Below are 288,358 nucleotides of genomic sequence, written 5' to 3' on the forward strand. Positions count from 1 at the left end.
GCCTGAAACCCTACTATGACAGGGCTGATCTCACCCTGCTCATGGCAACTGATGAGGGACAGGAAGAAGACAGTGATCCTCTACCTGATCTCTTCTCTTCCACAGAACAAGATGCTCTTGTGGAAGGTGTAGTTTTGGCTGATTGTCTTACTGCTGAGCAGAAAGACCATTGCATAAATCTCCTAGATCAATTCTCTGAACTCTTCTCTACTGTGCCAGGTACCACTTCTTGGTGTGAGCACACTATAGATACTGGAGACAGTTTACCTGTCAATAGTAAGATCTATAGGCAGCCTGACCATGTCAGGGACTGCATAAAGCAAGAGGTACAGAAAATGTTAGAACTAGGAGTGGTTGAGCACTCTGAAAGTCCATGGGCTTCTCCTGTGGTACTTGTACCAAAACCCCATTCTAAAGATGGAAAGAAGGAAATGCGGTTTTGTGTAGACTATAGAGGTCTCAACTTAGTAACCAAAACTGATGCTCACCCTATACCCAGGGCAGATGAGCTCATAGATACACTGGCATCTGCCAAGTATCTAAGCACTTTTGATTTGACTGCAGGGTATTGGCAGATCAAATTGTCAGAAGATGCTAAACCTAAAACTGCATTTTCAACCATTGGAGGCCATTACCAGTTTACTGTAATGCCTTTTGGTTTGAAAAATGCACCTGCCACTTTTCAGAGGTTGGTGAATACAGTCCTGCAAGGGCTGGAAGCTTTCAGTGCAGCATATTTGGACGATATAGCTGTATTTAGCTCCAGCTGGGATGATCACCTGGTCCACCTATGGAAAGTTTTGGAGGCCCTGCAAAAGGCAGGCCTCACTATCAAGGCTTCAAAGTGCCAGATAGGGCAGGGTAAGGTGGTTTATCTGGGACACCTTGTTGGTGGGGAACAGATTGCACCACTTCAGGGGAAAATCCAAACAATTATTGATTGGGTTCCCCCTACCACTCAGACTCAGGTGAGAGCCTTCCTAGGCCTCACTGGGTATTACAGGAGGTTCATTAAGAACTATGGCTCCATTGCAGCCCCTCTTAATGACCTCACATCCAGGAAAATGCCTAAAAAGGTATTATGGACAGCAAACTGTCAGAAAGCTTTTGAGGAGCTGAAGCAGGCCATGTGCTCTGCACCTGTCCTGAAAAGCCCTTGTTACTCTAAAAAAATTATATGTCCAAACTGATGCATCTGAATTAGGAGTAGGGGCAGTCCTATCACAACTTAATTCTGAGGGCCAGGATCAACCTGTTGCTTTTATTAGTAGGAGGTTGACCCCTAGAGAAAAGCGTTGGTCTGCCATAGAGAGGGAGGCCTTTGCTGTGGTCTGGGCTCTGAAGAAGTTGAGGCCATACTTGTTTGGCACTCACTTCATTGTTCAGACAGACCACAAACCTCTACTTTGGCTAAAACAAATGAAAGGTGAAAATCCTAAATTGTTGAGGTGGTCCATATCCCTACAGGGAATGGACTATACAGTGGAACATAGACCTGGGAGTAGCCACTCCAGTGCAGATGGACTCTCCAGATATTTCCACTTGGACAATGAAGGCTCATCAGGTCATGGCTGGTCTTATTGTCCTTCGTTTGGGGGGGGGGGGGTTGTGTAGGAAAGTACCATCTTGCCTGGCATGTTACCCCCATTTTTCACTGTATATATGTTGTTTTAGTTGTATGTGTCACTGGGACCCTGTTCACCAGGGCCCCAGTGCTCATTAGTGTGCCTGAATGTGTTACCTGTGTAGTGACTAACTGTCTCACTGAGGCTCTGCTAATCAGAACCTCAGTGGTTATGCTCTCTCATTTCTTTCCAAATTGTCACTAACAGGCTAGTGACCAATTTTACCAATTTACATTGGCTTACTGGAACACCCTTATAATTCCCTAGTATATGGTACTGAGGTACCCAGGGTATTGGGGTTCCAGGAGATCCCTATGGGCTGCAGCATTTCTTTTGCCACCCATAGGGAGCTCTGACAATTCTTACACAGGCCTGCCACTGCAGCCTGAGTGAAATAACGTCCACGTTATTTCACAGCCATTTTACACTGCACTTAAGTAACTTATAAGTCACCTATATGTCTAACCTTTACCTGGTAAAGGTTAGGTGCAAAGTTACTTAGTGTGAGGGCACCCTGGCACTAGCCAAGGTGCCCCCACATTGTTCAGGGCCAATTCCCCGGACTTTGTGAGTGCGGGGACACCATTACACGCGTGCACTACATATAGGTCACTACCTATATGTAGCTTCACAATGGTAACTCCGAATATGGCCATGTAACATGTCTATGATCATGGAATTGCCCCCTCTATGCCATCCTGGCATAGTTGGCACAATCCCATGATCCCAGTGGTCTGTAGCACAGACCCTGGTACTGCCAAACTGCCTTTCCTGGGGTTTCACTGCAGCTGCTGCTGCTGCCAACCCCTCAGACAGGTTTCTGCCCTCCTGGGGTCAAGCCAGGCTTGTCCCAGGATGGCAGAACAAAGGACTTCCTCTGAGAGAGGGTGTTACACCCTCTCCCTTTGGAAAATGGTGTGAAGGCAGGGGAGGAGTAGCCTCCCCCAGCCTCTGGAAATGCTTTCTTGGGCACAGATGTGCCCAATTCTGCATAAGCCAGTCTACACCGGTTCAGGGGACCCCTTAGCCCTGCTCTGGCACGAAACTGGACAAAGGAAAGGGGAGTGACCACTCCCCTGACCTGCACCTCCCCTGGGAGGTGTCCAGAGCTCCTCCAGTGTGCTCCAGACGTCTGCCATCTTGGAAACAGAGGTGCTGCTGGCACACTGGACTGCTCTGAGTGGCCAGTGCCACCAGGTGACGTCAGAGACTCCTTGTGATAGGCTCCTTCAGGTGTTGCTAGCCTATCCTCTCTCCTAAGTAGCCAAACCCTCTTTTCTGGCTATTTAGGGTCTCTGTCTCTGGGGAAACTTTAGATAACGAATGCAAGAGCTCATCCGAGTTCCTCTGCATCTTTCTCTTCACCTTCTGCCAAGGAATCGACTGCTGACCGCGCTGGAAGCCTGCAAACCTGCAACATAGTAGCAAAGACGACTACTGCAACTCTGTAACGCTGATCCTGCCGCCTTCTCGACTGTTTTCCTGGTGGTGCATGCTGTGGGGGTAGTCTGCCTCCTCTCTGCACTAGAAGCTCCGAAGAAATCTCCCGTGGGTCGACGGAATCTTCCCCCTGCAACCGCAGGCACCAAAAAGCTGCATTACCGGTCCCTTGGGTCTCCTCTCAGCACGACGAGCGAGGTCCCTCGAATCCAGCAACTCTGTCCAAGTGACTCCCACAGTCCAGTGACTCTTCAGTCCAAGTTTGGTGGAGGTAAGTCCTTGCCTCACCTCGCTGGGCTGCATTGCTGGGAACCGCGACTTTTGCAGCTACTCCGGCCCCTGTGCACTTCCGGCGGAAATCCTTTGTGCACAGCCAAGCCTGTGTCCACGGCACTCTAACCTGCATTGCACGACTTTCTAAGTTGGTCTCAGGCGACGTGGGACTCCTTTGTGTAACTTCGGGTGAGCACCGTTTCACGCATCCTCGTAGTGCCTGTTTCTGGCACTTCTCCGGGTGCTACCTGCTGCTGAGAGGGCTCCTTGTCTTGTCTATTCCTCTAACACGACTTCTTTGTCCTTAGGGGAACTTTAGTGCACTTTGCACTCACTTTTCAGGGTCTTGGGGAGGGTTATTTTTCTAACTCTCACTATTTTCTAATAGTCCCAGCGACCCTCTACAAGGTCACATAGGTTTGGGGTCCATTCATGGTTCGCATTCCACTTTTGGAGTATATGGTTTGTGTTGCCCCTATCCCTATGTGTACCCATTGCATCCTATTGTAACTATACATTGTTTGCACTGTTTTCTAAGACTATACAGCATATTTTTGCTATTGTGTATATATATCTTGTGTATATTTCCTATCCTCTCACTGAGGGTACACTCTAAGATACTTTGGCATATTGTCATAAAAATAAAGTACCTTTATTTTTAGTATAACTGTGTATTGTGTTTTCTTATGATATTGTGCAAGTGACACTTGTGGTACTGTAGTAGCTTCACACGTCTCCTAGTTCAGCCTAAGCTGCTCTGCTAAGCTACCATTATCTATCAGCCTAAGCTGCTAGACACCCTATACACTAATAAGGGATAACTGGGCCTGGTGCAAGGTGCAAGTACCCCTTGGTACTCACTACAAGCCATTCCAGCCTCCTACAATTCATTGTGTGGCTATTGGCACTATACAATACATTGTGGACCCAAAACAACTTTATTGAAATGAACTTTGACTCATGAGTGCCCTGACATTCGACTTATCATTGTTTAGTTTCCTCGGAAACTTTTAGAGGATTAAGGAAGATCCTCTTGCCAGGAGCACTGTGCCTTACTTTGTGTTTTATTTGTTACTGTGTGGATTTACTGTAAGCGCTCAAGTACTATGTTTGTCTTCCTGGTTGCTAGTGTATTGTTTTCCTTTGTTGATGCCATTTTCAGGGAAAAAAACACAAGCCTTCTTCTGCAGCCCCTTATTCCCATTTTTATTTTATTTTTTAACGAAATTTTCACTGTATTTTGGCTAATTTCTTGGCCTCCTTCTGGGGAACCCACAAAGTCTGGGTACCTCTAGAATCCCTAGGATGTTGGAAAAAAAGGACGCAAAGTTGGCGTGGGTAGTTTATGTGAAGAAAAAGTTATGAGGGCCTAAGTGCGAACTGCCCCAAATAGCCAAAAAAAGGCTCGGCACACGAGGGGGAAAAGGCCTGGCAGCGAAGGGGTTAAAAAGAGACGCCGAGTCCCGGAAGTCAGGACAGGCCCGGGAAGTGAGTATAAACATAAACGATGGACTGCATATGGCAGCCATCGTATGAGAATCATTTACTTAACTGCCATAAGCAAACGCTGGGAAGAAAGTAAAAAAGGACTAAGAATGGCGGCCATCTTTGTGGTAAATTGAAAGCACGAGGATACAAACCGGATACCAACAATTGTTACAAGCACAATGAAATGTGGAGAAAGTGGAGAAAAAGTGGAGAAAAAAGAAGGTGGGTAGAAAAGAAAAAGAGAAAAGGAGAGTGAGGACCCAAATGAAGGGATCTATGTTTCATCTATAGTCACCCTTTTATGGTCAAAATGTATTCATTTTGCTCATTGTAGCTGGACTTGTTAATAACCTATTCATTGATCATTTATAAACTTGTATCATTACTATTTTCCATTATTCTTTCCTATGGTATTTGGAAATAATATTTATGTTGTCTCACTTGGGCCAGTACTTGTCAAACATACACCCATATTTGATGATCACCGAGGGGCACGTTATAAAATGTTTGTTTCATGACTAATTATTGGCACACACACTATAATTAGTTGTTTCTGAACTCCCCTTTTTTATAATTCTACTCGCCTTATGGGAGTTTACGATATTTTCAGTAATTTTAGTATCTTCGTTCCAATATATAGAATTGGTAGTTAGTGCCCTTGGTTACACATACCAGCGTTTAATGTATTTTTTATTTTTTGTTTCGTTATCAGGATCATTACACACTTCTGTGCAATTGAACATTAAAAAATAAAAATAGCTTTTGTTCGACTGGATACTATTTGGGTATGTTTGTTGACTTTACTCCATTAGCTCACACTGTCCTTAGATCACAAATTGAAGTTTGACACTAGGTATAGGGTTCTTCTCTTGAGTTCTTTACATTTCTTGTGCACTTTTTCCTTATGATGAACCTGTTTTTTTCACATTTGTTTCACGTTTTTTCACGTTGTGTCTCTGGAGTCCCTTCTTTGATCTCTTCTCTTGACTCTTTTCCCTTGCCGGTTCCCTTGACCATATATGACTTTGCACTTGCTAAGATGAATATATCACTTACGTACTTCTTTTTTGTAATACTGATGTATCTTTATACTATTTATTTTTTTGCATAACAATCTTGTTTCGTTTGCTACATGTATGTAACCAAAATATTCTTCTATGTTAGTGTGTTCTGTACTTTGTGTTATTATATTATTCCTTTTATTGTTGTATGTCACTTTCCAGCCCTGAAGAAGCTATATGATGAAGGGTGAAACGCGTTGGCAGTGTCTTTTCCATGTACTTCATGTTGTAACAAGTTTTCTGCGCCAATAAAAGTCTTTGGAAAGAAATCGACAGAAGTCTTGTACCATCATTAACATAGGAGTATTGGACTCTTTCTGTTTACTGTGTTCTATTCAGTGCCTTGGAGTGGTGAACCCCCTGTATGTTTTGTATTTTTTGGGGGGTTTTGTTTGCCCTTTAGGCTCCTTTTTGCATCAGGGGCCTTGGTGGAGTTGCACACCACAGATCCTAGTAGTTATTACTCTTTTTATTGTGGTTTACTGGGTACTTATAGGGATTGATGCGTTATCTTTGAGCCTGCTGCATTTTTTCTGTACATTCTGAAATTAGAAAAACTCCAATTATCGTATTAAAATAAAAAAATAAAAAACATTTTGTTTGCAAATTAAATCAAATGTGTTGTCGTTTGTGTATGTATTTAATGGACTGTTTGTCTATGTATCTGTTGTATACTGTTTTGCAGTTCAAATCATTGACAATGTTTAGGTCTGGGTCCCCACCTTCCAGTAACGGCTCAGTGAAGTCAAAAGGCTGGGAACCACTGTTTATGGCATTAAGGCGGTCATTCTGACTCTGGCGGGCAAAAGACCGCTGCCGGCATTTCAACCTTCCCGCTGGGCCGGCGGGCGCTAACCATGTTAGTGCCCGCCGGCCCAGTGGGAAGGAGGCCTGCAACACAGAAGCCGGCTCCGAATGGAGCCGGCGGTGTTGCGGGCGTGCGACGGGTGCAGTTGCACCCGTTGCTCTTTTCACTGTCTGCTAGGCAGACAGTGAAAAGCTTCATGGGGCCCTGTTAGGGGGCCCCTGCACTGCCCATGCCAGTGGCATGGGCAGTGCAGGGGCCCCCAGGGGCCCCAAGACACCCGTTACCGCCAGCCTCTTCCTGGCGGTGACAACCGCCAGAAACAGGCTGGCGGTAAGGGGGTCAGAATCCCCATGGCAGCGCTGCTTACAGCGCTGCCATGGCGGATTCTCCCAGCCGGGGCTAAACCGGCGGGAAACCGCCGGCCCCGGTTTTCCGATCGCGGCTTTACCGCCGCAGTCGGAATGGCAATGGAAGCACCGCCAGCCTGTTGGCGGTGCTTCCGTCATTCGCGACCCTGGGACCGCCAGGGTCAGAATGACCCCCCTAAATCTTTCTTTCGTAGTATTTATAGACTTCATAAGTTCCCATCGAGTTAGCTGTAGCTATCGAGCAGTTGCCTTTGCCTGAACAAATGGCAAAATACTTCCAAAGAACAACTGTGCATCATTAAACAACCGTACTCTTGGGGAACATCATTCCAAGTGGTAGTGCCATAATAAAATGCAGTTCTTCTCCTTCGGTTATGATGTAACAAAGTAATTGGACAGCTCATGGGGTGTTCATAAAGTGTTGATAAATTGACTCCAAGAACTACCAAAACAGGGGCATGCAGAGTGACCATGGTACATAGGCCATTCTAGTTCGGTAGTAGGTGAGTGTACAGTAGTTTTCCACAGTGCCAAAAATAGTTTATGAGACTTGATGTGCCCTCCTGCGTGTCAGCTTTATGTACTGTTGGACTGCAATTGCTATTCCTGCCTACATTACCTGTACCATTTCCTCTGAAACATAAAGAAACATACATTAATCTTATGACTGTCTGAAGACTTACTGTACTATCTATCCAAGTGTAACGTGCAACATTGTTGTCCCAAATACTTACATACTTTCTTACTGCATCCTGACTAATATCAGACGTGACCCTGCAGAAATATGCAATATCAGGAGACCATTGATCGTGGTCATAAACTGATACAGTAACTCTTAATCCTGGCCTAAACCACAATCTGGGGGTAAAGGATTTACTAAATAACTACTACACACAGTGGGTGGGCATGTTACTCCTAAAAACCCTAAACCTAAGATTATTTGTCTCCATTCTGAGGTGCTAGGATGACCTATTTTTTTCATTTGTGCTATTTCATCCTTAATTTCCTGTTTATGTGTAAGGATGCATAAAACATCTGCTAAAGAGTCATATTTTGTGGCATTAACTAAACATTGTACTACCATAACATTCTTTGGCTGCATTCAGTTCTTAATCCTAAACAGCTAGAGATGCAAAAGATAGAGCTGTGCTGGGGGTGTTTCCCTAGTTAATTTAGTTAAATGTAACCTATCTGATCCTGTAGCATGAGGAGTTAAAGAGCAAACAAACCATGATTTAAGAATATTTTATGAACCTATATCTGACATGTGCTGATACCACATTACCTAATAGTCTGGTATGAATACTATGGGACACATTATTATACGTAGAGACTTTTCTTTGCTGGTGTACGATGTAACTAATATAGCTAGAATATACAATACTATGGAAGATCAATAGTAGAAGTGATAGTAATAAGAGACAAAAAGGGAAAACAAAGCAAAAATACATAACTTTCATTTTGCTAGTTCAAAAGATTGGCCAAAAGCAGAAAATTGTTCAAAGACAGAGGTCGATGGGGGTATTTTCACAGTCACAATCTTCTTCCCCCTCTTGTTCCATTTATATTGCTGGTGATTTTTGGTGTGATGCAGGGTTCATTTGAATGTCCAATAAATGAATCCAAGGCTTCCTGCCATCTACCTTGAGGGCAATGGGAGTAGTCATTGTCACAATGAAAGATCCATCGAACTTTTGCTCTCTTTCCTGACAAAATTACGGACAAAAACTGTATTGCCTATGTGCACAACTAGGAGGTCGACCTCAGTGATGGCACACTCCAATTGCCTTGGTTACCTGTTTGATAATTAACTTTAGGACTTTGGTGAATTCAGAGAGATGAACATGCATTTCATCATTCAAGATTTCAGTGGTACTTTCTCTCTGAACCTTGCTTCTGGTGACAGGTATTTGCATTTCATTGGTCTCTCTGTCACTATCTGATGGAGTGTGAGGTCAGAACTAGGTTTTTTCCTAAAGGAAAAAGAGTGCCAAAGGTAAGCAGTACAACCACTTCTTATTCCACGTGGTCCGTAGATTGTTGATCTTATGTTTCAGCAGACCATTAAGGTGCTCAATAATGCCATTGCTCTGGGGATGATAAACAGAAGATAGTTTATGTTTTATCCCTAGCATTGTTGTGAGATGTATGAAGATTGAATCAACAAAGTGTGTGCCATTATCAGATGTTATCCCTTCTGGAATTCCCTAGCAAGGAATCACCTTACGAATCAGAAAAGTAACAGCTGACTTAGCATCACAATGGATGCATGGTCCTGCTTCAATCCATCGCCAAAACGGACAAACTACAACAATGAGATACCAATAGTTGTTGTATCTTTCTAACATGTCCACAAAGTCAAGATGGAGAACTTTAAAAGGCATTTGTGGCTATGGAATGACAGCATTTATCACCTTCAATGTGGAATTTGGAGAGAATTGTTGACAAACAGTACAATTATGAAGGTACATGGTAAGTATAGCATGTAAGTTGGGAACAAACCAATCTTGTTGTATTTGAATTGACAAATGATTTCTGGAGATGCCAGCTGGTAAATACAATTAATCAAAAGCTGTTATAAGTAAAGCCTGAGGCACCACTGGTTTACCTGTTGACTTTTGCCTATAAACTAAGTCATCCCCTGACTTGAAGCATCCTCTAGTTTCCCATAATTGTTCCTCATGCAGTGATGCAGCTTCCTGCAACTCTTGAAGATGTAACCTCGATGTTTCAGCATCATGAAGCATGACATTATTAGTGGTAGTGTCAGATTCAGACTCAGACAGTGAGACAGTCTGGACCACCAAAACAGGGACATGCTATGAACCTGATGGTATAGGTGATGGTGTGCATCTAGCTTTATCTTTAGCTGTTCAATCTGCTAGTGCAATTCCCCGTGACACAAAATACGGCCCATTTGTATGAGCCACACACTTCACAAGTGCCACTGCCTGTGGTAACGTAAGTACCTCTATTAAAACCTCTAGAAGGCTAAACAATTCTTGTGCATAACAGGACTTACGTCTGACTTAAGGATACCTCTCCTGCTCCATCTCATGATGCTAGAGTGTCCAGCGGTAGTTGGGTAAACCAAATCTGAATATGTTGTGATTACTTTTCCTGCTCCTTGCCTCAGAGCTGCTATCAGGGCTTTCAAGTCTGCTGCTCGTGAAGAATATTGTGCTGGTAGGGTTAAATGCGCTACTATGCTCTGAATAATCATGCTGTTGTGCTCTGACTACTACTGCATTTGTGTATCTCACTCCTGCATCCTGATCAATAGTAGAGGAACCATCTACAAAATAGACATTGCTACCTGGAATAGGATCCTCCATTGCTTGGCTAGATTTATTAGGGATGTATTTTGCACAGTGATGTGCATCATCCTCAGAGTCTAATATAGGATGAGCAAACAATATGTTGCAGGGTTCATTGTACGAGACTTCACAACCTTCAAAGATTGTAGTGACAGTATCACCTCATATCTTGATTCTCTGTGTTGTGAGAGAAGTCTTAACCTTCTGAATGATGGCAAACACTGCATGTTCTGCATAGAGTGTCAATGGGGGTGCTCTTCTGCGCTGAAAAGGCTGCAGTGAAGAGAGCTTGCTCGCAAGGATAACGCCCTCCCAATACTGCATCCAACTGTCCACCATAATATGCGATGGGTTTGTGTCCTAAGGGATATTTCTGCATAAGGACAGCTGTCATCACTTGACCAATGCAATGATAAAAGAGATACAACTCCTTGGTGTAATCAGGAGTCCCCAAAACTGTGCCATTTGTAATCTGTTTTCAATTTATGGAAAGTGTCTTTCTGATACAAGATTCAGTTGCTCCCGAATCTATGAAGAATGTATACCTCTTATCATTGATAGCTACTGTCACAGTGCATGTCGGACAATACTGGACATACAAAACTACTCTTTGGGCACCTTTATTGTGTGTATCCGTCCACATAATTGGTCTGGAAATGATTTTCTCCTGTCACAATCACACTTCCATGTCTACTTTGAGGTGGAGCTACCATTGGGGGTGCTTGGTAACTTTGCTGTGGTAGCATTTGTTGCACCTGAGCCATTGCTGGTTGCTGCACATTTTGTGGTAGCATTTGAGGTACATATATCATTTATGGGTTTGACTGTGGCTGCACAACTGTATTTCCTGGCTGATTGTAAACAACTGTTCTTTTATTTTGTTCATTCCATCTCTTAGTCCTGCAATCTCTAATGAAATGTCCATATCTGTAACATTAATGGCATGTTTGATCCATCCTTTGGGGACATATCCAGCCTCTTCCTATTTCTCCTCGTCCTCCTCTAGTACTTCCTTGTGCCCTCACTCTATCCTGCTGTTTTGGGTACTGTTATTTGGTGGTCCCTGGGACAAACCCCACAGAAACTGCAGTCATCTGAATGGTGGCTACTACAACAGCACCTTCCACTGCTCCTTTCTTTGCCAATGTTTGCTGCACTAACTTGGCTGTTGCTTTCTTTTGTCACCTCCTGCTTGGTTCTTTATCCTGCTTCTTTTTACAAAAATGGATTATGTGTGCCTGTATCCCTGTCCAGGGCCTTGCTTCCAATGCCACTATATTATCAAGGTTGTCTTGAACATCAGCAGTTAAAAATTTAATTGTAAAACAACACAGCATTACTCCCTGTTACTTCCCAACCCTGACCTATTTCTTGAGTCCACTTTTCTTTCCTCCTACTGAGAAACAGAGTGGAATCCTCACTTGGCTGCATTGATTGAGCCATCAGGGACCCAATGTCTTGGCTGTCAGGATACATTTTCCTCAACTGATCCCAAACTACTGTCTGAACTAAAATAACTGGAGAACCATCATACCTAGTTTCAGTGAGGTTAACATTTCTCACTCAACCTTCTGAAAATCAGTATCTATCTCATCTCATATGAGAGAGCTAAGTAAACACTTTATGGCACCTATTGCCAGGGTGATACCTGCAGTTTGCTTTTCAAAGGACCTAATCCATTTCCTTGCTCCCTCTGTAAGTGGCAGTAACAACTTTTTAAGATTCTCCTTGTCCATTTGTGGCTAAGGGACATAGTGAGGTGTCCCAGGTCCCTTATGTATTATCATGGGCATCTGATATATCAGACTGACAGGGGATTGTGATATAGCATATTTTTGCCACGTACAAACATTTCCACATGTAGAGATAATCCCGGTCTGGATCTCCCTCACCATAAAGAATACAATATTCAGCATTTGCCATGTCATGTGGATCAAAGGACCCTTCCAGTGGCCATGAATTCATCTGTGGGGCTAAATTTGCAATCCATCCTGCTAAATTTTCCACATATGGTAGAACACTGTACCAACTATTTTCTCTTTCAGCAACTATCTCATTAGGGGGGAGAGCAGTGCTGCGCAAAACTGATTGAACACTCATCTCCTGCATTGATTTCACATGTTGTGTCAAATCTCCCATAGCTTCACAAGATCCCATCCTGGGATCTGGCCTGCCATGCATTCTCTGAAACTGCTCAAGCTCAGTCGCTCAGTTTCCTAGCTTTAGAGAACACTGTCCTGCTCTCTTTCTCTAGTGTCAGTGCAATTAGGCAATCTCATCTCTCCCTTTGTATGGTCAAGATCAATAAGGGGCCTTCGTTGAGTACTAATATCATCAGTGGAGCACTCAGCCTCTAGTAATTGAAGTGTTTCACCCATGTTATCTACACACCTGTGTATTGACTATACTATATTTGCCATTCTCCCAAAACTTCCCTGAATCTGCCCTGAAAGATTTTTTTTTAGATAAACACATTTCATTGAATTTTTTTAATACAGTGATGTTACACACAGGTCTAGTCGCAAGACAGTGTCCAGGATGGAGCAAAAGAGTCAAACATAGAATGCAGGTAAAACAGGCAGTAATATGGGTAACATCACAATCATGGGAGCGACAGGTTCAACTCCACCTGTCCCCTACATTTGCCCCAAATCAGATCATTCTTGGAAGGACAACCCCTAGCTTCATACAGTGGTTTCTCCTATTGCCCATACCAGTCCACCCCCAGTCTCCACTGTGACAGCGTGGGGGGTTCGGGTCTCCTCCAATGTGCAGCTATGTCTCGCTTAGCTATCATAGTGGCTGTTCCTAAAAATATTCGATCAACTCTTGACCCACCCACACCCTTCATGACCCAAACCAGCAACAGTAGTGGTGAAAGATCCACAACCCAATCCAGTACCTCTGAAATCTCCCCTACTATGGCTGTCCAGTAGCTCTGGATTGCTAGGTGCAGCCAAAACATATAGTAAAAGTTTGCAGGGAAGTGGGAGCACCAGCGAAAGGTGGGACTTGGGGGGCGGGGAGAGAAATCGGGAGTCCCCCAATGCAAACTTTCAGGGGTAAGGTATGCGCAATAAAGATAGCAGGGTTGTATTAGGCATAACTGAGAGGACATTGTTATGGCATGCGTGGCCATCAGCAAATTATGCCAGTCTTTGTTTTCCAGGGGGCCCAGCCAACCCTCCCAATGGGTTCTCAAATGGCTCAATGTGCTGGGGGATTTAATGACCAGGGCACAGTAAATCTAGGAGACTCTGCCTTTCCCCAGTGGACCCATGAGTAGTTTCACTTCCAGGGGGTTGAATTCGGGAAGGAGGGTATCCCTGGTATGTGGGTATGTACTGCATGGCGCAATTGTAAATATTTGTAGAACTGAGAGGAGGAGAGTGAGCCCCGCTCTCCAAGCAAGGTAGACCACAAGGGTCACCTCAACAGTAGCTTGGTGGAGCTCCATATAACATAACCATAGGCCTGGGGAAGCCTAGGGAGGTCAGTTCCACCTAGTAGGCAAGGTTTAACCACTCTCCTTAAACCAGTCATTAACTACCTGGAGTTGTGAGGCAAAGTATTAGAAGTGGAGGTTGGTCGAGCCCAAGCCACCATCGTATGGCACTCGCTGAAAATGAGTGAGTGCCAGTCGTGGCCTGGAAGTATGCCATAGAAAAGACGTCGCCATGGTTTCCAGGTCTTGGAACCAGTGGCGAGGCAGTGGAAACAGATAGTTCTGGAAAACATAAAGGAACCCCGGCAGCAGCGGCATCTTATAGAGGACAATCCTGCCCATCACATTCAGGGGCAACAATTGCCACTTCCTAAGGACCTCTCTGACTTTACGAGTCAGGGGGTCTAGGTACATGGACCGAGTGAGCTCTGGATGGAGCGCAACCCATATGCCCAAAAAGTGAAAACTCAGTTGTCTCACATGTATGTCTGTCTTCCAATTCATGCAATTTTGCGCTTGTGTGTGCGGTACCAGAACCAATTTGGACAAATTGAGTCGCAGTCCAGTTACCTCTCTGAAGAGCAGGAGAATATGGAGACTGCAAGGGCCACTTGTCTCCAGCTCCACAAGGAACAGGAGGACGTTGTCCCATACAGTGTGATGCGGTCCTCGTGCCCCATGCCCCACTGTCATCCCTGCATCTGCGTGTCACAACAAAAGAGTCATGGGAGAGGTTCAATCGCTAGCACAAAAAGGAGGGCGGACAGGGGGCAACCCTCTTGAGTTCTGCACTGGATAGGAAAACATTGAAGACAACCCTGTTGATCAGGACTTGTGCAGTGGGGTTGGAGTACAGCGTGCAGAAAAAGCTGCAGAACCGCCTTCTGGAGGGTCTGTTCCAGGTACCCCTAGTCAACAGTGTCAACGCCTTCTCGAAATCAATAAGTAGTAAGGCATGTTGGGATGTGAGCAGGTGGCGATGGGCGAGCGCCACATGGAGGCGCCGAAGGCAATGCCTTGTGCTCCTGGCGGGCAAAAGGCCACACTGGTCCATGTGAATGAGTGTCTGGAGAACCCTTTTAAGCTGAGTGCCCAACGTTGTGGCAAAGATCTTCACCTCCCCATGGATGAGAGAGATCGGGTTATATGCTGCGCACAATGTCAAGGGTGCGTCTTTGGGATGACAACAATGGTTGCCATATTGATTGTAAAGGGGGGGAGGTGACCCAAATCCTGCCGCCTCTATGTAAAGAGCCAACAGTTGGGGAATGAGAAACTCATGGAATAAGCTATTTTACTTCATGTGGAACCCATAAGGCCCCGGGGTATACGTGGATGCGACGGCCAAAAAGGCTGCTCCCACCCCCTCAGCTGATGTGGGTTGATTTGCATCAGCGTCCCCGATTGAGACAGGTGAGGAAGAGGCACGTTTTCCAGCAGGTGGGGTCTTGCCTGACACTAAGGACTCGGGACAGCAGTGTATAGGTGACTGTAAAAGGTGGTGAAGGTTTGTGCTACGGCGCGAGCGGTGCATTGGGGGAACCACCACTATCGAGAACCTCCGATATTATCCTGTTCGCCTGGGGTTGAGTGGCCAGCCAATATAGCAGTTTACTATTTTTGTCACTCCAGCCATGGACTCTGGCCTTCGATTCACGTAAGAGTTGCTGTGCTTCCTCAGCTGATAAGAGGTAAATCTCTGTGTGCAGCAGCTCAAGCTGCTGTGAGATACTGCTTGGGAGTCATTGGTAAGGCGTGCCTCCAGGCACAGGGTGTGAGCCTCTCTCTGCGTTAGGCATAGGAGTTGGGCTCTTTCTTTTCCCCTAACATTACTTTTGGTGTAGCCCCTGATGGTGGATTTACAGACCGCCCACAGCGTGCGCACAAAGCGTACAGAGCCTTTGTTAATTTGAAAGTCCACTTTCAGTTCAGTTTTCAGCTCCTGCCTGCAGGCCTCATCTTGGAGATACCAGGCATTGAGCCTCCAAAGGGGGGAGCGGACAGTCTGTGTCTGCTTCGAGGCCAAAGAGGAGCAGTGCGTGGTCGGACATCCCAGGCGGAAGGATGCAGATTTTGGTCACAGTGAGATAGTCTGTGGTCAGCATAAGAATTAATTTAATGCATGAGTGAGTGAGGTGGGCTGCCAATGTGTGGGTGTACTGCTGTTGCCTGGGGTGCCACGTCCTCCAGATGTCACAGAGGCCCAAAGCATACAGCCACCTCTAAAGGCGACAAGCACGAGAACAACGCTGTGTTGAGTGGGTGCCACTGGAATAGACCCACGGTGGGGGCATCATTGAAATCCCTTCCAGTCATGGTGAGGCCACTGGGAAGAGCCAGCAGCACTGCAGTCAGGTCGATAAGATGAGCATCCATAGCAGCAGGGGGGACATACATGCATACCAGATTTAATGTGCGACCTCTTCCAGTGCCGGTCAGGGCAAGATAGTGACCCTGGGGGTCGCTCTATATCTGGCTGATGACCATAGGGAAGGATTGACAGAGAGGTATTGCCACCCCGTAGGAGCCCCTACTGTATCCAGAGTGGTATACTCTGTCAGAACAATAGCACATGAGAAAGGGGCAATGGGCACCCATAAGGTGAGTCTCCTGGACCATCAGGACAGAGGGAATGAACCGATGGGCGTATCCGAGGACCACCGAACTCTTGATGCGCTCCAGCATTCCATTGACATGAGCTGGAAGGCCATCATAGATCTGGGAAGGGACACATGGTGTTTAAAATGTTACCTGTTTTATATCTTATCATTTCCATTTGTGATTTTAATGTTTTATTTCTCTTTTGTATTCTAGTGCAAAGCTTTTGATTTTCTTGGTGGTGGCGCCTGCTTGCGGTTTCGGTACTGGTACATACACCCAACAAAGAAACCTCCGCTCAAGATTGGCACCCCGCCTTAGAACACCACCATACAAGAAAAAGACTATAGGTGGTACATCCTTCTCTGTTCAAGCAGCCAAACTATGGAATTCATTACCCCCAACTATAAGAGCCACAGATAACTTTCTTGTCTTCAGAAAACTACTCAAAAGTTGGCTCTTTCCTTCATAACGACCATATTCAAACAACTATGGACTGCATTGATAAATATTTTTTTCTGATTATGTGTATATTTCTAGTTATGTAGAGTTCTTTAGAAAATATGTATCGCTACTACGTCATAACAATAAAATACACACACACACTCTTTAAACCTGTTTGACTAAGTATATTTTACCCATGGTTCTAATTATGTATTGTATGTGCATGTGTGTGTATTCATGTGTGTTTGTATGTGTGTGTGTGTATGTATATGTATATGTATATGTATGTATGTGTATATGTAGTTTCTGTGCTTGGCATGTTCGTGGATCATTGCATGGCTCCTGGGTGGGTTGTTATACTAGATATCTATGAATTCCTGCTCTCATCTTATCACACTTATCTACCCATCATCATATGTCATGTCTCTATCAAGCTATCCTCCATTCTCACTCTGACTCATCCCAAATCCTTTCTACTACTTTCATCTCCTTAATAACTCTGCCTAAGCTCTTCCCTCCACTTCCACATCTAACTCACCAAACCTCACTCTACTACTGTGACCTCCCACACAACCCTACTAAATTCTCCCGCATTTATCTCACCCTGCTACTATGCTCTCCCTAACCCTTCCACATATTCTTTCCTCATCCATCCCCCTTTACTCATCCCAAGCCCTTGGGTTGAGTAAATGAAGGATATACTCCCAATTAACACTTCTGGATTTCTTTCCTCCTCCACCCCTCCATTACACCAGTCAATCTAACTAACAAACTCTCATATCCGCGGATCAAATTAACTCATAACAATACTAAAACTGTACTCATTATTTCCCGATACTAATCCATCACTAATTCTTGTTGGGTTCCAGAGTAGCGTGCTACTCACCAAAAAGCGCTTTGACGCCTCGTCAGGGGTAGTAAGCGATACATAAATACGATTACAATACAATACAATACAATACAATATCAGCAGTTTATTTAGTCAGACATGTTTGCTGAGAAAATGTTTTTGTACTGTTTACTTCAAATTAGTATTATTGCCCTGCATGAATGCATTTTTTAATGGTGCAATAATAGCAGTATATTTAGCTTCTGTTTTAATGTGTGTAAAATGTGCCTTAGATTTGTGCAAGATGCATACTGTGTTGTCTTGTGTGTAATTTTCTTTTGTGTTTCCTTTCTGCCTATAGTGCAGCAAGATGCATCTTGATTGCAGCCTAGGGCTGAAAGGGCTTCCCATTAGAAGTGCTGAACTCTGGGTTGTCCAAAACATGTTGCAGCCTGAATTGCCTGCCTTTACTGGTGTCGCAGGAGGTAGAGTGAATACAGAAAACCTTTTGCCTATAATTGTCTTTCAGATGTTTATAGATGATGTATTTTTGGATGGGATTGTTGACCAGGCTAATTTCTATGCTGAACAGTATCCCTGAGACAACAGTGCCAGACTGAAGCCCCACTCTAGAGCTAGTCGGTGGACTCCCACAAATCTGAATGAGTTGAAGAAGTTCTTGGGTTTCACTTTTTGGATGCGCTTGATAAGGGAGCTGTTGCTGTGTTCATACTGGTCAATTAGACACTTAGGGCCAGATGTAGGAAGTTGACTCGCTATGGGGTTCAAAGACCCACCTCATTAATATTAATGAGGTGGGTCGCAAATTGCGGCCCCATAGCGACTCAGGGCACTCACGGGTATGGAGGCATGCTGTAGTCAGCAGACCTCCATGTCCGTGACTGCTTTTAAATAAAGCAGTTTTTTTTTTCAAAGTGTAGCCCGTTTTCCTTAAAGGAAAACGAGCTGCACTTAAAAAAAAAAAACTAAACCTTTTGTTTCGGATTTTTTCAGGGCAGGTAGTGGTCCCTTGGACCACTACCTGCTCTGAAAAAATAATTTGGGGTCCAGTCACAAAGGGGAAGGGGTCCCATCGGGACCCCTTCCCGTTTGCGAGTGGGTTACCATCCACTTCAAGTGGATGGTAACTGCGACTCCGTTTGCGACCGCGAATGGAGTTGCATACCACTGCAACTCGCAAATAGGAAGGGAACACCCCTTCCTATTTGCGACTCTGAAATGCATTTTGCGAGTCGGTTCCAACTCGCAAAATGCATTTCTGCATAGCAAACACACGTTTGCGACTCGCAAATGGCGATTTTCGCCGTTTGCGACTCGCAAACTGTTTGCTACATCTGGCCCTTAATAGCAACAATGAGTACCGGTATTTGATTCTGCCTTGGATGCTGCATTTTGTTGATAATGCTTCAGCAGTGCCACGAGATCACCCTGATTTTGACTGTCTATTCAAGATTCGGCCTGTCCTAGATCATTTTGTAGATCGCTTTTCAGAGATCTATGTTCCAGGGAAAGAAATAGCCGTGGATGAGTCTTTGGTCCTGTTCACGAGCCGTTTTGTTTTTAGGCAGTACATTCCTAGCAAAAAGGGCACATTATGGAATTAATAAGTATATGTTGTAGATGTAGGAGATGTAGACTCTGTGTTGAAGAAGCGTACTGAATGAGTCTCCTATGTACTGCTCAGAGTGTTTTTCTAATCCTGGGCTATGTGCGCCCGCATGTTTTAGATTGTACCTCACACATCACAACTGAAGCACTGGGAGCAACCGTGAGCGTAAAAGTGAACTGACTGGTCAGTATTGTTTTATATGTTTTGTTCAGCTTCATGGCTGGCAGTACCTTGATGTATTCAGAACTGTTGTTTTTGTAGTCAGAGTTGTTTTTTCATCTCCTTCAAGCTGGTTTGTATGGTTTTTTTTTTATGTAATGACGGTGTGTGGACCGGAGCTTGGCTGGCTGTATGTGCAGACTGGTGCCTAGCTGGCTGTGTGAATGACCTGGCACCTGGTTGGTCATGTGCGTGGACTGGCACTTGGATGGCTGTAAGTGCAGACTGGTGCCTGGCTGGCTGTGTGAATGACCTGGCACCTGGTTGGTCATGTGCGTGGACTGGCACTTGGCTGGCTGTGTCCATGGACTGATGTTTGGCTGGCAGTGTGTGTGGACTGGCGCTTTGCTGGCAATGTGCAGGATCTGGCAATAGGCTGGTGGTGTGAATGAGCTGATATTTGGCTAGCGGTGTGTGTGTAGTGACATGCTGCTGGTCACTACACACACACTGCCAGCCAAACACCAGTCCACACAATCCATCAGCAGATGTGATTGCGGTGTCAGTCATATGGGCGAATGAAAGTGATGGTCAATAGAATGGCACTGTCTGTTGATATGAGGGTTGTAAAGTGCTGGGCCTGTGGCTGGCAGTGTAAATGGTTTTGTGTGTGTGATTCATGAAAGGTGTGTGAGCGACCTGTAAGGCGGTTGGTGACTTGTTGAGCTGCAAGTCATTGGTTTCATTTTTCAAACTTTCAATTATTAACAGTGTACTTCATTTTTGGGAAATCTCTTATTAATAAAATTTACATTCTGAACCTTTCACTCATCCTCATGCCAAATCCAACCAGTATGTGGGTGTACCTAAGGAATAGATGGCTGGGCAGTGATATATGTCTTCTCTGTCTTACTCTGCCAGGCTATACATTGTCTCTAGGGTAAATCTACCAAATCTAGATATTTTCGTAAACTAGACACCCAGGGGAGTAAGGGGTGGTGTGCCTCTTGTAGATACCATCAATAGCCACAGTGCCCTGCTAACTTCAAAATTTGACTATAATCACATTTTCCTTACATTTCTGTGCCATATTCTTCCAGAATCAGAAGGAAACCACAAACTTCCTACCACCAAGTGTTCCCCACTTACCCTAATAAAAATGCTGCCCACTTTTGTGGTTGGGCCTAGTGCCCGCAACAGGAACGGACCAAACATCAATGGAAGTCCTTGCAAAGGGATACTAATTGACCTTGGTCTGTCACAGGGCCCACTCACACAAATAAAATACCACTCTTATCTGAAGGCTTGGAGGAGTGATGGGTGGAAGGAAGTTTGGGGCTCCCCACATGATTCCAGAACTTTCCATCACAGAAAGGTGAGGAGAATGTGTTTTTTAGTCAAAGTCTGAGGTTTGCAAGGGATTCTGAGGAAGGCTGGTGAGAGCCATTCAAGTCACCCCATCCTGGATTCCTCTAGTTTTCAAAAATGTACATGTTTGCTAGGTTTCCCTAGGTGCTGGCTGTGCCAAGGCCCAAAATACACAGCTAGGCATAGTGCAAACAAAAGGGGTCAGTTTCAGTGGAAAAATGTGATGTGCCCATGTTGCGTTTTGGGCCGTTTTCTGTTGCAAGCACTAAGCCTACCTAAACAAGTGGGGTACCATTTGTATCAGAAGACTTAGAGGAAGATAGGAGGAAGGATGTTGTGGCTTCACGCAGATTCTAGAACTTTCCATCACAGAAATGTGAGGAAAACTTGTTTTTTTAGTCAAAGTTTGAGGTTGCAAGGGATTCAGGGTAACACAAACTGGTGGGAGTCCAGCAAATCACCCCATCCTCGGTTCTCCTTGGTGCGTAGTTAAAAAATGTACAGGTTTGCTAGGTTTCCCTAGGTGCCGGCTGAGCTAGGGCCCAAAATCCACAGCTCTGCACAAGAAAGAAGTTGTTTTGAGAAATGCCCTCTAATTCACATGTTAGTATGGGTACCAACAAATTCAGAGATGTGCAAACAACCACTGCTTCTAAACTCCAGATCCTGTGCCCATTTTGGAAATACATAGGTTTCCTTGATACTTATTTTCATTATTTATCATCTGAATTGCGGCATGCCCGGTACACAATGAAAAACAATTGCAAGGCACAGCCCAGTTGTTCAGTCTGAGCGCCTTGAGTTCTTGGAAAACTCGCAAACCCTATATATCCCCGCAAGCAGAAGTGTCTAGCAGATATAACGGTATACTGCTTTTGTAAATCGGCCATTGTGATGAGATGGTACACATGAATATGTCAAAAATGCATGTCTTCTACTAATTTTCAATATTTTTTTAATTTCAACACTTGGGGCCGATTTAGAGTTTGATGGAGGGGGTTACTCTGTCACAAACGTGAAGGATACCCTGTCCGCCGTATTACAATTCCATTATAGCTTATGGAACTTGTAATATGGCAGATAGGATATCTGTCACTTTTGTGACGGAGTAACTCCTCTGCCAAACTCTAAACCAGGCCCTAAGATTCTTTGGAAAAACCTTGAAGAATCTACACAAGTAGGATTTAGAATTTTGTCTAGTTATAGAAATGTATAGCTTTCCTTAATCCACCATGGGTTTCACACCTGTTTTGACCACAAACTGGAAAGAGGTTGAAAGCACAAACAATTAGAACTAATGGTCTATCTCCCTGTCAAATGCCAAAACTGTGGTAAAAAAAGATTGGGTTCCTGAATCAGTTCTGCCTGTTCCTAATAGCTGGGGATAATGGTGATTTTAGCACAGCAAACCTTTCGTTGATGCCATTTGCAGGAAAAAAGACACTTATCTGGAGCACTTTTGTCCCCATTTTTCCACTAAAACAATTTTTAGATATATTTTGTCTATTTTCTTGGTCCCCTCCAGGGGAAGCCACAAACCCTGGCTACCTTTGGAATCCCCAGGATTTTGGGGAAAAAAAACACATATTTGGCATGGATAACCTATGTGGACAAAAAGTTATGAAGGCCAAAGCGCAAACTATCCCAAATAGACACAGCACTTGGGGCGGAGCCTAGAAGCAAATGGGTTAAGGAGGTTGTATAGTATTGTTGTTTAATGTGTTTTCTTTAAGTAGGGTTCTTGGTATTGAGTCTACGTATGGTAGGCATTGGTTGTTAGCAGAGAGTCTTACTTTGAAAGCTAGGAGCACATCAATTTGTTTTATTGGTAGATTTTTGGTATGAGTTGGGATAGGGATTATTCCAGCCTTGGCTCCTGGTAGCTTTATATTCTTGGGACATGGAACTGCCATAGACATCCTGCCATGGAATATGATATGTGGGTTGATGTATGTGGCCTGAGTTGTGTAGACACACTCAAGTATACTCAAAATAATCCAATGTTCGGACTTGTGTTTTTTCAAATTATTCGTAATAGAGGGATTCAATTAGTATATCATAGTGTTTATTGACATCTTACAAGGATGGATGCTGAAGCTATTATCTTTTTAATTTAATGTGCAAATTCTGGGTTAACTGCTTATTCTTTTGTGTGGTGCCTCCACATGTGTGTTTTAAAGTAATAATAGTGCCCCTGAAATGCAGACTTTAAATATGGTCAAAAATCATTGTCGTTCCAAATGCATGATGATTTTGTGGGTTACAGGTGTTAGTTTGTTGATTTATATGTGTTTGCATTTCATTGTAAGTTGCACTTTGTTTGTTATGTAACAGTGCACACACTAAAGGGATGTTTGTATCTTGATACTGACCATGTATTTGATAAATTTGAATGGTATAGAGCACAACTTAAAAGTTCCATTCATCAGCCAAGCTTGTGTTACGGTTAGTAAATTGCTACTGGTAGCATGAATGACTATTCTTTTATAATTGAGGATGTCATGTAGAAAAAACTGAGTATTTTTATGTGTGATTGGTAAGTGCTGGGGTATGTTTATATCTTCATAGGTTTAGGTGTCACTGGTGTTTCCTTGGCTGTTCTACGTGTTCTTGCAATTAATATGTTAAGGGTCGATATGCCAGGGAGTTGGCCTGTGGTTTGTTCAGAAACATTTGGTATAATACTGTTAAGTATTTTTCCTGGTGGCTCTTATGAGCTCATGTTAGCCTTTTTCAGTAACATAATGGGGGAGTTGAACTGCCTAATGCTTACATCTGTTTAATTGTTACTTGTAGCTTTACAGTAGCACTTTGTCTGCATCCTTTTTTATACATTTCTAGTGTACTTGCACACTTGCAGTGTTCTTCTCACTTTTAGGTAGAGCGGTTATAACTTCAAAACAGCTTCTTATTTTGCAATTTGATATCTCTCCCATGGCAGCACTCTCTGTAGCTCTGTCACTCGTGTGCTTGTTCTCTACCCCCTTCATGTTGCACTCACCCTTTTGTACTTCTCCCCCCTCTACCCACAGCATTACTTTCTCACCCGTGTGATTCTTTCCCCACCCACTCCACATTGCTCTCTCAACAGTGGCTTTTGCCTACCCCTGCCTGAAATGTTGTTCTGTTCCACCCGCGCCTATTCAAAAAAAATAAAAATGCTTTTGCACTACTTTGTTTTTTAAAATTACCAATCCAACTTGGTAAGCTAAAAAAAGTGCTTGTCGCATTTTATGGTCCCGTTCATGTGTGTGGTACATGTGCCTACAAAAAGATGCCACTAAATGCGGGAGAGTTGACAGGTTTGCTGTTTTAACTCCCTTAAGTACACTGAATTATCATAGATTTTATTATTTATTTCATACTTACATTCAATACAGAAAGTAATCATTTTATGATTTAGCCCGGAATTGTGTGGGAGTCACACACATAAGGACACCCAAACAAAGGCACACAATCGGGGTTGCCACCCTTCCAAGAAAAAAATACCAATCTTTTGTTAATGTTTTAAGAATCTGCAAAGGCCTAGAACTGGTGGTAACACAAATAACCATTGCTCTTACACTCCATATGTTCAGGAATACATAGCTTTCCTTGATACCTATTTTTTACTCTACACTTTTTCACCATCTGAATTGATCTATACTTTGTCCACTATTGTACGTAAGCAGCTCAGTTGTTGGCTCTAGGTACCTTGGGTTCTTGGAGATTCTACAAACCATATATAACCTCACAACCAGAAGGGCCTAGTGACTGTAATGGTATGTTGCTTTTGTAAATCAGCAATTGTGACAAAAAGTTGCAGGTGAAAACATTTCCACAAGTGCCTGTTTTTTGCTACTTGTTTTTAATATTTCTTTATTTCAGCAGTTAATTTCATTGTAAAAACCTTGAGGGATCTACACATATTCAGAATTTTGTATACTTTTCAGCAATCTGTAGCTTTCCTGGATCACCAATGGGTTTCACACTGGTTTGGCCACAACCTGGAAGTAGCTTGAGAGCCTGAAAAAATGGGATTAGCTACCTCTTTGAAAAATGCCAAAACTATGGTAACACGTTATGTTCTGTATTCTGTTCTCTATGTTCCTAAAAGCTGGCAAGATGGTGACTTTAGCACAGCAAACCATTTGCTTGTGCTATTTTTAGGGAAAACCAGAAACTCTCATCCAAAGCACTTTTTTCCTATTTCCTGGGGAAAAAAACCCTCAAAATGTAGCTATATTTTGCCTATTGTCTTGGTCCCCTCCAGGGAAATCCATAAACTCTGGGTTCCTTTAGAATCAACAGGATGTTGGGGGGGAAAAAAAGACTAAAATTTGGCATGGATACCTTATGTGGAAAATAAGTTATGGAGCCCTAAGCGCGAACTACCCCAAATAGACAAAATAAGAATTTGCAATGCAATCAGTCTTGCATGTGAACGTTTGATCTCTTGGTGTTAGAAATGGCTTCTTTTTTTTTGTACGCAGTAGAAGTGATGATATTTGCATAGCGCTATTGCCATTTGTATGACCTTGTGGCTCTGGAGAACCAGAAATTGGGAAACAGGTTATGAGGGAGGGGCGACGAGTAATATGCTGGCTGAGAAAAAAAAATAAGTAACAACATCCTGGAAAAAGAAACCACTCATAAAGAATGCAAGATTAAGTAAAGCATGCAAAATGTAAGCAGGAACAACATGGCTATGTTAACGATTTTACACTTCTAATATAATGGGTAAAAAAAGCCTCAACATTTACTGTTCCAATGTGTATGAAGCAGGGAAAGGGTACAGAACCACAGGCTGTCCCTAGGTGTCCCTTGGGACCCCTTTTGGCCACATAAGGTACTGCAACCTGCAATCCTGGCGAACACATCCCCTGTGCCTTTTGGGCTCAGTATTGAAAAACAAGCATTTTCAATGCAACGGGCTCGCATTTGCTCGAGTTGGAGCTATTTGCATTGTAAACTCCTAACCTAACTTTTCTTGCCACACAAATTAAAAAGAAAAAAAACACAGCGCAATTGCGCTATGTAAAATGCAGCGCAATCACGCTGAAATTGAAAACGTAAAAACGGAGCGCGATAGCGCTATGTAAACCCCAGCGCGATCATGCTGCAGGGAGAATTAACAGATAAAGTAGTCCAGAAACCAGGCTCAAAACATCGTGCCTCGTATGTTTCTAGTAGTTTACCGGTGCTGTGTAGACGGGCTAAACACCAGAAAAGACATGACGTATGCATGCCTTTCACAAATGAAAGCAAGCAGATTTTAAAGAGCGAGCCCAGGAACCAATGAAAGAGACTGATGTGACCTGGGCGTGGTTTGAAGCCCAAAGAGAGATTACTTTATGGACGAGGCGCATAATGAAGCACAGCGCCCGTTTTGTGAAACATTTTAGGCTGTGCCTTCAGGTTTTGGGGCGTGAGAGAAGACAAGCATAATATGCTGGCTGAAAAAAGCAAACACTCATAGAGAATGCTAGATTAGGTAAAGCATTTCAAATGTAAGCAGGAACAGCATGGTTACCTTAGTATATAAGAGGCCCTACGCTTATGCTGACCTAAAAAGGGTTCAGCACTGGAGTTGGGGGGGAGGGCACAGCAATTAAGGGATCAATGCGCTGCTGCATGGAAACAAGACTTGCAAACATGCAGTTTGCACACATTAAAGCCAAACCTATTGAATCTTTTGCTGGACTCTCCAGTGAATATCAATTTGGGGGAAGAGTGATTATCGATACGATGTCTCTCTCAGGAAAAAACAAGTGCTCTTATGCAACGCCGAGTCATAGATGCGCGGCGCCAAAGAAGCTTTCAGGCGCTCTGGCGTGTTTAACCTGCACCTATGAGAGCTTCTGTGACTGCCGGACACACCCTCTCTCGCGTAGCTTTAATGCCCTTCAGAAACATGAGAGGGGAAAGTGACTGAAACACACTCACCGTTGACCTATAGCAAGAGTGCTTTCATTTTCCGTAGGTGTGCTTAGTTCTCTGCACTGTAACGCAATAATGACTTTTATCAGAACAAAGAGAAATAAACTGTACCCGTCGAACAAACATCAGTTTAGAAATGACTAGTGACTATCGCCGCACACCTGAACCACAAACGTTCTGCTCAGATCACCTAAATGCCTTTACGCGTGACTTGTTCAGCCGCCCCTACTAGCCTTGCAGGCTGACATGTGACTCGGTGCGCCGAATCTAAGAGGCCAGACCTGACGTGACAGGGGTTTTCCTTGCCCTATATGTCCTTCTGAGGGAAATTCTCCCTCTTTTTTCAATTCCAGCCGTGCTAATTCGGCGCCTGCTCGGGGTAGTACGCACTGTATAAATACAATTGCTGGAGTCCAGCTGCAACTCTCCTGGCGCTCAGCAAGCTGAGCTCCTTGTCTCCGGCAGCACCTTGCCTCCCTTTTCCTGTTTGCGGCTGTTCCAAGACTCTCCAACTCCCACCGGAAGCCGTGTATCTTGTGACTGAAACATAGTTTTCCAGTTGAATGTAGCTATACTTCTGCCAAGCGCCTGGTTGTGTTTGCGCCTTGAGCAGGGGCAGCAAAAAATTCGTCCTTTCGAAAAGGCTCTGAATGTTACACATACACTCCAGTGACGGTGTCATCATAGACTGTCTTCCCAAAGCCTTGACGTTTCTCAGTTTGATGCGTGGGTAACTCGTTAAAGTCCATTGTTTGCTCTGCATGCTGGGATTTGTACTACTGTTTAGCCCGTCATAAAACCAGCACTAAGAGTCCCAGAAAAAAAAAGAAAATACTGGAATAGAAGCTTGAGAGCTCCGATCAATTCCTAATAGCGTGGCTACCTGGGTGTATTTCTAAAGCACGAATCTAGCTACAGGGCAACAGGGAACTGCAGAAAAATAGGGAATGCAGTGCCAGGGAAGATTTGGTTAAGAGGAGAGGCCATGAAGAGCCCAATAGACAGCCGAGGAGCCCAGCAGAATAAGTAAAGGTGGGTGTCAGCAGATGTAGCCATGTGGAGGCAAGTGTGGCAGTGGGGATGTGGGATGCAAATAGGAAGAAGAAAGGATACCAAAGCAAGCACAACGTCTGAATGGTGCTTTGGACAGCAGCACGGGTGGAGAACCTACGGTAGGTCATTCAGCTTAAGCAGAAGTCTGCTCCGTAGTGTGGATTTTTCAGTTCATTTCACCACCTCTCATCCTCAGAAGCAGGACTACTTCTGATTGTAGGTAGAAGTTGGCAAGCCAAAAATTCATGGAAAGAGCGTAGCCTGAGCCAAGCCATATGGTGGCCATAGTGCTGGAGCGCCGTGATCTGGGAAACTACTCAATACCAGGTCCTCAGGTGCTGCAAGAGCTGGGTTCCAGGCTGCTTCATTAGCTTCTTCTCCCACTTACGTTACGGTAAGTGACACAGACTGTCCTGAAGGAAGGCAGCAGCCTCTCTCACACTGAGGGCCTGATTACGACCTTGGCGGATGGGATACTTCGTCACAAACGTGACAGATATTCCCTCCGCCATATTAAAAGTTCTGTTATATCCTATTTAACTTGTAAAACGGCCGACAGGATATTCTACGTTTGTAATGGAGTATCCCATCCGCCAAGGTCATAATTAGGCTCAGAGCAGCTGCCTGTGGAGAGTTGATGGGGCGCCATTCCTCCTCTTCATGCAATGGGTTTCATTGTTGACAAATAATTTATCTCTTTTTCACAAAGGAGAGGTTATTGAAGTCATTGCCCAACTTGATCATGCTTATGTTGACAGATAATTACTTTATTTCCAGAGTCCCCCATTATTAATGTCTGGTCCCTGTCGTTCGTTTGCTCTCCAGGTCTACATAGTTCACAGACCATTTCTTTATGGTCAGTTGGCGCAGGTGCCGAATTTCAGTTGGGGGAAAATAGGGGCATAACCAAGACTAACACCGAATTGTGTGGAAAAGGCCGCTTTTATTAAAGACAGCTGCCCTTAACATTATAACCTGGCCTTTGCCTTATAAAACTAACCGCCTCACTATACATGTGCTTCAACTACGCCACTCCCCAACCCAACAACCAGTTTTGCAATCCTGTCCTCTTGTTTTTCTCGTTGCAATAGCTATTTTCAAACCCCTTTCAAGATGCTATTATTCTGCAACTATAACAACTCTAACTTCCTGCCGAAAATTTTAACAACGTGGCTCGACCATGGTAAGTCCAGTCTCCCCTCTCCTTTCCCACCTGGGCTGCCGGTCTCAAGCCTAAAACTGTGCAAACCATGCCAACTGGCCCGTCCCCCCGCCATAGCACCTGCCTCCAAGTGACACCAATTCAACATACAAACTTATCTTAGAGCACCTGTCCTCAAGAAGAACCCCTTCCTTTACCATCTGTCATGCTGGTGCTGCAAAAAAAAACCTTTCATCTCCTCATTGACAAGCTATAGGGAGATAGGAGATTCAATTTACTTCTACAGGGAACGGCCAGCTACCATGTCGCCTTAAGACAAAATGGTGACAAAACGCATAAAATGGCAGTATAAATAGACCATGACATAATAGCCCAAAAGGAGCCCAAACATAGCTGGAGCAGTCGTGGACTGCTCCATTGCCCCAATAATTCCGGGGGGGGAGACCTCTCCCGGTCAGCTACCCCCAAAGCCTCATTGGGGAAAATGGGGGCATAACCAAGACTGACACCAAATTGTGTGGAAAAGGCCGCTTTTATTGAAGACAGGTGCCCTCAACATTATAACCTGGCCTTTGCCTTACAAAACTAACAGCCTCACTATACATGCGTTTCAACTACGCCACTCCCCCTATATTTGCCCTCCCCTCCCAACAAACAGTATTGCAATCCTGTCCTCATGTTTTTCTTGTTGCAATAGCTATTTTCAAACCCCTTTCAAGATGCTATTTCTCTGCAACTACAACAACTCTAACTTCCTGCTGAACATTTTAACAACGTTACTCGACCATGCGAAGTCCAGTCGCCCCTCTCCTTTCCCACCTGGGCTGCCTCTTTCAAGCCTATAACTGTGCAAACCGTGCAAACTGGCCCTGCCGCCACCACCCACAAAGGGGCCAATAATGGGATCTTTCTGCCCCCTTTGCTTTTCTTACTGTATCCTAAAAAGATCCTGCAAATCCTCTTTGATATGCAACAAATGATGTTTATTACCCATGAATAATAAATGGACACCGTCCCCTCTAAAGAAAACGTCATCCTCCAATTTAAAATCAGTGTTCCGCATATGTAACACCTCGCTCCCTACATAAACTGTTCATCTCCTTGTTAATCTTCTTTCCTGCCCTTTCAATTGCTCAGGGCCGCCTCACCCCCTCCATTCCATCCGCAGAACAAATGCTGTCCATACCACATGGCATCCAGCCCATTGCCTCTGAACCTCCTTTAAGTCTCCTCTCATATTTTTTAAAACCTGCAACCCTTTTGCTTCAACTAAATCATTCTCCCCAAAGTGGAGTACCAAAACATCTGGACAGTGTCCTTGCACCACTAACTTATAAAAAAATGGCAGTAACTCTGGCCACTTCATGCCCCCCTTTCCAGGCCACTTTAATTCAAATTCTCTCCCTGACGGCCCCAGTGAGCTTGCAGACGTGCCCATTTTATGAATGAATGCCCCACAAGCCATATCACCAAAACCTCACTCGCTGAGCCAGCTCCTGAACCTGCAAAAGAACAAACACAAAAGACTTAAGACACTTGATCAAACTTGGTCTTGATCAATGCGCACGCACCTTCTAAAAGCCTCAGAGCGCCACCTCCCCAATTTTATAATCTGTTCCCTATCCCACCCTTTACTGGCTGCCTCCGTCGCTATGCCTATTCTAAAAGAGTGAGTACCGAATTTTGAAGCAATGAGTCCTACAGCTAAAGCCGCTTTCCTTAACACTGACAGCAATTGGAATGCCATCGCTGGCCGCTTATCCTCATGCAAAAAGACTAACCCATTAATAGAACCCTTTCTTGCTTGCAACTCCCTACTCCACCTTACTGGGCATATGCTCCCATTTGGACAAGAAGTTAGCTGAACCATAATTCATCTACATCTTTGGTCCGACTTTGACTTACTGATCCAAATGGAGACTGTGTTCTCCTTCACTTGTACATCAGACCCCCTTATCCCTGCCTGAGTCCTCCCCCCTAACAGTTCAGACACCCTAAAAGCCCCCAAAAAATCCACACAATCAGCTTACTGAAGAGCAACATTTTGGTCTTATCCAAGCAAATTTCTGGTAATCTGTGAACCAAAGCCCCCAGCACTGGAATCGCCACTGGTCTCCTGGCATTCCTTTTCTGCCCCACCTCTCTAGCCCAACCTTCTAACATTCTTTTACCAAGCTCTCCGGCCTGTAGGAGCATAGCCCCACAATAACTTGCCCATAAAGGCAATGTCTGCTAATTTGCCCAAAATAGTAACTCTGGATTGACCTTTTTGAATGAGCCCTAGGATAAACTGCACCACATCCTCAACTTTCTCCCACTGCTCCCGCCGCCTACAGGCCCCACTCCGCTCAAACTTCTTCCAAGCTTACAAGTACGCTGGGCGCGTTGATATTGCTAATGAATTCAAAACCAGCTGAAGCATCCTTTTTCTCCTAGTGTCCATAATTCCGAAGGTATCTGCACTGATTTCTGCATCTGTGACCTGGCCAAGGAACCTCTCCCACTGTGAACAAGACAAAGCATCCGCAATGTCATTGTCCATGCCAGGAAAATGTCTTTCTCTGAAAGCAACATCGTACCTTAGACAAAGCAGCTCAGAAACGCACAGCAACTTTGCAACCTGAACATCCCTTGCAGATTGACGGTTGACAACATGTACCACTGCCATGTTGTCAACCTTAAACAGAACTCTTCTGTGTGCCAGCTCTCCACCCCTTAAGGCCACTGCTACCAACAAGGGAAACAACTTCAAAAAGGCAATACTTCTGCCTCCCTGCTTCCATGCCTGCGGCCACTCATCTGCACACCACCTACCCTGCCAATAAACTCCAAAACTGGTGTCTCCTGCTGCATCCAAAAAGATTTGGGCATCCCATTCCACATCACGCCATCGTCTCAGAGGAACACCATTGAACTCTTTTAAGAATTTTAGCCACATCCTTAAGTCTTCCTTCTCCTCTGCTGACAAGCGGACAGGGTGATGAGGCAGCCGGTTTCCTGACAAGTACAACTCCAACCACCTACAAAAAACTCTTCCTGCTCTGACTACCTTGCACGCAAAATTCAAGTGACCCAAAAGCACCTGTATCTCCCTCGCTGTCACTTTCTCTTTATTCAGCATGTGAAGTAACATTTGCGCCATTGCAACCTTCTTATCCAATGGGAGCCATGCTTCCATGCTCATGGAATCTATTTCAATGCCAATAAAAGATTACGATGTCACAGGTCCCACTGTCTTCTCCGGGGCCAAGCTCCTGAAAAGCCTCCAACATCTCCCTACACTGGTTTGACTCCGGTTTCCTTACTAAGAAAAAGTAATCTAAGTAGTGTGTTATACCATTATGCCATGTGCTATGCTGGAACACCATTGCAAAAATGTGCTGAAGCATGGACAACCCATTGGCAATGCTTTATCAACATACCAGTGCTCTTCAAACTGGATGCCCAACAGTTCAAAATCGTCAGGGTGTACCAGCAGAAGCCGAAAAGCTGACTTGATGTCGCTCTTGGCCAACAAAGCCCCCTGTCTGACTTGCTCCACCAAATCAAATGCCACATACACTGATGCATATGACACAGATACTTGTTCTTCAGGAATAAAGTCATTAACCAAATCTCCCTCCGGCCATGATCAATGTTGAATCAAACAAAACTGACCTGCCTCTCTTTTGGGGACAACCCCAATACGAGAAATAATCAAGTTTTGCATTGGGCAATCAAGAAAAGGGCCTGCCAGGCGACCTTCTGAAATCTCTTTCCTTAACTTCTCCCTCACCACTTGTTTATTTGCTGCTACTAATTTCAGATTCTCCACCCATCTATGCCCCCTCTGACCCATGTAATCCAGCCTGAAACCTGTGTGAAACCTTCCCTTAGCGTATGAGCATCCTCTTGCCTGTGATATTTCTGCAACCAAAATTCCAGCTTTACCAATTTAACTGGAGTAGGAGCTTTTACCCCCAGAGCCATGGGTGCCTCTTCCCCCTCTTGTTGTGTTTGCATGGAACTGTTGTGATCCTCCGCTGCCCTGCGACGCTTGCCACTGACCTCCTGAGCTCGCAGCTTGTTGTCTCCACCAACAGCTAACCAAGGCGTGCTTTCCTCCACATCTGGAGCATTCGTGCCTAAAACGGCAATATTCTCTTGTACATAGCCCTTTATTGAAGTCCCAGCATGCTCCCAATTGTCCACTACCAAACCCACTGGCCTGTCCTCTTGTAGCCCCCACCCCACCCTGGGTGGGATGGTCCTGAAACGGACGGTACGATATAGGAAGACCACTAGCCGTAACACCATCATCCCAAATTTAGCCAGACCCATGGTATGCTGCCAAAGATCTGCATCAATTTCTCCCTATTGAATTTCAGGGTCCACCGCCATGCGGGCCCAAAACTCCTTGTCATATTGCACCCAGGCATAACCGCTGTAATTCAACTGCTGCTTCCTAATCAAATCCATATATTTAATAAGTGCTACTGAACGCTCAGGGTATTTTTCACAGTACACACTAGCGAATATAAAAAAGGCTGAGGTCCAATTTTCAATTGTTACAGGTACCTTGGGGCGTTTAGCCAATTCAGTTTCTTCTTCCTTTGAGCCTTCCTTTGCTCGTAATTCTCTATGGAGTAATTTCAACATACTCCACTTTCCATATCTTTTCTTTAGTAGCGATCATTAAGTGGGCCCCCAATGGCTTAAAAGTCCCCATATACGGGAGTTTTTTAACTTTAACTTCTTTGCTCTCCAAACTTTCCTTATTCTTCCCTAAAACTGTGCCTACCTGTTCTTCCCCTACTCCTCCCTCAGTAACTACCTTTCCTTGTACCGACTGACCCACCCATGCCTTTCTTACTAACTGAGTCAACTGCCGACCCCAAACTCCCCTCTGCACACACGGCCATATCAGTTATGTATACCCCTTTCCACAAGCGCGTCTCACTGCTACCTGTTTCAGTGGTCTCCAGTGCCACAGACACCATTGCCTTTTGCTTCTGAGCTTGCTTACCTGGCGCCAAGGTCAGTGGCCGCTCATGACTCTTCTGCCTTGCCAACTCTTCCCTTTTAGCAGCACCTCGCAAAACACACTGACCACCGGAGCCTGAACCCTGTAAAATATGAAAAACAAGATCATCTGTCCCCCCCCTCACTTTTTGGATCTTCTCCTTCTGCCACCATTCAACTTCACTTTTCTTTGCCCCATATTCCTCTTGCACCTCCCCTTCTTCTAGACTTTCTTCATCAAAATCAAGCACTGTGTACCCACTGAAAGCCTGTGTTGCCACACCAGACGGCCCTGGTTTTTCCTCTACGTAAGTATATGGGGGGTCCCAGAACCCCGCCGGCCAGATAATGAACATTTCTGTGAGCCGGTGGGCGGAAACCTTGTTTAGCCCGCCAGCTCACAGAAAGGCTCGGCCGGGACATTGCCATGCACTTTGCATGGGCAGTACAGGGGCCCCCAGGGGTGGCCCGGGGCACCCCCTCCGCCAGCCTTTTCCTGGTGGGAATGCTCGTCAGGATGACAGGGGTCCCAAAGTACCGGTGACGCTGAAGTTTGGTGCCTGCTGGAGCAGGGGGAAGATTCTGTCAACCCACGTGAGATTTCTTCTTGGCTTCCAGTGCAGGGTTAAGGCAGACAGCCCCCAGAGCATGCACCACCAGGAAACAATTGAGAAAGCCGGCAGGATTAGGCGCTAAAATGTCACTGGTAGTCTTCTTGCCACTTTGTTGCAGTTTTGCAGGCATCCCGGAGCAGTCAGCGGTCGATCCTTGGCAGAAATCGAAGAGGGAGATGCAGAGGAGCTCTGGTGAATTCTTGCAAGTCGTTATCTGAGGAAAAGCCCACAGGAGAGACCCTAAATAGCTCTCAGAGGAGGATTGGCCACCTAGAGAGGTAAGCACCTATCAGGGGGGGGTCTCTGACGTCACCTGCTGGCACTGGCCACTCAGAGGCCTCCATTGTGCCCTCACACCTCTGGATTCAAGATTGCAGAGGTCAGGGACACTTGAGGAGCTCTGGGCACCACCCCTGGGGGTGGTGATGGACAGGGGAGTGGTCACTCCCCTTTCCTTTGTCCAGTTTTGACTGGCTTATGCAAGGAGGGCACCATCTGTGCCCTTCAAAGCTTTTTCAGAGGCTGGGAGAGGCTACTCCCCAGCCCTTGACACCTACTTCCAATGGGAGATGTTGTAACACCCTCTCTCAGAGGAAATCCTTTGTTCTGCCTTCCTGGGACTGGGCTGCCTAGACCCCAGGAGGTCAGAACCCTGACTGAGGGTTGGCAGCAGCGGTAGCTGCAGTGAAAACCCCAGAAAGATGATTTGTCAGTATCTGGGGTCCATGCTGGAGCCCCGGGGATGCATGGGATTGGCACCCCAATACCAGATTTGGCATGGGGGGACAATTCCATGATCTTAGACATGTTACATGGCCATATTGACCTATATGTAGTGCCCCCGTGTAATGGTGTCCCCGCACTCACAAAGTCTGGGGAAATTGCCCTGAACTATGTGGGGACACCTTTGCTAGTGACAGGGTGCCCTCACACTTAATAACTTTGCACCAACCTTCAGCAAGTGAGGGTTAGACATATAGGTGACGTATAAGTTACTTAAGTGCAGTGAAAATCGCTGTGAAATAACGTGTGCGTTATTTCACTCAGGCTGCAGTGGCAGTCCTGTGTAAAGGTTTGTCTGAGTTCCCTATGGGTGACAAAAGAAATGCTGCAGCCCAAAGGGATCTCCTGGAACCCCAATACCCTGGGTACCTAGGTACCATATACTAGGGAATTATAAGGGTGTTCCAGTGTGCCAATTGAAATTGGTAAAAGTGGTCACAAGCCTAAAGTGACACATTTAAAGGCAGAGAGAGCATAAGCACTGAGGTTCTGATTAGCAGAGCCTCAGTGACACAGTTAGGCACTACACAGGTATACACATTCAGGCCACAAACTATGAGCACGGGGCTCCTGGCTAGCAGGATCCCAGTGAGACAGGCAAAAACAAACTTACATACATGTAAAAATGGGGGTAACATGCCAGGCAAAATGGTACTTTCCTACACCAACAACATCAAAAGCCTGGCGGAAACACTGCACAGAAGGGAAACGACCCACCTCTGGAGATTCAGAGAACAACCACGCCCCCATGGAGCCCGAGTTGCATGTTTTTCCGATGTTGTTTTACGTCCTGCTCCACTACGAACACCAATGACGGCGAAGACGACCACAGTGAGTACAGCACTCTAGCACACGGGGGAGGGAGGGAAGAAAAAGAGACTGACACATACATGCAACACCCCCACCACCACCACCCCCAACATCATACACACAAGCAGATGCAGTTACCTAACATATTCACCCCGTACCCCTCAGGAATAATGCAAGGACAACTACAAAGGAGTAAAAGGAGTATAATAAGATAAATATAGTTGAAATACGTGCATCCATATAAAAAAGTATATACATATTTACAATGCAAGGGACACTGCCCAGTCCTCAATGTCCATGGCCAACAGGGCCACATCACAAAGTCCAATGCCCCACCTAACTCCTGCAACAACACAGAGAGAACACTGCAGGGGCATTAGGTTGAAAATAGACAGGCACCTCAGGGGGACGGGGAATGGGGGGGCACCTCAGCCGGAAGATGGTACAACACCACTGGTCCTGGAGGGGGCAACATGCCCATCACTCTGTCCTGGGGAGTGCAAGGCCACAGTCTCTCAAGTGGGTGACTTGCCCACTGGCTCTGGAGGGGGCAACATGCTGTGTGCTCTGTCCTGGGGAGTGCAAGGCCACAGTCTCTCAAGTGGGTGACATGCCCACTGGCTCTGGAGGGGGCAACATGCCCTGTGCTTGGTCCTGGGGAGTGCAAGGCCAGTCTCTCAAGTGGGTGACATGCCCACTGGCTCTGGAAGGGGCATCATGCCCAGTGAGCTTCATCCTGGGGAGGATGGGGTGAGTGGATGGCTTCCCCACTGGTTCTGGAGGGGGCATCGTGCCCAATTTGCTTCATCCTGGGGAGGATGGGGTGAGTGAAAGGCTTCTCCACTCTTTCTGGAGGGGGCATTGTGCCCAGTGAGCTTCATCCTGGGGAGGATGAGGTGAGTGCAAGGCTTCTCCACTGGTTCTGGAGGGGGCATCGTGCCCAGAGATGCCAAACTTGGGTAGTGTAAGGCCACAGTCTCTCAGCTGAGTGTCATACCCACATGATTCGAAGGGGCCAGGCCGCACAATAGCCCATTGACGCAGGACTACACACTGTCTGCCGTTGTGACTGCTGTTCAGTGGTGGCAGTGGTGGTGCTGCTGGTGGAGCTTCTAGTGGTGGGGGGGAGGCTCCAGCCCATCCCCTGCAGCCTCGGATGGCAGCCCACTGGGACTGCTGGTGGCAGTGCTGGCTGTGGTGCGGGGAGGTTCCAGCCCATCCCCTGCAGCCCCGGACAGCTGCCCACTGGGGCTGCTGCTGCTGGTGGCGGTGCTGGTAGTGGTGGGAGGAGGCTCAAGTCCATCCCCTGCTGCCCCGGACGGCTGCCCACTGGGGCTGCTGGTGGCAGTGCTGGTAGTGGTGGGCTCCAGCCTATTCCCTGCAGCCTCGGATGGCTGCACCACCATGGTTGGTGGTGTGGGCTCTGACTGAGTCCCAGCACCAGGCCTCTTGTCCTTTCTACCTGCTGGTACAGGCCCCTTGCCCTTCCTGCCAGCAGCTGGGGATGGCGCCTTGCTCCTTTTGGCAGCTGCTTGGGATGGCTCCTTGCTCCTTTTGGCAGCAGCTGGGGATGGCTCCTTGCTCCTTTTGGCAACAGCTGCGCATGACTCCTTGCTCCTTTTGGCAGCAGCTGGGGCTGCCACCTGCAGTAGCTGTGGACACTACTGTGCCCGTGGACTGGGTGGCTGAGGTGCTTGGCTGGGTTTTAGTCACCCTGGCCTGACATGAGGGATGGGGGTAGGGGTCGGGAAGAGGTCAATGGTAGAGAGGAAAAGCTTCTTAGGGACATTGGGGCAGAAAGAGGGAGAAGGTTTGGGAGTGGAGGAAGAGGGAATGGTTGTAGGAGGTGTCTGTTTGCTGTGTTTGGGTGCAGGTGCATGGGCTGGATGCTGTTGTGAGGTAGATGGCTGTTGGGTGTCTGAGTGCTTGCGTTTGTGTACTTTGGGAGGAGGGGGCACAGAAACAGTGGGAGAGGACACAGGGGATGTATGCATGGATGTGGGGGTGGTGACTGCCAGTGAGGTGTGTGCTCTGATAGGTGTGCTGGTGATGATGGTAGTCGATGAGGATATAGTGCATGCAGGTGTGAGTGGAGACGCTACTAGGAGGGAGGTGGGGGCCACAGTGGTGGAGGCAATGGATGTTGGTATGTCTGCATCTGGATAGTGTTTGTGTGAGTGCCTGTGGGATGATGTGTGGTGCTTGGGTTTGCCATGTCCACTCTTGTGTGTTGTCCTGGGTGCCTGCTTGTCTGCCTGTGTGCTTGGGATAGGTTAGGTTTGAGGGGAATGGGATATGGGTAGAGGACGTTGGCGGGGGGACGGTGGAAACAGGAACAATGGCTGCCATCAGCGAGTAGGCCAGAGCCTGGATTGATCTCTGTTGGGCCGCCAAGCCAGTGTGAGTGCCCTCCAGAAATGCATTTGTCTGTTGCATTTGGGCTGCCCACCCCTGGGTGGCATTCACAGTGGTTGACTGCCCAACAGAGATGGATCGCAGGAGGTCAATAGCCTCCTCACTCAGGGCAGCAGGGCTAACTGGGGCAGGGCCTGAGGTGCCTGGAGCGAAGAAGATGCCCACACTCCTGGGTGAGCGGACACGGGAAACTCAATGAGGGGCTGCTGGTAGGGCGGTGCTGGTACGGAGTGGCGGCTGTACCCATAGCTGGGGTGGGCACAGAGGTGTCCGCCACCACCCGGGAGCTTCCATCTGAGGAGGTATCTGTGTCAGAACTATCCCCTCCAGTCTCTGCTGTGGTGCTCTCCTAGAGCTCCATCCTACTGGTGCCCTCGCCATCGGTGCACTCTGCCTCCTGGGCCCTGTAGGATGCAGCTCCCTCTGTCGCCGGTGCCTCTGCTGCTCCGCCAGATGATGCTAATGCACATAAGGACAGACAGGGTGACAAAACAAAAAGGGTCTCCTTTTGGGCGTGTGCGTGTAGGGTCAAGAGGGACCCAAAACCCCCAACTCCAAGCTGATTGATCGACCACGTCGATCGACACCTCTGCTGCACTTGTCTAAAAACATTTGGACCCACCTGGCACAAGTTGTGCTCAACAGAACAGACTTCTGCATGGGAACCATGCAGAGTACCATGGATGTTCTATTAAACTGTTTGATTGCAATACCTATAACTGCAAGTGTCCTAGTGCGTATTTTTTATGTCACCAACCAGGATGGAGATGTTGAAGAACATGACGTGAAATCTCATTTTAGTCCTTACAAGTATTGTAGGGACTGTTAAGATGCAACATATAAGAAGTGGGACAATCTCACTCAGATAATTGTATACAATATCACCACAGACAATGTCTGTTATCAGATGGTTTGCAATCCCCGTAACATTTGAAAATGTGTTCAACTATGCCTAGAGGGCACAACGGATCTTCTGAAAGGTCCCGTGGGAACATCGAACTTTGTATTTTTACTGAGCAGATCACCATTGCAAAGACGTAACCAACCATATGGCCGGTCATTACCTGGTGACTGCTGCCAATCACATCAAGCACGTTAAATTACTAGTAGTTTGGCTATTCTCGTGTGGAAATACCCCCTTCACCTGCATTACCTCTAATATCACTGGTGTACCGTGTTCTTTTAAACGATTAGGACTCATGATGTCTCCACTCAGCTCTGTACATACTCGTTATCCTAGGGACGCAGTTCAATTAAGTGAGGACTGCGATTCGGACATTCAATTATTATCCAAATCAGAGTATATAAGCTTGAGTCTTTCTATTGTAGGCATGCCCAATTTAGCTGTTTATAATGCTCAAATGATCATTAAGTTGCCATGCTTAATGGTTAAAAATATTGTTCACACTTCTATTGCTTTATCTGAATTTTTCTAGATATACGTGGTACTAGGAGAGCTGCATTGCAAAATAGAGCTGCTATAGACTACTTATTATTAAAGCATGATCACAGGTGCTCTGAATTTGAAGGCATGTGTTCCTTCAATTTGTCAGACCACTCTAAATCTGGAAACATTCGGAACAACGAGTCCGAAACAATGCTGTTTACATTGCAAGTGGAACACCGCTTGCCGGAACAATGCAGGGCTTTTTCTCTGCCTTAACCACGCATGTGCTGAACAATGCACATGCATGGTTAAGGCAGAGAAAAAGGGAGAGTGCATCGGTAGAGGACGAGGTCAGATAAGTGGGGCTGGGGCAAGGTTGGGGGAGTTGGGCCTTTTTCTTTCTTTAAAGAGAGGGGGTGGGGGGTTGGGGTAGTTATGTTTTTATGGTGAGGATAGTTATGTTTTTAGGGGTGGGTGGGGAGGGGTTGGGGAAGTTATGTTTTTTCAAGGCGGGTGGGGGGTCGGGTTAGTAGTGTTTTTAGGGTGGGAAGTCAGTGAACTTGTGTTTTTAGGGCGGGATAGTTATGGTTTTAGGGTGGGTCGGGTCAGAGTAGTTATGTTTTTAGGGTGAGTCAGGGTAGTAGTGTTTTTAGGGAGGGGTACTTGTGTTTTTAGGGCGGGTGGTGGGAGGTCGGGGTACTTGTGTTTTTAGGGCGGGTGGTGGGAGGTCAGGGTACTTGTGTTTTTGGTGCGGGCAGTGTAGTTATGTTTTTAGGGCCAGTGGGGGGTTGGGGAAGTTGTGTTGTTAGGGTGGGTGGTCGGGGTAGTTGTGTTTATAGGGTGGGGGTCGGGTAGTTGTGTTTTTAGGGCGGGATTAGGTAGTTGTGTTTTTAGGGCGGGTGGTGGGTCGGGGTAGTAGTGTTTTTAGGGTGGGTGGTGGGAGGTCAGGGTACTTGTGTTTTTAAGGCAGGTGGGAGGGTGGGTTAGATATGTTTTTAGGGCTGGTTGGGGTAGTTATGTTTTTAGGACAGGTGCGGTGGGTCGGGGTAGTTATGTTTACAGGGCGGGTGGGGGGTCAGAGTAATAGTGTTTTTAGGCAGGTAGTGGGGTGTTGGGGTACTTGTGTTTTTAGGGCAGGTGGTCGGGGTACTTGTGTTTTTAGGGCGGTGGAACGGTTGAGGCTGTTATGTTTTAGGGTGGGTGGGGGTCGGGTAGTAGTGTTTTTAGGGCAGGTGGGGGTAGTTGTGTTTTAGGGTGGGTGGTAGTATTTTTTTTAAGGGGTGGAGGGTCAGGGTAGTTATGTTTTTAGGGTTGGTGGTGGGGGATCAGGGTTATGTTTTCAGGACAGGTGGTGGGGGGGTCGGGTAGTTATGTTTTTTAGGGCAGGTGGGGGAATCGGGGTAGTTATATTTTTAGGGCGGTGGGTGTTCAGGGTAGTTTTGTTTTTAGGGCGAGTAGGTGGGTCGGGGTACTTGTGTTTTTAGGGCAGTTGGGGTAGTTATGTTTTTAGGGCGGGTGGGGATTCGGGGTACTTGTGTTTTTAGGGCAGGTGGAGGGTCGGGGTACTTGTGTTTTTAGAGCGGGTGGGGGTAGTTGTGTTTCTAGGGCGTGGAGTCGGGTAGGTATGTTTTTAGGGTGGGTGGCATGCTTGAATCACGCATGCCGTTTCACATATGCCTTTACTAGGCATGCGTGGTAAAGGCATGCGTGGCAGCAACGCGGTCATTGTTCTGACAGCATTGTTCAGGCATGCGTAGTTCTCGTATTAGTTATTTCATCGTACACTCCTCTAAATCCATCCAATCCCATATTGACACTTTACATGAACTGGTGAAAGGAGCGAAACAAGATGTAGATAAAGGGTGGTAGGATTGGTTGTTCCAGTGGTTGCCCGATTTCGGACAATTACGCAATGTCTTGGGTGGGTTACTCTTGGTAATTTCTACAGGTATGATGATGTGCTGCTGTGCACAATGCATACCCAATTTGCTTGCAGTGTTTAGACCAAAAAGAGTTAATTTTAGACCTGTATGTTATGAAAGTAATCAATTAAAAGGTGGAGTGTAATGATATGTATATTTAACCACTGCTCCATTTTGACCACTGACTCTCTTTTGTGTTTTGACCACTGAATCCATTTTGTGCTTACCTTCACTTCAAAAACCGTCACGTTTGGTGAGGTAGGTATTTTTCAGCGCACAGACTTAGGCAACATGTTTTTCACTCATGTTTTCACTCTTTGTACTCTTTCTTACCTAGGGCAGGTACAATACAGGGGGGAGTGAAGAGCACAGATGATAAGATGTACCAGAGGAGAATGTTTATGGTACGGTAGGGAACAGCTCAGTCTAGACGACTGTGGATAATGAACTCGAGTAGGGAAAGGGACACCTTTGCCTTGCCATCACTCCCATTGTGGGTAGTTCTCTCTTCACGGTCGCCTGGGTTCACAGCCTGTTACTTGCAAAGAGATGAAGAAAGCGAGCCCCATGTTGATGCATTACTTTTAATTCTTATTTTTAGCTCTGAATTGTGAATGAATATACAATCATTCCATATGCAAATATGTAATCCATAATTAAATTAGTGTGTTTTCATTGTTTGCTTCTATGATCACTGCTGTGATCATTTTTGGAAGTGTATTCGTGTTGCTGCATTTGACCTATATGATTCCTCTATTTGAACCTTAAACAGTGCTTAAATAAATGTATTACTCAAACTAAGAGCTCTGCATTGTTGGAATTCCTTTTATTTGTGTTTTCTCTCAGTCTGAAGTAGAAGCAGAACACTTTTATTTCACTGCTGTGATTATCTTCAAATGTGCTCTTGTTTTGTATATAATTGACCTCCTCATTCAAACCTTGCAAAGTGCCTTAATACATGCATTTCTCAGACTGAGAGTGTTACATACCAGAAATTCCTTTCAGTATTTGTGTATCTTCTCTTAATCTACGGTAAAGCAAAACAGGGGCCCCCTTAAGTATTTTTTCCATGCTTGGGAAACAACTAGTCTGGATCCTTGGGTATTACAATCAGCACAAGGTTTCAAAATAGAATTTTGGGAAATTCCCTTCCAATGTTTCATACCAGGAGAACGGATTTTGGAAGCAGAACAACAAAAAATCATAGACAAAGAAGTGGATTCTATGTTGATAAGAGGTGCCATTCGGGAACTTAGTTTGGACAACCAAGTATGTATCAGCACGCTCCTTCTAGTACAGAAAAAAGACAAAGATTGGAGACCTGTGATAAACCTTTAGGATTTGAACAAGTTCTTAATATACAGACACTTTAAGATGGAAGGGATCCATCTCTTAAGAGATATATTATTAAATGATGACTGGCTGGTGAAGTTGGATCTGAAGGATGCCTGCTTCACAATTCTCATGGCTAAAGAGTCTCAACCTTACCTTCAGTTCACCTGGCGAGGTCGCCTTTATCAATCTTGCTCTATCCCATTCGGGTTTTCTTCAGCTCATTGGTGCTTTACCAAGGTAATGAGACCAGTAGCTTCCTACCTCAGAGAAAGAGGTGTCAGAATGATTGTTCATCTGGATGATATTTTGATTATATCCCAAAGTCATTCTCAGGCTTTGAAAGACCTGAATTTGGTCATGTACCTCCTGGAAAGTTTGGGTTTTGTATTCAACAAAAAAAACAATTCTTCTCCCTTCTTTATCATTAGAATTTCTAGGTTTTACAATAGATACTGTGAATGTGATTCTTCTCCTTCCCTTGAAAAAGATAAACAAAATTTGAAAGGAAATCAGATATGTTCTCAGTTGAGATTCCTTAACTCTGGGAGAGTTGGTGAGACTTTTGGGTCTATTGTCCTCTTCTACTCAAGCAGTTTTCTGGGCCCATTACACTACCATGCTCTACAGAGGATAAAAGTGAGAGCCCTCTGTTCAGGTTTATGATATGGGGACAAAGTTTCACTAGATCAAGAGGCATGGACTGAACTAACTTGATGGCTCAACAATTTAGATGCCTGGAATGGTGGGGCAACGTTTGGTTGTTCTCCGGATTTCATTCTGGAATCGAATGCAAGTATGACTGGCAGGGGGGCACGTTTGGGTGTACAAGAGATTGGTGGATTACGTTGAAACACAGAGAGGCTACATCATATAAACTATTTAGAATTGACGGCAGGAATTTACGCTCTCATTAGCTCCAAACATTGCTTGGAAGGCAGAGCAGTTTTATTGAAAATAGACAATGTCTTTGTGGCAGCCTATATAAATCACTAAGGCGGTACAAAATCCATGGATCTGGCAATTTTAGCAAGGCAGCTTTGGCTTTCCTGACTAGAACATAAAATAAGCTCGAATGCAGAATATTTGTCTGTGAAGGCAAATGTTTCTGCAGATTGGAATTCAAGGTTTTTAAATGACTACAGAGATTAGAAACTGATCGAGGAATGTAGGAAGTTGGCTCTGTATGTGCTATTTCAAAGTAAGGAATAGCATGCACAGAGTCCAAGGGTTCCCCTTAGAGGTAAGATAGTGGCAAAAAGAGATAATACTAATGCTCTATTTTGTGGTAGTGTGGTCGAGCAGTAGGCTTATCCAAGGAGTAGTGTTAAGCATTTGTTGTACATACACACAGGCAATAAATGAGGAACACAAACTCAGAGACAAATCCAGCCAATAGGTTTTGTTATAGAAAAATATATTTTCTTAGTTTATTTTAAGAACCACAGGTTCAAATTCTACATGTAATATCTCATTTGAAAGGTATTGCAGGTAAGTACTTTAGGAACTTTGAATCATTACATTAGCATTTATACTTTTTACATAAAACACAAATAGCTGTTTTAAAAGTGGACACTGCAATTTTCACAGTTCCTGGGGGAGGTAAAGTATTGTTATTTTTAACAGGTAAGTAAGTCACTTACAGGTCTCAGTTTTTGGTCCAAGGTAGCCCACCGTTGGGGGTTCAGAGCAACCCCAAAGTCACCACACCAGCAGCTCAGGGCCGGTCAGGTGCAGAGGTCAAAAAGGTGCCCAAAACACATAGGCTTCAATGGAGAGAAGGGGTTGCCCTGGTTCCAGTCTGCCAGCAGGTAAGTACCCGCGTCTTCGGAGGGCAGACCAGGGGGGACACAAGTCAGCACAAAAAGTACACCCTCAGCAGCGCGGGGGCGGCCGGGTGTAGTGTGCAAACCTGCGTCGGGTTTTCAATGATGTTCAATGAGAGACCAAGGGGTCTCTTCAGCAGTGCAGGCAGGCAAGGGGGGGGCTCCTCGGGGTAGCCACCACGTGGGCACGGGAGAGGGCCTCCTGGGGGTCACTCCTGCACAGAAGTTCCGTTCCTTCAGGTGCTGGGGGCTGCGGGTGCAGGGTCTTTTCCAGCCGTCGGGACTTTAGGTTCAGGCAGTCGCGGTCAGGGGGAGCCTCGGGATTCCCTCTGCAGGCGTCGCTGTGGGGGCTCAGGGGGGACAACTTTGGTTACTCACGGTCTCGGAGTCGCCGGAGGGTCCTCCCTGAGGTGTTGGTTCTCCACCAGTCGAGTCGGGGTCGCCGGGTGCAGTGTTGCAAGTCTCACGCTTCTTGCGGGGATTTGCAGGGGTCTTTAAATCTGCTCCTCTGTAACAAAGTTGCAGTTCTTTTGGAGCAGTGCCGCTGTCCTCAGGAGTTTCTTGTCTTTCTTGAAGCAGGGCAGTCCTCAGAGGATTCAGAGGTCGCTGGTCCCTTGGAAAGCGTCGCTGGAGCAGGTTTCTTTGGAAGGCAGGAGACAGGCCGGTAAGTCTGGGGCCAAAGCAGTTGGTGTCTTCTGTTCTTCCTCTGCAGGGGTTTTTCAGCTCAGCAGTCTTCTTCTTCTTGTAGTTTCAGGAATCTAAATTCTTAGGTTCAGGGGAGCCCTTAAATACTAAATTTAAGGGCGTGTTTAGGGCTGGGGGGTTAGTAGCCAATGGCTACTAGCCCTGAGGGTGGGTACACCCTCTTTGTGCCTCCTCCCAAGGGGAGGGGGGCACATTCCTATCCCTATTGGGGGAATCCTCCTTCTACAAGATGGAGGATTTCTAAAAGTCAGAGTCACCTCAGCTCAGGACACCTTAGGGGCTGTCCTGACTGGCCAGTGACTCCTCCTTGTTTTTCTCATTATCTCTCCTGGACTTGCCGCCAAAAGTGGGGGCTGGGTCCAGGGGGCGGGCATCTCCACTAGCTGGAGTGCCCTGGGGCATTGTAACACGAAGCTTGAGCCTTTGAAGCTCACTGCTAGGTCTTACAGTTCCTGCAGGGGGGAGGTGTGAAGCACCTCCACCCAGAGCAGGCTTTGTTTCTGTCCTCAGAGAGCACAAAGGCTCTCACCACATGGGGTCAGAAACTCGTCTCTCAGCAGCAGGCTGGCAGAGACCAGTCAGTCCTGCACTGAACAATTGGGTAAAATACAGGGGGCATTTCTAAGATGCCCTCTGTGTGTATTTTTTAATAAATCCAACACTGGCATCAGTGTGGGTTTATTATTCTGAGAAGTTTGATACTAAACTTCCCAGTATTCAGTGTAGCCATTATGGAGCTGTGGAGTTTGTTTTTGACACTCCCAGACCATATTCTCTTATGGCTACCCTGCACTTACAATGTCTAAGGTTTTGCTTAGACACTGTAGGGGCATAGTGCTCATGCACCTATGCCCCCACCTGTGGTATATTGCACCCTGCCTTAGGGCTGTAAGGCCTGCTAGAGGGGTGACTTACCTATGCCACAGGCAGTGTGAGGTTGGCATGGCACCCTGAGGGGAGTGCCATGTCGACTTAGTCATTTTCTCCCCACCAGCACACACAAGCTGGCAAGCAGTGTGTCTGTGCTGAGTGAGGGGTCCCTAGGGTGGCATAAGACATGCTGCAGCCCTTAGAGACCATCCCTGGCATCAGGGCCCTTGGTACCAGGGGTACCAGTTACAAGGGACTTACCTAGGTGCCAGGGTTGTGCCAATTGTGGAAACAATGGTACATTTTAGGTGAAAGAACACTGGTGCTGGGGCCTGGTTAGCAGGGTTCCAGCACACTTCTCAGTCAAGTCAGCATCAGTATCAGGCAAAAAGTGGGGGGTAACTGCAACAGGGAGCCATTTCTTTACAAGGAATGTTTCAGAAAAATATTCCAAGTTTGGGGTCCATTAAAGATAGATCTATGTGCAAGCAGACTGACATTTCAACTGAAGAAATACTACAGTTGCATGCCAGACTCTGGTGCTCTGGAGGTGAATGCATTCCTTCAAAGCTGAGAGGGAGTGAATGTAGGAGGCTGGCCTGGCATACAGTGGGTACCAATAGTACTTATACCTTGTGCCAGTTCCAGTTATCCCTTATTAGTAGAGTAGTAGTGTTCTAGCAGCTTAGGCTGATAGAGGTAGCTATAGTAGAGCAGCCCAGGTGGAACTAGGAGACATGCAAAGCTCCTACTATACCACTTATGTCATATAGGTAATATATCATAAGAAAGACAATACTCAGAGTTACTAAAAATAAAAGTACTTTATTTTAGTGACAATGTGCCAAAAATATCTCAGAGGATATACTCCCTTACGAGGTAAGTACAATACACAAAATATACACAACAAACCAAATCAGGTAAGTAACACAGTCAGAAAGTACTGTAAACACTGTAGAATACAAGAGGATGCAATAGGCCTAGGGGCAACACAAGCCATATACTAAGAAAGTGGAATGCAAACCACAAATGGACCCCTAGGCTAGTGTAGTGTGTAGAGGGTCGCTGGGAGTGTAAGAAAACACTAAGGATGTCACAGATACCCCACCCCAAGACCCTGGAAAGTAGAAGTAAAGTACTACTATTTCCCCAGAAACACACTAAAGTTGTGATAAGGGATTTTGCAAAGACCATAACAGACTACAAAGCACTGAAGATGGATTTCTGGACCTGAGGACCTGCAAAGGAAGGGGAACAAATCCAAGAGTCGCGAAAGTGTCCAAGGGCGGCAGGAGCCCACTAAACCCCGGATGAAGGTGCAAAATGGCTGCCTCTGGATGGAAGAAGCTGCAACAACGAAAGGTGCTAGGAACTTCTCCTTTGTGCAGAAGATGTCCCACGGCGTGCTGGAGGATGCAGAGTTGTTTCCTTGGCAAAATACCGCAAACAAGCCTTGCTAGCTGCAAGAGTCGCGGTTAGAGAAAAAGGGTGCGGCCCGGGCCCAGGAAGGACCAGGATGTCGCCTTTTGGGAGAGGAGACAGAGGGGGCTCTCAGCAACGTAGAGAGCCCATCCACAAGCAGGAAGCACCTGCAGAAGTCCTTGAACACTGGTTCAAGAAGTCTGAATGTCTGAACACAGCGGTCGTCTCAACACTGCAAAAGTAGGGCCCACAACACCGAAAAATCGATTCAGGGAGCTAAGCATAGCAGGGCAGAGTGCTGGGGACCTAGGCTCGGCTATGCATGCAGGATTTCTTGGAAATGTGCACAGAAGCCCTTGTAGCTGCAGATCACACGGTGCACAGGATTACTGTCTGAAGAGTGGAGGCAAGGACTTACCGCCTCCAAATTTGGACAGTTGGGCCACTGGAAAGTCTGGGTCACTTGGGTCCACCACCGGTGTTCCAGGGGCCACGCTCCTCAGGATGAGAGGGGTCCCAGAGTACCGGTGAAGCTGAAGTTTGGTGCCTGCTGAAGCAGGGGGAAGATTCCGTCGACCCGCGGGAGATTTCTTCGTGGCTTCCAGTGCAGGGTGAAGGCAGGCAGCCCCCAGAACATGCACCACCAGGAAACAGTCGAGAAAGCCGGCAGGATGAGGCGCTACAATGTCACTGGTAGTCTTCTTGCTACTTTGTTACAGTTTTCCAGGCGTCCTTGAGCAGTCAGCGGTCGATCCTTGGCAGAAGTCAAAGAGAGAAGTGCAGAGGAACTCTGGTGAATTCTTGCAAGTTGTTATCTGAGTAAAAGCCCACTGGAGAGACCCTAAATAGCCCTCAGAGGAGGATTAGCCACCTAGTCAGGTAAGCACCTAACAGGAGGGGTCTCTGATGTCACCTGCTGGCACTGGCCACTCAGAGGCCTCCAGAGTACCCTCACACCTCTGAAAACAAGATGGCAGAGGTCTGAGACACACTGGATGAGCTCTGGGCACCACCGCTGGGGTGGTGATGGACAGGGGAGTGGTCATTCCCCCTTTCCTTTGTCCAGTTTCGCGCCAGAGCAGGGACTGGGGGTTCCCTAAACCGGTATTGTCTGGCTTATGCAAGAAGGGCACAATCTGTGCCCTTCAAAGCATTTCCAGAGGCTGGGAGAGGCTACCCCTCCCCAGCCTTTAACACCTATTTCCAAAGAGAGAGGGTGTAACAGCCTGCTACCAGAGAAAATGGTTTGTTCTGCCTTCCTGGGACTGGGCTGCCCAGACCCCAGGAGGGCAGAACCCTGTCTGTGGAGTGGCAGCAGCAGTAGCTGCAGAGAAAACCCCAGAGAGCTGGTTTGGCAGTACCCGGGGTCCATAGTGGAGCCCCGGGGATGCATGTAATTAGCTCCCCAGTACCAGGTTTGGAATGGCGGGACAATTCCATGATCTTAGACATGTTACATGGCCATATTCGGAGTTACCATTGTGAAGCTACATATAGGTATTGACCTATATGTAGTGCATGCGTGTAATGGTGTCCCCGCACTCACAAAGTCTGGGAAAATGGCCCTGAACTAAGTGGGGGCACCTTTGCTAGTGCAAGGGTGCCCTCACACTTAGTAACTTTGCACCTAACCTTCGGCAAATGAAGGTTAGACATATAGGTGACTTATAAGTTACTTAAGTGCAGTGAAAATGGCTGTGAAATAATGTGTCCGTTATTTCACTCAGGCTGCAGAGGCAGTCCTGTGTAAAGGTTTGTCTGCGCTCCCTATGGGTGGCATAAGAAATGCTGCAGCCCATAGGGATCTCCTGGAACCCCAATACCCTGGGAACCTAGGTACCATATACAAGGGAATTATAAGGGTGTTCCAGTATGCCAATTGAAATTGGTAAAAGTGGTCACTAGCCTATAGTGACAAATTTAAAGGCAGAGAGAGCATAAGCACTGAGGTTTTGATTAGCAGAGCCTCAGTGACACAGTTAGGCACTACACAGGTATACACATTCAGGCCACAAACTATGAGCGCTGGGGTCCTGGCTAGCAGGATCTCAGTGAGACAGGTAAAACACACTGACAAATAGAGTTTTCACTATGAGCACTGGTGTCCTGGCTAGCAGGATCCCAGTTAGACAGTAAAAACAAACTGACATATACTCACAAACAGGCCAAAGGTGGGGGTAACAATGCTAGAAAGAGGCTACCTCTCACAGTGAACACATCTGAGTTTCCACCATTTGCAATGATCCAGAGAGTTCTTTAGGAAGTGAGACAGGAGAATTGCTCTCTTCTTCTAATAACTCTGTTTGGAACTTGCTTATGACATTCCATTTTTTCTACCTGTCAAGGAGGGTCTGTTGAAAGACGTAGATGCAAGGGAACACCTGCTGGTCTAGACAGGGACTTTTAACCTTCTTGCATGCAAAGCGTCAGGCGATCTTCTGACTTATCAGGCCTTTCGGGGAGAGCTGCGGAGCTTCTCGAGGAATCTTGGGCTCCAGGGACCTGATACAGATGTAAAGTAATTTGGAAGATCTGGGTATGTTGGTGCTTGGAAAAGGGCTTGGATCCCATGGAGGCTTCTGTAGTTGAGGTGGGTAACATCCTTGTTCATCAATGTGATAGGGGTCTGAGTTATAGGACTATTAATTCTTACAGATCTTGTCTAATGCTGGTCACAATATGCTTAATGGTAGGAGTGTAGGGAAGAATATTTTGGTTTGTCATGTTCTTACAAGCATCAGTTTAAGAAAAAAACCCTGGCCAAAATATCAAACTTTGTGGGATGTCAATCTGATTCTCACCTTGTTTTCTGGATGGCCAGGTTGTATATATTTAGAAACAAAGAAACTTACCCTGAAACTAGTGTCCTTATTATGTTTCATTTCTTGTCATAGAATTTCAGGTGTCATAGCATTGGAGGTGAGTAACAGAATTGATGACCCCTCTGGGGTCACCTTTGATATTACTAAAAAACAAAGATGGGTCTAATACTAGCTTTCATCCAATATTTGATGCATGCAAAAATTGTGTGTAGTTGATTGCATGTGGGAATATGATCCCCAAATGATTGAGTTTGTACCTGATGGTGTTAATCAAGTATTGATCTCTTTCCTGAAACCCTTTCAAGCAGCCACCACAGCAGCAATTGCAAGGTGGGTGAACTGTATTATGCAACATGTTGGTGTTGACTTACAAACATTTTGTGCACATTTGTTGAGAGGCGCCATAGCCAGCCAAGCCTTTTGGAAAGGTGGAAGATTGGAGGAAATAATAAAAGCGGCTGATTGTTCTAATGCCTCCACACTTGCTAAACATTATGGTAAACTTATTGTACACGTCTGATGTGGTAGTAGAAGGCTACCAACATGCATAATGGTAGCCTCCAGTCTTGTAATAAAATAGCAATTCTCAAAGTTTTAATGTCAAGAGAATTTGAATTTCATTAAAGAAACATGTTAACATTATCCCTCTCTAACCTCAGAGGTATTAACTTTAAATTTGAAAAAAAAAAGGGAAACAAGAAAAATGTTTAAAATAAAATGAACGGAAATTAAATATTACTCCTTTGGCATTCAAAATAGTATATGTATGTTTTTAGTTATAGAATGCTATTGAATTATGTTAATTATTTATAATATACTTTCTTTCTTTCAGATAATTTGCAGCAATTTCTGTGTTTTTTGTTTTGGTGGTTTCCTGTGTTCTGCCTACAAGGTTCGTTAAAGAAGTTTCACATCTTAAAAGAGGATGATTGTTCTATTTATGTATTGCTATGGCTCAATTCTAGATTATCTTTCTCTATGATGTAATATACTTTCAAGTGCTGGTGCGGTGGAGTGGCATTAAAAGATTAAAGCATAATGTTAGCTCCCGTGTCTTTAAGGAAATTCAGATTCTCTTGACATTAAAACTTTGAGAATCGCTATTTTGATGGAAAATATCCTGTCTGCAAAAAACAATGCGTACCAGAGGATGCTTCATTACATAAAAAAAAATTGCCTGCCTGATGTCCATTAAAGCTATGTGCAGTGCTTAATTTGAGCCGATGGTTTCCGGTGCGGGGCACTGGCACTTATTTTTAAGGGCTGGCACTTATTCTTCTGCCTTAAGCATTTACTGTGAGCAAAAGATACATATGGGAAAGGCGGAGGAAGAGAAAAATTAAAAAGCGTCACAAAGGAAGAAAGAAAGCTGCAAGGGTGTGCTGAAGGGACAGGGGGTGGCTGTAAAGGGATTAAAGAGGCCCAAGGTGGCTTCAAGATTATGCTGCCTCAGTATTCCGTGCTCGCACATTTAATTGGAGCAGCCGCATGTTTTAGAGGAGAGCTTTGAGTACTGGCATGTTTTTATTTACAAATTAAGCACTGCCTAGGTGGGTTGCAAAAGTCTGTTGTACTAAAAAGTGGGTTGTGGTTCTAAAAAGTATGGCAAGCACTGATCTAGTTCACTAGGTATAAACTAAATACCGATAGCATACCATATAGACTCGGACAATAAAATACCTACTTCATCCCTGTCTCATGTCACTGTCCATTTCCACATCACTGCTCCTTTCGCCTGTCAATATACCTTTTTTTTAGGGTCGAGCTTGCGTTGCATGCGCTTGCACATGCGTTTCGCTTGCGAGACGCTTTAGGAGTCAGAAAAGGGCTTGGAGCCCCGTTCACGTCACGTCAGTTGTCTTTCCTTGGTTCATGAGCTTGCCTGTTAAAATCTGCTTGCTTTCATCAGCGGCCAAGTACTGAAAAAATGCAAAGCTTGCTGTTTCCCGTCCGGTTTGTGGACTACTTTTTATATTTTGTTTGCAGCGCCATCTCGCTTGGCAGAAGTCGAGCACTTTGCATAACATCGATGATGTTACATAGTTAATTGCACTTTTGCCGGTTACGTAGACAATTGCACTTTTGCCGATAAGTTTCATTAAGAGTGAACTGTAGCAGCGCGATCGCGCTGTTTTTTATTTCAATGTGGAAAGAAAAATACGGTTGAAAGTTTACTACTGCTAATAGCTGTAACTCAGAGAAATGCAAGACCCTAGTGCATTGCAAATGCTTGTTATTACGAGCAATCACTGCACCTTTCTATACTGACCGAACACTCTCTCGCAATCAGTGCTTTAAATGGAAATACAGAAGTCCGGTTACTCACTCTTTAGAGTACCTGTTTGTTCCTTAGAAGTGCTGGTACTCTCCCTTTAAATGTATTGCAGCAGAACTCTCCCTTTCAGATTGAAGGAGCGCAGGTACTCAGTACCGGAGAGTACCTGCCAATTTACCTGACATATTACTGACTTCCCCTGCACTACTAACCTTTCAAAGGCTTGGTGATGGACAACGATTCTAGTATGTTACGCTCCAATCTCTCCTTTGCTTAAGTCCTGGAACACTCTACCGGCGGTGCACGAAAAATGTTCTCAAAGGGCAAGTGCAACCGACTACGAAAAAAATCCTAAACTAGCTCAACCCACACAACGGCGGCGATACTATATCACATCACTTTATTGTTATTTTAATAGAGCTGCTCGCATATAGTTGCTCACACAAATGAATCTACGAAAAAGAGCCAAGAGTTTCTTAGTTATGTGCACTCACTAACCTCCTCCCAATCACAATTCCTCTCTAAGGGCCACTACCCTTAACTCCTGAGAGAGAGAGATGATGCACAGATCTCCCTAAATCAATTAGGCAACTGTGACACGCATGTTCAACCACAAGAGGGTGATCCCGAAATATAGAAATTGTGGAAGATCTACACAGTCATCTTTCGCCATACCAAAAATAGTAGTTTTGGGTAACGAATGAGAGTTTTTGGTTCAGGGGTTTCCCGTTGCAGTCTCTGGGGTACTGTAGTGTTCAGGCCCTCAACGGGAAGGAGTTGTCCAATGGGAGCGTCTCTAGCTGCGCATGCGCACCAGCGCTCGTGTTAACACTGTACAACGCTTCCGGGAGCGGAGCTGGGGTTCCGAAAGCAATAACTCCGGACAACGAGTTTCCCTTTTGACACCACCGACAGGGTCTGGTAGGTTTAATCCTGAGGCGTGTTTGGGAATAGTGAAGGGTTGGGTAGGGGTCGTACTGGTGGACAGTCTGGCCACAGAGCTCAGTGTGTGGAAGCCCGACACTTAAACCGTGTATTCCAAGTCCGGGGGCAATGGAAAAGGCTCCAGTTACTAATGGAGGAGTGGGTACAGCATACATGCCAATAGACCCGATTCAGATGGGAGACTGTTTTTGAAGCATACAAATGGCTTCATCTTGCTGTCTCCCTCCTGAAATTTCCTCTACTTCAATAAAAGTCAGTGGGAGAAATTAATTCCCCTTATCAATTTCTTTAAAATCTCTCTCTTGCCTTTTGCTACAGATGCATCAAGGATCACTCATTGCTAGTGACTTCCACACGTGGAGGTCTCACAAAAGACAGAGTGTCACAACTGATGAGAAAAGCTAGAACCTTACTCCTAAAATCAACACTGCTCAGGGTACTGCAGAATGAAAATTCATTTATTTCAGACATTTATAAAGTGCACTGTGGCCATTCAAGTATCCTGGCGGTTATATAAGCCCACCGGGAGAGGGAAGGGGCAGAGAAAATACTATCACTGAAACAGGTCATAAGGGGTAAAAACTGCAATATGTGAAATATTACAATGTAAGCCAATATTAATGTGGAGGGAGCCAGGATTTCAGGGCTTTTGTGAAATGAAAAAGGTCCATCAAGGATCTGATGGAACCGGGGAGCGGATTCCAAATTTGGCCGCTCATTCAACGTGAGCCACCATTACTCTGAAAAGAACCAGGTTTTCAGGGCTTTTGTGAAATTCAAAAGATCTGTCAAGGATCTGATGGAATTGGGAAGCTAACTCCATATTTGGGCAGCTCTCACCGTAAAGGCACATCCACCATGTCTAGATTTTCTGACTTTTGGAATGCACACTAAGTTGGTAGAGGCAGAACGAAGGCACCTCCCATGAGAGTATCTTTTTAGTTTATTCTGTTGCGGCACATGGTCCTTGACATGGAGAACTTTAAAAACAAGACAGAGGGACTTAAAAACGACATGCTGCCGCAGCGTAAGCCAGTGCAGATTCTATGTCAGGACTGGAGGCTTCGGATTATGCTTTTCTCTCACTTTACTGTCAACACACAGCAACCAATAGAAACACATTAAAATAAAACTAAATTTCCCATAGTCACAGAGTCTCCATATGACCCCCCCCCCCCAAATCAGGGTCAGCCATCCCATTTACATCACACAGTCATTAACGTCTGTCCTCTTTCTGTGCTGCTTCACGGAGAGATAAGTCCTACCAATCCTGTATCTTGTGTCTTTTTAACTTTATTGACGTGACTGTTGTTTCTTTATCAGGTGCGGCGATTTGCCTTTAGGTGCCTTTTTCTTGTTTAGTTTCAATGGCGTTGCCGTAGCAACGGTCCTTCTGACTGTGGCAATCGAAGCTGGTGAGGAGCCTTAGGGGAAGCACAGCCTGGGCGGAGCAGTCCTCTTCATGCTGCAGCGATCGCGCATGCACACAACTCGTGTTTTTCGAGTTTGTGAACATGCGATCTGCATCAGCAGTGAAAGGACGTCTTGTAGCTCCAGCGCTCCCTGTCCTGCGCCCGTGGGGGCTGCAATAATTACTGACAGAGCGTTGCTCTAGGGGAAAGTGGGGCTGGGCTTCTCTGTTCACCTTTCTGCCGGTGAGGGTATGCTTAACCCTTTTGGCACCAGGGTCTTCCCCCCCTTATAACTGACGCAGTGTGTACTAGGATCTCTAATATTGATACTTACACTGCAAGTGTGGCCCAATATAATGAGGATGAATACTATGGGGAATATACTGGACAACCTGACCAGGACATGGAGGAACGCCTGGTGGAGGCCCTCGATTTTCATGTGCAAGACTCTGTAAATAAAGCTTTGGTAAAGGCCTTACGTCCTTTTGCGCAGCCTATATTTAATTTTGATCTCAGGCATTTTGGCGCAGGCTCGGGGAACCCCATCCCAGTTGAGGTCAATTTAAATGAGCCTGGCCGGCCAGATTTTGACCCTTTAGAGCACACCATTAATTTGGTGTTAAATGACTGTAGGAAGTTGGCTCTGTATGTGCTATTTCAAAGTAAGGAATAGCATGCACAGAGTCCAAGGGTTCCCCTTAGAGGTAAAATAGTGGTAAAAAGAGATAATACTAATGCTCTATTTTGTGGTAGTGTGGTCGAGCAGTAGGCTTATCCAAGGAGTAGTGTTAAGCATTTGTTGTACATACACATAGACAATAAATGAGGTACACACACTCAGAGACAAATCCAGCCAATAGGTTTTTATATAGAAAAATATATTTCCTTACTTTATTTTAAGAACCACAGGTTCAAATTCTACATGTAATAGCTCATTTGAAAGGTATTGCAGGTAAGTACTTTAGGAACTTTAAATCATAAAAATTGCATGTATACTTTTCAAGTTATTCACAAATAGCTGTTTTAAAAGTGGACACTTAGTGCAATTTTCACAGTTCCTAGGGGAGGTAAGTATTTGTTAGTTTTACCAGGTAAGTAAGACACTTACAGGGTTCAGTTCTTGGTCCAAGGTAGCCCACCGTTGGGGGTTCAGAGCAACCCCAAAGTCACCACACCAGCAGCTCAGGGCCGGTCAGGTGCAGAGTTCAAAGTGGTGCCCAAAACACATAGGCTAGAATGGAGAGAAGGGGGTGCCCCGGTTCCGGTCTGCTTGCAGGTAAGTACCCGCGTCTTCGGAGGGCAGACCAGAGGGGTTTTGTAGGGCACCGGGGGGGACACAAGCCCACACAGAAATTTCACCCTCAGCAGCGCGGGGGCGGCCGGGTGCAGTGTGGAAACAGGCGTCGGGTTTTCAATGTTAGTCTATGAGAGATCTCGGGATCTCTTCAGCGCTGCAGGCAGGCAAGGGGGGGATTCCTCGGGGAAACCTCCACTTGGGCAAGGGAGAGGGACTCCTGGGGGTCACTTCTCCAGTGAAAGTCCGGTCCTTCAGGTCCTGGGGGCTGCGGGTGCAGGGTCTCTCCCAGGCGTCGGGACTTTAGGTTCAAAGAGTCGCGGTCAGGGGAAGCCTCGGGATTCCCTCTGCAGGCGGCGCTGTGGGGGCTCAGGGGGGACAGGTTTTGGTACTCACAGTATCAGAGTAGTCCTGGGGTCCCTCCTGAGGTGTTGGATCGCCACCAGCCGAGTCGGGGTCGCCGGGTGCAGTGTTGCAAGTCTCACGCTTCTTGCGGGGAGCTTGCAGGGTTCTTTAAAGCTGCTGGAAACGAAGTTGCAGCTTTTCTTGGAGCAGGTCCGCTGTCCTCGGGAGTTTCTTGTCTTTTCGAAGCAGGGGCAGTCCTCAGAGGATGTCGAGGTCGCTGGTCCCTTTGGAAGGCGTCGCTGGAGCAGGATCTTTGGAAGGCAGGAGACAGGCCGGTGAGTTTCTGGAGCCAAGGCAGTCGTCGTCTTCTGGTCTTCCGCTGCAGGGGTTTTCAGCTAGGCAGTCCTTCTTCTTGTAGTTGCAGGAATCTAATTTTCTAGGGTTCAGGGTAGCCCTTAAATACTAAATTTAAGGGCGTGTTTAGGTCTGGGGGGTTAGTAGCCAATGGCTACTAGCCCTGAGGGTGGGTACACCCTCTTTGTGCCTCCTCCCAAGGGGAGGGGGTCACAATCCTAACCCTATTGGGGGAATCCTCCATCTGCAAGATGGAGGATTTCTAAAAGTTAGAGTCACTTCAGCTCAGGACACCTTAGGGGCTGTCCTGACTGGCCAGTGACTCCTCCTTGTTTTTCTCATTATTTTCTCCGGCCTTGCCGCCAAAAGTGGGGCCTGGCCGGAGGGGGCGGGCAACTCCACTAGCTGGAGTGTCCTGCTGGGTTGGCACAAAGGAGGTGAGCCTTTGAGGCTCACCGCCAGGTGTGACAATTCCTGCCTGGGAGAGGTGTTAGCATCTCCACCCAGTGCAGGCTTTGTTACTGGCCTCAGAGTGACAAAGGCACTCTCCCCATGGGGCCAGCAACATGTCTCGGTTTGTGGCAGGCTGCTAAAACTAGTCAGCCTACACAGATAGTCGGTTAAGTTTCAGGGGGCACCTCTAAGGTGCCCTCTGTGGTGTATTTTTCAATAAAATGTACACTGGCATCAGTGTGCATTTATTGTGCTGAGAAGTTTGATACCAAACTTCCCAGTTTTCAGTGTAGCCATTATGGTGCTGTGGAGTTCGTGTTTGACAGACTCCCAGACCATATACTCTTATGGCTACCCTGCACTTACAATGTCTAAGGTTTTGTTTAGACACTGTAGGGGTACCATGCTCATGCACTGGTACCCTCACCCATGGTATAGTGCACCCTGCCTTAGGGCTGTAAGGCCTGCTAGAGGGGTGTCTTACCTATACTGCATAGGCAGTGAGAGGCTGGCATGGCACCCTGAGGGGAGTGCCATGTCGACTTACTCGTTTTGTCCTCACTAGTACACACAAGCTGGCAAGCAGGGTGTCTGTGCTGAGTGAGAGGTCTCCAGGGTGGCATAAGACATGCTGCAGCCCTTAGAGACCTTCCTTGGCATCAGGGCCCTTGGTACTAGAAGTACCAGTTACAAGGGACTTATCTGGATGCCAGGGTCTGCCAATTGTGGATACAAAAGTACAGGTTAGGGAAAGAACACTGGTGCTGGGGCCTGGTTAGCAGGCCTCAGCACACTTTCAATTGTAAACATAGCATCAGCAAAGGCAAAAAGTCAGGGGGCAACCATGCCAAGGAGGCATTTCCTTACAATGACCACAAACATAATGCCTTCCTTAGTCAAGGGGCTGATCCAAGTTCGCACACTGCGCGCAATTCCACTGATGAATCTTCAGTTTCGGATTCCGAGGAGACTTCACCTTCTGATAAGTGCAAGGGCAAGCGCAAATGCAAAACGTGCCATTCCGAAAACTCTGATCCTTCTCCCCCTCCGACCAAAAAATCTCCTCTTTGACCCGGATATTATAGTGCATCCCAGGTCCTCAGAGTGGACTCCTTGTCATGAGGTGGCTTCTTATGTGCAATCTCATCTCAGAAAAGGTTTTGAAAAGGACGTTCGTAGTACGCTATGTTCGGAGTGTCCACGCCCACCTTTCGAGGGGAAAGTAGCGGAGACCCCTCAATTGGACCCGCGCATGGTGACTTTCTTTAACAAGTATTCTAAGGACCCAAAAAAAATATATTGACAGGGCCTGGCGTGGATGCCAGGACAACCTTCTGGATATTTCCGGTCCACTCACTAAGATTCTTGACTTAGCAGTCCAGGCCAAAGAGTCGCAAGAACTCATTGACCCGAACATTTTGTTGGAATGGGCCCAACGGGCCATTTACCTTTTTGGGAACGCTAACTGCTCTATCTCCACCGAATGCAGGGAATCGTTTTTGTTGCGTATTGATCCAAAATTAGCGGAATTGGCCTCGGCGAAAGCTTGGCTAGCTGCTAAAGGCCTTTTGTTTGGCGACAGGTTCATCAAGGATCCTGCTAAATATGTTGCTACCTTTTCGGCCTTAGACAAGGCCCAAGCCTCAATTAAAAAAGTATTCAACAGTGGCCTTTTTCACCAGGCTGGGCGTTTCAGGAGTCAATCGTCTGGCCGTTTCGCAGCCCAGACCTCTCGTCCGTATCAGAGAAGTCAAGGAGACTCAAATTTCCAATTTGACTCCAACTTCTATCCAACCAGAGGTCAAGGATATAGAGGCCGCAGTTCTAGAGGACCCCACAAAGGAGGATATTACAATCAAAATTCCTCTCAAACAGGTAACAATCATATCTTCTGGGGATGTTGTTCTGTGGGGAAGAGTGAGTCTATTTGCTCCAAATTGGTCTTTGATTACGCAAGATGCTTGGGTACTGGACACAATCTCAGGTTATCATCTACAGTTTTATTCAAAACCTCAGCAAGCCAAGATCCCTCCTCCTCTCAGTTTTGCCCATCAAGAGACAGTTTTTATAGATTAAGAAATAGAGGCCCTTCTTCAAAAAGGTGTGATTGTCACATCTCATCCTCACCCAAGAGGTTTTATCAGTACAATCTTTCTGGTCCAAAAGAAGGGAGGGAGTTCCAGTTTGTTTTCCGACATTTCAAGATGGATGGCATTCATCTTCTCAGAGATCTCTTATTGGAAGGGAACTGGATGGTCCGTTTGGACTTCAAGGATGCGTATCGGACCATTTCTTTTTTTGCCCCCAGTTGCAGATTCCTTCAGTTCTTTTGGAAAAAAACAATGTTACGAGTTTTCCACCCTTCCTTTCGGTCTTTCTTCTGCCCCTGTGTGCTTCACCAAGGTCATGTGCCCGGTGGTGATGCAATGGCTAAAGGAAAAGGGTGTACGTCTGATAGTTTATTTAGACATCATCCTCATCATGGCTCAGGAGGAGCGTCAAACTCGTCTCCATCTTTCTTGGACAGTACAACTCCTTCAAGACCTAGGGTTCATAATCAGTGTGGAGAAATCCCAGTAAGTAGCAGTGCAAATTATAGACTTCCTGGGCTTCAAGATAGACTCCGTCTTGACTCAACTGAAATTTCCTTTAACCAAGAGACTGACTATAAAGAAAGAGTTGAAGAAAGCATTGTCTGCTCATTCGATTTCCTTGAGGGTACAGGCCTGATTGGTGGGCCTCCTAGCATCGTCACTTTAGGCGATTTTCCTGGGTCCACTACACTATCGAGCTCTCCAGAGGTTGAACATTTTTCACCTTCACAGAGGTCTGACTTATTCCAAACTGCTTGTTCTTTCTCAAGAAGCCCGGATGGAGCTTCAATGGTGGCTGACTCATGGACGCTTGGAATGGCAAGGTGATTTTTGCCTTGGTTCCGGAAGTGATCATAGAATCAGATGCCAGCAGATGGGGCTGGGGAGCCAGATGTGGTCAGATGGAGATGGGGGTGGGGGGACGGTGGTCCCCAGAGGAACTTCCAACTGCACATCAATTGCTTTGAACTTCTGGCGGGCTCCTTTGCAATGAAGTCTTTCAAATTGAAATGTTGTATCTTTCTGAAGATGGACAACATTTCAGCAGTAAGGTACATCAACAAGTTGGTGGGGAACACGGTCTCAGATGTTGGCAGGAATTGCAAAGGATTTCTGGCATTTTTGTCTAGAACATCCGTTTTCCATAACGGTGGAATATATCCCGGGGAAAGTGAATGTGGTCGAGGACTGGAATTCCAGACATCTGAGGGATGCAAGCGATTGGCGTCTTTACCCCAGAATATTTAAATTTCTGAATCAGCTTTGGGGTCCATGCTTGATAGCCCTTTTTTGCGTCCCGACTGAATACACATCTTCCACAATTCTACAGTTGGAGACCGGATCCAAGCGCTTTCTGCTCGGATGCCTTTATCCAAGTGTGGACGGCAGGATTGCATTATGCCTTTTCCCCCGTTCTCCATGATTCACCGAGTTTTCTCCCAGGTAATTCGTCAGAGAGCAGAATTAGTTCCGATAACCCCGTGCTGGAAAGCTCAGTCATGGTTTCTGGGTGTGTTGATGCTATGTTGTGCTGCTCCAGTTCGAATCCTCCCTTCAGAGGATCTGTTTTTGGACCCAATGCGGAGTCCACACCCTCTGATTTTGGAGGAACAGTTGTTGCTCATGGCTTGGAGGATATCAGGGGATCATCTCAGGGCACAGGAATTTTGTAAGACTCTAGATTTTTCCTCTCTCAATCCTTGGCACCTAGTACCCATAAATGATATGCCTTCGCCTGGAGGAGATGGTTTGATTGGTGCAGTCAGAGGGTTGTGGATCCCTTGGGGGCATCACTGCAGATGATAGCAAATTTTTTTGTCTCATATAGCGGCACAGGGTTTAGCATACAGAACGGTGAATAATTTTAGGTCAGCTATTTCAGCTAAACACCCTCACATTGATGGTAAACCCGTGGGTGAACACCCGTTAGTCTGAAAATTAATGCCTGGTGTTCGTATGGTTTAACCTCCTCTTCCAAAATATTCAACTCTTTGGGATGTCAATATAATTTTGACATTTTTGGTGGCTTGGCCGGCCAATAAAGGTCATTCAAGGAAGCAATTGTCAGCAAAATTGACCATGTTACTTTGTCTAATATCATGCAGGAGAGTCTCTGATGTAAAATCCTTGGACATTGCAGGTAGAGTTTTTACTACTACGGGAGTCTCTTTTCGCATTTCTAAGCGTACAGAATCAAACTTAAAATGTATTAGTTATCCTTCGTTTAGAGATAACTCTAAATTATGTGTGGTAAATTGCTCAAAGGTATATGAATATGAAGATGTTACTCAAGAATTGTGAAGGGACAAGCAGGCAATTATTGATTTCCTTGCAAAAGCCTTTTGGTCCTGTTTCTTCCACGACTCTTGCGAGATGGGTCAGATGGTTGTTGCAAGAGGCAAGCATTGATACCTCTATTTTTGGGGCTCATTCTGTTCGTGGAGCTCTGGCCTCCAAGGCTTTCAATTCAGGTTCTAGGTTGGAAGATACCATGACAGCAGCTGACTGGTCATCAGATTCTACTTTTAAATTGTTCTATCGAAAAAACATTTGTTGATGTAGCTTCTGGAGTAATCGCTCAGCTTTAAACTAGCATAATCCGAAGCCTCCAGCCCTGACATAGAATCAAAAGGTTTCTAGCTTTCGTGACAAGAATTTTCAGTTCTATTAAGGACACGGAGACGAGGATTATCCCGCCCTGGGTATCTAGATTATGTTGCAAAGTATTGTCACTAATATCAGATTGAAATGTTTGTTGTCCCACCCGATATTTGATAACGTGGAGTAGTAGTTTAGGATGTTACCGCTTTATTATCTTTTTCTAGATGAGAAACATACTTGATGGACACGTTTGGGAAATCTTCTTCCGATCCGGAAGAGGGTGAATCGATTCCTTTGCTCAGGTTGCGAAATGTTCCAGCTTCCTTGTTAGGAAGACATCATTTGGTTTGGGATTTCAGCACTCTTGGTGTTTGGTGCGTTATTCTAGTCTACTTGGCATAGACGTGCAAAGAAAGAGGACAGACTTTAATGACTGTGTGATATATAAGGGATGGCTGACCCTGATTGGGGGGGTCATATCGAGGATGGGAAATGTAGTTTTATTTTAATGTGTTTCTATTGGCTGCTGTGTGTTGACAGTACAGAGAGACAAAAGCATAATCCTTGCCTCCGTGTCCTTAATAGAATTGAAAATTCTTGTCACGAAAGCTAGAAAAATGTTGATCTTTCAGCACCATAGAGGCAGATCAATCAATCAATCAATCAGGAATTTGTAAAGCGCACTACTCACCCATGAGGGTCTCAAGTCGCAGAGGGAATGGGAGGAGGGAGTGAAAGGGGGTGGGAGGTGCTGCTGCTGCTGCTCGAACAGCCAGGTCTTGAAAAGTTTCCTGAAGGTAAGGAGGTCTTTGGTCTGGCCCTGGTGGGTGGGAAGAGTGTTCCACGTTTTGGCGGCGAGGTTCGAGAATGATCAACCGCTGGTTGTAGTTCTGCGGACGCGTGGGACGGTTGCGAGGGCAAGGTCGGCGGAGCAGAGATGCCGGGTCGGGGTGTAGAAGGAGAGCCGTCTGTTCAGGTATTCTGGTCCGGTGTTGTGCAGTGCTTTGTGAGCATGGATGAGGAGTTTGAAGGTGATTCTCTTGTTGACTGGGAGTCAGTGTAGGTTTCTCAGGGGGTCTGTGATGTGGCAGTGGTGGGGGATGTCCAGGATGAGGCATGCAGAGGCATTCTGGATGCGCTGCAGCCTCTTCTGGAGTTTTTCCGTGGTTCCTGTGTAGAGAGTATTGCTGAAGTCCAGTTTGCTGCTTACGAGAGCTTGGGTGATTGTTCTTCTCATTTCGGTGGGTATCCATTTGTAGATCTTTCGGAGCATGCGGAGGGTGTTGAAGCAGGAGGAGATGGCGTTGACTTGCTGGGTCATGGATAATGAGGAGCCAAAGATGAATCCAAGGTTGCGTGTGGGGTCGGTGGGAGTCGGACCGGCTCAGAGAGTGGCAGGCCACCATGAGTCATCCCATGAGGAGGGGGTGGAGCCGAAGATGAGGACTTCCATCTTGTTGGAAATTGAGTTTGAGGCAGCTGCTCTTCATCCATTCGGTGATGATCTCCTGGGTCTGTTTACAGCCATCTTTGCAGCCGCAATCTGGACTCTGTACAGTCTCTTTAAGAAGTAATCAGGTGCACCTAACAAGAGGATATTGCAATAGTCCACCCTGCTCAGAATAATACTGCAAACAATAAGTAATTTAGCAGAGGGAGGCATCAGCTGGGGAATCTTCTAAAGACCTCAAAGAAATGAAGTTTGTGAAATGAACAGATTCAGAAGGGGTTAGCCCTGCGTCAGAAGGCCAGAACTCAACGGGAAAACATTCAGGACTTAATTTGCAGAGCAGCATAGAAGCTTGGTTTTGTCCCCATTAGATTTAAGGATTTGAGGTTGAGCCAACTGATGACATCGTTCATACAGTTTTGAAAGTCAGTCACAGATGTTGATTGGCCTTTGTTGAAAGACAGAATTAACTGTGCCATCTGCATAGTTCACCACACTGAAATTGTGGGATTTAATGAGAGTAATCAGAGGCCTGAGATAGATTTTAAATCGGACAGGACTCCGAGCTGAGCTTTGCGGAACTCCGTGATCCAGGTTCTTAAAATCGGGGCTGTAGGGAGAAAAAGCAACTGCCTGAGAGTGATCTGATAGGTAGGAGCTGATCCGTTTGTGTGCGGTGTCACATACTCTGGACAAAGCAAGATGACCAAGGAGCATAGTGTTCACTGTATTGAAGTCAGCTGAGAGATCTAAAAGGACCAAGGCAACAGATTGGCCTCTATCATTCCACATTCTAAGCTCATCCAGTGCCATGAACAAGGCTGATTCAGTGCATGGTTCAGCTTAAAGCCAAATTGCTTTCCTTTGAGGAGAAAGTTGTCTTCCAAAAATTGAGACAGTACCCGGCAGACAAAGCATTACAGGATTTTAACTAGAAATAGCAAGAGAGAGATAAGCCTACTGTTACTCAGGACCCCTGGGTCCTATGGAGGATTTTTAGCACAGAGGTCTCCATTGCCTTCTTCCAGGCTGACTGAACAATGCCCAGTTCAAGAGACTGATTGCAGAGTTGCATTAGTGGTGCAAAAAGTTATTCTGCTAACTTTTTCCAGGCCATGTTAGGTAAAGGATCTAGAGGGGAGCGAGAAGAGCTAGAAATTGCAATGGAGAAAAAAAGATCCTCCGTAAGAGCCTCAGACTGTTCCAACTTATTCTTGAGCTGAGGAGTGTCCCTACTACTAGGGAAATCTGCCTTCAGAATTGAGCCAGTTGGCAAATGAGGGACACTGATAGACTCAAAGATCTTACTGATCTTGTCCTCAAAAAAAGCAGGGAGTTTATTACAGAGCTCCTGTGAGAGAGTTACTGCTTGGCCCACGCACTCCAGATTGGAGATGTTATGCACAATGTCAAATACCTTTTTTGCTTTATTAGGGTCAACCAATCTCTTTTTTTGTACTCCTGTATTGCAATTTGTAAGACGTTTTTATTGTCCTCTTTATAAATTCAGCACCACCTCCTTTCAAGATCTTATAGGATTTTTAATGTGTTTAAAAAATGTGTTATACTAAGGGGCAGAGTGTCTGTGAGGGATTTTTAATCTTTTTAGTGGAATACTTCATCCAGAGTCTCCACAATACCATTCACATAAGCAGTATAATTCCCATCCACTGTGCTATCCATGTTGTCTACTTTCAGCAGGTTAAAACGCTTGCTGTGTAATGGTTTATTGAATCTGGTCCAGGCTCTGCCAATAACTTGGGGTGCCTACGCAATCTTAGGTGGGCTGGGTTCGCCACTATAAAGAAAAAAGGTAACAAGTACATGATCAGTCCGACAGAGAGGAAAGAGGGTTCCGCAGGTAATTAGCCTATCTGTTGCAAAGAAAAGGTCAAGGGTGTGACCACCTTGGTGTGTAGGACCCTGAACTAGTTGCTGCCGACCTAGTGCTTGGCGAGCTGTGTAGTTCCTTGGAAGCAGGGGACAGATCCTCCTCTGCCCACCAGTTAAAATAAAATTTCCTAACACTAGAAATCTCACGTGGATGAAGGCAGGCCAGATTAGTAGTAATTTCAATCAGGGGTAGTAAGTATGCACCGGAGGGGCCTGGAGGATGGTAACAAAGAATGCCAGAAGCGATACATCCTTTCACGGTTTTAAGGGTGAAGCCCAGCAATTCAGCGCCAGATAGCTCGTTGTTGACAAGGGTAACAATGTTCCAGCTCTCCTTGAATATTATCCCAACTCCTCCCCCCTTTCTGTTAATATGGGGTTTGTGATTTTTTTTTTAACCAGGTGGGCACGCCTGGCCCAAGTCGATGACTTAAATAGTGGTGGTCCAAGTTTTGTTGATAAATAATATGTCCCAGCTGTTGCTTTGTAGCAATAGGTTAATCACTAAGGTGTGTTTCACCAGCGAGCTTGCGTTAAGCAGGCCACACTAAAGCGAAATCGGCAGAGGGGGCTTGTAAACAACACTGGGGCTGGGAATCACTGGGGCTGAGGTGTGTTTCAGCAGGGACCTGGCATTAGGCAAGCTACACTTAAACGAAGCTGGCAATAGGGGCTTATCAATACACATGGAGAGAGTGTGTGGGAGAAAGGGAAAAGAGGGGAACACAACCGTACTCAGCTCCCAATATAACTGAAAATACACAAAAAGGAGTACGGGGTTCTTTTATTACAACGAGGGACAGACCTGTGGTGCACCAGTTGTGCCACCAGATTCCTTGTGGTCCTCTAGTGGAGGCGGGGTATCACTGTGATGTGGAGCTGCAGTAGGTCTGGAGAACAGGGGGGAGTTTCCTTTACGGACTAGGTGGTCTCACACACTATATAGTGTCATGCTTCATCATATAACCACCTAGCCCCACCCGGGTAGGACAGTGCCACCTGGGCGGACTCAACCTCACTGTTAAAGGAACAGGAGGGAGTGCGTAAATCAATTCTGGGTCTGGAAATGAGGGATCCAGCTAATCTAAGGAATAAAAACACCTAAACAGATACCTGTGTAAGTATTTTAATAGTAGGGCCTGTTTGGTGTGATTAAAAGTGAAGATTGGGACACCTCTGTGAGAGTAAGGACTCACAGGGTCACCTATCTAAAGAGTGAGAAGCCGACATGTTTCTGCCCTCAGTAGTGAGCTTAGGAAGGTCTCGGGCATTCATCAGGGCAAGGGATCCCTAATACTTACGCTAGGAGTATGTGAAAAACACTGTACGGTAGATAACAGTTAAAGAAAAGAAGCAAAAGAGGGGTCCTACCTTGCCAGGGAACTACCTGGAGGAGGCCTTTGGGGTATAAAACAAATCGACAATGAGGGCTACATTGTGACACAGCACTGCAAAGCAAACCACAGCACACGTGAGGCAAATAATCATGCAACAAACAGAATTACTGAGTGCAAAAAATAATCATCACATATAACTTATGGACAGTAATCACATAAAACTTATGGACAGTAATGCTAAGAGGGTAAGTGGGAAAATTCTTACCCTGTCCCTAGAGGCTACTGGCCTCTGGTATCCAAGAGAGGGAGTGTCCCCTTATAGTCAGACACTAAGGTTCAAATTAGGGGGAAATGGAGAAGGACATAAAATAAAATACACCAAAAACATGAATAGCCTCTGGAGTCCAAAGGCGAGGGCTAGTCGTAAGAAAGTCCACCTGTTAGGGGTATAGCTAAATAATAGCGCTTTACCTAGAGAGTGTAAAAAGGGGGGGGAGCACGGGGGGGAGAGTGGGGAGAGAAGGGGAGGGCGGGGGAGGATGAGGAGAAGAAGGAAAAGAAACAGGAGAGGAAACAGCAAAAAAAGAAGAAGAAGAAAAGAATGAGGGAGCAGGAAGCACAGGAAAATCTTATCTGTGTGTCCAGGAGTTGCCGAATCACTAACTGCATCAAAGGAGGCGCTCACTGTGCGCCTATACTGTCCCCTCCGTGGACCGCTTGGGTAAAGTGGTCAGGGAGAGACGGGTTAATATAGTAGGAACCGCCAAAGTCAAATGATTGCAGGTGGAGAAAATCACCGCCGCAGCCTGCGGTCTGGTCGTTAATTGGACGTTGGGACCGGAAGGAGAGCTTCCGTGTAGGAGCCGGCTCGGCCGGCTCGTCGTTATTGTGCTTCCTGGGCGAGCAGTGTCAGGAAGTGACGTCGGCCTCGGGGATGCCGGGACAAGTAGTTCCCCGGCGACCTCGGGAACGCAGGGACACGTAGTTGCCCAGTGGCCCGAGGGCTGTAAAAATGAAGAACGGTGGGGGGGAGGGGAAAACTGGGAGTGGGGGAGAAAAAAGGAAAACAAGAAGGGGCGGAGGGAAGAGAGGGGGGGAAGAAGGGAGAAAAGAATGAAAAATAAGCAAAGACAAGAAAAGATAAAAAATAGAGAATTAAAAAATAAAAAATTGGAAATATAAACAAAAAACATAGACAAAATAATTATATATATAATAAAATTATATATAAAAAAGAAAGAAAGGGAACAAGGAAAAAAGGTATCTGACACATTGAAGCGAAAAAGCACAAAGGAAGGAGACACAGGCACAAGCAAGAAATCAGAAGCAGGGAAAGGGGAAGGAGAGTTTAGGCAAGGACGGGTGGGCAGAGGAGTGGGGGAAGACCGGGAAAAAAGAGGAAGAGGTAAAACGAGAGGCGAAGAGAGAGAACACAGGGGGAGAAAAGGAAAAAACAGGGGGGAAGGGAGAAAAGCTGGGGGAAGAGGGGCTTAGCAGGAGGAAGAGGGGAAAAAAGGGGATGAAGAGGGGAAAGTGGAAAGAAGAGGGGGTGGATAGGGTAAAGGAAGTGGATCTGGAGAGAACAGAGGAGGCACGGGTGGGGGACGACCCGAGAGGAGGGAGACGACAAGGATGGTGGGAAGACCGGAATGGTCTAGTAGGCAAATAGCAAGGACCTATTTGTGAAGAGAGAACCAGGGTATCCCATCGTTCAGACCAACAGTGTCTGTGCGCAACCTCCACACCCAGCATTGTTCAGCCCAAAACAGTTTCTGTGACATGTTGAGGGTTGTGGGGGGACCGTCCAGGACAGGTCATCCAGGGAATGGTTCTTCAGGAGGAAGTGACTGGTCAATTTGATGGCATCGTGTTTACACCGGATCGTGCTCCTGTGTTCGCAGATCCTAGTGCTGACCTTTCTGGTGGTCATGCCCACATATTTGAGTTGGCAAGGACATCTGATCAAGTAAATCACATTCTTGCTATTACAGTTCGTGAGAGATTTTTGCACCCATGGGGGTTTGAAGTCTAGGTTAATGGTAGTGGATTTAAGGGTTAGACGACACACACTGCAATTGCCACAAGGGTAGTGGCCTGCTGGGGGTGGTAGGTGTCAGAGTGTAGTTTGTCTGGGGTGAGATCTTTCTTTTGGTCTTGTGTGTACCACTAAGTCACGTATGTTGGATGCTCTCTTATAGGCATGTAATGACTGATCCCTGTTGTTGTTGCGTGCTCTCTTGCGAGCCCTGTTGACCAGGTGTGTGGGATAATCCTTTGCTTGTAATTTGGTGGCTAGTTTGTCAGCATGTTTGCGGTAGTCTGCTATAGTCGAGCAGTTCCGTCGTAGTCGTTGGAACTGTCCTACTCGGAGGTTATCTTTCAGAGCTCGTGGATGAAAACTCTGGAATTGTAGCAAATTGTTACGGTCCGTTGGTTTGTAGTATACCTCTGTAGCCAGGCCACCCTCATGTTCATAAATGAGAAGGTCTAGGAAAGGAAGCTTGTTCTCACCTATGGTCATGGTGAAGTTCAGGAAAGGGTTAGCCCTATTGAGCCAGATAGCAAAGGAGAGGGCCTCTTCCTTAGTTCCCGTCCAGACCAGCAGGATGTCGTCTATGTACCACTTCCAGAGTTTTATCTGCTTTCGGTGCGGGTTGTTGTCGTGGAGGACCACACGTCTCTCGAAATTATCGACATAGAGGCATGCCAGACTAGGGGCAAACGTGCTGCCCATTGATGTGCCTTGTGTTTGCAAGAAGAAACTTTCTTCTAATTTAAAATAGTTCCTTGTGAGAGCAAGATGCGCGAGGTCCAGTATGAATTCGGGGGGGGGGGGGGTTGACTCACCCCTATTGGCTTCTAGCAGATTACTGATCACTTCCAGTGTGGCCTCCTGGGGGATGTTAGTATATAGGGATTCCACATCAAGAGTAATCAGGAGTTCTTTAGTCTTATCAAAAGATATCGATTCCAGCAGTAACAGAACATCGGTGGTGTCCTTGAGATAGGTAGAGATTCTTTTCACTAGTGGTTGTAGAAAGAAGTCTACAAACTTCGACAAGGGCTCTAATACTGAGCCGATTCCGGACACTATGGGTCTGCCTGGAGGGCGAATCCTTTCTTTATGTACCTTAGGCAGGATGTAGAAGTAAGGGATCTTTGGGTTAGCCTGTACTAGAAAGGCTGCCTCATGTTCAGTGAGCCAGTCGTTCTCCATACCTTTAGCCACCAGGAAGGAAATTTCTTCTTGGATATCAGGAGTGGGGTCCCGGGCAAGACGTTTATAATGTTTAATGTTACCCAACAGCCGCTCACACTCTTCTCTGTACATCTTTTGTGGTAGAATCACCGTTGCTCCGCCTTTGTCGGCTGGTTTTATAATAATGCTGGGGTCAGATGTCAGACAGTTCAGGGCCTTGAGTTCCTCCTTGCTCATGTTGTAATATACTCTGTTCGGTGACTTTGTGAGTCCATTAATCTTAAGGGACACCGACTTCTCGAATGCCAAAACCTCCGGCGGCATTTGTCCCGCTGTTGGACAGAAGACAGATTTAGGACGTAGTCCTGTGTTCTGTTCAGGTGCCTCAAATTCTTTGCCTAGGAAGAAGGTCTTAAGGTAAATCTTGCGGAACAATCCCGCTAGTTCTGTTCTAGTTTTGAACGGATCAATTTGTGGTGTGGGTACAAAATTTAAACCTTTGTTTAATGCTTGGGTTTCGAGCTCGCTCAACGTCAGATCGCCCAAGTTTATGATGTTGTTCTTATTGTCTGTATGGTCATTTATTGCGTTTTGCTCGTCCCTGGGGTGGCCTCTCTTAGCGGTAGGTTCTCCGTGGTGTCCTCTCTTGGGCGCCACTGAACCTCTTTCCTTTTCCCTTTTCCTCTTCCGTGGCATCTGTCTAAAAAAGGCGGTGGTGGGTCGGGAAAGGACCATTGGACCAGGTGCTGCAAGAAGGGTGCCTGGTATTGAGTTGGAGGGCCATATTGATTGGGCCACCCCCATTGTTGGTTAATATACGGAGGGCAAAGGGGTAGCATTGGTGGGTAGTTCCATCTACCCCGGCGTTGCCTGCGCCGCCAGCGGCGTTGCTGTGTATTCCCTGAGGTCTCACTGTCATTGTCTGAACTAGTGTTGCTACCCGACGATGTGTCAGACATGTTATTGTTGGTTTTGGCTATGTAATCGGGTTTGGTGTAGGGGTACACCTTTTCAAGGGAGAATCGGTTCATATCTTTCTGGAATTTTGCTATCTTTTGCTGAGTGAGATATTCTTTGTATTTCTTCATATTCCTATTCACCTCCTCCAGTTTCTTTTTAAAGGAGAGAATGCTCACCCCTGACTTCAAATTATTTTCACTAGTTTTGATCTGAATTAGAAGGGCCTCAGATAACCTGGTTGCTGTTTTTATGATTAGTATGAGCTAGTCACGTGTACACATTGGTAACCAAGAGCAGGGGCTAGGTGGTCATATGATGAAGCATGACACTATATTGTGTGTGAGACCACCTAGTCCGTAAAGGAAACCCCCCCTGTTCTCCAGACCTACTGCAGCTCCACGTCACAGTGATATCCCACCTCCACTAGAGGACCACGAGGAATCTGGTGGCACAACTGGTGCACCACAGGTCTGGCCCTCGTTGTAATAGGGGCTTATCAACAACACTATGAACTCCCAATGGGGTCAGGATATATATAGGGGTGGGAAAGGGATTAGCAGCCAGCTTACCTATATCCAGTAATTCCTCCCTGGAATAGCAGTTTCCGGTATGCAAGTTAATTTTTGGGTTGATGGAGAGACTGACAGCATTGCTGGCACTGTGCGCGAACGAGCGCAGATGGGCTTGCTTACCTTTGGCGTGTTGGCAGTGCGTCTGCTGTGCAGTTGCAGCAACTGCTCCATTAAATATTAAGCTATTCCCCCTCCCACCCCAGGACAGCTAGACTATCATCCAAGATGGTGGCCGCAGGTGTCCTGCTCTAACAGGTGGGAACACTACAGCGCCAACCACCTGACACAGTGTGGGACTGTGCCAGTATGAAAAGACAGCCAAAATAGTAAAGGCACATACTAAAGTAAGTTTAAAGTGCCTGTGCAAAATGATTTAAAACAGCAGCAATGCAGTAAAGTCATAAGCAGCGTTTTACCCCGTGGGAGGTCTCGGTAAGGCTGCGCGGTTGCAGCAACCGCTCCATTACATAGTAAAATAGAAAATCAGTTTCTGGGAGCTATAGGGGGTGCTGGAAGCCATCACATAACAGATGTAGCCCTCGAACAAATTCTTCCTTTGATGGGAGGAGTGGTTTGGTCTTATGACTAGTGCGTCGTCATTACTTAGTTCAATAATTAATCTGGGCGCTGGCATATACCACCCCTTTTGTGCAATTGTAACCCAGAAACCCATGTTAGGAATGTTGTTGTTGTATATTGCTTTCCCTCTGTTCTATGTGTTCCTGCTCCAGCCTGAGTATGATGCTGCATGGAATGTTTCCTATATGCAGGGCAGGGACATCCTATGGATTTTCAGGGCCCCGGGCCAAACATATTTTAGAGGGGGCCCTGTTCAGGTCAGCTTTAAATTCATGATCCAGTTTCAGCTCTTTCAGTCGCTCTTTGGCCAGGTCACTGACAGTCACACTGGTTCAAATTCTAAATGTTTACATCTAATATTCAGGGATAGTACATGGTCTTTTAATATTATAGTACAGCATCAGATAACTAATTTCCTGCAAATAATCTCTGTGTCAGCCTCCAGTTTCTCATATATGAGGTCCCCTGTTTTGAACCATTTTTATGGCTGTTGCATGAAACATAAGCAGAACATTAATCTGCAAAATGTCTGTAATAGACTCTCACATACCACCCATGTTACAAATAACTCAAGTAAAACAGTATTTTTTTTAACAGAGCTTTTTAAGAATTATTCGCATTCATCAGGGCAATACTCTGCAGAACAGAGGTGGCTCTATTAGGGGGCCCTCTCAAGGGCTGGTGGCCCTGGGCCCACTTTACCCATGCATTAAAACATCTCTAAATTCAGGGCCACTGGAATAATGTGATTCAGCGGCCATAGCGATTTTTGCATGATTATGGATTTGCCATATTTGACATATAATCCATCATCTGCTGCATAATCTGCAGATTTAACACAAATAAATGTTTCTAGTCCCAACAGATCAAAAGTTGCAATAATGTGGTGACTAGGGTTCCTGCACACCTGAAGGCTTGCCCAAAGGTTGACTAGTCATCTTACAGTAGTTTATTGTTGTTTTTGGGTATTAAATTGGTACTACCCAGGTGATTTGTTTTCCAGAAACTGTTACTAAGCGTACAAATGACAAAATAATGAAGTAGTACTATCAAAAATATGTGCTGCATTATGCTGCATAATTTGTCTCTTCCAGCCACATAATTTAGTGAATCATGCCACATAATCTGGTCGTCTTTTGCCGCATAATTCCAGTGCCCCTGGTTTTATGTCACCTGGAGAGTTATTCTGACAGTTACACCAGTTGAGACCAGAGACTGAGTAGGTACTATGCATGCTCCTTGTAGGTTATCTTATAAATATCTGCATGTAACCAGCAACTGATCCTGATGTTTCCTAAATGTATTCTGATCTGTGAATACAGAAGCTATCTGTTTTTACAAGAGAGTCCAAACTCTTTACTGAGTGCAAGGGAATTTATAACGGTTATGGTGTAAAGTGTATTCATTTACATTTTTTTTATCATTGTAACAATGTTACTTTTCATGTTTTCATTCAAGTCAATTCAATTTATTTAGTTCACGATTTGGAACTCCAAAGAGATCCACATATACAAAAAATCATCAAATACATAATACATAGAATGAAAATAAAATCAAAGTAAGATAAGAAAGCAGAGTTATCTATAAATTTCGGTACATCCAAAACTACCCAACAGACATGTATTACAGTACCATTACCGTTCAATACTTAGATATATAAAAGCGACAATCATAAAAAAAAAACTTCTTTAAAGTGACTTTGATTCTCAACCCCTTAGCCTATTTCACAGTGATGATCCTATAAAGTGCATTATAATATGTAAAAGGATAGATAAAAAAAAATGCGTTCTTATACATCCCCCAAATTATAATAAGATCAGTATATATTTAAAAATATCTTAAAATCTAAAGGTCTTAGATCAGAGTAGATCCTTCCATGGCATATACAAAACCTCTCCTACTGAGTGAGTATCAAGATGGGTTATCTGTAAAATTCAATACATCCAAATTAATGCCCAATAGACTTATGTTACAAAATGAATACCATACCATTCTGCTGTATATAAAGTGCATCAGTCATAGGATAATAACTTCTGAAAAGTGCCTACGAATCGCAACCCCGCTGTAGGAAAGTACCTTCTTGCCTGGCATGTTACCCCCATATTTCACTGTGTATATATGTTGTTTTAGTTGTATGTGTCACTGGGACCCTGCCGGCCAGGGCCCCAGTGCTCATAAGTGTGCCCTGTATGTGTTACCTGTGTGATGGCTAACTGTCTCACTGAGGCTCTGCTAACCAGAACCTCAGTAGTTATGCTCTTTCATTTCTTTCCAAATTGTCACTAACAGGCTAGTGACCAATTTCACCAATTCACATTGGCATACTGGAACACCCTTATAATTCCCTAGTATATAGTACTGAGGTACCCAGGGTATTGGGGTTCCAGGAGATCCCTATGGGCTGCAGCATTTCTTTTGCCACCCATAGGGAGCTCTGACAATTCTTACACAGGCCTGCCACTGCAGCCTGAGTAAAATAACGTCCACGTTATTTCACAGCCATTTACCACTGCACTTAAGTAACTTATAAGTCACCTATATGTCTAACCTTTACCTGGTAAAGGTTGGGTGCTAAGTTACCTAGTGTGTGGGCACCCTGGCACTAGCCAAGGTGCCCCCACATTGTTCAGGGCAAATTCCCCGGACTTTGTGAGTGCGGGGACACCATTACACGCGTACACTATACATATGTCACTACATATGTGTAGCGTCACAATGGTAACTCCGAACATGGCCATGTAACATGTCTAAGATCATGGAATTGTCACCCCAATGCCATTCTGACCCGGGTACTGCCAAACTACCTTTCCCGGGGTTTCACTGCAGCAGCTGCTGCTGCCAACCCCTCAGACAGGTTTCTGCCCTCCTGGGGTCCAGCCAGGCTTGGCCCAGGAAGGCAGAACAAAGGACTTCCTCAGAGAGAGGGTGTTACACCCTCTCCCTTTGGAAAAAGGTGTCAGGGCTGGGGATGAGTAGCCGCCCCCAGCCTCTGGAAATGCTTTGATGGGCACAGATAGTGCCCATCACTGCATAAGCCAGTCCACACCGGTTCAGGGATCCCCCAGCCCTGCTCTGGCGAGAAACTGGACAAAGGAAAGGGGAGTGACCACTCCCCTGACCTGCACCTCCCCTGGGAGGTGCCCAGAGCTCCTCCAGTGTGCTCCAGACGTCTGCCATCTTGGAAACAGAGGTGCTGCTGGCACACTGGACTGCTCTGAGTGGCCAGGGCCAGCAGGTGACGTCAGAGACTCCTTCTGATAGGCTCTTACCTGTGTTGCTAGCCTATCCTCCTTCCTAGGTAGCCAAACCTCCTTTTCTGGCTATTTAGGGTCTCTGCTTTGGGGAATTCTTTAGATAACGAATGCAAGAGCTCATCAGAGTTCCTCTACATCTCTCTCTTCACCTTCTGCCAAGGAATCGACCGCTGACTGCTCTGGACGCCTGCAAAACCGCAACAAAGTAGTAAAGACGACTACTGCAACCATGTATCGCTGATCCTGCGGCCTTCTCGACTGTTTTCCTGGTGGTGCATGCTGTGGGGGTAGTCTGCCTCCTCTCTGCACTAGAAGCTCCGAAGAAATCTCCCGTGGGTCGACGGAATCGTCCCCCTGCAACCGCAGGCAACAAAAGACTGCATCACCGGTCCTCTGGGTCCCCTCTCAGCACGACGAGCGTGGTCCCTGGAACTCAGCAACTCTGTCCAAGTGACTCCCACAGTCCAGTGACTCTTCAGTCCAAGTTTGGTGGAGGTAGGTCCTCGCCTTCCCAAGCTAGACTGCATTGCTGGGTATCGCGTGATTTGTAGCTGCTCCGGCTCCTGTGCACTCTTCCATGATTTCCTTTGTGCACAGCCAAGCCTGGGTCCCGACACCCTAACCTGCAGTGCACGACCTCCTGAGTTGTCCTCCGGCGTCGTGGGACCTTCTTTTGTGACTTCGGGTGAGCTCCGGTTCACTCTTCTTCGTAGTGCCTGTTCCGGCACTTCTCCGGGTGCTGCTTGCTTCTGAGTGGGCTCTTTGTCTTGCTGGACGCCCCCTCTGTCTCCTCACGCAATTGGCGACATCCTGGTCCCTCCTGGGCCACAGCAGCATCCAAAAACCCTAACCGCGACCTTTGCAGCTAGCAAGGCTTGTTTGCGATCTTTCTGCGTGGAAACACCTCTGCAAGGTTCTTCACAACGTGGGACATCCATCCTCCAAAGGGAAAGTTCCTAGTCCTCTTCGTTCTTGCAGAATCCACAGCTTCTACCATCCGGTGGCAGCTTCTTTGCACCCACAGCTGGCATTTCCTGGGCATCTGCCCACTCCTGACTTGAGTGTGACTCTTGGACTTGGTCCCCTTGCTCCACAGGTACTCTCATCTGGAAATCCATTGTTGTTGCATTGCTGGTGTTGGTCTTCCTTGCAGAATTCCCCTATCACGACTTCTGTGCTCTCTGGGGAACTTAGGTGCACTTTGCACCCACTTTTCAGGGTCTTGGGGTGGGCTATTTTTCTAACCCTCACTGTTTTCTTACAGCCTCAGCTACCCTCTACAAGCTCACATATGTTTGGGGTCCATACGTGGTTCGCATTCCACTTTTGGAGTATATGGTTTGTGTTGCCCCTATACATATGTGCTCCTATTGCATTCTACTGTAATTCTACATTGCTTGCATTACTTCCTTTTGCTATTACTGCATATTTTTGGTATTGTGTACATATATCTTGTGTATATTTGGCATCCTCATACTGAGGGTACTCACTGAGATACTTTTGGCATATTTTCATAAAAATAAAGTACCTTTATTTTTAGTATATCTGTGTATTGTGTTTTCTTATGATATTGTGCATATGACACCAGTGGTATAGTAGGAGCTTTGCATGTCTCCTAGTTCAGCCTAAGCTGCTCTGCTATAGCTACCTTCTATCAGCCTAAGCTGCTAGAAACACCTCTTCTACACTAATAAGGGATAACCGGACCTGGTACAGAGTGTAAGTACCCCTTGGTACCCACTACAAGCCAGGCCAGCCTCCTACAGGATGTTTAAAAATCACTGAATTGGTTAATGCTGCAAGTCTCCTCTTTTGGCGACAGGACTCAATGTCCAGCAGGAAATCTTTTGACCTCATAGCCTCTTTTTAAATAAACGAGGCGGTTGAGATAAGATAAGATCAGAATCAAACTCAAGCAATTGCAAGGCGAGGTTATAATTTCTAAAAAACTGAAATTTTTCTCTTAACGCACCAAAGTTTTATTTGTATGCTAAATGTCTTAGGGTAGATTCTGCACTATGTGCTAGGCAAAAGGCCCTCCGGACCACCGCCGCTAGGCCCTGTGCGTAAACACTCTAAATACCACATTCAAGCCTTAAGGCTGCCACGGATGCCAAGTTATTACAGGAAACCAAGCGTCTTAAGATCCGCCTTCTATCTTATTTGAAAACTCCTATTTATAAATCTCTATACATTCTATGGCATACAAAAGGGAGACCGGAATCTTTGCTTGATAAACGGTCAGTAAATTAGTAAAATCCACTGGCCAACTGCATTATAAAAGGCCAACAAACCCTGTGCCTGAGAAAGAGCCTTACTGACATTATTACATATATGATCTTGGCCGCTGAGAGAACAGGATAAAGTTATCCCCAGGAAGCAATACGTTTTTACCCTCTCCAGCCTATGTTGTCCCAAGGACCAAGAGAAATTCATTTTTTACGTGATTTTTTTCCCTAAAAAGAATACCACTTGATACTTTAATGCATTAATTTGTAAGTGATGCTGCTTGTAATCATTTAGGGCAGTCAGGCACCTATTTAGACCTTTCGGGGTGAAATCAAACACCACTGTATCATCAGCATATAAAAGGCAGGAGATCGAACATCCTTGAGTATTCCCTAAAGTGGAAGGCAGATCATAAATATATAGAGAAAAAAAACAGGGGCGCCAGCAGACAACCCTGCATTAGTCCATTTTTTGTGGGGAATTCTACAGACAGACCCTGATCTCCACCTAAAAGAACCTTACACCAAGTGGAAGAGTGCAAGGCTATGACTAAACATAACAGATTCACAGGAACACCCAACTTAAATAATTTCTTCCATAGAATCTTACGATCTGCCATGTCAAAAGCTGTTGAGAAGTCTATAAATGCGGCATATACCACTCCGCCCCTGACCAGCACGTATTTTTCATTTACAATTTGCATTAATAGGATGTTATCTAAAGTATTGCACTCGTTCCTGAAAACTAGCTTGTTCCAAAGGGAAGATCGAATTTTCCTGAACCCAGGATGTTAGACGTGCAAGTATACTTTTAGGAAAAATCTTGCCAACAGCATCCAACAGTACTATTTACCTATAATTTATGGGTAAATATATGTCACCCTTTTTATACAAGGGAACTATAATACTCCCAGTCCAAGAGGCCGGAACTATACCTTTTAAGTAACAAAGATAGAATACTGGGTAAAGAATCCTTGCCCAGTGTAAAGGCTCTTGTTTAATTATTGCCATGGGAACCTCGACTGGGCCCATTGCTCCAGAAGCCCGCATCAAGCTTATAAACCCCTCGATCTTGGTCACCGAGGGAGGGCCATATTCATTGGATTCAACCCTGCTACCTATATTACGGTCCATTTCACATGGCTCAATGTCCCAGTTTTCCTCATACAGGGAGATTATGTACTCCCTCCATTCTATCTCGGCTGTCGATGGGGCAAAAGAAGATTTACGTGACCCACAGCCTTCAGAGATGAGTGACCAAAATTTACAATTATTCTTAGTTGCGGCCGCTTCACTCAGGCTATCCACCTCTGTTTGGCCTCCTCCTTCTTTATTCCTATCTTCATCCACACTCTTCTCCTCTTTAGTAGGGAAATTCTTCTACTCCTCTCCTCTTATTCCAAGCCATATTGTACCCATACCAACTTATTGATTTCCCTCTTCAACAATAGTACAGATAGCCTTAATTTCTTTTGTAGGGGCTTAATACACTTTGACTGACCTCCCTGAATTATATTTCCCATAAATACAGAAAAGCAGTTTATCACATCTCAATTCTAGTCATCAGTATGTCTCGCGGTAGTTTCAAGCATTTCTTTCACAGATAACATTTTCAAAGGTGCCCAGTGGACTGTTCCTGTTTTCCCATTAAAGTTGGTATCCTGGCCCTTAAAATTCCATGTCTCTATTGGGGACAAATGAAGTTTTCGCGTAAGGCTAAGGATCTTATGGTCAATGAACGGGATAGCAACAATTTTCATGTCCTACACCAATTGGGCTTTAGCATAAGAGGCCAAAAAATAATCAATAATGGAACTACTCTGTTGAGTTTTATGTGTAAAGGCTGCTGGGAAGTCCGAGTGAAATCGACCATTTAAAATTATGCAGCTGAGTTCCCTCAGACCTTTTAATAAGATGTAGCCCCTTTCATCCGTCCTAATTCTTGGCGGAAATAAAATGGGAGGAATATTGAGCACAGATTCCCTCTCTATATTGCAGAAAATGGAAGAGATAGATTAGAACTTTTACAGTTTAGGTCCCCCATTATCAATACTTCATAAACACCTTCATGTGAATTTAAACAAATGGAGGAAATGTGATTCAACATGTGTAATAACGTTTTATCATACTCCTTATCAGGGGGAATATAAGCATTTACTATTAACATACCATTCTCCATTTTTGGATAGACTCTAATTATCTGGTAGAGGTTTAGTGGGACTAAAGAATTATCATACTCCTATTTATAGTTGTTACTTAAAAGCATAGCAATTTCCCCTTTTGCATGCCCTTTCTTGGACGTCAGTGCCTTTTGACAGAGGACCGTTTCTCCAGGAAATCAGTTACACTCCAGGTCTCTAGGATGCAAATTAGATCAGCCTGTAGCAAGCGAATCTAATCTAATTTTCCAGTATGGTTCTCTATTCCCATGGCATTCCAAGAGACCACATGAAATGTAAGGTTAATGGTGTGGTTGTAGTAACTTACCCTTTACCTGAGCACTATTTAAAGCCCCCACCAACCAACTCCAGTTTTCCTGCTTAGGACCTGAATGTTGAAAAGGGACATCTGCCACGAGCTTCACCACTCTTTCTCCATGGAAAAGAGAGACCTTACCGTGGAGAAGGTTACTTCCATTCAAATATGGAATAGAAGGGGACTGCTGTCTAATAAAAGGGGATTCATTTCCCCAAACTGTGACCACATCTATGCCTCTACGCTGCAGTTGCTCACTGTTGACTAAAATCAGTTTTGCAAATGTTTTAGAATAAAACCAGACTTTTGTCTTTACTGTTCCTAATCCTTGTACTAGACACATGCGGGAGGTATCACTACTTTCAATTAATTTTAACTCATCTATATCTGTGCAACAGGAATTTAAAAGTAAGTGCTCCAAAATTAAGTTCAAATCAAATAATACAGAAAACTCAAGACATACAGTAGTCTCAGTATACCGTGAGATATCCTCCTCCTTACATTTGACATGCCCACCACTTAAAGTGTCAGATATTAAGTTCGGTGACACTGAATTTGATTTCACATTGCAAAATGAATCGGGGCATGGATTTAAGGAAGACAAAACCCTCTTTACAATAAGTGGATTAAACTGATGGGGACCTGATCGAATTCTTCCCTAGACAGGGAGGTTCCTACATCTCCCAAGTCTTTAAACCGATCCTTCTTCGGGTCATGTTCATGTTCTTTCCTGGGAAAGGAAGTTCCTGCTGATCCCAAGTCATCGAACTTGACTTTTCTTGGGTTCTTTTTTTAAATTTGCAGTTTGCCCTTTCTTCCCACCTTTTTCCCCTTTTTTTTGTCTTTCCTGTTTTCCTCTCTTTATCTACTTTTTTAGAGGTTGCATTCCCATTGTGCTTCGCAGTCGAGGAGTTAGAACGTATTTTAGAAAGCGGCTGAAATATAGGGAAAAGGGTCACTGGGGAGTTCGGCTCTTTTTCCAGGTTAACAGGAGCAGAAGTAATCGGAAGTGGGAGGGAACTTGAAAAAAAGATTTTACAGAGAACAGTCAACACTATCTTGGTGGAGGGTTTCCTTGAAGTTTGGGGATTAAGGAACGCTTGGGGCTTACTTTCCCTTGTCTGTGTGATAAGGGTGTTTAGATAAGTTCACATTCAAACATGTATCCATAGCACACAGAGGTATACTGGAGTCCCTACACCCCAGTGTTTTGTAAACTTCCTTTGCGGATTTCAAGACTTTCTCATCCAGGGCTGGCCCACCCTTCTTTTTGATTCATCAAAGCGTTCAATATGACTAGGAGAATATCTTGAGTAGGATCAAAGCTATTTATAGATTTTTGTAAGAGCGCCAAAATGGACAATAATATACCCTCTAGGCATTTAATGGACTCTGAGATTACTGTATGTCGATCCGGAGGATCATTTGGAGAGTTCTCAGGGCGCACAAAATTGGGGGTCAATGAAGACAATAATGGAGAGAAAGCTTGATCAGAAGGAGCACTACTGAAGAGCCGTAGACCAGGCGATTTATCTCTACCATCCAAAGGCGAGGTCGCACAACAGGAGGAAGGGTTTCTTGCACCTTGAACACCATTCACTTCAATATCAGGCGGGGTAAAGTCCCTTACTCCAGGAGTGGCTGCCACATTGGTGAAAGGAAGAAAATTATTCTCAGAGTTCCCCCCCAAAAAAGAAGGCTTGCTAGCCAAAGATTTTGAATCCACATCCTTTCCAGAGGTATCCAAAATTCTAGAAATTGAACCAGCTTCCTCCTTGGATGCTGGTTCATCAGAGACCTTCTTTCGAAAAAAAAAGGAAGAATGGTGTATGAGCTTTTTGAATTCAGATGAGAAATTCCCTTATTTTTTAGGGCGTTTGACTTAGTCTTTTTGTATGCCCGGTTGAGAAAAGCTCTACCCATTCGGAGACGTTTGGCTGTCATGGCCAAAGGGGGGGGGGGGGACTGCCTTAAAGGAATTAGACAACAAACCAATATACAGTAGGTATAATGAAAAGAGCAATATTGATTGTTTTAAAAAAAAATCTTTTCCTAAGGAACAAGCACTCCAAGCACCAAGCCAGTGAACGCTAAAAGAAGTCTGAGAAGGGAGACCCCCCAAGAAGAACAGGCTGCACTGGCCTAATGCCACCCGCTTTCGCTCCACCTCAGGGATGCACAGCTCTGAGCTTTTACCTTCTCAGCCCCTAATTCAGTTCTCAGTTTTCGGCAACCATCAGAAATTGCAAAGGGAGCTTGGCGGAGGAGGCTGGTTTGCAGAAGGGTACTATTGTTGATTTGTGTTGATTTAGTGAGGACAGACCGAAGCTCCCGCCTCTCCACTCTCCGTTACCGCTACACTACTGCACCGTCACCTCGCTCCTCTGTCCTCTATCCACCATAGGCCGCTCCCTGTGTGTGTGTTTTTGCCTTTTTTTTTTTACTTTATCGCCGCTGCCACTGCCAGCCCCTTCTGATCCCACAATGTCTCTGATGGCGTTCAGCCGGAGTCGGTATTGGGTGTAGGGTGTGGTGCAAAGCAACTTGGCTAGGCAAGGCAGCGTTGATGCCAGCGCACTCCAGTCTACGCTGGTCCTCTGGGACCAGCCCGGGTCTCCTTCCTGGACTACTCCTCACTGGTGCGGTGTTGTGCGGTTGCGGGTGAGGGCGAGTGCCAGAGGAAGAAGTTCTTGGCTATTTTGGAGTCATAGGACCTGGCTCCACGCTCTGAGCTCCGCTCCTTCTGCCCTTTCGCGTCCTCAACGTCTTCTACGTCAGCTACCATGTAGGTCCAGTGAGGCTGTATCAAAGGAGTCAGCCTCCCTTTCAAAAGAGTGGTTTACCAGAGGACGGCAAGAGAAAAAAAACTAGCAAGAAAAGATCAAAACTTGACTGACACCACTTCCCGTAATAGCATTGCCAATGCTAATTATTGTTCACTTCTAAGAATTTTAAATCTTGGGAGCTCTGTGGTTGTTCTACTCCACCTTGACCTGGCCTTTAAAGGTTTTAATCAGGCATGTAGTATTTCTCGCCCATTGTTATTTTCAGAGGCAGGTTGGCACCCTGTCTTTGGCTGCATCATTCTGCTGTGCTACAATTTTGGGCAGAGAAGGTAGTTGAGGTTATGGATACTCGTCTTTTGGGTGTAGTTCAGTGTTTGGGGAGAAGGGGCCTTGGGAGATCTTAATATTTAATTGGAAGATAACTTTTTGGGAGGATACTATGTTTTAATGAACAGTGGTGTAGAAGCTTTTGAGGGTTAGAATACTAAGATTCAGTTTGTAGGGGGCAGTTGTTGGAGGGGCGACCCTGAATCTGTTTAAAAAAATAAAAAAAAAGTCCTGGTAATTCAAGGATAAAGTCAGAAGTTGACTATTGAGTTTTTGTATCGTATATTGTTGCAAGCTGAGAAAATATCTAGTTATCAAGTTTGCTGCACATATTTTGGTAAAAGTGCTTGCCCCAATAGTCACTGACGTACAACTCCTTGTCAGGATGAGCCGCTGCTCCCAGATCCAAACACTTCCTTTTACTCATTTGAGCAAATGCAACACTCTGGAGAGGGGCCAGAGGCAATACACATAGGAAACCTGTACTTGTATCTGCCTGTGTGGTAACAGTAACTGAATGGGCCATCTAAGGGTTCTGATAACTTGTGCTCAAAACAGAAGTTTATTGTTGCTTGGAATAACCAGATTATATTTGGTTAGCTTTATTTTGACAGCTCACATACTTGCATTTGGGTATTTGCCTGATCATCCTGAGGAGTGGGATCAAAGGTCCCTATCGGGGGACTTAGAAATACCTAGGAATTTGTGAACCAAGGGTTCATCATTTCCTGCAGTGCTGAGCCGGAAGAGTGGCCAGGACTGTTGCAAGGGCTGATAGACTCAGAACAGTGAGCAGGCATCAGAGGCAGGGTCTTTGTTGAACGACCACTGAAGAAGATACCCATTAGGGAGATTTTCATGACTGGCTTGAAATAAATTGAATAGGGCATCTTTCTACAGAGGTTGTAGTCAGCCACTTGCTAGATGACCTCTGATGTGAGGGTGAACACATCCCTGTGGAAAAGATGCCAGACAAATTAGGTGAAACCACTGGTTGCATGAGTGTGTGGAATGGTGGTAATGCATGTCTAAAGGAGATGAGATGCCAGTTTGGTACAGGAAGCATCTACCTTGTAGAACAAGGCAGCATCATAGTACCACAGCCTTGTGGTGTGGGCAGAGCAAAGCCTCGAGATGTCTTGCTGCAACATTACACAGGAATCAGTTCTCCATGGTCCTTACTGACTCTAATAGTGACTGCCACCGGAGAGTGAGAAGTTTCTGCCAGGACATTTATCTTGAACCCCACGTTTAGCCTCAAACCGGGGTGCTTGTCCGCAGGCAAGTTGGAGTAAGCACATTTACAAGACTGCTAGTCCTCCATGGGACTCACAGAAGAAGCTATAACTTCCTCAACCAAGGCAGTAGTTGTTCCCCATTGGCAGAATTGCCTTTGTGTTTATGGAACCCTCCCACTATGCAGAAGTTACTTTATTCTGTTTAAATTTCTGTGGACATTCTTATAGAAGAGTGGTGGGACTTTTTGCAAGACATGCATGTACAAAAAAGGGGTTTGGGTCTGACATAAACTGGCAGTGCTTGTGACTAAGGTGTAGGTACCGCTCGGGAATACTTCTGGATACAGTATGTGGACACTTTTTCAAGTGTCTCAGCACTGCTAGGGGTGACTGGACTCATATTGTGACAATCTACAATCTGAGCCTTTCACTGCTGGTGTTCTGGAGCTTAACTTTACCGTAGTATTGAGTCCAAAACTGAGCACTAAGTATACTTTGGTGTTTTTTGTGTTCGCAGTGAGTCTTGTAACTTGCATTCCTCCTTGGGTCTAGTCACAAAACGCTCCACCATATTAAACAGAGTCATAGCAGTGATTACTGAGAACTGGACACAAGCCTCTTCATCGATGTGGGGTTTCCTTTGGCATAACGTTGAATCTTGCATGTTGTAAATGGATTGTGGTCTGGATTCTTTTTATGCCCTGATGCTTCTCAGCACTTGGCTTTTTCAGTAGAATTTGAAAAGAGTCAAGCTCAACCACCCCCTCTGATCCCTGGATGTGCTTTTCAGTCCATGCTGCAGGGACATGCCAGGGCTGCCCCTCCTGGCAGTGTGGTTCAAAGCCCCCAGGATTCTGCTCCTGAATGTAGGGGAGGTTGTGGTAGTTTTTCTAATCCTGGTTCAAAGAGAGATCCTTATTCACCTCAAATATAGAGGCCACAGATTCTGGTAGAGAAATCCTGGCACACTGGCAGGAAGTTTGTGCTTCATCTTTATACCAAAGTTGAGGGAATCTTTGTGTTTTCCAGCAGTCTGCTCGGAGATTAGTTCTGGACAGTTCCTGCTCTTTTGCTTGTTCTGCTTAGTCTGGACCAGCCATGGTCTGTGTTGTCAGGTTTTAGAAGGAAGATGGAGGGGGGAGGGAGGTGTGAGTTGTGAGTCTATTTTTGGGTGAGTTAACCTGTGCGGGAAACTCCTACGATTCAAAGTGGCCCTCAGTCTCCTCTTCTCCACTTTTGAAAGTCTAACCAACTGCAAAGAATCCCTTGAATGTCGTGGACAAGTTCTTAAATGCACATCTGCTCTTTCTAGCTCTATAAACAAAACCTCTCCTTAAGTACAACTTGTATGTAGAAATACAAAATGGCTTCCCGCGTAGCTATAGCCACGTGTTGTACACCCACAATGAGCATCCTCTACATATGTAGGAGAGGCCAGTAAGTGACTCTCCCTTGAAGAGACAGATAAAAATACCTTTCCTGTCTGTCATCTACAGCTGATGGAGCTGTTGATAGTCACAGTCCATGTCACAAAACGTCCTCCAGTGCACACACTTTTGTTTGTGGTGATGTCGGAGTCAAAATTCTACAGAGCTTGCAAAGATTAATTGAAGGTGGGATGTATGCTCTCTAGAGCCTTGGAGGATACTTTTCCCAAGCCCATCACTTCTCACTGAAACAGACAGTAAGCCTCTTCAGACAGCAACCAAACTCATCTCATCTATAGTATAGCTGTGCCTGTGGTGTTGCAGAGTGGCCAACAACATAAGACTGTTCACTTGGTACTTTGCTTCTAGCCCCACTGTGAAATAATTGTGCACCTCGGGGTAGGTGCTGTTGTACAGGTTTCATGGCATGTCTGGATCAATATTAGTGAAGTGTCAACTCAAATGTGTCACTCAAAGGCTCAGAGTTCTTCCTTGTAGTGGAGTAATGAACTGAAGGTTTTCAGTCTCTACTCAGTGATCTGTGTGACGAGATCTACTCAGCTTGTTTCTTCACAATTAAAAATCCAAGAGCCCTGAAGGTGTTCAGTTGAATTGTCATGAAAGAACACTAGAATGAATTACATATAAAAGAGAAAATGTTCCCCTGTATTAATGACTACTCTTAAAATCACTTCTGGTTCTTTGATGTGTTATTTCTCATGTTATTGTGACCATCTTATGATCACCTGCGATCAAACTTATTTCTCTGGCTTTCTGATTATCAAGAGCCATAGACTGGATTTGCACACATTCAATCTCCAGAAGTAGCAGTGCTGGATGTGATCAGGTTCTCCAAGCTGGGCTAGCATGAGATGTATTAGAGATCAGATCTTGCATGCTTTGGTCATTGTTTGAGAAGTTGTGATCATTGCAGAGTACTTAACTAAGGTTTATCTTATCAAGTTTGAAAAAAAGTCTTAGGCAGGAAACCATTTTGCTACAATTCTGTATTCTGTGTGATTGTCTTGTGATTACTTAATTCTTCATATGCTTCTAATCAGCACCACTCTTAACTTTCTTCCTTCCACAGAAACTGCTCCTGAAGACCACAATGTCTGTCTCTGTGGACCTGCCCCAAGAGTGGAAAGATGATGAGCGGATGGCTTTCCTCTTCTCAGCTTTCAAGCAGAGCCGGGATGTAAACACCACTGAATGGGACAGCAAGATGGCATTCTGGGTGCCACTGGTGGTCAGCTGCTTACGCAGGAATGGAGCAGTGTCCCTCACCCTGAAAGAGCTGCAGGAAATATTCAAACGCAAGGGCAGCGCCCCCTTGGGGCTGAGCACCGTGCTGGAGGAGATGATTAGGTAAGAGTGCTAAAGCAATGGGGTTCACATATTCAAGGGCAGCGCCCCATTGGGGTTGAGTACGGTGCTGAAGGAGATGATTAGGTAAGAGTGCTAAAGCAATGGGGTTCACATATGTGTGATGTTTCCTTTGTAGTTTTTTTTTCCTGACATTGAGACCAGTGGTTCCCAAACTGTGGTCCAGGGATCCCTGGGGGATCGCAACTGCTTAGAAAATTAAATAATAATAGCAGATTAATAATGTGTATATAAATCAAGTGGCTAAATGTACTATTGGAAATTTTAAAACATATTGTAAATGTCAAGGAATTTGAAATTGGGGGCTAAAAATTAAATTGGTATCCTCAGATTGATTTGTGGGAGCAGTGTAGGTGCATTGCACAGAATATAATATGGACGATGTGTGGCTTCAATTTAATTTAGAAAAGCTTCGACCTTCCTATCAATTTATTTTATATTTGTTTGCAAATTAAATAAAATATGTTATCATTTGTGAATGTGTTTGAATGCTTCTTTGTGCATTTTTTCAGTATTGTTTTTCAGTTTAAATCATTGACAGTGTTTAAGCCGGGGTCCCCGGCTTCCAGTAATGCCTCATTGGGAGGGGGGAGGGGGGCAGATTCCAGTAATGATTCAGTGGATGTCCCCTGGTTCCAGTAATGATAAAGTGGAGGTCCACAGAAGTCAAAAGGTTAAGAACCACTGATATAGACTTTTCTGAAAATAAACTCTATGTGGAAAATATATTGCTATTTTTTGGTTAATGATGAAGCATATTGCGTCATGATCACGTAAGTAATAAACATCAATACCAGGACCTAATACTATATACTATGTTATATGTACAGAGGATAGGATAAAGAGTGTTTGCTTCAAAGAACAATTACATAATTGGAAAATACATCACATCGGCATAAATAAAATGGAATATATTAGGCATTGTTATGCAACCTTTACCTATTGTATCTTATTGATCTCATTCCTAATTAGAAAAAGCCCTCCGTGGCCTCGAGCACAAAGACCACGCCACTCCTGCCTTGATCATTGAATTGGCTGCTCATCAGATGATGTCCTAGTTTCACACACTGTGTATCGTTAACAAATTCCATTATTGTGGTGCACGTGACTACCTGCCCAGTCTTTCAGCCCGATCATGTGATCTGTGATGTTCCACATCACTGTCTTGGTTGGCCATCCCCCGAAGCAAAAAATATTTGGGGTGGGATTGCTTCACTTGCATGGCACTTCGTTTGGGACTGCTTTTTCAAGCCACTGAGATCAGAAAAAGACTTCCTAAGATTTAGAAAATGTGTAAAGACTCACCTGTTTTGCTTCTTCTACGGCCTGGGCTCTGCTATCATCAGGTGACTTTCACCCTTTTTAGTCATACATTTACAGCCAGTCAAACACTCAAGGCTGATTACTTCATCCTCACTGTCAAGACTTTATATTTTCTGAGTCATTATTCTCTCATTTTGCAGAATCGTATCTTTGATAGGATGCTTCTACATCTCCTCCATGTTATCGCATTGATGTACTTCTGTTGTCAGCTGCCTTTCCGAGACTGCAGTTTGTAGTTTGAGTAAACTACAAAACCTTTCCTTCAATAAATAACCATAAGCAACCTGAAGTGTTCACCAGTATCTGTGATGGCTATTTGACAGCTCCCGCTTGCGGAAAGTGGAGTTTGTTTCCTTTTGTCTGATGGGAGCTGTCAGCTCCCACCTAGCAAGAGCAAGCAGCTATGTCCATGGGATGGGCGGTCCCAGGGCCATGTATGGATCCACAAGGGGGGGGCCATGCTGCCCCTCTCCACCATTGTCCCTGGGAGGTGATGGTCCACGGTGCTGGAGTCCGCAGCAGACCCCTTTCATCCTTTTATTTGAGCCCCGGGAAGGTGGTGGTCCCCGGGGCTCTGCAACCCCACACATACAATTCAGTCTTTGCCCCAGGGACCTAGTGGCCCTTGAGGCTGCGGGGGGCCACGCAGCCCCACCGGCATACCATTTTGTCCTTGTCCCTGGGAGGTGGCAGCCCCAGGTGCTGTGTACTCCCCTCTCCCCCCTCCCAGTATACAGTTGTATATTTGTCCTGGGGCCTTTAAGGGAGGCTATAGGGCATCCCCCATATTAAAACATTGTTTTGCCCCAGAGAGGTGGCTATCCTGGGGCTGCTAGGAGGCTGGATGCATATTTAATTTAACTCTGGGTGGTCCCCAGGGCTTTGGGGTAGGCCATATCAAAGTATTGTTTTGCCCCAGGGAAGAGGTGGTCCCCGAGACCTGGCCCACCTGGGGGCTAATTAAAAGAAAAGGGCAGGAAACCATCCATTTCTTCATTTAAAATGTCAGAAAGTCCGCTGACCTGCATCCGTCGTTTTTCTAAAAAATAAAATTCTTTTTAGCCCTGGCGGGGTCCCCAGCAACAGAGCTAAGGGGTCAGGGTGATCTCACCCTGGCACATGCCTTATCTCAGAAACTGTAAACATGTATACAGATTGTCTGTAAATGTAAGAAACCCACTCACAGAACAAGGCACTTTGAACAGTTACTGCTACAATCCTCTTTTAATTGAGAAATTCTCAACAAAGACACATATGATCATAATTCGGCAGGACTCTGTTAAGTTTGGTTACTAAAGAAACAAGGGATCAAGTCAATTAATGTTTTGATAAAGCCTTCATCAGATTATGGTGACTCATGTTGTGCTGCTGGGGTTATACCCAGCGTCCGCAGCAGCAAACAATTTGTTATGTTCTCTAGACATAGTCTGTTTCAAAGCTTTCTCTTTGCTTTGTTTCTCATGCCTTTTCATCTCCCTTTTTCACATGTTCCAGGCGTGGTGAGCTGCAGAAGGAAACACAGTTTGTGGCTGGAGTGGACAGTGGCTGGATCTCATGGGGAGTGGGGCTGCTCTTAGTAAAGCCCTTGAAGTGGACGTTATCAGCAGTGCTAAGTGGGAGCAAAGTCCCTGCAGATGAGCCTTTTGTGGTTCTTGAACTCGTAAAGGTGGGTGCTAATGAACTCTGTTGGCATGTGTCTGGTTTCACTGCACCAAATGAGTCCACAAATTTTGTATTTCTATACAGGGTTAAACATATACATTGTCCTCTAAAGAGGGCACAAATTCCATGTTCAGTGCTAACAATTTGCTCTCTCTGGCGTAAAAACGTACATTAGGCCCTAAAAAAGAATAAATGCCCCCTTTCCTTGTATTGTGGTAGGTTTCAGGATCTGCTAAGCTTGACTTTCCTGTTACTGCAATAGGAGAAGGATCAAGGTCAGATAGATGAAGATTATGCAAAGTTGTTTGTTTGGTCTCTGTTTTTTTAGAAGAGGTGGTGCTGCTGGTCAATACTGAGGTAGACTGACAAAAGCTTGGTATAGATCTTGGTCAGAATAAGAGGCTACTTCAAGGCAGGGTCCATTCTCCATTTCTTTTTGTCAAAACTGTTTTTACTGGGATTTTTGTCATATATATCACAGAGAACATCTAAAGAGGCAGCATTAACCATAACATCATGTTGTTGACCATTTATAGAACTGAACAGTGTCTGTCGGCAGCAAATACAAGTCAAAGGCATGATAACCTTACAGTAGCTCAGCTGTTCTAGGAAAATAATCAAGCCACCTTTCAACTTTTCCCCCCATACCCCCTCCGCCCATTCTCATAAGCCTCTTCAATGAGGCTAAAGACTAGAATACAAAGGAGAAATAAAAAAAAACAAGCATTTGCATTGCAATAGGTCTCGCATTTATGAGAGTTAGAGCTAATGGCGTTGTAAATGACAATGGGGGTCATTATGAGACTGGCGGTGAGTGTAAATGTGGCTGTAGCACCGCCACATTATGAGAATAGCAGGTTGGCTGCAGCGAACCCAACACTTCTCCACTCATACCACCATGGCAGTATCAGCCGCCGGGCCGGAGATGTCAATCTTCAGCCCGGCGGCCGGCATAGTACCGCCGGCAGCATTATGAGCCTGCCTACCACCATGGCAGTAGGCCCTACCGGTGACAGGGAAGTCCATCCCTGTCAGCGGTAGGCGGCTCCCCAGGCCCCCTCAACACACACCTGACAGCCACCACCCCCTCCATCCAAACTCACCCCCTCCGATCCTCACACTCACCCCGCCCATACATGCACGCACCCGCAGACACGCACCACGCATACACCCAATCATTCACACTGGCATACACTCATTCATACACGCATATCTCCAGACATGCTCGCGCACATTTTTCACACAATCACACTGACATGCAGACATGCACTCACTTACTTCACCATTCTTACACGCATACAACCATGCAAACAACACAACACACACCGACGCATACACACACACACACAGACATTCATGCACACACACACACAGACATTCATGCACACAACCAGACACACACCCACACACAACAGCCCCCACCACTCTCCCCTGTCGGAAGCCCGACTTACCTTTGTCAAGGAGGTCTTCTGGCAGAGAAGGGGTGCTGCTATCGGCAGCAGCGCCCCGTCAGCAGAACACCGCCAGGCCGTATCACAGGTCATGATACAGTTGGCGGCGTTCTACTGGCGTGGTGGTGCTGGTGGTAGCGCCGTTAGAAAAATAGCTGCCTCTACTAACAACTCTTTGTGAAGAGGCTAGATGTTTTTTGCTATCAAGCTTGAGGCTGTGAAGTGCATGGGAATGGAGTCACGACTCCTTTTCCACCATTTTGGAGACAACTCCTTTCACCACCTTCTTGCCTGGCTTGGTTGTTGACCCTCCGGAGATTTTCCAGAGCACGTGCTATTGCCTAGTGTTAAGCTCTTCTCAAGAAATTTGGTTAATGCACCCACTGCAGAGGTCTTGACAGGACGAGAATGTCACAGATTACAATCCTGATGTAGCTGTTTTACCTCTTCATCTCTGCAAGGTCGATGCAAATGAATTCTAGCAATTTTGTTAAGCATGGTACCTGCTTTGCTGTGCTATGATATGGCAGATCCTGTATTACCAAGTGCTATATAAAAAAACAAGTTATTTACAGACTGCCTACAGGCGAGAGGATACAGCGTAAGGGTCAGAGCTGCTGACTTTGGAGCTGGGGAACACGGTTCGTGTCTCTGCGCCGGCTCAACATCTTATGATTCTGGGCAAATCACTCAATCTTCCCTTGCTACCAAAAATGAATGTGTTCTTGTGTAATGTAACCAGTGCTCATTTAAAGCGCTGTAATACCTTTGTATTGAGTTCGCTCTAACGGAACTCTATGTGAAGAGGCCCAATTTACACCCAAATGCTAGATTTTTTTTGCTATCAAGCTTGAGGTTGTGTAGTGCTTGGATCTGGAGTCACAACTCCTTTTCCACCATTTTCGAGACAACACCTTTTGCCATCTTCCTGCCTAGAACTAACCTATGTGCTTGGTTGGTGACCCTCCAAGGGTTCTCAAGAGCACGTGCTATTGCCTCTTGTGCTATAGCACCTGCTTTGCAGCGCTATGAAATGGCAAAACCTGTAATACGAAAAGATATGTAAAAAAAAAAAACAAATTATTCCCAGACTGCCCAAACATGCACTAGAACAGGGAACCCTAGGGGAGAGGATGTGGTGTAAGGGCCAGGGCTGCTGATTTTGGAGCTTAGAAACATGGTTCAAGTCTACCAAAATGAATGTGTTCTTGTATAATGCAACCGGTACTCATGTACTCATGTACTTATGTAAAGTGCTGTAATGCCTTTGTATCGAGTTTGCGCTATATAAAACTCCAATACCTTTGTGTCGAGTTCGCACTACATAAAACTGAGAAAAAAAAAAAGTCCCCACAGACATCGCATAGAAGCAGCAAGGTGCCCGAAAATAAGGAAGAGGAAGAAACAGCATACATCCGTGAAGCAGCGAGGCAAAAAAGAAAAATAATGCGCTACACTAAGTTACATGACTGATCCATAATAGGGTCAGTCCCCAAGGCGGTAACAAACCAACCTCAAGGCGGTACCAATGTAAAGCATTAACCAAAGGCATCAACCATGGTTAAAACTTGCATGAATAGATTACAACCTGTTGAGAAGAGCAGGGTTGTGCGCTGTTGTGTTCAACCTAAAAAAGGAAAACCTAAGGGCAGTAAATGGTCGCGTAAATCTATATTGCAAGTATTGTGAAGCATGGGCAGCATGATTCGAGGGAATATTATTTTAAAGCTGGTGCAATTTCTGGTGATAGGGATGTAACTAATATGTATCAAAACTGGAAGAGGTGGAGTGCCCTTATTCGGTTAGGGCAGACCACAGAGGCAAGTCCATGGAGAGATGTACTACAAGCGGGTCCCAGGTGTATTCAAAGTTTTTGAAGTTATCTCTAAAGATGTTCACCATTCTATCCATAGTGAGGGCCTGCAACAGAAAGAGCGTCCCTTTGAGTTAGTCCTGGGGCCTCCTTTTTCCTTCCATTCTGCAGCTATAGCTATTTTAGCTACACATAGGCAGAGCCACATGATTGCTTTATCCCCTTTAGTTTGTTGTTTCAACGTGTCGTCACAGACACAATAAAGCAAAGCTCGGGGTTTCTGGGATTGTGTAACCCAATATGTCTTTAATTTGCGCCAAAATCTCGTCCCAGAATGGACAAATGTTCCGGTAATCTCACCAGATGTGACGGAAATCGTCCAGCAATCCACACCTTCTCCCACATAAATCGGAGGACTCTGGGGAATTTCTTTTTTAGTTTAGATGGATATAAATACCAGTCGTACGTGACTTTATAGTGTGCCTCCCTCATGCCTATTTAATGACTACATTTTGGAATGTCTCTCCATAAGCTACTTCTTTTAGCTTCTGATATATACTTTCCCAGAGCGCAATGTGTCGTGGTTGAGAATTCGGGAGGGTGTCTAGCAAAAGGGAATATAGAAAGGAAATGGTCCCTTTGGTGTTCCCTTTTCTTTTAACAAATTGTTCAGTGGGAGTGAGGTCTCTAATGGCTTCTTCTGTAATGTCTGGGTGCTGTGCCCAGTGTCTCAGTTTGGTATAGTGATGATGTTCTGAGTCTGTTAGGTAGAAGTTATGTTTTCAGTTTTTGAATGTTAGTATATCCCAGCCATGGAAAAGGTCTGAAAGCTTTAGGCATTCCACTCCCCTCCAAACATCAAATGGCGCTGGTTCTAACACAGGTGGTAAAGCAGGTGTTAAAGTGGATAGGTGTATACGGAGAGAGGAATGTAGTCCATTCTGTATCTTGATAACATTGATGCAGACTAGCCACAATTTGTACATTGGACCCCACCATCTAAGGTCGACCTTTAACTGCTGTGGAAGTTGGGGGCAGTTGGCCCCGTATAAACTGGACAGTTTAGGCTTAATATTTATGCCCAGATAGGTAATATTTTTTTTTGCCCATTGGTATGAAGTCAAGGCCACTAGAGCAGGGTTTTGAAACTTGTTAATGGTGTGCCCCCCCAGTGGTAAAAATAAATGATCGCCCCTCAGAATTTTTCATAACTATTCTATTAAGCTGGCAATCTTTAAATATTGCAGTTCATTCTTTTACCCTTTTCAAAATGCAATAAACATGTTTCTGCTTAAAACAAGGCACTCTTATCAGCATAATCCTTCCTTTTGGCCAGAGCCCGCCCCCCCCCCCCCCCCCCCCCCCCCCCCCCGGGATCAGTTGAGGCCCCCCAAGAATCTCAGTGTCAGTGTTGGACATTGTCAAATTGAGAAGGAAAGATTTGGTCAAATTGATGCAAAAGCATGCTATTCCTTCAAAATTGCTCAATTCTTCCTGCAGGACCGGAAGCAAGGAAGTGGGCGGAGTGAAAGTCAAGAGCATGTCGCCTGCAAAAAAGGATATTTTGTGCTCCATAGTGGTAAACATGAGGTCCTGAATCGATGGCGAGGAGTGGATATGGGCCGCCAGTGGTTCAATGCAAAGAGAAAATAAGAGTGGGGAGAGGGTATAACCTTGTCCTGTCCCCTTCCGGAGTTGGAGGGATTCAGAGCTGACTCCATTGATGAAGATGCTGGCTTTTGGGACGTCATAGTTTGCTTTAATCATTTTGATAAATGACTCACAGAAACCAAAGTGTTTCATTGTAAGAAATAAGAAGGACCAGTTCACCCTGTCTGAGGCTTTCAGCATCAAGACTTAGTAGCATGGCTGGTTTCTGCTTCTTTGTGGCTTTCACAATTAAATGAATGACTTGCCTAGGATTATCATGAGTTTGTCTGCCCTTAATGAAGCCTGATTGATCCAGATGGATCAAGTCTGGCATCATATCGAGTCGTGAGGCAAATATTTTGGAGTATAGTTTGGCATCTAGATTAATTAGAGCTATTGGTCTGTAGGACCCACAGTGGTGTAGATCTTTCCCTGGTTTCAGAATTACCATCACCAACACTTCACTCATAGAAGTTGAGACCGCCCCTTTTTCGGCGATGTGGTTAAAGAGAGAAGTCAGTTGCAGGACCAGATCTGACCTGACGGTTTTGTTATATTGAGAAGTAAGGTCGCCTGGCCCTGGTGCTTTGTGAAGTTTCAGGGATTTTATGACCTTGTGCACCTCTTCTTCATTGATTGATTCACCCAGCATTTCATTTTGTACCCCAGTCACCCGTGGGAGTTCCACCCCTGCCAGATAGTTGGATTGGGATTGAATGTCAGTCTGCTCTGCTGTGTATAATCTTTTGTAAAAGTCACCAAAGATGTAGGCTTTCTCTGACTCAAATGTTGCCAGAAAGCCTGCCACATGGAGAATATTTCTTTTCTTTTTTGGTCCACAGTTGCGGAGCTAAGTGTGCACCCACTTGATTGCCTTGTGCGTAAGATGTGTGTTTCAAACGTTATAATGTGAATTCTGTTCTATTATAGTTGGCATTGAGTTTTCTCCTTAGTGCTGTGACTTCCTGCCGGAGAGTTAGGGACGGCGTGGCTTTTTGTGGGTCTATTCAAGCTGTCGGTGTTCTGATTCAAAAGTCACTCTTTCTGAGGCCCTTTGTTTATTAAGGGTGGCATTTATTTCTAAACATTTGCCCCTTAGACATGCTTTAAACGTGTCCCAATTGTTAGAAGTTGTGGTATCTTTGGGGGCACAGAATTGGAAAAACTCTCTGATAGCTCTTCAGAGCTCATCACAATGGAGTCGATCTCTAACCAAAGAGCCAGGGAAATACCAGCAGCAGTATCGTGTTGATAGAACACCCCAATCCAATGTTATGGAGACTGGAGCGAGGTCTGAAATGGTAGTAGGGAGAATTGGGGTATCTCTCAAATCTGACTTCAAGGCTTGACTAATAGAGACATAATCAAACTGGGGAATTGAAGCCTTTAACATTCCAAGTAAAGGAAGGGATTACAGTGGTGGTAGTAGAGTTACAATACTCTGTCTAGCTCTCCCCCAGGGGCCCCTCCACCAGACCCCCCACTCCACCCACAGCCAATCTCATGGCCCTTCTGGTTGCATAACCCCCCCCCCCCCCAACCCGCTTGTCTCCCCAGTTTCCCTTGTGACCCTTTGAAATAGATAATATCCACTTACTGAGGAATAAATAGAAGAAAACCCTTAAACAAGTCACCAGTATAACTGTTGGTTCCCGTGGTGGACCTCTTGGTGATAAACATTAATCATGGTGGGTGATTGGGTCTAACACTGCTATTTGTGCCTTTTAATAGCCTTTAAAGTTAGGAAGATGGACATGTGTAGATAGGGTAGACCTAATATGAGAACGCCACAGTAGTAGCAGTTCGACAGTGTCTTTCTGAGCTCCTGCTCGTATTTCTTTGAAGAGCAGTGGACATCTCCAGGGACTGTCCCAATGATCTCAAATCTCTCAACTGTTGTACTATGATATGTGGGTTCACTTAAGGTGGCGTTGCGTGAACAAGGTTCCCACAGAAATGATGAAGAACAATAATGATCGCTCAGTGTTTCGTGGCTTAGCATGGACGACGCTGGGTACGCCACTGTGTAGTGCTTTGAGAGCTGTCAGTGTGCCCATTAGAGGGGCTTGGTGATTCCTCTGCTGGTTGAGGAGTAGGAATTTGGTTGTTGAAGAGTGTCAAAGCCTCTGTGAGATCTGTAACATAGCGTGGTTTGCTATGAAGTTCAAAAGCCAGGTCAAAAGGGTATGTCCATCGGTATGTGAAATGCTCACTTTTCAGTTTATCAGTTACTGAGCGGAATTGTTGATGTCTGAATAATGTCGCTGGTGTAATATCTTGAAAAAGAGAGCAAGGATCCCCTTGATAAACGGTTCTTTCCACTTTGCGGGCCACCATCAGGATCGCTTCTTTAGTCTTGAATGTGTGTATATTTGCTAGGACGTCTCGTGGATGATTTAGTTCACCCATTGGTTGTGGTCTGACCCCATGGACCCTATTGATCTTTACTGTAGGTGTTGCATCACCCAGGAGCTCCATGAAAAGGCCTACCACAAAGGTTTCCAGGTCTGGGCCCTATACTCCTTCCTCCAGGTCTCTGAGTCAAATGTTATCACGTTGTGATCTAGTTTTAGGATCTTCACGGTTAAGGAGAGCAGTTTGTAGCTGATGTTGAAGTGAACAGGTTGAGACCTCCATCTGACTGATGTGGTGCTCAGAGTTGCTTGTCTTACTCTCAAGGTCCATCACTCGTGTGCCCACCGAGTCGATATCTTGCTGGAGCACATTAAGGCCCTGCTTCTGAGTTTGGCGGGCGGAAAATCCACCCCACCCCCAAACTTACGCAGTCGGACTACCGCCTATGCAGCAGCCCCTATTACAAGTTTCCCACTCGGAATCGAGCCAGCGGCAATGTTGCAGTGTGTCAGGTGCAACAGCACCTGTCTCACTTTTCATTGTCTGCTAAGCAGACACTGAAAAGCGCAATGGGGCTGTCCATGGGGACCCCTGCACTGCCCATGCCAAGTGCATGGACAGTGCAGGGGGCCCCCATAGGGGGCCCATGGCACACCCTCTCCGCCAGCTTTTACATGGCAGTGCAATCGCCATGTAAAGGTGGGCGGAGAGGGGACTCTTAATCCCCAGGGCAGCACTTAACACCGCCGGCTCCGCCAGGCCATTTGCTGGCGAAAAATTGCCGGTGCCAGCTATCCGACCGTGGTGCGTTTGCCACGGTCATAATGTGGAAGCCAGACAGCCACATTGGTCGGTCCGACCTCCACTGCAAGTCTGGCGGTCCTAGGACCTCCACTGCAAGTCCAGCCAGATTTGTAATAAGGGCCTAAGTTTGCCATGTAGGTAGGATCGTAGTGCCTCCAAGGAGGAAGTCAAATCTGCCTTAAGTTCCTCTCGGAGTTCTTTCTCAATCTTTCAAGGATGTGTGTCGGTCTGCCTTTGTTAAAGACATGGTGTCGGAAGCGGACAACACTGCTGCAGTGTCCCGTGGTTCGTCTGGGGTGAAGTAGAGACCCTGTTAAGTTCTTTGGAGGCATTAAGGCAGTAGGGTCCGTCAGGCCAAAGTGTTGGGTGGAGCGGTAGGAAGATATGATACTGTGCACCAGGATCCCTTTTGCTCTTGTGTTATGGCTCAATGCTGGGGAGGGTGATTTGCCGTGTTCCCTTCCAAAATCAGCGACCTATGTCAGGGGGAACTACTTTGGTAGGGTTGTATACAGCACAGTCTCATTATCATCCCTTCAGCATTCCGGCTGTGTTAGCAGCAGCTATATATTGGCTGGTCTGTGGATAACATTCACTGAAGTACCCAGGGTCGTCCCTGAATCCAGTATCAAAGAGACCTTGGCTCTAGAACACAAATAGTCGCAGAGGTGTTTTCATTACCTGTGTCATCTTGGGGGTCAGGCATTGCCCTTGTTGTGCTGTTAACGTGAAGGAGGTGAGCTGTTGTCAGATCCTTTGTTGGGGATAAATGAGGGGGTCGTAGTATTTAGCAGATACCGGGATACTGTAAGAGCGCTTTCTTCCCTCTTTTTCAGCACTGACTCAGCTCCAGCGCCGCCATTAGGATGTCAGGCCTGCTATGGTGCAAAATTCTCAAGGTGTTATGAGGCCAAATTGGCGTTTGCACGCCCAGAGGGGATCTGCCTCCCTGGCTTCCCTCCAACAGGCTGTAGTGTGGGGAGAAAGGCACTCGTAATATGTAGGGGTCGCTGGGTGGGATTGCGGTTGTTCGGGCTCAAGGTGGCTCACTCACCAGAGCAGAATCAGACTCTTCAGTGCTCCCCCTCCATCGTTGGTGGATCCTCGATGCTCTTCTTGGGATTTTGCTGTACCTCTGGTGGCCGCATGGGACAACTCTTTGGGGTGGAAGCGGCGAGGTCTTGGCCATCTCGTCCCACCGCCATTTTGGCCTCCTCCGCGTCGCTCTCATCTCCCTGATTCTGCACATTATTTAGCCATTGAATCCTACCACTCCATCCTGTGGGTGTCCCAGTGAGATTCAGAGCCATATGTTGCAGTATTCCCTAACTTTGTGAAACTCACTAGCAGAGCCACAGTGGTTAACTACCACCCGGCCATCTTGGCTGGCCACGCCCTACTCTTCACATTTTTTTTATGTGAATTCCTTCCCCTAACTTTCTTTGTCTTGTTCTTTTTCCCCTTTACAGTTCTTCCCTTGGTCCCTTTTTCCATTTCTGTCTCCCATACCCTTTTCTTCTTGACTTCATATCCTCTTGCCCATGTCTATGTCTTATCTGGTCTCTATTTCCCTTGTTGTGTTAACATTTTGTCCTCCTCCTCACCTGGTGATCTCACTCCACCTAGTATCCCTTCCACAATCTCTGTGCCATTCTTTACCTCAGCCCTCTAGTTCTCACTTTAATTTTCCATAGTCATAGTTTCCCTTGGTTTCCTTGCCAGCTCTTCCTAGTCTGTAATTTCCCTACCATACCTTTTCATGAGCACTTTTTACCCAGTTTCCTTTCTCCTTTACCTGTATTTCCCCCAGCACTTTCTTCTGCCCTAACTATTGCGTTGGCTTCCTTCCACGATGTCAGTGGTTTCCCTTCACCTTTCTGTAGCTCCCATGTTCCCCTTCCCTGGTTTACTTTTGCCTGGTTACTTTCCCTGTTTCTCCAACCTCACTCTCCCATTTTCCTGATTTCATTGCCCTCTTTTCGCTGGTTTCATCCCTTACTCTTTGCCTTATTCATGGGAAACATCCTTTTCTATGCTGCCGGAGCCATGCAGACGTTACCACGCTTGCCTGAACCACGCATGTGCCTGAATCACACAAATGTGCGGTTAAGGCTCCATGCATATGTGTGGTTCAGCCACACAGTGCGAACAGCTGGGAGAGGAACGTGGTGGCTGGGTAAGTGGGGCTGGGGCATGTGGGGGTTTAGGACAGGGCTGGGTAGCTTTTAGGGTTTAGGTTGTGGAGGTCGGAGTATTTTTTATGACAGGGTGGGGTAGTTTTTGGGGTTCAGGGTGGTGGCGGGGGCTCGGGGTAGTTTTTAGGACAGGACAGGGTAGCTTTTAGGATTTAGAGTGGGGACAAGGCGTCAGGGTAGTGGAACGCGGTGGGCAGGTAAGTGTGGCTGGGGCGGGTGGGGAGAGTTTAGGACAGGGTGGAGTAGGTTTTAGGGTTCAGGGCGAGGGTGGGGGGCTGGGGTAGTTTTAGGGCTGGGTATATTTTAGGGCTCAGGGCAGGGGTCGGATAGTTTTTAAGACAGGGCAGGGTAGCTTTTAGGGTTGGGGCAGGGGGTCTGGGTAGTTTGTAGGACAGGGCTCAGTAGTTTTTAGGGTTCAGGGTGGGGTCGGGGTAGTTTTTAGGAAAAGGCAGGGTAGTTTTTAGGGTTTAGGCCGGCGGGAGAGTCGGGTGGTTTTTAGGACAGGGTGGGCTTAGGATTTAGGGTTCAGGGCAGTGGGTCGGGGTCGTTTTTATGGCAGGGTAGCTTTTAGGGTTTGGGGTGGGGGGTCAGGGTCGTTTTTAGGACAGGGCTGGGTAGCTTTATGATTCAGGGTGGGTTGGGGTAGTTTTTAGGGCAGGGTAGCTTTTAGGGTTTAGGGTGAGGTCAGGGTAATTTTTAGGATAGGGTGGGGTAGGCTTTAGGGGTCAGGGTAGTTTTTAGAGCAGTGTACGTTTTAGGGTTCAGGGTGGGGGTTGGGTAGCTTTTAGGACAGAGCAGGGTAGCTTTTCGAGTTTAGGGTGGGGGATCAGGGTAGTCTTTAGGACAGGGCGGGGTACGTTTTAGGACCGGGTGGGGTAGGTTTTAGGGTTCAGGGTGGTGGGTTGTATCACACAACTTCGCATGTTGTTACCACATATAACTTAACTAAGCATGCTTTTACAACAAAATTTGTTTTAAAGGTATGCATGGTGAAGGCATGCGCGGTAAAGACACGATTGTGGTTCTGACTGCATTGTTAAGCCATGCGTGTTTCTGTCATACAACCCTTATTCACACTCCACCTTTACTTTGTTTTGTTCCTTCTTCTTCGTCTGTCTTCACCCACTTTCTCTGGTTTTAATCCCTCTGCATAACCTGATTGAATTCCCCTTTACCTCTTTCTCTGTTTTCACCACACCAATTTCTCTGGTTCTGCTCTCCCCGTCTTAAATTTCCTCCCCAATGCTCCCCTTCACTCGTTTGATTCTCCCTTTCTCCTGTTTCCCTCTCTACCCCTTTCCTTCATTTCAGCTCCTTCACCCCCCGTCCCTGGGTTTCTCTGCCCACTCTTTACCCAGTGCCCCTTTCCATGCGCCACCTCCTTGTCCTACCCACCTTCCCATTCGCCAGGTTTCCAACCCTGTTTCTCTAGACCAACTCCCCTTTTCCTTAGTTTCACTCCCTTTCTCTGGTTAATTCCACTGATTTTTTTTCTAGTTCCACCTCTGTTATTTGGTTTCACTCCCTTCCCGTGGTTTCACTCCCTTACTGTGGTTTCACTCCCTTCCTATAGTTCCGACCCCTTCCTTGAGTTAAATTTTCTCTATTAACTTTTTTGATTCTTCCTTTTTCCTCTTCCTCTTTTAGTATTTAAATTCTACTCTTTCCCTTGTTCCATCCTTCCCCCAGACTCTAGTTTTACTCCTATCTTCCCAGGCATCCACCCACACTATAGAACCCTACCTCACCCCCATCTCTTCTTTTTCCCTGCTAACCTCTCCAGTGTGTTTGCCCTCTTTCTCTAGTCCCCAACAACACCTATATGTGCTATCTGTCAGTTTTTTCTCTGAGACCTGAGGTAGGCAGAAGTTATTGGGTAGTATTCAAGTGAGTAGCCTTGTTTGTTCCTGGTGTCCCAGTACTAATGTACAGGTTACTGAATAACCAGTGCTCCTTTTGTTCTTGACTATCAAGGAGGAGAGTTACTTTTGGAGGTGGTTACAGTTTAGGGAGTCCGATATCAACAAGATATTTGAATAGCAGACAAAGTTCAATGTAGAGCCAGTGCAGTATCTTTTAAACATGTAGATCCTTTTCTATACAAGGATAAGGTGGGCAGCGTGAAAAATGATGAACATTGTTAGCACCCTCTGTGGGCGAGGTACAACCTCAACATTATTATAGTTTTGCCGTCAAGGCACAATACGTCATAAAATTGAGCGTTTTGGCTGCTGTTAAATATATTAAATATTGTTTATAACCAGGGCCTACACGTGCAGTAGCGAGGTTTTTTCTAGGGAAACGATCTTTAGATGATCACATTCATCTTGGAATCACTCTAAATTACTTGAAGCACAGTTCGTATCAAATTCTATTTCATGTACAGTTACTTTAAACTACCTATATTGAGACATTTGCCTCAGTTTCAGCATTGGTAGCCTACACGACTGCCCATCTGTCAAGCCTTCAGTAAGACTCCTAGCATGGACCTGTAGGAGGCTGGACTGGCTTGTAGTGAGTACCAAGGGGTACCTGCACCTTGCACCAGGCCCAGTTATCCCTTATTAGTGTATAGGGTGTCTAGCAGCTTAGGCTGATAGATAATGGTAGCTTAGCAGAGCAGCTTAGGCTGAACTAGGAGACGTGTGAAGCTACCACAGTACCACAAGTGTCACTTGCACAATATCATAAGAAAACACAATACACAGTTATACTAAAAATAAAGGTACTTTATTTTTATGAAAATATGCCAAAATATCTCAGAGTGTACCCTCAGTGAGAGGATAGGAAATATACACAAGATATATATACACAATACCAAAAATATGCAGTATAGTCTTAGAAAACAGTGCAAACAATGTATAGTTACAATAGGATGCAATGGGGACACATAGGGATAGGGGCAACACAAACCATATACTCCAAAAGTGGAATGCGAACCACGAATGGACCCCAAACCTATGTGACCTTGTAGAGGGTCGCTGGGACTATTGGAAAATAGTGAGAGTTAGAAAAATAACCCTCCCAAGACCCTGAAAAGTGAGTGCAAAGTGCACCAAAGTTCCCCTAAGGATAAAGAAGTCGTGTTAGAGGAATAATGCAGGAAAGACACAAACCAACAATGCAACAACGATGGATTTCCAATCTAGGGTACCTGTGGAACAAGGGGACCAAGTCCAAAAGTCACAAGCAAGTCGGAGATGGGCATATGCCCAGGAAATGCCAGCTGTGGGTGCAAAGAAGCTTCTACTGGACAGAAGAAGCTGAGGTTTATGCAGGAACGAAAAGGGCTAGAGACTTCCCCTTTGGTGGAAAGATCCCTCTCGCCGCTGAGAGTCGTGCAGAAGTGTTTTCCCGCCGAAAGAACGCCAACAAGCCTTGCTAGCTGCAAATCGTGCGGGTAGCGTTTTTGTACGCTGCTGTGGCCCAGGAAGGACCAGGATGTCGCAAATTGCGCCAGGAGGTAGAGGGGACGTCGAGGAAGACAAGGAGCCCTCTCAGCAGCAGGTAGCACCCGGAGAAGTGCCAGAAACAGGCACTACGAGGATGCGTGAAACGGTGCTCACCTGAAGTTACACAAAGGAGTCCCACGTCGCCGGAGACCAACTTAGAAAGTCGTGCAATGCAGGTTAGAGTGCCGTGGACCCAGGCTTGGCTGTGCCCAAAGGATTTCCGCCGGAAGGGCACAGGGGCCGGAGTAGCTGCAAAAGTCGCGGTTCCCAGCAATGCAGTCTAGCGAGGTGAGGCAAGGACTTACCTCCACCAAACTTGGACTGAAGAGTCACTGGACTGTGGGAGTCACTTGGACAGAGTTGCTGGATTCGAGGGACCTCGCTCGTCGTGCTGAGAGGAGACCCAAGGGACCGGTAATGCAGCTTTTTGGTGCCTGCGGTTGCAGGGGGAAGATTCCGTCGACCCACGGGAGATTTCTTCGGAGCGTCTAGTGCAGAGAGGAGGCAGACTACCCCCACAGCATGCACCACCAGGAAAACAGTCGAGAAGGCGGCAGGATCAGCGTTACAGAGTTGCAGTAGTCGTCTTAGCTACTATGTTGCAGTTTTGCAGGCTTCCAGCGCGGTCAGCAGTCGATTCCTTGGCAGAAGGTGAAGAGAGAGATGCAGAGGAACTCGGATGAGCTCTTGCATTCGTTATCTAAAGTTTCCCCAGAGACAGAGACCCTAAATAGCCAGAAAAGAGGGTTTGGCTACCTAGGAGAGAGGATAGGCTAGCAACACCTGAAGGAGCCTATCAGAAGGAGTCTCTGACGTCACCTGGTGGCACTGGCCACTCAGAGCAGTCCAGTGTGCCAGCAGCACCTCTGTTTCCAAGATGGCAGAGGTCTGGAGCACACTGGAGGAGCTCTGGACACCTCCCAGGGGAGGTGCAGGTCAGGGGAGTGGTCACTCCCCTTTCCTTTGTCCAGTTTCGCGCCAGAGCAGGGCTAAGGGGTCCCCTGAACCGGTGTAGACTGGCTTATGCAGAAAGCATTTCCAGAGGCTGGGGGAGGCTACTCCTCCCCTGCCTTCACATCATTTTCCAAAGGGAGAGGGTGTAACACCCTCTCTCAGAGGAAGTCCTTTGTTCTGCCATCCTGGGACAAGCCTGGCTTGACCCCAGGGTGGCAGAAACCTGTCTGAGGGGTTGGCAGCAGCTGCAGTGAAACCCCAGGAAAGGCAGTTTGGCAGTACCAGGGTCTGTGCTGCAGACCACTGGGATCATGGGATTGTGCCAACTATGCCAGGATGGTATAGAGGGGGCAATTCCATGATCATAGACATGTTACATGGCCATATTCGGAGTTACCATGGTGAAGCTACATATAGGTAGTGACCTATATGTAGTGCAGCGTGTAATGGTGTCCCCGCACTCGCAAAGTCTGGGGAATTGGCCCTGAACTTTGCACGTAACCTTTACTAGGTAAAGGTTAGACATATAGGTGACTTATAAGTTACTTAAGTGCAGTGTAAAATGGCTGTGAAATAACGTGGACGTTATTTCACTCAGGCTGCAGTGGCAGGCCTGTGTAAGAATTGTCAGAGCTCCCTATGGGTGGCAAAAGAAATGCTGCAGCCCATAGGGATCTCCTGGAACCCCAATACCCTGGGTACCTCAGTACCATATACTAGGGAATTATAAGGGTGTTCCAGTAAGCCAATGTAAATTGGTAAAATTGGTCACTAGCCTGTTAGTGACAATTTGAAAGAAATGAGAGAGCATAACCACTGAGGTTCTGATTAGCAGAGCCTCAGTGAGACAGTTAGGCACCACACAGGGAACACATACATATAGCCCACAAACTTATGAGCACTGGGGTCCTGACTAGCAGGGTCCCAGTGACACATAACAAACATACAGAATACATAGGGTTTTCACTATGAGCACTGGGCCCTGGTTAGCAGGACCCCAGTGAGACAGTGAAAACACCCTGACATACACTCACAAACAGGCCAAAAGTGGGGGTAACAATGCTAGAAAGAGGCTACTTTCTCACAGGACCTCAGCCATAATGGTGTCTTCTGGGGTGAACCAGGTACTGATAGAAAAAAACAACTATCTTAAGACAAAAGAATAGACCTTTAATGTTCAAAATCATTTGATGTTTGTTTCTTAAAAAGAGATGGTCTCTTTTATGGTTTTTGTTGGAATGGTACACTAAAGGGTGCTGGAACACCTTTGGTCACTGGGCGAGTGTTCGCCCGGGGCATTGAGGTACAACAGGACAGAACATGTTAAGGTCCTGCAAACAACTTACAATAACTGTGGAAACTCTGTGGGGAAAAAGGCTTTGTTCGAATCATACCAGAATTAATATTCGCAAACTACAGAAAGGTTGATCCCATAAATGGATACTGTGCAAGGGGATTCACTTGTTTTTTATGAGGAAGTGATGAAAAGATAGAGGGATACATGGCAGCCAGTTTGGCCTCCACCACTAAGAGGAACCTGACTGAGGATAAACTGCTGGGAAGGAAAAGGCCTCTGCATGATAAAACACGTGTACCCCGACCCTGAGTGCCCAACTGTACTGTTGCATGGATCCCTGATGCTATTTTTTGTTGTTATAAGCCAACACAGCTTGTGGGCCATGACAATGGCTTTTCTCAAAGATTAAGGTCTGGATGGACTGGCAAAAAAGGTGGGGTGGGTCAGGTTGGGGAGAGGAAAGCACTCTCCTCACAGAGGTGGAAGGCTACCGCCTTTACCAGGAGTTAGGCAGCACGAATGCAGTGGTGGCAGCATAGCATGTATGATCAGTGGAAGCGAACAAGTCCTTTTTACCCTTTACTTTACACAGCAGGGCAACTAGGAAAAGAAAGACTAAAGAGAGGACGTAACCACTTGGAGGTCCCTCTAAGACATACAACAGATTTTGGAGTAGATGCTGCACTCACTAAATAGCGGCATGCTTTATCATTGGCGTCTGTCCACAGTCTGGTAGGAGGATACCACAAAGGTGGACGCAATCAGAATTGGGAGTTCTTATATAAGGTATTTTCTGGATAAAGCAGGGATTCAGAAAGGTGAAAAGATTGCTAAAAATGCCTTGCAGTATACCCAAGAGGAATTTCTTTTATTAGTAGGGTATTGCCAACATATTTTAGCCCTCACCAAGAGCCCAACCGGTTCTGGGGCCTTCGTCTGGGCTATCTCTTTTAATCCCTGCATACGTATTCATGCGTATAATGCTCGTACATTATGCCCAAGGCACTCACGTGAAAAAAAATGGGACTTAGTCAGAAGTACCTACAGGAATATAAAAGAGAAAATAAAAATGTAATACAAGACATAAATCAAAGTGGTTTTCTGGTCCCAACCGTTTAATTCACAGGAGGCCGCTTGCTGCCCAGCTGGTAACCTATAGGTGACCACGTCTGCTCTAAAGAACTTACTGAGGCCTTTAGGACCCACCACATACCTAATGATACGAACACTTATTGACATAGACAATGAAAATTAAAAGTGAATAAAAAAGCTGGTAAAGAGTGGCTTCTGCTGGAAAGGTGGCAACATTGATCTTGTAAGCAGGGGAAACTATAAGTTATGTTTAAAAAAAATCACATGCCTCATATCCATTAAAGCTAGTTAGGTTGCCAGAGTTTGTTGTTGGGTTGTGTTTCTAGAACATTTGGGCAGCAAAGCTCTAGAGCTTGATTCCTACCATCTAGGGCTAATTGAGAGCTATGGCAGCAGGCCTTTACTCTGTCTTGGATTGGTATTTCTTTTAAGTCTGTTCTCAGCTGGACCTCAGATCTTGTATTGACAGGTGCTGTCTACACTCGGCATGTCACCTGCTATCTTCTCCAAACGAGAAAGCAGAAGTGGTTTCTTGGTACTAGGCCTGGTACAGGGCTTGAGGGGTACATAAACTAAAAGCTGAGTACTTAGCTCATGTTTTCTTTGATGTTGCAGCATGTGATCTTCTTAAGTCAAAAGTAGAACTGAAATATTGTCACAGGATAAGAGTGTGTAACTCAAAGTTGGGACTCTGGAGGGAAACCCATTGCATAATCACACAGGCTACAAACTTTTAAATTCAGTTGGCGGCCAGGTCAATAGATATATCCTCATTCCAGTCGTTCTCCACAGCAGACTATGATCCAGAGAGCAAAACACCAAATGTGATACAGGTAGAGTAGAATGTTGTCTGTATTTTCAGGTGCAATGTGGCCTTTGCAGCTTTTGTTTGCTTTGTTTCCTGGTCCAACACCTATGGCCTTTAGGAAGACAAATTCACTTGGTCTAAGACAATAGTTCAAGTCCTTGGTCATATTCTTCTCGATCGCCATTTCCTTTCCTTTGATTTTCTAGTTTGCATCTCTAAATTCTGTTAACTCTCTAACACCTTGTATGACCTGCATTAATCATAGACTGTCTCTCTTGCAGGAGAAGGCTTCTGCTTTATTTCAAACCTACCAAGAATCTCCATTCTCGACGCACCCTGTAATATCCCTTCCTGAGCTGCGCTCACTCTGCTCTGAAGTATGCAAGGATGAAACAGTCTTCTGCCTGGCGCTAGTCCAACTACAAAAGGAGAAAAAGGCATTAGTGGTGGACAAGAATGGAGAAAAGGTAAGGAGAGTAGAAGATTTGTACTGAACATTTTGGGGCCTGAGATTTTCTAATTTCTTTTGGTTTGGCATCAAGAAATTGCATTGAGTCAACCTTTCTGTTTTTCTGGGTGAACCCTAATGGTGGGGGTGACTAATCTATCAAGGTCTGAGTAACTTGGCCCTCGATTAGATTAGTCTGTTTATTGCCTCCTTCAGTTTTGGCTACTCCATAGTAACATAGTAGGTATAATTGATTACTTTTATACTTGACTGACTTTGCCTAAGCTCTTCGGACTTTTCAGAGCCCTAGCATTTTTGGTAAGTCACCTAACATGTATAAAGCAGCCCAACACTGCTTAAGCTTTCATTCAGGTGTCACAAACTGCAAGCTTTTGTAGCTTGAAATTTCACTTTTACATCTCAAGAACTTTCACCCTTACAGTTCCCTGGACATGTCTCAAAGATTTTGATACTTCACAGCAGTGCTTTCTGCCACATTGTACATTGTCCTTTGTATTTCTTGGGCACTTTTTGAAAACGCCACATTCAGACTCTAAGAATAGTATTGTGGAATATAACAACATCCTTCAACTTCTTCCCCCCAATAAGCTACCTACACTCGGAACAAACTGTTTCTATCGACTTCCGCTTACTGTACTGTGCACTCTCATGTTACTCCAAACTCCTGCACATCTCCACTCCCTGCATTGTACAAAAAAATTGCACATTAAGCTGCCTTCAGAAACTAACTATGCACAACTGCACATCATCCTTTGGAGCAAACACACATGTTCTGGAATGTTGAAGTCTTCAGAGAGTAACCACTAAAGCACTTCAATCATACCGTGTCTAACTTTGACTTACTCTTCCCCAATCTGAAAATGTGAGAACCCGAGAGTGGCTACGAGAAATTCCCTCCAGATTCAACCCCCCACCCAAAAGGTTCTGATTTGCATCAATATCAGTACAAGCGTTGTTGGGAATATCTTCTCATGTTACGTCAACATACTGACATGGAAGGGGGTATAATTAGCCGCAGAGCAAAATGGACGCAATTCCATGAGGCTCCTTCGGTTCCACAGCCTTATCCCTTGTCATCTGTCATGAAATACGGGGTCCGCCGGCCTGGGCAGGAAGGTATTTCTACAGCTGAGGACTCAGAAAAGTGCATGATTTTATATTTAATACTTCCTTTGTGTAGCGGTTTAAAAGCACTGCAAAGTTCCTTGTACATCCAGCATGTTTGGGCAAAAAATAAAAAAAACAAGATAACGCTGGTGATTAATGTACCTGCTGGAGAGAGATGGGAGTTTTGTCTAGTGACAGTTTTGACTCATCTAAGGTAACACCAATGATTAATATGCCTGCTGCGAAGAACGTGAATTATACAAAGAAAAGTGTTTAATGTGCATATCACAGTGGGTTACTGCTTTTGTTACAAAGATTCTTTTGTTACTGAGCAGTTCATAAGCTACAATCGTAATCTAGCACAGTGAGCTATAAAATGCCATCAAAGAGCTGCATGCAAACAGCATTGCCCAAATTAGAAAGTTATGCTTTTTTCCCAGTCTTTTTATTTTCTTTATGCTGCTAAAAAAAGTGTCCCTGCATAGAAATACATTCTTATTATTAAAGTCAGCACTAACTACTGTGATATGTTCTGAATCCTGAGTTTGTGCTTCTCCAGAACAAACACTTTTAGAAAATGCCTGCCAGTGGGGATGACGTGAATCCTACATCTTGTAGTCTCCTGTAAAGTGCCCCGACACACTACACTGCTATAACACAAATGAATTACATGTGACAGAGGGGCTATGAGAGATGAAAGGCCCTTATTGTTTTAATTTTTTTCCGTACCACATATTCATCAGGGCTCGAAAAATCTACTCGACCACTCGCTATGGCGAGCTTTATTTTAGGAGGTGGAGCTATTTTTAGATTCCACTCAACGCTTCTGGCGAGTGGACAAAGAACAGGTGTTCCGTTTGGTCAGAAACTGAATTAGCAATTAAGATGCCTTTAAGTCTTATTCTTGTCACATTTGCTCTGTGTTCAGAGACCGAGGTCAAAAGTCAGTTTGTCTTCTTGCAATGCAAATACTTTTCCTTGTGACGCCAGAGTTCCAGGATTTTGTAAGGTGAACTCTCTGACTTATGTGAAGAGAAAGGCTTTTGGTATCCGTTTTTTCCAACACACAACATTTATGTAACTAAGACAACTTTACAAAAATTTCAAAATATATTTCAGTAGATGTGAAAGACCAATTTTTGTACTTCTGTGTGACGAACAAAATATTTTAATAGTATGAAAAAAGGCAGAACGCTACTTGGTGATGTGCAAATGATTAATGTTTTCTGAAACACAATTTTCACAGATTATTGTTAATACACTATATAGTTTTATCAGTAAAGATGCAAGTTAGTAAGAAGGTTTTTGGGCACTTCTTGGAAATTCACTGTTTGTAAATGACAGTGCGCTACCACATATTAATATATTTATTAAAAGTGAGTGTTTAAACATAAACTGAGAAATACTCCTGTCCTGATGGCAAAGCTATTAGTAAACTAAGAGGCAAGTCATGCATGGATCATGTGTACCCCATGTGTGGGCTAGATTTATTATACATGGAGCAAACGTTTAGTGTATTTCATCAAACAAAATAGGATTTTATTTACAGCAGAAATGTTGAACCCACATATCTGAAGGTGCACTCAAATGTGAAAATGAAGAAAATGGCGACTGAAATCAAATATTTGCCTAGGATCACACAATTTGAGACTCGTTCCGGGTCAAGTACATTACAGTTAAGTTGAGTAGATTATTCAAGCAACTCGACCTGCAGGTCTACTAACATTTATATGATTTTTTAGGCCTGTTTATGTGAAAAACCTTTCTCAGGTCCTATGCACCTAAAAAATAAAAACAGATATCGCTAGGTGTAGGAAGCTCTGTATATACTATATCAAAATAAGATATAGTGTGCACAGAGTCCAGGGGTTCCCCAGAGGCTTGTCAGAGGCTAAAGTAGATAATACTAATGCTCTCTTTTGTGGTAGTGAGGTCGAGCAGTTAGACTTATCAGAGGGTAGTGCAAAGCATTTGTTGTACGCACACAGACAATAGAAGAAGCACACTCAGTGACTTAACTCCAGACCATTTGTTTTTATATAGCAAAAATATCTTTTGTTAATTTATTTTTAGAACAACAAGATTCAAGTTGCAAGTAAGTACACAAATAAATAAGTATTTCGCATATGTCTCAATATCACTTTGATTGGAATCTGTAAGTTGTACAGTTTTTGAGTAAATGGCAATAATCTGTTTTAAAAGTTGACAGCGCAATTTTCAGAACAGTTCCTGGGGGGAGAAAAGTAAGTAGGTTTTGCAGTCTAGTACAATACTTACAGTTCCGGGGGTCAGGAAGTCCTCGGAAGTTCACTGGCTGGGGTTCAAGTTAACCCCAAACACCCACCACCAGCAACACAGGGCCAGCTGGGTGCAGAAGTCAAAGATAAGGCAAGTTTAACATGGGCACCTATGGAAACTGGGGACACTCGGTTTCAGATCTGCTGGCAAGTCAATACCCGTGTCTTCAGAGGGCAGACCTGGTGAGTTTACAGGAGCACCGGAGGAGGGGGGGAACCATACGTAGGTATCAAGCTCACACCCTCAGCGGTGCAGGGGCGTCAGGGTGCAAAAAGAGCATCGGACTCCCTATGTTTTCCTACGAGGGGACCCTGGGGGGTCACTTAGATGATGCAGGCTGCGTTCAGGGGGTCGGGTCCGGAAACCCACAGGCTGGACAAGTAGGAGGGTTGCCTGCTGAACATTGCTGCGTCAGAGGTCGGGTTCCCCAAGGCCAGGGGGCTGAAGATGCAGTGTACCTTTTGGTGTCGGATAGCTTTGTCCGGAGTTTTCGTGGTCAGGTGGATCCTCTGGATTCACACTATAGGCGTCGCAGTGGGGGACAGGAGAGGTCAGCCCAGGGTGGGCACTTGCTCAGAATCGCCTTGGGATCCTCTCTAGTCAGTTGAGCCACCTGGACACTGGCCGTAGGCATCAGGTGCAGATTGGCCACGACTCACGGAACCGGGCAGACTCTGAAGCCCTTTGATGTAGTTTCTTCTTGGACAGAGCCACTGTTGACAGGCGTTCTTGGTCCTCTGGATGGTTGGCAGAGGTCGCTGGACCCACAGGATGTGCCTCTTTTGCAGGTTCTCCAAAGCAGGAGACAGGCCATTAGGGATGGGGCCAAGTCAGTTTTAGTCCTCCTTCTTCTCTGCTGGGGTTTCAGCTTAGCAGACCTTCTTTCATCTTGTGAGGTTGTCAGGAATCTGATGATTTGGGTTCAGGGGAGCCCTTAAATCCTGGAATTAGAGGTGTTACAGGCGTCAGAGGGCAGTAGCCAATGGCTACTGACCCTGAGGGTAACTGCACCCTTCTTGTATCCACTCCCTTTGGGGAGAGGAACACAAACCTATCCCTATTGATCCCTGTCCTTCAAACTAAGATGGAGGGTTCTGCAGGGAAGGGGTCACCTCAGCTCTGGACACCTTAGGGGGGATCCTAGCAGGGGTGGTCACTCCTTCCTGCTTTCCCTAATTTTCCCACCGGACTTGCCACCAAAAGTGGGGCTTTGTCTGGGGGCGGGCAGCTCCACTAGCTTAGTGCCCTGGGGCACTGTAACAAGAGGTCTGAGCCTTTGCAGCTCACCGCCAGGTGTTACAGTTCCTACAGGGGGGAGGTGTGAAGCACCTCCACCAAATGCAGGCTTTGTTTCTGGCCACTGTGAGCAACAAAGGCTCTCACCCCATGCGGCCTGAAACTTGTATCTTAGTGGCAGGCTGGCACCTACCAGTCAGTCCTGCACTGAAGGATTGGGTAAAATATTGGGGGCATCCCTGGGTGCATTGTTCAGTAAATCCCACACTAGCATCAGTGTGGGTTTATTGTTAACTGTGGAGTTTGTAATGATAAACTCCTAGACCATATACTCAATATAGCTACACTGCACTTACAATGTCTAAGAATGGACTTAGACGCTGTAGGGGCATATTGCTCATGCAGCTATGCCCTCACATGTGGTATAGAGCACCCTGCCTTAGGGCTGTAAGGCCTGCTAGAGGGGTGACTTACCTATGCCACAGGCAGTAGTCTGTGGGCATGGCACCCTGAGAGGGGTGCCATGTTGACTTTGCCTTTTTCTCCCCGCCAGCACACACAAGCTGCAGTGGCAGTGTGCATCTACTCAGTGAGGGGGTCCCCCAGGGTGGCATAATACATGCTGCAGCCCTTGGGGACCTTCTCTGGACACGGGGCCCTTGGTACCATGGGTACCTTTTACCAGGGACTTATCTCCATGCCAGGGGTGTGCCAATTGTGTAAGCAAAGGTACTGATTTTTGGTAAAGAACACAGGAGCGGGGGCCTGGTTAGCAGGATCCCACCACACACTCAATCAAAGTTGGCATCAATATCAGGCAAAAAGTGGGGGGTAACATTAATCATCCGTTATCTTGACACTTTTATTTTTCCCTGAAAGCTCCTGGATGTACATGGAACGCTGCCTAATCTTTTCAAACTTCTGCACAAATTAAGTAATATATATAAGAAACATGCAGAGGCTCCAGCTGGAGAAGTGCCTTCCAGCCGGCCCAGGCATGCAGACCCCATGGATAAGTGTCACAGATCCCTGGGGATCCACAGATCACAGGTTAGTAATTTCTGGTTTAAGGGCTTCCAGTGGGAAGATGCGGTAAGCGTTAGGATATCGCTATGCGCAGATGACTTGCTTCTGTACCTGGGAGATTCTGATGTAAGAGGGCCTAGGGCACTGCAAATCTTGGAGTTGTTTGGTGCATGTTCTGGACTCTGTATCAACCCCCAAAAGTCAGTGATTTATCCTATAGCCTCATGCTCACCTGATATGGTATGGGCATCTGGACTAACGGTTCAAACTAATGGGTTTAGATATCTGGAGGTGTTCAATATGGGAGATGTACGGTGCTCCTTCGAGAGGATCTTGCTGCCACAGCTGGAAACACTGACCAAGGATATTGCATTTTGGAGAGCATTTCCGCCGTCCTTACTGGGTTGTTTGGCCATATTCACGATGGTAGCACTACCACGACTCTTGTACCTTTTACAGAACCACCCATTTCCAATCTCAAAATCCTTTTTCCAAAAGGTGAACACACAATTGCGCACATTGATTTGCGAGAGTGGGTCCCCGCGCATTTCTCTGGACAAATGCTGTAGGCTGGTGTTTGAGGGTGCCATAGCCACGACGGATATCCACCTGTACTACTGGGCAGCACACCTTATCATTATCAGTGACTGGTGGTTCGGAGGGCTCACATACCCTGCTAATGCCCTTGACGGGAGGGATATGGAACTGTAAGGCCTGTTACATTTACTGTATGAAGGTGCCTCACAAGTGGAATTGCCTCCAGCAACATGAGTGGTGCTGGAGGTGTGGGAGGAGGCCAAGAAGGCCACTGGTGGGAAGGATAGATTAACGCTAGAAACACCACCCTGGAGAGGAACCCGTCTCCACGTGTTGGGTCCCTGTGGAGCTTCGCATCATGGGATATTATAGGGATTTCGACTTTGGGTGGTCTTCTGGATACTGGATATTGAAATCCTTCCAAGACATCTAGGTGGAGTATGGCCTCCATCACAATTTTTTTTGATTCTTACAACTTTAACACCCATGCTTCAGCCAATCAGGGAAATCACAGAGTTTTCATCATTGGAGGCTAAGCTCCTATTGACGAACATGACAGAACACAAACTATTCCAGACGTACAAAAGGTTTTTAAGGAATATGCCAGATCCTATGGAGACTGTGCACGGGGCATGGGGCATGGGGCACGGGAGACAGACCTTGAAGAGCTCAGAGACGATGATTGGAGGGAGATGCTGGGGGCACCCAGAGAGGAAGCCGTAGCCTCACAATTAAGGCACATTCACTTAGAGCTGCTTCACCGCACATACTAAACCAGAGTGTGACTCCATTGCATGGGCTTCCTTGCAAATGGTGACTGCTTGTGCTGTGGGACTTTCCCTGGGGACTTGACGCACAGGTTTCGTCACTGCTCTGCTCCCGCACATTTTGGGGGAGGAGGCCTGGGGAGACTAGAGGAAGTAATGGGATGGAATGTCCTGAGGGACCCTAAACTGATACTTTTGCATATCACTAATGATCTTGGGGGTACAAGGTACTAAAAGACGCTCCTGTGGTTGAGTCTAGTAATATGCCAAGAGGGACATTGCAAAGGTATGGAAAGAGGAGGCAGTCCCCTCGGTTGAAGGTTGGGCCAAAGGTATGGATTTTATGCATGGGGTTGGAAAAACCCATATGCAAGGTGAGGGGGTGTCTCAAAAACATCATAAAATATGGAAACGTTTGGCAGAGGCACGGGAATTCATCTGGAGCCAAGCCCAGACAAACTATGGATATTAAAATCATGGATGGGTTCATGAGAGCATTGGACAATGATACAGATACTGACTGACAGAGGGGTGAGATGGAAGGGAATGGTGGCCAACTTACAATGATTATGACATCTTATGTTCCTGAGATATGCAATGCTATGACATTGATTACCATTGTTGCTATGCCTATTGCCATATGCTTTGAATGTATAGGGCCATAGTGCCCCAATGTACATGTAGGGAAAAAATCAATAAAGAGTTTCTTTTTAAAAAAAATAAACCATAGTGACTTGGGATGCTTATCAAGCATCATACTCTCATTGGCATCCTGTTTCTATCATGAGGTGTTGGGAATTCAACTCATCTAATAATAATACCTTGACTTGAAATGTTGAGTGAGTCAGGCTTTTGATTACATCGAGATTATCTAAAGGAGAAAGCTGATGCCAATGTGTCCATTGTAGGAATTAGACCCCCAGTGCCAGGCCCTGTCCTGGGGAGTGGATTGTCTCATGAGCATGCTCAGATTGGGGATTTGTCCTTTGCCAAATAATACGCCTGTACTGTGAAGCCGTAAGGTTAGCATGCATGCAGGCCCCTATGAGCTTATGTCAGCCCGGTAGGTGGAGACAACGCATATTAGCCATGGAAGGTTGGGATATGATGTATTTGGATGGTTCCGTTTTTACATTGACCTTTATCCTGAAAAACCAAAATTTGGGACAAGAGCGTTCAGATTAAGGAGAACCTACCATGCCAATGGCATCGGGTTAGTGAGTAAAATAATGTTCCTGTGCTGTTCAAGTACATATCGATTCATTTGTATGCCTCTCTCCTTTTCAGATTGTGAAGTTTGCCCGTGGTCTCAAAGACAAAGTGTCTCCTGTGAGTGATGTGGACATGGGGATCTATCAACTGGTTCAGAGCGAGAAGATGCTTTCTCTCAAAGTGGAGGCTCTTTCTGAGGAAGCTGACAGGTAAAACAAATGTCTTCTGCCTTGTCACTGTTGTACAATATATTCTAACTAGGAAACCATTCCATGGTCTAGCTGGGTCTTTTAACCTCTGTGCAACCCTCCAATCCACCACTGCTTATTCCAGGTATGGTTTGTATGTCGCTACCATGTCAATAGTTACAAGTCACTACATTGGAGCCTCTACATCGAGTCATCACATCAGAAGTACCAATGGTGCTACTTTGTAGTTATAGTTAAGTCAGTTTCTATGGAAGACCCAAGGAAAAAAAAGGAGGTGTTCCAAAACATCAGTTGCCCATGTTAATTCCCATTGACAGTTTTGAGAAGCGATAGAAAAAAGAATGTGAAGTGAATCACAGCAAATTCGACAAAAAATTAGACCTTTACTATGAAAGTATATTTTGGTATAAATCTGTTCCGACTTTTTTGAGAAATTCACGTTTAAAGAGATGCATGGGATGGTTATGAACGGGTGAAAACTGTTGGTCCAGTGGGGACATCTTTTTTTAAAAATAAAAAAAATAAAAAATGGGCTAAGCTGATTGGCCCGTGGAGCATTTTTTTCCTTGGGCCATTTCGGAACCACAGTTCATAGTCTGGTACTAAAGGATTTGACTGGCTGGCTGGAGCTGGAAACAAAATGCCGCAGCCGCTGTTGCAGCACTTTGAGTCCTGAAAATGTTTTGTGAAAATCATGTAAAGGAGCAGGGTGAACCCACCCTGACCCCCAGGGTCCTTAGGGGAAGGTCCCAAAGGGGCACTCTTATGTTATAAAAGAAAAAAACGGTTTTGGCGGCAAGTATAGTAATCATAAACAGATGATACTGCGGTACCCAGCTCGTCCCCCTGCATTTCAGTGGTACCGCAGTTCTTTAAAAACAAATGGTACTCACCTTGCCCCACAAGGGTACAAACAGGTATACATAGTATGTGTGAATACAATACACCAACTCAAATAGATATTCACTTGGTCTCTGAAACTATATCTTAACTTGTGAGACCATATCTGAGCTGGGTATAAAATAGAATCTTGAAGCAAAAGTCCATCAGAATTCAACAAAGCCAGACAAGAGGTTTCATTAAGCAAAACCTTGAGGACAACAGGCCATCGTACTTGGTAAATGGGAACACAATGGTCGGGATCTGGAGGGGGGGGGTCAGACGGTGCAGTTGCATATTGGGCTCTTCGGCTTCACCGTAGATTAAATTAATCATGTATTGGTGGGGGGAAAGACAAGGAGCTGAATACTTGAACTTTGCTATGAGGGTGCTACAGCCTACACTTTCTCATAACACTCACACATTCTGTAAATGCTCATGATAGACTCTCGCACTTTCAGTTTGTTTGATCACACCAACACATTCTCAGCATTTCCCAAGCACACTGATCATACTCGCACATCCACTCACATTACACTGCATTCTCTCTCATCATACTCTGTACACTCTCTGCAGGAAAGTGCCTCTTTTTGACATGGTTACCCCCAACCTTTTGCCTGGTACATGATGTTATTTTGAATGAAGGTGCACTGGGTTCCTTCTAACTAGGGTCCTAATGTCAGAGCTTTTTCCCAAAACTGCACAGTTGTTACCCCAATTGGCAAAACCTTTAGTGCCCTCTGTAAGTCCCTAGTAAATGGCTCCCCTGGTACTCAAGGAAGTCCCTAAGAGCTGCAGCATGAATTGTGCCACCCTAAGGGACCCGTCACCAAGCACATGATAGGCTGCTATTGCAGGCTGCATGCCTTGGTGCAGAGAAAAGTGAAAACACAATATGGCACACAGCCTTTGTGCCATATCCCCTAAACTGCAAGAAGTATATTTAAGTCAACCCTCTAACAGGCCTCACAGCCCTAAGGTGGGGTGCATTATATTACATGTGAGGGCATATCTGCATTGACAGATATGCCTATGCTATGTCTTTGTCCAAGAACCAGTGACCAGGGGAGTCATTTTAAATGCATATGCTGGACACTGATCAATACAAGTTCTCCAGCTATATGATGGCTTCACTGAAGATAGGGATGTTTGGTATCAAACATCTCGTATTGGTGAACCCACACTGATGCCAGTTTTGGATTTACCAATACCTGCACCCAGAGGAGCACCTTAGAGGTACCCTTTGAAACCCTACCAGCCTCTGGTGTGCTCACCTGCAGGCAGGCCTGATTCTGAATACCCCCTATCTCCATAGGAGCCCACGTTAAGTTTGCTCATCTTTGACCTCTGCCCCGTGTTGCTGGTGGTGCGTGTTTGGGGTTAAGTTGAACCCCAACTGATGGACTTCCTCAAACCTGAAGACTGAAACTGTAAGTCGAATACTTACCTGCAAATTGAACTAACTTTTCTTCACCCCAGGAACTGTTTCTGAAAATTGCACTGTGTCCATTTTTAAAACAGATTTTTGCCAATATTTCAAAAACTGTATAACTTATCGATTTCAAACAAACTACTGTTCATACATGTGTGAAATACAAATCTATTGAAGTACTTAACTGCAACTTGAATCTTTTGGTTCTAAAAATAAATTGAGAAAAAATATTTTTGTTATATAAAAAACAGTGGTCTGGAGTTAAGTCATTGAGTGTGTGCTTCTTCTATTGTCGGTGGGTGTACAACAAATGCTTCGCACTACCCTCTTATAAGCCTAACTGCTCAACCACACTTCCACAAAAGAGAGCATCAGTATTATCTACTTCAGCCTCTGTTAAGTCTCTGGGGAACCCTTGGACTCTCTGCACACTATATCTTGTTTTGATATAGTATATACAGAGACAACTTCCCACAGCAACCCCAACGGTCCACTGCACCTCCTCACACGGGTAACCCAGACTGAGAAGAAGAGGACCACTGGTGTCTCTGTGTCCCCAAGGCTCATGAGACTTGTGCCCACTTGTTGGTTTACCCAGACTGGCCCTTCTTGGTCCTCGCCTGCAGCCTGTCCCCCCTCCATTGCAGCCACAACTGATGACGGACACCCAATGGTCCAAGAACCCTCTGCACCCAGCCACCCTGGACAGAAGAGAAGAGGACCACTGGTGTCCCTCTGTCCCCAAGCATTGCAAGACCTGATCTCACTCAGTGTTTCAACCTGAGTGGCCTCCTGGCTAGAGCCTGCAGCTATTTCTGCAGTGACCGATCTCCATAAACGCACTGAGCACTCAACACTGTTTTGCACTCTGCACCCGGTCGCCCCGTGCCACTGAGGGTGTGCTGTAGGTGTTGCCTTTGACCTTGCACACAACTCACCTTAACCCCAGAAGATTGGTCTTGTAAGTCGCTGTACCCTACCTGTTTGCAGAACTTGTTTTTCCTCCTATAGGATAGCATTACAGAACTCAGAAAATGCACTATGCCCACTTTTAAAAGTGAAAATAATTCCTATTTAAAAACGTACTTACCTGAACGATTTTTCTCTTGTGCCGAAACGTATATGAAGATACTTGCTATTTTTATAAATAGGTTTGGATCTCCTTTTTGAGTCATGTATCTCATGTATTGACTATTGTGTGTTGGTTTGGATCTCCTTCTTGAGTCATGTATCTCATGTATTGACTATTGTGTGTATCTGTAGATGTCTTGCACTCCTCTGTGTTAAGCCTAAGACCACACTGCCCCTAAATAGAGCACTTTGGGATTGCATAGCGTGCCCTGTCCACTCACTGGGGAACCCCTGAATCCTTTATTCAGTATTCACATACCACATAAACAGCCACCTTCCTACACTCTCATTATTCCTCACACTTCCTCATCACACCAGAGAAACACCAATTACACACCATACAGCGAGTCCCAATGCTTTTGATCACACTATAAGCTTTTCGCCACAATTGCTCACTCTATTCACTTTCCATACCCTTCCATTATACGCCACACACTTTCATGGCACCCCGCAGTCACCTCATGCTTGAACATGCCAACACATCCACATTCTCTTTTCACATACACAATCAGAAAAACAAATTCACGTGCACACATCAAACCTGATACTCCCAAAAATTCCCTAAGAACGACATTTACATTCTGATCCCAGCACCACACTACACTAGTAAGAAGCAGGGAGCAACATTCTAACCAGGAGACATGTCATGAAGTGTTCACACTAAAGATGTGTTGGTCAGGACTACCAGTGAATCTGAAGACACCAATCCGCAAATCACATCCCATTGACATTCTCAGTGGCATAACTGCACACCATCTGTCCATTTTCGCATAGGATACCAGAAGATTGAAGGACTAGACACACACTAGCTGCCTATTGTGCTGATCTCTGACCAAAGAGAACAGATAAGGCACAGATAGCACAAGGCAATAAGAGTGAGAATGCACAGCCATGTAAGAAGACACAAAGGGGAGAAACGGACTACACACTTAACCTATATAGATAGAACACTTTCAGGATCGGTCTGCACAATTAACTAGGGGTATGCACACACAATCAGTGGTTGAGGCTGAAGAATGAGAAACTGGATCTCATCACATGGGTAACTATCTAATGGGACAACCCCTCAATAAGGTTTCAAACAGAGCCAGCTGCAGCAGAAAGTGGTGATTGATGCACTATGTAAAAACAGCATTCATAAAAAAACAAAACCGATGAGGGTGCAGTGATGTAAAAAGGCTATGCCTGTGAATATGGGACTGGATTGGGCATAAGTCACTATATTTACACTTAGGGTTTAGGGGTGAACATGTAAGGTTGCCTTTGGCACTTCAGAACGTACCTATGCAATTAGGATTGCATAGGGTGAGCCAAAAATGGCTGAAGCAGAAGGGGTTGGAGGTTACGGCAGATTCGTGAAAATGGTTAATAAATGTAATTTTTCTGTTCTGAAAGGAGCAAACTACAGTTGAATACAATTCTACACTAAATAATATTACATAGGATTCCTGCTTTTCTAAATTGAATTGGTTACCATGTGTCAGCAAAGTGTTTTAAGTGTAATGAGGCTGCAGAACGCAACTGGAGACATATGGTTTGGAGTTGTCCCATGTTTTTGGAGTATTGGGAATCAATTTGTCGTTTATACTGTACTTCATTTGGATTTTCCAGATGATCAGCATCTAATATTGTTGGGGTATTAATCAAGTATGGAATCATGCACCAGCTGTAAGCAAAAAGTATATATAGTCACTTAAGTTGCAAGGTCATTAATTCTTCAAAACTGGAAAACTAAATTAATACTAACACATGATAAATGGAGGATGAAACTGATAAAAGTTAAAGAATGTGACAAATGATATGCATTGAGGACTGGCGCTCATAAAAAATTTCAGACATTGTGGGGGAATATCGTATAAGTGGTATATAACCTATCCTCGTGATTTTTAGAGAATTTATGATGAGGAAGTGTAAACAAGAAATAACAGAAGGATTTGCTTATTTGTATTATTAACGATGAGCTTTGAAATGAAAGGTGTTTAAGATCAGTGGTAAAAGATGATAGCTTGATGTATTTTTTAATTTTTCTAATAATTGTTTTTAAGATGTTGCACATACATGCAATTATGAGGTTGCTCCTAGCAGTCCAAGAAGCCTCTGGACATATTTTGCTTTTTTGAGGTGCCACTGAGCATAAGAGGCTATATCTCCCCTTTTTTCACTGCACTAGGAATGCAGTATACCGGCACATATAAGAATCCCAGCAATGTCTGAAATTGTACCCTAATATGTGAGACAAAACCTGAATACGCAAGTTTGCAGTGGGGATACTAGATTGCTTCTGTGACTATGGACTTGGAATTGGCACATGAAGCTATATCTACACATTAGTCTGAACTGTGCATCGCTTTATGAACTACTGTTGTATCTGTGGTGTTTACAGAACATAGAGAGCATTGCTGTAGACCATACTATGAAGAGTACATGAACCAAACTTCTGATCTGTATCTTGTATGTACATTTTAGGATGTGTCTTGAAGAATTTACGCACAAGGCCTGGCACCTGGACTACCCATGCACACAGTACATACAGAGCAATGCCACAGCTGTCTCCTATGCTCAATACTTAAATGATATAGCCGTAGGTCTTGCATCGTATATGCTATAGGCAGGGCATTGCCACAGGCCATAAGTTGTCTGTTCTGCAGTTTGTGTTACCATGTCCTGTTTGTTCTAACCATCTCGTGGTCGCAGGTAGAGTGAGTCCCAGACATACTTCACATAGAGGACTATGCACAGGAATATCAAGGGTCTGTTGCACTCACACTGTAGTCATGACAAGATGTCAATTGTAATGTCATCTGTAATATCATCCGTAGTGCAGGGCAAGTTAATATTGCTGAACTGGAAAGCTGCAATATGAGCTACCTTACAATAAAAAAAGTAGAAATTCACTGGTAATAAGATCTTAGCTTACCTTAAACCCTAGAGATTCACTAAAAAAAGACAAAGGGCTATGATAAGATTATAATTGGGTGTTGAAACGAGCTAAAACGGACGTATAAAAAACACTGAAATTCGCCAGTTATATGTCAGTGAGTTAACTATCATTTGCTTCTTCGTCATGCACTGCTTACCTCACATGCATCACTGATGACATCACAGATGACATCATTGATGACATCACAGATGACTTCATTGATGACATTCATTCATCCATGGTTCTTTCTCTTCAAACCAAAAATCCTTTCTACACCCCTTTTTCAACATTTGGGTTCTTATAATATATTTATTGTTACTGTATTAACTTTTTAAGGTTATGGTTAGAAACTGAATGCAGATGAATTGACCGAAATTGATGCATGTGTCACTAAGCCATTTTGCTCCCTAAATGGACTGCTTTTATTAATAGGTATCTCTAGGAATCTGATTTTGGCAATTGATAAGTAATTCCCCAGAATACAAGGTTCAATTTTTGGGATTAAGTTTGAAAAATATGTTTTGATATTCCGAAGGAAGGTTCCCCTTTTCAAGTGAATTAGCAATAATGTTCATGATAGTGCCAATCTGATGGGTAGTAGGGTTCCTTTAAACATTTCCTGGGGCAAGACCAACCGGAGATCCCTACTTCCTGAAAGGCTTTACAAATTTCTAACATATCTTCACTAAAAGTAAATGAAAGGCACAGAAAGAGATGTGATGGTCTGGACTTTCAAGTACTTGTTTCCTATGAATGCATCTGATTGCTAGGCTTTATTTAATAACTGATCAGTTAACAAGTCACATAGCTGCTGTGATACGATGATATCTGATTTCACAGATGGGTTCTAGAAATGAGAGGGGATCTTGAGTTTTTTCTCTGATTGATATTTGGCTTCAGAGATGAGAGTATGATTAAAAAAAACTTTACATTTCTAATTCAGACCTTGTCCATCCTTGGGTGTTTGAGATAAACTTGTCAGTCTTTTAAGTTCTCTTCCAAACCTCTCAAGTGACATTCGTTTATGGCCAAACTTAAATGATTATACTTTGATTCTACTTGTTACCACCTACTAAAACTTCATCCAGCCGAACCAAAGCTTTGTAACAGGAGATCCGAGTGGGACCAGCATGTCATGATCCTGTCAGACTCTTTCCTTTGAAAAGGTGAGAGCTAATATCCCCAAAACACTGGCAATAAAGTCCTTATGGCCTGAAACTAAGACATAACTAGTGCAGCACTATAAACGGTTCACTTTACAAAAGCCAAAACTATGGGCTTTGTCGGTGCTTGATTAAAAGGATGTAATTGTGCAGCCGTTCTAACCTTAACTCTCAGTGAAAACGTTGTTGTCTTCTGTGTTTGTCATTGAGGTAAAAGCCAGTGAAAGAGTACATAGTTATGTAGCATATAATGGCAGCACTCAAACCCAACTACTTATTCGTTCACATTATTTTAGTGGTACACGTGTATAAAATTGCATTTCTCCAGAATTATGCTATTTTCTTTTTCGGTAAAGTATCTAATTGTTTTTATGCACATTTATGCCCATTTGCTCTGGTGAATATACATTCCTTAGAACAAAAGTGCATTTGTTTGTCCAATTTTACTTTTGTCACAGCAGATACACATTTGCACATTTGCTTGCCCCCGTTTGCATATGTTTTAGATAGTTAAGAATATTAGGTACGTATTGGCCTTCTCAACTATTATACATGGCATTTTGGGCTAACAAGCATTCATAATGTATTTGTGAGTACTGCAGACCTCATGTTTTCTGGTGACTTGCTGAATGTAACTAGTCATTCGGGGCTCATTCGAATTATGGCATAAGCCAGATATCGGTTAAACGTTTTTCTCTCAGAAGTCTGGATCGTGTTTTTTTTTAAGTGCACACACAGAACCCGTGAGTTCTACAGGCATGTGAAATCAGAAACAAATAAATGGCAGTTTTTTCTTTTATATGTTTTCTATTGAAAATCCTATTGTTTAAAATAATTTCTTGCATCCAAGAAACACGTGTAAAGCCCTATATATTCGAGCATGTTGACCAAATTTCACATGCTAACACCTATGAAATTCATATAGATGTTTAATGTTTCGTGGGCCTTGGGTAAATGTTGCTGAGCGGAAATGTATAATAATTCAAATCACTATGAGAAATACTACAAATACCACACAGTGTAACAATGTTCTTGAGGAACATTCCACCCCCATTGCCAGAGCTTTGCTAATGGTTTTGGAAAGCCTCTTGTCTGCTTTGCCCTGCTGAATATTCCGATTTTACCCAGTTGTTCAACCGGTTGCTGTCCGTGGCTCTCCCCTTGTCTAAAGCTCATTTTGTACATGAAGAAATTGCATAGGCAGGGAGCCTCAGTTGCAAGAAGAGGTACGGTGATAGATTGAGGCTTTGCTTGGGCTGAACACCAGCAGATGAGGGGTGCGGGCCCTGTTAGTGAGGTATTAGCGCTGTCTGTGTAAAGTGGTATGGCTGTGTGTTCCTGGCTCCGAGCAGAATGGGCTGTGGCTTAAGAAAGAGTGGGTTCTTGCTCGCACTGAGCCTGAAAAACATGAATTGTGAGACAAGGAGATATGGAAACTTCATACTGGCAATAGAGTGGAAGACACTAGAATTCTGAGGATACAAAGTGATGCTTGAAATGAAGGCCCACATCTTCCCCTCTGCCCAACCTTTAAACTCAGCTGTAAAGAGTTCTCTGACCTGATACAGGTCAGAAATGTGTTGCAGTCGTATACCGGCGGATTGTGAGGATAACCGCTACATAACCACCTTCCTTTGGCTTGGCCTTATTGTGGCTAAAAGGGATACAGCTCGCCACAGAAAAGATGCCGCACCACTGCCCATTGCAGGGTGGAAGCAAGGTTTAGACGAGTGCCTAGATAGAGAAAAAACAGTGTAGGAGGACCGAGGCTTCTCCCAAAAGTACATAAAAATCTGGCAGCAATGGGCTGACTATAGGGGGTCGCCGTAGCATAACCCATAGACTCCGGACCAAGCCTGGATGCAGAAAGGCAATCCTATTGTGGCTCGGCTGGCCGACGCAGCCCGCGTCAGGGCACTAGATGTTGTTCTTGCCTCTGCTTGGGGGGGGGACGGGGGAGGGGGGGGGGGCATTTTTGAATTATTGGTGGGTAGGTGAGGCAAACCGGATATGATTTCCGCCTTGTTTGTTTGTATTGTTTGCTACGATGTGTGGTGGTGTAATATTTGTACTCATGTTAAAAACTTAGTTAAAAACTTAATAAAATGTGTTTTGTTTTCACAACAAAAAGGAAAGCAAGGTTTTTCAGAGTTTAGGTTTTTTGTCCAGCTGGTGTCAAGTACAAACACCCTTGGAAGAGTACAAACCATATAATATGGAGAAAGGTGGCTTTTTTCCGCTGATGCTTTCAGAAATGTTCTCGCTGTGGGTTTTATGAATCACTTGCATGTTACCATCTCTTCATGATGTGGCACGTAGGAATCTGATTTTGAGTCTGATGTATAAGCCTTTGTGGGAGAAGAAGATGTTCAGACACCCGATTTGGAGGCCAAACCCTTAGCATCATGGTCTGCACAACATGTTAGGAGGAAGTCTGAATTAGACATTGGGACCCACTCACTTCTTGAAGGGAGAGAGAATAGGTGGTTTCAGTGGTAGCTTAGGTGTGTGTCATGAGCATCTTTGATCAGACATATCTTTGGGTGTCTTTGGAAGAAATGCAGGGGGAGTTCTCTTAGGTGTTGGCCCAAGTCCGTATCGGGTTTGATGCCCGGTACTTCGATATCTCCCCCTTTGTTTCTTTAAAATAAACTTCGTTGGAGAGCAAGTTTGGTGTTGCCTGCCCTGAATGTACATTTGACTGTGTAAAGGGGAAACATTTAATATAGGCTTACTGGGCCTTTTCCCCCGAAAGCTTTGTAGATCCTTTCATATCCTTTGCTTCTTTAAAAGCCATTGTAACTCCTTCAGGGGTATTGTAATGTCGTTTGAATTCTCTTGATTTTTTTTTAAATCTTGTTTTTAACAACTCTGCATAGACAGTCTGTGAGTGGGACTCAGCATCATAGGTTAGTGCTGCTGGTGGCCTGTGCAAACTTGTATTTGTGTATAATTGAGAAGTGCCTCAAACAATTTCAAAATGATTTTTAATGTTATTCTAAATTGATTTTACTGACTTCAATTTCTTTAAGGTAAATGTAACACATACTCATTTAGTTTGCAGGCTCTCTCTCTCCTTCCTCGTTGTTGTAGTGTATATCTCCATTACTCTTCACCATGCCCCAGGTCCCTCATCTTTCACACCTTTTTGAGTTTCCCAGTCTCACTTACATTCTCCTGGCCAGGCCGTGGTTTTTGATCTCTTCTAATTCCATTTCTAACTGTGTTGTGACTCTGATGTGCTGTAACAGGAAGTTGCTCACTGTGACCTGCAGAATGAGTCTTCAGTAGCCAAAAGCCCCATCTCTCTTTTTATTGCAGGTTTAAAGATGAAGCTAGAAGTGCCTGCAGAGCTGGGAAAAAACCTCTTGTGAGTATTCAACACAATTTCCCACCCTCTGATGCTGTGGTGTCTACTGCCTTCAGCCCTCATTCTTGTTCCAGACCCACCTATATCTGTTTACCAACACCCCCTGTGTTTTTACCACCTGCCAGGTCTGTTTACAACTCTCTATTTGAGTGTTTCTCACTTCATGGCTCTAACACAAAACTCATGCTATTTTTACATCTTTGCTTGTCTGTTAACGTCATCCCAACTATTGCTCCTTAGCGCCAAATATGTTCCCTTCTCAGCAAGTTACCCGTTTTCTGATTACCCCTCAACCCTCTACTGTATACCCTTCAGCCCTAACTGTACCCAAGTCTTTGTACATCTTTAATCTGTAACAAGCATGTAGTTTTTATTGTCTGGCATTTATGGGCATACTGCTCAGGTGTCTTTCAGAGTGCCTCCTGGCATTGAATATTCCTCGCTAGCTTGCAGGTAAAATCATATTTTTTTTCATACCGTCTTTCATAGATAAAAAAAAAAATGTGTGAACAGTCCTTTCTTGCTTTCCAAAGTGTTCATGGAGATGCAACTTGAGAAATGTACATGTGAAGCAATGTGATCTCACTGTACGATTTACATGTGTTTGTAGGCCAAAAAAGCCTTTACATTTTATTTTAATGAAAAGCATTAGCGTGAATAGAACCAGTATATATTATCTATGCAAGCCTATACATAATACAATGACCAGCTTACACATCGTGTCACCCCGGTCTAGGGATATACCATAGGTCGAAGGTGCTGTCCACAACAGTCTGTGTACACTCTGCCTCAATTTGGCCTTTCCAGTTTGTCTGTACGACCCTCGTCCTTCTCCTGTTTGCCCCTCTCCCTTAACTTGTTTGCCTCCATCACTTTGCCTGTTTGTCCTTCTCCCCTTCGTCTCTTTGCTCCTCTCCCCTTTTCTGTTCCCCCTTTCCCTTTCCCTGTTGCCTTTCTCCCTTTGCTTATTGGCTTCTCTCCCCTTCCCTACTTGACCATCCCTTTTTGCCTGTTTGCTCCACTCCCTCTGCCTCTTTGCCCTTCTTCCTTTGTCTGTTTGCTCAATTCTCTTTGTCGTTCTTGCCGATTCCCTTTGCCTGTTTTCCCCCACTCCTTTTGTTTTTACCCCCTCTCCCTTTGTTTGCCCTTCTCCCTGAATTGCCCCTACCTTTGTTTGCCCTTCTTCTTTGTTTGCCTTTGTCCCTAGCATTGATTCTATTTACGCACTTCCCTTTGCCTGTCTGACCCTCTCCCCTTTTCTGTCCCCCTTCTCTTTGTCCGTCTGTCACCCTTGTCTGACCGTCTGTCACTTCTCTACTTTCACTTTCCCAAATCTGTTCCTGTCCGTCGTATCTGTTGCCCATCTCCCCGTGTCTAACGGTCCCCGGTCTCTCTTTTTTTTATGTAGGGCGCACATGCCCTTGTCTCTCCGTCCGTTCTCTTCTGCCCTTATCTGCTCATCCTCTCTGCTTTTGTCTGTCTAGCCACTCTGACTGTCCCTTCATCTGCCTATTTCCCCTTCCCTTGCCTGCCTTTGCCTGCCAGTCTCCTCACTGCTCATCTGCCCGTCCCCTCATCTATCTTCGTCCTCTTCCTTTTTCTGCCTGCTTCCCCTGTCCTTGTCTGTCTGCTTCCCCTGTCCTTGTCTGTCTGCCTCCTCTAGCCTGGTCTTTCTTCTTTTAGCTTGTCTGTCTGCCTGCCCTGACCTTTCTGCCTTCTTTCCACTCGTGTATCTGCCTCTTCACTCGTCCGCCGTCTCCTTTCGGTCTTCTCTCCTCTTTTCTGTAAGCGCCCCCTCCCTCCTTGTCAGTTTAAGCCTTGCTTCCCTTTTTTTAGTATCAGAGTATGTTTCTAAATGTATCAGCTTCTGATGCAAGACTTTGGCTTTGTTTTTAACCAAGGCATTACGGTGCCTGAAGTCTAAGAAAAGAGCAGACCGGCGGATTTCAGAGCTTCATTCCAAGCTGGACACTGTGCAAGGGATTCTGGACCGGATCTACGCTTCACAGACTGACCGAATGGTGCGTCTTCCCTCCTACACCAGTTGTCTGCTATCATGTTCTACTCATGAACCTAGCTCCCCAGTCTTTCATAATAAGAATTCTTTAAGTGGTTGCTCGCTCCCTTGGCCCCAGCATTGGATCTACCTTTTGTTTGCAGCTAAACCCAGTCAGCGGCATTTTGTTCTGTTTTATCTTGTGTTTGTGACTCTAATTGGTTCCCATCACAGTCTTTGGGCAGCATTAGTGTAGGGTTATGTTAGTTTATTCCCATTTGTATAGCACTAACCATCTATTTCATGGCATCGTAGCACATTGTGTCTGGCCAACTTTAGTTCGATCCATCAATTGAACAGAAGGAACCATTGTTGGATTGTGTCTGTTGTTTCGTGGTGTTGGATAGCATGTGGTAGTAAGATTTTGTTAAGTTTCAAAATGTTTGAGTGAGTTAATTTGATTTAAAATGCGTTGTATGTAGAAAGATGTTGGTGGGTTGTTTTATGATGGTGTGTGTGCTAAAAGAACTTCAGTTTTTCTCTTGGTTTGTGGGAACAGAGGGAATCGGTGTCCCTTTCTGAGCCACAGTATTGTGTTTTTGTATACATGTATCACTTTCCAGATCAGTGTCTTACAATGCAATATTGTCCCTGTGAGGTTGTGTTCTTTCTATTTTTCCTTAAACTTAAATAGTAAGGTGAGGTGAGGTTTACCTGGCCTGGATCCTTGTCTGTCACAGATTTGATCCATATTCAAGTTTCCTGTGCTTTGTTTGCCATGAGTTTTTCGTTCTCCTTGTTCTCCATTGGGTGATCTTTCAATTAACTGCCAATTACTTTTTTTCCTTGCACATTTGCAATTTTGGCCATAGAGATGATTGTTAAAGAGAAGGAGAAAGGGTTTTTAGAGCATTCCTAGTAGGGTAATCGGGCACTTTTTAACAGGATTGCTTTCTCTTCTACAGGTGATCGACGCGTATCAGGCTGGGGTGGGAGCTCTAAAGCTAGCCATGAAGGATATCACACCAGAGAAGGCAGAGAGCCTAGTGGATCAGATCCAGGAGGTAAGAGACCGTGGTGATTACAGGTAAAAAGATTGGTACAACAGATCCAATAGGTAAAAGAATTCAGAAATAGAGAATCTTCAGGCAGAAAATATAGTTGATCAGCTCCAGCAGGTAATGTTTATGCCATGAGACCCATGGATTTAGATGGCAAACTCTGGCAGTAACTCACTGTAAGGCAAACGTGATGCTGTGGATCCTGCTGGGAGAGGTCATTTTATCTTACTGTCTGTAAGGTCGGAATGACTGGCTGTCATTTCCTACAGCTTTGCAAGGGTGGGCATTGATCCCCAGAACTCGGAGAGGGGTGCGCTGATCTCTGGAGTTTACCGAAGGTGTGTACACCAAGACGTATGACCGTTTGATCTGCTTCTTTTATTTGTCTTCCAGTTCTGTGACACTCAGGATGAAATCAATCAGACCCTGGCTGGTGCAACACAGGACAACTTGGGTACGTTCCTATGCTTAGATGAACAATGCTGGTGTTGCTTTTAACTCAAGGCGGTGAAAGACAAACGTTTAAAAACATATTCTACATCCAGCCCCTGTTAACCTAATAATCTTCTGATTTGTTACTGTTTGAGCCATTGTCTAGCCCTAAATCTGCTAAACCTGGTTCTCTGCTGAAAATAATGTTTAATCTCTAACTTGTTTTTCTCTTACTCATGTGGTCTTTGTGCTGCTGGGGTGGCAGGTTAGTCAGAGGTGTAGGGAGTGCCTTTCAGGGAGCAGCGGCTGTCATTTTCATAGCACTGGTCTAGTCTTCTTGTGATGCAACCTGGCATTTATCTGGTAGTGTTGAAACATTTTTGCACCCATTGTGACACGTGGTCACTTTTAATGACTGAATATTCGTCAAACAGGTGGGGAATCTTTAAGAAAAAAAGTTTCCAGTTACTAATTGGTAAACAGTCTGCCAATTTCCTTTGTTCATAAAGATCTGAAACTTGCCTCAGTCTAACAACATCGAGAAGAAAAAGAGCCTTCCTTGCATTTGCCCAGGCTTATGGTATGATGTGCCTTGGTGGCTTATGATACGCAGCTCACTATTGACCTTTAGTAAAACACTGAAACAATTTCTTTCTGAACAATTTTGTTAACACATTTGTTTGGATTTACTTTGTACCAGTCCATTTTGCAACCTCTGTACATCATACAACTATCTGTTGTACATGCATCTGTCACGCCTCAAAGTCGGATTTTCAGTTTTTAAACTTTTTTGAAATTAAATGAAATAAAACTGGATGTCTCCCTACACACCCCATCTTTACCTAATGCTTCCCTCCTATATTGTACCAAAATCTGTCATTCCTCAAAGTCTAAGTTTTAATTTTAAAACATTGTTTAATTGAATTAAATATAATTGGGTATCATTCCACACCTCCCAACCTATTCATTCCTACTGTGTGATAGCTGTTTTTACTTCAGTTCGCCTCCAAATCCTACCATCATGCTCCTGTAGGAGGGGTTTACCTGCCTTGCTTGTGTCCACCTCATTTTACATCCTTCCAACTTCACCTACCCAGGGTCATTCTTTTAGTTGAACAAACTTTCCCTAGTTTGGGTATAATCCCAAATCTCCCCTCTTCCACCAAGCTCACACTACTTAGCAAGGTCTTTTCCTCACTTGAACATGTTGGTTGATTTTGTCATGTTTAATCTTATACCTGCATTGAGCTTCCCTGGTGGGACATGTTCCTCAGTCGTCTTCTTCTTTATGAGTTGTCTTGTACTGTGAATTTCTCTGGGTTCTTCATAGAGGAACATCTTCATTGATTGCTGTTTACTCATCTTCCAGACTTTGACAGCGAAGACCTGGAGAGGGAGCTGGACCTTCTACTACAAGATACCACTAGTGAAGTTCTGGACTTGCCAGATGTTCCACAGAAGCCATTGCCAGCCGCAGTCAAACCTCGCCTCACCATCAGTCGATCAGAAGGTGAGCTGGAGCTGGATCAAGAACTAGCAAGGCTTTCACTGGGGGGTAAGTCATTGTGAAATTCACCTCCAAAAGGTGTAATGGGTAGATTGTGAGTCTGTGGTAATATAATGTGTTGTCTGTAGGATTTCACTGACTTCACATTAATAGCATGTCGAAAAAGTGGACCCAACTAGCTCAAAGCTTAATGTACTAAATTTCCCTCGGTACACATGGTTGTAGGGTAAGTTGGCCAAGCTTTGAGGCCTGGATCTTGGATGAGGAGAATGTGGCATCCAATATATAGTGCACTGTACTGTAAATCCAGCTCCAAAATATTGCAAGGTTAAACAATATCCTGTTTTTGTAGTAATTGGTGTTACTATCCTAAAATAAAACCTTTATTGTATGAAGCTCTGAAAGTGTGATGTGACCAACTACAGCCCAACTGTGGTCCTAGTTGCCAGTATTACATTTAACTTTGTTGTTTGCTCAAAGGAAATGTTCTTTGTCTAAGAAGTGGTGGTGCACTTGTAGTAGATTGGGCCTTGCAATTGCTTCTGAGCCACGTTTACCCTCTGATTTGGGTAGAACGATGGGGTTCTCTTCCATTCCAAGTAAAGATGTTTGCTGTCTTGTTCTTCTTGGAGTGGGCTGTTTGTAACCCAGGGTCCAGAGGCATCACACAGGCCCCTGCAGCTCCGGCGGTGCAGTGTAGGCACCAAAAGTTCTTGCTCCCAACCCTTCTAGGGGTAGCTGTTCAGCCCAATGATAATGAATATCTGTGAGATATGTGAGACTCAGGAACCGCTCTTCACATTTTGCAGTGGGGCCCCATCAATTTGATTTACACCACTGGCGGGGTCCTGGCTTTCATATGTCATTGTCTTCTGCAAAGAATGATAAAACTATAAACCAGAGCCATCACTTGCACTCTTGGGCTGGTAGAACTGCTACTTACACAGAGTTGCAGAGCTTCATTGACTTGGACCTAACCTGTCTCCTGGCATAGAGTGGGTGGCTTCTGGCAGCACCACCACACCGATCCAGAATGCAAGCGCTTGACACTGCAGACCAAAGTTGTCCGGGTACAGAATTCTGCACTGGGGATGTGAGCCTCTGTTGTAAACCCAGGGAAGGACCTTTTAGATGAAGCTCTTGTTAACAGAGAAGTTCACAAGAACTCCCAAAAACGATTTGCTATGTAGCTTTCAGAATAGAACATGTTTTACAAATTTAAGACTGTGATTGGTGGAATTTAACACCTTAGTTTGGTCATTAAACGCCCTGAAATGAATGTGTTCTTTTGAAGGCAGTGAGTAGGACTAAAATATCCTATCAATTTACAGGCCCTGGTGAACTGTACTGTGGGAGATGTGGGGTCCGCCTATATAATACGTCATTCTTCGCTTAGGAAGTGGGAGTTTCTTAGCTAAATATTATTGTCTCTGTTTTCTTCTGTGTCTCTAGATATGAAATGTGTATTTTGTTAAAGAAATCTTTCTTATAAAAGTACTCTTAGATCCCGCATGTGGGCAGGACTCTTCTGTGTTTAACTTCAAATGAGGGAGACTAGGATTACCAGTATTATTTACTTACAGTTTAATATGTTTGCAGAATGTGATGCTGTACAGCACACTCCTGGAATCCACTGTTGAATGTGAGGTTGTCTTTCTTTGAAGAAGTGCTTTCAGTTTCAAAGTGACTAGCGATTTCTCACCTGAACTCCATGGTACACCAGGATACAGATTCCACATTTTTTTTTGCCTTCGCCTTTGGCGTGTTTTGAGTGCTTTGTCAAAAGCTGCACCTCGAGCTAAATTTAGCACCTGACAGGGGCCACAGATAGATGTTTCGGCATCAAGCACAGCCACAAGCAGCAGTCAAGAAGAAATTGTGTTAAAGTGCCTGGGGCCAGCTTGTATGAGAATGGCTATGGAAAACACTATATATATTTATTTTTTGTTAATCTTGCTATAACAAGTTTCCATGGTCGTACCTACCATGTTTACTGAGAGACCACAAAAAAATTCACTTTCTGGCCCTCAAAGCTTTTAATTGCTAAAAAGATTATTCGCACCACAGTGTTAGAAGGTGGATGCTGAAGTTCACCAAGCAATGCCAAGACTACCTATTCACCATCAGACAGGGCCGCAGAAGATAGTGTTCAGATCTAACAACAGTTTTGGGGGCCCATCCTATAGCCTGCTGACCCAACAGAAATGGGGCCCTTGCACTATCTCTTCACAGATTCAAACTTTGGAGACAATGGGTCTCCAATGGCTCCAGTGAAGCCTTCACCAGAACTAATACAAGACTTTGGATTTCAGGCCTCACTATCAAGGATCTATTTGCAACATCCTCAACCTTAAAAGGACACTGTTGGCATGCATGCTTAGTGCCATCACCCTAGGGTTTGGCCTCAAAATGAGTCTTGAATCCTCATCAAGAAACATAATAGAGAAGAACACCAGACCTCGATAAAGGATTCTCTTTGTAACAAATCTTGACCTTCTCAATTGACACAGAGTATAGTGCTGGCAGTCCACAAGGTCCTGGAGTACAGATACAGCTTCCATGCATGGTGTAAACAATAGTAATGTTCCTCAGACCTCACAACTAGACATATGGCAACATATCATTCATACACATCCTGACATAGGCTATTTTATTGCCCAGCCCAGGAAATCAGGGCATTCCCTATCCCTAACAAGAGGAAGTTAACCATAACAGACCACTGCCATTTCCACCACACCATTCACATTCAGATTCATAGGTAGATATTTCAGCTGGCCCAATCCCCCCCCATACAAATCAAGGACACAATGAAGATGAGATATGGCAGGATTATAGCCTAGACATTCATGAAATAACCTACTAGAGTGGTACTTAGAGAAGCCCCCTCCACCAGCTGACATCTAAACATATCACAAGGTAATATTGAGGGCTGCACAACAACACAGTGACACAGTAGAAGTGGAGAATGTCCTCATTGAGACACTCTCCTAAGCAGATAGATCTAATCAGTATCTGTCTATGCTGAAGTCCATAGTCAAATATTCAGCTGATAATTTCAAGGACCCTGTCAAAAGTGGTTGTGCCGCGGTTTACAAAGAGGTTAAAGTCCTAACCCCAAAATTCTCTGTTTATCTGCTGACTAGTGCCTACAGACTCAATCATCATCCACACGTCCAGAAGAAGGGCTTTATGTAGGGCACAGGTGATATTCCTGACAAAAATTAGAAGTTCTGATAAGCAAGTCTCAGTTGGCATCATAATTCAATGGCAAATTTTCAGTTGGCGTCATAATTCAATGGCAGATTTGCAAGTCAGTGACACTGCTATCAACACATAATAGACCCAGTAGAAGAGAATCAAAGATTCCTTGCAATATTTGCCTCACTCTCATCACAAGTGAGCACAGGGAATTGTGCAGGAAAGCAAAATGATTTCCAATGCCAACAGCAGATTTGAATTAGATACAGCTGACACACCTCTGAGGGAGGGAAACACAAGTCTATCCTCTATGCACGTATATTCTTCATATGCTAGAGGGGCTCATGTAGACAGCCTCACTGTTCAAGGCACGTGTTCCTCTCGAGAAAATCTCCTACTCATCAGTATGTTGGAGTTCATAACAGTTCAGTCAGCTGTGCAAGCATTCCAAGCTAAACTCCACAACAAGGTGGCATTAACTTGAACAGATACTATTCCCTGTTGACTGACTGGTCAGGAACATTTGCTCACGTTTTTCCCCTTCCCCCATTGATCTTTTATGTTGCACAAAACTAAATCAGGCAACAATGGCTTACGTTCTTATTACACCAACATGGACCACACCAGCCTTGGTACTTTCTGTGTAGAGATGTTAATCCATCTATCTATTGCATACAGATTTCCTCGGTCAACACCAAAGTAATGTTGCATCCCAATTTCAAGTCTCTGATCTGGCAATTTAGCAGCTGTGGCCTTAGAATTTGAGTACCTGCAGCTTCCTCAAGAATATATGAAAATCTTTGAGATACTAGAAGACCTATTGTCCATCCATGTTATGCACCACTCACAATCTAGGTCCTTTTTGATTAACACCGCCAACACATAGCATAAGCCTCTATATGGGTACATCTACCAGCAATTGCTGCATACCTCTTAAAACGAGAATGTCAGTCTGTTTTCAAAATCTCTGGTATAAAGGTTGTGTGGAAGGGTTTAAAAGGGTAATCCATCCCAGAGTCCCACCACCTTCACTTTCGGACCTCAGTATAGTTCATACTAAGTTAATAAGGCCACCTTTCAAACTGCTCCATATGTGCTCTCTCCAGTTTCTTTCTGAGAAGGTGGTCTTTGTTATTGCGATCACTTTCCTCCAGAGGGTCTGTGAACTTTAAACATTTTCATTACATTAACTATTATTTTATGTACAAACAAAGCTAGAGTAGCGTTACCTTCACTCTCTTGTTTCTTGCGCAAGGGGGTCTCACCTGTCCGTGTCAGCCACTCTGTTGACTTGAGATATTTTTGCTAAAGTTACAGCCTCTTGAACAGAGAGAGATTTACACACTCTAGATGCCACAAGGGTCAGTGTGTACTATGTAGATCACCCTTACGCCATTAGGAAAATCAAATAACTGTTGCTGGTTTTGCCCAGCCTCATATGGGGAATCCGGTCTCAAACATCAGCCTTACTAGATGGTTCATTCAGCTGTTATGTCATAGCTAAATGCACACTGCACAGCACCCCTGCAGCGCATTTGCAAGAAACGTAGGGACAATTGTGTTCCTCAGAAAAATCCCATTAGTGGATATATGTACGGTTAATGACTGGTCTTCCATTCACACAAGACTTCATTTTGTGAATATTCAAGTCTGTCAGAAAGCACCAGTAGGGTAAGGGATTTTTAAAGTCACTAGTAATCTGTAGTCAAACAAGTCTTTATTGGCCGGAGCTTCAAAAACACAAGATTAAAATTCCAAGACATTACAATTCGGCATGAACGCCCATAAAACAATTAACTCAAAATACAATTTTAAAATATAATAATTTGTCACTGGAATTTAAATTAAAGATTTTGTTTCTTATTCCAAAAAAACAGACTAATATCATTTTAGGAAAGAAAAAAGATAATTGAACATAAAATGCACATGAATAAGTTAAAAAAAAAAAAACATCTATTAGTTCATATTTATTGAGATTCCTATCTTTTTCTAATATAAAAAGCTGATTTTAGAAAATGTAGTAATTCATAACAAATGTCTGGGAATCCTAAGAACTGCAGGAGTATTAGGCCTTCCTTGTGATGTCTCAAATTCGCCTCCTAAAGTATTGGGACTAAAAAGCAACGTCTTGGCTCTGAATACAAGGTGCAAACCAGGATAAAGTGGCTAGTGCTGAAATTTTTTCACACTCACAAGATGTTACGTCCTGTTTTCAAGCCTCTGGCAGAGGAAATGCAAAGTTAGAGTGCAACGTACACAGCCTAAAGAGTGTGAGCCAGAATCAGTGCATAGAATTGGCAATCCGCCCTAAATAAGGTCCCATCCTGTCTGTTGTTGACACTTGGGTATATTTAACTATTGTTTCTTTAGCCTGGTCCTTTCCTAAACATAAATTAATGCAATATTCCTGGTAATGTTTCTTAATTCATCATTTATGTTCTGGCCCAATTATAAGAGGATTTTCATGTAATTCCTTTAGGCCTCATTTCTTAAATGCTTCCCTCAAGTGGGAGAGGCAGGATATTTGATATGTCCTATCAAGTATCAAGCAGTGGTTGATGCATGTCCCGGTTAGACCAGCCTCAGGCGTTCCCCAAATTTTAACCCAGAGTAACAGAAGGGCTAACCTAATCAGGTCTTCCAGGTATGGCAGCCCGAGTTCCTCATGGCATTTTAAAGTTTCTGTGCTTCCCGGGACTGACAATAGTCTTCGCATAAAACGTTTTTCTGCTAGTTGAATTATGCCAGTCCTACTATAGCCCCATAACCCAACACCACAAGTTTCCATCGAGATACTTTTGCTCCTGTACAAACTCAGCATTTATATAACTGGTTTGTTTTTTAGCTTATGGACAAACCTGAATATTGCCTCAATATTCCTAGTAATAGACTGCAGTCTTAGCGTTAAAATTGTGGTCCAGCTGAGAGACTGGTTAAAAAGAATCCCTAGTTAATTAAAATTATTTACCTTTACCAGGTTAAATCCCCAATTTTAAACCACTTAGACTTAGTACTTGGGTGACCACAGGTCATTATATAAGACTTTGAATAATTTAGTTGTAAGCCAAGGTCTTTAATGTATGCCAAAAACAAATCTAAGAGGATCTGAAGACTGTTTGCTGTACAGGCAATCAACACTGCATTGTCCACATACAGCAACATGGGAATGGATTTGTTCACTGTACGTGGCACGTCCCTTCCATTTTCCTTAAAATTATTGTTAATCCCATCCCGAGTGGAGCTAATATGGGGAGAACATTCACCTGAGGGGCCATAATGCACCCTTACTGTAAGATCTTCATGCAGTCACCTAATCAGGGTTAAAAGTTGTTTCCACTCCCATCCTACCCATCAGTTCCCATATCTTGTTCACAAGACCAAAAACACTTGATAAGTCAATAAAAGCCAAGGGGAGAGAGTCCTTTTTTTGCCTTAACATACTTCCCCACTATCAAATAGAAGTTTAGGCATTGTTCAAATGTCCTTATACCAAGTCTGAAACCAACTTGAACGTTTGGCAAAACATTAGTAGCCAGAGCCCAATCTTCAAGGCGGGACAGTAGTACGCGGCCCAGCATCTTGGCATTAGAGTCCATTAAGGATAGTCCGATAACAGGTCGGGTGGGACCGGTTTCCTTTTTAAGAAATAGGAACAATGGTGGGAGTGTTCCAGGAATCAGGTATAGGGCCAAAGACTATTGATCTAAACACATTTGTGAGTAGTGGTGCCCACATATGGATGTTAGTTTTAAAAATATCTACTGGGACACCATCCGGGCTCAGCGCTTTTCCTGGAATACATTTATTTATGGCTGCAATCACCTCATGGACTTCAGTGGGATTTTGAAAGTTACGGGGGGTCTCAACAACCTTGCTACAATCAGATCCTTGAGACATGGACGTGTCCTCTGGGGAAAATTATTTTGTAAAATGCGACACCCATGCGTTCACAGTTATTACATTATCAGTTTTAGGTGCATCTGACTCTATGAAAAATAGCTTGTTAATCACTTTCCAGAATTTTTAACTATCCCTTCATGTCCCAGCCAACATAAGATCTTCCCATGCTTTATTTCTGATCTGAGATTTCCTTTCATCAAGATTTGTATTTCTTTCTAGCATCCTTGACATCACCTGTGGGAGGCTTTCCAGCGCAGCCATCAATTACTTATGAGCGGCCGAACATGCTGCGTTAAACCGTCGGAATAATGATATCTCACAAGGAGGAGGTGGAGATGTAAGATTATTCAAAATAGATCTACAGATGTTAACAAATTCAGACTGAATTTCAGTGGGCCCTAAATCATCAGTTAAGCAAACCATGATAGAATTCTTAGAATCTCCAAATATGGTTTGGTTAAAAGCAACTGGGTCCACCTTATCCCACTTTGATTTTAATCCTTTGTTCCTAAACATCTCCATTTTTATCACATCTTTTAGATTAAGGCATTTTAATAAAGGAATCCAACGTAACGAAACGTGGGTTATGGTCACTTACACAGCTATTCGACACCATGAAAGGAGTTAGATGGGGAGATAGCTCGATTGATAAGAATATATAATCTTTAGTACTTCCATCTTGATTCCCAGCAAAAGTTGTGCCACATGTCACTTGCAGAGACTAAGTTATACTTGAACAATTCATTTAATGCCTCACTGTAAACAGAATGCGAAAGTGAGTTGCATTTTCACTTTCATCGTTACAAAATCCACAGACCCATGTATTAGAAAACTTACTTGTAAAAATATTAGAATCTCTATGCCAAATAATATCACCAATACTCTTTTTTATAAAAGTCTTCTAAAAATGCATCATTTTGATCAATAACATCCCTAACCAACTGATTAAAAATATTGTAATAACGGTTTATTATCAAGATATCAGGTTCAGCATGGAATGCTAAGATGGTGACCAGGAAATGGGGGAGGCCCAATATTTAGTAGTTTTAAAATCTATGACTTTAACAGAGAAGAAGCGGGCATGACCTCTTCTCGCTCTGCTCAGCTTAGATGGTAATGCCAGTTGGAAAAAGGCATGGTACCCATCAATATGGAAATCTGTCATCATCCAGGTTTCTTGACAAAATATTATTTCATGAGCATTTATAAAACTAACCCAGTTTGGATTTTAAATTTTTGTACGTGCCCCCGCAATATTCCAAGAAACAATACTGTGGGAATTCTCAGTGGAACTTTTCGTGTGGTGTTCCAATAGAACTACATCAGGCTGAGACAGGTAGGATTTACAAAGACCGAGTTCAGAATGATGGTTCTGGGTAGTGTTTATGTCCACTTTGACCAGGTGGTAAGGTGATTTCTGTATCAAGGGTGTAGGGTCCCCGTCAACAGAAACCATATTGGTACATCATCCGTCAATATCTTCCAATGCAGCCAATAGTTCAAAGGTATTGATGGTAGTTGCATTATACCTTTGAATATTTGGGATAGAGCAATCGTTAACCTCAACACCATTTGTCCTGGAGAGTACTGATGCTCTATATAAGTAACCCAGAGGCAACGCCTGTATTGATCCTGATGACTGGAATTGATTTCCAAAGACATTTTAAAGAGATTTTACCACCATTGGTGATCTAAAGTTAATAATCAGACAGTCTCCCTTAGACTCCTTTCTACTGGGACCCATCCAGTGAGTTCTTCTAACCATCAGGATTTCAGAAGATAAGTCTGACATCCAGCCAACCTTACTTTTGAGCCAGTAAATTGTTTTATTCTTTGGGCCCCTACAATCTTCGTAAGTTGATGCAGAGATGGTTGGGACATTTTTCAGGACCAACAGATAACATGGGAGACGGGGCCAAATTATTTAATTTAGCTTCGATGGCCCCTAGGCAAGTATAGATGGTTCAAATTTACTTGTTATAAGATCCTATATAGAGTCCTTAAGTTTGCTGTAATCAGCTTTTATTCCCGTAGTATAAGAGTCCACTTCTGCCTGTTCCTTTTCAGACGTTGGGGCGGGAGTTACAGTTCAAGACCTTTTGTATTTGCAGCTTACTTCCTTTTTCCTGAATGGCCCTCAGTTATCCTTCTACATGATTGAGAACGTAGGTGGTCATTCTGAGTTTGGCGAGGGGCGGAGGCCGCCTGCCAAACTCAACAAGCCACATGACCGCTAGTGCCACCAGGACACCTATTGCAATTTCACCGCAGGGCCAGCAGGCAAAAACATTTTTTCCGCCCACCGGCCCTGCGGTGAAGAGGGCCTTAACATTGACGCCAGCTCGGAATCGAGCCGGCACCAATGTGGCGGTGCAGCGGGTGCAGCAGCACCCGTGGCGCATTTCACTTCCCGTGATTCTGGCAGTAAAATGTGTGACGGGCTCTGCATGGGGGCCCCTGCACTGCCCATGCCAAGTGCATGGGCAGTGCAGGGGGTTCCGGGCACCCCCATCCCGCCAGCTTTTCCATCCGCCATGGAATGGCTGGTGGATGGGGACTCATAATCCGGAGGGCAGCGCTGCCCTGGTGGATTACAACTGCCGGGATCGCCAGGCTGCAGGCTGACTGCAGCCTGGTGGTGTTGGCGGTTGGACTGTGGCGGCTCAGGCTCGATCAGAATGGGGTAGATTGGACTGCCACTACTGCAACGGTCCGACAACCACCCCGAGTCTGGCGGGCTCAAGACTGCCAGACTTAGAATTACCCCATTAGTGCCTCCCCCAGGGGCAATATAAGTACAGAGGTACTGGTCGGTATGGCCGCTTCCATCTCAGGATTTTGCTCTTCATCTGGGGGGATAGATTTATTATTTGTACTATAGTTTTGAGTGGCCATCAAGGCCGGCACAGAACCTAATAGGATATTAGGAGGCAAAGAGAGTGACAGGCAGGGTCCTGCCAGCTCAGTTTCTTTTGAAATGACTCCAACTACTCGCTCAAAAACCCATCCAGGGTGGACCCCGCACCCCCAGAGGGGGCCACTGTGATCTTATGTTTTGCCATAACTCACAGAAATAATTGCCAAAAGGTGGGGAGAGAAGAGGTGTAAGATAATGTCTCTAAACCAAGGGAGAAGCAATAAGTCAATCCAACCTCCTCTTTCTTATTCTCAGTCCAGCAAGCTCTATACTTGAAAGCGCTCTTTAGGTGTCTGATGGGCAATGAAAAGTCTACTTTAAGCATACAAAAAATGCAAAAACTCTTACCATTCTTGTAATTTCTCTGTGCAGAGCCAAGGTGTGTGGCCCTGCCTCTTCCTGTCACTGATGGGCAAAGGACTGGCCCCGGCAATACAGCAGGCTGTGTTCCCTATTCAAAGCATCTTCCAGCCTTGCTAGCCAGACACCGATTTAAAGGTTTTGGGCACTGCTTTATAGTCTGTGTACACCACTTAAAACTATAGCACTGTAAGCTGCAAAGAGATTGTTGCAAGTAACTTTTTCCTTACATGAGATGATACTGCTGCGGGGGAGTTGAAGTAATTTGTGGTCTATGAATATATAAATCATTTCTTAGAGTCTAGTGGGGGGGAGCTTATGAGCGTCTATAGCAATATTCAGGAAGGGGGACCTAGTAGCTTCAGATAGGTCCGCTTTGTCCTGCAGCCGGTAAACGATTTGTTCCTAGGTCACCACTTTATAAATCTCAACTAACCACCCATCATGTGTTGGTATTTGTTGTGAGCGCCAATGGCGTAGAGTTCAAAGTTTGGCCATGGTCACTGCAGTTATCAGTAACTGTCGCAAATTGGTTTTGAGCTCAGGGAAATCACAAGTATTGTGTAGCATGATCAGAGGCCGTGGGACAATGGAGAGAGCAAGTCCAGTTTGAGACCAAGGGTGTTTACTATAAGGGACTAGAGGCAGGATGTAGCGGGGCTGTCGCATAAGGTATGCGTCATGTCACAGTTTGACTGTGTGCATCTCCAGGGTCATGAATGGGGGAGGAGGTTTGTAGCCACAAGTTTTTGGTGGTTCCAGTTCCATTTCTGGATTGTTTTAAATAATTTAATTCTGGCGTCATGTACCCCTTTGTCTAGGTCCACTATCATCTCCCCCCAGTCTTCTTCTGCGCATTGTACGTGAAGTGTAGTTTGCCAGGGTGTGCAGAGAAGGGACAAGAATGAAGGTGCTTGACCAGTAAGTTATAAAACTCGGACATGACACCTTTATAGGTTCTCTGAAGGTCCAGAAACGATTGTAGGGGAGAGACAGGTAAATTCCATGTTCTAGTCCAAAAGACTGTAGAGACAGTGCTGAAGTTGGAAGTAACGACAAAACTGTGAGGGAGGCAGGAACAAATCCTCCCATAGTGTAGTAAAGGGTTTCAGCCCCCATCTTGAACAATGTTACCTGTCTTTATCCTCACGGCATTCCAATCCCTTCACATCATCAGGTGACCTCCTATTTGGATGGCCACATTTTTCCATAGGAAGACCTATAGGTGTAGTTGGCGGGGCTGTGGAGAAGTTTGTGCGAGTAGTTTCAGACCCTCACTCTCATTTGTACCCTGGGGATTGTTGTTAATACAGAAGCAGTAGAGAATGTCTATCCCAGGGCTGCTGTGGGTCATGGTGCGTTCTAAATGTGCAAAGAGGAGGGTGGTATGTCACTTTTCGTCCCATGTAAAAGAGTTGTGCCAGGGGGTAGGGTGTGATAATAGTGTTCTATGCATGGCGTGCCCAGTCTACTGCTTTTCCTATGGGCTACCAATTTAGACAAGTACAGTCGTCGGTTCGTGCCACTCCAGATGAAGTTCTGAGCAATTTCTCAGAGAAAGAACAAACACAAGTGTGTTATAAAAATTTATATATATGACATTTAATATTCTTTCATGCTCTTTCCACTGCCGTCTCTCAATCTGTCCCTCACGCCCCTCCCTTTAGACTGTGATCACACATTAACAGCCAAATTACCTCCATGTTGGTTTTAAGGCTTTATGTGATTGCTCAGAGAATAAACAAACACAAGTGTTATAAAAAAAAATGAACCTTTGACATTTACTATTCTCTTTCATTCTCTTTCCGCTTCACTCCCTCACTTTACTCCTCCCACTCTTTCACCTAGGATCCTACATAAGGAGCCAAGAATGATGTAACATCTGTGGACATAGAATGCACAATACACCGGCTTTTGATATTTGGGAGAGCTCACCATCACAAACACATGCATCATCGTTCTCCAGTAACGTGGTGGAGAACCGAGACAGTGCAGGACCACTGGCAATCTCTTTCCTCCATACAACAGAGAAAAACAAATATATCTATTACCTTGCTTCCAAGACTAATTATTCTTCCAAGTTTGCTCTGATCTCCATCTTGGGACTTTACCTGTGGGCAATTTCCGAGGCTTAGGATCCTGTACGCCTGGAGAAAGAGGCAAATTATGGAATTGGCTTGGTGCACATTTGACACCTTTTTTGAAGTCTCCCCTGGGTTTGCTGCAAGGGACGATCAACCAGTTATTGCATACACCTTTTGCCTTTTCTGGTTTTGCCCTGGCCTCTCACAAAGGTACATCAGAAAATCCTGAGATGTTGGTCAGGGCTTTGAACTGGACCTGAAATAAATCCTGCAAAATATACAGAGCACTCTGGCCTGAACAGGTGGCCTTTCTCTGCTGTCGTTCTTGCTTTGCTCGCCTCCTCCCCCCACCTTCCTTTCCCTTCTGTTCCCTTCCCTTTGAGGAAGCCAAATGTCCTGCTCCATCACGTTGGCAAAATGGTCTTGCCACCACCGCCACTGCTTGCTTACTTCTGCCTAGTTTTAATGAGATGTTAAGGACTCAGGACTAAGACGTGCATGCTCTGCTGTGTAGATTGTATGAGATGGCTCCAACCGCATTGTGGTTCCAGAGACATCTGGGTCCTCTTGCTTGTGTATAGTTGTATTCCCCTACACCAGACTGTTTATCCTGTCCTTGGTGCTGCACCCAAATGGAAACTTAGATCAGTTGCCGTGGCACCACTGTTTCCTAGGAAGGTAGCCTTTGTTTTCATTGACTGATCTCTGATGAATATAAGTGAAGTGGAGATTTCTAGGAAATTCATCACCAGGCTCCAAAACAAAAGTAAGTGGTGGAGGATTTGCAAATGGGTTTTACCTAATACCTTATATTCCTTACTTGCTGTGTACTGAGATAAACAAAAATTTGATGGATGGAATCTTTAATGAATCCCAACTGTTGGTAATTACTGTGGGCTGTGTTCCAGTCAATCGTTTTTTTTTGCCCACTATGCCACTTTGTGCCACTTCAGACAGTAACCAGCCTTATGCAAATTAGTCTTACTCCTGTTCCAATAATAACAGTCCAGCCTGAACTGTCAAGCCAGGTCCACTCTGGGTGGGAACACAAGCAACACCTGATCAGCTTTAGCCCATCTGGACCTGGTCAGTAAGTTGTAGTTTGACTTGAGAGTTTTATGGTACAGTAAATATGGGATCCTCAAATGAGCATATCTGTTGCACTTACGCTGTCGCACTGAAATAAAGAAAAAATGATGGTCAAAATCCTTGAATTAATCTCAATCTCTGGTAATTACTCTGGACCACATTCCAGTCAATCATTCTTTTGCACACTATGCAGCGTAAGACAGGAACCTGCCATATGCAAACGAGTCTTGGTGCTGCTTCAGTGAGAGCAGTCCAGAGCAAACTGCTAGACTAAGTTCCCTGCAAACTGTTACACAAGCAATCTCAGACCGGATTCAGCCCACTTAGGCCTTGTCATTAGAGTGCAGCTTGGGTCCTATGGCACAGTGAACAGATGATCCTCGAATGGGCATACCTTTTGCACTTTTGGTGATGCACTGATTTAAAAAAAAGAAAAAAAAAAGACAAGAAGTTATGAATGGAATGCCTGAATTAATCTCAACCACTAGTAATTACCCCAGGCAGATCAAGCCGATTGTTCATTTGCCCACCAAGTCACTTCAGACAAGTCTCAAACTGCACCCTGCTGACCGGCCCAAAATAGCTTGAAACTGGTCCAGGGTTGCTTGTGTTCCCTTTCAGTGGGGATCGGGCCTGGCAATTTGAGCTGGACTTTTCCTTGTGGAGCAAGACAGAGCTTAATTTGCAAATGGCTGGTGTCAGTCCGAGGTGGCATGGTAGGCAAAAAACGAACTGGATTGCTACCCTGAGTGATTACCAGTGGCTGACATTAATTTATGTAATCCACCCACTACCTTTTTGTTGTCTTCAGTACTTGCAATGTAGGCAATATTGCGTTGTTCCTTAGGTACCTAGTTCAACCAAAATACAGCTAACAAAATTAAGTGGGCAACTATTCATGCCCAATGCAATTTGTCCCCCCTGAAGGCCATGAAATATCATCATAATAACTTTATTTAGAGCACTAAGATCATAAAAGTACAAACAGAACATAAAATCTGCACAATAGTGCACATATAAACAGCAAACTAAAAAACATAGTTCAAAGGCCAAATAAACATATTTTTTTGCATATCTAACTCGAATATTACTTCAACAAAGTCGCTTGGAACTATCAATGGAGAAACTCCGAGATTAAAATTGATTATAAAATCCATCGATTATACACCATCTGACAAGTTAGTTGCTATGCCTAATAGCTATTGGTGCATGAGAATACCCTACTGACCTTACCCTAATAAGTTTAGATTAGATTATTGCAATATGTGCTAAAAGTACAATAACGCCAATTGTAAGTGCAAATACGTGCGGGGTCACTTAAAACAAATAAAAGTGCAAGCACATAGAAGAGTCAATTTCTTGGGGCATAGCACAGCGTTCAAGATAAAGACTACAATCAGCTTTGGGCTGCAAACTATGTTACAGACTCAAAGTTAAATCATAGTCAGTATCATCAGTTGTCCTGCTATGCTTGTTTTCTCTAATTAGAGGACCTGGGGCTAGATGGAATCTGAGCCTGGTGCTCTTTCATCTCAGTGTTCTAATTGAATCTGTCATCTGTGCAACATCCTTGAGAGACAACATTCTTTATTGGTATTTCTTTTGAGAGGTGCACTAGTTAGCTACATACTCTGTGTGCTTCAGAAACATACAGAATTTTCTGTTGTGTCATTGGGCTATTAAGAACTCAACAATCCTCCGCCACAAATCTGGTGTGAAAATTTCGCTCAGATCACATTTTCTACTGGTCTTTCTGCACCCTCGCCTTTCTTAACCTGAAAAGTGTTTTAAAAATACTGGAATTAAGCATGATTTTTCATTGCGATTGGACAAAACGTGCAAAACGAATTCCTGTGACCACCAGTATGACATCTGTGTCAACATTACAATATCTAAGACATTAAGGCAACATGGATTACCTAGCATGCCACTCTTTATTACAAATTCTATAAGCGCTTCCATGGCTTTGTGTTGCATTCTCCTGGCACGTGCCTACCACTGATAGGCAGGGAGGCTATGCAAGCCACTATACATGTATTCTTTAAGCACTCTGCCTACCTTTGAATGATAGTCATATTTATTTGACAAAAAAGACTTAAAACCTCTGAATATTTTCTTTCATGAAATCTCTGAAGACCTTCTTGTTTAAGAAATACTTACAATAATTAGTCCATCACCTCTGCATGCTGTATCTTTGTGGTCTGTTATCCAAAAGTGTCATGTTTAATGTGTATATATTTCTACATTGCTTGTACAGTGGTTCGAAGCCAATAGTTGTCCCCACTTTATAATAGCTCAATAAATAACTAAATGTTACTTGGCCGAACCATTTGCTGCCTGATACAGACTTAAGTCTTCCTCCACTTTATTCATTTCTCTTGTTTGAAATGTGCTGACAGTTGTGTGACAACTAGGATATACAAGTCGGAGAAAGTGAACTTATTGTTGACTCATACTCTTGCGTTTGCTTAGTACATGATGTATGTTGATGGGAATGTGTGTGTCCACAGACTATAAGCAACAGAGTCTCTAAGTTTATCCTTTGAAACTTGTTTGTTGTTAATAAGGTTTTGCTGCCACTATATTTTTATAAGAAGTGTGGCTTTGGCATCCAGTGTCCAAAAAAGAAGGAAGGCATACCATATCATTCAGTGGCGTGCTATCAGTCTCCTCGATAGAATTGTATGTAAAATAAAGAGTTTTTTGGCTATGATGTGGGGATCATGTCTCATGTTCCTCACCCGTTTCACCAATTCTTATTTCTCCTACTCTTAGTCTACCCCCTTTAGGCTCTCTCCTACGTTTCCTTGCTTCTTTCCTTCCCAGTTCCTGTATGTTTGTGCCCCTATTCATGCCTTTCCTCCATTCCCTCTGTGGCTCCTTATATTCCCGTGCCCACTCCAGTCACTTATGCACAGCAAACTATTTGCCCCCTCAACTTCCCGTCGTCCTGTTTTGCAGGGTACCTTCCAAGTCTTGCAAGGTTCCCTGTTCTCCATATCTCTTGGTATCTACTCTTGTGTATCTTGTCCCCTTGTCTTGCCTTCCTTGTTCAAAGCCTCTATCACATCAGAGTTTCTTCTTTTCAGTTTTTCCCACAGAACCCCAAATGCAGTTAGGGACCTGAACCATGAAGACCTGATCTTCCTAAAGCACCTAGAACACAGAACTAATGAAGGGGTGCACTTTTAGGGGGATGCACGAGTGTTAATATGGATGGTTCCTAAAATGACGAGACATCACTGTTGGAAATTTGCTCACCCCAGATTTTTTTTGCTGGCAATAGAACTCTGTGCACTTTAACCCTGCTAACTAACGGTAAAGTGCTGTTGCTCCTCCTTTTACATGGTGAAATTGGCATACCCCTATTTAGCATATTTAACTTACCTATAAGTCTCTAGTATATAGTGCCAAGGCTTACCCAGGGCCTATGAGTTAAATGTCACAAGTGGACTGCTGCAACCATTGTGTCATCCACTACAGTGACAATGTAAACATTGCTGCAGGCATGCCACTATTAGCCTGGCTGTGCAAGTTTTAACTGCAAATTCAACCTGCCAAAATAACCCTTTTTTTGACATGTCTAAACCTTCCCTTTAAATAGTTGTAAGTCACCCTAAGTAGACCGTATTGCTGGTAAGGCTGGATGCATGGTATTTAAATGTAGGAGATGTATAGGTTTAATGGTCAACGTGTTCTTAAAGTTAAAACGCCTGAAAAGTCGTTCCATAGGAACGCTTTGGGATTCAATATTAATTAAAAAAAAAATGTATTTCCACCTAAACAGCTGCTGTAAATTTCATTTTTGGACTTTTGAAATAAACCAAATTCACAGGTGAAGTCAGATTGGTAAAATATATTCTGAAAAGATGACTTTTCAAAAGTTACCTTTGCCCTGCCTGATGTCCCTGGAAGCTAAATCTAAATGTTGTTCTCCCACTTCTGCCAGCGAGCAATTACCATATGAATAGGTGTGAATGAGGTGTGTACTTGCTCCCAGGAGCAAACAATAGGCTGACCTGGATGGGCAGAGATGACCTATCTGAACCTGACAGAATAAGCCGAGTTGGGCTAGGAGGATCCTTTTTAGGGTCGAGGGCACAAGCGCTCCATCCCTGTTGTAAACTCTCTTTGGGCTTTTAACCATGCCCATGTCACGCCTGTCACTTTCATTGGTTCGTGGGCTTGCCTTTTAAAATCCGCTTTATTTCATTAGTGAAAGGCATGCATACTTCATGCCTTTTCCGGTGTTTAGCCCTCCTCGAGCGCATCAGTCAACTACTGAAAAGGCTCCATGTTTTTAGCCTGGTTTCTGCACTACTTTATCTTTTTATTTTCAGCGCGAACTCGCTGCGTTTTACATAGCACAATCGCGCTCGGTTTTTGGTTTTCAATTTCAGCGCGATTGTGCTGGGTTTTACATAGCGCGATCACGCTTATTTTTTTTTCTTTCAATTTATAAGGCAAGAAGAGTCCGGTTACGAGTTTACAACGCTAATTGCTCTAACTCGAGCAAATGCGAGACCTGTTGCATCGCAAATGCTTGTTTACATTGAAGTGTCAAGTCCTGCTTGCATGTCACAGCCTGCTTGACAGATCTGCTGAGGTTTTTCATATGACACTTTGGGTGCCCCTCAAAGAGGCCTTCCCTGTCACAGGCAAATATTAGCTGATATTTGAGCAATGCTAGACACACCCCAATCACAGTGGGTTTCCTTTTGCAATTACAGTGTCACAGCCTGTTTGACAGGCTTGCTGGCTTTACATATAACATTTAGGATACACTTCAAAGGAGGGAAATGGAATGCCTAAACAGTTTCTGTGTATCTACTGTATCATAGCTGAAAGTTCAGATTTGTTCTTCCAATTTTTGTAGGGGGTGCAGGGACTGCCTCAAACTGGATTTTAGTGTTAGATGTGGAAAGGCACTATGATTACTTACCATAGTACACTCCACACACACACACATAGCCAAGCTTAGTGTGGCTGAAAACTTCAGCCGTCTTGAAAATCCCAAAGTGGTCGGATTAGCCCTGGGAACTTTTACCTCTTTGTTTAGGGTGTCATTACCACCCACCAGTTACTGTGAGGCATAAATGGACCATCTCCAGGCACCCACATCAGAACACTGTAGGACCTGTGGAAGTTCAGAAGAGGACTGAACCTGTGATCTGGCATGTGAGAAGAGCATAGAAGACTGGACCTGGACAAAGAAGAGTCCTTCAAGGGTCATAAGGCTGACCTGAATTTGAATCTACAAGGACTCAACATACTACAAGATGCCCTTTCCTGCAAATGCCAACTGCCCAGCTGACCAGTGGTAAGTGAACCTGGAATCAACCTTCCTGTTGGCCTCTGCCTTCCACCATATGATTCTCTAAGTGCCTCTCTTGAGATCCTGGTGGGCTTTAGAAATGTAGTCTTGTGAAGATTGGGAATTAAAGGACTACAGTTAGAACGTGCAAGCTTTAACCGGGCCAACCCATTTTAGTGTATATGACCCACACTCCATCACAGTCGGCATCAAATTATACCCAAGTCCTGTTCTATCACAACCATTGACTATTATCAGCAATTTGTGCCTCTTTGCGCTATTTCTATTTAAAATGTAAAAAATTCATATCTCCAGTTCCTCATATTGGGTGTTTGTAATTTAGGCATTATTTAGTTTATAACATTTTACTATATCTTTCTGTTTCTTTTTGAGATTATTGCCTTTTGATATTTATTATTGTTTTAGTACTAAATAAACATATTATACATTGCATCTAAGGTAAGTTTGTCTGCTCTGTTCCGTAGCTTCCAGAAGCTCAGGTTAATTTAATGACTTTAAGAGTTCACCCCGAAAAGAATTGTGAACGTTATGTGAGGTGGGTAGTCGCGCACTCCAAATAATATTCTCATTTCCTACAGCTATAATTTTGCAAATAATAACCCAGTTTCTTTCACCCCCTTGTTGGCAGTTCTCCCTTTGGGGAATTTTACAGTTGAAATCTTGGGCTCTGTCAATGTTTACTGAAAGTCTCTATGTTTTTATCAACTTCTCGTCCCTTTACTCCTCTTTTTCCCTCCACAAATGTTTTGCTTCAATGCTGACCGAGCTGAACTTCACACACACTGAAAAGAATTTCTGGAAAGCAACTCTTAGTCTGGGAAATACATTTATTAAATCACTCTGCAAGGTTCATAAAGGAGGGTCAGTACAACTGAAAGTGAATGTTTAAAATGTGTGCCAAAAAGAAATGAAAAAGTACAAAGAATCTTCAATCTATAAACAGCAAATAAATATGCAAAGACACACACATATATATGTTCGATGGCATGTGTAGCTGCAGATACACATGCTGTGCATAGTCTGCCATCTAATGTTGGGCTCGGAGTGTTACAAGTTGTTTTTCTTCGAAGAAGTGTTTTCGAGTCACGGGATCGAGTGACTCCTCCTTTTCGGCTCCATTGCGCATGGGCATTGACTCCATGTTTGATTGTTTTCTTTCTGCCATCGGGTTCGGACGTCCTTCCTTTCGCTCCGATAGTTCGAGTCGGAAAAGCTTCAAAACTCTCTAATTCTCGTTGGTATTGTTTCGATCGCGTACCATCCTCTATCGACACTTCGGTACAGTCGGGTTAAACATCTCTACTCGCCCTTCTGGCCGCGTGCGCCCAACGCGGGCCTGGTTGGGCCGACCGCGTGGAAGCCTCATGGACTGGTCCCCATTCCGCTTTTGTCCTCGGTGCCACGCAAAATTTCCCTACACAGACCAACATCTCGTCTGTAATCTCTGCCTTTCCCCGGACTACTGGGAAGAAAATTGCGAGGCCTGCAGATCCTTCCGTTCCAAGAACACGCTCCGAGACAGAAGAGCCCGGAGACTCGAGATGGCATCCAAGATCACTGAACGTCTCGACGTCGAAGAGGAGGAGATCATGCAGACGGCTGTCTCCGTTCGAGGGTCCGACTCCGAGCAGGAGTCTGAAGAGGACAGACCGGTCACGGCAGGACAGCACATGAGTATGCCTGCCCCTGTCCCAGCCAAGCCCAAACATAAGGCCTTGGGAACGCCACTGCCGGAAGGCCATGGCTCGACCCGTAAAAAGACCTTCGGTGACCAACGCACAACTTCGGCACTGAAAAAGGCCACGCCACCCAAGCCATCGGACTTGAGCCGAGGCTCTGTCTCCGAGTCCACCAAGCATCGATCCTTCGAGTCAAAACCTCGAAAATCGTTTTCAGAGCCGAGGCCATCATCCACCCCAAATCTTTCGATACCGAAAAAACCAGCTTCGGAGCCGAAAAGACCAATTTATACGGAGGAACATGGACTTTCACAAGCATTCAAAGAAAGCCATAAACAGACTGAGGAACACTCACAAATGGAGGCAATAGATGAAAGGCAAGCCAGGATTCCCATCCACAAAGACACTGGCAGAATTATAACAGCACCTCCTCTAAAGCATATGAGGAAATTAGCCTTTCAAGAAGAATTGGACACTGTTCAGCCACCAGCTAAAGTGCCAAAAACCAAGGATAAACCTCCACCTCCTCAATTTTCTCCTCCTCAGTCTTCTCCTCACTCGCTTATCTCTCCCCCTACTAGTCCCACACCTGTGCAATCACCAGCACATTCATTTGATTCACAGCAGGACAATGTGGATCCATGGGATCTTTATGATCCAGATCCCATTCCAGATAACAACCCAGACTGCTATCCCTCTAAGCCATCACTACCAGAGGATAGTACAGGCTACACTCAGGTCATAGCTAGGGTGGCATCCTATCATAATGTTGCCATGCACAGTGAGCCGTTAGAGGAGGACTTCCTTAACACACTCTCCTCTACACATGCAACTTATCAGTCGGTTCCCATGCTCCCCAGCATGTTAACGCATGCTGACCAAATATTCAAGGAGCCAGTTAAGACTAGAATAGTTACTCCTAGGGTGGAGAAATAATATAAGCCACCTCCCTCTGATCCTGCCTTTATCACACAACAATTGCCTCCGGACTCTGTAGTAGTAAGCGCAGGCAGGAAAAGAGCAAACTCGCAGTCATTAAGGGATGCCCCCCCACCCCTCCCCCCCCACCCCCCAGACAAGGAAAGTAGAACGTTTGATGCTGCGGGCAAAAGGGTGGCATCTCAAATTCGTCATGAAACTATTGGGCATGATGGCATCCTGCATCGCCATTGTCCCACATGCAAGATTAAACATGCGGCCTTTACAACAGTGCCGTGCACAGCAATGGTCACAGGCACAGGGTCATCTTCACGATCTAGTGTTGATAGACCGCCAAACATGCATGTCCCTTCAGTGGTGGAATTCCACAAACCTAAGCAAAGGGCGGCCATTTCAAGACCCCATGCCTCAGACCATACTTACAACAGATGCATCAATGATTGGCTGGGGAGCACACCTCAACAATCACAAGATTCAAGGACAATGGGACGCCAAACACAAACAGTTACACATAAATTACTTACAGTTGCTAGCTGTATTCCTAGCACTCAAAGCTTTTCAGCCTCTTCTCACTCACAAGAATATCCTTATCAAAACAGACATGACAACAATGTATTACCTAAACAAACAAGGAGGGACCCATTCATCACAACTCTCACTCCTAGCCCAAAAAATTTGCCATTGGGCAATCCACAACAAAATTCACCTGGTAGCACAATACATTCCAGGGATATACAACCAATTGGCAGATGTTCTCAGCAGAGATCATCAACAAACACAAGAGTGGGAGATTCACCGTCAAGTGCTTCAACTATACTTTCACCATTGGGGAACACCAGACATATATCTATTCGCCACCAGTGAAAACACAAAATGCCAAAACTTCGCATCCAGGTACCCACATCCCCTATCCAAGGGCAATGCTCTATGGATGAATTGGTCAGGGATATTTGCTTACGCTTTTCCCCCTCTCCCGCTCATTCCATTTCTAGTCAACAAACTGCATCAAAACAAGCTCAAACTGATACTCATAGCGCCAACGTGGGCACGTCAACCCTGGTACACAACACTATTAGACCTGTCAGTAGTACCACATATCAAACTACCAAACAGACCAGATCTGTTAACACAACACAAACAACAGATCAGACACCCCAATCCAGCATCGCTCAACCTAGCAATCTGGCTCCTGAAGTCTTAGAATTTGGCTACCTAAACCTTTCAAATGAGTGTATGGCGGTCATTAAACAAGCAAGGAAACCGACAACAAGGCATTTTAATCCTAATAAATGGAAAAGGTTTGTTTTCTACTGCCAGGCAAATTAACTCACGCCGCTAGAGGCCTCCATACAAAACATTGTGAGTTATTTAATACACTTACAAAAAGCAAATCACGCTTTTTCTTCCAAAAAAATTAATCTCACTGCAATATCTACTTATCTGCAGATTAAACATACAAAGTCGCTTTTTAGAATCCCAGTTATTAAAGCCTTTATGGAAGGACTAAAAAGAATCATACCTTCAAGAACCCCACCAGTACCTTCGTGGAATCTTAATATTGTACTTACACGACTCATGGGTCCACCATTTGAACCCATGCATTCTTGTCAAATCCAATTCTTGACTTGGAAAGTAGCCTTTCTAATAGCCATCACTTCACTTCGAAGAGTTAGCGAAATACAGGCGTTTACTATCCAAGAACCCTTTATTCAAATACACAAACATAAAGTGGTTCTCCGCACAAATCCAAAATTTTTACGAAAAGTCATATAACCGTTTCATCTAAACCAAACAGTTGAACTCCAAGTCTTTTTTCCACAACCAGACTCAGTAGCAGAAAGGGCACTGCATACATTAGACATAAAAAGAGCGCTAATGTATTACGTAGACAGAACAAAAACATTTTGTAAAACTAAACAATTGTTCATAGCTTTCCAAAAACCCCATGCCGGTAACCCTATATCCAAACAGGGCATAGCCAGATGGATAGTCAAATGTATTCAGACCTGTTACCTCAAAGCTAAAAGAGAATTACCCATTACACCAAGGGCACACTCCACTAGGAAAAAAAGGTGCCACAATGGATTTTCTATGTAATATACCAATGACAGAGATTTGTAAGGCAGCCACTTGGTCTACACCCCATACATTTACTAAGCATTACTGTGTAGATGTGTTAGCAACACAACAAGCCACAGTAGGACAGGCTGTATTAAGAACATTATTTCAAACAACTTCAAGTCCTACAGGCTGACCACCGCTTTTGGGAGGATTACTGCTTTGTAGTCTATGCACAGCATGTGTATCTGCAGCTACACATGCCATTGAACGGAAAATGTCACTTACCAAGTGTACATCTGTTCGTGGTATGTTGCGCTGCAGATTCACATGCGCCCTCCCACCTCCACGGGAGCCTGTAGCCGTTTTAGTTGCATGTAAATTGTATATATGTAAATAAATATTCCTTTACTACAAACTATGTACATACATATCTACTCCATTGCATGGGCATCTTTAGTATCTTTATTCTACCAACTCCTACCTCACCCTATGCGGGGAAAACAATCTAAGATGGAGTCGACGCCCATGCGCAATGGAGCTGAAAGGGAGGAGTCACTCGGTCCCGTGACTCAAAAAGACTTCTTCGAAGAAAAACAACTTGTAACACTCCGAGCCCAACACTAGATGGCAGGAACAGTGCACAGCATGTGAATCTGCAGCGCAACATGCCACGAACAGATGTACACTGGGTAAGTGACATTTTCCACATATATATATATATATATATATATATATATTTATATATATATATATATATATATATATATATATGTTCGATGGCATGTGTAGCTGCAGATACACATGCTGTGCACATCCCGCCATCTGGTGTTGGGCTCAGAGTGTTACAAGTTGTTTTTCTTCGAAGAAGTCTTTTCGAGTCACGAGACCGAGGGACTCCTCCCATTTCGACTCCATTGCGCATGGGCGTCGACTCCATCTTAGATTGTTTTTTTCCACCATCGGGTTCGGACGTGTTCCTTTTCGCTCCGTGTTTCGGGTCGGAAAGTTAGTTAGAATCTCAGAAAAAATGTCGGTATTGTTTGCGTTCGGTATCGGGTTAGCTACAACAGATCGACACCGAATTTTGAAGAGCTCCGGTGGCCCTTCGGGGTTTTTTCGATCCCCCGTCGGGGCCTGGTCGGCCCGGCCACGTGGGACTTCAAGGCTGATGGAACGGACCCCATTCCGCTTCTGTCCAAAATGCCATAACAAGTATCCGTATACGGATCAGCATTTGGTCTGTAACTTGTGCTTGTCCCCAGAGCACAAGGAAGATACTTGTGAGGCCTGTCGAGCGTTTCGGTCCAGAAAGACGTTAAGAGACCGAAGAGCCAGAAGACTGCAGATGGCGTCGACGCCGACAGGACAAGAGCTTTTCGTGGAGGGAAGAGGAAGCTTTCTCTATCCACGAGTCGGACTCGGAAGAGCTCGAGGCCGAAGAAATGCCGAAAACCGTGAGTAAGACGTCGAAACATAAGACTCAAGAGAAGTCAACAAAAGCCCAGGGGACGCCACCGCCAACAGGCCATGGCTTAACCCAAAAAATAGGTGACCGAGCCAAGGCACCGAAAAAGGGCACGCTGGTGTCGAAGTCATCCGACTCCGGTCGAGATACCGCCACACAGCAATTTCGGACCCGAGACATCGGCTCAGAGAAATTTCGGCACCGAACAAATTCGGCACCGAGAAACCACCACGCCAAAAATTACAAAGGTTTCTTCGGAGCCAAAAAAGACATCTGAAAAAGTTTCGGTTCCGAAACATCCAGCCTCGGAGCCGAAAACAGGTTCCTATACAGAGGAACAAGGATTGTCCTCCCAAATGCAAAAACATAGATTTGGAGAGGAACTTCAAGCTGTAGAGCCAGACTATACTCAAAGGAGGCTCCACATTCATCAAGACACAGGGAAGATAACCACTCTTCCCCCAATTAAAATAAAAAGAAAACTTGCCTTTCAAAAAAAGGACAAGGAGCCACAGGCAAAGGTGGCAAAGAAAACAACTCCACCACCGTCTCCACCACCATCAGTGCACACATCACCAGTAGCAACTCCACCACTGATGCACTCCCCGACTCATACTGCCATGAGTCAAGATGATCCCGATGCATGGGACCTTTACGATGCTCCAGTATCGGACAACAGCCCAGACTCGTACCCTGCCAGGCCGTCCCCTCCTGAGGACAGTACATCTTACACACAGGTGATCGCAAGGGCAGCTGCTTTCCATAACGTCACCTTGCATTCCGAACCAATTGAGGATGACTTTTTGTTTAACACGCTATCCTCCACTCATAGCCAATACCAAAGACTACCTATGCTCCCAGGAATGCTAAAACATTCAAAACAAATCTTTCAGGATCCTGTTGAAGGCCGAGCCATAACTCCAAGGGTGGAGAAAAAGTACAAGCCACCGCCAACAGATCCTGTTTATATTACAACCCAGTTAACACCGGACTCAGTAGTTGTCGGGGCAGCTCGTAAGAGAGCAAACTCTCATACCTCGGGGGACGCACCACCTCCAGACAAAGAGAGTTGCAAATTTGATGCTGCGGGCAAAAGGGTTGCAGCACAAGCAGCAAACCAATGGCGCATTGCCAATTCACAAGCACTTTTGGCAAGATATGATAGAGCTCACTGGGATGAGATGCAACATTTGATAGAACACTTACCCAAGGAGTTCCAAAAAAGAGCACAACAAGTGGTGGAAGAAGGACAAAGTATCTCTAATAATCAGATACGGTCTTCAATGGATGCAGCAGATACGGCTGCAAGGACAGTAAATACTGCAATAACAATAAGAAGGCACGCATGGCTGCGCATGTCAGGTTTCAAGCCGGAAATTCAACAAGCCGTGCTAAATATGCCATTTAATGAACAGCAGTTGTTTGGGCCGGAAGTCGACACTGCTATTGATAAACTCAAGAAAGACACTGATACAGCAAAAGCCATGGGCGCACTCTACTCCCCGCAGAGCAGAGGCACATTTCGCAAAACAACTTTTAGGGGAGGGTTTCGAGGACAACCTACAGAAACCACAACATCTCAAACAAGGCCCACTTACCAAAGCCAATATCAGCGGGGAAGTTTTCGGGGGCAATATAGAGGGGGACAATTAAAAAAAATAGAGGAAAATTCCAAAGCCCCAAAAGTCCTCAAAATAAGCAGTGACTTACAAGTCACACATCCCCATCACATAACACCTGTGGGGGGAAGACTAAGCCAATTTTACAAACATTGGGAGGAGATAACAACAGATACTTGGGTACTAGCAATTATCCAGCATGGTTATTGCATAGAATTTCTCGAATTCCCTCCAACAGTCCCACAGAAAACACACAGTATGTCAAAACAACATATAAATCTTCTAGGATTAGAAGTTCAAGCATTGCTCCAAAAAGAGGCAATAGAATTAGTACCAAAACAAGAACTAAACACAGGAGTTTACTCACTGTACTTTCTGCTACCCAAAAAGGACAAAACTCTAAGACCTATACTAGATCTCACAATATTAAATACATACATCAAATCAGACCACTTTCACATGGTTACATTACAAGAAGTAATCCCACTGCTCAAACAACAAGACTACATGACAACACTGGATCTAAAGGATGCATATTTCCATATACCAATACATCCTTCACACAGAAAGTATCTAAGGTTTGTATTCCAAGGGATACATTACCAATTCAAAGTGTTGCCATTCGGAATAACGACTGCGCCAAGAGTTTTTACAAAATGTCTAGCAGTAGTAGCTGCACATATCAGAAGGTAGCAAATACATGTGTTCCCGTACCTAGACGATTGGTTAATCAAAACCAACACGCAAATACAGTGTTCACAACACACAAATTATGTCATAGAAACCCTACACAAACTAGGTTTCTCAATCAATTACTCAAAGTCACACCTTCTGCCGTGTCAAACACAGCAATACCTAGGAGCAACAATCAACACAGTAAAAGGAATTGCCACTCCAAGTCCACAAAGAGTCCAAACATTCCACAATGTAATACAAGCCATGTATCCAAACCAAAAGATAGAGGTCAAATTAGTAATGAAACTCCTAGGCATGATGTCCTCATGCATAGCCATTGTCCCAAACGCAAGGTTGCACATGCGGCCCTTACAACAATGCCTAGCATCACAATGGTCACATGCACAGGGTCAACTTCTAGATCTGGTGTTAATAGACCGCCAAACATACATCTCGCTTCTATGGTGGAACAGTACAAATTTAAACAAACAGCGGCCTTTCCAAGACCCAGTGCCACAATACGTCATAACAACGGATGCTTCCATGACAGGGTGGGGAGCACACCTCAATCAACACAGCATCCAAGGACAATGGGACATGCATCAAAAGAAGTTTCACATAAATCACTTAGAACTGTTAGCAGTATTTCTAGCGTTGAAAGCATTTCAACCCATGATAACCCACAAATACATTCTTGTCAAAACAGACAACATGACAACAATGTATTATTTAAACAAACAGGGGGGGACACACTCGAGACAGTTGTGTCTCCTCACACAAAAAATATGGCATTGGGCAATTCACAACCACATTCGCCTAATAGCACAATTTATTCCAGGGATCCAGAACCAGCTAGCAGACAATCTCTCTCGAGATCACCAACAAGTCCACGAATGGGAAATTCACCCCCAAATACTGAACACTTACTTTCAAATTTGGGGAACGCCTCAAATAGATCTATTTGCAACAAAAGAAAACGCAAAATGCCAAAACTTCGCATCCAGGTTCCCACACCATCAATCCCAAGGCAATGCTCTATGGATGAATTGGTCAGGGATATTTGCGTACGCTTTTCCCCCTCTCCCTCTCCTTCCATATCTAGTAAACAGATTGAGTCAAAACAAACTCAAACTCATACTAATAGCACCAACATGGGCAAGACAACCTTGGTATACAACACTACTAGACCTGTCAGTAGTACCTCATGTCAAGCTACCCAACAGACCAGATCTGTTAACACAACACAAACAACAGATCAGGCATCCAAACCCAGCATCCCTGAATCTAGCAATTTGGCTCCTGAAATCCTAGAATTTGGACACTTAGACCTCACACAAGAGTGTATGGAGGTCATAAAAAAGCTAGAAAACCTTCCACTAGACACTGCTATGCAAATAAATGGAAAAGATTTGTTTGTTACTGCCATAATAATCAAATTCAACCATTGCACGCATCTCCAAAAGATGTAGTAGGATATTTACTACATTTGCAAAAATCAAATCTAGCTGTTCGATGGCATCTGTCGCTGTAGATACGCATGTTCTGCAATAGCTCGCCATCTGGTGTTGGGCCGGAGTGTTACAAGTTGTTTTTCTTCGAAGAAGTCTTTCGAGTCACGGGACTGAGTGACTCCTCCTTTTGTCTCCATTGCGCATGGGCGTCGACTCCATCTTCGATTGTTTTTTTTCCGCCATCGGGTTCGGACGTGTTCCTGTCGCTCCGAGTTTCGGAACGGACAAAATAGTTAATTTCGGAAGATTTTCGTCGGTATTGTTGCGTTCGGGATCGGCGTACTTAGATTCAACACCGCATCGAAGATCGAAGAGCTCCGGTGCCCTTCGGGGTAGTTTTTCGATCCTCCGTCGGGGCCTGGTCGGCCCGACCGCGTGCTGAGGAACGCCGATGGAACGGACCCCGTTCCGTTTCTGCCCCAAATGCCACAATAAATACCCCTACACAGACCAACACTTGGTCTGCAACCTGTGCCTGTCACCTGAGCACAGCGTAGACACCTGCGAGGCCTGTCGTGCGTTCCGGTCCCGAAAAACACTCCGAGACCGTCGAGCCAGAAGACTTCAAATGGCGTCCGCACCGACAGCCCGACGGGAGTTCGAGGAACAGGAGGAGGAAGGTACCTTCTCGATCCAAGACTCAGACTCCGAAGGATTCGACGATACACAAACCGTGAGTAAGACGTCGAAAAACACACAGAGAAACATTTACAAGGCCCAGGGGACGCCACTGCCACCAGGCCATGGCTCGACCCATAAATTCGGTGACCGACCGTCGGCACCGAAAAAGGCCAAAACAGTGCCGAGATCGTCCGACTCCGGTCGAGACACCGGCACGCAGCCTTCTCGGGACCGAGAAAGTGCTGGAGACAAGCCTCGACACCGAGATACCGGTGTGGACACGGCTCGACGCCGAGACAGCGGCACCGAAACAGATCGACGCCGAGAGGTTTCGGCCCCGAAAAGGAAAAAAGTCACCTCGGAGCCGAAAAAAAACGCAGACAAAGTTTCGACGCCGAAACAAACTGCAAGCGACCCAGCTTCAGGCTCTTATACAGAAGAGCACTCGCTAACCTCCCAAATGCAAAAGCATAGGTTTGAGGAAGAGCTACAAGCAACTGATGTGGACCATACGCAAAAGCGTATCTTCATTCAGCAGGGGACAGGAAAAATAAGCACCCTTCCCCCCATTAGGAGAAAGAGAAGGTTGGAGTTCCAGACGGAACAAACACCACAACCAAAAGTGGTTAAAAGAATTACACCACCACCCTCTCCTCCGCCTGTGATTAACGTTTCACTAGCACAAACTCCATCTCACTCCCCAGCTCACACCACCATGAGCCAGGGTGACCAAGATCAGGACGCATGGGACCTATACGACGCCCCAGTGTCAGATAACAGCCCGGAGGCCTACCCTACAAAGCCATCTCCACCAGAAGACAGCACCGCGTACTCTCAGGTGGTGGCTAGAGCAGCACAATTTCATAACGTAAGCCTCCACTCAGAACAGGTCGAGGATGATTTCTTGTTCAACACACTCTCCTCCACCCACAGCTCCTACCAAAGCCTGCCTATGCTCCCTGGTATGCTCCGGCACGCAAAAGACATATTTAAGGAGCCGGTCAAAAGTAGGGCAATCACACCACGGGTGGAAAAGAAGTATAAGCCGCCTCCTACGGACCCGGTTTTCATCACTACACAGCTGCCACCAGACTCTGTTGTTGTAGGAGCAGCTAGGAAAAGGGCCAACTCTCACACATCTGGAGATGCACCACCCCCAGATAAAGAAAGCCGCAAGTTCGATGCAGCTGGTAAAAGAGTCGCAGCACAAGCTGCAAACCAGTGGCGCATCGCGAACTCCCAGGCACTACTTGCGCGCTATGACAGAGCCCACTGGGACGAGATGCAACATCTCATTGAACATCTGCCCAAGGACTTCCAAAATAGGGCGAAACAAGTGGTTGAGGAGGGACAGACCATCTCCAACAACCAGATACGTTCCTCCATGGACGCTGCAGATACAGCTGCACGGACAATTAATACATCTGTAACTATCAGACGGCATGCATGGCTCCGAACGTCTGGATTTAAACCAGAGATTCAACAAGCAGTTCTCAATATGCCTTTTAATGAAAAAGAACTGTTCGGTCCAGAAGTGGACACAGCGATTGAGAAACTCAAAAAAGATACGGACACTGCCAAAGCCATGGGCGCACTCTACTCCCCGCAGAGCAGAGGGAATTACAGCACATTCCGTAAAACGCCCTTTCGAGGGGGGTTTCGGGGTCAAAGCACACAAGCCAGCACCTCACAAGCAACACCGTCCACTTACCAGGGACAGTATAGAGGAGGTTTTCGGGGACAATATAGAGGAGGGCAATTCCCTAGAAATAGAGGGAGATTTCAAAGCCCCAAAACCCCTACTACTAAACAATGACTCACATGTCACTCACCCCCTCCACACAACACCAGTGGGGGGAAGAATAGGTCATTATTACAAAGCATGGGAGGAAATCACTACAGACACTTGGGTTCTAGCAATTATCCAACATGGTTATTGCATAGAATTTCTACAATTCCCTCCAAACATACCACCAAAAGCACAAAATTTAACAACACACCATTCCAATCTCCTGGAGATAGAAGTGCAGGCACTATTGCAAAAGAATGCAATCGAATTAGTGCCAAACACACAAATAAACACAGGAGTTTACTCACTGTACTTTCTGATACCAAAGAAGGACAAAACGCTGAGACCAATCCTAGACCTCAGAGTAGTGAACACTTTCATCAAATCAGACCACTTCCACATGGTCACACTACAAGAAGTATTGCCATTGCTAAAACTACACGACTACATGGCAACTTTAGACCTCAAGGATGCTTATTTCCATATACCAATACACCCATCTCACAGGAAATACCTAAGGTTCGTATTCAAAGGAATACATTACCAATTCAAGGTACTGCCTTTCGGATTAACAACCGCACCAAGAGTCTTTACCAAATGTCTAGCGGTAGTCGCTGCACACATAAGAAGGCAGCAAATACATGTGTTCCCATATTTGGACGACTGGCTAATCAAGGCCCATTCGTTCATACAGTGCTCAAATCACACAAATCAGATCATACAAACCCTCTTCAAACTCGGGTTCACCATCAATTTCACAAAATCCAAAATTCTGCCACGCAAGGTACAACAATACCTGGGAGCCATAATAGACACATCAAAGGGAGTAGCCACTCCAAGTCCACAAAGAATTCAAAATTTCAACACCATCATACAACGCATGTATCCAACACAAAAGATACAGGCAAAGATGGTATTACAACTCCTAGGCATGATGTCATCATGCATAGCCATTGTCCCAAACGCAAGACTGCACATGAGGCCCTTACAACAATGCCTAGCATCACAGTGGTCTCAAGCACAGGGTCACCTTCTAGATCTGGTGTTAATAGACCGCCAAACTTACCTCTCGCTTCTATGGTGGAACAACATAAATTTAAACAAGGGGCGGCCTTTCCAAGACCCAGTGCCACAATACGTAATAACAACAGATGCTTCCATGACAGGGTGGGGAGCACACCTCAATCAACACAGCATACAAGGACAATGGAACGTACATCAAACAAAACTGCATATCAATCACCTAGAACTGCTAGCAGTTTTTCAAGCACTAAAAGCTTTCCAACCAATAATAGTTCACAAATACATTCTCGTCAAAACAGACAACATGACAACAATGTATTATCTAAACAAGCAGGGAGGGACGCACTCCACGCAGTTAAGCCTGCTAGCACAAAAAATTTGGCATTGGGCAATTCACAACCAAATTCGCCTAATTGCACAGTTTATACCAGGGATACAAAATCAACTCGCAGACAATCTCTCTCGAGATCACCAACAGGTCCACGAATGGGAAATTCACCCCCAAATTCTGAACACTTATTTCAAACTCTGGGGAACACCTCAGATAGACTTGTTTGCGACAAGGGAGAACGCAAAATGCCAAAACTTCGCATCCAGGTACCCACACAAACAATCCCAAGGCAATGCCCTATGGATGAACTGGTCAGGGATATTTGCTTACGCTTTTCCTCCTCTCCCTCTCCTTCCTTACCTGGTAAACAAACTCAGTCAAAGCAAACTCAAACTCATATTGATAGCACCAACTTGGGCAAGGCAACCCTGGTACACAACGCTGCTAGACCTCTCAGTGGTACCCTGCATCAAATTGCCCAACAGGCCAGATATGTTGACACAGCACAACCAAAAGATCAGACACCCAGATCCAGCATCGCTGAATCTAGCAATCTGGCTCCTGAAATCCTAGAATTCGGGCACTTACAACTTACCCAAGAATGTATGGAAGTCATAAAACAAGCAAGAAGGCCATCCACCAGGCACTGCTATGCAAGTAAATGGAAGAGGTTTGTTTGCTACTGCCATATTAATCAAATACAACCATTACACACAACTCCAGAACATGTAGTGGGTTACTTGCTTCACTTACAAAAATCTAACCTGGCTTTCTCTTCCATTAAAATACACCTTGCAGCAATATCTGCATACCTGCAAACTACCTATTCAACTTCCCTATATAAAATACCAGTCATTAAAGCATTCATGGAGGGCCTTAGGAGAATTATACCACCAAGAACACCACCTGTTCCTTCATGGAACCTAAATGTTGTCCTAACTAGACTTATGGGTCCACCTTTTGAACCCATGCACTCCTGCGACATACAGTTCCTAACCTGGAAGGTGGCATTTCTCATCGCCATTACTTCCCTGAGAAGAGTAAGCGAGATTCAGGCGTTTACTATACAGGAACCTTTTATACAACTACACAAAAATAAAGTCGTCCTAAGGACCAATCCTAAATTTTTGCCAAAGGTTATTTCACCGTTCCATCTAAATCAAACAGTGGAACTTCCAGTGTTCTTTCCACAGCCAGATACCGTAGCTGAAAGGGCACTACATACATTAGATGTCAAAAGAGCATTAATGTATTACATTGACAGAACAAAAAACATCAGAAAGACTAAACAACTCTTTATTGCATTTCAAAAACCTCACGCAGGAAACCCAATTTCAAAACAAGGTATAGCCAGATGGATAGTTAAATGCATCCAAATCTGCTACCTTAAAGCTAAACGACAGCTGCCCATTACACCAAGGGCACACTCAACCAGAAAGAAAGGTGCTACCATGGCCTTTCTAGGAAACATCCCAATGCAAGAAATATGTAAGGCAGCCACATGGTCTACGCCTCACACATTCACCAAGCACTACTGTGTAGACGTGTTATCCGCACAACAAGCCACAGTAGGTCAAGCTGTATTAAGGACATTATTTCAGACTACTTCCACTCCTACAGGCTGATCCACCGCTTTTGGGGAAATAACTGCTTACTAGTCTATTGCAGAACATGCGTATCTACAGCGACAGATGCCATCGAACTGAAAATGTCACTTACCCAGTGTACATCTGTTCGTGGCATCAGTCGCAGTAGATTCGCATGTGCCCACCCGCCTCCCCGGGAGCCTGTAGCAGTTTGGAAGTTACCTTCAATTATTTATATATGTATCATCTCAACCTTAAATAGGTGCATACTTAGTCACTCCATTGCATGGGCACTATTTCTACAATTCAACTCCTACCTCACCCTCTGCGGGGAAAAACAATCGAAGATGGAGTCGACGCCCATGCGCAATGGAGACAAAAGGAGGAGTCACTCAGTCCCGTGACTCGAAAGACTTCTTCGAAGAAAAACAACTTGTAACACTCCGGCCCAACACCAGATGGCGAGCTATTGCAGAACATGCGAATGTACTGCGACTGATGCCACGAACAGATGTACACTGGGTAAGTGACATTTTCATTCTTTTCCATAAAGATACATCTCACCGCAATATCTGCTTACCTGCAGATTACTCATTCCACTTCCCTATTTTGAATACCTGTCATTAAAGCGTTTATGGAAGGCCTAAAGAGAATTATACCACCAAGGACACCACCTGTTCCTTCATGGAACCTCAACATTGTCTTAACAAGGCTCATGGGTCCACCTTTCGAACCCATGCATTCTTGTGAAATGCAATACTTAACGTGGAAAGTTGCATTTCTCATTGCCATCACATCTCTAAGAAGAGTGAGTGAGATTCAGGCATTTACCATACAAGAACCATTTATTCAAATACACAAGAATAAGGTAGTTCTAAGAACAAATCCAAAATTCTTACCAAAGGTTATCTCACCGTTCCACTTAAATCAAACAGTAGAATTACCAGTGTTCTTCTCACAGCCAGATTCCGTAGCTGAAAGAGCACTACATACATTAGACATCAAGAGAGCACTAATGTACTACATTGACAGAACAAAACAAATTAGGAAGACAAAACAACTATTTATTGCCTTTCAAAAACCTCATACAGGAAATCCAATTTCAAAACAAGGCATTGCCAGGTGGATAGTTAAGTGTATTCAAACCTGCTATCTTAAAGCAAAGAGAGAGCTGCCTATTACACCAAAGGCACACTCAACCAGAAAGAAAGGGGCTACCATGGCCTTTCTAGGAAATATTCCAATGAACGAAATATGTAAGGCAGCAACATGGTCTACGCCTCATACATTTACCAAGCACTACTGTGTAGATGTGTTAGCTGCACAACAAGCCACAGTAGGTCAGGCTGTACTAAGAACATTATTTCAAACTACTTCAACTCCTACAGGCTGAACCACCGCTTTTGGGGAGATAACTGCTTACTAGTCTATGCACAGCATGTGTATCTGCAGCTACACATGCCATCGAACGGAAAATGTCACTTACCCAGTGTACATCTGTTCGTGGCATGAGTCGCTGCAGATTCACATGCGCCCACCCGTCTCCCCGGGAGCCTGTAGCCGTTTAGAAGTAGATCTTAAACAATTGTACATTTGTAAATATATTACTTTAACCTTTATTATGTACATACGTATTCATTCCATTGCATGGGCATTATGACTAACATACACAACTCCTACCTCACCCTCTGCGGGGAAAACAATCTAAGATGGAGTCGACGCCCATGCGCAATGGAACCGAAAGGGGAGGAGTCCCTCGGTCTCTTGACTCGAAAAGACTTCTTCGAAGAAAAACAACTTGTAACACTCCGAGCCCAACACCAGACGGCGGACTGTGCACAGCATGTGAATCTGCAGCGACTCATGCCACGAACAGATGTACACTGGGTAAGTGACATTTTCCATATATTCCATTTGCATGGACATCTCTTTTCTTTATACTCTATCACTCCTACCTTACCCTCTGCGGGAAAACAATCTTAACATGTAGTCGATGCCCATGCGCAATGGAGCCGAAAAGGAGGAGTCACTCGATCCTGTGACTCGAAAACACATCTTCGAAGAAAAACAACTTGTAACACAAACAGATGTACACTGGGTAAGTGACATTTTATATATATATATATATATATATATATATATATATATATATATATATATATATATATATATATATATATATATATTCGATGTCATGTGTAGCTGCAGATACACATGCTATGCATCTCTTCTGACATCTAGTGTTGGGCTCGGAGTGTTACAAGTTGTTTTTCTTCGAAGAAGTCTTTTCGGAGTCACGGGATCGAGTCACTCCTTCTCTCCAGTGCGCATGGGCATCGACTCCATTGTTAGATTGTTTTCTTTCCACGGTCGGGTTTGGACCTGTTTCCTCTCGCTCCGAGATTTCGATTTGGAAAACCTCAGAAAACCTTCTTATTCGTCAGTATTGTTTTGATCGCGTTTCCCATCTAGCATCGAACCGGTAGTACCGTTGCAACCTTCATTTTTGCCCTTCGGGGCGCATGCGCCCGACTCGGACCTGTTCAGGCCTACCGCATGGGAAGCCTGATGGATCGGACTCCATTCCGATTCTGCCCTCGGTGCCACATGAAGTACCCCTATACAGACTAACACTTGGTTTGTGATTTGCACCTTTCTCCAAACCATCGGGAGGAAGATTGTGAGGCCTGTTGATCATTTCGATCAAAGAAGACCCTCAGAGATCGCAGAGCCCGAAGACTCGAAATGGCATCGAAAAGCAGCAGTCTCCATCCGAGACACAGACTCCGAACAGGAATCGGAATACAACAGACCCATCCCAGCTGGCCAGCGTGTGAGTACGTCTGCCTCTACACCCCTGCACAAAAAACATTCAAAGGCCTTGGGTACACCACTGCCGGAAGGCCATGGTTCGGCCCGAAAAAAGACTGCTGGCGACCATCCTTTGGGGTCGGTGCCAAAAAAGGCCACTCCTCCGTCCACTTCGGAGTTGAGCAAATCTGTTAAAAACACCGCTTCAGACTCCAGTAAAAGACCCAGTTCCTCGGAGTAGAAAATTCGGCAATCTGGTTCGGAGCCGAAACCTCCGACTACTTTTTCGGGACCGATAAAACTACATACCTTGGAGCTGAAAAAATCCTCATATACAGAGGAACAAGGACTTTCCAAAAAATCAAGACAGATTACAATTACAATCATGGATTCTCATAAGACTTCTGAGGAAGAGCCTGAGATTGAACAATAATCAAATAAGATCTGCCCTCGATGCTGCTGTTACAGCTGCAAGGAGTGTAAATACTGCCATCACAATTAGAAGGCATGCATGGCTGCGCTCCTCTGGCTTTAAACCAGAAATTCAACAGGCAGTACTTAATATGCCTTTTGACAAAAAAGCACCTCTTTGGCCCAGAAGTAGATACAACTATTGAGAAACTGAGGAAGGACTCCGATACTAGGAAAGCTATGGGCGCTTTATACACAACCCCATATAGAGGCTCCTTTCGCAGACCACAGTTTAGAGGAGGCTTCAAGCCACAATCCTCAGATGCTTACACCTCCCAAAGCAAGGACAACAAACCCAATATCAATGACATGGGTTTAGAGAGGACCCTATAGAGGTCAATATTTCAGGAATAGAGGTAAATTCCAAACCTCCAAACCGACAACAACACAACCTAAACAGTGACTTCCTTCCCTACCTTCCACTCCACACATCTCCTGTGGGGGGGAAGACTACAGCAATTCCACCCTCATTGGCAAAATATCACCACAGACAATTGGGTATTATCAATTATCTGCAATGGCTATTGCCTAGAATTAATCTCCACCTCTCCAAACAATCCACCACGGTATCACAAATTGTCCCCAGAACGTACCGTTCTGTTACAACAAGAGGTACTATCTCTACTATTAAAACAAGCAATAGAATTAGTTCCACATTCTCAACAAGGAACAGGAGGATACTCACTATACTTCCTGATTCCCAAAAAAGACGGCACCCTCAGGCCCATCTTGGACCTCAGGCCTTTCAATCTATACGTGCTGTCAGAGCATTTGCACATGGTAACTCTGCAAGATGTTATTCCACTACTACAAAAACAAGATTACATGACTGCTCTAGATCTCAAAGATGTGTATTTCCACATACCCATCCATCCAGCTCACAGAAAATACCTCAGGTTTGTCATAAAGGAAAAAATTACCAGTTCAAGGTGTTGCTATTTGGCATAACAACAGCTCCTAGAGTGTTCACAAAGTGTCTAGCAGTAGTAGCAGCCTACTTAAGAAGACAGCACATCCATGTCTTTCCATATCTAGACGATTGGCTAATAAAATCAAACAATCTTACACAATGCCAACAACACACTTTTTACGTGAGAGAAACCTTGCACATCCTAGGGTTCACTCTAAACTACCAAAAGTCACACTGTCAACCAGCACAGGTACAACCTTAACTAGGTGCTATCCTAAATACTCAACTAGCCCTAGCTAATCCAAATATACAAAGGATACAAGCTTTCCAAATTCTCCTACCACTCATACAGCCAAATCAACAATACACTGTGAGATTCATCATGAAGATTCTAGGAATGATGGCATCTTGCATAGCGATAGTCCCACATGCTAGACTGAACATGAGGCCCTTACAACAGTGCCTTTCACAACAATGGTCACAAGCACACGGTCAACTTCAAGATCTAGTGTTGATGGACCGCCAAATACATATGTCCCTTCAATGGTGGAATCGCAGCAATCTAATGAAGGGGCGGTCAGTTCAAGACCCTGTGCCTCAGACCATAATCACAACAGATGCATCAATGATCTGTTGGGGAGCTCACCTAAACAATCAGACCATTCAAGGGCAATGGGATGTCAAACAGAAACAGCTACACATAAACCACTTAGAATTATTAGCTGTATTTCTTGCCCTAAAAGTGTTTCAACCTCTTCTCAAACAGAAGAATGTTCTCATAAAAACAGACATGACACCTCAACAAACCCGGCGGAACACATTCATCTCAGCTGTCCCTTCTAGCCCAAACAATTTGGAAATGGGCATTTAACAATCAAATTCATTTACTAGCTCAATATATTCCAGGGATAGACAATCAGCTGGCAGATCTCCTAAGCAGAAATCACCAACAAACACACGAATAGGAGATTCACTCCCAAGTACTTCAGAAGTACTTTCAAAGGTGGGGAACACCAGACATAGATCTATTCGCAACAAGCGGAAACGCGAAATGCCAAAACTTCAAATCCAGACACCCACATCCCCTATCCAAGGGCAATGCTCTATGGATCAGTTGGTCAGGAATATTTACTTACGCTTTTCCCCTTCTCCCACTTCTTCCCTTTCTAGTCAGCAAACTACGTCACTCACCATGATACTCATAGCACCAACATGGACACGTCAGCATTGGAACACAGCACTCCTAGATCTGTCTATAGTACCTCATTCCAAACTCCCAAACAGACCAGATTTGTTAACACAAAACAAAGGTCAAATCAGGCATCCAAACCCCAATGCTCTCAATCTAGGGATTTGGCTCCTGAAGTCATAGAATTTGTTTACCTAAAACTTCCACCAGAATGTATGGAAGTAATTAAACAAGCACGGAAACCTACTACTAGACAATGCTACACAAACTAGTGGAAAAGATTTGTCTACTACTGCAAAATCTAAAAACACTGATCCACTTACAGCATCTATACAAGATATGGTATGCGATTTACTTCATTTGCAATAATCAAATTTGGCTTTCTCATCCATCAAGATACAACTTACTGCAATATCTGCATACTTACAGACTATTCAACATACTTCTCTATTCAGCTTTCCTGTTATTAAAGCCTTCATGGAAGGATTAAAACGCATAATTCCACCTAGAACACCACCTGCTCTATTGTGGAATTTAAATATTGTACTTACCAGACTCATGGGACCACCTTTTGAACCCATGCACTCTTGTCAAATTAAATTTTTAACATGGAAGGTCACCTTCCTTGTAGCTATTACTTCTTTAAGAGTTCGTGAAATACAAGCATTCACTCTTGAAGAACCTTTTTTTCCAAGTGCACAAACATAAAGTTGTACTTAGAACAAATCCAATTTTTTTACCAAAAGTAGTATCTCCATTTCACATCAACCAAAAGTGGAATTGCCAGTCTTCTTTTCACAGACAGACTCTGTGGCAGAGAGAGCTCTTCATACCCTAGATCTCAAAAGAGCTCTTATGTACTATATAGACAGAACTAAAGATTTTAGGAAAACAAAGCAACTTTTCGTTGATTTCCAACAACCACATACAGGAAATCCTATATCAAAACAAGGTTTAGCAAGATGGATTGTTCGATGCATACAGACATGCTATATCAAAGCAAAAAGACAACTTTTGATCACTCCTAGAGCACATTCTACAAGAAAGAAATGTGCATCAATAGCATTTTTAGGAAACATACCTATGGTTGATATATGTAAAGCGGCCACATGGTCAACTACCCATACATTTACAAAACACTACTGTGTTGATGTTTTCTCACAGCAACAAGCCACTGTAGGCCAGGCTGTCTTAAGGACATTATTTCAAACAACTTCAACTCCTACAGGCTAACCACCGCTTTTTTGGAGGACTAACTGCTTTTTAGTCTATGCACAGCATGTGTATCTGCAGCTACACGTGCCATTGAACGGAAAATGTCACTTACACAGTGTACATTTGTTTGTGGCATGTAGTGCTGCAGATTCACATGCACCCTCCCTCCTCCCCGGAAGCCTGTAGTCGTTTAAGTTTTTACATTTGTACATATGTATATACATTTACATTTGCATGGATATCTCTTTGTATTTATATACTCTATCACTCCTTCCTTCACCCTCTGTAGGAAAATAATCTAACAATGGAGTCGATGCCCATGCGCACTGGAACCAAGAGGAGGAGTCACTCGATCCCGTGACTCTAAAAGACTTCTTCGAAGAAAACTTGTAACACTCAGAACCCAACACTAGATGTCGGAAAAGCTATGCATAGCATGTGAATCTGCAGCACTACATGCCACGAACAGATGTACACTGGGTAAGTGACATTTTCCATATATATATGTTTGAATCTTTCGGCTCGACCACAACACCGAAACGGGCGTGGTAACCTGTTGATGGAGTCTTTTGGCCTTTTTCAGCACCTAACCCAAGGGGCGGTCGACGATTATTCTTTTTCGGGTGGAACCATGGCTTGACAGCAGTGATGCACCCAAGGCCTTGCCTCATTTTTTTAAAGTGGGTGTTGGGGCAGGTGTAATCACATAGTGCGCCGTTGCTATCGGCTGGCTGTCGTCATCTGAACGTTGTTCGGAGTTGGAATCTGGAATCAAAACTGCTGTCTGTGCCTGCTCCTCCTATAGGGTGTCTTCATGCCTTTCGATTGTATAGTGTTTTCTTTGATCGAAAAGACTGACACGCCTCACAGCTTTCCTTACGATGTTCCGGAGAAAGGCAGAGATAACAGACCAAGTGCTGGTCGGTGTAAGGAAATTTTGAGTGGCACAGAGGACAGTACCGGAATGGAGTCCGATCCATCAGGCTAACGCAGAGTAGGCCCGAACAGGCTGAAGGAGGTGCGAGCACCGGAAAAGGCATTTCCTTGACCCCGACTGTACTATCGGATCAAGTGCAGGAGAAACTGCGTTTGAAACAATACTGACGGTATGAGAATAGTCTGAGATAATATAGAGTTTCCGAATTGAAAGTCCCGGAGCGAGAGGGAACACGTCCGAAGCCGACTGTGGAAAGAAAACAATCTAACAAAAGAGTCGATGCCCATGCCCACTATCACCGAGTGGAGGAGTCACTCAATCGCGTGACTTGTAAAAAGACTTCTTTGAAGAAATACAACTTGTAACACTCTGAGCCCAACACTAGATGGCGAAATATGCACAGCATGTGAATCTGCAGCACTACATTGCACCAACAGACGTACACTGGGTAAGTGACATTTTCCATATATATAAACATACACAATGCAAAGCAGATAATAGGAATTAAAAATTCATCACCATGGGGCACAATTGCTTCATCTTTCTCCCGTCAGCACTAAGTTGTTGACCCCAAATTGATTGTGAAGAGAAAGAGAGAGATCTACCCTCTCTGGAAGGAAGATGGGCATCGGTGTCCCGACCCTGCCAGAGGTCTCTGATTCACCACACTGTCAATCTTTGGTCTTTTTTATATACCTTAAGCAAGCCAGAGAGGAGATTTATAGAAAACCCCTCCCGCTCCTCAAGTTGTTAAAAAATGCTGGCTACTTCAGGTCAGTTTTGAAAGGAACACATTGGAACTGGCCAGGATCCCAAGGTGCTCTCTCAAATCAAAACCGTTCCCTGCCATACCATAAATATCATCCTAGCACATCCTTATCTTTCTAATCCCTTGGTGAGAAAGAGCACAAGAATAAAAAACTTGAGCAAAAAGCACATTGCATAACATGGGCACGGAAAAATACTTGCAGCTACTGCACTTATAACATCTGCACCTCTAACGTGGCAGTGGCCAACGCTAAAATAAAGTCAATAGGAAAAATGAAGCTGGTGGTCACTAATGTGACGGTGTGCTGCTAGACTTAGTGCAACTTGGAGTCAGTGGTCAAAACAATCAATCAATCAGGGATTTGTAAAGTGCGGCTAGTCACCCGTGAGGGTCTCAAGGCACTGGTGGAGGTGGGGGGCGGGGATCAGTCGAAGAGCCAGGTCTTGAGGTCCTTCCTGAACTGTGACAGGGTGGGGGATTGCCTGAGGTGGATGGGGAGGGTGTTCCAGGTCTTGGCGGCGGCAAATATCATTACAACAAACACCCATCCTCTCCACACACATGCACACCCACCCACCTAAAGTTCCTTGTCATCCTCTGCCCACCTTACCAAAACTGTTACTAGACATTCTTAACTTGTTTTAGATGCTGTATATATATATATATATATGGTATATTATGTGCTTACTGAAGTCTATTTAATGTCGTTTTGCAAAGACTATGTACCTCTAAATTCTCATTGAATGTCTGACGTCTTGCCTACTTCCAGGCCTCATAAGTAAGAGTTGATACTGTCTGTTCCAAAGGGATGTTAAAAGAATTGTCTTACTTTCAAAGTAAGGCACTGTTGTGCTTGTTCCTACAAATGAGATCCCATGCCAGAAGGCCTCAAAATAAGCGATAAATTACCACTCTTTCTCCTCCATAGATGAATCACGTGCCTCTTCTCTTTTATAGCAGTGTATCCGTTCTCAATTGCTTTCCTAACCCCCTCTCCACAGCACAGGTCAGCATTTCTCAAGGCTTTCTGTTATTTTCCTTTCAGATCTGGTTCCAAGTACAAGGACTTCACTATCGGGGCCAAAAGTGATGGAGCCAGCGCAGTGAACCATGTACCCTATCGAGTACCTGCAGTGACCATGTACCCTGATCCATTAACTGCAGTGACCCTGTGTCTGGAGTTACCATATGCCCTGGTCCAGTACCTTGAATGCTTCAATGACCTGATTCAGTGTCTAGGGTGTACCACGTGACCTGGTTGAAAAGCTGAGGTGATGCTTCGTAATGTTTCAGTGGCTCAAGGTATTCTACCCTGACTTGCGGATGGAGTTGGCATATACCCTTGTCTAGCACTTGAATTACCGTGTGCCCTAGCCAGTAGCTGAAAAGACCCTGCGTTATCGTCCAGTGTCTGCAGTGAACCTATGACTCTGGACTAGTGTTGGAGTACCGACATGCCTGGGCTGCATCTTCAAAGGCCAGAGGTTCCACGTCCCAGAAGGTTTAGGCTGCAGGGTCCCAACGACTCCTAGTGTGATGGCTGCAGCTGAACTGTACAACAGAGCCCCCAAACAGAGCAGATGCCAGTCTCACTGGAGGGAGGTTTTCACTACATAATCTTGGCGTCCTTCGCACATATGCGCCGACTCTGGCGTCAACTTGCAATGGTGCACATTGGCAGCCCGTAACAGTTTTGGGGCACAGGCAGAGACCGGTTCAGTGCCATTAGCTCTGCGTTGTGCCTAAAGAAGCCGAAGGGCAGGTTTGCTTGCCCGACCCAACACTTTGTTCCACTACATGCTCCGCAGTTTGTGATCTGTATTATACTTAAGACTGCTTTGAATCAATGTCTATTTACACACGAAATGAGACAAAGGAGGAGGCGGGTGCTTGATAAAAATTACAAGGAGTATCTTTTGGGATCAGAGAGTTCCCTTGAATTGCTGACTTTAAAATCAGTGCCTTATTCCTGAGTTCTTTTCCTTTGTATCTTCTTCTTTATGGGTGCTGCCCTGGGTGATCCTATCATCACCAGGTACTTCTCTCTGGTTTGTTTGTGATGTCACAAGGTCCAACGCCTGTTTCACATATGGCAGGTGGTGCATCTGAATGCCTGCTGTCTAGGTGCCTTTGCCTGCTGCCCAGGATGATAGTGATGTCACTGGATGGTCATGCCTGCTGCACATGGTAGTTGTGGTCTTACTGCGTGTTTTTGCCAGCCCCCGTGGGTCTGCATGATCTCTCGGTCTATAAATGCCTGTGACACAGTAGTGCAGTCTCTGGGTATGAGTACCTGTACCTGATGCGTATGGCACATGTGATGCCACTGACCGCTAAATATGTTGTTGGGGCCCAAACCTGCTATACAGGTAATCTGTGAGGCCACTGGGTGCCTTTGCTTGCTCTTCAGGGTCCTCGTGATCGCTCTGGATGCAGAGGTTATTAGCGATCTGTCTGGGTGTCCCTGCCTGATGCACATGCATGTGATGTCATGAGGTACTGGGGCCTCATGTGCATCCTCCTGCCTGGAGTTGGTGCATGCAGGATTACCAGTGCGCTAGAGGTGTCATTAGGTGCTCATGATGTGGAAGGATGCACTCGATGTTAGCGAGGCCTGTGCCTGAACCTTAAGATTCTTGTGATGTCAAGCTGTGCCCTTTCCCGTTGCCAAAGATGCTTGTGATGTTAGTGGGTGCTCGACACGTGTCGTTGTGCAGGGTGCATTTGTGATGTCCCAGGTGGTCAGTGCTTGTGCAGTGTGTACTGGACATCCGCCAGAGCACCTGCCGCTCAAGGAGTTAGTGAAGTTAAGGTGCAGAAGAGATAGCAAATTGCAGATCTGCTCTATCCACCTTTGCTAACAGTTTTGTTGCTGGAAGCTACAGTGGGATTGGCTAACCTTGTTGTGTCAAGTTCCACTCACAATACAAAAAGAGGTATTTTCCCAGGACACTGCAATAAAAGGAGCAAAAGCTTAAACATTGAAAAACAGTTATTCCGCCTTTTTCTGTTTGTTTTTCGAAACTAGACGGCATTATTTAATTACGTAGATTACTGCAATTCAGTCGCTAGCATCCGTTTTTCATTCTGCAGTACAGCATACATTTATTCTTTACAAATTAGACCTGGTAAATAATTACAGCTGTTCATTTCATATAATGAAACACATGAATGGTGTGCGTAGGCTTACTGAAAGGAATGCTTCACAACTTTATTCAGCTTGGAAAATTCAATCATCTGGCATGTTCTAATCACTTTTGATAATGGTTTTCACTTTGGTATATGAACTGTTTGTTCTCAGAGATACTGTTGACATTTTGACATGGTATAATTTAAACAATACAATGTTTTTCTTTAGTGCAGAAGGGTTCTTGAGCTACACAAATAAGCATAATTCACGAATAGTGGCCAGGCCCATGTGCTACACGTCATTTAAAAGTTGGAATCGAGGATAAAACAGAAAATATAAATTTTACTTGAAACAAAAGTCGTTGTATTAATTTACCTCTCGAACTCCATAATGTTAATGGCGTGGTAAACACAGTCCGACCGGTAATCTTAGCTGTATTCTGGAAGTGTGATGGCACAGAGCGTTGTGGCAAAGTAAAATGCTTCACTACGAAAGGAAATTAATTCCAGGTGCTTTTTCTAGTGGTGCCAAGCTGTGCACCAACAGATCGCAAAATGACAGCATCCACAGACTTGGCAACATGTGTGTAAGATATTAACACCACATGCTTCCTGTGACACCAGAACTGAAATGTGTATAAAATTGTTATTCTATCTATTTCATCAGGGGCTATTTCTTCTTGCTTGCAGCCACTTGTTGGCTAACATCCGCAGACTGTCACGGTTTTATATCCCCCAGAAAACTGCTTGACCTAAAAATGTCCAAGGCAAAAATGAAACCCCTTGTGAAAGGTATTTTCCTTAAAACACAACATGGGCTCCAACGAGAAAACATTTAAGAAACGTTTAAAAACATATATGAGAAACAGACAGACTATATGATCTCTTGTGTTGAAATCTGTTGTGAAGTGCTGTCCATAGGTTCAGCTACAACCACCATTGTGCTAACTGCCACACGCCATTCTGTTTTATAGACGGAATAATAGCTGTGATTAGGCACCATCGTAAATATCATTAATGCTGAATGAGGGTCATATGCTACACATGAAAACATTACACACATCACCCCTTAGACATTTGTAACTGCATAACATAGTCTGTTAATAAATAATGCTAAATATTCTTCATGACAGTAAAGGTGAAATAACCCTACCTAATATAAATATATATATATATATATATATATATATATATATATATATATATATATATATATAATCCTTTCACAGGTTTGTGACAAGAGATTTCCAAGTGGAAGCTGTAACAGGCCATCGAATCACAGCACCTTGGTGAGGGCCTGCCAACAAAGCTTAGTTTCCACACATTTTCTATCTCTAAAGAAGTCATGTGAGATCAGACGTATTGCTACACATGCATTCATGCCGTGGAGACCTGGCAACACGCAAAAAAAGAAAAAAAGACCAGATCTGGAGCTGCGTCTTATTAAGATGTTGCTTCCAACTCGAGGAGTGTTTATGATCAAGGATTTACCAGATGTTTATATGCGTTCTGCTAATGGACAGTTATGTCCTGAGAACACCTACAGTCGAGTTTTCTTCAAAGTGTATTTTACTATAATACTGACATCAGTGATAAAAATCAGGGACCATTGGAAGTTAAAATATTTTTGTACTGCACTTTAATCCCAGAATTGATTCAGAGGCCATAGTAGAGCACCAGAAGGCAGCCGTGCGCCCCAAATGCTGACAACTGCATGGCTCACCAAAAACCAACTCAAAGTAGAACCTCTCACAAACGCCACCAGAGGACAGCATCCACTGTAAATTTCATTGCATTCCTTACCATATTTAGCCATAATAGCACTGTACAACAAATAACACCACACAGCAGCACTGTTCACTAAATAAGACTAAAGTGCAGCATTGTTTACTATACATGGCCTTCAAGCAATAGTACTTTCTAAAAGAGACTTGTGCACCAAAGATCAGTGAATCACAACCTAGAGCAGCACTGCTGAACAAATAACCACAAAGAGGTGGGCCAGCTCAACAAGTCACATGAAATAGCAACACCATTCATAAAATCACAATAGCAGTTATTCTTGCCCAGTGAACACACACAGCAGCACCAGTGACTAACAACACAACTGACCAAAAACCCTTTCGAGACCAGCACTGCTAACTATCCCGTAGAGGCACATCAATGCTCCCTAAATCACCAAAAATAAGCACAGCAGACCAGATCTCAGCAGAAAGGCGCATTACAATAGAAAACAGAATGGACCATCAAAGACCACACACGAGTCATATGAGAACAGTTGAATTGACAGAAAGATCAGGGCCACACTGCCCAGCAAAGCATACAAGAAAGCAGCCCAAGTCACTAAATTCAGTGTTTGCAAAGTAGATCAGCTTGGCACTGCAATCAGGTGATGGGAATTTTTAGTCGAGGTGCTTCTAAAACACCCTAGATTCTTGTGCCATCTCTTTGTGGTGGATGTACTTATTGACCTGCTTTCATGTAGTTATCACAGTGGAGAAACCTCTTATCTTTAAACGCTTTCCTTCTTTGCCTTGGATTAAACGTACTGAGCATACAATGGAACTTCCGGAAATAAAATACGCAGTGCATTCTGGGAGGTATATCCCATTAAACACTTCATGCTGGTGTGATATAAGTGGTGAAAAGGCTCGGATATAAAAATGTTATCTTGTGTTGCACTGCAGATCGTTTTGATTCACTGTGTTGCATGAAAAAATAAATGGTTTGACCTGATTTCAGCAAAGTTAATTGTTTTTCCTGCGTAAAACATATACCCAAGAAAAATGAAAGCACAGATACACCTATATAGATTTAAGCCAAAACAGTTTGAAATCATACTGTACAAGACAAAATTGACATCTTTTCAGTCGTTAAGTGAGTCATGAGTGCAGTTGTGAACCTTTACCAACTCATTCAGTGATAGTGCATGAATGCTACTTGTAAAGCACAACAGTTACTTTTGAAGGTGTCATGGCGCTGGAAGACCATCAACCAGAAAATAAAGGAAACAACTTGCTACTGCCAGACCTCGATCTTTACAGAGGGGAGAGATGTGTTTTTAGTAGCTTTCAGAATTTCAGGTAGGGCATACGGTGACCTAAGGAAGGTAGTAATGTGTTAGAAGCCTTAGCAGCGAGGTGACCGAAAACTCAACCCGCTAGTCTCCGTTGCTGTGGATTACCAGTGGTGAACAAATTGGCTGAAGCTGACTGTAGCAAGTGTGTGGGAACATGCCATTTAAACCTCTGTTGAAGATATGCAGGGCCTGTGTCTGCTAAAGCTCACAAACATGGAAACAGGGTTTGCAAATACATCTCTTGCCAATAGGCAACCTGTTTGTTTTTTAAGGTGGCAAAATACATGGCAGAGTTTACTAAGCCCAACCAGGCTGCTGCATTTTGGAATTTCTGTAGACAAGTCTGGATCCAATGGAGTCTGGGAATGACAATTTTCTGGAACCCTTCTGGGATAAGAGAGCGCATCATTTTCAAACCTTTTAAGAAACCAAAACAGATGGAATCTATTTTTGAAATTGTGCATAATCTTCCACGGTAAAGAATATTATAAATCATTCAGCAGTAGTAGATACCTTCATTATTAGCTGCTGTCCTGGAGAATGTGGGGCTAACAGCTGCATTGTTCCTGAGGAAATGGCTGTAACAGCCCTTGCGCCTGTGAGGAAGTGGTATAACAGCTGTCGTGCCACTTAGGAGGTGATCTAATAGCTGCTGTGTTCTAGGGGATGTGGGTTAACAGCTGTTTGCAATAAAGTAGGTGGGTCTAACTGCTGTTGTGTCCCTGAAAAGGTGGGTCTAACACCCTCTGTGTGCCTGAATGCAGCGGTCCTTGATGTGATACCTGCCAGATTCTGTTTTATGAAATACTGGTACATTTTCACAGTCATAAAATTGTAAGACAGTACTTCCTGCTGTCACACATTGTGTAACTACTCCCTATGACTGCAAGTATTTCTACTATGTGTGTTATGCTTTCGTTTAAATTGATAGCCTCTCTTTGATTTTAATGCACAAGCACTTAAAGAGTTCAGACAAAGTATTGTAAAACGAGGTGAACAAGGCTCACGGAGAGCTGAAATAGGTTTTCTATAGCCATAAAAATAAAGAAAACCAATTCCACTGGAGTATGTGCTTCCAACATGACAGCTTTGTTGTCATGGGTTGTGGACATTTACACAAGGTCTCACACCCATGAGCGATGCATCTATCCGGACAGGTCACCTATAAAGCTGTAAGACACACATATATATATATATATATATATATATATATATATATATATATATATATATATATATATACATATACATATATATATATATACATATATATATATATATACATATATATATATACATATACATATATATATATGTGTGTGTGTATGTGTATGTATATATATATATATATATATATATATATATATTACAAGGGAGAACTCTGGGTAGTTCACAAATTTAGGTGGAGAGCAGCTCCAATAAGGGGAGCACTCTACAACACCAGCGACACTCTAGATTTGCTCACCTCAAATGTATATTATATATATAAATATATATATATACTCAAAGGTTAAAGAAATATAGTTATTCTAAGTAACTCTAACCCTGCCATGCACAGCGTTATCAATGATGACACTTCAAATGTTGCAGTGATTTTATCACTATTGTCATCTGAGGTAATTATTAGTGCATGTCGAGGTTGTAAGTTAAAGTTACTTTAAGGCACTATTTATACTTACTTTAAAATTGTATGGTTTAACTGACATTTTCATCTATCTGTAACGTTCTTTTAACCTTTTTAACCAGTTTATTTCTAAAGTTTTTTTTAACGTAAACTAAGATATTATCACATTTCCTAGCTATAATGTCACTATAACCTTTTTTCCAATTTTTTTTTTTTTTTTTAATGTAAACTAAGATGTCTATCACCGTGCATGGTGTGGGGTGCAGAGCATGTCATGTGGTGAGTCCATGTACCAAACCCTTCACAGGAACCCACCCACCTGCAGGCACCCAGGTCCCCCGCCACAAACTGCTATCTGTCATTTAACAATATAAAGGGTGTCATGTTAAGTAAGGCTTTGTCAAAGAGTCGGAATACCAAAATATTAAAAGCAGCGGGCCTATTATCTTTAACAAGGGGTCACCACATCAACATATATAAAACAGACCTATTGACTTTGTGATAAAGTTGCCAAACAGTATAATGAAATGTATATTTCATAAATTCACTCACTACAATATTTAATAATAGTGATTGTCTCCAAATATTTTCAATAAAGCATTATTTAAGAAAAACGTGAAAAATGTCTGTTTTGTTTTTGTTTTTTTTAAATACATTTTTCAGGTCACAAACTGCAGCAATAGAACCAACCACAGTGGGTCTCTTCACTCCAGTTAAAGAGCAGCCAGAGTGCTTTAAAAATATGGTAAGCTCTCCTGTAGTCAGGTATACAATGGCCCAGAAGATTTACTGTGTTTTTCTTTTAATGTTGCTGGGTGCCTGCAGCGCTCACTGCAGCCCTCCACATCATTATAAAAAATACTTGAGGGTGCTCCTGCTCCTTCTTCACGTGTAACACATTCAACTATATGTTTATGTACAAATGACCCAGAAGATTATTTAGTTGATCATTTTAGTTTCATTCAATTCATTTGATTCAGAGGATTTTTCTGGTATATGATTGTATTGGTCTAATCTCCTGTTTTATTTGGACCCACCCCTAATCATCTGGGATTAAGTTTACCACCTGCTTTTTCTAGGGCACCACCAGTATCCAAGATATTAAAAAGCCCCTGCAGTGCATTATGTGGAAATCCTTCCAGGGAGCAGTGAATAATAAATGAGCAGCTCCAGACACTCATTTATTGTTCTTGAATCTTTTATTTCTTGTCCCAGTCCCATCGGGGACACACAAACATTGTGTTTTCTAATTTATGGCTGTACAGGGAGCAGGCCATTTATCTTTTTTTAACAGTGGCTACCCTGGTGCCCACCTGAGGCACCCACAATTTTTTATTTTTATTTTGGGGACTGCCAGGGGAGCCCCAAGGCCCCTTTGGCCACTGCTGGTTCCCCAGTTAGCACCTTAGTGGGATCCAGCCATTGTTTTAAAATCCTGGGGCACCCTCATCTTCTATTTTTAAGTTGGGGTTGCTGGTGGAGTGCCAAGGCCCCCACGGCCCCAGGTGGTTTCCCAGCTAGCTCCCATAGCGATTTCTGCAGAAGCTGGCAGTCACTTTGTTCCCATCCAGGTGGGAGCAGCATTTTGCTGTGCTCCCGCCAGGCAAGAACAAAGTTGTGTTTCCTGTCCAGGAGAGCGCGGGCAAGGAATAAAGTTTACATGGGATGGGGTCCTGGGACACTGCTTTGATCGGTCCCTGAGGATGGGGTGCCTGGGGCTGATCCACTGTTTGGGGATGGGGGCCCGATCCCACTTCCCCACCCCAAAAAATGGCTCCATAGGATGGGATCCCAGGGCCCTCTGAGGCACAGGAAGGTGGGCCACATGTCCGCATCTCCATAATTACTGATTTGATCCCAGGGATGGGGTCCTCAAGGCCTTAGGATCAGGAGTGGAGTTGCATGCTCCCTCCCCCAAAATATAACTTTGCCCCATGGATGGGGTCTCCAGGCCCTCAGTATGGTTTGGGGATGGGGCTGCATGGCCCCCTCTGCATAGATTACCATATCGGCCCAAACCAAGCCCTGGCCCTCCCTGGTGGCTTAATCTTGAAAAGGGCAGAAGCTTGCCTTTTTTTAATCAGCTATGCAGATTCTCTGCAATCTGCAGTACCAATTAAAAAAAGTTATGTTTTTGCCCTCCTGTGGAGGGGGGGTTCCTAGGGGACCACCAAGCCAAGGGCTGCAGAGTATCCCTACCTTGCCCCCCAATATGTTTTTATAACCTTTTAGTAGGAAAGATAACTGAGTCCAGAATCCTAAAATCTACAGAATAAATTTACACTAAATCACAAAAAGAAAGCTTTCCCGATCAAGTTCTAGTATTCTGCCAAATGTGCTGTAATTCCTTTCATCCGTTTTGGCTGTAACTGTCTCTAATTTTCCAGTGGGCGCTTTTTGATGGCTCATAGAAGAGTATTTTCCCAAAAAATAAAAACCTTTATTTCCTCTCAAAGCTTCGATCTGCCTCACTATAAGCTGTGACCTTCCTTCTGTGGATTATATACCCAATCCAAGGAAGACAAATCACTTGTCGAGCACCCCAAACTCTCTGCAGACGCTGCCAATTCAGGGACACACTTGTCAACATTCCCCTTCCCTTCAGTGTCATAGGGGGGGGGCAATAAAAACTTGGGGTGCCTTGTCCCCTCTCGCCGTGTCTTACCACGTGCTCCTTGCTGTCACCTCTTTCAATACCATAATTACAGTATGTCTGTGTGGTGCCCCCCCTTGTGGTCGGTAATAAAAAAGTGCCCTAAGCCTGTTCCCCTAAGTTCCCTCTGTTGCCCCTATACTTTTGGGCTACACCCCCCTCCCCCCAGAAAGGGGGGGGGGCAAAATAAAATGATGTTTAGCGCACCCAAAGCCAAACCACATCATTCTGTGCCTTCTAGCACCCTCTTTTATAATGCACCCCAACACCCCTTTTTTACACTGCTCCCCAAAATTTGCCCCCCCCCCACTCTGTAGTGGGGGGGAGGGAGCGGTCCTAAAATGGTGGGGTCACCCCCCTCTGTTTGCTGAAGGGGGAGGAGCACTCCTTCCTTGTTGGCCTAACTCCTCTATGCTCCGCCCCCTGACCTATTGCCCCAGACTCTGCCTACTTCTGTGAATCCTTCCTACTCCTCCCTTTCCTCTGTGGCTCCACCCCTCTCTACACATGCCCCTCCCCTTGGTCCCTCATAGGCTCTATGCCTCCACCTATCCCTGGGCTCCTCCCCCCAACCATGCCGCCCCTGCTCTCCTTTCTTACTCCACCCATTCACACTCCCCCTCTTTGGCTCCTCCCCTCTACTCTACTCCCACTAGGCCTGGACCCAACCTCACTCTCTTTGCCCCGACACACCAACCACTCTCTCCATCCACATCTACACACCAACCACTCTTACATCCACCAATCACCAGCCAGACACACACCTCCTACTTACCTCTGCTTCACCGCCATCAGTTGCCGGACCCGGGATTTAAACCCTGGTCACCTGGGTGGAAGGCAGGAACTTACCCACTGGACCACATGGGCTTCCATGTTTGTATCATTTCCAATAGTCCCTTTATCATGGCTATGGTGTGTCATGTAGAGCAGGGGGCCTGTGTGTAGCTTATAGATGCTCCTGAATCCCTCTTTACCAGTACGGAGCAATAGCTCAGTGGTAATTTCATCTGCCTCTGATGCTGAAAGCTCCCCAGGACGAGGGTTCAAATCCTGCCGTGGCTGGTAAAAAATTTTTTTTTTTTTTCCCCATTAACTAATATTTCGATTTTATAAAAACCAGGAGCAATTTCAGACACTCTTTTTTGCACGAGTGCCCGAAAATTATAAATATTTTCTCTCCTGACTCTTATAAAGCCCCCTTCTTCATCAATAGGTGAAATATGGGTAAAGCATTATCTTCAGTTATCAATCTATTGATTTTTTGTCTTTGAATTTGGCATTTTGTAGCGCGAATGTGGCCTAGGGGGCATAACTGAGCCGAAGTAAGCCTCCCACAAATAGTAAAATAGGTCGAGTGGTGGGGATTTTTCATTTTGGTGTGAACAGAGCTGTGTAATCAGGGGGATAGTGCCTGTGCTGCTGGCTAGGCATATTGGCCTAGTGTTAGCTCTCACTCACCAAATGATGGTTAAAGTTTGGAGCTGGTCAAACTCCCTTTATTAGGTGCAATCAGAAGACAGACATGTTGAAGTTTTCAAGAGGCAGAAAAGGGTAAAGTCCGGCGTGTGCTTCATTGGGCCTGCATCATGCCTGTTGCAGCAGCTGGCCTGGCATGGCCTGGCCTGGCCCTGGGTCTTTAAACAACCCAGCGCTCAGTCTCTAGCTAGCAAGCAAGGCCCCCGAACGCCCATGTTCTGTTGAGAGGAAGACTGCAGACAATTTGGCACCCTGCTAAATGAGGGTGCTGTCCCATGAGCGGCCTTCGAGTGGGAAAAGCTTAGCGTAAGACAAGTTGTCAAGCTTAAAATTCTGCTGAAAACCATATGTTGGAGGCCACATCATGATGGAAGCCTGTGAATGTCTCAGGCCAAAATAATCATGGGAGGACATTATTTGCATAGGACAGCCCCCTTCAAAATCACATCATCATGCTGCAGTTGCCATGTAGTGTTACTAGAGGGCAGCAGTATGACCATAATAGAAGAGAAAAGTGTTAAATCTGTTTGCTGACGTACTGCTTGTCTTTGTTGGTCTTTGCTGGGCCTGTGGAGCGGAGGACTACAATAAGCGAGTGAATGAGTAATGAGGAAAGATTATCCTGCATTTGTGGGGAAGGGAGAGCACTTGGAGGGAAAACGGCAAGACGACAGAGTTAAAGCATAGATGTTTGCTAAGTGATTCGGTGAGTGTGTCATCTGTCTCTTTGAAAGGACACGTGAGAGAAGAACAGGAGCCCATGGCCTTCAGATGGGAGATGAAGCATAGAAGAGCATTTTCCCGAAAAATAAAAACCTTTACTTCATCTCAAAGCTTCCAACTTTGCAGGTTGTAAGATTTGCCTTGTTGCTGCATAAATAGGCAGAACTAGTGAGTCTCTTCCCAGAATATAAGTAGCACACTCTTTGGGAGTATCCTTAGGCCAGGCATGTCAGGCACGTAATTGGGGATATGAGGCCAAGAAAAACTTTAGGAAGCTTGCTCTAATCATCTGCAGGATAGAAAGACACTGGAGAGAAACTAGAGAGGGAACCAGGCTGCACAAAAAAGGGGCAGGGTGGTACATTACACCCTAGCAGGAATATCTGATCCCCAAACCTCTAACCCGGGACACCATTTGTGACTTCTCAATACCCCCATCTCATTGCCACTCAAATGTTCCGTTTTAGTATCTGAATGACCATAAACACCCTTCCTTTTGGCCCTCCATTTGTAATTCTCCCAGTAACCCAGGTGTTTTTGCCACTGTCCAGCCTCCAGTGACCAGTTGGATGCACATTGCTCGGCACCCCATCCACTTACCACTCTGTGCACCCCTCTCCGCACACTCAAACTACCCTTCTTTAAATCCGATATACACGATCTGCCTCACTATAAGCTGTGACCTTCCCTCTGTGGATTATATACCCAATCCAAGGAAGGCAAATCACTTGTCAAGCAACCCAAACTCTCTGCAGACGCTGCCAATTCAGGGACTACTGCCTAGTTTGCATGCCATGATTATTCTCTATGCCGCATCCAACCAATTGCCACATGCGCCGTCTCCCTGACTTATTCATCTACTTCCGCAAACCATCCGCCTTATTTACCAAATTTTAATGCTCTCAGCTGTCATAGCGGGCATCTCTGCTTCCTGTTGACCCACTTCCTCCGAGTGCCACTTGAAGCTCGCCTTCCTTCTGGTTCTCTACCTTATAAAGCCCCTTTTAGTACTACCATCACAGCAATTGTAATTTTGTGGCTGCTCCTTTGTGGTGAGTGAATGAAGAAGAGGGTATCGCACAAGAAAGTACCCACACAATGGGGGACACACGCTTATCAACATTCCCCTTCCCTTCAGTATCTTAAGCATCTGTTTTTAATACAACTACCCCAAGAGACCTCATAACAGATCCTGCGAGGGCAGGGGGGGGCAATAAAAACTTGGGGTGACTTGTCCCGTCTCGCCATGTCGTACCACGTGCTCCTTGCTGTCACCTCTTTCAATACCATAATTACAGTATGTCTGTGTGGTGCCCCCCCCTTGTGGTCGGTAATAAAAAAGTCCCCTAAGCCTGTTCCCCTAAGTTCCCTCTGTTGCCCCTATACTTTTGGGGTACACTCCCCTCCCCCCGAAAGGGGGGGGGCAAAAAAAATGATGTTTAGCGCACCCAAAGCCAAACCACATCATTCTGTGCCTTCTAGCACCCTCTTTTATAATGCAGCCCAACACCCCTTTTTTACGCTGCTCCCCAAAATTTGCCCTCCCCCCCCCCCACTCTGTAGTGGGGGGGAGGGAGCGGTCATAAAATGGTGGGGTCACCCCCCCTCTGTTTGCTGAAGGGGGAGGAGCACTCCTTCCTTGTTGGCCTCACTCCTCTATGCTCCGCCCCCTGACCTATTGCCCCAGACTCTGCCTACTTCTGTGAATCCTTCCTACTCCTCCCTTTCCGCTGTGGCTCCACCCCTCTCTACACATGCCCCTCCCCTTGGTCCCTCATAGGCTCTATGCCTCCACCTATCCCTAGGCTCCTCCCCCCAACCATGCCGCCCCTGCTCTCCTTTCTTACTTCACCCATTCACACTCCCCCTCTTTGGCTCCTCCTCTCTACTCTACTCCCACTAGGCCTGGACCCAACCTCACTCTCTCTGCCCCGACACACCAACCACTCTCTCCATCCACATCTACACACCAACCACTCTTACATCCACCAATCACAGCTCCACACACACACGCACGCACATTTTACTTACCGACTTACCTCTGCTTCACCGCCATCAGTCATCTGGTGCCGAACCCGGGATTTGAACCCTGGTCGCCTGGGTGGAAGGCAGGAACTTACCCACTGGACCACAGGGGTTTCCATGTATGTATCATTTCCAATAGTCCCTTTATCATGGCTATGGTGTGTCATGTAGACCAGGGGGCCTGTGTGTAGCTTATAGATGATCCTGAATCCCTCTTTCCCACTAAGGAGCAATAACTCAGTGGTAATGTCATCTGCCTCTGATGCTGAAAGCTCCCCAGGACAAGGGTTCGAATCCCGCCATGGCTGGTAAAAATTGTATTTTTTTTTTTTCCCCATTAACTAATATTTCGATTTTATAAAAACCAGGAGCAATTTCAGACACTCTTTTTTGCACGAGTGCCCGAAAATTATAAATATTTTCTCTCCTGACTCCCATAAAGCCCCCTTCTTCATTAGTAGGTGAAATATGGGTAAAGCATTATCTTCAGTTATCAATCTATTGATTTTTTGTCTTTGAATTTGGCATTTAGTAGCGCGAATGTGGCCTAGGGGGCATAACTGAGCCGAAGTAAGCCTCCCACAAATAGTAAAATAGGTCGAGTGGTGGGGATTTTTCATTTTGGTGTGAACAGAGCTGTGTAATCAGGGGGATAGTGCCTGTGCTGCTGGCTAGGCATATTGGCCTAGTGTTAGCTCTCACTCACCAAATGATGGTTAAAGTTTGGAGCTGGTCAAACTCCCTTTATTAGGTGCAATCAGAAGACAGACATGTTGAAGTTTTCAAGAGGCAGAAAAGGGTAAAGTCCGGCGTGTGCTTCATTGGGCCTGCATCATGCCTGTTGCAGCAGCTGGCCTGGCCTGGCCTGGCCCTGGCCCTGGCCCTGGGTCTTTAAACAACCCAGCGCTCAGTCTCTAGCTAGCAAGCAAGGCCCCCCGAACGCCCACGAACGTCCATGTTCTGTTGAGAGGAAGACTGCAGACAATTTGGCACCCTGCTAAATGAGGGTGCTGTCCCATGAGCGGCCTTCGAGTGGGAAAAGCTTAGCGTAAGACAAGTTGTCAAGCTTAAAATTCTGCTGAAAACCATATGTTGGAGGCCATATCATGATGGAAGCCTGTGAATGTCTCAGGCCAAAATAATCATGGGAGGACATTATTTGCATAGGACAGCCCCCTTCAAAATCACATCATCATGCTGCAGTTGCCATGTAGTGTTACTAGAGGGCAGCAGTATGACCATAATAGAAGAGAGAAGTGTTAAATCTGTTTGCTGACGTACTGCTTGTCTTTGTTGGTCTTTGCTGGGCCTGTGGAGCGGAGGACTACAATAAGCGAGTGAATGAGTAATGAGGAAAGATTATCCTGCATTTGTGGGGAAGGGAGAGCACTTGGAGGGAAAACGGCAAGACGACAGAGTTAAAGCATAGATGTTTGCTGAGTGATTGGGTGAGTGTGTCATCTGTCTCTTTGAAAGGACACGTGATAGAAGAACAGGAGCCCATGGCCTTCAGATGGGAGATGAAGCATAGAAGAGCATTTTCCCGAAAAATAAAAACCTTTACTTCATCTCAAAGCTTCCAACTTTGCAGGTTGTAAGATTTGCCTTGTTGCTGCATAAATAGGCAGAACGAGTGAGGCTCTTCCCAGAATATAAGTAGCACACTCTTTGGGAGTATCCTTAGGCCAGGCATGTCAGGCACGTAATTGGGGATATGAGGCCAAGAAAAACTTTAGGAAGCTTGCTCTAATCATCTGCAGGATAGAAAGACACTGGAGAGAAACTAGAGAGGGAACCAGGCTGCACAAAAAAAGGGGCAGGGTGGCACATTACACCCTAGCAGGAATATCTGATCCCCATACCTCTAACCCGGGACACCATTTGTGACTTCTCAATACCCCCATCTCATTGCCACTCAAATGTTCCGTCTTAGTATCTGAATGACCATAAACACCCTTCCTTTTGGCCCTCCATTTGTAATTCTCCCAGTAACCCAGGTGCTTTTGCCACTGTCCAGCCTCCAGTGACCAGTTGGATGCACATTGCTCGGCACCCCATCCACTTACCACTCCGTGCAGCCCCTCTCCGCACACTCAAACTACCCTTCTTTAAATCCGATATACACCATCTGCCTCACTATAAGCTGTGACCTTCCCTCTGTGGATTATATACCCAATCCAAGGAAGACAAATCACTTGTCAAGCACCCCAAACTCTCTGCAGACGCTGCCAATTCAGAGACTACTGCCTAGTTTGCATGCCATGATTATTCTCTATGCCGCATCCAACCAATTGCCACATGCGCCGTCTCCCTGACTCATTCATCTACTTCCCCAAACCATCCGCCTTATTTACCAAATTTTAATGCTCTCAGCTGTCATAGCGGGCATCTCTGCTTCCTGTTGACCCACTTCCTCCGAGTGCCACTTGAAGCTCGCCTTCCTTCTGGTTCTCTACCTTATAAAGCCCCTTTTAGTACTACCATCACAGCAATTGTCATTTTGTGGCTGCTCCTTTGTGGTGAGTGAATGAAGAAGAGGGTATCGCACAAGAAAGTACTCACACAATGGGGGACACACGCTTGTCAACATTCCCCTTCCCTTCAGTGTCTTAAGCATCTGTTTTCAATACAACTACCCCAAGAGACCTCATAACAGATCCTGCGAGGGCAGGGGGGGGGGCAATAAAAACTTGGGGTGACTTGTCCTGTCTCGCCGTGTCGTACCACGTGCTCCTTGCTGTCACCTCTTTCAATACCATAATTACAGTATGTCTGTGTGGTGCCCCCCCTTGTGGTCGGTAATAAAAAAGTGCCCTAAGCCTGTTCCCCTAAGTTCTCTCTGTTGCCCCTATACTTTTGGGGTACACCCCCCTCCCCCCAAAAAAGGGGATGGGGGCAAAAAAAATGATGTTTAGCGCACCCAAAGCCAAACCACATCATTCTGTGCCTTCTAGCACCCTCTTTTATAATGCACCCCAACACCCCTTTTTTACACTGCTCCCCAAAATTTGCCCCCCCCACTCTGTAGTGGGGGGAGGGAGCGGTCATAAAATGTTGGGGTCACCCCCCGCTGTTTGCTGAAGGGGGAGGAGCACTCTTTCCTTGTTGGCCTCACTCCTCTATGCTCCACCCCCTGACCTATTGCACCAGACTCTGCCTACTTCTGTGAACCCTTCCTACTCCTCCCTTTCCTCTGTGGCTCCAACCCTCTCTTCACATGCCCCTCCCCTTGGTCCCTCCTAGGCTCTATGCCTCCACCTCTCCCTAGGCTCCTCCCCCCAACCATGCCGCCCCTGCTCTCCTTTCTTACTCCACCCATTCACACTCCCCCTCTTTGGCTCCTCCCCTCTACTCTACTCCCACTAGGCCTGGACCCAACCTCACTCTCTCTGCCCTGACACACCAACCACTCTCTCCATCCACATACCAACCACTCTTACATCCACCAATCACAGCTCCACACACACACGCACATTTTACTTACCGACTTACCTCTACTACACCGCCATCAGTCATCTGGTGCCGAACCCGGGATTTGAACCCTGGTCGCCTGGGTGGAAGGCAGGAACTTACCCACTGGACCACAGGAGTCATGTATGTATCATTTCCAATAGTCCCTTTATCATGGCTATGGTGTGTCATGTAGACCAGGGGGCCTGTGTGTAGCTTATAGATGCTCCTGAATCCCTCTTTCCCAGTAAGGAGCAATAGCTCAGTGGTAATGTCATCTGCCTCTAATGCTGAAAGCTCCCCAGGACAAGGGTTCGAATCCCGCCATGGCTGGTAAAAATTGTATTTTTTTTCTTTTTTCCCCATTAACTAATATTTCGATTTTATAAAAACCAGGAGCAATTTCAGACACTCTTTTTTGCACGAGTGCCCGAAAATTATAAATATTTTCTCTCCTGACTCCCATAAAGCCCCCTTCTTCATTAGTAGGTGAAATATGGGTAAAGCATTATCTTCAGTTATCAATCTATTGATTTTTTGTCTTTGAATTTGTCATTTTGTAGCGCGAATGTGGCCTAGGGGGCATAACTGAGCCGAAGTAAGCCTCCCACAAATAGTAAAATAGGTCGAGTGGTGGGGATTTTTCATTTTGGTGTGAACAGAGCTGTGTAATCAGGGGGATAGTGCCTGTGCTGCTGGCTAGGCATATTGGCCTAGTGTTAGCTCTCACTCACCAAATGATGGTTAAAGTTTGGAGCTGGTCAAACTCCCTTTATTAGGTGCAATCAGAAGACAGACATGTTGAAGTTTTCAAGAGGCAGAAAAGGGTAAAGTCCGGCGTGTGCTTCATTGGGCCTGCATCATGCCTGTTGCAGCAGCTGGCCTGGCCTGGCCCTGGCCCTGGCCCTGGGTCTTTAAACAACCCAGCGCTCAGTCTCTAGCTAGCAAGCAAGGCCCCCCGAACGCCCACGAACGCCCATGTTCTGTTGAGAGGAAGACTGCAGACAATTTGGCACCCTGCTAAATGAGGGTGCTGTCCCATGAGCGGCCTTCGAGTGGGAAAAGCTTAGCGTAAGACAAGTTGTCAAGCTTAAAATTCTGCTGAAAACCATATGTTGGAGGCCATATCATGATGGAAGCCTGTGAATGTCTCAGGCCAAAATAATCATGGGAGAACATTATTTGCATAGGACAGCCCCCTTCAAAATCACATCATCATGCTGCATTTGCCATGTAGTGTTACTAGAGGGCAGCAGTATGACCATAATAGAAGAGAGAAGTGTTAAATCTGTTTGCTGACGTACTGCTTGTCTTTGTTGGTCTTTGCTGGGCCTGTGGAGCGGAGGACTACAATAAGCGAGTGAATGAGTAATGAGGAAAGATTATCCTGCATTTGTGGGGAAGGGAGAGCCCTTGGAGGGAAAACGGCAAGACGACAGAGTTAAAGCATAGATGTTTGCTGAGTGATTGGGTGAGTGTGTCATCTGTCTCTTTGAAAGGACACGTGATAGAAGAACAGGAGCCCATGGCCTTCAGATGGGAGATGAAGCATAGAAGAGCATTTTCCCGAAAAATAAAAACCTTTACTTCATCTCAAAGCTTCCAACTTTGCAGGTTGTAAGATTTGCCTTGTTGCTGCATAAATAGGCAGAACTAGTGAGGCTCTTCCCAGAATATAAGTAGCACACTCTTTGGGAGTATCCTTAGGCCAGGCATGTCAGGCACGTAATTGGGGATATGAGGCCAAGAAAAACTTTAGGAAGCTTGCTCTAATCATCTGCAGGATAGAAAGACACTGGAGAGAAACTAGAGAGGCAACCAGGCTGCACAAAAAAAGGGGCAGGGTGGCACATTACACCCTAGCAGGAATATTTGATCCCCATACCTCTAACCCGGGACACCATTTGTGACTTCTCAATACCCCCATCTCATTGCCACTCAAATGTTCCGTCTTAGTATCTGAATGACCATAAACACCCTTCCTTTTGGCCCTCCATTTGTAATTCTCCCAGTAACCCAGGTGCTTTTGCCACTGTCCAGCCTCCAGTGACCAGTTGGATGCACATTGCTCGGCACCCCATCCACTTACCACTCCGTGCAGCCCCTCTCCGCACACTCAAACTACCCTTCTTTAAATCCGATATACACGATCTGCCTCACTATAAGCTGTGACCTTCCCTCTGTGGATTATATACCCAATCCAAGGAAGACAAATCACTTGTCAAGCACCCCAAACTCTCTGCAGACGCTGCCAATTCAGGGACTACTGCCTAGTTTGCATGCCATGATTATTCTCTATGCCGCATCCAACCAATTGCCACATGCGCCGTCTCCCTGACTCATTCATCTACTTCCCCAAACCATCCGCCTTATTTACCAAATTTTAATGCTCTCAGCTGTCATAGCGGGCATCTCTGCTTCCTGTTGACCCACTTCCTCGAAGTGCCACTTGAAGCTCGCCTTCCTTCTGGTTCTCTACCTTATAAAGCCCCTTTTAGTACTACCATCACAGCAATTGTCATTTTGTGGCTGCTCCTTTGTGGTGAGTGAATGAAGAAGAGGGTATCGCACAAGAAAGTACTCACACAATGGGGGACACACGCTTGTCAACATTCCCCTTCCCTTCAGTGTCTTAAGCATCTGTTTTCAATACAACTACCCCAAGAGACCTCATAACAGATCCTGCGAGGGCAGGGGGGGGCAATAAAAACTTGGGGTGACTTGTCCCGTCTCGCCGTGTCGTACCACATGCTCCTTGCTGTCACCTCTTTCAATACCATAATTACAGTATGTCTGTGTGGTGCCCCCCCTTGTGGTCGGTAATAAAAAAGTGCCCTAAGCCTGTTCCCCTAAGTTCCCTCTGTTGCCCCTATACTTTTGGGGTACACCCCCTTCCCCCCAAAAAAGGGGATGGGGGCAAAAAAAATGATGTTTAGCGCACCCAAAGCCAAACCACATCATTCTGTGCCTTCTAGCACCCTCTTTTATAATGCACCCCAACACCCCTTTTTTACACTGCTCCCCAAAATTTGCCCCCCCCCCCCACTCTGTAGTGGGGGGGGAGGGAGCGGTCATAAAATGTTGGAGTCACCCCCCGCTGTTTGCTGAAGGGGGAGGAGCACTCTTTCCTTGTTGGCCTCACTCCTCTATGCTCCGCCCCCTGGCCTATTGCACCAGACTCTGCCTACTTCTGTGAACCCTTCCTACTCCTCCCTTTCCTCTGTGGCTCCACCCCTCTCTACACATGCCCCTCCCCTTGGTCCCTCCTAGGCTCTATGCCTCCACCTCGGCTCCTTCCCCCAACCATACCGCCCCTGCTCTCCTTTCTTACTCCACCCATTCACACTCCCCCTCTTTGGATCCTCCCCTCTACTCTACTCCCACTAGGCCTGGACCCAACCTCACTCTCTCTGCCCTGACACACCAACCACTCTCTCCATCCACATACCAACCACTCTTACATCCACCAATCACAGCTCCACACACACATGCACATTTTACTTACTGACTTACCTCTGCTTCACCGCCATCAGTCATCTGGTGCCGAACCCAGGATTTGAACCCTGGTCACCTGGGTGGAAGGCAGGAACTTACCCACTGGACCACAGGGGTTTCCATGTATGTATCATTTCCAATAGTCCCTTTATCATGGCTATGGTGTGTCATGTAGACCAGGGGGCCTGTGTGTAGCTTATAGATGCTCCTGAATCCCTCTTTCCCAGTAAGGAGCAATAGCTCAGTGGTAATGTCATCTGCCTCTAATGCTGAAAGCTCCCCAGGACAAGGGTTCGAATCCCGCCATGGCTGGTAAAAATTGTATTTTTTTTCTTTTTTCCCCATTAACTAATATTTCGATTTTATAAAAACCAGGAGCAATTTCAGACACTCTTTTTTGCACGAGTGCCCGAAAATTATAAATATTTTCTCTCCTGACTCCCATAAAGCCCCCTTCTTCATTAGTAGGTGAAATATGGGTAAAGCATTATCTTCAGTTATCAATCTATTGATTTTTTGTCTTTGAATTTGTCATTTTGTAGCGCGAATGTGGCCTAGGGGGCATAACTGAGCCGAAGTAAGCCTCCCACAAATAGTAAAATAGGTCGAGTGGTGGGGATTTTTCATTTTGGTGTGAACAGAGCTGTGTAATCAGGGGGATAGTGCCTGTGCTGCTGGCTAGGCATATTGGCCTAGTGTTAGCTCTCACTCACTAAATGATGGTTAAAGTTTGGAGCTGGTCAAACTCCCTTTATTAGGTGCAATCAGAAGACAGACATGTTGAAGTTTTCAAGAGGCAGAAAAGGGTAAAGTCCGGCGTGTGCTTCATTGGGCCTGCATCATGCCTGTTGCAGCAGCTGGCCTGGCCTGGCCTGGCCCTGGCCCTGGCCCTGGGTCTTTAAACAACCCAGCGCTCAGTCTCTAGCTAGCAAGCAAGGCCCCCCGAACGCCCACGAACGCCCATGTTCTGTTGAGAGGAAGACTGCAGACAATTTGGCACCCTGCTAAATGAGGGTGCTGTCCCATGAGCGGCCTTCGAGTGGGAAAAGCTTAGCGTAAGACAAGTTGTCAAGCTTAAAATTCTGCTGAAAACCATATGTTGGAGGCCATCACATCATCATGCTGCAGTTGCCATGTAGTGTTACTAGAGGGCAGCAGTATGACCATAATAGAAGAGAGAAGTGTTAAATCTGTTTGCTGACGTACTGCTTGTCTTTGTTGGTCTTTGCTGGGCCTGTGGAGCGGAGGACTACAATAAGCGAGTGAATGAGTAATGAGGAAAGATTATCCTGCATTTGTGGGGAAGGGAGAGCACTTGGAGGGAAAACGGCAAGACGACAGAGTTAAAGCATAGATGTTTGCTGAGTGATTGGGTGAGTGTGTCATCTGTCTCTTTGAAAGGACACGTGATAGAAGAACAGGAGCCCATGGCCTTCAGATGGGAGATGAAGCATAGAAGAGCATTTTCCCGAAAAATAAAAACCTTTACTTCATCTCAAAGCTTCCAACTTTGCAGGTTGTAAGATTTGCCTTGTTGCTGCATAAATAGGCAGAACGAGTGAGGCTCTTCCCAGAATATAAGTAGCACACTCTTTGGGAGTATCCTTAGGCCAGGCATGTCAGGCACGTAATTGGGGATATGAGGCCAAGAAAAACTTTAGGAAGCTTGCTCTAATCATCTGCAGGATAGAAAGACACTGGAGAGAAACTAGAGAGGGAACCAGGCTGCACAAAAAAAGGGGCAGGGTGGCACATTACACCCTAGCAGGAATATCTGATCCCCATACCTCTAACCCGGGACACCATTTGTGACTTCTCAATACCCCCATCTCATTGCCACTCAAATGTTCCGTCTTAGTATCTGAATGACCATAAACACCCTTCCTTTTGGCCCTCCATTTGTAATTCTCCCAGTAACCCAGGTGCTTTTGCCACTGTCCAGCCTCCAGTGACCAGTTGGATGCACATTGCTCGGCACCCCATCCACTTACCACTCCGTGCAGCCCCTCTCCGCACACTCAAACTACCCTTCTTTAAATCCGATATACACCATCTGCCTCACTATAAGCTGTGACCTTCCCTCTGTGGATTATATACCCAATCCAAGGAAGACAAATCACTTGTCAAGCACCCCAAACTCTCTGCAGACGCTGCCAATTCAGAGACTACTGCCTAGTTTGCATGCCATGATTATTCTCTATGCCGCATCCAACCAATTGCCACATGCGCCGTCTCCCTGACTCATTCATCTACTTCCCCAAACCATCCGCCTTATTTACCAAATTTTAATGCTCTCAGCTGTCATAGCGGGCATCTCTGCTTCCTGTTGACCCACTTCCTCCGAGTGCCACTTGAAGCTCGCCTTCCTTCTGGTTCTCTACCTTATAAAGCCCCTTTTAGTACTACCATCACAGCAATTGTCATTTTGTGGCTGCTCCTTTGTGGTGAGTGAATGAAGAAGAGGGTATCGCACAAGAAAGTACTCACACAATGGGGGACACACGCTTGTCAACATTCCCCTTCCCTTCAGTGTCTTAAGCATCTGTTTTCAATACAACTACCCCAAGAGACCTCATAACAGATCCTGCGAGGGCAGGGGGGGGGGCAATAAAAACTTGGGGTGACTTGTCCTGTCTCGCCGTGTCGTACCACGTGCTCCTTGCTGTCACCTCTTTCAATACCATAATTACAGTATGTCTGTGTGGTGCCCCCCCTTGTGGTCGGTAATAAAAAAGTGCCCTAAGCCTGTTCCCCTAAGTTCTCTCTGTTGCCCCTATACTTTTGGGGTACACCCCCCTCCCCCCAAAAAAGGGGATGGGGGCAAAAAAAATGATGTTTAGCGCACCCAAAGCCAAACCACATCATTCTGTGCCTTCTAGCACCCTCTTTTATAATGCACCCCAACACCCCTTTTTTACACTGCTCCCCAAAATTTGCCCCCCCCCACTCTGTAGTGGGGGGAGGGAGCGGTCATAAAATGTTGGGGTCACCCCCCGCTGTTTGCTGAAGGGGGAGGAGCACTCTTTCCTTGTTGGCCTCACTCCTCTATGCTCCACCCCCTGACCTATTGCACCAGACTCTGCCTACTTCTGTGAACCCTTCCTACTCCTCCCTTTCCTCTGTGGCTCCAACCCTCTCTTCACATGCCCCTCCCCTTGGTCCCTCCTAGGCTCTATGCCTCCACCTCTCCCTAGGCTCCTCCCCCCAACCATGCCGCCCCTGCTCTCCTTTCTTACTCCACCCATTCACACTCCCCCTCTTTGGCTCCTCCCCTCTACTCTACTCCCACTAGGCCTGGACCCAACCTCACTCTCTCTGCCCTGACACACCAACCACTCTCTCCATCCACATACCAACCACTCTTACATCCACCAATCACAGCTCCACACACACACGCACATTTTACTTACCGACTTACCTCTACTTCACCGCCATCAGTCATCTGGTGCCGAACCCGGGATTTGAACCCTGGTCGCCTGGGTGGAAGGCAGGAACTTACCCACTGGACCACAGGAGTCATGTATGTATCATTTCCAATAGTCCCTTTATCATGGCTATGGTGTGTCATGTAGACCAGGGGGCCTGTGTGTAGCTTATAGATGCTCCTGAATCCCTCTTTCCCAGTAAGGAGCAATAGCTCAGTGGTAATGTCATCTGCCTCTAATGCTGAAAGCTCCCCAGGACAAGGGTTCGAATCCCGCCATGGCTGGTAAAAATTGTATTTTTTTTCTTTTTTCCCCATTAACTAATATTTCGATTTTATAAAAACCAGGAGCAATTTCAGACACTCTTTTTTGCACGAGTGCCCGAAAATTATAAATATTTTCTCTCCTGACTCCCATAAAGCCCCCTTCTTCATTAGTAGGTGAAATATGGGTAAAGCATTATCTTCAGTTATCAATCTATTGATTTTTTGTCTTTGAATTTGGCATTTTGTAGCGCGAATGTGGCCTAGGGGGCATAACTGAGCCGAAGTAAGCCTCCCACAAATAGTAAAATAGGTCGAGTGGTGGGGATTTTTCATTTTGGTGTGAACAGAGCTGTGTAATCAGGGGGATAGTGCCTGTGCTGCTGGCTAGGCATATTGGCCTAGTGTTAGCTCTCACTCACCAAATGATGGTTAAAGTTTGGAGCTGGTCAAACTCCCTTTATTAGGTGCAATCAGAAGACAGACATGTTGAAGTTTTCAAGAGGCAGAAAAGGGTAAAGTCCGGCGTGTGCTTCATTGGGCCTGCATCATGCCTGTTGCAGCAGCTGGCCTGGCCTGGCCCTGGCCCTGGCCCTGGGTCTTTAAACAACCCAGCGCTCAGTCTCTAGCTAGCAAGCAAGGCCCCCCGAACGCCCACGAACGCCCATGTTCTGTTGAGAGGAAGACTGCAGACAATTTGGCACCCTGCTAAATGAGGGTGCTGTCCCATGAGCGGCCTTCGAGTGGGAAAAGCTTAGCGTAAGACAAGTTGTCAAGCTTAAAATTCTGCTGAAAACCATATGTTGGAGGCCATATCATGATGGAAGCCTGTGAATGTCTCAGGCCAAAATAATCATGGGAGAACATTATTTGCATAGGACAGCCCCCTTCAAAATCACATCATCATGCTGCATTTGCCATGTAGTGTTACTAGAGGGCAGCAGTATGACCATAATAGAAGAGAGAAGTGTTAAATCTGTTTGCTGACGTACTGCTTGTCTTTGTTGGTCTTTGCTGGGCCTGTGGAGCGGAGGACTACAATAAGCGAGTGAATGAGTAATGAGGAAAGATTATCCTGCATTTGTGGGGAAGGGAGAGCCCTTGGAGGGAAAACGGCAAGACGACAGAGTTAAAGCATAGATGTTTGCTGAGTGATTGGGTGAGTGTGTCATCTGTCTCTTTGAAAGGACACGTGAGAGAAGAACAGGAGCCCATGGCCTTCAGATGGGAGATGAAGCATAGAAGAGCATTTTCCCGAAAAATAAAAACCTTTACTTCATCTCAAAGCTTCCAACTTTGCAGGTTGTAAGATTTGCCTTGTTGCTGCATAAATAGGCAGAACTAGTGAGGCTCTTCCCAGAATATAAGTAGCACACTCTTTGGGAGTATCCTTAGGCCAGGCATGTCAGGCACGTAATTGGGGATATGAGGCCAAGAAAAACTTTAGGAAGCTTGCTCTAATCATCTGCAGGATAGAAAGACACTGGAGAGAAACTAGAGAGGCAACCAGGCTGCACAAAAAAAGGGGCAGGGTGGCACATTACACCCTAGCAGGAATATTTGATCCCCATACCTCTAACCCGGGACACCATTTGTGACTTCTCAATACCCCCATCTCATTGCCACTCAAATGTTCCGTCTTAGTATCTGAATGACCATAAACACCCTTCCTTTTGGCCCTCCATTTGTAATTCTCCCAGTAACCCAGGTGCTTTTGCCACTGTCCAGCCTCCAGTGACCAGTTGGATGCACATTGCTCGGCACCCCATCCACTTACCACTCCGTGCAGCCCCTCTCCGCACACTCAAACTACCCTTCTTTAAATCCGATATACACGATCTGCCTCACTATAAGCTGTGACCTTCCCTCTGTGGATTATATACCCAATCCAAGGAAGACAAATCACTTGTCAAGCACCCCAAACTCTCTGCAGACGCTGCCAATTCAGGGACTACTGCCTAGTTTGCATGCCATGATTATTCTCTATGCCGCATCCAACCAATTGCCACATGCGCCGTCTCCCTGACTCATTCATCTACTTCCCCAAACCATCCGCCTTATTTACCAAATTTTAATGCTCTCAGCTGTCATAGCGGGCATCTCTGCTTCCTGTTGACCCACTTCCTCGAAGTGCCACTTGAAGCTCGCCTTCCTTCTGGTTCTCTACCTTATAAAGCCCCTTTTAGTACTACCATCACAGCAATTGTCATTTTGTGGCTGCTCCTTTGTGGTGAGTGAATGAAGAAGAGGGTATCGCACAAGAAAGTACTCACACAATGGGGGACACACGCTTGTCAACATTCCCCTTCCCTTCAGTGTCTTAAGCATCTGTTTTCAATACAACTACCCCAAGAGACCTCATAACAGATCCTGCGAGGGCAGGGGGGGGCAATAAAAACTTGGGGTGACTTGTCCCGTCTCGCCGTGTCGTACCACATGCTCCTTGCTGTCACCTCTTTCAATACCATAATTACAGTATGTCTGTGTGGTGCCCCCCCTTGTGGTCGGTAATAAAAAAGTGCCCTAAGCCTGTTCCCCTAAGTTCCCTCTGTTGCCCCTATACTTTTGGGGTACACCCCCTTCCCCCCAAAAAAGGGGATGGGGGCAAAAAAAATGATGTTTAGCGCACCCAAAGCCAAACCACATCATTCTGTGCCTTCTAGCACCCTCTTTTATAATGCACCCCAACACCCCTTTTTTACACTGCTCCCCAAAATTTGCCCCCCCCCCCCACTCTGTAGTGGGGGGGGGAGGGAGCGGTCATAAAATGTTGGGGTCACCCCCCGCTGTTTGCTGAAGGGGGAGGAGCACTCTTTCCTTGTTGGCCTCACTCCTCTATGCTCCGCCCCCTGACCTATTGCACCAGACTCTGCCTACTTCTGTGAACCCTTCCTACTCCTCCCTTTCCTCTGTGGCTCCACCCCTCTCTACACATGCCCCTCCCCTTGGTCCCTCCTAGGCTCTATGCCTCCACCTCGGCTCCTTCCCCCAACCATACCGCCCCTGCTCTCCTTTCTTACTCCACCCATTCACACTCCCCCTCTTTGGCTCCTCCCCTCTACTCTACTCCCACTAGGCCTGGACCCAACCTCACTCTCTCTGCCCTGACACACCAACCACTCTCTCCATCCACATACCAACCACTCTTACATCCACCAATCACAGCTCCACACACACATGCACATTTTACTTACTGACTTACCTCTGCTTCACCGCCATCAGTCATCTGGTGCCGAACCCAGGATTTGAACCCTGGTCACCTGGGTGGAAGGCAGGAACTTACCCACTGGACCACAGGGGTTTCCATGTATGTATCATTTCCAATAGTCCCTTTATCATGGCTATGGTGTGTCATGTAGACCAGGGGGCCTGTGTGTAGCTTATAGATGCTCCTGAATCCCTCTTTCCCAGTAAGGAGCAATAGCTCAGTGGTAATGTCATCTGCCTCTAATGCTGAAAGCTCCCCAGGACAAGGGTTCGAATCCCGCCATGGCTGGTAAAAATTGTATTTTTTTTCTTTTTTCCCCATTAACTAATATTTCGATTTTATAAAAACCAGGAGCAATTTCAGACACTCTTTTTTGCACGAGTGCCCGAAAATTATAAATATTTTCTCTCCTGACTCCCATAAAGCCCCCTTCTTCATTAGTAGGTGAAATATGGGTAAAGCATTATCTTCAGTTATCAATCTATTGATTTTTTGTCTTTGAATTTGTCATTTTGTAGCGCGAATGTGGCCTAGGGGGCATAACTGAGCCGAAGTAAGCCTCCCACAAATAGTAAAATAGGTCGAGTGGTGGGGATTTTTCATTTTGGTGTGAACAGAGCTGTGTAATCAGGGGGATAGTGCCTGTGCTGCTGGCTAGGCATATTGGCCTAGTGTTAGCTCTCACTCACCAAATGATGGTTAAAGTTTGGAGCTGGTCAAACTCCCTTTATTAGGTGCAATCAGAAGACAGACATGTTGAAGTTTTCAAGAGGCAGAAAAGGGTAAAGTCCGGCGTGTGCTTCATTGGGCCTGCATCATGCCTGTTGCAGCAGCTGGCCTGGCCTGGCCTGGCCCTGGCCCTGGCCCTGGCCCTGGGTCTTTAAACAACCCAGCGCTCAGTCTCTAGCTAGCAAGCAAGGCCCCCCGAACGCCCACGAACGCCCATGTTCTGTTGAGAGGAAGACTGCAGACAATTTGGCACCCTGCTAAATGAGGGTGCTGTCCCATGAGCGGCCTTCGAGTGGGAAAAGCTTAGCGTAAGACAAGTTGTCAAGCTTAAAATTCTGCTGAAAACCATATGTTGGAGGCCATATCATGATGGAAGCCTGTGAATGTCTCAGGCCAAAATAATCATGGGAGGACATTATTTGCATAGGACAGCCCCCTTCAAAATCACATCATCATGCTGCAGTTGCCATGTAGTGTTACTAGAGGGCAGCAGTATGACCATAATAGAAGAGAGAAGTGTTAAATCTGTTTGCTGACGTACTGCTTGTCTTTGTTGGTCTTTGCTGGGCCTGTGGAGCGGAGGACTACAATAAGCGAGTGAATGAGTAATGAGGAAAGATTATCCTGCATTTGTGGGGAAGGGAGAGCACTTGGAGGGAAAACGGCAAGACGACAGAGTTAAAGCATAGATGTTTGCTGAGTGATTGGGTGAGTGTGTCATCTGTCTCTTTGAAAGGACACGTGATAGAAGAACAGGAGCCCATGGCCTTCAGATGGGAGATGAAGCATAGAAGAGCATTTTCCCGAAAAATAAAAACCTTTACTTCATCTCAAAGCTTCCAACTTTGCAGGTTGTAAGATTTGCCTTGTTGCTGCATAAATAGGCAGAACGAGTGAGGCTCTTCCCAGAATATAAGTAGCACACTCTTTGGGAGTATCCTTAGGCCAGGCATGTCAGGCACGTAATTGGGGATATGAGGCCAAGAAAAACTTTAGGAAGCTTGCTCTAATCATCTGCAGGATAGAAAGACACTGGAGAGAAACTAGAGAGGGAACCAGGCTGCACAAAAAAAGGGGCAGGGTGGCACATTACACCCTAGCAGGAATATCTGATCCCCATACCTCTAACCCGGGACACCATTTGTGACTTCTCAATACCCCCATCTCATTGCCACTCAAATGTTCCGTCTTAGTATCTGAATGACCATAAACACCCTTCCTTTTGGCCCTCCATTTGTAATTCTCCCAGTAACCCAGGTGCTTTTGCCACTGTCCAGCCTCCAGTGACCAGTTGGATGCACATTGCTCGGCACCCCATCCACTTACCACTCCGTGCAGCCCCTCTCCGCACACTCAAACTACCCTTCTTTAAATCCGATATACACCATCTGCCTCACTATAAGCTGTGACCTTCCCTCTGTGGATTATATACCCAATCCAAGGAAGACAAATCACTTGTCAAGCACCCCAAACTCTCTGCAGACGCTGCCAATTCAGAGACTACTGCCTAGTTTGCATGCCATGATTATTCTCTATGCCGCATCCAACCAATTGCCACATGCGCCGTCTCCCTGACTCATTCATCTACTTCCCCAAACCATCCGCCTTATTTACCAAATTTTAATGCTCTCAGCTGTCATAGCGGGCATCTCTGCTTCCTGTTGACCCACTTCCTCCGAGTGCCACTTGAAGCTCGCCTTCCTTCTGGTTCTCTACCTTATAAAGCCCCTTTTAGTACTACCATCACAGCAATTGTCATTTTGTGGCTGCTCCTTTGTGGTGAGTGAATGAAGAAGAGGGTATCGCACAAGAAAGTACTCACACAATGGGGGACACACGCTTGTCAACATTCCCCTTCCCTTCAGTGTCTTAAGCATCTGTTTTCAATACAACTACCCCAAGAGACCTCATAACAGATCCTGCGAGGGCAGGGGGGGGGGCAATAAAAACTTGGGGTGACTTGTCCTGTCTCGCCGTGTCGTACCACGTGCTCCTTGCTGTCACCTCTTTCAATACCATAATTACAGTATGTCTGTGTGGTGCCCCCCCTTGTGGTCGGTAATAAAAAAGTGCCCTAAGCCTGTTCCCCTAAGTTCTCTCTGTTGCCCCTATACTTTTGGGGTACACCCCCCTCCCCCCAAAAAAGGGGATGGGGGCAAAAAAAATGATGTTTAGCGCACCCAAAGCCAAACCACATCATTCTGTGCCTTCTAGCACCCTCTTTTATAATGCACCCCAACACCCCTTTTTTACACTGCTCCCCAAAATTTGCCCCCCCCACTCTGTAGTGGGGGGAGGGAGCGGTCATAAAATGTTGGGGTCACCCCCCGCTGTTTGCTGAAGGGGGAGGAGCACTCTTTCCTTGTTGGCCTCACTCCTCTATGCTCCACCCCCTGACCTATTGCACCAGACTCTGCCTACTTCTGTGAACCCTTCCTACTCCTCCCTTTCCTCTGTGGCTCCAACCCTCTCTTCACATGCCCCTCCCCTTGGTCCCTCCTAGGCTCTATGCCTCCACCTCTCCCTAGGCTCCTCCCCCCAACCATGCCGCCCCTGCTCTCCTTTCTTACTCCACCCATTCACACTCCCCCTCTTTGGCTCCTCCCCTCTACTCTACTCCCACTAGGCCTGGACCCAACCTCACTCTCTCTGCCCTGACACACCAACCACTCTCTCCATCCACATACCAACCACTCTTACATCCACCAATCACAGCTCCACACACACACGCACATTTTACTTACCGACTTACCTCTACTTCACCGCCATCAGTCATCTGGTGCCGAACCCGGGATTTGAACCCTGGTCGCCTGGGTGGAAGGCAGGAACTTACCCACTGGACCACAGGAGTCATGTATGTATCATTTCCAATAGTCCCTTTATCATGGCTATGGTGTGTCATGTAGACCAGGGGGCCTGTGTGTAGCTTATAGATGCTCCTGAATCCCTCTTTCCCAGTAAGGAGCAATAGCTCAGTGGTAATGTCATCTGCCTCTAATGCTGAAAGCTCCCCAGGACAAGGGTTCGAATCCCGCCATGGCTGGTAAAATTTGTATTTTTTTTCTTTTTTCCCCATTAACTAATATTTCGATTTTATAAAAACCAGGAGCAATTTCAGACACTCTTTTTTGCACGAGTGCCCGAAAATTATAAATATTTTCTCTCCTGACTCCCATAAAGCCCCCTTCTTCATTAGTAGGTGAAATATGGGTAAAGCATTATCTTCAGTTATCAATCTATTGATTTTTTGTCTTTGAATTTGGCATTTTGTAGCGCGAATGTGGCCTAGGGGGCATAACTGAGCCGAAGTAAGCCTCCCACAAATAGTAAAATAGGTCGAGTGGTGGGGATTTTTCATTTTGGTGTGAACAGAGCTGTGTAATCAGGGGGATAGTGCCTGTGCTGCTGGCTAGGCATATTGGCCTAGTGTTAGCTCTCACTCACCAAATGATGGGAACTCCCTTTATTAGGTGCAATCAGAAGACAGACATGTTGAAGTTTTCAAGAGGCAGAAAAGGGTAAAGTCCGGCGTGTGCTTCATTGGGCCTGCATCATGCCTGTTGCAGCAGCTGGCCTGGCCTGGCCTGGCCCTGGCCCTGGCCCTGGGTCTTTAAACAACCCAGCGCTCAGTCTCTAGCTAGCAAGCAAGGCCCCCCGAACGCCCACGAACGCCCATGTTCTGTTGAGAGGAAGACTGCAGACAATTTGGCACCCTGCTAAATGAGGGTGCTGTCCCATGAGCGGCCTTCGAGTGGGAAAAGCTTAGCGTAAGACAAGTTGTCAAGCTTAAAATTCTGCTGAAAACCATATGTTGGAGGCCATATCATGATGGAAGCCTGTGAATGTCTCAGGCCAAAATAATCATGGGAGAACATTATTTGCATAGGACAGCCCCCTTCAAAATCACATCATCATGCTGCAGTTGCCATGTAGTGTTACTAGAGGGCAGCAGTATGACCATAATAGAAGAGAGAAGTGTTAAATCTGTTTGCTGACGTACTGCTTGTCTTTGTTGGTCTTTGCTGGGCCTGTGGAGCGGAGGACTACAATAAGCGAGTGAATGAGTAATGAGGAAAGATTATCCTGCATTTGTGGGGAAGGGAGAGCCCTTGGAGGGAAAACGGCAAGACGACAGAGTTAAAGCATAGATGTTTGCTGAGTGATTGGGTGAGTGTGTCATCTGTCTCTTTGAAAGGACACGTGATAGAAGAACAGGAGCCCATGGCCTTCAGATGGGAGATGAAGCATAGAAGAGCATTTTCCCGAAAAATAAAAACCTTTACTTCATCTCAAAGCTTCCAACTTTGCAGGTTGTAAGATTTGCCTTGTTGCTGCATAAATAGGCAGAACTAGTGAGGCTCTTCCCAGAATATAAGTAGCACACTCTTTGGGAGTATCCTTAGGCCAGGCATGTCAGGCACGTAATTGGGGATATGAGGCCAAGAAAAACTTTAGGAAGCTTGCTCTAATCATCTGCAGGATAGAAAGACACTGGAGAGAAACTAGAGAGGCAACCAGGCTGCACAAAAAAAGGGGCAGGGTGGCACATTACACCCTAGCAGGAATATTTGATCCCCATACCTCTAACCCGGGACACCATTTGTGACTTCTCAATACCCCCATCTCATTGCCACTCAAATGTTCCGTCTTAGTATCTGAATGACCATAAACACCCTTCCTTTTGGCCCTCCATTTGTAATTCTCCCAGTAACCCAGGTGCTTTTGCCACTGTCCAGCCTCCAGTGACCAGTTGGATGCACATTGCTCGGCACCCCATCCACTTACCACTCCGTGCAGCCCCTCTCCGCACACTCAAACTACCCTTCTTTAAATCCGATATACACGATCTGCCTCACTATAAGCTGTGACCTTCCCTCTGTGGATTATATACCCAATCCAAGGAAGACAAATCACTTGTCAAGCACCCCAAACTCTCTGCAGACGCTGCCAATTCAGGGACTACTGCCTAGTTTGCATGCCATGATTATTCTCTATGCCGCATCCAACCAATTGCCACATGCGCCGTCTCCCTGACTCATTCATCTACTTCCCCAAACCATCCGCCTTATTTACCAAATTTTAATGCTCTCAGCTGTCATAGCGGGCATCTCTGCTTCCTGTTGACCCACTTCCTCGAAGTGCCACTTGAAGCTCGCCTTCCTTCTGGTTCTCTACCTTATAAAGCCCCTTTTAGTACTACCATCACAGCAATTGTCATTTTGTGGCTGCTCCTTTGTGGTGAGTGAATGAAGAAGAGGGTATCGCACAAGAAAGTACTCACACAATGGGGGACACACGCTTGTCAACATTCCCCTTCCCTTCAGTGTCTTAAGCATCTGTTTTCAATACAACTACCCCAAGAGACCTCATAACAGATCCTGCGAGGGCAGGGGGGGGCAATAAAAACTTGGGGTGACTTGTCCCGTCTCGCCGTGTCGTACCACATGCTCCTTGCTGTCACCTCTTTCAATACCATAATTACAGTATGTCTGTGTGGTGCCCCCCCTTGTGGTCGGTAATAAAAAAGTGCCCTAAGCCTGTTCCCCTAAGTTCCCTCTGTTGCCCCTATACTTTTGGGGTACACCCCCTTCCCCCCAAAAAAGGGGATGGGGGCAAAAAAAATGATGTTTAGCGCACCCAAAGCCAAACCACATCATTCTGTGCCTTCTAGCACCCTCTTTTATAATGCACCCCAACACCCCTTTTTTACACTGCTCCCCAAAATTTGCCCCCCCCCCCCACTCTGTAGTGGGGGGGGAGGGAGCGGTCATAAAATGTTGGGGTCACCCCCCGCTGTTTGCTGAAGGGGGAGGAGCACTCTTTCCTTGTTGGCCTCACTCCTCTATGCTCCACCCCCTGACCTATTGCACCAGACTCTGCCTACTTCTGTGAACCCTTCCTACTCCTCCCTTTCCTCTGTGGCTCCACCCCTCTCTACACATGCCCCTCCCCTTGGTCCCTCCTAGGCTCTATGCCTCCACCTCTCCCTAGGCTCCTTCCCCCAACCATACCGCCCCTGCTCTCCTTTCTTACTCCACCCATTCACACTCCCCCTCTTTGGCTCCTCCCCTCTACTCTACTCCCACTAGGCCTGGACCCAACCTCACTCTCTCTGCCCTGACACACCAACCACTCTCTCCATCCACATACCAACCACTCTTACATCCACCAATCACAGCTCCACACACACATGCACATTTTACTTACTGACCTCTGCTTCACCGCCATCAGTCATCTGGTGCCGAACCCGGGATTTGAACCCTGGTCACCTGGGTGGAAGGCAGGAACTTACCCACTGGACCACAGGGGTTTCCATGTATGTATCATTTCCAATAGTCCCTTTATCATGGCTATGGTGTGTCATGTAGACCAGGGGGCCTGTGTGTAGCTTATAGATGCTCCTGAATCCCTCTTTCCCAGTAAGGAGCAATAGCTCAGTGGTAATGTCATCTGCCTCTAATGCTGAAAGCTCCCCAGGACAAGGGTTCGAATCCCGCCATGGCTGGTAAAAATTGTATTTTTTTTCTTTTTTCCCCATTAACTAATATTTCGATTTTATAAAAACCAGGAGCAATTTCAGACACTCTTTTTTGCACGAGTGCCCGAAAATTATAAATATTTTCTCTCCTGACTCCCATAAAGCCCCCTTCTTCATTAGTATGTGAAATATGGGTAAAGCATTATCTTCAGTTATCAATCTATTGATTTTTTGTCTTTGAATTTGTCATTTTGTAGCGCGAATGTGGCCTAGGGGGCATAACTGAGCCGAAGTAAGCCTCCCACAAATAGTAAAATAGGTCGAGTGGTGGGGATTTTTCATTTTGGTGTGAACAGAGCTGTGTAATCAGGGGGATAGTGCCTGTGCTGCTGGCTAGGCATATTGGCCTAGTGTTAGCTCTCACTCACCAAATGATGGTTAAAGTTTGGAGCTGGTCAAACTCCCTTTATTAGGTGCAATCAGAAGACAGACATGTTGAAGTTTTCAAGAGGCAGAAAAGGGTAAAGTCCGGCGTGTGCTTCATTGGGCCTGCATCATGCCTGTTGCAGCAGCTGGCCTGGCATGGCCTGGCCTGGCCCTGGGTCTTTAAACAACCCAGCGCTCAGTCTCTAGCTAGCAAGCAAGGCCCCCGAACGCCCATGTTCTGTTGAGAGGAAGACTGCAGACAATTTGGCACCCTGCTAAATGAAGGTGCTGTCCCATGAGCGGCCTTCGAGTGGGAAAAGCTTAGCGTAAGACAAGTTGTCAAGCTTAAAATTCTGCTGAAAACCATATGTTGGAGGCCACATCATGATGGAAGCCTGTGAATGTCTCAGGCCAAAATAATCATGGGAGGACATTATTTGCATAGGACAGCCCCCTTCAAAATCACATCATCATGCTGCAGTTGCCATGTAGTGTTACTAGAGGGCAGCAGTATGACCATAATAGAAGAGAAAAGTGTTAAATCTGTTTGCTGACGTACTGCTTGTCTTTGTTGGTCTTTGCTGGGCCTGTGGAGCGGAGGACTACAATAAGCGAGTGAATGAGTAATGAGGAAAGATTATCCTGCATTTGTGGGGAAGGGAGAGCACTTGGAGGGAAAACGGCAAGACGACAGAGTTAAAGCATAGATGTTTGCTAAGTGATTCGGTGAGTGTGTCATCTGTCTCTTTGAAAGGACACGTGAGAGAAGAACAGGAGCCCATGGCCTTCAGATGGGAGATGAAGCATAGAAGAGCATTTTCCCGAAAAATAAAAACCTTTACTTCATCTCAAAGCTTCCAACTTTGCAGGTTGTAAGATTTGCCTTGTTGCTGCATAAATAGGCAGAACTAGTGAGTCTCTTCCCAGAATATAAGTAGCACACTCTTTGGGAGTATCCTTAGGCCAGGCATGTCAGGCACGTAATTGGGGATATGAGGCCAAGAAAAACTTTAGGAAGCTTGCTCTAATCATCTGCAGGATAGAAAGACACTGGAGAGAAACTAGAGAGGGAACCAGGCTGCACAAAAAAGGGGCAGGGTGGTACATTACACCCTAGCAGGAATATCTGATCCCCAAACCTCTAACCCGGGACACCATTTGTGACTTCTCAATACCCCCATCTCATTGCCACTCAAATGTTCCGTTTTAGTATCTGAATGACCATAAACACCCTTCCTTTTGGCCCTCCATTTGTAATTCTCCCAGTAACCCAGGTGTTTTTGCCACTGTCCAGCCTCCAGTGACCAGTTGGATGCACATTGCTCGGCACCCCATCCACTTACCACTCTGTGCACCCCTCTCCGCACACTCAAACTACCCTTCTTTAAATCCGATATACACGATCTGCCTCACTATAAGCTGTGACCTTCCCTCTGTGGATTATATACCCAATCCAAGGAAGGCAAATCACTTGTCAAGCAACCCAAACTCTCTGCAGACGCTGCCAATTCAGGGACTACTGCCTAGTTTGCATGCCATGATTATTCTCTATGCCGCATCCAACCAATTGCCACATGCGCCGTCTCCCTGACTTATTCATCTACTTCCGCAAACCATCCGCCTTATTTACCAAATTTTAATGCTCTCAGCTGTCATAGCGGGCATCTCTGCTTCCTGTTGACCCACTTCCTCCGAGTGCCACTTGAAGCTCGCCTTCCTTCTGGTTCTCTACCTTATAAAGCCCCTTTTAGTACTACCATCACAGCAATTGTAATTTTGTGGCTGCTCCTTTGTGGTGAGTGAATGAAGAAGAGGGTATCGCACAAGAAAGTACCCACACAATGGGGGACACACGCTTATCAACATTCCCCTTCCCTTCAGTATCTTAAGCATCTGTTTTTAATACAACTACCCCAAGAGACCTCATAACAGATCCTGCGAGGGCAGGGGGGGGCAATAAAAACTTGGGGTGACTTGTCCCGTCTCGCCATGTCGTACCACGTGCTCCTTGCTGTCACCTCTTTCAATACCATAATTACAGTATGTCTGTGTGGTGCCCCCCCCTTGTGGTCGGTAATAAAAAAGTCCCCTAAGCCTGTTCCCCTAAGTTCCCTCTGTTGCCCCTATACTTTTGGGGTACACTCCCCTCCCCCCGAAAGGGGGGGGGCAAAAAAAATGATGTTTAGCGCACCCAAAGCCAAACCACATCATTCTGTGCCTTCTAGCACCCTCTTTTATAATGCAGCCCAACACCCCTTTTTTACGCTGCTCCCCAAAATTTGCCCTCCCCCCCCCCCACTCTGTAGTGGGGGGGAGGGAGCGGTCATAAAATGGTGGGGTCACCCCCCCTCTGTTTGCTGAAGGGGGAGGAGCACTCCTTCCTTGTTGGCCTCACTCCTCTATGCTCCGCCCCCTGACCTATTGCCCCAGACTCTGCCTACTTCTGTGAATCCTTCCTACTCCTCCCTTTCCGCTGTGGCTCCACCCCTCTCTACACATGCCCCTCCCCTTGGTCCCTCATAGGCTCTATGCCTCCACCTATCCCTAGGCTCCTCCCCCCAACCATGCCGCCCCTGCTCTCCTTTCTTACTTCACCCATTCACACTCCCCCTCTTTGGCTCCTCCTCTCTACTCTACTCCCACTAGGCCTGGACCCAACCTCACTCTCTCTGCCCCGACACACCAACCACTCTCTCCATCCACATCTACACACCAACCACTCTTACATCCACCAATCACAGCTCCACACACACACGCACGCACATTTTACTTACCGACTTACCTCTGCTTCACCGCCATCAGTCATCTGGTGCCGAACCCGGGATTTGAACCCTGGTCGCCTGGGTGGAAGGCAGGAACTTACCCACTGGACCACAGGGGTTTCCATGTATGTATCATTTCCAATAGTCCCTTTATCATGGCTATGGTGTGTCATGTAGACCAGGGGGCCTGTGTGTAGCTTATAGATGATCCTGAATCCCTCTTTCCCACTAAGGAGCAATAACTCAGTGGTAATGTCATCTGCCTCTGATGCTGAAAGCTCCCCAGGACAAGGGTTCGAATCCCGCCATGGCTGGTAAAAATTGTATTTTTTTTTTTTCCCCATTAACTAATATTTCGATTTTATAAAAACCAGGAGCAATTTCAGACACTCTTTTTTGCACGAGTGCCCGAAAATTATAAATATTTTCTCTCCTGACTCCCATAAAGCCCCCTTCTTCATTAGTAGGTGAAATATGGGTAAAGCATTATCTTCAGTTATCAATCTATTGATTTTTTGTCTTTGAATTTGGCATTTAGTAGCGCGAATGTGGCCTAGGGGGCATAACTGAGCCGAAGTAAGCCTCCCACAAATAGTAAAATAGGTCGAGTGGTGGGGATTTTTCATTTTGGTGTGAACAGAGCTGTGTAATCAGGGGGATAGTGCCTGTGCTGCTGGCTAGGCATATTGGCCTAGTGTTAGCTCTCACTCACCAAATGATGGTTAAAGTTTGGAGCTGGTCAAACTCCCTTTATTAGGTGCAATCAGAAGACAGACATGTTGAAGTTTTCAAGAGGCAGAAAAGGGTAAAGTCCGGCGTGTGCTTCATTGGGCCTGCATCATGCCTGTTGCAGCAGCTGGCCTGGCCTGGCCTGGCCCTGGCCCTGGGTCTTTAAACAACCCAGCGCTCAGTCTCTAGCTAGCAAGCAAGGCCCCCCGAACGCCCACGAACGTCCATGTTCTGTTGAGAGGAAGACTGCAGACAATTTGGCACCCTGCTAAATGAGGGTGCTGTCCCATGAGCGGCCTTCGAGTGGGAAAAGCTTAGCGTAAGACAAGTTGTCAAGCTTAAAATTCTGCTGAAAACCATATGTTGGAGGCCATATCATGATGGAAGCCTGTGAATGTCTCAGGCCAAAATAATCATGGGAGGACATTATTTGCATAGGACAGCCCCCTTCAAAATCACATCATCATGCTGCAGTTGCCATGTAGTGTTACTAGAGGGCAGCAGTATGACCATAATAGAAGAGAGAAGTGTTAAATCTGTTTGCTGACGTACTGCTTGTCTTTGTTGGTCTTTGCTGGGCCTGTGGAGCGGAGGACTACAATAAGCGAGTGAATGAGTAATGAGGAAAGATTATCCTGCATTTGTGGGGAAGGGAGAGCACTTGGAGGGAAAACGGCAAGACGACAGAGTTAAAGCATAGATGTTTGCTGAGTGATTGGGTGAGTGTGTCATCTGTCTCTTTGAAAGGACACGTGATAGAAGAACAGGAGCCCATGGCCTTCAGATGGGAGATGAAGCATAGAAGAGCATTTTCCCGAAAAATAAAAACCTTTACTTCATCTCAAAGCTTCCAACTTTGCAGGTTGTAAGATTTGCCTTGTTGCTGCATAAATAGGCAGAACGAGTGAGGCTCTTCCCAGAATATAAGTAGCACACTCTTTGGGAGTATCCTTAGGCCAGGCATGTCAGGCACGTAATTGGGGATATGAGGCCAAGAAAAACTTTAGGAAGCTTGCTCTAATCATCTGCAGGATAGAAAGACACTGGAGAGAAACTAGAGAGGGAACCAGGCTGCACAAAAAAAGGGGCAGGGTGGCACATTACACCCTAGCAGGAATATCTGATCCCCATACCTCTAACCCGGGACACCATTTGTGACTTCTCAATACCCCCATCTCATTGCCACTCAAATGTTCCGTCTTAGTATCTGAATGACCATAAACACCCTTCCTTTTGGCCCTCCATTTGTAATTCTCCCAGTAACCCAGGTGCTTTTGCCACTGTCCAGCCTCCAGTGACCAGTTGGATGCACATTGCTCGGCACCCCATCCACTTACCACTCCGTGCAGCCCCTCTCCGCACACTCAAACTACCCTTCTTTAAATCCGATATACACCATCTGCCTCACTATAAGCTGTGACCTTCCCTCTGTGGATTATATACCCAATCCAAGGAAGACAAATCACTTGTCAAGCACCCCAAACTCTCTGCAGACGCTGCCAATTCAGAGACTACTGCCTAGTTTGCATGCCATGATTATTCTCTATGCCGCATCCAACCAATTGCCACATGCGCCGTCTCCCTGACTCATTCATCTACTTCCCCAAACCATCCGCCTTATTTACCAAATTTTAATGCTCTCAGCTGTCATAGCGGGCATCTCTGCTTCCTGTTGACCCACTTCCTCCGAGTGCCACTTGAAGCTCGCCTTCCTTCTGGTTCTCTACCTTATAAAGCCCCTTTTAGTACTACCATCACAGCAATTGTCATTTTGTGGCTGCTCCTTTGTGGTGAGTGAATGAAGAAGAGGGTATCGCACAAGAAAGTACTCACACAATGGGGGACACACGCTTGTCAACATTCCCCTTCCCTTCAGTGTCTTAAGCATCTGTTTTCAATACAACTACCCCAAGAGACCTCATAACAGATCCTGCGAGGGCAGGGGGGGGGGCAATAAAAACTTGGGGTGACTTGTCCTGTCTCGCCGTGTCGTACCACGTGCTCCTTGCTGTCACCTCTTTCAATACCATAATTACAGTATGTCTGTGTGGTGCCCCCCCTTGTGGTCGGTAATAAAAAAGTGCCCTAAGCCTGTTCCCCTAAGTTCTCTCTGTTGCCCCTATACTTTTGGGGTACACCCCCCTCCCCCCAAAAAAGGGGATGGGGGCAAAAAAAATGATGTTTAGCGCACCCAAAGCCAAACCACATCATTCTGTGCCTTCTAGCACCCTCTTTTATAATGCACCCCAACACCCCTTTTTTACACTGCTCCCCAAAATTTGCCCCCCCCACTCTGTAGTGGGGGGAGGGAGCGGTCATAAAATGTTGGGGTCACCCCCCGCTGTTTGCTGAAGGGGGAGGAGCACTCTTTCCTTGTTGGCCTCACTCCTCTATGCTCCACCCCCTGACCTATTGCACCAGACTCTGCCTACTTCTGTGAACCCTTCCTACTCCTCCCTTTCCTCTGTGGCTCCAACCCTCTCTTCACATGCCCCTCCCCTTGGTCCCTCCTAGGCTCTATGCCTCCACCTCTCCCTAGGCTCCTCCCCCCAACCATGCCGCCCCTGCTCTCCTTTCTTACTCCACCCATTCACACTCCCCCTCTTTGGCTCCTCCCCTCTACTCTACTCCCACTAGGCCTGGACCCAACCTCACTCTCTCTGCCCTGACACACCAACCACTCTCTCCATCCACATACCAACCACTCTTACATCCACCAATCACAGCTCCACACACACACGCACATTTTACTTACCGACTTACCTCTACTTCACCGCCATCAGTCATCTGGTGCCGAACCCGGGATTTGAACCCTGGTCGCCTGGGTGGAAGGCAGGAACTTACCCACTGGACCACAGGAGTCATGTATGTATCATTTCCAATAGTCCCTTTATCATGGCTATGGTGTGTCATGTAGACCAGGGGGCCTGTGTGTAGCTTATAGATGCTCCTGAATCCCTCTTTCCCAGTAAGGAGCAATAGCTCAGTGGTAATGTCATCTGCCTCTAATGCTGAAAGCTCCCCAGGACAAGGGTTCGAATCCCGCCATGGCTGGTAAAAATTGTATTTTTTTTCTTTTTTCCCCATTAACTAATATTTCGATTTTATAAAAACCAGGAGCAATTTCAGACACTCTTTTTTGCACGAGTGCCCGAAAATTATAAATATTTTCTCTCCTGACTCCCATAAAGCCCCCTTCTTCATTAGTAGGTGAAATATGGGTAAAGCATTATCTTCAGTTATCAATCTATTGATTTTTTGTCTTTGAATTTGGCATTTTGTAGCGCGAATGTGGCCTAGGGGGCATAACTGAGCCGAAGTAAGCCTCCCACAAATAGTAAAATAGGTCGAGTGGTGGGGATTTTTCATTTTGGTGTGAACAGAGCTGTGTAATCAGGGGGATAGTGCCTGTGCTGCTGGCTAGGCATATTGGCCTAGTGTTAGCTCTCACTCACCAAATGATGGTTAAAGTTTGGAGCTGGTCAAACTCCCTTTATTAGGTGCAATCAGAAGACAGACATGTTGAAGTTTTCAAGAGGCAGAAAAGGGTAAAGTCCGGCGTGTGCTTCATTGGGCCTGCATCATGCCTGTTGCAGCAGCTGGCCTGGCCTGGCCCTGGCCCTGGCCCTGGGTCTTTAAACAACCCAGCGCTCAGTCTCTAGCTAGCAAGCAAGGCCCCCCGAACGCCCACGAACGCCCATGTTCTGTTGAGAGGAAGACTGCAGACAATTTGGCACCCTGCTAAATGAGGGTGCTGTCCCATGAGCGGCCTTCGAGTGGGAAAAGCTTAGCGTAAGACAAGTTGTCAAGCTTAAAATTCTGCTGAAAACCATATGTTGGAGGCCATATCATGATGGAAGCCTGTGAATGTCTCAGGCCAAAATAATCATGGGAGAACATTATTTGCATAGGACAGCCCCCTTCAAAATCACATCATCATGCTGCATTTGCCATGTAGTGTTACTAGAGGGCAGCAGTATGACCATAATAGAAGAGAGAAGTGTTAAATCTGTTTGCTGACGTACTGCTTGTCTTTGTTGGTCTTTGCTGGGCCTGTGGAGCGGAGGACTACAATAAGCGAGTGAATGAGTAATGAGGAAAGATTATCCTGCATTTGTGGGGAAGGGAGAGCCCTTGGAGGGAAAACGGCAAGACGACAGAGTTAAAGCATAGATGTTTGCTGAGTGATTGGGTGAGTGTGTCATCTGTCTCTTTGAAAGGACACGTGATAGAAGAACAGGAGCCCATGGCCTTCAGATGGGAGATGAAGCATAGAAGAGCATTTTCCCGAAAAATAAAAACCTTTACTTCATCTCAAAGCTTCCAACTTTGCAGGTTGTAAGATTTGCCTTGTTGCTGCATAAATAGGCAGAACTAGTGAGGCTCTTCCCAGAATATAAGTAGCACACTCTTTGGGAGTATCCTTAGGCCAGGCATGTCAGGCACGTAATTGGGGATATGAGGCCAAGAAAAACTTTAGGAAGCTTGCTCTAATCATCTGCAGGATAGAAAGACACTGGAGAGAAACTAGAGAGGCAACCAGGCTGCACAAAAAAAGGGGCAGGGTGGCACATTACACCCTAGCAGGAATATTTGATCCCCATACCTCTAACCCGGGACACCATTTGTGACTTCTCAATACCCCCATCTCATTGCCACTCAAATGTTCCGTCTTAGTATCTGAATGACCATAAACACCCTTCCTTTTGGCCCTCCATTTGTAATTCTCCCAGTAACCCAGGTGCTTTTGCCACTGTCCAGCCTCCAGTGACCAGTTGGATGCACATTGCTCGGCACCCCATCCACTTACCACTCCGTGCAGCCCCTCTCCGCACACTCAAACTACCCTTCTTTAAATCCGATATACACGATCTGCCTCACTATAAGCTGTGACCTTCCCTCTGTGGATTATATACCCAATCCAAGGAAGACAAATCACTTGTCAAGCACCCCAAACTCTCTGCAGACGCTGCCAATTCAGGGACTACTGCCTAGTTTGCATGCCATGATTATTCTCTATGCCGCATCCAACCAATTGCCACATGCGCCGTCTCCCTGACTCATTCATCTACTTCCCCAAACCATCCGCCTTATTTACCAAATTTTAATGCTCTCAGCTGTCATAGCGGGCATCTCTGCTTCCTGTTGACCCACTTCCTCGAAGTGCCACTTGAAGCTCGCCTTCCTTCTGGTTCTCTACCTTATAAAGCCCCTTTTAGTACTACCATCACAGCAATTGTCATTTTGTGGCTGCTCCTTTGTGGTGAGTGAATGAAGAAGAGGGTATCGCACAAGAAAGTACTCACACAATGGGGGACACACGCTTGTCAACATTCCCCTTCCCTTCAGTGTCTTAAGCATCTGTTTTCAATACAACTACCCCAAGAGACCTCATAACAGATCCTGCGAGGGCAGGGGGGGGCAATAAAAACTTGGGGTGACTTGTCCCGTCTCGCCGTGTCGTACCACATGCTCCTTGCTGTCACCTCTTTCAATACCATAATTACAGTATGTCTGTGTGGTGCCCCCCCTTGTGGTCGGTAATAAAAAAGTGCCCTAAGCCTGTTCCCCTAAGTTCCCTCTGTTGCCCCTATACTTTTGGGGTACACCCCCTTCCCCCCAAAAAAGGGGATGGGGGCAAAAAAAATGATGTTTAGCGCACCCAAAGCCAAACCACATCATTCTGTGCCTTCTAGCACCCTCTTTTATAATGCACCCCAACACCCCTTTTTTACACTGCTCCCCAAAATTTGCCCCCCCCCCCACTCTGTAGTGGGGGGGGGAGGGAGCGGTCATAAAATGTTGGGGTCACCCCCCGCTGTTTGCTGAAGGGGGAGGAGCACTCTTTCCTTGTTGGCCTCACTCCTCTATGCTCCGCCCCCTGACCTATTGCACCAGACTCTGCCTACTTCTGTGAACCCTTCCTACTCCTCCCTTTCCTCTGTGGCTCCACCCCTCTCTACACATGCCCCTCCCCTTGGTCCCTCCTAGGCTCTATGCCTCCACCTCGGCTCCTTCCCCCAACCATACCGCCCCTGCTCTCCTTTCTTACTCCACCCATTCACACTCCCCCTCTTTGGCTCCTCCCCTCTACTCTACTCCCACTAGGCCTGGACCCAACCTCACTCTCTCTGCCCTGACACACCAACCACTCTCTCCATCCACATACCAACCACTCTTACATCCACCAATCACAGCTCCACACACACATGCACATTTTACTTACTGACTTACCTCTGCTTCACCGCCATCAGTCATCTGGTGCCGAACCCAGGATTTGAACCCTGGTCACCTGGGTGGAAGGCAGGAACTTACCCACTGGACCACAGGGGTTTCCATGTATGTATCATTTCCAATAGTCCCTTTATCATGGCTATGGTGTGTCATGTAGACCAGGGGGCCTGTGTGTAGCTTATAGATGCTCCTGAATCCCTCTTTCCCAGTAAGGAGCAATAGCTCAGTGGTAATGTCATCTGCCTCTAATGCTGAAAGCTCCCCAGGACAAGGGTTCGAATCCCGCCATGGCTGGTAAAAATTGTATTTTTTTTCTTTTTTCCCCATTAACTAATATTTCGATTTTATAAAAACCAGGAGCAATTTCAGACACTCTTTTTTGCACGAGTGCCCGAAAATTATAAATATTTTCTCTCCTGACTCCCATAAAGCCCCCTTCTTCATTAGTAGGTGAAATATGGGTAAAGCATTATCTTCAGTTATCAATCTATTGATTTTTTGTCTTTGAATTTGTCATTTTGTAGCGCGAATGTGGCCTAGGGGGCATAACTGAGCCGAAGTAAGCCTCCCACAAATAGTAAAATAGGTCGAGTGGTGGGGATTTTTCATTTTGGTGTGAACAGAGCTGTGTAATCAGGGGGATAGTGCCTGTGCTGCTGGCTAGGCATATTGGCCTAGTGTTAGCTCTCACTCACCAAATGATGGTTAAAGTTTGGAGCTGGTCAAACTCCCTTTATTAGGTGCAATCAGAAGACAGACATGTTGAAGTTTTCAAGAGGCAGAAAAGGGTAAAGTCCGGCGTGTGCTTCATTGGGCCTGCATCATGCCTGTTGCAGCAGCTGGCCTGGCCTGGCCTGGCCCTGGCCCTGGCCCTGGCCCTGGGTCTTTAAACAACCCAGCGCTCAGTCTCTAGCTAGCAAGCAAGGCCCCCCGAACGCCCACGAACGCCCATGTTCTGTTGAGAGGAAGACTGCAGACAATTTGGCACCCTGCTAAATGAGGGTGCTGTCCCATGAGCGGCCTTCGAGTGGGAAAAGCTTAGCGTAAGACAAGTTGTCAAGCTTAAAATTCTGCTGAAAACCATATGTTGGAGGCCATATCATGATGGAAGCCTGTGAATGTCTCAGGCCAAAATAATCATGGGAGGACATTATTTGCATAGGACAGCCCCCTTCAAAATCACATCATCATGCTGCAGTTGCCATGTAGTGTTACTAGAGGGCAGCAGTATGACCATAATAGAAGAGAGAAGTGTTAAATCTGTTTGCTGACGTACTGCTTGTCTTTGTTGGTCTTTGCTGGGCCTGTGGAGCGGAGGACTACAATAAGCGAGTGAATGAGTAATGAGGAAAGATTATCCTGCATTTGTGGGGAAGGGAGAGCACTTGGAGGGAAAACGGCAAGACGACAGAGTTAAAGCATAGATGTTTGCTGAGTGATTGGGTGAGTGTGTCATCTGTCTCTTTGAAAGGACACGTGATAGAAGAACAGGAGCCCATGGCCTTCAGATGGGAGATGAAGCATAGAAGAGCATTTTCCCGAAAAATAAAAACCTTTACTTCATCTCAAAGCTTCCAACTTTGCAGGTTGTAAGATTTGCCTTGTTGCTGCATAAATAGGCAGAACGAGTGAGGCTCTTCCCAGAATATAAGTAGCACACTCTTTGGGAGTATCCTTAGGCCAGGCATGTCAGGCACGTAATTGGGGATATGAGGCCAAGAAAAACTTTAGGAAGCTTGCTCTAATCATCTGCAGGATAGAAAGACACTGGAGAGAAACTAGAGAGGGAACCAGGCTGCACAAAAAAAGGGGCAGGGTGGCACATTACACCCTAGCAGGAATATCTGATCCCCATACCTCTAACCCGGGACACCATTTGTGACTTCTCAATACCCCCATCTCATTGCCACTCAAATGTTCCGTCTTAGTATCTGAATGACCATAAACACCCTTCCTTTTGGCCCTCCATTTGTAATTCTCCCAGTAACCCAGGTGCTTTTGCCACTGTCCAGCCTCCAGTGACCAGTTGGATGCACATTGCTCGGCACCCCATCCACTTACCACTCCGTGCAGCCCCTCTCCGCACACTCAAACTACCCTTCTTTAAATCCGATATACACCATCTGCCTCACTATAAGCTGTGACCTTCCCTCTGTGGATTATATACCCAATCCAAGGAAGACAAATCACTTGTCAAGCACCCCAAACTCTCTGCAGACGCTGCCAATTCAGAGACTACTGCCTAGTTTGCATGCCATGATTATTCTCTATGCCGCATCCAACCAATTGCCACATGCGCCGTCTCCCTGACTCATTCATCTACTTCCCCAAACCATCCGCCTTATTTACCAAATTTTAATGCTCTCAGCTGTCATAGCGGGCATCTCTGCTTCCTGTTGACCCACTTCCTCCGAGTGCCACTTGAAGCTCGCCTTCCTTCTGGTTCTCTACCTTATAAAGCCCCTTTTAGTACTACCATCACAGCAATTGTCATTTTGTGGCTGCTCCTTTGTGGTGAGTGAATGAAGAAGAGGGTATCGCACAAGAAAGTACTCACACAATGGGGGACACACGCTTGTCAACATTCCCCTTCCCTTCAGTGTCTTAAGCATCTGTTTTCAATACAACTACCCCAAGAGACCTCATAACAGATCCTGCGAGGGCAGGGGGGGGGGCAATAAAAACTTGGGGTGACTTGTCCTGTCTCGCCGTGTCGTACCACGTGCTCCTTGCTGTCACCTCTTTCAATACCATAATTACAGTATGTCTGTGTGGTGCCCCCCCTTGTGGTCGGTAATAAAAAAGTGCCCTAAGCCTGTTCCCCTAAGTTCTCTCTGTTGCCCCTATACTTTTGGGGTACACCCCCCTCCCCCCAAAAAAGGGGATGGGGGCAAAAAAAATGATGTTTAGCGCACCCAAAGCCAAACCACATCATTCTGTGCCTTCTAGCACCCTCTTTTATAATGCACCCCAACACCCCTTTTTTACACTGCTCCCCAAAATTTGCCCCCCCCCACTCTGTAGTGGGGGGAGGGAGCGGTCATAAAATGTTGGGGTCACCCCCCGCTGTTTGCTGAAGGGGGAGGAGCACTCTTTCCTTGTTGGCCTCACTCCTCTATGCTCCACCCCCTGACCTATTGCACCAGACTCTGCCTACTTCTGTGAACCCTTCCTACTCCTCCCTTTCCTCTGTGGCTCCAACCCTCTCTTCACATGCCCCTCCCCTTGGTCCCTCCTAGGCTCTATGCCTCCACCTCTCCCTAGGCTCCTCCCCCCAACCATGCCGCCCCTGCTCTCCTTTCTTACTCCACCCATTCACACTCCCCCTCTTTGGCTCCTCCCCTCTACTCTACTCCCACTAGGCCTGGACCCAACCTCACTCTCTCTGCCCTGACACACCAACCACTCTCTCCATCCACATACCAACCACTCTTACATCCACCAATCACAGCTCCACACACACACGCACATTTTACTTACCGACTTACCTCTACTTCACCGCCATCAGTCATCTGGTGCCGAACCCGGGATTTGAACCCTGGTCGCCTGGGTGGAAGGCAGGAACTTACCCACTGGACCACAGGAGTCATGTATGTATCATTTCCAATAGTCCCTTTATCATGGCTATGGTGTGTCATGTAGACCAGGGGGCCTGTGTGTAGCTTATAGATGCTCCTGAATCCCTCTTTCCCAGTAAGGAGCAATAGCTCAGTGGTAATGTCATCTGCCTCTAATGCTGAAAGCTCCCCAGGACAAGGGTTCGAATCCCGCCATGGCTGGTAAAATTTGTATTTTTTTTCTTTTTTCCCCATTAACTAATATTTCGATTTTATAAAAACCAGGAGCAATTTCAGACACTCTTTTTTGCACGAGTGCCCGAAAATTATAAATATTTTCTCTCCTGACTCCCATAAAGCCCCCTTCTTCATTAGTAGGTGAAATATGGGTAAAGCATTATCTTCAGTTATCAATCTATTGATTTTTTGTCTTTGAATTTGGCATTTTGTAGCGCGAATGTGGCCTAGGGGGCATAACTGAGCCGAAGTAAGCCTCCCACAAATAGTAAAATAGGTCGAGTGGTGGGGATTTTTCATTTTGGTGTGAACAGAGCTGTGTAATCAGGGGGATAGTGCCTGTGCTGCTGGCTAGGCATATTGGCCTAGTGTTAGCTCTCACTCACCAAATGATGGGAACTCCCTTTATTAGGTGCAATCAGAAGACAGACATGTTGAAGTTTTCAAGAGGCAGAAAAGGGTAAAGTCCGGCGTGTGCTTCATTGGGCCTGCATCATGCCTGTTGCAGCAGCTGGCCTGGCCTGGCCTGGCCCTGGCCCTGGCCCTGGGTCTTTAAACAACCCAGCGCTCAGTCTCTAGCTAGCAAGCAAGGCCCCCCGAACGCCCACGAACGCCCATGTTCTGTTGAGAGGAAGACTGCAGACAATTTGGCACCCTGCTAAATGAGGGTGCTGTCCCATGAGCGGCCTTCGAGTGGGAAAAGCTTAGCGTAAGACAAGTTGTCAAGCTTAAAATTCTGCTGAAAACCATATGTTGGAGGCCATATCATGATGGAAGCCTGTGAATGTCTCAGGCCAAAATAATCATGGGAGAACATTATTTGCATAGGACAGCCCCCTTCAAAATCACATCATCATGCTGCAGTTGCCATGTAGTGTTACTAGAGGGCAGCAGTATGACCATAATAGAAGAGAGAAGTGTTAAATCTGTTTGCTGACGTACTGCTTGTCTTTGTTGGTCTTTGCTGGGCCTGTGGAGCGGAGGACTACAATAAGCGAGTGAATGAGTAATGAGGAAAGATTATCCTGCATTTGTGGGGAAGGGAGAGCCCTTGGAGGGAAAACGGCAAGACGACAGAGTTAAAGCATAGATGTTTGCTGAGTGATTGGGTGAGTGTGTCATCTGTCTCTTTGAAAGGACACGTGATAGAAGAACAGGAGCCCATGGCCTTCAGATGGGAGATGAAGCATAGAAGAGCATTTTCCCGAAAAATAAAAACCTTTACTTCATCTCAAAGCTTCCAACTTTGCAGGTTGTAAGATTTGCCTTGTTGCTGCATAAATAGGCAGAACTAGTGAGGCTCTTCCCAGAATATAAGTAGCACACTCTTTGGGAGTATCCTTAGGCCAGGCATGTCAGGCACGTAATTGGGGATATGAGGCCAAGAAAAACTTTAGGAAGCTTGCTCTAATCATCTGCAGGATAGAAAGACACTGGAGAGAAACTAGAGAGGCAACCAGGCTGCACAAAAAAAGGGGCAGGGTGGCACATTACACCCTAGCAGGAATATTTGATCCCCATACCTCTAACCCGGGACACCATTTGTGACTTCTCAATACCCCCATCTCATTGCCACTCAAATGTTCCGTCTTAGTATCTGAATGACCATAAACACCCTTCCTTTTGGCCCTCCATTTGTAATTCTCCCAGTAACCCAGGTGCTTTTGCCACTGTCCAGCCTCCAGTGACCAGTTGGATGCACATTGCTCGGCACCCCATCCACTTACCACTCCGTGCAGCCCCTCTCCGCACACTCAAACTACCCTTCTTTAAATCCGATATACACGATCTGCCTCACTATAAGCTGTGACCTTCCCTCTGTGGATTATATACCCAATCCAAGGAAGACAAATCACTTGTCAAGCACCCCAAACTCTCTGCAGACGCTGCCAATTCAGGGACTACTGCCTAGTTTGCATGCCATGATTATTCTCTATGCCGCATCCAACCAATTGCCACATGCGCCGTCTCCCTGACTCATTCATCTACTTCCCCAAACCATCCGCCTTATTTACCAAATTTTAATGCTCTCAGCTGTCATAGCGGGCATCTCTGCTTCCTGTTGACCCACTTCCTCGAAGTGCCACTTGAAGCTCGCCTTCCTTCTGGTTCTCTACCTTATAAAGCCCCTTTTAGTACTACCATCACAGCAATTGTCATTTTGTGGCTGCTCCTTTGTGGTGAGTGAATGAAGAAGAGGGTATCGCACAAGAAAGTACTCACACAATGGGGGACACACGCTTGTCAACATTCCCCTTCCCTTCAGTGTCTTAAGCATCTGTTTTCAATACAACTACCCCAAGAGACCTCATAACAGATCCTGCGAGGGCAGGGGGGGGCAATAAAAACTTGGGGTGACTTGTCCCGTCTCGCCGTGTCGTACCACATGCTCCTTGCTGTCACCTCTTTCAATACCATAATTACAGTATGTCTGTGTGGTGCCCCCCCTTGTGGTCGGTAATAAAAAAGTGCCCTAAGCCTGTTCCCCTAAGTTCCCTCTGTTGCCCCTATACTTTTGGGGTACACCCCCTTCCCCCCAAAAAAGGGGATGGGGGCAAAAAAAATGATGTTTAGCGCACCCAAAGCCAAACCACATCATTCTGTGCCTTCTAGCACCCTCTTTTATAATGCACCCCAACACCCCTTTTTTACACTGCTCCCCAAAATTTGCCCCCCCCCCCACTCTGTAGTGGGGGGGGAGGGAGCGGTCATAAAATGTTGGGGTCACCCCCCGCTGTTTGCTGAAGGGGGAGGAGCACTCTTTCCTTGTTGGCCTCACTCCTCTATGCTCCACCCCCTGACCTATTGCACCAGACTCTGCCTACTTCTGTGAACCCTTCCTACTCCTCCCTTTCCTCTGTGGCTCCACCCCTCTCTACACATGCCCCTCCCCTTGGTCCCTCCTAGGCTCTATGCCTCCACCTCTCCCTAGGCTCCTTCCCCCAACCATACCGCCCCTGCTCTCCTTTCTTACTCCACCCATTCACACTCCCCCTCTTTGGCTCCTCCCCTCTACTCTACTCCCACTAGGCCTGGACCCAACCTCACTCTCTCTGCCCTGACACACCAACCACTCTCTCCATCCACATACCAACCACTCTTACATCCACCAATCACAGCTCCACACACACATGCACATTTTACTTACTGACTGACTTACCTCTGCTTCACCGCCATCAGTCATCTGGTGCCGAACCCGGGATTTGAACCCTGGTCACCTGGGTGGAAGGCAGGAACTTACCCACTGGACCACAGGGGTTTCCATGTATGTATCATTTCCAATAGTCCCTTTATCATGGCTGTGGTGTGTCATGTAGACCAGGGGGCCTGTGTGTAGCTTATAGATGCTCCTGAATCCCTCTTTCCCAGTAAGGAGCAATCGCTCAGTGGTAATGTCATCTGCCTCTAATGCTGAAAGCTCCCCAGGACAAGGGTTCGAATCCCGCCATGGCTGGTAAAAATTGTATTTTTTTTCTTTTTTCCCCATTAACTAATATTTCGATTTTATAAAAACCAGGAGCAATTTCAGACACTCTTTTTTGCACGAGTGCCCGAAAATTATAAATATTTTCTCTCCTGACTCCCATAAAGCCCCCTTCTTCATTAGTAGGTGAAATATGGGTAAAGCATTATCTTCAGTTATCAATCTATTGATTTTTTGTCTTTGAATTTGTCATTTTGTAGCGCGAATGTGGCCTAGGGGGCATAACTGAGCCGAAGTAAGCCTCCCACAAATAGTAAAATAGGTCGAGTGGTGGGGATTTTTCATTTTGGTGTGAACAGAGCTGTGTAATCAGGGGGATAGTGCCTGTGCTGCTGGCTAGGCATATTGGCCTAGTGTTAGCTCTCACTCACCAAATGATGGTTAAAGTTTGGAGCTGGTCAAACTCCCTTTATTAGGTGCAATCAGAAGACAGACATGTTGAAGTTTTCAAGAGGCAGAAAAGGGTAAAGTCCGGCGTGTGCTTCATTGGGCCTGCATCATGCCTGTTGCAGCAGCTGGCCTGGCCTGGCCTGGCCCTGGCCCTGGCCCTGGGTCTTTAAACAACCCAGCGCTCAGTCTCTAGCTAGCAAGCAAGGCCCCCCGAACGCCCACGAACGCCCATGTTCTGTTGAGAGGAAGACTGCAGACAATTTGGCACCCTGCTAAATGAGGGTGCTGTCCCATGAGCGGCCTTCGAGTGGGAAAAGCTTAGCGTAAGACAAGTTGTCAAGCTTAAAATTCTGCTGAAAACCATATGTTGGAGGCCATATCATGATGGAAGCCTGTGAATGTCTCAGGCCAAAATAATCATGGGAGGACATTATTTGCTTAGGACAGCCCCCTTCAAAATCACATCATCATGCTGCAGTTGCCATGTAGTGTTACTAGAGGGCAGCAGTATGACCATAATAGAAGAGAGAAGTGTTAAATCTGTTTGCTGACGTACTGCTTGTCTTTGTTGGTCTTTGCTGGGCCTGTGGAGCGGAGGACTACAATAAGCGAGTGAATGAGTAATGAGGAAAGATTATCCTGCATTTGTGGGGAAGGGAGAGCACTTGGAGGGAAAACGGCAAGACGACAGAGTTAAAGCATAGATGTTTGCTGAGTGATTGGGTGAGTGTGTCATCTGTCTCTTTGAAAGGACACGTGATAGAAGAACAGGAGCCCATGGCCTTCAGATGGGAGATGAAGCATAGAAGAGCATTTTCCCGAAAAATAAAAACCTTTACTTCATCTCAAAGCTTCCAACTTTGCAGGTTGTAAGATTTGCCTTGTTGCTGCATAAATAGGCAGAACGAGTGAGGCTCTTCCCAGAATATAAGTAGCACACTCTTTGGGAGTATCCTTAGGCCAGGCATGTCAGGCACGTAATTGGGGATATGAGGCCAAGAAAAACTTTAGGAAGCTTGCTCTAATCATCTGCAGGATAGAAAGACACTGGAGAGAAACTAGAGAGGGAACCAGGCTGCACAAAAAAAGGGGCAGGGTGGCACATTACACCCTAGCAGGAATATCTGATCCCCATACCTCTAACCCGGGACACCATTTGTGACTTCTCAATACCCCCATCTCATTGCCACTCAAATGTTCCGTCTTAGTATCTGAATGACCATAAACACCCTTCCTTTTGGCCCTCCATTTGTAATTCTCCCAGTAACCCAGGTGCTTTTGCCACTGTCCAGCCTCCAGTGACCAGTTGGATGCACATTGCTCGGCACCCCATCCACTTACCACTCCGTGCAGCCCCTCTCCGCACACTCAAACTACCCTTCTTTAAATCCGATATACACCATCTGCCTCACTATAAGCTGTGACCTTCCCTCTGTGGATTATATACCCAATCCAAGGAAGACAAATCACTTGTCAAGCACCCCAAACTCTCTGCAGACGCTGCCAATTCAGAGACTACTGCCTAGTTTGCATGCCATGATTATTCTCTATGCCGCATCCAACCAATTGCCACATGCGCCGTCTCCCTGACTCATTCATCTACTTCCCCAAACCATCCGCCTTATTTACCAAATTTTAATGCTCTCAGCTGTCATAGCGGGCATCTCTGCTTCCTGTTGACCCACTTCCTCCGAGTGCCACTTGAAGCTCGCCTTCCTTCTGGTTCTCTACCTTATAAAGCCCCTTTTAGTACTACCATCACAGCAATTGTCATTTTGTGGCTGCTCCTTTGTGGTGAGTGAATGAAGAAGAGGGTATCGCACAAGAAAGTACTCACACAATGGGGGACACACGCTTGTCAACATTCCCCTTCCCTTCAGTGTCTTAAGCATCTGTTTTCAATACAACTACCCCAAGAGACCTCATAACAGATCCTGCGAGGGCAGGGGGGGGGGCAATAAAAACTTGGGGTGACTTGTCCTGTCTCGCCGTGTCGTACCACGTGCTCCTTGCTGTCACCTCTTTCAATACCATAATTACAGTATGTCTGTGTGGTGCCCCCCCTTGTGGTCGGTAATAAAAAAGTGCCCTAAGCCTGTTCCCCTAAGTTCTCTCTGTTGCCCCTATACTTTTGGGGTACACCCCCCTCCCCCCAAAAAAGGGGATGGGGGCAAAAAAAATGATGTTTAGCGCACCCAAAGCCAAACCACATCATTCTGTGCCTTCTAGCACCCTCTTTTATAATGCACCCCAACACCCCTTTTTTACACTGCTCCCCAAAATTTGCCCCCCCCCACTCTGTAGTGGGGGGAGGGAGCGGTCATAAAATGTTGGGGTCACCCCCCGCTGTTTGCTGAAGGGGGAGGAGCACTCTTTCCTTGTTGGCCTCACTCCTCTATGCTCCACCCCCTGACCTATTGCACCAGACTCTGCCTACTTCTGTGAACCCTTCCTACTCCTCCCTTTCCTCTGTGGCTCCAACCCTCTCTTCACATGCCCCTCCCCTTGGTCCCTCCTAGGCTCTATGCCTCCACCTCTCCCTAGGCTCCTCCCCCCAACCATGCCGCCCCTGCTCTCCTTTCTTACTCCACCCATTCACACTCCCCCTCTTTGGCTCCTCCCCTCTACTCTACTCCCACTAGGCCTGGACCCAACCTCACTCTCTCTGCCCTGACACACCAACCACTCTCTCCATCCACATACCAACCACTCTTACATCCACCAATCACAGCTCCACACACACACGCACATTTTACTTACCGACTTACCTCTACTACACCGCCATCAGTCATCTGGTGCCGAACCCGGGATTTGAACCCTGGTCGCCTGGGTGGAAGGCAGGAACTTACCCACTGGACCACAGGAGTCATGTATGTATCATTTCCAATAGTCCCTTTATCATGGCTATGGTGTGTCATGTAGACCAGGGGGCCTGTGTGTAGCTTATAGATGCTCCTGAATCCCTCTTTCCCAGTAAGGAGCAATAGCTCAGTGGTAATGTCATCTGCCTCTAATGCTGAAAGCTCCCCAGGACAAGGGTTCGAATCCCGCCATGGCTGGTAAAATATGTATTTTTTTTCTTTTTTCCCCATTAACTAATATTTCGATTTTATAAAAACCAGGAGCAATTTCAGACACTCTTTTTTGCACGAGTGCCCGAAAATTATAAATATTTTCTCTCCTGACTCCCATAAAGCCCCCTTCTTCATTAGTAGGTGAAATATGGGTAAAGCATTATCTTCAGTTATCAATCTATTGATTTTTTGTCTTTGAATTTGGCATTTTGTAGCGCGAATGTGGCCTAGGGGGCATAACTGAGCCGAAGTAAGCCTCCCACAAATAGTAAAATAGGTCGAGTGGTGGGGATTTTTCATTTTGGTGTGAACAGAGCTGTGTAATCAGGGGGATAGTGCCTGTGCTGCTGGCTAGGCATATTGGCCTAGTGTTAGCTCTCACTCACCAAATGATGGGAACTCCCTTTATTAGGTGCAATCAGAAGACAGACATGTTGAAGTTTTCAAGAGGCAGAAAAGGGTAAAGTCCGGCGTGTGCTTCATTGGGCCTGCATCATGCCTGTTGCAGCAGCTGGCCTGGCCTGGCCTGGCCCTGGCCCTGGCCCTGGGTCTTTAAACAACCCAGCGCTCAGTCTCTAGCTAGCAAGCAAGGCCCCCCGAACGCCCACGAACGCCCATGTTCTGTTGAGAGGAAGACTGCAGACAATTTGGCACCCTGCTAAATGAGGGTGCTGTCCCATGAGCGGCCTTCGAGTGGGAAAAGCTTAGCGTAAGACAAGTTGTCAAGCTTAAAATTCTGCTGAAAACCATATGTTGGAGGCCATATCATGATGGAAGCCTGTGAATGTCTCAGGCCAAAATAATCATGGGAGAACATTATTTGCATAGGACAGCCCCCTTCAAAATCACATCATCATGCTGCAGTTGCCATGTAGTGTTACTAGAGGGCAGCAGTATGACCATAATAGAAGAGAGAAGTGTTAAATCTGTTTGCTGACGTACTGCTTGTCTTTGTTGGTCTTTGCTGGGCCTGTGGAGCGGAGGACTACAATAAGCGAGTGAATGAGTAATGAGGAAAGATTATCCTGCATTTGTGGGGAAGGGAGAGCCCTTGGAGGGAAAACGGCAAGACGACAGAGTTAAAGCATAGATGTTTGCTGAGTGATTGGGTGAGTGTGTCATCTGTCTCTTTGAAAGGACACGTGATAGAAGAACAGGAGCCCATGGCCTTCAGATGGGAGATGAAGCATAGAAGAGCATTTTCCCGAAAAATAAAAACCTTTACTTCATCTCAAAGCTTCCAACTTTGCAGGTTGTAAGATTTGCCTTGTTGCTGCATAAATAGGCAGAACTAGTGAGGCTCTTCCCAGAATATAAGTAGCACACTCTTTGGGAGTATCCTTAGGCCAGGCATGTCAGGCACGTAATTGGGGATATGAGGCCAAGAAAAACTTTAGGAAGCTTGCTCTAATCATCTGCAGGATAGAAAGACACTGGAGAGAAACTAGAGAGGCAACCAGGCTGCACAAAAAAAGGGGCAGGGTGGCACATTACACCCTAGCAGGAATATTTGATCCCCATACCTCTAACCCGGGACACCATTTGTGACTTCTCAATACCCCCATCTCATTGCCACTCAAATGTTCCGTCTTAGTATCTGAATGACCATAAACACCCTTCCTTTTGGCCCTCCATTTGTAATTCTCCCAGTAACCCAGGTGCTTTTGCCACTGTCCAGCCTCCAGTGACCAGTTGGATGCACATTGCTCGGCACCCCATCCACTTACCACTCCGTGCAGCCCCTCTCCGCACACTCAAACTACCCTTCTTTAAATCCGATATACACGATCTGCCTCACTATAAGCTGTGACCTTCCCTCTGTGGATTATATACCCAATCCAAGGAAGACAAATCACTTGTCAAGCACCCCAAACTCTCTGCAGACGCTGCCAATTCAGGGACTACTGCCTAGTTTGCATGCCATGATTATTCTCTATGCCGCATCCAACCAATTGCCACATGCGCCGTCTCCCTGACTCATTCATCTACTTCCCCAAACCATCCGCCTTATTTACCAAATTTTAATGCTCTCAGCTGTCATAGCGGGCATCTCTGCTTCCTGTTGACCCACTTCCTCGAAGTGCCACTTGAAGCTCGCCTTCCTTCTGGTTCTCTACCTTATAAAGCCCCTTTTAGTACTACCATCACAGCAATTGTCATTTTGTGGCTGCTCCTTTGTGGTGAGTGAATGAAGAAGAGGGTATCGCACAAGAAAGTACTCACACAATGGGGGACACACGCTTGTCAACATTCCCCTTCCCTTCAGTGTCTTAAGCATCTGTTTTCAATACAACTACCCCAAGAGACCTCATAACAGATCCTGCGAGGGCAGGGGGGGGCAATAAAAACTTGGGGTGACTTGTCCCGTCTCGCCGTGTCGTACCACATGCTCCTTGCTGTCACCTCTTTCAATACCATAATTACAGTATGTCTGTGTGGTGCCCCCCCTTGTGGTCGGTAATAAAAAAGTGCCCTAAGCCTGTTCCCCTAAGTTCCCTCTGTTGCCCCTATACTTTTGGGGTACACCCCCTTCCCCCCAAAAAAGGGGATGGGGGCAAAAAAAATGATGTTTAGCGCACCCAAAGCCAAACCACATCATTCTGTGCCTTCTAGCACCCTCTTTTATAATGCACCCCAACACCCCTTTTTTACACTGCTCCCCAAAATTTGCCCCCCCCCCACTCTGTAGTGGGGGGGGAGGGAGCGGTCATAAAATGTTGGGGTCACCCCCCGCTGTTTGCTGAAGGGGGAGGAGCACTCTTTCCTTGTTGGCCTCACTCCTCTATGCTCCACCCCCTGACCTATTGCACCAGACTCTGCCTACTTCTGTGAACCCTTCCTACTCCTCCCTTTCCTCTGTGGCTCCACCCCTCTCTACACATGCCCCTCCCCTTGGTCCCTCCTAGGCTCTATGCCTCCACCTCTCCCTAGGCTCCTTCCCCCAACCATACCGCCCCTGCTCTCCTTTCTTACTCCACCCATTCACACTCCCCCTCTTTGGCTCCTCCCCTCTACTCTACTCCCACTAGGCCTGGACCCAACCTCACTCTCTCTGCCCTGACACACCAACCACTCTCTCCATCCACATACCAACCACTCTTACATCCACCAATCACAGCTCCACACACACATGCACATTTTACTTACTGACTGACTTACCTCTGCTTCACCGCCATCAGTCATCTGGTGCCGAACCCGGGATTTGAACCCTGGTCACCTGGGTGGAAGGCAGGAACTTACCCACTGGACCACAGGGGTTTCCATGTATGTATCATTTCCAATAGTCCCTTTATCATGGCTGTGGTGTGTCATGTAGACCAGGGGGCCTGTGTGTAGCTTATAGATGCTCCTGAATCCCTCTTTCCCAGTAAGGAGCAATAGCTCAGTGGTAATGTCATCTGCCTCTAATGCTGAAAGCTCCCCAGGACAAGGGTTCGAATCCCGCCATGGCTGGTAAAAATTGTATTTTTTTTCTTTTTTCCCCATTAACTAATATTTCGATTTTATAAAAACCAGGAGCAATTTCAGACACTCTTTTTTGCACGAGTGCCCGAAAATTATAAATATTTTCTCTCCTGACTCCCATAAAGCCCCCTTCTTCATTAGTAGGTGAAATATGGGTAAAGCATTATCTTCAGTTATCAATCTATTGATTTTTTGTCTTTGAATTTGTCATTTTGTAGCGCGAATGTGGCCTAGGGGGCATAACTGAGCCGAAGTAAGCCTCCCACAAATAGTAAAATAGGTCGAGTGGTGGGGATTTTTCATTTTGGTGTGAACAGAGCTGTGTAATCAGGGGGATAGTGCCTGTGCTGCTGGCTAGGCATATTGGCCTAGTGTTAGCTCTCACTCACCAAATGATGGTTAAAGTTTGGAGCTGGTCAAACTCCCTTTATTAGGTGCAATCAGAAGACAGACATGTTGAAGTTTTCAAGAGGCAGAAAAGGGTAAAGTCCGGCGTGTGCTTCATTGGGCCTGCATCATGCCTGTTGCAGCAGCTGGCCTGGCCTGGCCCTGGCCCTGGCCCTGGGTCTTTAAACAACCCAGCGCTCAGTCTCTAGCTAGCAAGCAAGGCCCCCCGAACGCCCACGAACGCCCATGTTCTGTTGAGAGGAAGACTGCAGACAATTTGGCACCCTGCTAAATGAGGGTGCTGTCCCATGAGCGGCCTTCGAGTGGGAAAAGCTTAGCGTAAGACAAGTTGTCAAGCTTAAAATTCTGCTGAAAACCATATGTTGGAGGCCATATCATGATGGAAGCCTGTGAATGTCTCAGGCCAAAATAATCATGGGAGAACATTATTTGCATAGGACAGCCCCCTTCAAAATCACATCATCATGCTGCAGTTGCCATGTAGTGTTACTAGAGGGCAGCAGTATGACCATAATAGAAGAGAGAAGTGTTAAATCTGTTTGCTGACGTACTGCTTGTCTTTGTTGGTCTTTGCTGGGCCTGTGGAGCGGAGGACTACAATAAGCGAGTGAATGAGTAATGAGGAAAGATTATCCTGCATTTGTGGGGAAGGGAGAGCCCTTGGAGGGAAAACGGCAAGACGACAGAGTTAAAGCATAGATGTTTGCTGAGTGATTGGGTGAGTGTGTCATCTGTCTCTTTGAAAGGACACGTGATAGAAGAACAGGAGCCCATGGCCTTCAGATGGGAGATGAAGCATAGAAGAGCATTTTCCCGAAAAATAAAAACCTTTACTTCATCTCAAAGCTTCCAACTTTGCAGGTTGTAAGATTTGCCTTGTTGCTGCATAAATAGGCAGAACTAGTGAGGCTCTTCCCAGAATATAAGTAGCACACTCTTTGGGAGTATCCTTAGGCCAGGCATGTCAGGCACGTAATTGGGGATATGAGGCCAAGAAAAACTTTAGGAAGCTTGCTCTAATCATCTGCAGGATAGAAAGACACTGGAGAGAAACTAGAGAGGCAACCAGGCTGCACAAAAAAAGGGGCAGGGTGGCACATTACACCCTAGCAGGAATATTTGATCCCCATACCTCTAACCCGGGACACCATTTGTGACTTCTCAATACCCCCATCTCATTGCCACTCAAATGTTCCGTCTTAGTATCTGAATGACCATAAACACCCTTCCTTTTGGCCCTCCATTTGTAATTCTCCCAGTAACCCAGGTGCTTTTGCCACTGTCCAGCCTCCAGTGACCAGTTGGATGCACATTGCTCGGCACCCCATCCACTTACCACTCCGTGCAGCCCCTCTCCGCACACTCAAACTACCCTTCTTTAAATCCGATATACACGATCTGCCTCACTATAAGCTGTGACCTTCCCTCTGTGGATTATATACCCAATCCAAGGAAGACAAATCACTTGTCAAGCACCCCAAACTCTCTGCAGACGCTGCCAATTCAGGGACTACTGCCTAGTTTGCATGCCATGATTATTCTCTATGCCGCATCCAACCAATTGCCACATGCGCCGTCTCCCTGACTCATTCATCTACTTCCCCAAACCATCCGCCTTATTTACCAAATTTTAATGCTCTCAGCTGTCATAGCGGGCATCTCTGCTTCCTGTTGACCCACTTCCTCGAAGTGCCACTTGAAGCTCGCCTTCCTTCTGGTTCTCTACCTTATAAAGCCCCTTTTAGTACTACCATCACAGCAATTGTCATTTTGTGGCTGCTCCTTTGTGGTGAGTGAATGAAGAAGAGGGTATCGCACAAGAAAGTACTCACACAATGGGGGACACACGCTTGTCAACATTCCCCTTCCCTTCAGTGTCTTAAGCATCTGTTTTCAATACAACTACCCCAAGAGACCTCATAACAGATCCTGCGAGGGCAGGGGGGGGCAATAAAAACTTGGGGTGACTTGTCCCGTCTCGCCGTGTCGTACCACATGCTCCTTGCTGTCACCTCTTTCAATACCATAATTACAGTATGTCTGTGTGGTGCCCCCCCTTGTGGTCGGTAATAAAAAAGTGCCCTAAGCCTGTTCCCCTAAGTTCCCTCTGTTGCCCCTATACTTTTGGGGTACACCCCCTTCCCCCCAAAAAAGGGGATGGGGGCAAAAAAAATGATGTTTAGCGCACCCAAAGCCAAACCACATCATTCTGTGCCTTCTAGCACCCTCTTTTATAATGCACCCCAACACCCCTTTTTTACACTGCTCCCCAAAATTTGCCCCCCCCCCCACTCTGTAGTGGGGGGGGAGGGAGCGGTCATAAAATGTTGGGGTCACCCCCCGCTGTTTGCTGAAGGGGGAGGAGCACTCTTTCCTTGTTGGCCTCACTCCTCTATGCTCCACCCCCTGACCTATTGCACCAGACTCTGCCTACTTCTGTGAACCCTTCCTACTCCTCCCTTTCCTCTGTGGCTCCACCCCTCTCTACACATGCCCCTCCCCTTGGTCCCTCCTAGGCTCTATGCCTCCACCTCTCCCTAGGCTCCTTCCCCCAACCATACCGCCCCTGCTCTCCTTTCTTACTCCACCCATTCACACTCCCCCTCTTTGGCTCCTCCCCTATACTCTACTCCCACTAGGCCTGGACCCAACCTCACTCTCTCTGCCCTGACACACCAACCACTCTCTCCATCCACATACCAACCACTCTTACATCCACCAATCACAGCTCCACACACACATGCACATTTTACTTACTGACCTCTGCTTCACCGCCATCAGTCATCTGGTGCCAAACCCGGGATTTGAACCCTGGTCACCTGGGTGGAAGGCAGGAACTTACCCACTGGACCACAGGGGTTTCCATGTATGTATCATTTCCAATAGTCCCTTTATCATGGCTATGGTGTGTCATGTAGACCAGGGGGCCTGTGTGTAGCTTATAGATGCTCCTGAATCCCTCTTTCCCAGTAAGGAGCAATAGCTCAGTGGTAATGTCATCTGCCTCTAATGCTGAAAGCTCCCCAGGACAAGGGTTCGAATCCCGCCATGGCTGGTAAAAATTGTATTTTTTTTCTTTTTTCCCCATTAACTAATATTTCGATTTTATAAAAACCAGGAGCAATTTCAGACACTCTTTTTTGCACGAGTGCCCGAAAATTATAAATATTTTCTCTCCTGACTCCCATAAAGCCCCCTTCTTCATTAGTAGGTGAAATATGGGTAAAGCATTATCTTCAGTTATCAATCTATTGATTTTTTGTCTTTGAATTTGTCATTTTGTAGCGCGAATGTGGCCTAGGGGGCATAACTGAGCCGAAGTAAGCCTCCCACAAATAGTAAAATAGGTCGAGTGGTGGGGATTTTTCATTTTGGTGTGAACAGAGCTGTGTAATCAGGGGGATAGTGCCTGTGCTGCTGGCTAGGCATATTGGCCTAGTGTTAGCTCTCACTCACCAAATGATGGTTAAAGTTTGGAGCTGGTCAAACTCCCTTTATTAGGTGCAATCAGAAGACAGACATGTTGAAGTTTTCAAGAGGCAGAAAAGGGTAAAGTCCGGCGTGTGCTTCATTGGGCCTGCATCATGCCTGTTGCAGCAGCTGGCCTGGCCTGGCCTGGCCCTGGCCCTGGCCCTGGGTCTTTAAACAACCCAGCGCTCAGTCTCTAGCTAGCAAGCAAGGCCCCCCGAACGCCCACGAACGTCCATGTTCTGTTGAGAGGAAGACTGCAGACAATTTGGCACCCTGCTAAATGAGGGTGCTGTCCCATGAGCGGCCTTCGAGTGGGAAAAGCTTAGCGTAAGACAAGTTGTCAAGCTTAAAATTCTGCTGAAAACCATATGTTGGAGGCCATATCATGATGGAAGCCTGTGAATGTCTCAGGCCAAAATAATCATGGGAGGACATTATTTGCATAGGACAGCCCCCTTCAAAATCACATCATCATGCTGCAGTTGCCATGTAGTGTTACTAGAGGGCAGCAGTATGACCATAATAGAAGAGAGAAGTGTTAAATCTGTTTGCTGACGTACTGCTTGTCTTTGTTGGTCTTTGCTGGGCCTGTGGAGCGGAGGACTACAATAAGCGAGTGAATGAGTAATGAGGAAAGATTATCCTGCATTTGTGGGGAAGGGAGAGCCCTTGGAGGGAAAACGGCAAGACGACAGAGTTAAAGCATAGATGTTTGCTGAGTGATTGGGTGAGTGTCATCTGTCTCTTTGAAAGGACACGTGATAGAAGAACAGGAGCCCATGGCCTTCAGATGGGAGATGAAGCATAGAAGAGCATTTTCCCGAAAAATAAAAACCTTTACTTCATCTCAAAGCTTCCAACTTTGCAGGTTGTAAGATTTGCCTTGTTGCTGCATAAATAGGCAGAACTAGTGAGGCTCTTCCCAGAATATAAGTAGCACACTCTTTGGGAGTATCCTTAGGCCAGGCATGTCAGGCACGTAATTGGGGATATGAGGCCAAGAAAAACTTTAGGAAGCTTGCTCTAATCATCTGCAGGATAGAAAGACACTGGAGAGAAACTAGAGAGGCAACCAGGCTGCACAAAAAAAGGGGCAGGGTGGCACATTACACCCTAGCAGGAATATTTGATCCCCATACCTCTAACCCGGGACACCATTTGTGACTTCTCAATACCCCCATCTCATTGCCACTCAAATGTTCCGTCTTAGTATCTGAATGACCATAAACACCCTTCCTTCTGGCCCTCCATTTGTAATTCTCCCAGTAACCCAGGTGCTTTTGCCACTGTCCAGCCTCCAGTGACCAGTTGGATGCACATTGCTCGGCACCCCATCCACTTACCACTCCGTGCAGCCCCTCTCCGCACACTCAAACTACCCTTCTTTAAATCCGATATACACGATCTGCCTCACTATAAGCTGTGACCTTCCCTCTGTGGATTATATACCCAATCCAAGGAAGACAAATCACTTGTCAAGCACCCCAAACTCTCTGCAGACGCTGTCAATTCAGGGACTACTGCCTAGTTTGCATGCCATGATTATTCTCTATGCCGCATCCAACCAATTGCTACATGCGCCGTCTCCCTGACTCATTCATCTACTTCCCCAAACCATCCGCCTTATTTACCAAATTTTAATGCTCTCAGCTGTCATAGCGGGCATCTCTGCTTCCTGTTGACCCACTTCCTCGAAGTGCCACTTGAAGCTCGCCTTCCTTCTGGTTCTCTACCTTATAAAGCCCCTTTTAGTACTACCATCACAGCAATTGTCATTTTGTGGCTGCTCCTTTGTGGTGAGTGAATGAAGAAGAGGGTATCGCACAAGAAAGTACTCACACAATGGGGGACACACGCTTGTCAACATTCCCCTTCCCTTCAGTGTCTTAAGCATCTGTTTTCAATACAACTACCCCAAGAGACCTCATAACAGATCCTGCGAGGGCAGGGGGGGGCAATAAAAACTTGGGGTGACTTGTCCCGTCTCGCCGTGTCGTACCACATGCTCCTTGCTGTCACCTCTTTCAATACCATAATTACAGTATGTCTGTGTGGTGCCCCCCCTTGTGGTCGGTAATAAAAAAGTGCCCTAAGCCTGTTCCCCTAAGTTCCCTCTGTTGCCCCTATACTTTTGGGGTACACCCCCTTCCCCCCAAAAAAGGGGATGGGGGCAAAAAAAATGATGTTTAGCGCACCCAAAGCCAAACCACATCATTCTGTGCCTTCTAGCACCCTCTTTTATAATGCACCCCAACACCCCTTTTTTACACTGCTCCCCAAAATTTGCCCCCCCCCCCACTCTGTAGTGGGGGGGGAGGGAGCGGTCATAAAATGTTGGGGTCACCCCCCGCTGTTTGCTGAAGGGGGAGGAGCACTCTTTCCTTGTTGGCCTCACTCCTCTATGCTCCACCCCCTGACCTATTGCACCAGACTCTGCCTACTTCTGTGAACCCTTCCTACTCCTCCCTTTCCTCTGTGGCTCCACCCCTCTCTACACATGCCCCTCCCCTTGGTCCCTCCTAGGCTCTATGCCTCCACCTCTCCCTAGGCTCCTTCCCCCAACCATACCGCCCCTGCTCTCCTTTCTTACTCCACCCATTCACACTCCCCCTCTTTGGCTCCTCCCCTCTACTCTACTCCCACTAGGCCTGGACCCAACCTCACTCTGCCCTGACACACCAACCACTCTCTCCATCCACATACCAACCACTCTTACATCCACCAATCACAGCTCCACACACACATGCACATTTTTCTTACTGACTTACCTCTGCTTCACCGCCATCAGTCATCTGGTGCCGAACCCGGGATTTGAACCCTGGTCACCTGGGTGGAAGGCAGGAACTTACCCACTGGACCACAGGGGTTTCCATGTATGTATCATTTCCAATAGTCCCTTTATCATGGCTGTGGTGTGTCATGTAGACCAGGGGGCCTGTGTGTAGCTTATAGATGCTCCTGAATCCCTCTTTCCCAGTAAGGAGCAATAGCTCAGTGGTAATGTCATCTGCCTCTAATGCTGAAAGCTCCCCAGGACAAGGGTTCGAATCCCGCCATGGCTGGTAAAAATTGTATTTTTTTTCTTTTTTCCCCATTAACTAATATTTCGATTTTATAAAAACCAGGAGCAATTTCAGACACTCTTTTTTGCACGAGTGCCCGAAAATTATAAATATTTTCTCTCCTGACTCCCATAAAGCCCCCTTCTTCATTAGTAGGTGAAATATGGGTAAAGCATTATCTTCAGTTATCAATCTATTGATTTTTTGTCTTTGAATTTGTCATTTTGTAGCGCGAATGTGGCCTAGGGGGCATAACTGAGCCGAAGTAAGCCTCCCACAAATAGTAAAATAGGTCGAGTGGTGGGGATTTTTCATTTTGGTGTGAACAGAGCTGTGTAATCAGGGGGATAGTGCCTGTGCTGCTGGCTAGGCATATTGGCCTAGTGTTAGCTCTCACTCACCAAATGATGGTTAAAGTTTGGAGCTGGTCAAACTCCCTTTATTAGGTGCAATCAGAAGACAGACATGTTGAAGTTTTCAAGAGGCAGAAAAGGGTAAAGTCCGGCGTGTGCTTCATTGGGCCTGCATCATGCCTGTTGCAGCAGCTGGCCTGGCCTGGCCCTGGCCCTGGCCCTGGGTCTTTAAACAACCCAGCGCTCAGTCTCTAGCTAGCAAGCAAGGCCCCCCGAACGCCCACGAACGCCCACGAACGCCCATGTTCTGTTGAGAGGAAGACTGCAGACAATTTGGCACCCTGCTAAATGAGGGTGCTGTCCCATGAGCGGCCTTCGAGTGGGAAAAGCTTAGCGTAAGACAAGTTGTCAAGCTTAAAATTCTGCTGAAAACCATATGTTGGAGGCCATATCATGATGGAAGCCTGTGAATGTCTCAGGCCAAAATAATCATGGGAGAACATTATTTGCATAGGACAGCCCCCTTCAAAATCACATCATCATGCTGCAGTTGCCATGTAGTGTTACTAGAGGGCAGCAGTATGACCATAATAGAAGAGAGAAGTGTTAAATCTGTTTGCTGACGTACTGCTTGTCTTTGTTGGTCTTTGCTGGGCCTGTGGAGCGGAGGACTACAATAAGCGAGTGAATGAGTAATGAGGAAAGATTATCCTGCATTTGTGGGGAAGGGAGAGCCCTTGGAGGGAAAACGGCAAGACGACAGAGTTAAAGCATAGATGTTTGCTGAGTGATTGGGTGAGTGTGTCATCTGTCTCTTTGAAAGGACACGTGATAGAAGAACAGGAGCCCATGGCCTTCAGATGGGAGATGAAGCATAGAAGAGCATTTTCCCGAAAAATAAAAACCTTTACTTCATCTCAAAGCTTCCAACTTTGCAGGTTGTAAGATTTGCCTTGTTGCTGCATAAATAGGCAGAACTAGTGAGGCTCTTCCCAGAATATAAGTAGCACACTCTTTGGGAGTATCCTTAGGCCAGGCATGTCAGGCACGTAATTGGGGATATGAGGCCAAGAAAAACTTTAGGAAGCTTGCTCTAATCATCTGCAGGATAGAAAGACACTGGAGAGAAACTAGAGAGGCAACCAGGCTGCACAAAAAAAGGGGCAGGGTGGCACATTACACCCTAGCAGGAATATTTGATCCCCATACCTCTAACCCGGGACACCATTTGTGACTTCTCAATACCCCCATCTCATTGCCACTCAAATGTTCCGTCTTAGTATCTGAATGACCATAAACACCCTTCCTTTTGGCCCTCCATTTGTAATTCTCCCAGTAACCCAGGTGCTTTTGCCACTGTCCAGCCTCCAGTGACCAGTTGGATGCACATTGCTCGGCACCCCATCCACTTACCACTCCGTGCAGCCCCTCTCCGCACACTCAAACTACCCTTCTTTAAATCCGATATACACGATCTGCCTCACTATAAGCTGTGACCTTCCCTCTGTGGATTATATACCCAATCCAAGGAAGACAAATCACTTGTCAAGCACCCCAAACTCTCTGCAGACGCTGCCAATTCAGGGACTACTGCCTAGTTTGCATGCCATGATTATTCTCTATGCCGCATCCAACCAATTGCCACATGCGCCGTCTCCCTGACTCATTCATCTACTTCCCCAAACCATCCGCCTTATTTACCAAATTTTAATGCTCTCAGCTGTCATAGCGGGCATCTCTGCTTCCTGTTGACCCACTTCCTCGAAGTGCCACTTGAAGCTCGCCTTCCTTCTGGTTCTCTACCTTATAAAGCCCCTTTTAGTACTACCATCACAGCAATTGTCATTTTGTGGCTGCTCCTTTGTGGTGAGTGAATGAAGAAGAGGGTATCGCACAAGAAAGTACTCACACAATGGGGGACACACGCTTGTCAACATTCCCCTTCCCTTCAGTGTCTTAAGCATCTGTTTTCAATACAACTACCCCAAGAGACCTCATAACAGATCCTGCGAGGGCAGGGGGGGGCAATAAAAACTTGGGGTGACTTGTCCCGTCTCGCCGTGTCGTACCACATGCTCCTTGCTGTCACCTCTTTCAATACCATAATTACAGTATGTCTGTGTGGTGCCCCCCCTTGTGGTCGGTAATAAAAAAGTGCCCTAAGCCTGTTCCCCTAAGTTCCCTCTGTTGCCCCTATACTTTTGGGGTACACCCCCTTCCCCCCAAAAAAGGGGATGGGGGCAAAAAAAATGATGTTTAGCGCACCCAAAGCCAAACCACATCATTCTGTGCCTTCTAGCACCCTCTTTTATAATGCACCCCAACACCCCTTTTTTACACTGCTCCCCAAAATTTGCCCCCCCCCCCACTCTGTAGTGGGGGGGGAGGGAGCGGTCATAAAATGTTGGGGTCACCCCCCGCTGTTTGCTGAAGGGGGAGGAGCACTCTTTCCTTGTTGGCCTCACTCCTCTATGCTCCACCCCCTGACCTATTGCACCAGACTCTGCCTACTTCTGTGAACCCTTCCTACTCCTCCCTTTCCTCTGTGGCTCCACCCCTCTCTACACATGCCCCTCCCCTTGGTCCCTCCTAGGCTCTATGCCTCCACCTCTCCCTAGGCTCCTTCCCCCAACCATACCGCCCCTGCTCTCCTTTCTTACTCCACCCATTCACACTCCCCCTCTTTGGCTCCTCCCCTCTACTCTACTCCCACTAGGCCTGGACCCAACCTCACTCTCTCTGCCCTGACACACCAACCACTCTCTCCATCCACATACCAACCACTCTTACATCCACCAATCACAGCTCCACACACACATGCACATTTTACTTACTGACTTACCTCTGCTTCACCGCCATCAGTCATCTGGTGCCAAACCCGGGATTTGAACCCTGGTCACCTGGGTGGAAGGCAGGAACTTACCCACTGGACCACAGGGGTTTCCATGTATGTATCATTTCCAATAGTCCCTTTATCATGGCTATGGTGTGTCATGTAGACCAGGGGGCCTGTGTGTAGCTTATAGATGCTCCTGAATCCCTCTTTCCCAGTAAGGAGCAATAGCTCAGTGGTAATGTCATCTGCCTCTAATGCTGAAAGCTCCCCAGGACAAGGGTTCGAATCCCGCCATGGCTGGTAAAAATTGTATTTTTTTTCTTTTTTCCCCATTAACTAATATTTCGATTTTATAAAAACCAGGAGCAATTTCAGACACTCTTTTTTGCACGAGTGCCCGAAAATTATAAATATTTTCTCTCCTGACTCCCATAAAGCCCCCTTCTTCATTAGTAGGTGAAATATGGGTAAAGCATTATCTTCAGTTATCAATCTATTGATTTTTTGTCTTTGAATTTGTCATTTTGTAGCGCGAATGTGGCCTAGGGGGCATAACTGAGCCGAAGTAAGCCTCCCACAAATAGTAAAATAGGTCGAGTGGTGGGGATTTTTCATTTTGGTGTGAACAGAGCTGTGTAATCAGGGGGATAGTGCCTGTGCTGCTGGCTAGGCATATTGGCCTAGTGTTAGCTCTCACTCACCAAATGATGGTTAAAGTTTGGAGCTGGTCAAACTCCCTTTATTAGGTGCAATCAGAAGACAGACATGTTGAAGTTTTCAAGAGGCAGAAAAGGGTAAAGTCCGGCGTGTGCTTCATTGGGCCTGCATCATGCCTGTTGCAGCAGCTGGCCTGGCCTGGCCTGGCCCTGGCCCTGGCCCTGGGTCTTTAAACAACCCAGCGCTCAGTCTCTAGCTAGCAAGCAAGGCCCCCCGAACGCCCACGAACGTCCATGTTCTGTTGAGAGGAAGACTGCAGACAATTTGGCACCCTGCTAAATGAGGGTGCTGTCCCATGAGCGGCCTTCGAGTGGGAAAAGCTTAGCGTAAGACAAGTTGTCAAGCTTAAAATTCTGCTGAAAACCATATGTTGGAGGCCATATCATGATGGAAGCCTGTGAATGTCTCAGGCCAAAATAATCATGGGAGGACATTATTTGCATAGGACAGCCCCCTTCAAAATCACATCATCATGCTGCAGTTGCCATGTAGTGTTACTAGAGGGCAGCAGTATGACCATAATAGAAGAGAGAAGTGTTAAATCTGTTTGCTGACGTACTGCTTGTCTTTGTTGGTCTTTGCTGGGCCTGTGGAGCGGAGGACTACAATAAGCGAGTGAATGAGTAATGAGGAAAGATTATCCTGCATTTGTGGGGAAGGGAGAGCCCTTGGAGGGAAAACGGCAAGACGACAGAGTTAAAGCATAGATGTTTGCTGAGTGATTGGGTGAGTGTGTCATCTGTCTCTTTGAAAGGACACGTGATAGAAGAACAGGAGCCCATGGCCTTCAGATGGGAGATGAAGCATAGAAGAGCATTTTCCCGAAAAATAAAAACCTTTACTTCATCTCAAAGCTTCCAACTTTGCAGGTTGTAAGATTTGCCTTGTTGCTGCATAAATAGGCAGAACTAGTGAGGCTCTTCCCAGAATATAAGTAGCACACTCTTTGGGAGTATCCTTAGGCCAGGCATGTCAGGCACGTAATTGGGGATATGAGGCCAAGAAAAACTTTAGGAAGCTTGCTCTAATCATCTGCAGGATAGAAAGACACTGGAGAGAAACTAGAGAGGCAACCAGGCTGCACAAAAAAAGGGGCAGGGTGGCACATTACACCCTAGCAGGAATATTTGATCCCCATACCTCTAACCCGGGACACCATTTGTGACTTCTCAATACCCCCATCTCATTGCCACTCAAATGTTCCGTCTTAGTATCTGAATGACCATAAACACCCTTCCTTCTGGCCCTCCATTTGTAATTCTCCCAGTAACCCAGGTGCTTTTGCCACTGTCCAGCCTCCAGTGACCAGTTGGATGCACATTGCTCGGCACCCCATCCACTTACCACTCCGTGCAGCCCCTCTCCGCACACTCAAACTACCCTTCTTTAAATCCGATATACACGATCTGCCTCACTATAAGCTGTGACCTTCCCTCTGTGGATTATATACCCAATCCAAGGAAGACAAATCACTTGTCAAGCACCCCAAACTCTCTGCAGACGCTGTCAATTCAGGGACTACTGCCTAGTTTGCATGCCATGATTATTCTCTATGCCGCATCCAACCAATTGCTACATGCGCCGTCTCCCTGACTCATTCATCTACTTCCCCAAACCATCCGCCTTATTTACCAAATTTTAATGCTCTCAGCTGTCATAGCGGGCATCTCTGCTTCCTGTTGACCCACTTCCTCGAAGTGCCACTTGAAGCTCGCCTTCCTTCTGGTTCTCTACCTTATAAAGCCCCTTTTAGTACTACCATCACAGCAATTGTCATTTTGTGGCTGCTCCTTTGTGGTGAGTGAATGAAGAAGAGGGTATCGCACAAGAAAGTACTCACACAATGGGGGACACACGCTTGTCAACATTCCCCTTCCCTTCAGTGTCTTAAGCATCTGTTTTCAATACAACTACCCCAAGAGACCTCATAACAGATCCTGCGAGGGCAGGGGGGGGCAATAAAAACTTGGGGTGACTTGTCCCGTCTCGCCGTGTCGTACCACATGCTCCTTGCTGTCACCTCTTTCAATACCATAATTACAGTATGTCTGTGTGGTGCCCCCCCTTGTGGTCGGTAATAAAAAAGTGCCCTAAGCCTGTTCCCCTAAGTTCCCTCTGTTGCCCCTATACTTTTGGGGTACACCCCCTTCCCCCCAAAAAAGGGGATGGGGGCAAAAAAAATGATGTTTAGCGCACCCAAAGCCAAACCACATCATTCTGTGCCTTCTAGCACCCTCTTTTATAATGCACCCCAACACCCCTTTTTTACACTGCTCCCCAAAATTTGCCCCCCCCCCCACTCTGTAGTGGGGGGGGAGGGAGCGGTCATAAAATGTTGGGGTCACCCCCCGCTGTTTGCTGAAGGGGGAGGAGCACTCTTTCCTTGTTGGCCTCACTCCTCTATGCTCCACCCCCTGACCTATTGCACCAGACTCTGCCTACTTCTGTGAACCCTTCCTACTCCTCCCTTTCCTCTGTGGCTCCACCCCTCTCTACACATGCCCCTCCCCTTGGTCCCTCCTAGGCTCTATGCCTCCACCTCTCCCTAGGCTCCTTCCCCCAACCATACCGCCCCTGCTCTCCTTTCTTACTCCACCCATTCACACTCCCCCTCTTTGGCTCCTCCCCTCTACTCTACTCCCACTAGGCCTGGACCCAACCTCACTCTGCCCTGACACACCAACCACTCTCTCCATCCACATACCAACCACTCTTACATCCACCAATCACAGCTCCACACACACATGCACATTTTACTTACTGACTTACCTCTGCTTCACCGCCATCAGTCATCTGGTGCCGAACCCGGGATTTGAACCCTGGTCACCTGGGTGGAAGGCAGGAACTTACCCACTGGACCACAGGGGTTTCCATGTATGTATCATTTCCAATAGTCCCTTTATCATGGCTGTGGTGTGTCATGTAGACCAGGGGGCCTGTGTGTAGCTTATAGATGCTCCTGAATCCCTCTTTCCCAGTAAGGAGCAATAGCTCAGTGGTAATGTCATCTGCCTCTAATGCTGAAAGCTCCCCAGGACAAGGGTTCGAATCCCGCCATGGCTGGTAAAAATTGTATTTTTTTTCTTTTTTCCCCATTAACTAATATTTCGATTTTATAAAAACCAGGAGCAATTTCAGACACTCTTTTTTGCACGAGTGCCCGAAAATTATAAATATTTTCTCTCCTGACTCCCATAAAGCCCCCTTCTTCATTAGTAGGTGAAATATGGGTAAAGCATTATCTTCAGTTATCAATCTATTGATTTTTTGTCTTTGAATTTGTCATTTTGTAGCGCGAATGTGGCCTAGGGGGCATAACTGAGCCGAAGTAAGCCTCCCACAAATAGTAAAATAGGTCGAGTGGTGGGGATTTTTCATTTTGGTGTGAACAGAGCTGTGTAATCAGGGGGATAGTGCCTGTGCTGCTGGCTAGGCATATTGGCCTAGTGTTAGCTCTCACTCACCAAATGATGGTTAAAGTTTGGAGCTGGTCAAACTCCCTTTATTAGGTGCAATCAGAAGACAGACATGTTGAAGTTTTCAAGAGGCAGAAAAGGGTAAAGTCCGGCGTGTGCTTCATTGGGCCTGCATCATGCCTGTTGCAGCAGCTGGCCTGGCCTGGCCCTGGCCCTGGCCCTGGGTCTTTAAACAACCCAGCGCTCAGTCTCTAGCTAGCAAGCAAGGCCCCCCGAACGCCCACGAACGCCCATGTTCTGTTGAGAGGAAGACTGCAGACAATTTGGCACCCTGCTAAATGAGGGTGCTGTCCCATGAGCGGCCTTCGAGTGGGAAAAGCTTAGCGTAAGACAAGTTGTCAAGCTTAAAATTCTGCTGAAAACCATATGTTGGAGGCCATATCATGATGGAAGCCTGTGAATGTCTCAGGCCAAAATAATCATGGGAGAACATTATTTGCATAGGACAGCCCCCTTCAAAATCACATCATCATGCTGCAGTTGCCATGTAGTGTTACTAGAGGGCAGCAGTATGACCATAATAGAAGAGAGAAGTGTTAAATCTGTTTGCTGACGTACTGCTTGTCTTTGTTGGTCTTTGCTGGGCCTGTGGAGCGGAGGACTACAATAAGCGAGTGAATGAGTAATGAGGAAAGATTATCCTGCATTTGTGGGGAAGGGAGAGCCCTTGGAGGGAAAACGGCAAGACGACAGAGTTAAAGCATAGATGTTTGCTGAGTGATTGGGTGAGTGTGTCATCTGTCTCTTTGAAAGGACACGTGATAGAAGAACAGGAGCCCATGGCCTTCAGATGGGAGATGAAGCATAGAAGAGCATTTTCCCGAAAAATAAAAACCTTTACTTCATCTCAAAGCTTCCAACTTTGCAGGTTGTAAGATTTGCCTTGTTGCTGCATAAATAGGCAGAACTAGTGAGGCTCTTCCCAGAATATAAGTAGCACACTCTTTGGGAGTATCCTTAGGCCAGGCATGTCAGGCACGTAATTGGGGATATGAGGCCAAGAAAAACTTTAGGAAGCTTGCTCTAATCATCTGCAGGATAGAAAGACACTGGAGAGAAACTAGAGAGGCAACCAGGCTGCACAAAAAAAGGGGCAGGGTGGCACATTACACCCTAGCAGGAATATTTGATCCCCATACCTCTAACCCGGGACACCATTTGTGACTTCTCAATACCCCCATCTCATTGCCACTCAAATGTTCCGTCTTAGTATCTGAATGACCATAAACACCCTTCCTTTTGGCCCTCCATTTGTAATTCTCCCAGTAACCCAGGTGCTTTTGCCACTGTCCAGCCTCCAGTGACCAGTTGGATGCACATTGCTCGGCACCCCATCCACTTACCACTCCGTGCAGCCCCTCTCCGCACACTCAAACTACCCTTCTTTAAATCCGATATACACGATCTGCCTCACTATAAGCTGTGACCTTCCCTCTGTGGATTATATACCCAATCCAAGGAAGACAAATCACTTGTCAAGCACCCCAAACTCTCTGCAGACGCTGCCAATTCAGGGACTACTGCCTAGTTTGCATGCCATGATTATTCTCTATGCCGCATCCAACCAATTGCCACATGCGCCGTCTCCCTGACTCATTCATCTACTTCCCCAAACCATCCGCCTTATTTACCAAATTTTAATGCTCTCAGCTGTCATAGCGGGCATCTCTGCTTCCTGTTGACCCACTTCCTCGAAGTGCCACTTGAAGCTCGCCTTCCTTCTGGTTCTCTACCTTATAAAGCCCCTTTTAGTACTACCATCACAGCAATTGTCATTTTGTGGCTGCTCCTTTGTGGTGAGTGAATGAAGAAGAGGGTATCGCACAAGAAAGTACTCACACAATGGGGGACACACGCTTGTCAACATTCCCCTTCCCTTCAGTGTCTTAAGCATCTGTTTTCAATACAACTACCCCAAGAGACCTCATAACAGATCCTGCGAGGGCAGGGGGGGGCAATAAAAACTTGGGGTGACTTGTCCCGTCTCGCCGTGTCGTACCACATGCTCCTTGCTGTCACCTCTTTCAATACCATAATTACAGTATGTCTGTGTGGTGCCCCCCCTTGTGGTCGGTAATAAAAAAGTGCCCTAAGCCTGTTCCCCTAAGTTCCCTCTGTTGCCCCTATACTTTTGGGGTACACCCCCTTCCCCCCAAAAAAGGGGATGGGGGCAAAAAAAATGATGTTTAGCGCACCCAAAGCCAAACCACATCATTCTGTGCCTTCTAGCACCCTCTTTTATAATGCACCCCAACACCCCTTTTTTACACTGCTCCCCAAAATTTGCCCCCCCCCCCCACTCTGTAGTGGGGGGGGAGGGAGCGGTCATAAAATGTTGGGGTCACCCCCCGCTGTTTGCTGAAGGGGGAGGAGCACTCTTTCCTTGTTGGCCTCACTCCTCTATGCTCCACCCCCTGACCTATTGCACCAGACTCTGCCTACTTCTGTGAACCCTTCCTACTCCTCCCTTTCCTCTGTGGCTCCACCCCTCTCTACACATGCCCCTCCCCTTGGTCCCTCCTAGGCTCTATGCCTCCACCTCTCCCTAGGCTCCTTCCCCCAACCATACCGCCCCTGCTCTCCTTTCTTACTCCACCCATTCACACTCCCCCTCTTTGGCTCCTCCCCTCTACTCTACTCCCACTAGGCCTGGACCCAACCTCACTCTCTCTGCCCTGACACACCAACCACTCTCTCCATCCACATACCAACCACTCTTACATCCACCAATCACAGCTCCACACACACATGCACATTTTACTTACTGACTTACCTCTGCTTCACCGCCATCAGTCATCTGGTGCCAAACCCGGGATTTGAACCCTGGTCACCTGGGTGGAAGGCAGGAACTTACCCACTGGACCACAGGGGTTTCCATGTATGTATCATTTCCAATAGTCCCTTTATCATGGCTATGGTGTGTCATGTAGACCAGGGGGCCTGTGTGTAGCTTATAGATGCTCCTGAATCCCTCTTTCCCAGTAAGGAGCAATAGCTCAGTGGTAATGTCATCTGCCTCTAATGCTGAAAGCTCCCCAGGACAAGGGTTCGAATCCCGCCATGGCTGGTAAAAATTGTATTTTTTTTCTTTTTTCCCCATTAACTAATATTTCGATTTTATAAAAACCAGGAGCAATTTCAGACACTCTTTTTTGCACGAGTGCCCGAAAATTATAAATATTTTCTCTCCTGACTCCCATAAAGCCCCCTTCTTCATTAGTAGGTGAAATATGGGTAAAGCATTATCTTCAGTTATCAATCTATTGATTTTTTGTCTTTGAATTTGTCATTTTGTAGCGCGAATGTGGCCTAGGGGGCATAACTGAGCCGAAGTAAGCCTCCCACAAATAGTAAAATAGGTCGAGTGGTGGGGATTTTTCATTTTGGTGTGAACAGAGCTGTGTAATCAGGGGGATAGTGCCTGTGCTGCTGGCTAGGCATATTGGCCTAGTGTTAGCTCTCACTCACCAAATGATGGTTAAAGTTTGGAGCTGGTCAAACTCCCTTTATTAGGTGCAATCAGAAGACAGACATGTTGAAGTTTTCAAGAGGCAGAAAAGGGTAAAGTCCGGCGTGTGCTTCATTGGGCCTGCATCATGCCTGTTGCAGCAGCTGGCCTGGCCTGGCCTGGCCCTGGCCCTGGCCCTGGGTCTTTAAACAACCCAGCGCTCAGTCTCTAGCTAGCAAGCAAGGCCCCCCGAACGCCCACGAACGTCCATGTTCTGTTGAGAGGAAGACTGCAGACAATTTGGCACCCTGCTAAATGAGGGTGCTGTCCCATGAGCGGCCTTCGAGTGGGAAAAGCTTAGCGTAAGACAAGTTGTCAAGCTTAAAATTCTGCTGAAAACCATATGTTGGAGGCCATATCATGATGGAAGCCTGTGAATGTCTCAGGCCAAAATAATCATGGGAGGACATTATTTGCATAGGACAGCCCCCTTCAAAATCACATCATCATGCTGCAGTTGCCATGTAGTGTTACTAGAGGGCAGCAGTATGACCATAATAGAAGAGAGAAGTGTTAAATCTGTTTGCTGACGTACTGCTTGTCTTTGTTGGTCTTTGCTGGGCCTGTGGAGCGGAGGACTACAATAAGCGAGTGAATGAGTAATGAGGAAAGATTATCCTGCATTTGTGGGGAAGGGAGAGCCCTTGGAGGGAAAACGGCAAGACGACAGAGTTAAAGCATAGATGTTTGCTGAGTGATTGGGTGAGTGTGTCATCTGTCTCTTTGAAAGGACACGTGATAGAAGAACAGGAGCCCATGGCCTTCAGATGGGAGATGAAGCATAGAAGAGCATTTTCCCGAAAAATAAAAACCTTTACTTCATCTCAAAGCTTCCAACTTTGCAGGTTGTAAGATTTGCCTTGTTGCTGCATAAATAGGCAGAACTAGTGAGGCTCTTCCCAGAATATAAGTAGCACACTCTTTGGGAGTATCCTTAGGCCAGGCATGTCAGGCACGTAATTGGGGATATGAGGCCAAGAAAAACTTTAGGAAGCTTGCTCTAATCATCTGCAGGATAGAAAGACACTGGAGAGAAACTAGAGAGGCAACCAGGCTGCACAAAAAAAGGGGCAGGGTGGCACATTACACCCTAGCAGGAATATTTGATCCCCATACCTCTAACCCGGGACACCATTTGTGACTTCTCAATACCCCCATCTCATTGCCACTCAAATGTTCCGTCTTAGTATCTGAATGACCATAAACACCCTTCCTTCTGGCCCTCCATTTGTAATTCTCCCAGTAACCCAGGTGCTTTTGCCACTGTCCAGCCTCCAGTGACCAGTTGGATGCACATTGCTCGGCACCCCATCCACTTACCACTCCGTGCAGCCCCTCTCCGCACACTCAAACTACCCTTCTTTAAATCCGATATACACGATCTGCCTCACTATAAGCTGTGACCTTCCCTCTGTGGATTATATACCCAATCCAAGGAAGACAAATCACTTGTCAAGCACCCCAAACTCTCTGCAGACGCTGCCAATTCAGGGACTACTGCCTAGTTTGCATGCCATGATTATTCTCTATGCCGCATCCAACCAATTGCTACATGCGCCGTCTCCCTGACTCATTCATCTACTTCCCCAAACCATCCGCCTTATTTACCAAATTTTAATGCTCTCAGCTGTCATAGCGGGCATCTCTGCTTCCTGTTGACCCACTTCCTCGAAGTGCCACTTGAAGCTCGCCTTCCTTCTGGTTCTCTACCTTATAAAGCCCCTTTTAGTACTACCATCACAGCAATTGTCATTTTGTGGCTGCTCCTTTGTGGTGAGTGAATGAAGAAGAGGGTATCGCACAAGAAAGTACTCACACAATGGGGGACACACGCTTGTCAACATTCCCCTTCCCTTCAGTGTCTTAAGCATCTGTTTTCAATACAACTACCCCAAGAGACCTCATAACAGATCCTGCGAGGGCAGGGGGGGGCAATAAAAACTTGGGGTGACTTGTCCCGTCTCGCCGTGTCGTACCACATGCTCCTTGCTGTCACCTCTTTCAATACCATAATTACAGTATGTCTGTGTGGTGCCCCCCCTTGTGGTCGGTAATAAAAAAGTGCCCTAAGCCTGTTCCCCTAAGTTCCCTCTGTTGCCCCTATACTTTTGGGGTACACCCCCTTCCCCCCAAAAAAGGGGATGGGGGCAAAAAAAATGATGTTTAGCGCACCCAAAGCCAAACCACATCATTCTGTGCCTTCTAGCACCCTCTTTTATAATGCACCCCAACACCCCTTTTTTACACTGCTCCCCAAAATTTGCCCCCCCCCCCCCACTCTGTAGTGGGGGGGGAGGGAGCGGTCATAAAATGTTGGGGTCACCCCCCGCTGTTTGCTGAAGGGGGAGGAGCACTCTTTCCTTGTTGGCCTCACTCCTCTATGCTCCACCCCCTGACCTATTGCACCAGACTCTGCCTACTTCTGTGAACCCTTCCTACTCCTCCCTTTCCTCTGTGGCTCCACCCCTCTCTACACATGCCCCTCCCCTTGGTCCCTCCTAGGCTCTATGCCTCCACCTCTCCCTAGGCTCCTTCCCCCAACCATACCGCCCCTGCTCTCCTTTCTTACTCCACCCATTCACACTCCCCCTCTTTGGCTCCTCCCCTCTACTCTACTCCCACTAGGCCTGGACCCAACCTCACTCTCTCTGCCCTGACACACCAACCACTCTCTCCATCCACATACCAACCACTCTTACATCCACCAATCACAGCTCCACACACACATGCACATTTTACTTACTGACTTACCTCTGCTTCACCGCCATCAGTCATCTGGTGCCAAACCCGGGATTTGAACCCTGGTCACCTGGGTGGAAGGCAGGAACTTACCCACTGGACCACAGGGGTTTCCATGTATGTATCATTTCCAATAGTCCCTTTATCATGGCTATGGTGTGTCATGTAGACCAGGGGGCCTGTGTGTAGCTTATAGATGCTCCTGAATCCCTCTTTCCCAGTAAGGAGCAATAGCTCAGTGGTAATGTCATCTGCCTCTAATGCTGAAAGCTCCCCAGGACAAGGGTTCGAATCCCGCCATGGCTGGTAAAAATTGTATTTTTTTTCTTTTTTCCCCATTAACTAATATTTCGATTTTATAAAAACCAGGAGCAATTTCAGACACTCTTTTTTGCACGAGTGCCCGAAAATTATAAATATTTTCTCTCCTGACTCCCATAAAGCCCCCTTCTTCATTAGTAGGTGAAATATGGGTAAAGCATTATCTTCAGTTATCAATCTATTGATTTTTTGTCTTTGAATTTGTCATTTTGTAGCGCGAATGTGGCCTAGGGGGCATAACTGAGCCGAAGTAAGCCTCCCACAAATAGTAAAATAGGTCGAGTGGTGGGGATTTTTCATTTTGGTGTGAACAGAGCTGTGTAATCAGGGGGATAGTGCCTGTGCTGCTGGCTAGGCATATTGGCCTAGTGTTAGCTCTCACTCACCAAATGATGGTTAAAGTTTGGAGCTGGTCAAACTCCCTTTATTAGGTGCAATCAGAAGACAGACATGTTGAAGTTTTCAAGAGGCAGAAAAGGGTAAAGTCCGGCGTGTGCTTCATTGGGCCTGCATCATGCCTGTTGCAGCAGCTGGCCTGGCCTGGCCCTGGCCCTGGCCCTGGGTCTTTAAACAACCCAGCGCTCAGTCTCTAGCTAGCAAGCAAGGCCCCCCGAACGCCCACGAACGCCCATGTTCTGTTGAGAGGAAGACTGCAGACAATTTGGCACCCTGCTAAATGAGGGTGCTGTCCCATGAGCGGCCTTCGAGTGGGAAAAGCTTAGCGTAAGACAAGTTGTCAAGCTTAAAATTCTGCTGAAAACCATATGTTGGAGGCCATATCATGATGGAAGCCTGTGAATGTCTCAGGCCAAAATAATCATGGGAGAACATTATTTGCATAGGACAGCCCCCTTCAAAATCACATCATCATGCTGCAGTTGCCATGTAGTGTTACTAGAGGGCAGCAGTATGACCATAATAATAGAAGAGAGAAGTGTTAAATCTGTTTGCTGACGTACTGCTTGTCTTTGTTGGTCTTTGCTGGGCCTGTGGAGCGGAGGACTACAATAAGCGAGTGAATGAGTAATGAGGAAAGATTATCCTGCATTTGTGGGGAAGGGAGAGCCCTTGGAGGGAAAACGGCAAGACGACAGAGTTAAAGCATAGATGTTTGCTGAGTGATTGGGTGAGTGTGTCATCTGTCTCTTTGAAAGGACACGTGATAGAAGAACAGGAGCCCATGGCCTTCAGATGGGAGATGAAGCATAGAAGAGCATTTTCCCGAAAAATAAAAACCTTTACTTCATCTCAAAGCTTCCAACTTTGCAGGTTGTAAGATTTGCCTTGTTGCTGCATAAATAGGCAGAACTAGTGAGGCTCTTCCCAGAATATAAGTAGCACACTCTTTGGGAGTATCCTTAGGCCAGGCATGTCAGGCACGTAATTGGGGATATGAGGCCAAGAAAAACTTTAGGAAGCTTGCTCTAATCATCTGCAGGATAGAAAGACACTGGAGAGAAACTAGAGAGGCAACCAGGCTGCACAAAAAAAGGGGCAGGGTGGCACATTACACCCTAGCAGGAATATTTGATCCCCATACCTCTAACCCGGGACACCATTTGTGACTTCTCAATACCCCCATCTCATTGCCACTCAAATGTTCCGTCTTAGTATCTGAATGACCATAAACACCCTTCCTTTTGGCCCTCCATTTGTAATTCTCCCAGTAACCCAGGTGCTTTTGCCACTGTCCAGCCTCCAGTGACCAGTTGGATGCACATTGCTCGGCACCCCATCCACTTACCACTCCGTGCAGCCCCTCTCCGCACACTCAAACTACCCTTCTTTAAATCCGATATACACGATCTGCCTCACTATAAGCTGTGACCTTCCCTCTGTGGATTATATACCCAATCCAAGGAAGACAAATCACTTGTCAAGCACCCCAAACTCTCTGCAGACGCTGCCAATTCAGGGACTACTGCCTAGTTTGCATGCCATGATTATTCTCTATGCCGCATCCAACCAATTGCCACATGCGCCGTCTCCCTGACTCATTCATCTACTTCCCCAAACCATCCGCCTTATTTACCAAATTTTAATGCTCTCAGCTGTCATAGCGGGCATCTCTGCTTCCTGTTGACCCACTTCCTCGAAGTGCCACTTGAAGCTCGCCTTCCTTCTGGTTCTCTACCTTATAAAGCCCCTTTTAGTACTACCATCACAGCAATTGTCATTTTGTGGCTGCTCCTTTGTGGTGAGTGAATGAAGAAGAGGGTATCGCACAAGAAAGTACTCACACAATGGGGGACACACGCTTGTCAACATTCCCCTTCCCTTCAGTGTCTTAAGCATCTGTTTTCAATACAACTACCCCAAGAGACCTCATAACAGATCCTGCGAGGGCAGGGGGGGGCAATAAAAACTTGGGGTGACTTGTCCCGTCTCGCCGTGTCGTACCACATGCTCCTTGCTGTCACCTCTTTCAATACCATAATTACAGTATGTCTGTGTGGTGCCCCCCCTTGTGGTCGGTAATAAAAAAGTGCCCTAAGCCTGTTCCCCTAAGTTCCCTCTGTTGCCCCTATACTTTTGGGGTACACCCCTTTCCCCCCAAAAAAGGGGATGGGGGCAAAAAAAATGATGTTTAGCGCACCCAAAGCCAAACCACATCATTCTGTGCCTTCTAGCACCCTCTTTTATAATGCACCCCAACACCCCTTTTTTACACTGCTCCCCAAAATTTGCCCCCCCCCCACTCTGTAGTGGGGGGGGAGGGAGCGGTCATAAAATGTTGGGGTCACCCCCCGCTGTTTGCTGAAGGGGGAGGAGCACTCTTTCCTTGTTGGCCTCACTCCTCTATGCTCCACCCCCTGACCTATTGCACCAGACTCTGCCTACTTCTGTGAACCCTTCCTACTCCTCCCTTTCCTCTGTGGCTCCACCCCTCTCTACACATGCCCCTCCCCTTGGTCCCTCCTAGGCTCTATGCCTCCACCTCGGCTCCTTCCCCCAACCATACCGCCCCTGCTCTCCTTTCTTACTCCACCCATTCACACTCCCCCTCTTTGGCTCCTCCCCTCTACTCTACTCCCACTAGGCCTGGACCCAACCTCACTCTCTCTGCCCTGACACACCAACCACTCTCTCCATCCACATACCAACCACTCTTACATCCACCAATCACAGCTCCACACACACATGCACATTTTACTTACTGACTGACTTACCTCTGCTTCACCGCCATCAGTCATCTGGTGCCGAACCCGGGATTTGAACCCTGGTCACCTGGGTGGAAGGCAGGAACTTACCCACTGGACCACAGGGGTTTCCATGTATGTATCATTTCCAATAGTCCCTTTATCATGGCTATGGTGTGTCATGTAGACCAGGGGGCCTGTGTGTAGCTTATAGATGCTCCTGAATCCCTCTTTCTCAGTAAGGAGAAATAGCTCAGTGGTAATGTCATCTGCCTCTAATGCTGAAAGCTCCCCAGGACAAGGGTTCGAATCCCGCCATGGCTGGTAAAAATTGTATTTTTTTTCTTTTTTCCCCATTAACTAATATTTCGATTTTATAAAAACCAGGAGCAATTTCAGACACTCTTTTTTGCACGAGTGCCCGAAAATTATAAATATTTTCTCTCCTGACTCCCATAAAGCCCCCTTCTTCATTAGTAGGTGAAATATGGGTAAAGCATTATCTTCAGTTATCAATCTATTGATTTTTTGTCTTTGAATTTGTCATTTTGTAGCGCGAATGTGGCCTAGGGGGCATAACTGAGCCGAAGTAAGCCTCCCACAAATAGTAAAATAGGTCGAGTGGTGGGGATTTTTCATTTTGGTGTGAACAGAGCTGTGTAATCAGGGGGATAGTGCCTGTGCTGCTGGCTAGGCATATTGGCCTAGTGTTAGCTCTCACTCACCAAATGATGGTTAAAGTTTGGAGCTGGTCAAACTCCCTTTATTAGGTGCAATCAGAAGACAGACATGTTGAAGTTTTCAAGAGGCAGAAAAGGGTAAAGTCCGGCGTGTGCTTCATTGGGCCTGCATCATGCCTGTTGCAGCAGCTGGCCTGGCCTGGCCCTGGCCCTGGCCCTGGGTCTTTAAACAACCCAGCGCTCAGTCTCTAGCTAGCAAGCAAGGCCCCCCGAACGCCCACGAACGCCCATGTTCTGTTGAGAGGAAGACTGCAGACAATTTGGCACCCTGCTAAATGAGGGTGCTGTCCCATGAGCGGCCTTCGAGTGGGAAAAGCTTAGCGTAAGACAAGTTGTCAAGCTTAAAATTCTGCTGAAAACCATATGTTGGAGGCCATATCATGATGGAAGCCTGTGAATGTCTCAGGCCAAAATAATCATGGGAGAACATTATTTGCATAGGACAGCCCCCTTCAAAATCACATCATCATGCTGCAGTTGCCATGTAGTGTTACTAGAGGGCAGCAGTATGACCATAATAGAAGAGAGAAGTGTTAAATCTGTTTGCTGACGTACTGCTTGTCTTTGTTGGTCTTTGCTGGGCCTGTGGAGCGGAGGACTACAATAAGCGAGTGAATGAGTAATGAGGAAAGATTATCCTGCATTTGTGGGGAAGGGAGAGCCCTTGGAGGGAAAACGGCAAGACGACAGAGTTAAAGCATAGATGTTTGCTGAGTGATTGGGTGAGTGTGTCATCTGTCTCTTTGAAAGGACACGTGATAGAAGAACAGGAGCCCATGGCCTTCAGATGGGAGATGAAGCATAGAAGAGCATTTTCCCGAAAAATAAAAACCTTTACTTCATCTCAAAGCTTCCAACTTTGCAGGTTGTAAGATTTGCCTTGTTGCTGCATAAATAGGCAGAACTAGTGAGGCTCTTCCCAGAATATAAGTAGCACACTCTTTGGGAGTATCCTTAGGCCAGGCATGTCAGGCACGTAATTGGGGATATGAGGCCAAGAAAAACTTTAGGAAGCTTGCTCTAATCATCTGCAGGATAGAAAGACACTGGAGAGAAACTAGAGAGGCAACCAGGCTGCACAAAAAAAGGGGCAGGGTGGCACATTACACCCTAGCAGGAATATTTGATCCCCATACCTCTAACCCGGGACACCATTTGTGACTTCTCAATACCCCCATCTCATTGCCACTCAAATGTTCCGTCTTAGTATCTGAATGACCATAAACACCCTTCCTTCTGGCCCTCCATTTGTAATTCTCCCAGTAACCCAGGTGCTTTTGCCACTGTCCAGCCTCCAGTGACCAGTTGGATGCACATTGCTCGGCACCCCATCCACTTACCACTCCGTGCAGCCCCTCTCCGCACACTCAAACTACCCTTCTTTAAATCCGATATACACGATCTGCCTCACTATAAGCTGTGACCTTCCCTCTGTGGATTATATACCCAATCCAAGGAAGACAAATCACTTGTCAAGCACCCCAAACTCTCTGCAGACGCTGCCAATTCAGGGACTACTGCCTAGTTTGCATGCCATGATTATTCTCTATGCCGCATCCAACCAATTGCTACATGCGCCGTCTCCCTGACTCATTCATCTACTTCCCCAAACCATCCGCCTTATTTACCAAATTTTAATGCTCTCAGCTGTCATAGCGGGCATCTCTGCTTCCTGTTGACCCACTTCCTCGAAGTGCCACTTGAAGCTCGCCTTCCTTCTGGTTCTCTACCTTATAAAGCCCCTTTTAGTACTACCATCACAGCAATTGTCATTTTGTGGCTGCTCCTTTGTGGTGAGTGAATGAAGAAGAGGGTATCGCACAAGAAAGTACTCACACAATGGGGGACACACGCTTGTCAACATTCCCCTTCCCTTCAGTGTCTTAAGCATCTGTTTTCAATACAACTACCCCAAGAGACCTCATAACAGATCCTGCGAGGGCAGGGGGGGGCAATAAAAACTTGGGGTGACTTGTCCCGTCTCGCCGTGTCGTACCACATGCTCCTTGCTGTCACCTCTTTCAATACCATAATTACAGTATGTCTGTGTGGTGCCCCCCCTTGTGGTCGGTAATAAAAAAGTGCCCTAAGCCTGTTCCCCTAAGTTCCCTCTGTTGCCCCTATACTTTTGGGGTACACCCCCTTCCCCCCAAAAAAGGGGATGGGGGCAAAAAAAATGATGTTTAGCGCACCCAAAGCCAAACCACATCATTCTGTGCCTTCTAGCACCCTCTTTTATAATGCACCCCAACACCCCTTTTTTACACTGCTCCCCAAAATTTGCCCCCCCCCCCCCACTCTGTAGTGGGGGGGGAGGGAGCGGTCATAAAATGTTGGGGTCACCCCCCGCTGTTTGCTGAAGGGGGAGGAGCACTCTTTCCTTGTTGGCCTCACTCCTCTATGCTCCACCCCCTGACCTATTGCACCAGACTCTGCCTACTTCTGTGAACCCTTCCTACTCCTCCCTTTCCTCTGTGGCTCCACCCCTCTCTACACATGCCCCTCCCCTTGGTCCCTCCTAGGCTCTATGCCTCCACCTCTCCCTAGGCTCCTTCCCCCAACCATACCGCCCCTGCTCTCCTTTCTTACTCCACCCATTCACACTCCCCCTCTTTGGCTCCTCCCCTCTACTCTACTCCCACTAGGCCTGGACCCAACCTCACTCTCTCTGCCCTGACACACCAACCACTCTCTCCATCCACATACCAACCACTCTTACATCCACCAATCACAGCTCCACACACACATGCACATTTTACTTACTGACTTACCTCTGCTTCACCGCCATCAGTCATCTGGTGCCAAACCCGGGATTTGAACCCTGGTCACCTGGGTGGAAGGCAGGAACTTACCCACTGGACCACAGGGGTTTCCATGTATGTATCATTTCCAATAGTCCCTTTATCATGGCTATGGTGTGTCATGTAGACCAGGGGGCCTGTGTGTAGCTTATAGATGCTCCTGAATCCCTCTTTCCCAGTAAGGAGCAATAGCTCAGTGGTAATGTCATCTGCCTCTAATGCTGAAAGCTCCCCAGGACAAGGGTTCGAATCCCGCCATGGCTGGTAAAAATTGTATTTTTTTTCTTTTTTCCCCATTAACTAATATTTCGATTTTATAAAAACCAGGAGCAATTTCAGACACTCTTTTTTGCACGAGTGCCCGAAAATTATAAATATTTTCTCTCCTGACTCCCATAAAGCCCCCTTCTTCATTAGTAGGTGAAATATGGGTAAAGCATTATCTTCAGTTATCAATCTATTGATTTTTTGTCTTTGAATTTGTCATTTTGTAGCGCGAATGTGGCCTAGGGGGCATAACTGAGCCGAAGTAAGCCTCCCACAAATAGTAAAATAGGTCGAGTGGTGGGGATTTTTCATTTTGGTGTGAACAGAGCTGTGTAATCAGGGGGATAGTGCCTGTGCTGCTGGCTAGGCATATTGGCCTAGTGTTAGCTCTCACTCACCAAATGATGGTTAAAGTTTGGAGCTGGTCAAACTCCCTTTATTAGGTGCAATCAGAAGACAGACATGTTGAAGTTTTCAAGAGGCAGAAAAGGGTAAAGTCCGGCGTGTGCTTCATTGGGCCTGCATCATGCCTGTTGCAGCAGCTGGCCTGGCCTGGCCCTGGCCCTGGCCCTGGGTCTTTAAACAACCCAGCGCTCAGTCTCTAGCTAGCAAGCAAGGCCCCCCGAACGCCCACGAACGCCCATGTTCTGTTGAGAGGAAGACTGCAGACAATTTGGCACCCTGCTAAATGAGGGTGCTGTCCCATGAGCGGCCTTCGAGTGGGAAAAGCTTAGCGTAAGACAAGTTGTCAAGCTTAAAATTCTGCTGAAAACCATATGTTGGAGGCCATATCATGATGGAAGCCTGTGAATGTCTCAGGCCAAAATAATCATGGGAGAACATTATTTGCATAGGACAGCCCCCTTCAAAATCACATCATCATGCTGCAGTTGCCATGTAGTGTTACTAGAGGGCAGCAGTATGACCATAATAATAGAAGAGAGAAGTGTTAAATCTGTTTGCTGACGTACTGCTTGTCTTTGTTGGTCTTTGCTGGGCCTGTGGAGCGGAGGACTACAATAAGCGAGTGAATGAGTAATGAGGAAAGATTATCCTGCATTTGTGGGGAAGGGAGAGCCCTTGGAGGGAAAACGGCAAGACGACAGAGTTAAAGCATAGATGTTTGCTGAGTGATTGGGTGAGTGTGTCATCTGTCTCTTTGAAAGGACACGTGATAGAAGAACAGGAGCCCATGGCCTTCAGATGGGAGATGAAGCATAGAAGAGCATTTTCCCGAAAAATAAAAACCTTTACTTCATCTCAAAGCTTCCAACTTTGCAGGTTGTAAGATTTGCCTTGTTGCTGCATAAATAGGCAGAACTAGTGAGGCTCTTCCCAGAATATAAGTAGCACACTCTTTGGGAGTATCCTTAGGCCAGGCATGTCAGGCACGTAATTGGGGATATGAGGCCAAGAAAAACTTTAGGAAGCTTGCTCTAATCATCTGCAGGATAGAAAGACACTGGAGAGAAACTAGAGAGGCAACCAGGCTGCACAAAAAAAGGGGCAGGGTGGCACATTACACCCTAGCAGGAATATTTGATCCCCATACCTCTAACCCGGGACACCATTTGTGACTTCTCAATACCCCCATCTCATTGCCACTCAAATGTTCCGTCTTAGTATCTGAATGACCATAAACACCCTTCCTTTTGGCCCTCCATTTGTAATTCTCCCAGTAACCCAGGTGCTTTTGCCACTGTCCAGCCTCCAGTGACCAGTTGGATGCACATTGCTCGGCACCCCATCCACTTACCACTCCGTGCAGCCCCTCTCCGCACACTCAAACTACCCTTCTTTAAATCCGATATACACGATCTGCCTCACTATAAGCTGTGACCTTCCCTCTGTGGATTATATACCCAATCCAAGGAAGACAAATCACTTGTCAAGCACCCCAAACTCTCTGCAGACGCTGCCAATTCAGGGACTACTGCCTAGTTTGCATGCCATGATTATTCTCTATGCCGCATCCAACCAATTGCCACATGCGCCGTCTCCCTGACTCATTCATCTACTTCCCCAAACCATCCGCCTTATTTACCAAATTTTAATGCTCTCAGCTGTCATAGCGGGCATCTCTGCTTCCTGTTGACCCACTTCCTCGAAGTGCCACTTGAAGCTCGCCTTCCTTCTGGTTCTCTACCTTATAAAGCCCCTTTTAGTACTACCATCACAGCAATTGTCATTTTGTGGCTGCTCCTTTGTGGTGAGTGAATGAAGAAGAGGGTATCGCACAAGAAAGTACTCACACAATGGGGGACACACGCTTGTCAACATTCCCCTTCCCTTCAGTGTCTTAAGCATCTGTTTTCAATACAACTACCCCAAGAGACCTCATAACAGATCCTGCGAGGGCAGGGGGGGGCAATAAAAACTTGGGGTGACTTGTCCCGTCTCGCCGTGTCGTACCACATGCTCCTTGCTGTCACCTCTTTCAATACCATAATTACAGTATGTCTGTGTGGTGCCCCCCCTTGTGGTCGGTAATAAAAAAGTGCCCTAAGCCTGTTCCCCTAAGTTCCCTCTGTTGCCCCTATACTTTTGGGGTACACCCCTTTCCCCCCAAAAAAGGGGATGGGGGCAAAAAAAATGATGTTTAGCGCACCCAAAGCCAAACCACATCATTCTGTGCCTTCTAGCACCCTCTTTTATAATGCACCCCAACACCCCTTTTTTACACTGCTCCCCAAAATTTGCCCCCCCCCCACTCTGTAGTGGGGGGGGAGGGAGCGGTCATAAAATGTTGGGGTCACCCCCCGCTGTTTGCTGAAGGGGGAGGAGCACTCTTTCCTTGTTGGCCTCACTCCTCTATGCTCCACCCCCTGACCTATTGCACCAGACTCTGCCTACTTCTGTGAACCCTTCCTACTCCTCCCTTTCCTCTGTGGCTCCACCCCTCTCTACACATGCCCCTCCCCTTGGTCCCTCCTAGGCTCTATGCCTCCACCTCGGCTCCTTCCCCCAACCATACCGCCCCTGCTCTCCTTTCTTACTCCACCCATTCACACTCCCCCTCTTTGGCTCCTCCCCTCTACTCTACTCCCACTAGGCCTGGACCCAACCTCACTCTCTCTGCCCTGACACACCAACCACTCTCTCCATCCACATACCAACCACTCTTACATCCACCAATCACAGCTCCACACACACATGCACATTTTACTTACTGACTGACTTACCTCTGCTTCACCGCCATCAGTCATCTGGTGCCGAACCCGGGATTTGAACCCTGGTCACCTGGGTGGAAGGCAGGAACTTACCCACTGGACCACAGGGGTTTCCATGTATGTATCATTTCCAATAGTCCCTTTATCATGGCTATGGTGTGTCATGTAGACCAGGGGGCCTGTGTGTAGCTTATAGATGCTCCTGAATCCCTCTTTCTCAGTAAGGAGAAATAGCTCAGTGGTAATGTCATCTGCCTCTAATGCTGAAAGCTCCCCAGGACAAGGGTTCGAATCCCGCCATGGCTGGTAAAAATTGTATTTTTTTTCTTTTTTCCCCATTAACTAATATTTCGATTTTATAAAAACCAGGAGCAATTTCAGACACTCTTTTTTGCACGAGTGCCCGAAAATTATAAATATTTTCTCTCCTGACTCCCATAAAGCCCCCTTCTTCATTAGTAGGTGAAATATGGGTAAAGCATTATCTTCAGTTATCAATCTATTGATTTTTTGTCTTTGAATTTGTCATTTTGTAGCGCGAATGTGGCCTAGGGGGCATAACTGAGCCGAAGTAAGCCTCCCACAAATAGTAAAATAGGTCGAGTGGTGGGGATTTTTCATTTTGGTGTGAACAGAGCTGTGTAATCAGGGGGATAGTGCCTGTGCTGCTGGCTAGGCATATTGGCCTAGTGTTAGCTCTCACTCACCAAATGATGGTTAAAGTTTGGAGCTGGTCAAACTCCCTTTATTAGGTGCAATCAGAAGACAGACATGTTGAAGTTTTCAAGAGGCAGAAAAGGGTAAAGTCCGGCGTGTGCTTCATTGGGCCTGCATCATGCCTGTTGCAGCAGCTGGCCTGGCCTGGCCCTGGCCCTGGCCCTGGGTCTTTAAACAACCCAGCGCTCAGTCTCTAGCTAGCAAGCAAGGCCCCCCGAACGCCCACGAACGCCCATGTTCTGTTGAGAGGAAGACTGCAGACAATTTGGCACCCTGCTAAATGAGGGTGCTGTCCCATGAGCGGCCTTCGAGTGGGAAAAGCTTAGCGTAAGACAAGTTGTCAAGCTTAAAATTCTGCTGAAAACCATATGTTGGAGGCCATATCATGATGGAAGCCTGTGAATGTCTCAGGCCAAAATAATCATGGGAGAACATTATTTGCATAGGACAGCCCCCTTCAAAATCACATCATCATGCTGCAGTTGCCATGTAGTGTTACTAGAGGGCAGCAGTATGACCATAATAGAAGAGAGAAGTGTTAAATCTGTTTGCTGACGTACTGCTTGTCTTTGTTGGTCTTTGCTGGGCCTGTGGAGCGGAGGACTACAATAAGCGAGTGAATGAGTAATGAGGAAAGATTATCCTGCATTTGTGGGGAAGGGAGAGCCCTTGGAGGGAAAACGGCAAGACGACAGAGTTAAAGCATAGATGTTTGCTGAGTGATTGGGTGAGTGTGTCATCTGTCTCTTTGAAAGGACACGTGATAGAAGAACAGGAGCCCATGGCCTTCAGATGGGAGATGAAGCATAGAAGAGCATTTTCCCGAAAAATAAAAACCTTTACTTCATCTCAAAGCTTCCAACTTTGCAGGTTGTAAGATTTGCCTTGTTGCTGCATAAATAGGCAGAACTAGTGAGGCTCTTCCCAGAATATAAGTAGCACACTCTTTGGGAGTATCCTTAGGCCAGGCATGTCAGGCACGTAATTGGGGATATGAGGCCAAGAAAAACTTTAGGAAGCTTGCTCTAATCATCTGCAGGATAGAAAGACACTGGAGAGAAACTAGAGAGGCAACCAGGCTGCACAAAAAAAGGGGCAGGGTGGCACATTACACCCTAGCAGGAATATTTGATCCCCATACCTCTAACCCGGGACACCATTTGTGACTTCTCAATACCCCCATCTCATTGCCACTCAAATGTTCCGTCTTAGTATCTGAATGACCATAAACACCCTTCCTTCTGGCCCTCCATTTGTAATTCTCCCAGTAACCCAGGTGCTTTTGCCACTGTCCAGCCTCCAGTGACCAGTTGGATGCACATTGCTCGGCACCCCATCCACTTACCACTCCGTGCAGCCCCTCTCCGCACACTCAAACTACCCTTCTTTAAATCCGATATACACGATCTGCCTCACTATAAGCTGTGACCTTCCCTCTGTGGATTATATACCCAATCCAAGGAAGACAAATCACTTGTCAAGCACCCCAAACTCTCTGCAGACGCTGCCAATTCAGGGACTACTGCCTAGTTTGCATGCCATGATTATTCTCTATGCCGCATCCAACCAATTGCTACATGCGCCGTCTCCCTGACTCATTCATCTACTTCCCCAAACCATCCGCCTTATTTACCAAATTTTAATGCTCTCAGCTGTCATAGCGGGCATCTCTGCTTCCTGTTGACCCACTTCCTCGAAGTGCCACTTGAAGCTCGCCTTCCTTCTGGTTCTCTACCTTATAAAGCCCCTTTTAGTACTACCATCACAGCAATTGTCATTTTGTGGCTGCTCCTTTGTGGTGAGTGAATGAAGAAGAGGGTATCGCACAAGAAAGTACTCACACAATGGGGGACACACGCTTGTCAACATTCCCCTTCCCTTCAGTGTCTTAAGCATCTGTTTTCAATACAACTACCCCAAGAGACCTCATAACAGATCCTGCGAGGGCAGGGGGGGGCAATAAAAACTTGGGGTGACTTGTCCCGTCTCGCCGTGTCGTACCACATGCTCCTTGCTGTCACCTCTTTCAATACCATAATTACAGTATGTCTGTGTGGTGCCCCCCCTTGTGGTCGGTAATAAAAAAGTGCCCTAAGCCTGTTCCCCTAAGTTCCCTCTGTTGCCCCTATACTTTTGGGGTACACCCCCTTCCCCCCAAAAAAGGGGATGGGGGCAAAAAAAATGATGTTTAGCGCACCCAAAGCCAAACCACATCATTCTGTGCCTTCTAGCACCCTCTTTTATAATGCACCCCAACACCCCTTTTTTACACTGCTCCCCAAAATTTGCCCCCCCCCCCACTCTGTAGTGGGGGGGGAGGGAGCGGTCATAAAATGTTGGGGTCACCCCCCGCTGTTTGCTGAAGGGGGAGGAGCACTCTTTCCTTGTTGGCCTCACTCCTCTATGCTCCACCCCCTGACCTATTGCACCAGACTCTGCCTACTTCTGTGAACCCTTCCTACTCCTCCCTTTCCTCTGTGGCTCCACCCCTCTCTACACATGCCCCTCCCCTTGGTCCCTCCTAGGCTCTATGCCTCCACCTCTCCCTAGGCTCCTTCCCCCAACCATACCGCCCCTGCTCTCCTTTCTTACTCCACCCATTCACACTCCCCCTCTTTGGCTCCTCCCCTCTACTCTACTCCCACTAGGCCTGGACCCAACCTCACTCTCTCTGCCCTGACACACCAACCACTCTCTCCATCCACATACCAACCACTCTTACATCCACCAATCATAGCTCCACACACACATGCACATTTTACTTACTGACTTACCTCTGCTTCACCGCCATCAGTCATCTGGTGCCGAACCCGGGATTTGAACCCTGGTCACCTGGGTGGAAGGCAGGAACTTACCCACTGGACCACAGGGGTTTCCATGTATGTATCATTTCCAATAGTCCCTTTATCATGGCTATGGTGTGTCATGTAGACCAGGGGGCCTGTGTGTAGCTTATAGATGCTCCTGAATCCCTCTTTCCCAGTAAGGAGCAATAGCTCAGTGGTAATGTCATCTGCCTCTAATGCTGAAAGCTCCCCAGGACAAGGGTTCGAATCCCGCCATGGCTGGTAAAAATTGTATTTTTTTTCTTTTTTCCCCATTAACTAATATTTCGATTTTATAAAAACCAGGAGCAATTTCAGACACTCTTTTTTGCACGAGTGCCCGAAAATTATAAATATTTTCTCTCCTGACTCCCATAAAGCCCCCTTCTTCATTAGTAGGTGAAATATGGGTAAAGCATTATCTTCAGTTATCAATCTATTGATTTTTTGTCTTTGAATTTGTCATTTTGTAGCGCGAATGTGGCCTAGGGGGCATAACTGAGCCGAAGTAAGCCTCCCACAAATAGTAAAATAGGTCGAGTGGTGGGGATTTTTCATTTTGGTGTGAACAGAGCTGTGTAATCAGGGGGATAGTGCCTGTGCTGCTGGCTAGGCATATTGGCCTAGTGTTAGCTCTCACTCACCAAATGATGGTTAAAGTTTGGAGCTGGTCAAACTCCCTTTATTAGGTGCAATCAGAAGACAGACATGTTGAAGTTTTCAAGAGGCAGAAAAGGGTAAAGTCCGGCGTGTGCTTCATTGGGCCTGCATCATGCCTGTTGCAGCAGCTGGCCTGGCCTGGCCCTGGCCCTGGCCCTGGGTCTTTAAACAACCCAGCGCTCAGTCTCTAGCTAGCAAGCAAGGCCCCCCCGAACGCCCACGAACGCCCATGTTCTGTTGAGAGGAAGACTGCAGACAATTTGGCACCCTGCTAAATGAGGGTGCTGTCCCATGAGCGGCCTTCGAGTGGGAAAAGCTTAGCGTAAGACAAGTTGTCAAGCTTAAAATTCTGCTGAAAACCATATGTTGGAGGCCATATCATGATGGAAGCCTGTGAATGTCTCAGGCCAAAATAATCATGGGAGGACATTATTTGCATAGGACAGCCCCCTTCAAAATCACATCATCATGCTGCAGTTGCCATGTAGTGTTACTAGAGGGCAGCAGTATGACCATAATAGAAGAGAGAAGTGTTAAATCTGTTTGCTGACGTACTGCTTGTCTTTGTTGGTCTTTGCTGGGCCTGTGGAGCGGAGGACTACAATAAGCGAGTGAATGAGTAATGAGGAAAGATTATCCTGCATTTGTGGGGAAGGGAGAGCCCTTGGAGGGAAAACGGCAAGACGACAGAGTTAAAGCATAGATGTTTGCTGAGTGATTGGGTGAGTGTGTCATCTGTCTCTTTGAAAGGACACGTGATAGAAGAACAGGAGCCCATGGCCTTCAGATGGGAGATGAAGCATAGAAGAGCATTTTCCCGAAAAATAAAAACCTTTACTTCATCTCAAAGCTTCCAACTTTGCAGGTTGTAAGATTTGCCTTGTTGCTGCATAAATAGGCAGAACTAGTGAGGCTCTTCCCAGAATATAAGTAGCACACTCTTTGGGAGTATCCTTAGGCCAGGCATGTCAGGCACGTAATTGGGGATATGAGGCCAAGAAAAACTTTAGGAAGCTTGCTCTAATCATCTGCAGGATAGAAAGACACTGGAGAGAAACTAGAGAGGCAACCAGGCTGCACAAAAAAAGGGGCAGGGTGGCACATTACACCCTAGCAGGAATATTTGATCCCCATACCTCTAACCCGGGACACCATTTGTGACTTCTCAATACCCCCATCTCATTGCCACTCAAATGTTCCGTCTTAGTATCTGAATGACCATAAACACCCTTCCTTCTGGCCCTCCATTTGTAATTCTCCCAGTAACCCAGGTGCTTTTGCCACTGTCCAGCCTCCAGTGACCAGTTGGATGCACATTGCTCGGCACCCCATCCACTTACCACTCCGTGCAGCCCCTCTCCGCACACTCAAACTACCCTTCTTTAAATCCGATATACACGATCTGCCTCACTATAAGCTGTGACCTTCCCTCTGTGGATTATATACCCAATCCAAGGAAGACAAATCACTTGTCAAGCACCCCAAACTCTCTGCAGACGCTGCCAATTCAGGGACTACTGCCTAGTTTGCATGCCATGATTATTCTCTATGCCGCATCCAACCAATTGCCACATGCGCCGTCTCCCTGACTCATTCATCTACTTCCCCAAACCATCCGCCTTATTTACCAAATTTTAATGCTCTCAGCTGTCATAGCGGGCATCTCTGCTTCCTGTTGACCCACTTCCTCGAAGTGCCACTTGAAGCTCGCCTTCCTTCTGGTTCTCTACCTTATAAAGCCCCTTTTAGTACTACCATCACAGCAATTGTCATTTTGTGGCTGCTCCTTTGTGGTGAGTGAATGAAGAAGAGGGTATCGCACAAGAAAGTACTCACACAATGGGGGACACACGCTTGTCAACATTCCCCTTCCCTTCAGTGTCTTAAGCATCTGTTTTCAATACAACTACCCCAAGAGACCTCATAACAGATCCTGCGAGGGCAGGGGGGGGCAATAAAAACTTGGGGTGACTTGTCCCGTCTCGCCGTGTCGTACCACATGCTCCTTGCTGTCACCTCTTTCAATACCATAATTACAGTATGTCTGTGTGGTGCCCCCCCTTGTGGTCGGTAATAAAAAAGTGCCCTAAGCCTGTTCCCCTAAGTTCCCTCTGTTGCCCCTATACTTTTGGGGTACACCCCCTTCCCCCCAAAAAAGGGGATGGGGGCAAAAAAAATGATGTTTAGCGCACCCAAAGCCAAACCACATCATTCTGTGCCTTCTAGCACCCTCTTTTATAATGCACCCCAACACCCCTTTTTTACACTGCTCCCCAAAATTTGCCCCCCCCCCCCACTCTGTAGTGGGGGGGGAGGGAGCGGTCATAAAATGTTGGGGTCACCCCCCGCTGTTTGCTGAAGGGGGAGGAGCACTCTTTCCTTGTTGGCCTCACTCCTCTATGCTCCACCCCCTGACCTATTGCACCAGACTCTGCCTACTTCTGTGAACCCTTCCTACTCCTCCCTTTCCTCTGTGGCTCCACCCCTCTCTACACATGCCCCTCCCCTTGGTCCCTCCTAGGCTCTATGCCTCCACCTCGGCTCCTTCCCCCAACCATACCGCCCCTGCTCTCCTTTCTTACTCCACCCATTCACACTCCCCCTCTTTGGCTCCTCCCCTCTACTCTACTCCCACTAGGCCTGGACCCAACCTCACTCTCTCTGCCCTGACACACCAACCACTCTCTCCATCCACATACCAACCACTCTTACATCCACCAATCACAGCTCCACACACACATGCACATTTTACTTACTGACTGACTTACCTCTGCTTCACCGCCATCAGTCATCTGGTGCCGAACCCGGGATTTGAACCCTGGTCACCTGGGTGGAAGGCAGGAACTTACCCACTGGACCACAGGGGTTTCCATGTATGTATCATTTCCAATAGTCCCTTTATCATGGCTATGGTGTGTCATGTAGACCAGGGGGCCTGTGTGTAGCTTATAGATGCTCCTGAATCCCTCTTTCCCAGTAAGGAGCAATAGCTCAGTGGTAATGTCATCTGCCTCTAATGCTGAAAGCTCCCCAGGACAAGGGTTCGAATCCCGCCATGGCTGGTAAAAATTGTATTTTTTTTCTTTTTTCCCCATTAACTAATATTTCGATTTTATAAAAACCAGGAGCAATTTCAGACACTCTTTTTTGCACGAGTGCCCGAAAATTATAAATATTTTCTCTCCTGACTCCCATAAAGCCCCCTTCTTCATTAGTAGGTGAAATATGGGTAAAGCATTATCTTCAGTTATCAATCTATTGATTTTTTGTCTTTGAATTTGTCATTTTGTAGCGCGAATGTGGCCTAGGGGGCATAACTGAGCCGAAGTAAGCCTCCCACAAATAGTAAAATAGGTCGAGTGGTGGGGATTTTTCATTTTGGTGTGAACAGAGCTGTGTAATCAGGGGGATAGTGCCTGTGCTGCTGGCTAGGCATATTGGCCTAGTGTTAGCTCTCACTCACCAAATGATGGTTAAAGTTTGGAGCTGGTCAAACTCCCTTTATTAGGTGCAATCAGAAGACAGACATGTTGAAGTTTTCAAGAGGCAGAAAAGGGTAAAGTCCGGCGTGTGCTTCATTGGGCCTGCATCATGCCTGTTGCAGCAGCTGGCCTGGCCTGGCCTGGCCCTGGCCCTGGCCCTGGGTCTTTAAACAACCCAGCGCTCAGTCTCTAGCTAGCAAGCAAGGCCCCCCGAACGCCCACGAACGTCCATGTTCTGTTGAGAGGAAGACTGCAGACAATTTGGCACCCTGCTAAATGAGGGTGCTGTCCCATGAGCGGCCTTCGAGTGGGAAAAGCTTAGCGTAAGACAAGTTGTCAAGCTTAAAATTCTGCTGAAAACCATATGTTGGAGGCCATATCATGATGGAAGCCTGTGAATGTCTCAGGCCAAAATAATCATGGGAGGACATTATTTGCATAGGACAGCCCCCTTCAAAATCACATCATCATGCTGCAGTTGCCATGTAGTGTTACTAGAGGGCAGCAGTATGACCATAATAGAAGAGAGAAGTGTTAAATCTGTTTGCTGACGTACTGCTTGTCTTTGTTGGTCTTTGCTGGGCCTGTGGAGCGGAGGACTACAATAAGCGAGTGAATGAGTAATGAGGAAAGATTATCCTGCATTTGTGGGGAAGGGAGAGCCCTTGGAGGGAAAACGGCAAGACGACAGAGTTAAAGCATAGATGTTTGCTGAGTGATTGGGTGAGTGTGTCATCTGTCTCTTTGAAAGGACACGTGATAGAAGAACAGGAGCCCATGGCCTTCAGATGGGAGATGAAGCATAGAAGAGCATTTTCCCGAAAAATAAAAACCTTTACTTCATCTCAAAGCTTCCAACTTTGCAGGTTGTAAGATTTGCCTTGTTGCTGCATAAATAGGCAGAACTAGTGAGGCTCTTCCCAGAATATAAGTAGCACACTCTTTGGGAGTATCCTTAGGCCAGGCATGTCAGGCACGTAATTGGGGATATGAGGCCAAGAAAAACTTTAGGAAGCTTGCTCTAATCATCTGCAGGATAGAAAGACACTGGAGAGAAACTAGAGAGGCAACCAGGCTGCACAAAAAAAGGGGCAGGGTGGCACATTACACCCTAGCAGGAATATTTGATCCCCATACCTCTAACCCGGGACACCATTTGTGACTTCTCAATACCCCCATCTCATTGCCACTCAAATGTTCCGTCTTAGTATCTGAATGACCATAAACACCCTTCCTTCTGGCCCTCCATTTGTAATTCTCCCAGTAACCCAGGTGCTTTTGCCACTGTCCAGCCTCCAGTGACCAGTTGGATGCACATTGCTCGGCACCCCATCCACTTACCACTCCGTGCAGCCCCTCTCCGCACACTCAAACTACCCTTCTTTAAATCCGATATACACGATCTGCCTCACTATAAGCTGTGACCTTCCCTCTGTGGATTATATACCCAATCCAAGGAAGACAAATCACTTGTCAAGCACCCCAAACTCTCTGCAGACGCTGCCAATTCAGGGACTACTGCCTAGTTTGCATGCCATGATTATTCTCTATGCCGCATCCAACCAATTGCTACATGCGCCGTCTCCCTGACTCATTCATCTACTTCCCCAAACCATCCGCCTTATTTACCAAATTTTAATGCTCTCAGCTGTCATAGCGGGCATCTCTGCTTCCTGTTGACCCACTTCCTCGAAGTGCCACTTGAAGCTCGCCTTCCTTCTGGTTCTCTACCTTATAAAGCCCCTTTTAGTACTACCATCACAGCAATTGTCATTTTGTGGCTGCTCCTTTGTGGTGAGTGAATGAAGAAGAGGGTATCGCACAAGAAAGTACTCACACAATGGGGGACACACGCTTGTCAACATTCCCCTTCCCTTCAGTGTCTTAAGCATCTGTTTTCAATACAACTACCCCAAGAGACCTCATAACAGATCCTGCGAGGGCAGGGGGGGGCAATAAAAACTTGGGGTGACTTGTCCCGTCTCGCCGTGTCGTACCACATGCTCCTTGCTGTCACCTCTTTCAATACCATAATTACAGTATGTCTGTGTGGTGCCCCCCCTTGTGGTCGGTAATAAAAAAGTGCCCTAAGCCTGTTCCCCTAAGTTCCCTCTGTTGCCCCTATACTTTTGGGGTACACCCCCTTCCCCCCAAAAAAGGGGATGGGGGCAAAAAAAATGATGTTTAGCGCACCCAAAGCCAAACCACATCATTCTGTGCCTTCTAGCACCCTCTTTTATAATGCACCCCAACACCCCTTTTTTACACTGCTCCCCAAAATTTGCCCCCCCCCCCACTCTGTAGTGGGGGGGGAGGGAGCGGTCATAAAATGTTGGGGTCACCCCCCGCTGTTTGCTGAAGGGGGAGGAGCACTCTTTCCTTGTTGGCCTCACTCCTCTATGCTCCACCCCCTGACCTATTGCACCAGACTCTGCCTACTTCTGTGAACCCTTCCTACTCCTCCCTTTCCTCTGTGGCTCCACCCCTCTCTACACATGCCCCTCCCCTTGGTCCCTCCTAGGCTCTATGCCTCCACCTCTCCCTAGGCTCCTTCCCCCAACCATACCGCCCCTGCTCTCCTTTCTTACTCCACCCATTCACACTCCCCCTCTTTGGCTCCTCCCCTCTACTCTACTCCCACTAGGCCTGGACCCAACCTCACTCTCTCTGCCCTGACACACCAACCACTCTCTCCATCCACATACCAACCACTCTTACATCCACCAATCATAGCTCCACACACACATGCACATTTTACTTACTGACTTACCTCTGCTTCACCGCCATCAGTCATCTGGTGCCTAACCCGGGATTTGAACCCTGGTCACCTGGGTGGAAGGCAGGAACTTACCCACTGGACCACAGGGGTTTCCATGTATGTATCATTTCCAATAGTCCCTTTATCATGGCTATGGTGTGTCATGTAGACCAGGGGGCCTGTGTGTAGCTTATAGATGCTCCTGAATCCCTCTTTCCCAGTAAGGAGCAATAGCTCAGTGGTAATGTCATCTGCCTCTAATGCTGAAAGCTCCCCAGGACAAGGGTTCGAATCCCGCCATGGCTGGTAAAAATTGTATTTTTTTTCTTTTTTCCCCATTAACTAATATTTCGATTTTATAAAAAACCAGGAGCAATTTCAGACACTCTTTTTTGCACGAGTGCCCGAAAATTATAAATATTTTCTCTCCTGACTCCCATAAAGCCCCCTTCTTCATTAGTAGGTGAAATATGGGTAAAGCATTATCTTCAGTTATCAATCTATTGATTTTTTGTCTTTGAATTTGTCATTTTGTAGCGCGAATGTGGCCTAGGGGGCATAACTGAGCCGAAGTAAGCCTCCCACAAATAGTAAAATAGGTCGAGTGGTGGGGATTTTTCATTTTGGTGTGAACAGAGCTGTGTAATCAGGGGGATAGTGCCTGTGCTGCTGGCTAGGCATATTGGCCTAGTGTTAGCTCTCACTCACCAAATGATGGTTAAAGTTTGGAGCTGGTCAAACTCCCTTTATTAGGTGCAATCAGAAGACAGACATGTTGAAGTTTTCAAGAGGCAGAAAAGGGTAAAGTCCGGCGTGTGCTTCATTGGGCCTGCATCATGCCTGTTGCAGCAGCTGGCCTGGCCTGGCCCTGGCCCTGGCCCTGGGTCTTTAAACAACCCAGCGCTCAGTCTCTAGCTAGCAAGCAAGGCCCCCCCGAACGCCCACGAACGCCCATGTTCTGTTGAGAGGAAGACTGCAGACAATTTGGCACCCTGCTAAATGAGGGTGCTGTCCCATGAGCGGCCTTCGAGTGGGAAAAGCTTAGCGTAAGACAAGTTGTCAAGCTTAAAATTCTGCTGAAAACCATATGTTGGAGGCCATATCATGATGGAAGCCTGTGAATGTCTCAGGCCAAAATAATCATGGGAGGACATTATTTGCATAGGACAGCCCCCTTCAAAATCACATCATCATGCTGCAGTTGCCATGTAGTGTTACTAGAGGGCAGCAGTATGACCATAATAGAAGAGAGAAGTGTTAAATCTGTTTGCTGACGTACTGCTTGTCTTTGTTGGTCTTTGCTGGGCCTGTGGAGCGGAGGACTACAATAAGCGAGTGAATGAGTAATGAGGAAAGATTATCCTGCATTTGTGGGGAAGGGAGAGCCCTTGGAGGGAAAACGGCAAGACGACAGAGTTAAAGCATAGATGTTTGCTGAGTGATTGGGTGAGTGTGTCATCTGTCTCTTTGAAAGGACACGTGATAGAAGAACAGGAGCCCATGGCCTTCAGATGGGAGATGAAGCATAGAAGAGCATTTTCCCGAAAAATAAAAACCTTTACTTCATCTCAAAGCTTCCAACTTTGCAGGTTGTAAGATTTGCCTTGTTGCTGCATAAATAGGCAGAACTAGTGAGGCTCTTCCCAGAATATAAGTAGCACACTCTTTGGGAGTATCCTTAGGCCAGGCATGTCAGGCACGTAATTGGGGATATGAGGCCAAGAAAAACTTTAGGAAGCTTGCTCTAATCATCTGCAGGATAGAAAGACACTGGAGAGAAACTAGAGAGGCAACCAGGCTGCACAAAAAAAGGGGCAGGGTGGCACATTACACCCTAGCAGGAATATTTGATCCCCATACCTCTAACCCGGGACACCATTTGTGACTTCTCAATACCCCCATCTCATTGCCACTCAAATGTTCCGTCTTAGTATCTGAATGACCATAAACACCCTTCCTTCTGGCCCTCCATTTGTAATTCTCCCAGTAACCCAGGTGCTTTTGCCACTGTCCAGCCTCCAGTGACCAGTTGGATGCACATTGCTCGGCACCCCATCCACTTACCACTCCGTGCAGCCCCTCTCCGCACACTCAAACTACCCTTCTTTAAATCCGATATACACGATCTGCCTCACTATAAGCTGTGACCTTCCCTCTGTGGATTATATACCCAATCCAAGGAAGACAAATCACTTGTCAAGCACCCCAAACTCTCTGCAGACGCTGCCAATTCAGGGACTACTGCCTAGTTTGCATGCCATGATTATTCTCTATGCCGCATCCAACCAATTGCCACATGCGCCGTCTCCCTGACTCATTCATCTACTTCCCCAAACCATCCGCCTTATTTACCAAATTTTAATGCTCTCAGCTGTCATAGCGGGCATCTCTGCTTCCTGTTGACCCACTTCCTCGAAGTGCCACTTGAAGCTCGCCTTCCTTCTGGTTCTCTACCTTATAAAGCCCCTTTTAGTACTACCATCACAGCAATTGTCATTTTGTGGCTGCTCCTTTGTGGTGAGTGAATGAAGAAGAGGGTATCGCACAAGAAAGTACTCACACAATGGGGGACACACGCTTGTCAACATTCCCCTTCCCTTCAGTGTCTTAAGCATCTGTTTTCAATACAACTACCCCAAGAGACCTCATAACAGATCCTGCGAGGGCAGGGGGGGGCAATAAAAACTTGGGGTGACTTGTCCCGTCTCGCCGTGTCGTACCACATGCTCCTTGCTGTCACCTCTTTCAATACCATAATTACAGTATGTCTGTGTGGTGCCCCCCCTTGTGGTCGGTAATAAAAAAGTGCCCTAAGCCTGTTCCCCTAAGTTCCCTCTGTTGCCCCTATACTTTTGGGGTACACCCCCTTCCCCCCAAAAAAGGGGATGGGGGCAAAAAAAATGATGTTTAGCGCACCCAAAGCCAAACCACATCATTCTGTGCCTTCTAGCACCCTCTTTTATAATGCACCCCAACACCCCTTTTTTACACTGCTCCCCAAAATTTGCCCCCCCCCCCACTCTGTAGTGGGGGGGGAGGGAGCGGTCATAAAATGTTGGGGTCACCCCCCGCTGTTTGCTGAAGGGGGAGGAGCACTCTTTCCTTGTTGGCCTCACTCCTCTATGCTCCACCCCCTGACCTATTGCACCAGACTCTGCCTACTTCTGTGAACCCTTCCTACTCCTCCCTTTCCTCTGTGGCTCCACCCCTCTCTACACATGCCCCTCCCCTTGGTCCCTCCTAGGCTCTATGCCTCCACCTCGGCTCCTTCCCCCAACCATACCGCCCCTGCTCTCCTTTCTTACTCCACCCATTCACACTCCCCCTCTTTGGCTCCTCCCCTCTACTCTACTCCCACTAGGCCTGGACCCAACCTCACTCTCTCTGCCCTGACACACCAACCACTCTCTCCATCCACATACCAACCACTCTTACATCCACCAATCACAGCTCCACACACACGCACATTTTACTTACTGACTTACCTCTGCTTCACCGCCATCAGTCATCTGGTGCCGAACCCGGGATTTGAACCCTGGTCACCTGGGTGGAAGGCAGGAACTTACCCACTGGACCACAGGGGTTTCCATGTATGTATCATTTCCAATAGTCCCTTTATCATGGCTATGGTGTGTCATGTAGACCAGGGGGCCTGTGTGTAGCTTATAGATGCTCCTGAATCCCTCTTTCCCAGTAAGGAGCAATAGCTCAGTGGTAATGTCATCTGCCTCTAATGCTGAAAGCTCCCCAGGACAAGGGTTCGAATCCCGCCATGGCTGGTAAAAATTGTATTTTTTTTCTTTTTTCCCCATTAACTAATATTTCGATTTTATAAAAACCAGGAGCAATTTCAGACACTCTTTTTTGCACGAGTGCCCGAAAATTATAAATATTTTCTCTCCTGACTCCCATAAAGCCCCCTTCTTCATTAGTAGGTGAAATATGGGTAAAGCATTATCTTCAGTTATCAATCTATTGATTTTTTGTCTTTGAATTTGTCATTTTGTAGCGCGAATGTGGCCTAGGGGGCATAACTGAGCCGAAGTAAGCCTCCCACAAATAGTAAAATAGGTCGAGTGGTGGGGATTTTTCATTTTGGTGTGAACAGAGCTGTGTAATCAGGGGGATAGTGCCTGTGCTGCTGGCTAGGCATATTGGCCTAGTGTTAGCTCTCACTCACCAAATGATGGTTAAAGTTTGGAGCTGGTCAAACTCCCTTTATTAGGTGCAATCAGAAGACAGACATGTTGAAGTTTTCAAGAGGCAGAAAAGGGTAAAGTCCGGCGTGTGCTTCATTGGGCCTGCATCATGCCTGTTGCAGCAGCTGGCCTGGCCTGGCCTGGCCCTGGCCCTGGCCCTGGGTCTTTAAACAACCCAGCGCTCAGTCTCTAGCTAGCAAGCAAGGCCCCCCGAACGCCCACGAACGTCCATGTTCTGTTGAGAGGAAGACTGCAGACAATTTGGCACCCTGCTAAATGAGGGTGCTGTCCCATGAGCGGCCTTCGAGTGGGAAAAGCTTAGCGTAAGACAAGTTGTCAAGCTTAAAATTCTGCTGAAAACCATATGTTGGAGGCCATATCATGATGGAAGCCTGTGAATGTCTCAGGCCAAAATAATCATGGGAGGACATTATTTGCATAGGACAGCCCCCTTCAAAATCACATCATCATGCTGCAGTTGCCATGTAGTGTTACTAGAGGGCAGCAGTATGACCATAATAGAAGAGAGAAGTGTTAAATCTGTTTGCTGACGTACTGCTTGTCTTTGTTGGTCTTTGCTGGGCCTGTGGAGCGGAGGACTACAATAAGCGAGTGAATGAGTAATGAGGAAAGATTATCCTGCATTTGTGGGGAAGGGAGAGCCCTTGGAGGGAAAACGGCAAGACGACAGAGTTAAAGCATAGATGTTTGCTGAGTGATTGGGTGAGTGTGTCATCTGTCTCTTTGAAAGGACACGTGATAGAAGAACAGGAGCCCATGGCCTTCAGATGGGAGATGAAGCATAGAAGAGCATTTTCCCGAAAAATAAAAACCTTTACTTCATCTCAAAGCTTCCAACTTTGCAGGTTGTAAGATTTGCCTTGTTGCTGCATAAATAGGCAGAACTAGTGAGGCTCTTCCCAGAATATAAGTAGCACACTCTTTGGGAGTATCCTTAGGCCAGGCATGTCAGGCACGTAATTGGGGATATGAGGCCAAGAAAAACTTTAGGAAGCTTGCTCTAATCATCTGCAGGATAGAAAGACACTGGAGAGAAACTAGAGAGGCAACCAGGCTGCACAAAAAAAGGGGCAGGGTGGCACATTACACCCTAGCAGGAATATTTGATCCCCATACCTCTAACCCGGGACACCATTTGTGACTTCTCAATACCCCCATCTCATTGCCACTCAAATGTTCCGTCTTAGTATCTGAATGACCATAAACACCCTTCCTTCTGGCCCTCCATTTGTAATTCTCCCAGTAACCCAGGTGCTTTTGCCACTGTCCAGCCTCCAGTGACCAGTTGGATGCACATTGCTCGGCACCCCATCCACTTACCACTCCGTGCAGCCCCTCTCCGCACACTCAAACTACCCTTCTTTAAATCCGATATACACGATCTGCCTCACTATAAGCTGTGACCTTCCCTCTGTGGATTATATACCCAATCCAAGGAAGACAAATCACTTGTCAAGCACCCCAAACTCTCTGCAGACGCTGCCAATTCAGGGACTACTGCCTAGTTTGCATGCCATGATTATTCTCTATGCCGCATCCAACCAATTGCCACATGCGCCGTCTCCCTGACTCATTCATCTACTTCCCCAAACCATCCGCCTTATTTACCAAATTTTAATGCTCTCAGCTGTCATAGCGGGCATCTCTGCTTCCTGTTGACCCACTTCCTCGAAGTGCCACTTGAAGCTCGCCTTCCTTCTGGTTCTCTACCTTATAAAGCCCCTTTTAGTACTACCATCACAGCAATTGTCATTTTGTGGCTGCTCCTTTGTGGTGAGTGAATGAAGAAGAGGGTATCGCACAAGAAAGTACTCACACAATGGGGGACACACGCTTGTCAACATTCCCCTTCCCTTCAGTGTCTTAAGCATCTGTTTTCAATACAACTACCCCAAGAGACCTCATAACAGATCCTGCGAGGGCAGGGGGGGGCAATAAAAACTTGGGGTGACTTGTCCCGTCTCGCCGTGTCGTACCACATGCTCCTTGCTGTCACCTCTTTCAATACCATAATTACAGTATGTCTGTGTGGTGCCCCCCCTTGTGGTCGGTAATAAAAAAGTGCCCTAAGCCTGTTCCCCTAAGTTCCCTCTGTTGCCCCTATACTTTTGGGGTACACCCCCTTCCCCCCAAAAAAGGGGATGGGGGCAAAAAAAATGATGTTTAGCGCACCCAAAGCCAAACCACATCATTCTGTGCCTTCTAGCACCCTCTTTTATAATGCACCCCAACACCCCTTTTTTACACTGCTCCCCAAAATTTGCCCCCCCCCCCACTCTGTAGTGGGGGGGGAGGGAGCGGTCATAAAATGTTGGGGTCACCCCCCGCTGTTTGCTGAAGGGGGAGGAGCACTCTTTCCTTGTTGGCCTCACTCCTCTATGCTCCACCCCCTGACCTATTGCACCAGACTCTGCCTACTTCTGTGAACCCTTCCTACTCCTCCCTTTCCTCTGTGGCTCCACCCCTCTCTACACATGCCCCTCCCCTTGGTCCCTCCTAGGCTCTATGCCTCCACCTCTCCCTAGGCTCCTTCCCCCAACCATACCGCCCCTGCTCTCCTTTCTTACTCCACCCATTCACACTCCCCCTCTTTGGCTCCTCCCCTCTACTCTACTCCCACTAGGCCTGGACCCAACCTCACTCTCTCTGCCCTGACACACCAACCACTCTCTCCATCCACATACCAACCACTCTTACATCCACCAATCACAGCTCCACACACACATGCACATTTTACTTACTGACTGACTTACCTCTGCTTCACCGCCATCAGTCATCTGGTGCCGAACCCGGGATTTGAACCCTGGTCACCTGGGTGGAAGGCAGGAACTTACCCACTGGACCACAGGGGTTTCCATGTATGTATCATTTCCAATAGTCCCTTTATCATGGCTATGGTGTGTCATGTAGACCAGGGGGCCTGTGTGTAGCTTATAGATGCTCCTGAATCCCTCTTTCCCAGTAAGGAGCAATAGCTCAGTGGTAATGTCATCTGCCTCTAATGCTGAAAGCTCCCCAGGACAAGGGTTCGAATCCCGCCATGGCTGGTAAAAATTGTATTTTTTTTCTTTTTTCCCCATTAACTAATATTTCGATTTTATAAAAACCAGGAGCAATTTCAGACACTCTTTTTTGCACGAGTGCCCGAAAATTATAAATATTTTCTCTCCTGACTCCCATAAAGCCCCCTTCTTCATTAGTAGGTGAAATATGGGTAAAGCATTATCTTCAGTTATCAATCTATTGATTTTTTGTCTTTGAATTTGTCATTTTGTAGCGCGAATGTGGCCTAGGGGGCATAACTGAGCCGAAGTAAGCCTCCCACAAATAGTAAAATAGGTCGAGTGGTGGGGATTTTTCATTTTGGTGTGAACAGAGCTGTGTAATCAGGGGGATAGTGCCTGTGCTGCTGGCTAGGCATATTGGCCTAGTGTTAGCTCTCACTCACCAAATGATGGTTAAAGTTTGGAGCTGGTCAAACTCCCTTTATTAGGTGCAATCAGAAGACAGACATGTTGAAGTTTTCAAGAGGCAGAAAAGGGTAAAGTCCGGCGTGTGCTTCATTGGGCCTGCATCATGCCTGTTGCAGCAGCTGGCCTGGCCTGGCCCTGGCCCTGGGTCTTTAAACAACCCAGCGCTCAGTCTCTAGCTAGCAAGCAAGGCCCCCCGAACGCCCACGAACGCCCATGTTCTGTTGAGAGGAAGACTGCAGACAATTTGGCACCCTGCTAAATGAGGGTGCTGTCCCATGAGCGGCCTTCGAGTGGGAAAAGCTTAGCGTAAGACAAGTTGTCAAGCTTAAAATTCTGCTGAAAACCATATGTTGGAGGCCATATCATGATGGAAGCCTGTGAATGTCTCAGGCCAAAATAATCATGGGAGGACATTATTTGCATAGGACAGCCCCCTTCAAAATCACATCATCATGCTGCAGTTGCCATGTAGTGTTACTAGAGGGCAGCAGTATGACCATAATAGAAGAGAGAAGTGTTAAATCTGTTTGCTGACGTACTGCTTGTCTTTGTTGGTCTTTGCTGGGCCTGTGGAGCGGAGGACTACAATAAGCGAGTGAATGAGTAATGAGGAAAGATTATCCTGCATTTGTGGGGAAGGGAGAGCCCTTGGAGGGAAAACGGCAAGACGACAGAGTTAAAGCATAGATGTTTGCTGAGTGATTGGGTGAGTGTGTCATCTGTCTCTTTGAAAGGACACGTGATAGAAGAACAGGAGCCCATGGCCTTCAGATGGGAGATGAAGCATAGAAGAGCATTTTCCCGAAAAATAAAAACCTTTACTTCATCTCAAAGCTTCCAACTTTGCAGGTTGTAAGATTTGCCTTGTTGCTGCATAAATAGGCAGAACTAGTGAGGCTCTTCCCAGAATATAAGTAGCACACTCTTTGGGAGTATCCTTAGGCCAGGCATGTCAGGCACGTAATTGGGGATATGAGGCCAAGAAAAACTTTAGGAAGCTTGCTCTAATCATCTGCAGGATAGAAAGACACTGGAGAGAAACTAGAGAGGCAACCAGGCTGCACAAAAAAAGGGGCAGGGTGGCACATTACACCCTAGCAGGAATATTTGATCCCCATACCTCTAACCCGGGACACCATTTGTGACTTCTCAATACCCCCATCTCATTGCCACTCAAATGTTCCGTCTTAGTATCTGAATGACCATAAACACCCTTCCTTCTGGCCCTCCATTTGTAATTCTCCCAGTAACCCAGGTGCTTTTGCCACTGTCCAGCCTCCAGTGACCAGTTGGATGCACATTGCTCGGCACCCCATCCACTTACCACTCCGTGCAGCCCCTCTCCGCACACTCAAACTACCCTTCTTTAAATCCGATATACACGATCTGCCTCACTATAAGCTGTGACCTTCCCTCTGTGGATTATATACCCAATCCAAGGAAGACAAATCACTTGTCAAGCACCCCAAACTCTCTGCAGACGCTGCCAATTCAGGGACTACTGCCTAGTTTGCATGCCATGATTATTCTCTATGCCGCATCCAACCAATTGCCACATGCGCCGTCTCCCTGACTCATTCATCTACTTCCCCAAACCATCCGCCTTATTTACCAAATTTTAATGCTCTCAGCTGTCATAGCGGGCATCTCTGCTTCCTGTTGACCCACTTCCTCGAAGTGCCACTTGAAGCTCGCCTTCCTTCTGGTTCTCTACCTTATAAAGCCCCTTTTAGTACTACCATCACAGCAATTGTCATTTTGTGGCTGCTCCTTTGTGGTGAGTGAATGAAGAAGAGGGTATCGCACAAGAAAGTACTCACACAATGGGGGACACACGCTTGTCAACATTCCCCTTCCCTTCAGTGTCTTAAGCATCTGTTTTCAATACAACTACCCCAAGAGACCTCATAACAGATCCTGCGAGGGCAGGGGGGGGCAATAAAAACTTGGGGTGACTTGTCCCGTCTCGCCGTGTCGTACCACATGCTCCTTGCTGTCACCTCTTTCAATACCATAATTACAGTATGTCTGTGTGGTGCCCCCCCTTGTGGTCGGTAATAAAAAAGTGCCCTAAGCCTGTTCCCCTAAGTTCCCTCTGTTGCCCCTATACTTTTGGGGTACACCCCCTTCCCCCCAAAAAAGGGGATGGGGGCAAAAAAAATGATGTTTAGCGCACCCAAAGCCAAACCACATCATTCTGTGCCTTCTAGCACCCTCTTTTATAATGCACCCCAACACCCCTTTTTTACACTGCTCCCCAAAATTTGCCCCCCCCCCCCCACTCTGTAGTGGGGGGGGAGGGAGCGGTCATAAAATGTTGGGGTCACCCCCCGCTGTTTGCTGAAGGGGGAGGAGCACTCTTTCCTTGTTGGCCTCACTCCTCTATGCTCCACCCCCTGACCTATTGCACCAGACTCTGCCTACTTCTGTGAACCCTTCCTACTCCTCCCTTTCCTCTGTGGCTCCACCCCTCTCTACACATGCCCCTCCCCTTGGTCCCTCCTAGGCTCTATGCCTCCACCTCTCCCTAGGCTCCTTCCCCCAACCATACCGCCCCTGCTCTCCTTTCTTACTCCACCCATTCACACTCCCCCTCTTTGGCTCCTCCCCTCTACTCTACTCCCACTAGGCCTGGACCCAACCTCACTCTCTCTGCCCTGACACACCAACCACTCTCTCCATCCACATACCAACCACTCTTACATCCACCAATCACAGCTCCACACACACATGCACATTTTACTTACTGACTGACTTACCTCTGCTTCACCGCCATCAGTCATCTGGTGCCGAACCCGGGATTTGAACCCTGGTCACCTGGGTGGAAGGCAGGAACTTACCCACTGGACCACAGGGGTTTCCATGTATGTATCATTTCCAATAGTCCCTTTATCATGGCTATGGTGTGTCATGTAGACCAGGGGGCCTGTGTGTAGCTTATAGATGCTCCTGAATCCCTCTTTCCCAGTAAGGAGCAATAGCTCAGTGGTAATGTCATCTGCCTCTAATGCTGAAAGCTCCCCAGGACAAGGGTTCAAATCCCGCCATGGCTGGTAAAAATTGTATTTTTTTTCTTTTTTCCCCATTAACTAATATTTCGATTTTATAAAAACCAGGAGCAATTTCAGACACTCTTTTTTGCACGAGTGCCCGAAAATTATAAATATTTTCTCTCCTGACTCCCATAAAGCCCCCTTCTTCATTAGTAGGTGAAATATGGGTAAAGCA

General features: G+C 46.0%; 1 protein-coding gene across 3 annotated transcripts; it reads left to right on the forward strand.

The window, feature by feature from the left end:
- The first annotated feature begins 53,981 nt into the window (after nt 1-53,981).
- CHMP7 (charged multivesicular body protein 7) lies at nt 53,982-179,358 on the forward strand. 3 transcript variants are annotated; one of them, XM_069214070.1, is made up of 11 exons: nt 53,982-54,092; nt 87,484-87,761; nt 90,597-90,768; nt 108,917-109,102; nt 117,363-117,496; nt 128,343-128,391; nt 130,293-130,412; nt 131,353-131,451; nt 131,842-131,902; nt 133,250-133,435; nt 176,917-179,358. In XM_069214070.1, the coding sequence occupies exons 2-11, from the start codon at nt 87,505-87,507 to the stop codon at nt 176,976-176,978; spliced, it is 1,326 nt and encodes a 441-aa protein (XP_069070171.1). In that variant the 5' UTR covers nt 53,982-54,092; nt 87,484-87,504; the 3' UTR covers nt 176,979-179,358. The 3 variants fall into 3 exon arrangements, with proteins under 3 accessions (XP_069070171.1, XP_069070170.1, XP_069070172.1); XM_069214069.1 differs by lacking the exon at nt 176,917-179,358 and adding an exon at nt 140,705-140,867; XM_069214071.1 differs by having other exon boundaries at nt 53,983-54,092; nt 133,250-133,390.
- The last annotated feature ends 109,000 nt before the right edge of the window (nt 179,359-288,358 follow it).

This window comes from Pleurodeles waltl, chromosome 11, assembly GCF_031143425.1.
Source record: "Pleurodeles waltl isolate 20211129_DDA chromosome 11, aPleWal1.hap1.20221129, whole genome shotgun sequence".
Classification (NCBI taxonomy): Eukaryota; Metazoa; Chordata; class Amphibia; order Caudata; family Salamandridae; genus Pleurodeles; species Pleurodeles waltl.

Bases quoted from the DNA above. Each gene is read 5' to 3' on its own strand.
- CHMP7 (XM_069214069.1), top strand. From the start codon at position 87,505: ATGTCTGTCTCTGTGGACCTGCCCCAAGAGTGGAAAGATGATGAGCGG. The intron at 87,762-90,596 runs GTAAGAGTGCTA...CACATGTTCCAG, and splicing joins GTGCTGGAGGAGATGATTAG to GCGTGGTGAGCTGCAGAAGG. The intron at 130,413-131,352 runs GTGCGTCTTCCC...TCTCTTCTACAG, and splicing joins CTTCACAGACTGACCGAATG to GTGATCGACGCGTATCAGGC.